The sequence below is a fragment of the Artemia franciscana genome, chromosome 8 (assembly GCF_032884065.1).
Source record: "Artemia franciscana chromosome 8, ASM3288406v1, whole genome shotgun sequence".
Taxonomy (NCBI): domain Eukaryota; kingdom Metazoa; phylum Arthropoda; class Branchiopoda; order Anostraca; family Artemiidae; genus Artemia; species Artemia franciscana.
This window is the reverse complement of record NC_088870.1, coordinates 30,142,133-30,426,808: the sequence shown is the minus strand read 5'-3', so window position 1 is coordinate 30,426,808 and position 284,676 is coordinate 30,142,133. Positions and strand designations below refer to the sequence as shown.

The 284,676-nt window shown below is 34.8% G+C and overlaps 6 protein-coding genes across 11 annotated transcripts in view; 3 read left to right on the top strand and 3 right to left on the bottom strand.

Moving 5' to 3' along the window:
* Positions 1–30,530: 30,530 nt before the first annotated feature.
* Positions 30,531–31,058, bottom strand: LOC136030652 (putative ankyrin repeat protein RF_0381). Its single transcript, XM_065709723.1, has one exon. The coding sequence runs from the start codon at positions 31,056–31,058 to the stop codon at positions 30,531–30,533; it is 528 nt and encodes a 175-aa protein (XP_065565795.1).
* A 35,497-nt stretch (positions 31,059–66,555) lies between these two features.
* LOC136030279 (splicing factor ESS-2 homolog) lies at positions 66,556–111,014 on the bottom strand. Its single transcript, XM_065709143.1, has 8 exons — positions 110,846–111,014; positions 93,617–93,782; positions 89,424–89,629; positions 85,442–85,607; positions 82,750–82,905; positions 80,237–80,384; positions 69,520–69,690; positions 66,556–67,063 (listed from the first exon to the last, which is right to left on the bottom strand). Exons 1-8 carry the CDS (start codon positions 110,972–110,974, stop codon positions 66,790–66,792), a joined length of 1,416 nt encoding a protein of 471 aa, XP_065565215.1. The 5' UTR covers positions 110,975–111,014; the 3' UTR covers positions 66,556–66,789.
* Positions 111,015–116,082: 5,068 nt separating this feature from the next.
* On the top strand, positions 116,083–135,085 carry LOC136030278 (thioredoxin domain-containing protein 9-like). The gene is made up of 3 exons (XM_065709142.1): positions 116,083–116,305; positions 125,889–126,090; positions 132,230–135,085. Exons 1-3 carry the CDS (start codon positions 116,120–116,122, stop codon positions 132,481–132,483), a joined length of 642 nt encoding a protein of 213 aa, XP_065565214.1. The 5' UTR covers positions 116,083–116,119; the 3' UTR covers positions 132,484–135,085.
* Positions 135,086–138,125: 3,040 nt separating this feature from the next.
* Positions 138,126–213,380, top strand: LOC136030277 (signal peptide peptidase-like 3). Of its 4 annotated transcripts, none has more exons than XM_065709139.1 (12): positions 138,147–138,273; positions 142,871–142,968; positions 158,402–158,568; positions 164,855–164,932; positions 177,835–177,908; positions 187,563–187,682; positions 191,559–191,750; positions 193,049–193,200; positions 197,875–198,030; positions 200,132–200,247; positions 208,322–208,466; positions 212,494–212,797. In XM_065709139.1, the coding sequence occupies exons 3-12, from the start codon at positions 158,537–158,539 to the stop codon at positions 212,560–212,562; spliced, it is 1,134 nt and encodes a 377-aa protein (XP_065565211.1). In that variant the 5' UTR covers positions 138,147–138,273; positions 142,871–142,968; positions 158,402–158,536; the 3' UTR covers positions 212,563–212,797. The 4 variants fall into 4 exon arrangements, with proteins under 4 accessions (XP_065565213.1, XP_065565209.1, XP_065565211.1 ...); XM_065709140.1 differs by having other exon boundaries at positions 138,219–138,237; XM_065709141.1 differs by lacking the exon at positions 142,871–142,968 and having other exon boundaries at positions 138,126–138,237; positions 212,494–213,380.
* A 12,523-nt stretch (positions 213,381–225,903) lies between these two features.
* On the bottom strand, positions 225,904–226,407 carry LOC136030651 (uncharacterized). The gene has a single exon (XM_065709722.1). It carries the CDS (start codon positions 226,405–226,407, stop codon positions 225,904–225,906), a length of 504 nt encoding a protein of 167 aa, XP_065565794.1.
* A 22,691-nt stretch (positions 226,408–249,098) lies between these two features.
* Positions 249,099–284,676, top strand: part of LOC136030276 (fatty acid-binding protein-like) — a 47,122-nt gene continuing 11,544 nt past the window's right edge. The window contains exons 1-4 of one of the 3 annotated variants that reach the window (XM_065709134.1): positions 249,099–249,254; positions 252,552–252,721; positions 255,278–255,379; positions 258,657–258,797. In XM_065709134.1, the coding sequence (XP_065565206.1) occupies positions 249,185–249,254; positions 252,552–252,721; positions 255,278–255,379; positions 258,657–258,707 (393 nt within the window). In that variant the 5' untranslated portion in view covers positions 249,099–249,184 and the 3' untranslated portion in view covers positions 258,708–258,797. Of the gene's footprint in view, positions 249,255–252,551; positions 252,722–255,277; positions 255,380–258,656; positions 258,798–270,943; positions 271,099–277,894; positions 278,065–284,676 lie in introns of those variants that run through there. The other 2 variants (XM_065709136.1, XM_065709135.1) reach the window with 2 other exon arrangements.

Sequence of the window (284,676 nt, the reverse complement as noted above, 5' to 3'; positions counted from 1 at the left end):
GTGTGATGCCACGATAGTTGGAGCAGATTCTTCGACTGCCTTTCCGTTTCCAAAGAAGCAGAATGATGCCCGCTCACCCGTATTTTTGAATCCATTCTGTACGAAATACTATGGAGAACAGTATTTGGAGCCAGAAAAGGGTTGCTGCCCCAACATATTTCAACAGTTCTGCAGGGATACCACAGACTCCTGGGGCTCGGTTGTTTTTCATCCGTTTCAGAGATATCAGGATTTCTGTAGAGGTGAAAGGGTATTGCACACTTTCACACGAGGCCTCAGGGGTGATGGATGCAACTTGAAGATGGTCAGGGTCGGGCTGGCTAACACAGTCCAGGTTTAGAAGTGAAGAGAAGTGATCCCTCCAGGCAGACAGTTGAGCGCTCTCGTCAGTGAGAATATTTCCATCATTAGATGTGATAGGGCCTAGGCAGGATGGCTTTCCATTTGTAAGATCCCAAAGGTGTTTGTATAGAGCGTATGTGTCACCCTTTCTGGTGGTCTTTTTCTCGGTGAACAGCTTTCTGTCTCTGTCGAGCAATTTATTTCTTATGCCGTTTAAATGTCTGTAGGAAACCATTTCCTTCGTTAGGCGTGCTTTGCGACGCTGTTCAATAACATCTAGAGTTTCCTGCGATATCCAGGACTTTTTTCTGGGCTTCAGACGACCGATAGTACTTTCAGCCGGAAGCAATACGACGTCCTTGAATAGTTGCCATACTTCTTCAGATTCTGAAATTTGACCAAGAATGTCTAAACGGTTTGAAATGGAGACAGCATATACCTGTTACGTCTTGGAGTTTGCGAGATTGTTCAGGTCTAATTTGGAGGGGGGATGGTAATCACTTTTCTGGGCTTTCAGGCGTAGTCTAAGGTTAGAGACGACAAATCTGTGGTCGGTATAAAACGACCAACGACCGACAATACAACGCATAAATAATAATTTATTGATCACCCACTTCAAAAACAGAGGTTAAGTGGAGTAAAATACAAAAGAAAAACAGCAAAAGTAATACAAAAGAAACAAATTTAATCACATACAGAAAAAAGACGGATAAGGCGATGAAAACATCCTAGCCTATAAAGCGCTTCAATAGCTAGCTTCGCAGAAAATTTTTCAAAAGCACCAGTAATATCTGTCACACAATACTTTTTAACCAGTTTTGTATTCTTGTAAGAACGAGGTAGATATAAAAGAAATTTACAGTACCGGTAATAATTTATGCGAATACGTTTTAGATCACCAGTCAACAGAAGTGGCCTAATACCAGAACAAAAGAGCACAGAATGATCACAAAAATTTGAGTAAAGCCGAGTTAGCGCTCTTCTTCTATAGAGTCTACGATTTGCTACAATCTTAGAGTAACCGAGCCTAAGCTTATCACTATTATCTTTGACAGCACGAGACCGGAGAGCATTCATAGAATCGCAAACTGTTATACCAAGCCAACGAAACGATTTAACACGAGGAATACTAAAACCATCGCAGTATAGTGATTCTGAACAATTATTACCGTTGAAAACAAGAAACTCGCACTTGTCAATATTTAGGTACAGGCCGACATCACGGAAAGCAGAAGTAACTGACTTCACTGAACGGGCAAGACCAGACTCAGTTTGACTAATCAGAAGAAGGTCATCCGCATAAGCCAGATATGACATATTAGATGGTCCTAGTAGGCACGTAGTCTATATTTTTGATAATACATTTTCAATACAAGCATTAAAAATATACGGCGAAAGAACTCCCCCTTGTCTTACATCGCAACGAACAGGGATATGACCAGAATAAGAATTATCTAATGCCTTAAGGCGAAGGTAAGAATGGGAGTACCAAAAACGAAGCACGTGAATTACCGACGGATTTACTCCTCTCTGGCATAATGCTGTCCATGCTCGAGTATGACAAATACCGTCAAATGCTTTAGACAAGTCTAGGGTTGCGAAATGAAGTACGCGACGAGTGCGATGGGCATCTTTTAATAAAGAAGTCAAAGCACGGTGACCATGCTGACAGCCTAGCTCAGATCTAAAACCAAATTGATTATTATCATTTAGAGCAAGCTTAGTGATATAAGGTAGTAGAAGGTGTTCAAAAAGCTTGCTAAGAGTACAAGCTACCCTTATGGGCCTATAAGAACTGCAAGAAACCGGATCTTTTCCTGTTTTTAGAAGTGACGTAACGCTACCGCATAAGAACGAGTCGGGCACACACGAACTACTCAAACACATTTGAAAAAAACAGTTGGAGATAAGATACCAGTTCAAAAGAATTTGGAACAAGATTCAAAACACTAATCCCATCAATATCCAAAGATTTTGATTTTAAACCCTTAATACCTTTAACAATAGCCCACTTTTCAACTGGAATCACATGTCTCTGACATAAACGTGACGGCAAATTAATTTCAAGCAAACATGAGAAACGCTTATGCACTGCATAATTAACTTTCGAAAATATTTTTGAATAATGTTCGATCCAAGATGGACGAGATATAATATGACTAGAACTTGCATCCGGAAACTTGGCAGAATTTATCACTTTTCGCCGCTCACTATTACTTTTCGGAAAAGTTTCACCGGAGTAACGAACGGAACGAAGATGGCGTTTATATTCGAGTTTCGTCTTTTGTTTTAGATCAAACACAGTGCCCCGAGAAGGTCGACCACAGACAGACCAGATTCTTAACCAGAATTTGGCCTTATTCTTCAATTTTTTCAGCAAAGGATCACACTTCCAAATTGGTTTTTGGGTATTCCGCCTGACACAGATCAGCGGGATGGCCACATCTTCAGCTTGTTTTATACATAAGATAATGTCACGATAATAGCGATTCAAATCAGCACGAGAATTGTCAATAATAGGGTACGCATTTGTGCAAAGAAGATGGAAAGGGACACGTACGGTGGACAGTAGAGCTCCAAGTGTAGCAAGGTAAAGAGGCATGTTCGCACTAGATCAATCACGTTTTTCAAACCACTTATGCGACATTGAGGGTTGGTTCGAGTATATGTCAGAAGTAACCATAATATCAAGATACAGAGGTAAATGGTCATAATCTCATTCATCTTCATCAACATGTACTGCTGAAGTTTGTAATGAATGATGGCAGATACAGTGGTCTAAATTTGAGACAGAACCACTACAGTGGATATGTGTAAAACTGAGGTCTTTCGTTAGGACCTTAAATACTGAGGGTAGACACTGAAAAAGCACTTCCTTTCGTGTCGAGGAAACGGTGATGTCACAGTTTATGTCGCCTATAAGCACCCACTTGCATCCCAGACGCTCAATACCAGATATGAGAGCCTTTAATTTATTGCAGGCATTCGCATAGCTGGAGAAGGAAGAAACAGATCTTCTATCATGGGGCAAATAGGCGTTGATTATGATCACATCTGCAAGCCGGATTGCAAGATAGTGTTCAGAGGATTGGTAGCAGCTAGGAGACAAATAGCTAGGCAGAGATCGCTTAATTATACAGGCAAGACCGCCTGTATAATTATATATGTATATGTATATATTATATGTATATAATATATATGTACTATAATACTATATACATACTATATTATATATGTACTATAATATATGTATATATTATAGTATGTATGAGGAGAGGGGGAGTAGCTGCCCTTGATCAATGTTACTCTTGAAAAGGGCACTACAACTTCTGAATACCAATCCAATGAGCCTACTCAAAGTTTATACGACCACCCCGTCTACAAAAACTTTTTAGATAGATAGATAAGTATATTTTAAAGTCAAATATACGGCCATGAACAAAGTAAATAACATAATGAAAGGCACAAATATATTCCCCCAAGGTATAGCTTAAAACCCATGCCCTGGAGGCTTCGAGGGGGATCATCCTTAAAAACATAATTTTCGGACCTTTCAACAACGCTGAACAAAAGGGCCACCTCAAAATATTTATTTGATTTGTTAGAGGAAATGATGGGTGTGGGGGGGGGCTGGTTGCCCTCCAGTCACTTTTGAACATTGAAAAGGGTAATATCCCTTTAAATTTCTAATCGAATGAGCCCTTTTTGAAGTTTCTGCGACAGTTCCTTCTATACTAAGTCCCCTAGTCAAAAACAAGCCAAAAAAATATATATAAATAAAAACATAAATAATATGTAGTGCCATGACTATATATTACTCAATATCTTTACTTAAGTAGTGCTATTGCGTCGCTTGTGATAACATATAAGGTTTTTATGGAAAGGAAAGTCGTTTGTCCATCAATCTCTATCCGTTTTTGACTGCCCTATTTCAAGTTTTTCAACATTCTCTTTTTCAACATAAAAGTATTTTTTTTCAATATCAAAGTGTGAAAACATCAAAATGAAGTTTTTTCAAAATTAAAGCTTATAAGTCAAACGTCCCCTTAAAATTCCCTGAAAATAGTTTCAAATAGATAAAGGAGCAGTCGCAGTCAAAGTTGCTAGTTATCGCAGATGAAAATTATCAAAGCTGCAATCCCAACCAGTCTTATTTGCAGCCGCGATAGTAACAGCAGTGGTAGTGGCCCGTGAAGTTCCAAGATTCCCTTAGCAGTTCTTGAAATACTACAGGTATGCTTTGGATAGCTTGGATCTAGAAATATTGGAAAACTGTCTTAATCTTAAAAACAAGTAGCTTTTTGTGCACTGAACTAATATTTCGAAAGTGTTTGATAGTATGTTGCATAGCCACAAGTTTTATCGTTGTTGCGTAGAGAAATGAACCCATTTATTAGCCAGTGTTTAACAGGCTGGTATGGTAATAAATTTGTGAGAATTTTTTCGGGAGGGTGACTTATAAACCAAAATTTTCACGTCGTGGAGTAAAACTAGGGCCAGTTTTTAGTTCCGTTATACTTATTGTATACTTAATGGTACATACGCCCATATGCGACTGACAGTATCGACATTATTGCCGTATGTTGATGATATTTTGCTGTTGTCAGGCAATTTAATATCAATTCAAAATACAATTAATATATCAAATTCACATCTACGGTAGATAGGACTAGAGACTGAACCTAATAAAATTTTGTCGCCATTGCTTTAATAAGGCTGAGCTATTTGTTACAAGTGTTTATGTGTTAAGCATTATGAGTGTTTTAGTGTCATGTACTATCGAGCTATTGTAAACTGTTTTTTTTTATAAATTCATGAGTTTTTATGAGTATTATGAGCTATTTATTGTTGTCCTTTTCGTTAGAAGTGTAATTTTATAGTTTTTATTTTTCTCCTGGTTTATTTCCTATACCCCTTTGTGTACATTCGTGTATGTATAGAGAGCACAAATGTTGTTATTATACTTTCTTTGGATTTAGCTCAACATGCCCCTCTATATTTCCCAAAATTTGGCTCAGTAGGACAAATCGCATACTTTAGATTCTTTACCCTGGGAGCAGTTGGGGCATGGCATCCCCAGAGGCATAGCTATAAGACACTGTGATAATTTCTAATAAAATAAACTTTTAAGATATCAATTAATGTTAAGGATAATATTTAGAAGGGCAAGAAGGGGAGAGCCTGCCCTTCATTCCTTTTCAACACCCCTCTCAATATGTCTTTAAAAGTTCACCTCAATAACCTAAGCCGTTCCTTCAATATTGCTGTTGTTCCCTTTTAAAAATTGTCCTACATGCAGTTTGCTTCAGTTTTACTTAACTTCCCTCTGATCATTTTCTAAAGGATTTTACTTTAATATTTTCAGCCTTTTTAGAGGCTCAGGATCAATCATACCTCCTTTTCTTAATAACCAGCTTTGTATATAAGCAATGAGAAACTTAAATATCTTACAACGCTTACCTAAGAGGCTGTGGTGGATAAGTCATCACCGAGGGTATAGTAATTTGACTTTTCGACGATTTTGAAGAAGGTAGCTATTCCAAAATTTTGATCAAATATCTTTGGACGGAAGACAGCTAAAAAGGGAATGGGGGAGGGGCTAGTTGCCCCCGATGATTTTTTACATTCTCTTCAACATGCCCTGACAGTTTAAATGTAGGACCTTCAGCTGTTCCTGTCAAATTGGAGACACCCCTTTTTATAAACAGGGTTCACATGGTATCTTTAGCTTTAGTTTGACATATGTCTTATCATTTTCCAAAGTTCTGCCTAAGCACCCTAAGCCTTTTTGGACACACATCGATTCAAAAAATTCCTTTCCCTAGTGATAAATCTTGCACGTAAAAAAAGACAAATTGCATAATTTACAATACTTGCCCTGCTGGCTGTGGGGGGCGTTGTATTCTTGAAGGCACAGTTACAATACCTTTTGACTGTTTTAAACAAAATCGCTTTTTCAAGTATTTGATGAGCATTGATGGAAGGGAGCATCTAAAATGAGCAAGGGGGGCTGGCTGCCCTCCGATAGCTCTTCAACATCCACTGAAATTTTTAACTTAATACTTTTAGCTGTTCCTTAGATCATTGACGATACGTTATTTTGACAATCAGTACATACATAGTGTGTTTTATTGCGTTTGGCATCCCTCTCTAAATCTGTAGGGGGCTATGTCATCTCCATAAGCATAGTTATTTGAACACTTTTGGAGGGAGAGTTACTAAAAAGGCATGGGAGAGGGCTGGTGGCCTTCTAACCACTTTTGAACATCCCCCTCAGCATGTCCTGGAAGTCCTCAGACATTCTTAAAATATTACAGATCCTCCTTTTTGATAAACTGGACGTAAATTATACCTTTTGATTTTGTATAACATACCCCTTCAACATACTCCAGAGTTCTATCTTAATGCCCTTAACCTTTCTGGGCACACCCAGAATCAAATATTTACCCCTTTTCTAATGACAAATGCACTGGAAAAACATTCGGCAAATGGCTTAATTTACATACCTTGCCCCCGATCTATGGGACTATAGCACCCCTGTAAGTATAACTATGGAAGAAATTATCCCGGGAACTAGTTGGAACAAAATGAATGCTCAAAATTTTTTATCAGTATTGAGCAGAGGGGGCACCTGAAAAGAGCAAGAAGGGAGTGGTTGGTTGCCCTCCAATCTCTCTTTGACCTCTCCTCAACATACTTTGAAAGTTTCTACTTAATACCCTTGGTCGTTCTTTAGATATTAGTGATATTCCCTTTTCACAACTATCAAGCACATAGTGCGTCCTTCTCTATATTTCCTTAAAGTTTCAATTTCTGTTGATACCCTTGTGTCTAACCTGCAAGTGAGCTATGCTAAACTAGCCCAGCTGAAATATTGTAATCGGTAAGTTTTCACGGGGCTACGTAGATCAGTAGCTTTACCGCATGTCCTTTATCTTTCCCCGCTTTGGGGATGGTTCACAAAAACAGAGATATTAGAAGCTAGGTATTTTTTGATACTCATACTGCTTTTAGACATAAATGTATCCCTTTGGAATAAGCATCAGTCGTCTGATCCATGTGAAGTTGTGGCAAAGCAAGAAATTAATGCTAGAAAAGGGTGGCCTTGTGCACTTATTATATGGAGAAGGAGCAAGCTGAAGTCAGAAGGAAAAATTAATAAAGAAAAAATTAAAAAAAAAATATAATATAATAATAAAATATACAAGTAACAACTGCCCCTCCTCTAACTGTCACTCTTAATAGCGAATTAAAGGAACCCTGCCCTGAAAAGAGATTTTCCTGACTAAAGTTACAGAAAAGTTACGTTTGTAAGAGTTTGGACGTTACGAAATTTTTTGGTTTAGTCGCAACCCTGGAGTGCAACGGCGTGGTTTGGCTCAAGTCATCCGACGCTTTCCGTGTTGTATGAACGTATATGGTGATCATGATCTAATCATTGGCGTTGAAGTATTGTTTTTCGTCCCTATTTTTCTCTTTACTCTGCCATGTTTTTGTTTCATTTTTATTTTTCACTTTTTATCCATGTTTTTTGTTTAATTTTCTCCTTTCGGGTGTTCGCTTTTTAAACAAGGACTTTCCAGACAAGCTTTGCTTCGGGTCCGTTTTCCTCCCCCCCCCCCTTCTTCTTAAATGCTATGTATTGTACCAGTCATAATAAATAAGTAAACATAAAAAAATAATATTTAAAAAAAAGGTAATGCGGGAAAATGATCAGTTTGCCACTATTTTTGATTAGAAGAAGAAGAAATAGCAAGGGAAAAGAGCGAGGGAGAAGAAAACCTAGGGAGAAAAATTGGAATCTTGATACTTTTCAAAACCCTCTCGGAAAACAGGAGGCTAGTATTTGTTTGGGTTCAAGTAATAAAATATAAAATATTAATAGACATTGTAAGCCCCCAGCACCGAAATACTTACCTCAAAATTAAATGTTCACCCCTTAATTCATTTTTCAAAAGGAACAATTCAAGGGTAGCAGCTTCCCCCACACTCTAGGATAATCTTATTTTGCGACAAAAAAATCGTCCATGCTGACCAATGTCCATCTGGTGCAGGTAATAATTTCCCGATTCTCTACCTTCAACCGGGAGAGTAATGTGTGGTTGTGGTCAAGTCATCTGACATTTCTTGTGTTTTTCCCCAGACTTCTCAGGTACTCATTTGGAGCTAGGTCGAATCTGGGTGAGCTTACAGAATCACACCTCAGATAATCCTAACTAGATAATCAGCGAAACCAAACCCCCGTCCTTACGGACAGGAGATTTCAAGTCTAAGGGGCAACTACTTGGCTAGTACGGCAACCACGATTTTAGCATAAAGCATCTTGATTCTATTGCGCAATTTATCTAATTTGCATAATCTATTTTAGTTTTTGATAAAAGAAACAACCAAAAACTACTGCTTTGTTACGTTAGGATATTTAGGGTAATTAGTGTAACAACTACCCCCCCTCCAGCACATAAATCAGGCTTGTAAGAGCAACACCAATGCCAATAAATTTGATCAAATAGTTCTTGGTAACAAACTGTAGTAAGGAGTGACCCGGCTCAATAGTAACCGAAACTTTAAAAAAAGGAACTTTGATACCAATAATTCCATCAAAAGAATTACATTTTAATGCTGATTTTACATATACAAGTTTCATCAAGTTTTAGGATCCAGTAGTCCTAGAATGTCGCAAGAGGGCTCATTCTAACGGAAATTAAAAGTTCTAGTGCCCTTTTTAAGTGACAAAAAAATTAGAGGGCTTCTAGGTCCCCTCTCACGCATATTTTTTCCCCACAGAAATTTTTGAATTGAAAAGGGAATAATTGTGGGAAAAGTCAAGTCATGGCCAATTGTAGAAAAAGCCAAGACAGATTGTCCAATTAAATGGGTATCAAATCAAGGTTAATTTTATCCCTTCGATTGCCGCTGTTACTGTCTCCCGCATGTGCTACACCTCTCGTGCATGTCACTAAACAATGCTGAACTAGAGTCAACCTTGTTGGAGGGTCTCCCCGGGGAACACACGCTGGTTGACAGTAGTTTACTTGACCCCAAAGTCACCAAATCAAATTTTGAGATAGCCATTCTCTTCAACTTAGTCGAAAACCTAATAAATTTGTCCTTGGGGACGACTTAATCCCCACAATCCCAGGGGGAGGGGCTGCAATTTACAAACTTTGACCATTGTTTACATATAGTAATGGTTATTATAAAGTGTACAGACGTTTTCAAGGGCAATTTTTCGTGGTGGGGTGGGGGTGGTTCGGGGAGGGAATACGTGGTAGGATCTTTCTATGGAGGAAATTATCATGAGGGAAGAGAATTTCCATGAAGGGGGCGCAGGATTTTCTAACATTACTTAAAAAAACAATGAGAAAATTAATAATTTTCAACCTAAAGCAATGAGCAGCATTATAACTTAAACGACCATAAAATATTACTTAGATAAGGGACTTGGTCTCCTCCACACTACATTGCTCTCTACGCTAAAGTATTTTTTGTAATTTCAACTATTTATTCTGCTTCCTTTGTGCTTCAGGGGGCATTCTTAAAGATTTCGGACAAAATTCAAGCTCTGGTGTATAGAACGAGGTACTGACAAAGGGGCAAACCCCCTCATATACGTAATAAAAATACACAAATATAGAAGTTCATTGCGTAAGTTAATTCGTAATGTATTCGTAAGGCATTTTTAAGTAACTGAAAATTGGAGGGCAACTTAGCCCTCTCCTCCACCCTTTTTTTGTACCTAAATCGTCCAATCAAAACTTTGAGAAAACAGTTTAGCAAAAAAAATATATATATACAAATTTCGTTTTTTATTCATGCGCGGTGAGCCAAAATCAAAACATGCATTAATTCAAAAACGTTCAGAAATTAAATAAAAAAAGTTTTTTTTAACTGCAATTAAGGAGCGACATTAAAACGAATAGAAATTATTCCGTATATGGAAGGGGTTGTCTTCTCCTCAGCGCCTCGCTCTTTACCCTAGCGTTTTTATTCTTTTAAAACGTAGAGTTGTGACAAAGAGTCAAACTTTAGCGTATTTAACGCTAAAGTTTGATTCTTTCTCTCAACTCTTCTTTTTAAAACAGTAAAAAACTTTAGCGTAAAGAGCGGGGCGTTGATGAGGAAGCAGCCCCTTTCGTATACGAAGTAATTTCTGTCCTTTTTAAGTTTTAATGTCACTCCTTACTTTCAGTTAAAAAACTTATTTTTTTTTTTTATTTAATTTCTGAACGTTTTTGAATGTTTTGATTTTGGCTCTCTGCAGAGGAATAATTAAAACAAAATTTGTATATTTTTTTCTTTGGCTAAATGGCTTTCTCATAATTTTGATCAAATGATTTTGAAAAAAAAGAGCGGGGAAGGAAGCCTAGTTGCCCTCAGATTTTTGGCTAATTAAAAAGGCAACTAGAACTTTTAATTTTTTACGAATCTTTTTATTAGTAAAAGATATACGTAACTTATAAATTAGCTTACGTAAAGAACTTTTGTATTCTCATTTTTTTATTACATATATGAGGGGATTCGCCCCCTGGTCAGTACCTCGCTCTTTACACTAAAGCTTAAATTTTATCCCAATTCATTAAGAATGACCCCTGAATCACAAAAGCCGTAGAGTAAATAGTTGAAAATACTAAAAAATACTTTAGCGTAAAGAGCGAGGTATTAGGAGGAGGTGAGCTCCTCATATGGGCAATAATTTCTGTTCGTTTTAAGTTTTAATGCTGCTCCTTACTTAAAGCTGAAAAAACTTTTTCATATTTATTTTTTCATTGTTTTTTTTTAAGTAATGCTAGTAAATCCTGCGCGCCCTTCATGGAAATTTTCTTCACCCATGACAAATTCCTCAATGGAAAGTTTCCCCAGCATATCTCCCTCTTCTCAACCCCTCCCCCAACCAAAAAATCCTCCTGAAAACGCCTGTGCATTTCCCAATAACCATTGCGATATGTAAAAACTGGTCAAAGTTTGTAACTTGTAGCCCCTCCCACGGGGACTGTGGGGAGTAAGTCGTCCTCAAAGACATAGTTATAAGGTTTTTCGACTACATTGAATAAAATGGATATCTCAGAATTTTGATCCGTTGACTTTGGGAAAATAATTAGCGTGGGAGGGGGCCTAGTTGCCTTCCAAGTTTTTTGGTCACTTAAAAAGGGCACTAGTACTTTTCATTTCCGTTAAAATGAGCCCTATCGCAACATTCTAGGACAACTGGGTTGATACGATCACCCCTGGGGAAAAAAAAAATAAATAAACACGCATCCGTGATCTGCCTTCTGGCAAAAAATACAATATTCCACATTTTTGTAGATAGGAGCTTGAAACTACTACAGTAGGGTTTTCTGATACTCTGAATCAGATGGTGTGATTTTCGTTAAGATTCTATGACTTTTAAGGGGTGTTTCCCCCAATTTTCTAAAATAGCGCAAATTTTCTCAGCCTCGTAACTTTTGATGGGTAAGACTAAACTAGATGAAACTTATATATTTAAAATCAGCATTAAAATGTGATTCTTTTGATGTAGCTATTGGTATCAAAATTCCATTTTTTAGAGTTTTGGTTACTATTCAGCCCGGTCGCTCCTCACTACAGTTCGTTACCACGAACTGTTTGAAAGAGTGGGGCGTAGAGGAGGGGAAAAACCCTTACATATATGGAATAATTTGTGTTTGTTTTAAGTTTTAGTGTCGCTCCTTTCTTGCGGTTAAAAAACTTGTCTTTTTTAATTAATATGGACCTAAAACTATCTAATTTGCATCTGAATTCTTTTCTTTTTTCTACTGAATGCTAGTGTTTATTCTCTTTCATCTTTATTTAACACGTATTGTTTGATTTAGTGTATTATTTATGGTGCTTTTAGTGCATTAAGAGTGTGCTGTATGGCCCATAACAAGTAAAGTATATTGACCCGAATAATCTTTTTTCGTTTGAAATAGTGTTTTAGCACTAATAAAATGATTAATGATTGATTGATAAAATTTAATGATTTCGATATCGACATTATGCGGCAATACTGTAAATATATAAAGATAGCCAGCCTATCGTCATGCATGATTGGGTGGTATAGTTTGAGTCAATGATTCTTGTTGAAATGAAGGTGATATTACAGTCCACAGTCTAACGTAATGATGAATCTGGGCATAAGAAATGGTGTATTGGATGTGTTCAGTTTAATTTTATTGATTGAAATTTCCCTAGATGTAAGTTTTTTTGTAAAAATTAGCTTCTTCAAGGACTTTTTTCAATTATTTTTATGAGGATACAAGAAAGGTAGTTTTCAAAATTGTTTTTCAAATTTTGTTCATTCATTTTTATCTAAAATGATAACTAGACTCAGCATCACCTGAAATTTTCATCTGAATACCTTAGCTTTTCTAGGCACCAACGGCCAAGCATGCCTCAACTTCCCAATAACAAATACTGTATGTAAACATGGGCATGATGTATAACTTACGGCCTCTTCCCCAAGGGCTATGAGGGGGGAGTAGTTATCTTCAGAGGTAGTAATATTGTAAATTTCAACTATGCTGAACGAGATGGATGTTGCGGGATTTTTATCAGATATCTTTTAGAGGGGGGAAGCTTTGTGGGAGGGGGACTGGGTATCCTTCAATCACTTTTGACTCTTAAAAGGGATGCTAGAGATTTTAAATTCCAATCGAAAGGACCTCCTTTCAGATTTTCTACAATTTCCTCCTCACGAAGGGCGTTGGTATAAAAAAAAGAAATACTATTGTACCCACTTTGCTATTTGCTAAGGCAACGCTATTTCACTACCAATGATTTTTTTTTTTATTTCGACAAAAATTTAAGTGTCATACAAATTGACATGGCATCGAATAGCATCGTATATCGTACTATGATAAGACACAATATACCTTTATTGTAATGGGAATGAAAACCCGCTAACATCACGGATTGCACAGCTCTGCTCAGCTAAACAAGAGCCTGTCTTCTTAAGAAAGCCTGATTCCACTTCATTCATAACATTTTACATTTTATTGAGCTTGCCATTAGAACTTGTCACAACAGTAAGTAACCAAAATTCCTTAGCATGCACTGTAAAAACAAGAGTTAAGAAATCACATGGCACTTGTGACGAGGTCGGAAGAGCCAAGAGGTCATATGATATGAGCTCTAGCCAAATTCTAAGAAACAATACATGGCTTTAAAAAGAAAATCAGAGGCTTAATGCCGGTTAGAATTTGAAATAAGAGCTCTGAGTCAAAATGTCCTCATAAATATCAAAATTCATTCCCTATCATCCACTCGTAAGTTAAAAATACCTCAATTTAAATTTTTCCTCTCCCTTGAGCACCCCCCCCCAGATGGTCAAATCGGGGGAAAAGACTTTATGAAGTCAATTTGCGCAGCACCCTGACACGCCTACCAATCTTCATCGTCCTAGCACGTCCAGAAGCACCAAACTGGTCAAAGCACTGAACCCCACCTCCTAACTCCCTCAAAGAGAGCGAGTCCAGTCAATCACGTATCTACGACATTTCATTAAGATACGATCTCTCTTTCGTAAGTTAAAAATACTTCATTTTTTTCTAATTCTATAGAAGTAAACCTCCCCCCCCCCAACTCCTCCAAAGAGAGTATATCCGTTCCGATTATGTCAATCCCGTATTTAGGACTTGTGCTAATTTTTCCCACCAAGTTTCATACCGATCCCTCCACTCTAAGCCTTTTCCAAGATTTTAGGTTTCCCCACCTCCCAACTTCCCCTTCACCGGATCCGGTCAGGATTTAAAATGAGAAAATTTCATGGAGCTCATTGCTGTAATAATATTGCAGGACCAAGTCATCTTTATCCGACAAAGCTGCTCACACCCATGCACATTACCCTCTCCCACGAAGTTCCAAGTCACTCTGAATTCGTCTTATGGTCTCCAGTAGCACCAGTTAAAGTAAATATAGGAGGCAAAATATATTTTTCAAAATTTAGAGAGGAAATGGAGGAGGTCCGGCATCTAGGAGGTCACCGGGTTTGAATCCCTCCCCTTAAAATTTTTGTCCGACTGAAGAAAGTAACAAAAATCCAAGTATACAAATTAGTGAGTTTCTTGTAATCCTCCTCGAAAAATTGTACCCCCCCCCCCCCCGAGAAAAACTCTGGATATGGTCTTGAGGGGAGCTTGTGTTGTTTATTTTTTTCTTTCTGTGAAAACGCGAAAAAAGGTATTTTGCAAAATCAAAAGGAGGGGGATCAATTGCAGTATCTATCGTTTTAACTTTGTCAAACGCTTTTGCCTTGTATGCCAACCGGCGTGAGAAAAGTCTAAGTAAAATGTCTACGGTTAAGCTTAATCTACGGTAGAATCTACGGTAAAATCTCTACGGTAGGAAAGCTTAATTGTCTCTGCCGAAAACGAATAAACGATACCGTAAAGTGAATTCCATCGATTGACAGTGAAATTCCTGCTGAGGCATAAATTTGAAAGAAACTCCTCTAGGTGCTTGTCTAAAAACAATAAAACTGTCGTGCGTTTTTACTATTACATCAATCGGGGAAGCTTCTCATTTATTTTAATATTCATTTATTCAGTAATAATAATAATTCAGATAATTTTTAATAAATTTACATTCAAATAATTTAAAAATAATTTGTTTAGTACTTTCTGGAACCTAATTATTTTACGTAAAGTTTAAAAAAAAAACATAGGTTTTAGCTATAAATATATCGAACGTACCTATAGCACTAAATATTACTTTCTGCCATGGTTGTTTGATATCAAACAACCTTTTCTAATAGATAATTCTAAGGACAAGGTGCCCCTGCCCTTCCTATTTGGAAACCAATACCCGAAAGTCCAAATTAGATCGCTTAATCTTGCTTCTTAACGGGTTCACTTGAGGCCTGATATGCCCTTAGAGTAGATGATCTGACGAAAAGAATTTAAAAAACCTGAATAGACAGGAACATAGTTGATAGTGGCACATTGCCATTAGAACAGGAAGAAATCGAGGCATAGGAAATTAGGCTAAGCTTTGACAAAGAGACGCTAAATTTTCTACTCTGAAAATGACCAAGCGACATAACTTGTCTTTGTCTTATTGGTATGTCTGATTGGTATCTAAGGTTGAAAAGAGACACCCTAGCCGAGTGAGTGGTACACTGGACTTGCAATCCTATGCACTCCTTGACGCATGTTCGAGTTCTGGTGTCGCTTGTCTGAAGTCCTGGTTTGGGATTGTGGTCGGTAGTGTTACTCTGAAAGCCCAGTCGCCTGGGTTGTAAAGGCAATGCGTCTTTGAGTCTTGAACCTTAACCTAGTTGGGTCCACCATTCAATAATTACAGTTAAGGTCTCAATTTTAAGGTTACCTTTTTCAGAACATATCTAAAAGAAATAATGTCAGTCTTACTGTTTTACACTTTTACTTACAATATCCACAATTTTAATGGGGGGACAATGAATTTTCATCTTTGATTTGAAACAGAAGTGACCCAAATATGCTTTTACGCGAAGAATCGCGTGACTGAGAAATTTGGCTACATAAGTGGAATTTACTCCTGCCAAAACTTCGCCAAATACTGAAAAAGATGTTGAATGAAACTTCGCTAAATATTTCAATATTGGTGTACGTGAACAGGAAAGGTGTGTATATAGTGCGAACAGATTTGAAATAGAAGCAATCCTAATATTCACCTAAGCGAGAAAGGCTTTTTCGTCAGGCTACTGAAGGTTCAGCTGCCTAAGTTCGATTTGACTTGTAAAAATGATGTATTTCAATGTGAAAGGTGTGAATGTAATATGAACAGACTCATTAAAAAAAAAAATATATATGTGTCTTCGCGGGAGAGGTTTTTCGTCGAGTGACAGGGGAATTCGGCTAACTTGGTAAATTTAATTCCTCTTCAGGAATTTACTACTTGGTTTCTCGTACTCTACCAATCGATACGGCACGTAGGATTGCAGTAAAGTTGTATTTGCATGTGACACGTGGGCTTGTAGTGCGAACAGGTTCAAAACACAAGCAATTCGAAGATTCACCTACGAGAGAGTTTTTTCTTTGGGTGACGGTCAGTTCAGCTACTTAAGGGAAATTAGGTTCTTCTCAGAACTTGATTAATCCACGGAGTACGATGCATTGTAAAACGATGTACCTAAACGTGACATATTTATGCAAAATATTTAGACTTTCTAATAGGGCTTTGTTGGAATAAGGAGATCCTGTTGAAATATTGTGGAATATTTATGTTATTATGTGTTCCTCACAAGAACCATGGCAAAGCCCAGATTTATTATATTGGGGGTTTCTGGGGGGGGGGAATATCCTTTTGCTAATGAGCAAGCACAATGAAGCAAAGTCACGAAATGTACTAAAATTTCATTAGACCGTAACATATGTTGACTCTATTGGTACAACACTGTGTAGAATTTGTAGCAGTAAAACTGTTTCGACAAAGAAAACACGGAATGAATTAACTTGAAATGAAATAAAACAAATTGAAGTCTAAAGTTTATCCTCAAATCTCTAAGAGCCCCTTCATTTTTTTTTAGGTCAAAGTGGCTACTCCGTTTATAAATACGTACCGTATGGCCCAGTTGACTAAGTCTTACCTTATTTGTCAAGACGTGCACAAGAGAACCGTGGCGTCATCACAAAAATAAAAAAAAAAAGAATCTGCTCTTCTCAGAGATTCGAAGACGTGTCAAAAGTGGACAAGTTTTATATGACCCATTGAAAGCTATAAACTAGAACTATTTAGTATTGTAAGGTACGTTCAGGTACAGTGGAAAAACGGTGTTTCAGCATGTAATACTATTTGTTTGCCCTGATTTGAAATGACCTCTTTTTCGATTCATTTAAACTTTTTTTCTTGAATTAAATAAAGAGAAGAAAAATAACTTCAAAAATTCATGAAAAATATGATTATGTTTAACTCAATCTAAGTCCCGTCCGACTTACCATACCCTGTTGCATGGTTTGAAATGAAGGTAATTGAAATGTAAAGGGGTTGAGTTAAATTTAAGTTGAATGGGGGTTGAGTTAAATGAGAACTGTTGTAAACCATTCAGGTTATTACCCCATTCTGTTGCAGGGTTTGAAATAAAGGGTAATTGAGTTGTGAAGGGGTTGAGTTAAATGAGGGTTAAGTTGAATGGGGGTTGAGTTAAATGAGAACTGTTGTAAACCATTCAGGCTATTACCCCATCCTGTTGCAGGGTTTGAAATGAAGGGTAGTTGAATTGTGAAGGGGTTGAGTTAAATGAGGGTCAAGTTGAATGGGCGTTGAGTTAAATGAGGGTTAAGTTGAATGGGGGTTGAATTAAATGAGAACTTGTTGTAAGCCATTCAGGTTATTACCCTATCCTGTTGCAGGGTTCGAAATGAAGGGTAATTGAGTTGTGAAGGGGTTGAGTTAAATGAGGGCTAAGTTGAATGATTGTTGAGTTAAATGAGAAATGTTGTAAACGATTCAGGTTATTACTAATTTCGAAAAAAGATCCACTCGCTATGACATATCTGATTGTTGTTTTAAAATTCAAGCTGTGTTCAAATGTAGATGGCCCTTTTTCTATGCGGTTGTTAGCCGTTTTTCTGTTCCGCGTACACCGAATAAATTTCGAATAAATACTTCACATAAAATCTCAATTAAAAAAGAGCGTATTCTGCTGTGAACCAATCAAAGGTATTAGGACTAATCTTAAAAGTACAAAAAGCACTTTTATGGTTTCGCATCCCTTCAAAGGGTGAAATCCCTTTGTGGTTTCAAATATTCTATTTGCTGTTTACCGTTTTGCACCATCGTTTTTTAAGTGTGTCTGAACTTACCATTAGTTAGTTTATTTATATTTTTCCCGGTCATAACCTGGGATATTTTGTGTAATCTTTTTTTAAGTTAAGGTACTAAGGAGCAACCCTAGTTGAAATTAATTGTCATTGTTCTATGTTTGGCCAATCATGAAAAAGAGTTTATCTGCTTTGTTAATTAACTCTGGGTGGCTACATATTTAGGAATTTGCTTGGTGGGGGAAGTTGGGGTACGGGCAAGTTTCTAAAAATATATATATATATATATATATATATATATATATATATATATATATATATATATATATATATATATATATATATATATATATATATATATATATATATATACATATATATTGGATATTTCATGCAAGAAAAGACAAAAATTATAAGATAAATTGCAAAAATGTTTAGATTTCATTGCGGTGTGGACGGGCCCTAAGTTTCTTCTTACTATTTGCTTATTAGATTCCAAGTATGTTGACTTGGTATGTTGACAAGTATGTTTTTCGTTGTATTGAACTGAAACTTTCAGAATTCGATCAGACGGTAAAAAGGGCATAAATAATGAGAATCACAAGAGTAGATATGACTTTAATTGAAAATAGCAAAACGATTATTCTTGATGCACAATTGTTGACCTACAATTTGTTCGTCAGAATAGACCCTCGATATTACTTGTGGAATCTCAGATTATACTGGGGTTTATTGATTATAAAGATTATACATGAATTTAATTGAAAATAGTAAAACGATGTTCATCTAATTTTGAAAATATTACCCTTCATTTCCATCAACAATAAAAATTTGTGTTCTCACGAAAATTATTCTTGATTCACAATTGTTGACCTAAAATTTGTTCGTCAGAATAGATTCTAGGTATTGCTTGCGGAATCTCAGATTATAACAGGTTTTTTCAAAATTGGGGTGAACCTAAGCAAAATGGAGTGAACCCTCAGCGTTGTTACCCCATAACACGGTTGTATACAAAATTGGTTGCAAGGTTAGTAAAGTTTTTCTGCGAACTAGTATAAAGTATTTAAATTAAGGGTGCTTTAGAAACATTTTGAAAGAATGTAATTTTTTTGATGTATTGTATCGTATTAACGATGCTTCTTGACCAGTAAGGTCCTTTCATCGGCCCTTTTGTGTGTTGCTAAAGCTGGGTTCAAACCCGTATTAACAAGCTGAGATCAAACCAACTGTGCCATCACAGGACAACGTTTTTTTTTATGTTAATAAGTCCTATCCCGATTCAATTTTAATATTACCTTTGTGCAAAACGCGCTTATTATTTTTCATCAAAAGAATACTTCTGTGAAAAGGTTTTCATTAATGGAAATCTTTTTTTGGCATTAATGTCAATTTTTGTGAATGATAATTAGTTATCTCTTATTACCTTCATCCTGAAATGGCTCATAGTTACAAATTTAACCCTTTTTATTTTAATGTTATAGTATATTTAGGTGACAAATTTTTTCAGTAAATGACAAATCAGAATAATTTCACAGATGATATAACCTCAGTTTAAATATTTATAATTGTAATTTCTCAATTTCGGTTTCAGTTTTTAAGGGAGTAGCTTTCAAGACCCCTCCCCAACCCTTTTACCTTTCCATGGGCGGAATTAGAACATTTGTACAAACGTATTTCCTAACTAGATTGTGCTCTGCTTATGAAACCGCCCTTAAACATTTTACAATCAATAAATAAATGGTTTAAAACAAATTTGTCAACTCTCACATAATTTCAGGTTTGCTCCGAATATATTTAGAGCATTTGTTCAAATTTAGAGAAAAATTAAGCTAGCATTTAATTTTCTAGTTTCACTCCACTACACCGCCCTTTTAGCGTCACTACTTGTTGTAATTCAGTCTCAAACCATATTATAGTGCCGAAGTTTTTTATTTTAAACATTTTCCAGTACTCTTGAAATTATTTATTTTTTTATACATAATAAACTGAAAGGCGGCAAAATTATTCACCAAAGACTTAAAAGATATTGTCTAAAAATGCACCTTTTTGTGTTTCAATTCCTCTGCCAAGACAAAGCTTCCCCCCCCCCCTAGCAAGAAAGTATTCTAGCAACCAAGACCCCTCGCCCTCAAGATTCAGGTTTACATACACCCGTGTTGACATTAACGGTTGAATGGTGTAAAACACCACTTTCCTCTGCTGTTTAACTTATTTTTTTATTTGTGAGATATTAATGAACTTAAATGTACATAATAAATCGATAGAAGGTAAAAATTTCCTCTTTTGTCATTTCTATTACTTCACGAAGTATATATATATTGCTGGCTATTTAGTTCTATAGAGTGGTAATGAGAACGACATATGCTAGATGTTATCAATGCAGACCCTGTTCTGGGAATTTAACTTTGGGTGAAAATAGTGTTTCCACTATTCCAAAAGTTTTGGGGTTCTCTCTGAATGAAAATTCGGCTCTCCGAAAATTCCCTAAAAATCAACGTTCGTACTCGTAACGTTCGGTAATTTCATTAACAGTAGTTTCTGGGGATTTTACAGATAACTAAATTTTCTTTTGGGGAAACCTTGGAAGGCTCGTAGGGAAACCTCGGAAACATTAGTTGAAAGGCGACGTAAAAAGGGGGTTGAAAAGTATAAAGGAGGCATCGATCATTTTTAAGGCCATGGGTTAAAGAAAGCCATGGTCGACGTTCTATCAATTACCAGTTTTTATGATATTATACAGACCTTTTTCTGGAAAGTAAGCTGATTAAATTCAATGAGCGGAAAAGCACGCTCAATACAGCTGAAATTCTTGTCTTAGCGGTCACATTTAAAGAGAAACGTATAAACTTCGTGAATAATGTCAGTCGGTTTAATTTCCTAAAAGTAAGCTGAATTAAGCGCATTGAGCTCGGAAGTAGCTCAAAAACTGAAAAATACGCGCGACATAGCTGAGATTTTTGTCTTGGTATAAGATAAATTTTTGTCTTGGTATGAAAATAAATTTTTAGAAAACTTTGGATCACTGTAAGTGCTTTTCTTTCCGTAAAGTAAGCTGAAATAAGCTCATTAAGCTGGAAAGTAAGCACAATAAGCTGAATTTCTCGTCTTAGTGGTTGTATACCTTTGGATATAGACTTTAGGTTAAGGCTAGGTACGTTTTTACGAGTCAGGCAAACATTTTGAGGGGGTTCAAATACTGCTCTGAGCTCGCTTCTTGAACTGAAGACGTCCAAATAGCTAAAAAGAGCGAATCGTATGAATTATTCAACATTTTGAAAAAATCCAGATATTTTGATAACCTTCCTGTGTCGAACGGTTTTATTGTTGTTTTTTATATCAAACAGTTCGTGGTAACGAACTGTAGTAAGGAGCGACCCGGCTAAATAGTAACCAAAACTCTAAAAAATGGAATTTTGATACCAATAGCTACATCAAAAGAATCGCATTTTAATGCTGATTTTAAATATATAAGTTTCATCAAATTTAGTCTTACCCATCAAAAGTTACGAGCCTGAGAAAATTTGCCTTATTTTAGAAAATAGGGGGAAACACCCCCTAAAAGCCATAGAATCTTAACGAAAATCACACCATCAGATTCAGCGTATCAGAGAACCCTATTGTAGAAGTTTCGAGCTCCTATCTACAAAAATGTGGAATTTTGCATTTTTTGCCAGAAGGCAGATCACGGATGCGTGTTTATTTGTTTTTTTGTTTGTTTTTTTTTTTTTCCCAGGGGTGATCGTATCGACCCAGTTGTCCTAGAATGTTGCAAGAGGGCTCATTCTAACGGAAATGAAAAGTTCTAGTGCCCTTTTTAAGTGACCAAAAAAATTGGAGGGCACCTAGGCCCCCTCCCACGCTAATTATTTTCCCAAAGTCAACGGATCAAAATTCTGAGATAGCCATTTTATTCAGCGTAGTCGAAAAACCTTATAACTATGTCTTTGAGGACGACTTACTCCCCCACAGTCCCCGTGGGAGGGGCAACAAGTTACAAACTTTGACCTGTGCTTACATATAGTAATGGTTATTGGGAAGTATACAGGCGTTTTCAGGAGGATTTTTTTGGTTGGGGGGAGGGGTTGAGAAGAGGGGGATATGCTGGGGGAACTTTCCATCGAGAATTTGTCATGGGAAAAGAAAACTTCCATGAAGGGAGAGCAGGATTTACTAGCATTATTTAAAAAAATAAATAAAAAATAAATGTGAAAAAGCTTTTTCAGCTGGAAGTAAGGAACAGCAATAAAACTTAAAACAAACAGAAATTATTACCCATATAAGGGGCTCACCTCCTTATGATACCTAACTCTTTACGCTAAAGTATTTTTAGTAATTTCAACTATTTATTCTACGGCTTTTGTGATTCAGGGGTCATTCTTAATGAATTGGGATAAAATTTAAGCTTTAGTGTAAAGAGCGAGGTACTGACGATGGGGCGAATCCCCTCATATATGTAATAAAAACATGAGAATACAAAAGTTCTTTACGTAAGCTAATTTATAAGCTACGTAAATCTTTTACCAATAAAAAGATTCGTAAAAAATTAAAAGTTCTAGTTGCCTTTTTAATTAACCAAAAAATCGGAGGGCAACTAGGCTTCGCCCCCGCTCTTTTTTTCTCAAAATCATTCGATCAAAATTATGAGAAAGCCATTTAGCCCCCCCCCCAAAAAAAATATTCAAATTTCGTTTTGATTATTCCTCTGCGGAGAGCCAAAATCAAAACATGCATTGATTCAAAAACGTTCAGAAATTAAATACAAAAAAACAAGTTTTTTCAACTGAAAGTAAGGAGTGACATCAAAACTTAAAACGCACAGAAATTACTTCGTATATGAAAGAGGCTGCTTCCTCATCAACGCCCCGCTCTTTACCCCTAAAGTTTGACTCTTTCTCTCAATTCTTCTTTCTAAAACAGTAAAAAACTTTAGCGTAAAGAGCGGGGCGTTGATGAGGAAGCAGCCTCTTTCATATACGAAGTAATTTCTGTGCGTTTTAAGTTTTGATGTCACTCCTTACTTTCAGTTGAAAAAACTTGTTTTTTTGTATTTATTGTCAGTAAAACTCCAACTTTAACCAAAGGATTGTCCATGAAAGTATTTTGACGTAACAAACTTTAAGTTTCAGAATTTTTTTTTTTGTTTTTAAAACAGCCTTTGCAATTCAATTCAATTGACTCGTCTAATTGAAATGAGAATTGAATTTTTAGTTCATATAATTTGAGACTTGCGGAAGAAATTTTCATGCGTATCCATATTTCTTTGGCTGCCTTCTAAGTAGAATATCTTATTATTTTGTTCTGAAAAAAGTCAGCTATATGAGAGCTGGTCTGTGGAGCATGCATTACGTCCTTAAAACATCGGGTGTCTTTATTTTAATTAAATAAAAAAAAAACAAGTTTTTTGAAATGAAAGTAATGAGCGACATCAAAACTTAAAACGAACAGAAATTACTCCGTATATGAAAGGGGCTTTTCCTCCTCGACAATCCGCTCTTTACGCTAAAGTTTTTTATTGTTTTAAAAAGTAGGGTTGCGAGAAAGAATCAAATTTTAGCACAAGGAGCGGGGTGTCGACGAGGAAAAGCCCCTTTCATATACGGAGTAATTTCTGTTCGTTTTAAGTTTTAATGTCGCTCCTTACTTTCATTTCAAAAAACTTGTTTTTTTTATTTAATTTCTGAAAGTTTTTGAATTAATGCATGTCTGATTTTGGCTCTCCGTACATAAATTATTAAAATAAGATTTGCATATTAATTCTTTTTTTGGCTAAATGGCTATCTCTTAGTTTTGATCAGACGATTTTGAGAAATAAGGGTTGGGGAAGGAGGCCTAGTTGATCTCCAATTTTTCGGTTACTTAAAAAGGCAACTAGATCTTTTGATATTTAACGAATGTTTTTATTAGTAAAAAATATACGTAACTTAAGAATTAACTTACGTAACAAACTTTTATATTCTTATATTTTTGATTATATATATGAGGGGGTCGGTCCCCTCGTTAATACCTCGCTCTTCACACTAAATCTTGTTTTATCCCAATTCTTTAAGAATGACCCCTGAATCAGAAAGGCCGTAGAATAAATAGTTGAAATTACTTAAAAATTTTTTAGCATAAAGAGCGAAATATTTATCTCCTCCTAAATACCTCGGTCTTTATGCTAAAGTATTTTTAGAACCCCTTATATGCGTAATAATCTCTGTTCGTTTTAAGTTTTAATGCTTCTCCTTACTTTCAATTGAAAAAACGTTTTCATGTTTATATTTTCATTGTTTTTTTTAATAGTAATGCTAGAAAATGCTGCGCCCTTTTCATTGAATTTCTCTTTCCCCATGAAATATTCCTCCAAGGAAAGATCCTCCCATATAGCCCCCTCCCCTGAAACCCACACCCAGACCAAAAAAAAACCTGATAACGTCGGTACACTTCCCAGCAACCATTACTGTATGTAAACATTGGTCAAAGTTTGAAACTTGCAGCCCCTCCCCCAGGGACTGTGGGGGGTAAGTCATCCCCAAAGACATAGTTATTATAGTTTTCGACTATGCGGAACAAAATGGCTATCTCAAAATTTTGATTCGTTGACTTTGGAAAAAAATGAGCGTGGGAGGGGGCCGAGGTGCCCTCCAATTTTTTTGTTCACTTAAAAAGGGCATTAGAACTTTTCATTTCCGTTAGAATGATCCCTCTTGCAACACTCTAGGACCACTTGGTTGATACGATGACCCCTGGGAAAAAAAAAACCCAAATAAACACGCACCCGTTATTTGTCTTCTGGCAAAAAATACGAAATTCCACATTTTTGAAGATTGGACTTTGAAATTTTTTCTATAGGGTTCTGATACGTTGAACGCAATGGTGTGATTTTCGTTAAGATCCTATGACTTTTAGGGGGTGTTACCCCATAAAATCGAAAATAAGGCAAATTTTCTCAGGCTCGTAACTTTTGATGACAAAGACTAAATTTGATGAAACTTATATATTTAAAATCAGCATAAAAATCCGATTCTTTTGATATATCTTTTAGTATCGAAATTCAGTTTTTTAGAGTTTCGTTTACTATTGAGCCGGGTCGCTCCTTACTACAGTTCGTTACCACGAATTGTTTGATTTACACTCTAACATGTGCTAATATAATGTTCATGTTTGTTAGAACGAGTCTATGAAAACAAACATTTCAAGTTGTAGTAAAATTGAAAGCTTTTTCAATCTTCAATCTAGAATTTTTGTTTTGTTCTAATGGCCTCACTCGTCAAATATGGTTTAATGGGGTATGCTCAGTCATGCTGACTTTGCCGTTTAAAAGACCTAAAAGATCTGAGAATCACCTCAACACCTAGTTGGTGGGGGAGCTTTGTGCCCCCCCAAGCCCCCCCTCTCCACGTGCGTAAGTCGCTACGCACTATATTAGTTACGCGCCAATATTAGACGACTGGGACACCGGGACACAGGGAATGTAAATGACGACCGGGACACTCAAAGAGAAATTATATTAGTTACGGACAATATATACAGATTACTAGCTGTTGGGGTGGCGCTTCGCGCCACCCCAACACCTAGCTGGTGGGGGCACTTTGTGCCCCCCCAAGCCCCCCCCCCACGTGCGTAAGTCGCTACGTGCCATATTAGTTACGCGCCATTGTAGTTGTGCCCCTGTGTCCCACCTGTGAATATAGATAAAAGAGAAAAGATTTCTCTTTTCGTTATAGATATATATATGTTTTTAACTACGTAAAACTTGCGAATATACAACATTCTTCGATGTCCCGTTGTCTGTGCATATTAATAGATTGTCAGGTTTACCGACTCTTGAACATGCAGCATAAAATTGTCCATGGGAAAAACAATCCGTATTCAGATCTATACCTTATTATTCTAATGATTGCCCTTGAGCTTTGTTGATGGTGATTGCTAATCGAACATTCCCTGTGTCCCGGTCGTCCTTTATATTCCCAGTATCCCGGTCGTCATTTGTGTCCCAGTGTCCCAGTCTGTAATTTATCTTTGAGCGTCCCGTTCGTCATTTATATTCCCTGTGTCCCGGTCGTCATTTGTGTCCCGGTCTGTAATTTATCTTTGAGTGTCCCGGTCGTCATTTATATCTCCCGGTTGTTATTTTTGTCCCAGTCTGTAATTTCTCTTTGAGTGTCCCGGTCGTCATTTATATTCCCTGTGTCCCGGCTTTTAATTTTCTTTTTCTCCTTTATTTTTCAGTTTGTTTCCTTTTTTTAGTTTTTTTTCTTTTTCAGTTTTTAGTTTTTTTAGTTTTTTTATTAGTTTTTTTTTCTTTTTAGTTTTTTTTTCTTTTTTAGTTTTTAGTTTTTTACCTTTTTTTTGTTTTTTTTTTAGTTTTTTTAGATTTTTTAGTTTTTTTAGTATTTTCGTTTTAGTTTTTTTTTGTAGTTTTTACTTTTTCCAAATAAAAGTGTGCTAAAAAAAAAAAAAATAAAAAAATCATCCAGTATCGTCCGTAAGAAATTTTCTGGGGGGGATATTCAGCTTAATTTTTTTTTAGAATTTCTTAGATAAGCTTATTTTTTGAAGGACTTCGGTATTATAGAATTCGGACAAAAAACAAAACTTTAGCGAAAGAGGGAGGTTTTTATGAATATGCAGCTCCTTCGTGTACATATAATTTCTGTTTGTTTTAATTTTGATGTTGCTCCTTACTTTCAAACGTAAAAATATGTTTTTTATTTTCTAACAGTTCGTGGTAACGAACTGTGGATTTTCATGCTGATTTTAAATATATAAGTTTCATCAAATTTAGTCTTTGTCATCAAAAGTCGCGTGCCTGAGAAAAGTTGCCTCATTTTGGAAAATAGGAGGAAACACCCCCTAAAAGTCTTAGAATCTTAACGAAAATTACACCATCGGATTCGGCGAATCAGAGAACCCTATAGCGAAAATTTCAAGCTCATATCTACAAAAATTTGAAATTTCGTATTTTTTGCCATAAGACAAATCAAGGGTGCGTGTTTATTTGTTTGTTTTTTTTTCCCAGGGGTCATCGTATCGACCAAGGGGTCCTAGAATGTCGCAAGAGGGCTCATTCTAACGGAAGTGAAAAGTTCTAGTGCCCTTTTTAAGTGACCCAAAAAATTGGCGGGCACCTACAGGAGGCGTGGGTGCCCTCCACGCTCATTTTTTCTACAAAGTCAACGGATCAAAATTTTGAGATAGCCATTTTGTTCCACATAGTCAAAAACCATAATAACCATGTCTTTGGGGATGAATTACTCCACCACAGTCCCTGGGGGAGGGGCTGCAATTTACAAACTTCGACCAGTGTTTACATGTAGGCTAATAATGGTTATTGGGAAGTGTACATACGTTTTCATGGGATTTTTTGTTTGTTATGGGGGTGGGGTTAAGGGGAGGAGGCTATGTGGGAAGATCTTTTCTTGGAGAAATATGTCATGGGGGAAGAGAAATTCAATTAAAAGGGCGCAGGATTTTCTAAAATTACTATAAAAAAAAACAATGAAAAAATAAACAAGGAAAAGTTTTTTCAACTGAAAGTAAGGAGTAGCATTGAAACTTAAAACGAACAGAGATTATTATGCATATGAGGGGTTCAAAAAATAATTTAGTATAAAAAGCAAGGTATTTAGTAGGAGATAAATACCTCGCTTTTTTGCTATAGTATTTTTAGTAATTTCAACTATTTATTCTACGGCCTTTGTGATTCAGGGGTCATTCTTAAAGAATTGGGACAAACTTAGTATAAAGAGCGAGGTATTAAAGAGGGTACAAACCCCCTCATATACATAATAAAAATTTAAGAATATAAAATATGTTACATAATTTGTTGCATGTGGTCAGTATCTTGCTCGTTAACATGAACAGAAGCAGAAGAAGAGATAATACCAGGTGAGCACATAATATGGTCAATATCACTTGTGCTTCCAGAATGATGAACATATGAAAAATTGTGGGATTTGGGCACAACGCGGTATGAAGGAAGACACTCAAAAAGCAGTTCCCTTCTCCCAGAATATCGATTAATATCAGTATTTAGGTCCCCAATTATTATATACTGTAGAGAGTTTAACAGTACCTGATTCACAAGATTCTTAAGCAGACCACACGCCTTTCCGAATTTAGTTAAGGATCTGATTGAGTATCCTTCATATGGGAGATAAGAGTTTATAAATACAATACTGTCGACACGCACAGCCAGAAAAAATTCGTCGGAGTAGAAGAGTAGTGGGGAGGGTTGATGAATGTCCCGTTCAAAGACACAGGCTAGTCCACCGGAAGGGCGACCGCGAGTAGCTTTTGCTGGACTCAGGAACGCAGTATGATGCTGACTTCGACGCAAAAAATTCAAACTTGAAGCAGTGAGAAGATGCTCCTGGAAACATACCAAATCGTAGGAACCGTACAACTCATCAATAACAAAATCCTTATTTTTGGTGCCATTTATATTGAACGAAATAACTGAGATTGATGCACTCATGGTTGAAAGGTGGCTTTGTACTTTATTCGATTCTTAATAACGGGGCAGGAAAAGCTATAGGAAGGGTGTTTTTGGCCGCAATTTTCGCAATTGGGATCAGCAATGCATGGCTCATCTTTTGTTGATATGTGTGGCCCTCCACAACGAGCACATTTCGGAAGAACGCTGGGACAGGAGTACTGTAGATGGTCTAGTGATCGGCATTTAAAACAGCATTTGGGTAGGTCCTTAAACTCGTAAACAGGAAAAATTTCATAGCCCACTCTGAGGCCATGCTTGAAAAACGTAGATTGCGCAAAAGAATCCAAAAACTCGATTTTCACAGACTTAGATAGGCCCAATCTCTTAGCATCTATGATACCGTGTGGCTTCCGAGTATCGCAATGTCTATGTCGGTAGGAATATTACGTGATATACCAAAAAACCATTTGGAAACCACTTTTGTTGTAGTATCGGAGATTATGTTCTGGATTGACGAGCAGAAGTCCTCCGTAGCAGACTTGTCCATATTGATATACCACTTGTCATTGATGGGCTTTTTCATGGGTCATTGATGGGCTTTACGCTACGTACTAATTCATGTCCAGTAATTTGGTCTATAGCAGCTTTTCGCTTAAGAGGGTTCTTAGATAAGGCGTCCGGAATCTTTGAGACGATAACTGTTGCATCCGAATCTAGCACTGAAGCCGGCTTGGGTAATTGGGGGAAGCTCAATTCATAATTGTCAAGTTTTGAAGACATTCCCAAAACAACTTAATGGAGCTCATTAAATTTTGAGAATAAAGAGGTGTAGGCAGTGGCAGGGAGGCAGGGTACTTCCGTAGGACGCTTTATGACGAATGACGGAACATCAGTGTCAGTCTCGTCAAGAGATTTTGACGAGACTATTTGCATTAATGCATTAACCAATGCATTATTTCCCTTCCGAATAGGGTAATCTTCATGACCCGGACAAAGCTGCCACAATAACGTCTTTGCCACCTTGACCGAATTAGTGTCAAAAATTCCACTCCATGCCTTTTAATCACGTCATCCTCTGCGCCAATTAGCAAATTGCTCTGTACAAAATTCAGTACCGGCGAATAAACAAGGAAAGGATTATCGTCACTGGTAACAGGCATCATGCTGGTTCAATTTTTTTCTACAATTCATGCACAAATAGTTCTTTTGATAATCCTCTTATGTAGGTCAAGGTTACACGTCACTTTATCCTTAACCAGTTATTGTGAAACCTTGAATTATAATGAACTAATTCCCATTCGATGAGAGCTTATAGCCGAGTGTTGAAATAGTTCACAATTCTTAACCTAAAAAGGGCTTACTGAATTAATAAGTTCATAAAATATCCAATTTAATTCTGGTGTGTTCACTTTGAACTGTATGGGAAGGACAAACCAAATTAACCATGTTTAGGCAAAGGACAAGGGGACACAAAATTTGTGTATCCAAAATGTTAGTTCTTCCAAAATAGGACGAGTCATTTTTTCCTTTAAAGCTTAAAACGTTTATTTGTAAGAATAATAAAAAAATATGCTCAGGGAAAACTTGAAAATAATTATTTTGTCAAAAAAGGGTCAAGTGTCTTTTTTTATCAGCTAAGATTCATAACACTCGTCTTGGTGCCAAATTTTCTAACGTTCTGTAAAAAAAAAAAAAAAAAAAAAAAAAAAATCTTCCAGAGTCATTAGCGGGTTTAAGAATGATATACCTTTATTAGAAGAGAAAATAATATAAATTAGAAATACCGAAAGCAGATAAAAGCAAATTAAACACCTAAAATATCAAAACTGCAAACAATAATACTAATGAAGAGGCAATCTATTAGCCAAAAGAAGCAAAATTACAAATAGAAAAACATATAAATTTTGAAAAAGACTACCAACAATTTTAAACTAACAGTTAGTTTATAGAAATGGCAAATAATCTTTTCACTTGATGTTTCGCCTACCTTTTAGATTTCACTATTCAACATCTTTTTAAAACTGACTATTTTATCTTTCACCTCTTTTTAAAACTTTACACTTTCTCAACGTTGCATTATCAAGATCCATCTTTTCTTGTAATATTACAGTTTCATGCTCTTCTGCATTTCTCCCTCGTTTTCTACCGCAGTTTGGATTTACTACCGTAGTTTGGATTTTGACCAATAGAAACTTGACTAGTTCCAAATTGTTATTTCTTACAGCAACATGTAAAGGTGTATCCTTGTTTGCATTCCTTGCATCTAGCTTAGCACCAAAACCAATAAGTAACTTACAGATGTCAGCTCTTCCTTCCTTAACAGCATGGTGTAAACACTCCCCGCAGTTTGGATTTGCTCCACGGTTCAAAAGGAATTTGACTAGATCAAGATTACTGGTTTTTATAGCTGTACCTAAAGGTGTTTTACCACATACATTCGTTGCATCTAATTCAGCACCGGATTTGATAAGTAAGTTGCACACATCAGCACTTCCTTTCTTAACAGCAAGGTGTAAACACTCCCCACAGTTGGATTTGCCCCAAAAAACAAAAACCATTTGACTAGATCAAGATTACTGGTTTTTATAGCTGTACCTAGAGGTGTTTCACCACATACATTCGTTGCATCTAATTCGGCACCAAAATCAATAAGTAACTCGCACAAATCAGATCTTCCTTTTTTAACAGCAAGGTGTAAACACTCCCCACAGTTTGGATTTGCCCCACGTTTCAAAAGCAATTTGACTAGATCAAGATTACTGGTGCGTATAGCTGTACCTAAAGGTGTTTCACCATATACATTCGTTGCATCTAATTCGGCACCGGATTTAATAATTAACTTGCACACATCAGCTTTTCCTTCCCAAACAGCATTGTGTAAAGGTGTTTGACCACCGATTCATTTTTTCGGTGATTGTTTCGAAGGCTTGTAGTTTTCAAAAGGTCCATAGAAGCGATAATTAGGGTTTGCACCTTTTCCAAGAAGATATTCAACAAATTCAAATGCAGATTTGTTATACACAGCGTAGATTAAACACGTCATTTCGTTTAACATGACGTCAGTCTTTCTGGTCATGTCAGCTCTAAAAGTAATTTATTTAACCGACTGAAATATAGTTAACTATGACGTCATACTTGGTTTTGGATTATTTATTCACAACATCTATTCAAAACTGTATTGTAGACTACCATTTAAAATTTATTAGATATCTACTGAAAACTGATTTACTTCTGATCGACTTTTTGTACTTATTTTAAAATGTATTATCTTAATACTAAATAAAATTATAACTGGTAAATCACTTTTAATAAAAATTTATGTTTCAGTTTTCCAAGAAAAAAGTTCTTTCTTGATTGTTGCTCGTTTTCCACCTTCAAGCTTAAAAAGTGTAAATTATGCGGGGAAAATGAATACCAATACGTCTGTGTTACCCATCTGTCTTTTTTCGTATGTATTGAATTTTCCTATCGTTCCTGAATTTTTCTATCGAAAATTGTGTATCATAGTTTTTAATTTATTAATTAACTAATGATTCATTAATTATTTTTATGCATTAAAAATGCCCTCTAATTTATTTTAAGAAAAGTAAAATTTCAAAAACAACAAATTGATAACCATTAGATTATTCTTTTTGAAGTTTTATTCGCCCCTAATAATTTCTCCGCCCCAGACAAATTCCCCCTCTACTCCCTCCCCATAAAACTGCCTCTGTTAAGAAATAGAAACAAGTACCTTGAACTAAAGATTAGTTTCAGTAAAGTGCAAATTATGTTCTGGTCTATAGAAGGTATAAGGGAGGTTAGCCGTACTTTTCATTGTGGTTGTTTCTGTTCGTTTCGAGTTTGAATTAATTACTGATTGTAATTCCTTAACAAAATAAGGATAGTGTATCTTTTCTGTTTTGCTTATCTAAAGTTAATATAATTCCTTTACAAAATGTGTGTTTCGAAGATTGATTTAATTAAGTAGTTTAGAATTGTTTAAAGTAGTTTTCAGAATTTTATAGACGCCAACCACTTTTTGACAAAATGAAAACCACGTTTTCATTTTGTTTATTATCCATGCATGGAAGTGAAGTTTCGAACCAACAGGACAAAATGAAACGATTAAAGATCATTTATAATAGTTTTTTTTTCAAATGTATAGACTATTTTTGAAAACAAATTTGTCGGTTACCTAGAGGTAGCAAAGGTTAGTCAAAGCTTAGTCTTTAGTCAATAATACTTATGTATAATCATTAGCAATATCTAATACAATAGACTGAATTAAGGTTAATTAATTAAACCTAATTTAAACTTAAACTTAAAAAATAATAATTAAACTACATAATTTGACAATGTTTCCGATGGCTGCTATTGTTTAAAGTGAATATTTCACTTTGTAAAAAAAATATTTTTACTCTATGATGCTTTTAATTTCATTTTAAGCATAAATTGAAAGCTAGTATTGTCATAAAATTATGAAATGTTATCTCAATCAAACTTACTTGGCGTGGGTTGGGCAAATAAACTCTTAAGGGGAATGTATTTGCAAACCCGAACTGAAATTTGATTTTTGAAAAAAATATTTTCAATTTTTAGATCCTTAGGAAACACCCCGTAAAAGTAATAAAATCTTAATGAAAATCACACCATCAGATTTATCGTATTAGACAACCATATTGTTGAGGTTTCAACCTTCTACCTGCAAAAATGCGGAATTTTGTATTTTTTGCCAGAAGAACGATCACGGATGCGTGTTTTTATTCCCAGGAGTGATCGTATCAACCCGGGTGTCCTATAATATCTCAAGAGGGCTCATTTGAACGGCAATTAAAAGTTCTAGGCCCCTTTTTATGAGACAAACAATGGAGGGCAACTAGGCCCCCTCCCACGCCCTTTTTTCCCGAAGTTACCTGAACAAAATTTTGAGATCTAAGAACTGTGTCTTTGAGATTGACTTAATCATCCACAGCCCCCGGGGGAAGGGCTGCAAGTTATAAACTTATATATAGTATTGGTTATTGGGAAGTATACAGACGTTTTCGGGGGAGAGGATTTTATTGGCAGGGGATTGGGGGAGAAAGTTGCATGGGAGGATCTTTCGATGGAAGAATTTTTCATGGGGGGAGGGAGTTTTCCATGAGGGGGGTGCCGGATTTCCCAGGATTATTCAAAGACGATCAGAAACTAAAATAAAATAAAACAAGTTGTTTAAACTGAAAGTAAGAAGCAACATTAAAACTCAAAACGAACAGAAAGTATTACGTATATGAGGGGGTTTCCCCCCTCTTCAAAACCTCGCTCTTCACTTTAAATTTTTTTAGTACTTTCAAAAGATCTATTTATTCTAATTAAATCCTTTGTGATTCAGGGGTCATTCTTAAAGAATCGAAACAAAATTTGAACTTTAGCGTAAAAAGCGAGGTCTTGACGAGGGGGCAAACTTTCCCATATCTATCTATATATATAAAATAAGTTGTCTGTGTGTCTGTGTGTCCGAGTGACGTCACTGTCCGCATATGACGTCTGAATTATTTCATCACATACCAATTCAAAAACGAATGTATTCCACCCGAAGTAGCTCAGTTATATAACTACCTGTGTTGGCGCAGTGGGTTTGACCTTAGCGTGGTAATACGGGACCCAGAGATCGAACCATGCTGCAGGAATGCACTACAGGGCCGACGCAGGGACCATAGTAGTCAAGAAGCGTCATTAATCCAATACAAATACAGTAGCTCTTATGTTCCAGGTTCTAGGTCCGAGAGGTTCCAGGCTCGAACCTTGGCTTTAGCATTAATACAAAAGAAGAAAACAAACTAAAAAAGATAAAAACTACAAAAAAAAACTAAAAAGAAAATACTAAAAAAACTAAAAAACTAAAAAAACTAAAAAAAGGGTAAAAAATTAAAAACTAAAAAAGTAAAAAAAAACTAAAAAAAACTAAAAAAAAGGTAAAAACTACAAAAAAAAACTAAAAAGAAAAAAAAAACTAAAAACTAATAAAAAAACTAAAAAAACTATAAAATGACAAATAAACGAGAAAAAGAAAACTAAAAAAAAATAAAAATAAAAAAAAAATAAAAAAGGTAAATATATTCAACCCGAAGTAGCTGAGTTGGTAAAGCGTTTTGTTCCAGGTTCTAGCTCCGAGAGGTTCCAGGTTCGAACCTTGTCTTTAGCATTAAATTAAATAAAAAAAACAAGTTTTTTCAACTGAAAGTAAGGAGTGACATCAAAACTTAAAACGCACAGAAATTACTTCGTATATGAAATAGGCTGCTTCCTCATCAACGCCCCGCTCTTTACGCTAAAGTTTGACTCTTTCTCTCAATTCTTCTTTCTAAAACAGTAAAAAACTTTAGCGTAAAGAGCGGGGCGTTTATGAGGAAGCAGCCTCTTTCATATACGAAGTAATTTCTGTGCGTTTTAAGTTTTGATGTCACTCCTTACTTTCAGTTGAAAAAACTTGTTTTTTTTTATTTAATTTCTGAACGTTTTTGAATCAAAGCATGTTTTGATTTTGGCTCTCCGCAGAGGAATAATCAAAACGAAATTTGCATTTTTTTTTTTTTAGCTCAATGGCTTTCCCATAATTTTGATCGAATGATTTTGAGATAAAAAGAGCGGGGGACGAAGCCTAGTTGCCCCCCGATTTTTTGGTTAATTAAAAAGGCAACAAGAACTTTTAATTTTTTACGAATCTTTTTTTTGGTAAAAGATTTACGTAACTTATAAATTAGCTTACGTAAAGAACTTTTGTATTCTCATGTTTTTATTACATATATGAGGGGATTCGCCCCATCGTCAGTACCTCGCTCTTTACACTAAAGCTTAAATTTTATCCCAATTCATAAAGAATGACCCCCTGAATCACAAAAGCCGTAGAATAAGTAGTTGAAATTACCGAAAATACTTTAGCGTAAAGAGTCAGGTATTAGAAGGAGGTGAGCCCCTCATATGGGTAATAATTTCTGTTTGTTTTAAGTTTTATTGCTGTTCCTTACTTCCAGCTGAAAAAGCTTTTTCACTTTTATTTTTTAATTGTTTTTTTTTTTTTTTAATAATGCTAGTAAATCCTGCTCTCCCTTCATGGAAATTTTCTTCTCCCATTACAAATTCTCGAAGGAAAGTTCCCCCAGCATATCCCCCTCTTCTCAACCCCTCCCCCAAACCAAAAAAATCCTCCTGAAAACGCCTGTATACTTCCCAATAACCATTACTATATGTAAGCACAGGTCAAAGTTTGTAACTTGTTGCCCCTCCCACGGGGACTGTGGGGGAGTAAGTCGTCCCCAAAGACATAGTTATAAGGTTTTTCGACTACGCTGAATAAAATGGCTATCTCAGAATTTTGATCCGTTGACTTTGGGAAAATAATTAGCGTGGGAGGGGGCCTAGGTGCCCTCCAATTTTTTTGGTCACTTAAAAAGGGCACTAGAACTTTTCATTTCCGTTAGAATGAGCCCTCTTGCAAAATTCTAGGACAACTGGGTCGATACGATCACCCCTGGGGAAAAAAAACAAAAAAAAAACAAAAAAACAAATAAACACGCATCCGTGATCTGCCTTCTGGCAAAAAATGCAAAATTCCACATTTTTGTAGATAGGAGCTTCTACAGTAGGGTTCTCTGATACGCTGAATCTGATGGTGTGATTTTCGTTAAGATTCTTTGACTTTTAGGGGGCGTTTCCCCCTATTTTCTAAAATAACACAAATTTTCTCAGGCTCGTAACTTTTGATGGGTAAGACTAAACTTGATGAAACTTATATATTTAAAACCAGCATTAAAATGCGATTCTTTTGATGTAGCTATTGGTATCAAAATTCCATTTTTTAGAGTTTTGGTTACTATTAAGCCGGGTCGCTCCTTACTACAGTTCGTTACCACGAACTGTTTGATACAAAAGAAGAAAAAAAACTAAAAAAGAAAAAAAAACTTAAAAAAACTAAAAAACTGGTAAAAACTACTAAAAAAACTAAAAAAGCTAAAAAACTAAAAAAATAGTAGACAGCAAAAAAACTAAAAAGAAAAAAAAACTAAAAACTAATAAGAAAACTAAAAACTGAACAAGAAAAAAAAAACTAAAAAAAGGAAAAAAAACTGAAAAATAAAGGAGAAAAAGAAAACTAAAAAACACTAAAAATAAAAAACTACAAAAGGTAAGAACTACAAAAAAAAACTAAAAAGAAAAAAGAAAAAAAAACTAAAAAACTAAAAAAAGGTAAAAACCAAAAAAAAAAACTAAAAAAAAAGGAAAAAAAACAAAATATTTATTTCATCATATAACAATTCAAAACGAATGTATATACAGACCGGGACACAGGGAATATAAATGACGACCGGGACACTCAAAGAGAAATTACTGACTGGGACACCGGGACACAAATGACGACTGGGACGTGTGTGTCGACTGACGTCATGTTTGTGTGTCGACTGACGTCATGTTTGTCGACTATCAATGACGACTGGGACACAGGGACACAACTACAACGGGGACGCCGGGGGGCACAGGGGGATATATAAATGACGATGGGGACACAGGGAATGTTTGATTAGCAATCACCATCAACAAAGCTCAAGGGCAATCATTAGAATAATGAGGTATAGATCTGAATACGGATTGTTTTTCCCATGGACAATTATATGTTGTATGTTCAAGAGTCGGGAAACCTGACAATCTATTTATATGTACAGACAATGGGACAGCGAAGAATGTTGTATATTCGTAAGTTTTACGTAGTTAGAAACATATATATATATATACTAGCTATTGGGGTGGCGCTTTGCGCCACCCCAACACCTAGTTGGTGGGGTGCTTCGCGCCCCCCCAAAGCCCCCCCGCGAGCGTAAGTCGTTACGCGCCATATTAGTTACGCGCCATTGTAGCTGTGTCCCTGTGTCCCACCTGTGAATAGAGATAAATATAAATATATATTTTTAACTACGTGCATATAAATAGCATTTATATTCCCTGTGTCCCGGTCGTCATTTTTGTCCTGGTGTCCCAGTTTGTAATTTATCTTTGAGTGTCCCGGTCGCCATTTATATTCCCTGTGTCCCAGTGTCTCGGTCGTCATTTGTGTCCCGGTGTCCCGGTCTGTAATTTCTATTCAAACAATCCCTGTCTCTCAGTCGTCAATTATATATCCCGCCTCTGCCCCCGGCGTCCCCGTTGTAGTTGTGTCCCTGTGTCCCGGTCGTCATTTATATTCCCGGTTATATCCACGCCTTCTTTTCTTACTTTCTCTATCAGCAGCAAGTTTTTTGGCATAGACTCTTTGAGCAGCTTCCTCGGCTGTTGCCATTGTAGGTTCTTCAGTCATTTTACAATTAAACATTTTTCCGTGAACGCATGTCTTAAATACCATTAATGACGTCACCGTCATAGCAAAAATGACGACAACTAACTTCATGACGTCAGTCGACACAGAAACATGACGTCACCTGACAGACAGACAGACACACAGACAGACTACTTATTTTTATATATATAGATGTATATGTATATTTATATGTATATGTATATCTATATATATATATATATATATATATATATATATATATATATATATATATATATATATATATATAAATAAGTTGTTTGTGTGTTCTGTCTGTTACACTATGTCTGTTACGCCAGATTATATGACGTCTGAAAAATAAAGAAGAAAAAGAAAACTAACTAAATGTAAAAACTGAGAATTGCATAAATATTTCGAAATATTTTGACAATAGATTAAAGTAATTCGAAAACCTAATATATATATATATATATATATATATATATATATATATATATATATATATATATATATATATATATATATATATATATATATATATATATATATATATATATATATATATATATATATATATATATATATCTATATATATAAAAATAAGTTGTCTGTGTGTGGATCTGTGGATGGATCAGGTGACGTCATGTTTGTTCGCATATGACGTCTGAATTATTTCACACTAATACAAAAGAAGAAAAAAACTAAAAAAGGTAAAAACTACAAAAAAAACTAAAAAGAAAAAAAAACTAAAAAAGCTAAAAAACTAAAAAAAGGTAAAAATCTAATAACTAAAAAAAAACTGAAAAAAATAAAAAAAGGCAAAAACTACAAAAAAAATAAAAACTAATAAAAAAAACTAAAAAAGCTAAAAAACTAAAAAAACTAAAAAACTAAAAAAAGGTAAAAAACTAAAAAAAACTAAAAAAATATGAATAAATATATATAAAAATAAGTTGTTTGTGGGTTATGTCTGTCTGTCTGTCTGTCGAGTGACGTCGTGTTTGTCCGCATATGACGTCTGAATTATTTCACACTAATACAAAAGAAGAAAAAAAACTAAAAAAGGTAAAAACTACAAAAAAAAACTAAAAAGAAAAAAAACTAAAAAAGCTAAATAAATTAAAAAAACTAAAAAAGGTAAAAAACTAAAAACTAAAAAAAACTGAAAAAACTAAAAAAAGGCAAAAACTAAAAAAAAAACTAAAAACTAATAAAAAAACTAAAAAAGCTAAAAAACTAAAAAAACTAAAAAAAGGTAAAAACAAAAAAAAACTAAAAACTAAAAAAGAAAAAACTAAAAAAAAGGAAAAAACTGAAAAATAAGAGAAAAAGAAAACTAAAAAAATATTAATAAATATAAAAAATATAAATATAAATATAATATAAATTAGCAATCAACAAAGCACCGAGACACAAATGACGACCGGGACACAGGGAGTATAAATGACGACCAGGACATAAGTAAAAAAAAAAACTAAAAAAACTAAAAAAATGGTAAAAACTACAAAATAACTAAAAACTAATAAAAAAACTAAAAAATCTAAAAATCTAAATAAACTAAAAAAGAAAAAAAAGAAAAAAGGAAAAAAATAAAGGAGAAAAACAAAACTAAAAAACGAATGTATATACAGACCGGGACACCGGGATACAAATGACGACCGGGACACAGGGAATATAAATGACGACCGGGACACAGGGACACGACTACAATGGGGACGCTGGGGGGCACAGGGGGATATAAATGACGACCGGGACACCGGGACACAAGGAATATAAATGACGCCCGGGACACTCAAAGAGAAATCACAGACTGGAACACCGGGACACAAATGACGACCGGGACACAGGGAATATAAATGACGACCGGGACACAGGGACATAACTACAAAGGGGACGCCGGGGTGCACAGGGGGATATATAAATGACGATGGCGACTCAGGGAATGGTCGATTAGCAATCACCATCAACAAAGCTCAAGGGCAATCATTAGAATCATGAGGTATAGATCTGAATACGGATTGTTTTCCCATGGACCATTATATGTTGCATGTTCAAGAGTCGGTAAACCTGAAAATCTATTTATATGCACAGACAATGGGACAGCAAAGAATGTAGTATATTCGCAAGTTTTACGTAGTTAAAAACATATATATATATATATATATATATATATATATATATATATATATATATATATATATATATATATATATATATATATATATATATATATATATATATATAAATATATATATATATATATATATATATATATATATATATATATATATATATATATATATATATATATATATATATATATATATCTATCTATATTCACAGGTGGGACATAGGGACACAACTAAACCTTATATATATATATATATATATATATATATATATATATATATATATATATATATAAAAACCTATATATATATATAAAACCTATATAAAACCTTATATATATATATATATATATATATATATATATATATATATATATATATATATATATATATATATATAAGGTTTTAACTACGTAAAACTTCCGAATATACAACATTCTTTGCTGTCCCATTGTCTTTGCATATAAATAGATTGTCAGGTTTACCGACTCTTGAACATGCAACATATAATGGTCCATGGGAAAACAATCTGTATTCAGATCTATACCTCATGATTCTAATGATTGCCCTTGAGCTTTGTTGATGGTGATTGCTAATCGACCATTCCCTGTCCCGGTGTCCCCGGTCGTCATTTATATCCCCCCCTGTTTCCCCCGGTGTCCCCGTTGTAGTTGTGTCCCTGTGTCCCGGTCGTCATTTATATTCCCTGTGTCCCGGTCGTCATTTGTATCCCGGTGTCCCGGTCTGTATATACATTCGTTTTTTAGTTTTGTTTTTCTCCTTTATTTTTTTCCTTTTTTTTTTCTTTTTTAGCTTATTTAGATTTTTAGATTTTTTAGTTTTTTTTATTAGTTTTTAGTTTTTTTTTCTTTTTAGTTTTTTTGTCCCGGTCGTCATTTATATCCCCCTGTTTCCCCCGGTGTCCCCGTTGTAGTTGTGTCCCTGTGTCCCGGTCGTCATTTATATTCCCTGTGTCCCGGTCGTCATTTGTATCCCGGTGTCCCGTTCTGTATATACATTCGTTTTTTAGTTTTGTTTTTCTCCTTTATTTTTTTCCTTTTTTTTCTTTTTTAGTTTATTTAGATTTTTAGATTTTTTAGTTTTTTTATTAGTTTTTAGTTTTTTTTTTCTTTTTAGTTTTTTTGTAGTTTTTACCTTCTTTTTAGTTTTGTTAGTTTTTTTTTTTTTACTTATGTCCTGGTCGTCATTTATACTCCCTGTGTCCCGGTGCTTTGTTGATTGCTAATCGAACATTCCTTTTGTCCTGGTCGCTTTCTCTTTGAGTGTCGTCATTTATTTTTTTCTTTTTTAGTTCTTTTAGTTTTTACCTTTTTTAGTTTTTTTTAGTTTTTTAGATGAAAATTTTTTTTTAGTTTTTTCCTTTTTTTCTTTTTAGTTTTTTATTGGTTTTTACCTTTATTTTAGCTTATTTTTCAGTTTTTTCCTTTTTTTTAGTTTTTTTTTATTTTTTATTTTTTTAGTTTTTTACCTTTTTTTAGTTTTTTAGTTTTTTTAGTTTTTTTAGTTTTATAGCTTTTTTACTTTTTTTATTAGTTTTTAGTTTTTTTGTAGTTTTTGCCTTTTTTTAGTTTTTTCAGTTTTTTTTTAGTTTTTTATTGGTTTTTACTTTTATTTTAGCTTATTTTTCAGTTTTTTCCTTTTTTTTAGTTTTTTTTAGTTGTTAGTTTTTTTAGTTTTTTACCTTTTTTTAGTTTTTTTTTAGTTTTTTAGTTTTTTAGCTTTTTTATTTTTTTTATTAGTTTTTAGTTTTTTTGTAGTTTTTGCCTTTTTTTTAGTTTTTTAGCTTTTTTATTAGTTTTTAGTTTTTTTTGTAGTTTTTGCCTTTTTTTAGTTTTTTTAGTTTTTTAGCTTTTTTATTTTTTTTATTAGTTATTAGTTTTTTTTGTAGTTTTTGCCTTTTTTTAGTTTTTTCAGTTTTGACGTCACCTGATCCAGTTTTTTCAGGTGACGTCACCTGATCCACGATCCACAGATCCACAGACAACTTTTTTTTATATATATAGATAGTTTTTTTTTTTTTACTTATGTCCTGGTCGTCATTTATACTCCCTGTGTCCCGGTGCTTTGTTGATTGCTAATCGAACATTCCTTTTGTCCTGGTCGCCTTTCTCTTTGAGTGTCGTCATTTATTTTTTTCTTTTTTAGTTCTTTTAGTTTTTACCTTTTTTAGTTTTTTTTTAGTTTTTTAGATGAAAATTTTTTTTAGTTTTTTCCTTTTTTTCTTTTTAGTTTTTCATTGGTTTTTACCTTTATTTTAGCTTATTTTTCAGTTTTTTTCCTTTTTTTTAGTTTTTTTTTTATTTTTCATTTTTTTTAGTTTTTTACCTTTTTTTAGTTTTTTAAGTTTTTTTAGTTTTTTAGCTTTTTTACTTTTTTTATTAGTTTTTAGTTTTTTTTTTGTAGTTTTTGCCTTTTTTTAGTTTTTTCAGTTTTTTTTTAGTTTTTTATTGGTTTTTACCTTTATTTTAGCTTATTTTTCAGTTTTTTCCTTTTTTTTAGTTTTTTTTAGTTTTTAGTTTTTTTTTAGTTTTTTACCTTTTTTTAGTTTTTTTAGTTTTTTTTAGTTTTTTAGCTTTTTTATTTTTTTTATTAGTTTTTAGTTTTTTTTGTAGTTTTTGCCTTTTTTTAGTTTTTTTAGTTTTTTAGCTTTTTTATTAGTTTTTAGTTTTTTTTGTAGTTTTTGCCTTTTTTTAGTTTTTTTAGTTTTTTAGCTTTTTTATTTTTTTTATTAGTTTTTAGTTTTTTTGTAAGTTTGTAACTTGCAGCCCCTCCCACGGGGACTGCGGGGAGTAAGTCGTCCCTAAAGACATAGTTATTAGGTTTTTCGACTATGGTGAATAAAATGGCTATCTCAAAATTTTGATCCTGTGACTTTGGTGGAAAAAAAAGCATGGGAGGGGGTCTAGGTGCCTTCCAATTTTTTTGGTCACTTAAAAAGGGCACTAGAACATTTAATTTTCGTTAGAATGAGCCCTTTCGTGACATTCTAGGACCACTGAATCAATGATATCACCCCTGGGAAAAAAAAAAAATAAAAAATAAAGACGCATCCGTGATTTGACTTCTGGCCAAAAATGCGAAATTCCACATTTTTGTAGATAGGGTCTTGAAACTTCTGCAACAAGGTTCTCTGAAACGTTGAATCTGATTGTGTGATTTTCGTTAAGATCGTATGACTTTTAGGGTTTATTTCCCCTATTTTCTAAAATGAGGCAAATTTTCTCAGGCTCGTAACTTTTGACGGGTAAGACTAACATTTTTGCGAGTTGGACGAAAATTAAAAAATTTAAATTTTTAATATATTTATGTACCCGACTCCCGAATTATAGCGAAAACCACGTACACTTATGAAAAACAACAATTTATTTTATTCAAATACAAACTTTTTATTCATACAAAAGTAAAACATTACTAGAATCCAGAACAATGTTTGGTCACTATTTGGACATTTGTGGCCTTTCAGATATGGGGAAAGAATAAAAAAGGCCCAGTGGATGATAGCGCGACAGTATGAAAGGAATTCCAGCAAACCCCAAATGATCAAGAAATCCAAGAGTGGCAAGCCCATAAGATTTTGCTCCTAAGCTTTTGTCTTTGAGATTTTACTCCGAAGCTAAATGGTATTGGGTGGAGGAGGTTTATTTTAAATTTGGGTTGAATATAGAGGATTTGAAGAACTTGGTGTTGGTAAATTAAGGACAGTTTAGATTTAGGTGAGAGACGGAAATTTTTTGGAAAGTTTGGGTTGGTGACTGGCCCCTACTTTTGCCCTATGTGTGGATGTGTGAATGAAGATTTATTTCATTTTGCAAGAATAGCTGTGTGAAGAGATGTCTGAGGTGTGGAATGAATTGCCGGGCCCGGCTTTGAAGTTGGGTACATAGCTTGTTTTTTTTCTTAACTGGTATATTAACATTTCTGACCCCCTAAAACGATTTAAGAAGGTCACATTTTTAAAGAAGAATTTGTATTTTTCCCATGGTGTTTATATCGAGCCTATGGTAACACCATGACATCAAGAAGAGGCTCATATTATCTGCAGTTAGAAGACAAGTGACAATGAGAGTTTATACATGGAAGCGTGCCGAGTGCCGGAACCCGACGGCGAAGCCTATTACATGCCGAGTGTCAAGGCCCAGCTTTGAAGTTTCTTTTTTTTCTTTTTCTTAACTGGCACGCTGACAAGTCTGACCCCTAAAACAATCTAAAAAGGTCACAACTTTAAGACATAGTTTGAATTTTTCCCATGGTGGTTGTAACGAACCAATGGTGACACCATGACATCAGTAAGAAGCTCATAATAGGCTCACCATAGGCTCCCAGTGCTATATATATATATATATATATATATATATATATATATATATATATATATATATATATATATATATATCTATATATATATAAATAAGTTGTCTGTCTGTGGATCAGGTGACGTCATGTTTCTGTGTCGGCTGACGTCATGAAATTAGTTGTCGTCATTTTTGCTTTGACAGTGACGTCATTCAAGATATTTAAGACATATGTTCACGTAGAAATCTATTAATGTTTAAGTTTACAATGACTGATGAACTTACCATTGCAAAAGCCGAGGAAGCTGCTCAAAGAGTTTATGCCAAAAAACTTGCTGCTGATAGAGAAAGTAAGAAAAGAAAGTGTTCCAAGGAATCACAAGAACAGCAAGAAAACAGGCTTGCAGCTGATAGAGAAATTAAGAAAAGAAAGCGTGCCGGGGAATCACAAGAACAGCAAGAAAACAGGCTTGCGGCTAAAGAACGCAAAACCGCGCAGTTAGATGAAAATCCACCTGGACAGCGAGAGTCAAAACATATCAAAACTGAAAATGATAGCGATTGGGTTTTGGATTTTGACTTGGATAAGGTCATCAATGCCTACCAGATTTAAGTTAAAAAAACAAAGGTTCGTCATAGTGACGCTGAAAAATAAAGAAGAAAAAGAAAACCGAAAAAAGAACAAAGGTAAAAAACTAAAAAAAAACTAAAAAGAAAAAACACTCAAAGAGAAATTACAGACCGGGACACAAATGACGACCGAGACAGAGGGAATATAAGTGACGACCGGGAACCTCAAAGAGAAATTACAGACTGGGACACCCGGACACAAATCACGACCGGGACACAGGGAATATACGACCGGGACACTCAAAGAGAAATTACAAACTGGGACACCGGGACACAAATGACGACCGGGACACAGGGAATATAAATGACGACCGGGACACAGGGACACATCATTAGAATAATGAGGTATAGATCTGAATACGGATTGTTTTTCCCATGGACAATTATATGTTGCATGTTCAAGAGTCAGTAAACCTGACAATCTATTTATATGCACAGACAATGGGACAGCGAAGAATGTTGTATATTCGCATGTTTTACGTAGTTAAAAACATATATTTATATCTATCTCTATTCACAGGAGGGACACAGGGACACAACTACAATGGCGCGTAACTAATATGGCGCGTAACGACTTACGCGCGCGGGGGGGCTTGGGGGGCGCGAAGCGCCCCACCAATATATACCCCACCACTATATATATATATATATATATATATATATATATATATATATATATATATATATATATATATATACTAGCTGTTGGGGTGGCGCTTCGCGCCACCCCAACACCTAGTTGGTGGGGGTGCTTCGCGCCCCCCCCAAGCCCCCCCGCACGCGTAAGTCGTTACGCGCCATAATAGTTACGCGCCATTGTAGTTGTGTCCCTATGTCCCACCTGTGAATATAGATAGATAGATATATATATATATATATATATATATATATATATATATATATATATATATATATATATATATATATATATATATATATATATATATATATATATATATATATATATATATATATATATATATATATATATATATATATATATATATATATATATATATATATGGTTTTAACTACGTAAAACTTGCGAATATACAACATTCTTTGCTGTCCCATTGTCTTTGCATATAAATAGATTGTCAGGTTTACCGACTCTTGAACATGCAACATATAATGGTCCATGGGAAAACAATCTGTATTCAGATCTATACCTCATGATTCTAATGATTGCCCTTGAGCTTTGTTGATGGTGATTGCTAATCGACCATTCCCTGTCCCGGTGTCCCGGTCGTCATTTACATAACCCTGTTTCCCCCGGTGTCCCCGTTGTAGTTGTGTCCCTGTGTCCCGGTCGTCATTTATATTCCCTGTGTCCCGGTCGTCATTTGTATCCCGGTGTCCCGGTCTGTATATACATTCGTTTTTTAGTTTTGTTTTTCTCCTTTATTTTTTTCCTTTTTTTTTCTTTTTTAGCTTATTTAGATTTTTAGATTTTTTAGTTTTTTTATTAGTTTTTAGTTTTTTTTTCTTTTTAGTTTTTTTGTCCCGGTCGTCATTTATATCCCCCTGTTTCCCCCGGTGTCCCCGTTGTAGTTGTGTCCCTGTGTCCCGGTCGTCATTTATATTCCCTGTGTCCCGGTCGTCATTTGTATCCCGGTGTACCGGTCTGTATATACATTCGTTTTTTAGTTTTGTTTTTCTCCTTTATTTTTTTCCTTTTTTTCTCTTTTTTAGTTTATTTAGATTTTTAGATTTTTTAGTTTTTTTATTAGTTTTTAGTTTTTTTTTTCTTTTTAGTTTTTTTGTAGTTTTTACCTTCTTTTTAGTTTTGTTAATTTTTTTTTTTACTTATGTCCTGGTCGTCATTTATACTCCCTGTGTCCTGGTGCTTTGTTGATTGCTAATCGAACATTCCTTTTGTCCTGGTCGCTTTCTCTTTGAGTGTCGTCATTTATTTTTTTCTTTTTTAGTTCTTTTAGTTTTTACCTTTTTTAGTTTTTTTTAGTTTTTTAGATGAAAATTTTTTTTAGTTTTTTCCCTTTTTTCTTTTTAGTTTTTTATTGGTTTTTACCTTTATGTTAGCTTATTTTTCAGTTTTTTCCTTTTTTTTAGTTTTTTTTTATTTTTTATTTTTTTTAGTTTTTTACCTTTTTTTAGTTTTTTTAGTTTTTTTAGTTTTTTTAGTTTTTTAGCTTTTTTACTTTTTTTTATTAGTTTTTAGTTTTTTTGTAGTTTTTGCCTTTTTTTAGTTTTTTCAGTTTTTTTTTTAGTTTTTTATTGGTTTTTACCTTTATTTTAGCTTATTTTTCAGTTTTTTCCTTTTTTTTAGTTTTTTTTAGTTTTTAGTTTTTTTAGTTTTTTACCTTTTTTTTAGTTTTTTTAGTTTTTTAGCTTTTTTATTTTTTTTATTAGTTTTTAGTTTTTTTTGTAGTTTTTGCCTTTTTTTTTAGTTTTTTTAGTTTTTTAGCTTTTTTATTAGTTTTTAGTTTTTTTTGTAGTTTTTGCCTTTTTTTAGTTTTTTTAGTTTTTTAGCTTTTTTATTTTTTTTTATTAGTTTTTAGTTTTTTTTGTAGTTTTTGCCTTTTTTTAGTTTTTTCAGTTTTGACGTCACCTGATGCAGTTTTTTCAGGTGACGTCACCTGATCCACGATCCACAGATCCACAGACAACTTATTTTTATATATATAGATAGTTTTTTTTTTTTTTTACTTATGTCCTGGTCGTCATTTATACTCCCTGTGTCCCGGTGCTTTGTTGATTGCTAATCGAACATTCCTTTTGTCCTGGTCGCTTTCTCTTTGAGTGTCGTCATTTATTTTTTTCTTTTTTAGTTCTTTTAGTTTTTACCTTTTTTAGTTTTTTTTAGTTTTTTAGATGAAAATTTTTTTTAGTTTTTTCCTTTTTTTCTTTTTAGTTTTTTATTGGTTTTTACCTTTATTTTAGCTTATTTTTCAGTTTTTTCCTTTTTTTTAGTTTTTTTTTATTTTTTATTTTTTTTAGTTTTTTACCTTTTTTTAGTTTTTTTAGTTTTTTTTAGTTTTTTAGCTTTTTTACTTTTTTTATTAGTTTTTAGTTTTTTTTGTAGTTTTTGCCTTTTTTTAGTTTTTTCAGTTTTTTTTTAGTTTTTTATTGGTTTTTACCTTTATTTTAGCTTATTTTTCAGTTTTTTTCCTTTTTTTTAGTTTTTTTTAGTTTTTAGTTTTTTTAGTTTTTTACCTTTTTTAGTTTTTTTAGTTTTTTTAGTTTTTTAGCTTTTTTATTTTTTTTATTAGTTTTTAGTTTTTTTTTGTAGTTTTTGCCTTTTTTTAGTTTTTTTAGTTTTTTAGCTTTTTTATTAGTTTTTAGTTTTTTTGTAGTTTTTGCCTTTTTTTAGTTTTTTTAGTTTTTTAGCTTTTTTATTTTTTTTATTAGTTTTTAGTTTTTTTTGTAGTTTTTGCCTTTTTTTAGTTTTTTCAGTTTTGACGTCACCTGATCCAGTTTTTTCAGGTGACGTCACCTGATCCATCCACAGACAGACAGACAACTTATTTTTATATATATAGAAGATATATATATATATATATATATATATATGTATACATGCCCTCTCACATACTCACCACGCCTTTTCATATATTTCAAGCCATGGGAAAAGAGAGAAAACTTGTTAAAGAAAAAATTGCCTGACTCAAATTTCCTTTCTTTTTACTGGCTTAAAATCTCAAACAAAAGGACAAATAAGGTTGATTTTAACTTCTTATATTTTTTTTATTGGCTTAATTCCACAGAGGAGAAATAATAAAGGTTTTGTTATTTATGCAATTGGCTTACAAAAAAATCCCAATCATGAAATTACACTGCAATTCAACACCGTAATTACAAGAAAGCAAAATCTCCGTCTTCGTGTTCAGTCTCTTTTCTGCTTCTTTTTTGAATCATTAGAAGTGCCTGATTTTGTTTTCTAAACTATATGTTATTCCCTTTTCTGACTTTTAGAATGTTTTAAAAATCCAACTTTTGGCGATGTCGTCTACGGCTAATGTCCGACTAACTTTAGAAACAGCAAGACAATGCGAAATAGATACATAAAGAAAAGAATATTCAAAGAGGAATAAGTGAGAAAGAAACGAGTGGTAGGGAAGAGATGGAATTAGTTTGAAAAGCGAGGAGTACAGATCGGAATAAAGAAAGAAAAATCAAAAAATTCTAAAAGAGAATATAAAAGACATCTAACTAAGATTCAACAAAAAGGGCATCCTACCCGAAGCTTAGGCTTGAAGTGCTAGGCCGGGATGCACAGTTATATAGCTGGCAAGCTACCAATTTTTGGTCAAAGTATTCTCTGATTAATTGCTTCGTATTCGCTTAATTTCCCTGCACGTCCTCCGTTTGAAGTTTAATTTTCATATTTAAATAAAATAATAATGAGGAAGAGCACCAAAACCAGACCCCCGTTTAGGACCAGCAAATCGACACGAAATCCAGCTATTGAGCTGACTGAAATTTCTCCTGTGTTTGTCCCCTCCCCCCCCAATCCTAAAGGACTCTTAGTAGACTCAGTTTTCCACCCAACAATATATCTATGGTCAAGGCAGTGTCCAGTGATTTTATTTGATAGGAGAGTTTATTTTTGTTTAGGGAAAAAATTTAACAAAATGCATCACAAACTTACTTGTATGCATTTTTTTTCTTTTTACAAGTTAAAATAAATTAGGGGGGATAAACCCACGCCCCCCCCCTGGATAAGGCAATATCTCTAGTATCTTTGCGATCGATCACTACAGAAGGGCTAGAAGCTTCTTAGAGTAAAAATTATTGCCACGAGCATAACGATTTAAAGCAGAAGGAAATGCTGAAAGGAAACAAAAAGCGTTCGAGGACTGTGTGGAGAGGGGCTACAAAAAAGGAGGCTAAATAAAAAGCCTTCAAAGCGGGCTTTGTAGAGGCCGCAAAGCCTCTATTGCCGTAAAGCGGATTTTTTGTAAGCGTAAAGTCCCGGTTTTTCTGGTCACAATATAAATAAAACAATTAATTGAAAATTCTCTGCTAACTGTAAAGTATAGAAATGTCTACATAGTCTAGAATTCGACTGGTCTTCCTCGGTACCCTCTTCATCCTTCTCCTCAGTATCTTCAGAGACTTCTTTAACTTCATCTTCATCAAACCTCACGATACATTTCCTTCCTTCAAAATTGATTCTGTCTCTGAATGACAGTAAGTAGCAAAAGAGGTTATAGACAGTAAAAAGAGATACAACCAATGTTTAAACACAATGTTTTAATTACCTGTCTTTTGTCCAATTTTTTATATTTTCAATCCTCACTCTACGCATCTGATACTGTATCATGATTAAAATAAACCATCCCTAACTTTCAAATGAGCGCTGGTAGAAAATTGAGCCAAGAGTATGCTCTACAGGTCTGATCAATCCATAAGCTCTGGGTTTTTTACTTTTTAGTTCTTGTAATTTTTTTTTTCATTTTGATCTCCAGTGTTTTTTTTTTAGACTTAAAGAAAAAACAATGTGACTAATATTGATGAAGAAGATCTAAATATCCATTTTGATGTATCCAGTATTTTTGTTGGCCTTATTAAAACCAATTCTCGATTTTCTTTTCTTTGTGTTTTCTGATGGCAGAATAATGAGGTTTACGAAATTGTCTTTAACTTGCATAAATGTTCGTGCTTTCCTCTTTTAAGAGTTTCAGGTCAGTCTTTTTTTATAGGTAAGAGAAGGACATCAAGTCCTTCTCTTAGATGGTATATAGGCTCTGCAATGGCTATTGAATGTTGGCAAAGGACATTAGGGCTACTTGAGCAGCCTCTTACTTCTTACCTCAGCCTGAAGACTTTACTTTTTTCTCAGGTTATAGTGTCCTAAGGAATTTAGTATAAAAAAATTGGGAACAACTATCTATATTGTATAATAACTACTATTGTTACTAACAAGTCACTGCACCATCAAACCCCCTGAGGCCAACACAGCTAATCACGATCCTCCTCCATTCCAATTGATTTAAATTCTCCCTCTTTCCACCCTTCAAGAATTTTCCTTGTTGCCTTCCTTATGACTTCCACTCCTCTCACCCAATTCACGACAACCTACTTTTTGTTTGGCCCTAGCTGGCACACCGACAAGGACGATCTTTGGCAATATACCATCCGCAGAACGTGTGCTAGCCATCTCAACCTTTCTCTCATATTAGCCCTACAAAGCGGGATGGAATTACATTTTTTGTACATCTTAATGTCTGAAATGCGGTCAGTCAGAAAATTCCTATGAAAAAGATGTAATAAATCTTGCTCCAGATTTCGAAACGTCCACGCTTCAGAACTATACTTGACCCCTGTTATCACTGTACCTTCCAATAATCTAATATTGGTTAGCAGACTTGTCTTCCTATTCTTTCAAACTTTTTTCAACTGAAAAAAAACCTGGGCCTTGGCTATTCTTCCTTCAACATCGTCACTGCATCCACCATCTTTACTATTAATACTACCTAGGTAAGTGAAGCTGTCCACTTGTTCAATCTTTTCCTTTCCCAGCCTCAGCTTTTCACCTTCACTTATTCCTAATCTTAGCGACTTAGCATTCTTAATATTAATTTTCAAACCTATCCTAGCGCCCTGAAATCACAAAAGTCTAAAAGTTCATTCATTTTGCTCACACTTTCATCTAGGATGCTGAAATTATCAGCATAATCTAAGTCCATGATAGTTTTTCTTCTCCAATTGATTCTGGGTTTTGCCATTGCCTTTTCTGTGCTCCTTCAGACAAAGTCCATCAAAAATATCAAAATAAAGCAAGATAGAATACAACCCAGCTTAATCTCTGATTTTACAGCGAAACCAGCTGCTAACTTGAATTCCTACCTTAACCATTAAGGAGCACGGGATTTTATAAACAAGAAAACGAAAATTGGCCTCGGAGTAAAAAGTATAGCAAGCAATGTCAGCCGGAGTCTCCAGTAAAATCAAAAAGTTTATTGTAAAAACTTAAAAGAATATATTCAATTTATTTATTGTTTCTACCATCATCTCTTTTTTCGTGCTTTGCATAAAGCTATCCACTTGATCGATTTTCTCATTACTTAAAATCACCTGTTCATCTTCACTTAATCCCAGGCTAAGCGACTTAGTGTTCTTAAAATTAATTTTCAAACCTATTCTAGCACCTTGAACTCACAAAACCTCTAAAATTTCACTCATTTTGCTAACATTTTCACCCCAGATACTCAGATTATCAGCGCCATCTAACTGCAGGAGGGTTCCCATTTGAATCCATGCTCTCCCATGGTCTTTGTCATTTTCCTCAGGACAAAGCAGTCGAAGCAGTCCTAGAACGCAATCCCGTTTCCCAGTCTTCAGATTAGAAGTCCGACGTGCTATTCATTGGGCTTAGCAAGCTTGTACACAAGTAAAGGATACATAAAGACAAGAAACGCATATGAATGTAACGCCATTCATATGAAAAACATTCTTCCAAAATTTAAGCTCTAAATGAATTTTCCCGAAGTCGGGAATCCAAATCCTTTTTTTTACACTGGAGAATCTCTAATTCCAGTCAGCAGATGATTTATGAGAAATATATTCGGCGGGCTACGAAACTGAAACCGATTTTCCAAAAGCTGCGACATATTTAGATCATTTTTTCATGCCCGAAAATATTTATTGTCGATGCTATAGTTGTCCCTAAAATATTTCGTAAAATTAGTCCAATGTGTGTATTCTCTTGCATAAGAATTCTCTGCATACAAATTTGATTAACCAGGTCAGAACATTTAAGAGTAGTAATTACTGCGTACTAACCTTTCTAAGGCCTGGAACCCACTGTCAACTTTCAGGCTGACAGATGTGTAATTCCAGTCAGAAAAATATATTAAGAGGTGGAAAGCTGGGAGGGGATACGAATTTACCCAGAGTCGTGACCTGTCTAGATAGTTCTTCAGAGCGGGAAGTGCTAGTATGTCAATTTTCAGAAAAAAAAATATGGTACCATTTTCGAGAGAAAAAAAAATATACACTCTTCGTTTAATAAGATATATACTTAAATAAAATTATCCAAAACTGATGAAAAGAAAATTTTATTGAAATACAACATAATATTTCCAAGTGTAATACGAATGTATATAATGGCAACAATTATACTAAAAACTAAAACACTGAGTTCTAATATTCAGGTATCAATAGGCAGCATTCGTATTACACAACTATGTTGTATTACACAAGATGGATAGAAATCTTACAAATTCCAGAACAGTTAACAGAGTTCGATAATATAAATATTACCCAACCATCCCTTTGAAGGGGTTCAAACCGTTATACTCCGATAGACCCTGTGGTACTCCATAAAAAACAAAGCAGATCATTGCCCCCATCTTCATCACCAAGTTGTTAGTAGCAGCAAAAAGATTTGGAGCAGAAAACTCTTTTAAAACAAAACTCCACAATTTACAATACAATCATCTACTTCGTAGTTCTGTGCAAATTTTGCATTATATATCGCCACGTCATATATTATGTACGTCATACATAATATATTTTTGCGGCATTTTAACTAGTGGACTACATTTTTCTATATGCTTCAACTTCTGAATTTCAAAAGAGAACAAAATGAAAAATTCACAAGAGTAATAAGTGCATGTTTTTTTTTTAAGAACCTTGCAGTAATGAAAACGTTTTTTCAAATGAAAGGAAGAAGTAGCATTGAAACTTAAAACGAACAGAGATTATTACGCATATGAGGGGTTCTAAAAATACTTTAGCATAAAGAGCGAGGTATTTAGGAGGAGATAAATACCTTGCTCTTTATGCTAAAGTATTTTTAGTAATTTCAACTATTTATTCTACGGCCTTTCTGATTCAGGGGTCATTCTTAAAGAATTGGGACAAAACTTACGATTTAGTGTAAAGAGCGAGGTATTAACGAGGGTACAAACCCCCTCGTATACATAATAAAAATATAAGGTTATGAAAATTTGTTACGTAAGTTAATTCTTAAGTTACGTATATTTTTACTAATAAAAACGTTCGTTAAAAATTAATAGTTCTAGTTGCCTTTTTAAGTAACCGAAAAATTGGAGGGCAACCAGGCCTCCTTCTCCACCCCTTATTTCTCGAAATCGTCTGATCAAAACTAAGAGAAAGCCATTTAGCCAAAAAAAGAATTAATATACAAATTTTATTTTAATAATTTATGTGCGGAGAGCCAAAACCAAACATGCATTAATTCAAAAACGTTCAGAAATTAAATAAAAAAAACTTATTTTTTTTTGCTGAAAGTAAGGAGCGACATTAAAACTTAAAACGAACAGAAATTACTCCGTATATGAAATGAGTTGTCCCCTCCGCAATCCCTCGCTCTTTACGCTAAAGTTTGACTCTGTGCCACAATTCTACTTTTTAAAACAATTAAAAGCTTTAGCGTAAAGAGCGAGGGATTGCGGAGGGGACAACTCATTTCATATACGGAGTAATTTCTGTTCGTTTTAAGTTTTAATGTCGCTCCTTACTTTCAGCTAAAAGAATCAGTTTTTTTTATTTAATTTCTGTCAGGAACTGAGATCAAAAACATATTACTGCACTAATTTCCTCAACAACACAAATTAAGTTAATTTTTCATATTATTATGAATAAGTTTTTAGACGTGTCCACTCATCAACAATCAAATACATACTGAAATTTTAACAGTATTATAAAGGTTATGAAGATGTGAAATGTATAATTAATTAAAAGTGTTGGGATGAAAAGAACTGCTGATGCCGTGATGCAACTCTTATTTGTTACTTTCTGACTCTTGTCAACTCCTTTGACTTTTTGTTCTTTTCCAGCGATTTTTCTTTTATTGCTCTATCCACTGTTTTTATTGTATTTTATTCTTCCTGAACGTTTTGATAGGTATATATATAAATTGATTTTGTATCTTTGAAGTATTTAAAGATAGATTCCTTAAAATTCATATTTTCGGAAAGTAGTATTTTTTTTTAATCGTCAGAGGCACGCACACACACAAAAAATGCTTTGCTATACATTATATTTGTTTCACATTTGGTTTTTCGTTCTTTCCATGTACTATTTTTCTTTTATTTTTAATGTCCTTTCTTTCTTGTTATATTTTTCATTTATTAAGCTGTTTTAATTTTTTACTCTCTATAGAAAATATGATTTAATTTGGTACTAACATAAAGGTTCTTCTCTGTAGAATAAATTTTCAAAACAGAAATTTCCAAAGACAGCATGTTTTAGCTCATAATTAGTAATTCCAAAAGCCACACAATACGGTTTTCACTGCTGAAATATGTGTCACAGGTTTCTATTTTTTGAAACCTAGGAGATTGAAAATATATCATTAAGATTAAAAATTAAATATATTTAATTTTTTAATGGCTACAAAAAACTACTTGAAAAAAATTGACTTTTTTTAAAGATGGCTACAAAAGGATTAAAAGCTCTAACTTTTAAATGTATATGAGAAAGGATAAGCCCCTAGATTCAAGCCTTCTTCTCTCGATCTCTCTCTCGATTAAAAAAAAGAACAGTAAACCATTAGCTCTTACGAAATTCATCCATTGTTATTGGCCATTACGTATAGTTTTTTCTTTCATGTATTTAGTTTTGAAAAGTGACACTAGATGGCAGATAATATTTATTTCTTAGAATTACTATCTTACTATGCTCTACTAATTAACTTACTTATTGCTTATATATAGCTTAGCAGTTTTTGACCAAAAAAAGTTTTCGTGGATACTAAATAGTTACTACCATGGAAGAGGAGTGTTATTTTATTTATATATGTATATATATATATATATATATAGCAGATTTATTTATTACATTTACATGTAATCAATCTTGGGACGAGATACAGCAGCTTTTACTTCAAGGACAATCGGCGGTTCATAGACATGACATCACGGCCCGTGTCTTCCGGCAAAGTTGAAATCACTGATAAACTACATAGTAAAACTTAAAGTGTTTGGGTCAGTGCGATGCTGGATGTACTCAGTGGAATGGCAAAAACGAGGATTGCCACACGCACATATACTAATCTGGCTACATGATAAAATTACTTCTAATGAAATTGACGATGTGATTTCCGCTGAAATACCTGATGAAAATGTCGATAAGGGCTTATATGGTATTGTGGTAAAAAATATGATGCATGGACCTTGCGGTACACTGAATGAAAAATCACCATGCATGGCCAAAGGAAGGTGCACCAAGCAATATCCTCGACTTTTAGTACCCAACCCAATTACTGGCAATGATGGTTACCCACAATATAGAAGAAGATCTACTGAAGATGGTTGTAAGATAGCAATAATAAAGAAGCGTAACGGTACCACCATCGAAGTACGTAACCAGTGGGTTGTTCCATATTCCCCTTTATTATTAAAAACATTTAATGCACACATAAACGTTGAATATTACAACTCCGTAAAGACAATCAAATACATATGTAAATACGTCAACAAAGGCAGTGACATGGCAGTCTTTGGCTTGCACTCCGAAATCAGTGATATCGATGAAATCGTACATTATCAGGCTGGAAGATACATAAGCAGTAATGAGGCTGTTAGGCGAAGCCCTGAATCCACCGGATACAACGTTAACTGCTTTCTTTTCGTTATGCCAAAATGATTCTTTTGCAAAGAAACTGCTGTATACTGAAGTGCTTTCGTATTACACGTGGAATCCTAAAAATAAATCATTTGAACGTCAGAAACAGGGTAAGTCAGTCGACGGCCCACCTACCATCTTCAAAGATACCATGATAGGAAGACTCTACACCATTCACCCCAATCAACATGAATGCTTCTTTCTACGCCCACTTTTGGTGAATGTACCCGGTCCGACGTCCTTTGAGTATTTGAGAAGTGTAAACGGTACTAAACATGACACTTACCGTAGTGCATACCAAGCTCTGAATTTATTGGAGAATGACCAGCACTGGGATAACTGCATCAATGACGCGTGCGAACGTCAACTCCAAGTCAAATTCGTGCATTGTTTGGAATCATTCTAACAACTTGCTCTCCTTCAGCTCCTACAGAGTTATGGGGAAAATATAAATCGAAAATGTCCGAAGATATACTCCATCGAAAACGGTTAGAGACGTCAGATATGACTTTTGATTTTACATCAGAAATTTATAACTATACTTTAGTTATTATTAAGATTTGTGCGTATGTATGGCAAACAAACCTCTTCAGGATTTGGGAATGCCTTCACCTAATCGTACCGCTGCTCTTTTGACATGTGTAGAATTGGATCGTGAGCAAAGTTACAGTACGAGTGATCTATTGTTGTATGTACAAAATAACATTTCCAAGTTAACGTCGGAACAAAAAGACATTTATGATACGATAATGCATTGTGTCGATAACAGCGTTGGAGAAATTTTCTTTTTGGATGCGCCAGGAGGTACTGGTAAAACTTTTGTTTTTCATCAAGTGATCAACTGATTGTTGATGAGTGGACACGTCTAAAAACTTTTTCATAATAATATGAATAATTAACTTAATTTGTGTTGTTGAGGAAATTAGTGCAGTAACATGTTTTTGATCTCAGTTCCTGATAGAAAAACGATTGCACGCCGTAAAGAAATGCCAAGTTTTGCCAAACGCTAGTTGATAGTTTTTTTTGCCGAAACCAGTGCGAGTTTCCACCCTTATAAGTTAACTATACTCTGTTTTGTAAATATTATTGCAAGGTTCTTGAAAAAAAACATGCACTTATTACTCTTGGGAATTTTTAAAGAAAAAACTAAAAAAAAAAAAAAATGAAAAAAGGTAGACAGCTAAAAAGGAAAAAAGATTAAAACTAAAAAAGAAAATAAAAAAACACGGGATTACAAGAATTCAAAAACCTTAAAAAAACCAAAACTTTGAAGCTTAGTAGATATCATTGTTTGAAATTGGACTTGCTTTAATAATCAAATATCTTTGAAAAAACTGCAATAAAACACAAGGGACAGTGAGAATCCATATATAGAAGCCTGTCGCGTGCCGTCCTGGGGCTCGGCACGCTTTCTTTTCTTAATTTCTCTATCAGCAGCAAGCCTGATTTCTTGCTGTTCTTGTGATTCCTCGGCACGCCTTCTTTTTTCACTTTCTCTTTTAGCAGCAAGTCTGCTTTCGCGTTGCTCTGGTAGTTCCTCGGCACGTTTTCTGTTCTTTCTTTCTCTATCAGCCTCAAGCCTGTTTCCTTGCTGTTCTTTTGATTCCTCGGCACGCTTTCTGTTCTTTCTTTCTCTATCAGCCTCAAGCCTGTTTCCTTGCTGTTCTTTTGATTCCTCGGCACGCTTTCTTTTCTGACTTTCTCTATCAGCAGCAAGTTTTTTGGCATAGACTCTTTGAGCATCTTAATCGGCTTTTGCCATTGTAAGTTCATCAGTCATATTAAACTTAAACATTAATAGATTTCTACGTGAACATATATGTCTTAAATATCTTTAATGACGTCACCGTCATAGCAAAAATGACGACAACTAACTTCATGATTAAATATCTTTAATGACGTCACCGTCATAGCAAAAATGACGACAACTAGCTTCATGACGTCAGTCGACACAGAAACATGACGGTCACCTGACAGACAGACACACAGACAGACAACTTATTTATATATATATATACTAGCTGTTGGGGTGGCGCTTCGCGCCACCCCAACACCTAGTTGGTGGGGGCGCTTCGCGCCACCCCCCAAGCCCCCCCGCGCGCGTAAGTCGTTACGCGCCATAATAGTTACGCGCCATTGTAGTTGTGTCCCTATGTCCCACCTGTGAATATAGATAGATATATATATATATATATATATATATATATATATATATATATATATATATATATATATATATATATATATATATATATATATATGTATATATATATATATATATATATATATATATATATATATATATATATATATATATATATATATATATATATATATATATATATATATATATATATATATATATGGTTTTAACTACGTAAAACTTGCGAATATACAACATTCTTTGCTGTCCCATTGTCTTTGCATATAAATAGATTGTCAGGTTTACCGACTCTTGAACATGCAACATATAATGGTCCATGGGAAAACAATCTGTATTCAGATCTATACCTCATGATTCTAATGATTGCCCTTGAGCTTTGTTGATGGTGATTGCTAATCGACCATTCCCTGTCCCGGTCGTCATTTATATCCCCCTGTTTCCCCCGGTGTCCCCGTTGTAGTTGTGTCCCTGTGTCCCGGTCGTCATTTATGTTCCCTGTGTCCCGGTCGTCATTTGTATCCCGGTGTCCCGGTCTGTATATACATTCGTTTTTTAGTTTTGTTTTTCTCCTTTATTTTTTCTTTTTTAGTTTATTTAGATTTTTAGATTTTTTAGTTTTTTTATTAGTTTTTTTTTTCTTTTTAGTTTTTTTGTAGTTTTTACCTTCTTTTTAGTTTTGTTAGTTTTTTTTTTACTTATGTCCTGGTCGTCATTTATACTCCCTGTGTCCCGGTGCTTTGTTGATTGCTAATCGAACATTCCTTTTGTCCTGGTCGCTTTCTCTTTGAGTGTCGTCATTTATTTTTTTCTTTTTTAGTTCTTTTAGTTTTTACCTTTTTTAGTTTTTTTTAGTTTTTTAGATGAAAATTTTTTTTAGTTTTTTCCTTTTTTTCTTTTTAGTTTTTTATTGGTTTTTACCTTTATTTTAGCTTATTTTTCAGTTTTTTCCTTTTTTTTAGTTTTTTTTTATTTTTTATTTTTTTTAGTTTTTTACCTTTTTTTAGTTTTTTTTAGTTTTTTTAGTTTTTTAGCTTTTTTACTTTTTTTATTAGTTTTTAGTTTTTTTTTGTAGTTTTTGCCTTTTTTTAGTTTTTTCAGTTTTTTTTTTTTAGTTTTTTATTGGTTTTTACCTTTATTTTAGCTTATTTTTCAGTTTTTTCCTTTTTTTTAGTTTTTTTTAGTTTTTTACCTTTTTTTAGTTTTTTTAGTTTTTTTAGTTTTTTAGCTTTTTTATTTTTTTTATTAGTTTTTAGTTTTTTTTGTAGTTTTTGCCTTTTTTTTAGTTTTTTAGCTTTTTTATTAGTTTTTAGTTTTTTTTGTAGTTTTTGCCTTTTTTTAGTTTTTTTAGTTTTTTAGCTTTTTTATTTTTTTTATTAGTTTTTAGTTTTTTTTGTAGTTAGTTTTTTTAGTTTTTTACCTTTTTTTAGTTTTTTTAGTTTTTTAGCTTTTTTATTTTTTTTATTAGTTTTCAGTTTTTTTTGTAGTTTTTGCCTTTTTTTAGTTCTTTTAGTTTTTTAGCTTTTTTATTAGTTTTTAGTTTTTTTGTAGTTTTTGCCTTTTTTTAGTTTTTTTTAGTTTTTTAGCTTTTTTATTTTTTTTATCAGTTTTTAGTTTTTTTTGTAGTTTTTGCCTTTTTTTAGTTTTTTCAGTTTTGACGTCACCTGATCCAGTTTTTTCAGGTGACGTCACCTGATCCAAATAGATTGTCAGGTTTACCGACTCTTGAACATGCAACATATAATGGTCCATGGGAAAACAATCTGTATTCAGATCTATACCTCATGATTCTAATGATTGCCCTTGAGCTTTGTTGATGGTGATTGCTAATCGACCATTCCCTGTCCCGGTGTCCCGGTCGTCATTTATATCCCCCTGTTTCCCCCGGTGTCCCCGTTGTAGTTGTGTCCCTGTGTCCCGGTCGTCATTTATATTCCCTGTGTCCCGGTCGTCATTTGTATCCCGGTGTCCCGGTCTGTATATACATTCGTTTTTTAGTTTTGTTTTTCTCCTTTATTTTTTTCCTTTTTTTTTCTTTTTTAGTTTATTTAGATTTTTAGATTTTTTAGTTTTTTTATTAGTTTTTAGTTTTTTTTTCTTTTTAGTTTTTTTGTAGTTTTTACCTTCTTTTTAGTTTTGTTAGTTTTTTTTTTTACTTATGTCCTGGTCGTCATTTATACTCCCTGTGTCCCGGTGCTTTGTTGATTGCTAATCGAACATTCCTTTTGACACTCTTTGAGTGTCGTCATTTATTTTTTTCTTTTTTAGTTCTTTTAGTTTTTACCTTTTTTAGTTTTTTTTAGTTTTTTAGATGATTTTTTAGTTTTTTTAGTTTTTTAGCTTTTTTATTAGTTTTTAGTTTTTTTTTTGTAGTTTTTGCCTTTTTTTAGTTTTTTTAGTTTTTTAGCTTTTTTATTTTTTTTATTAGTTTTTAGTTTTTTTTTGTAGTTAGTTTTTTTAGTTTTTTACCTTTTTTTAGTTTTTTAAGTTTTTTTAGTTTTTTAGCTTTTTTATTTTTTTTATTAGTTTTTAGTTTTTTTGTAGTTTTTGCCTTGTTTTTAGTTTTTTTTTAGTTTTTTAGCTTTTTTATTAGTTTTTAGTTTTTTTTGTAGTTTTTGCCTTTTTTTAGTTTTTTTAGTTTTTTAGCTTTTTTATTTTTTTTATTAGTTTTTAGTTTTTTTGTAGTTTTTGCCTTTTTTTAGTTTTTTCAGTTTTGACGTCACCTGATCCAGTTTTTTCAGGTGACGTCACCTGATCCATCCACAGACAGACAGACAACTTATTTTTATATATATAGATATATATATATATATATATATATATATATATATATATATATATATATATATATATATATATATATATATATATATATATATATATATATATATATATATATATGTGACCCCTCACAAAATGTGAACCCTCAAGTCTTCCAGCCTTAATAAAGAGTTATTATTGCTCGTAGTAGATATATACATAGTTGATATTTTCCCAGTGTTGTTACACAATCTTTGTTCGCTGACTTCAATATAATGTTTTAGGAGCTTAAATGTAGCAATAAACTGCCAACATTTATGGATTATTATTTAATAATGATTGTGATAATGTAATTTTCCCTGTTTATCAATCTTCATTTTTCTTTATGTCGCGTTTATCCTCAAGTTCAACAGAGCTTACGTAATTGATTGTGGTTAATTGCAAGCCCAAAGAACTTCGGAAAATAACTAAAAGTTCTGTTAGCTTATACTAATAGGTAAGAATTCTAAGAATTTTTTTCTTGTTAAAGGACAAATATATGCTTATTGAGCTCTGAAGAACATTAAGCAAATAATTCTGTTCAATGGGTCTAGGCTAGTAATTTTGAACGCAATTCAATACTTGCAATTGGCTATTAAACGCCAAAAATTAAAGTGTTTTGAACACAGGGCATATTTCGTATGCTAAAAATTTTTTTGCTTGCATAAGCTTAGCATAATTTATTTGTTTACAATTAGTAGTTTGCAGAAGATTTTTTTTTTTACTCGGTTTCTCATCTTCTTTTAAATATTGTTTGGGTTAGAAGTCCCAAGAAACGTTTGCGAGTATATCTCCGTTGCAAAAACTTGTATTTTCTGTCCCAAATACGCTGAAAGAGGGAAATGGGCGATAATTAATAATGGAGTAGGCAACATCTAGAAAATGGAGTTTGTGATTATCTTCTAGTTCTAAAGTGAACTGAAGGATAGTGTCTGAAGTGTAAACACTTTGGAGTAAAAGTGTTTACACTTTGGACTCTACTTTAGAACTAGAAGATAACCATAAACTTCCTTTTCCAGATGTATTAATTTTCAATAAGTCTCCTGGCCTTGAATCTTCTATTTATAGGAAGTCTAAGCATAATGATAGGTATTTTCCTCCAACCACTTTTTTCCTCCAATCACTCTCCCTGCATAAAAAGAGGAGTAGTTATTTCTTTGGTTGACCGAGTTATAAGAATATGTTCGGAGCCTCACATAGTCTCCAAATTGAACTATATTAAGGATATTTTATTTTGCAATGGATACCCATAAAATTACTTGAAACCATTATAGATTAGACAAAAAAGGGCAGAAGAGAAGTCATCAACTCCACAAATCCTAGCAGATCTCATAATGGATGAGAAGAAACTTAATAGCTGATCAAAATATAGTTTTAAAGGTTGGCTACACCTGACCGGGAAAGATCCCCCTTCTTGCCCCAGTAAGAGTTTCCACTGAAAAATATAGAAGAACGTTCATCCCTCACATAGTTGAAATCAACTCAACTTCTATCTTGTAGTTTTATTGTTTATTTTGCAATTACGAACTTTGTAATTCTTGCTAGCTAGACTTTTGTTTGAACTTGTTTTCCGTGTTTTAACTTTACGAGTTTTTATCGTTTGACTTTTTATTGATTGCAATTTTAAGATTTTGTACTGACAATAAAGTGCAAGTTTGGCCCTTTTGGGCTTGTGATAGCCGCTTTGTTGAAATAAGTCTTATCTTATCCGTAGTAGTGCTCTACGTAATTGAATCAGTTCAGAGTTTTACCATAATGTTGTATTTTTCGTAGATTCACTGGAGACCGATTACTTTTTCTCTAAACACTGTAACTGAACCTTAACTCGTTTCAGCTTTGACGACCGAGTTTGGTTGACCGAGTTATAAGAATATGTTCGGAGCCTCACATTTTCTCCAAATTGAACTATATTAAGGATATTTTATTTTGCAATGGATACCCATAAAATTACTTGAAACCACTATAGATAAGACAAAAAAAAGGGCGGAAAAGAAGTCATCAACTCCACAAATCCTGGCAGATCTCATCCCATTGATGGATGAGAAGAAACTTTTCACTGTTCTACCCAACATTCCCAAACTGAGTGACAAACTGAAAAAAAAAAATCCTTAAAAAAATATAAACTTAATGTCACCTTTAAACATTCAAATAAAATACAGGGCTTTTTCAACAGTGGCAAAGATAAAACCAGCCCTATTCTGGGTAGTGGTGTTTATAGAATTCCCTGTTCTTGTGGCCATTTTTATATCGGAAAAACCCAACAGCAAATAGGGGAGAGGTTATTAGAATATAGATATTCAATAGACAAGGCCATGAGGCTACGCCAAAGCCCTGAGATTTTTGATTCCGCCTTGGCTCAACATTTGTACAATAGTCCACACCATTTCATCTTATTTGACAGCACCTCCATTATTGCCCCCGTTAGAGGTCTCATGCAAGTTTTCAGGGAAGGCGTTGAGAAAAAAAAAGCACATACACCAAAAGGTAGCTCCCAGTAGAGACACGAGAGAAACTTCTCTAAGTCCCATTTATGACAAAATTATTAAATTCTGATTGTTTTCACAAAAATCCACAGACTTTTGTCGCACAATTAAATAAAATATATGATAATAACCTACCTGGAAACCGATTAGCCTTTAAGAGTGATGTAAGTAAGATGAAATTGTGAAATGTCATTTAGACTTTTGTTTTTTTATTCAGTTACCCTTTCACCGTTACTGAGAAAGGTTCATCATATTTCAGTTTTATGTTTTGTTTTTAATGTTTTTTTTTACATTTTTATCAGTTTATTCTGCACTGAGGAAGGTCAAGCGGAGCGTCTTGACCGAAATAGTTGCATAATTTTCAATTTTTTCACTGGCTGTTTATTGACCTCGTTCTTCTTTTCTTTGCGATTTTGTGTTTTGTCATGATCAGCCAGTGTGGCCTCAGAAATTATTTATATTTCATTTGCACCAAAATTACCAAAAGAAAACAGCCAAAAACGGATTAATTGTGTTTTTTTAGGAATAATTGTATTAAGTTCGACAATGCTGGGCATAACTTATTCATTTCCTTAACCTCTTCGATCATATGGTTTCGAATTTAAATAGTTAAGATGCCAATTCCCCCTCAGCCTGTCAGCCATGTCAGATGTCAATTAATTATGAGTAATTCAAAAGGAAAGTCGATTGCTAGCTTAGACTTTCACGGAAATATTTCTAAATTTAAATTTACATTAAATGTAAATTACTCATGCATTAAATCTTGAAGAGAAGAGTCGATAAGTATGGAAAACAAACAGTTTGACCAATCTTTTTCCCATGTTTTCCTTTTATTATTCCTAAAAGGGTGGAGTCCATTTGCCTTCGGTATTATGGCAAAATAATTTCCTTCTTCTTTTTTCGACTATTTTGTTTACCTTATTACTTAATTATTACCTTGTATTACCTTGACCCGACAATTTTTGTTTACCTTATTATTACTTTGTATTACCCTTTTATTACATTCAATTTTTGCTTACCTTATTATTACCTTGTATTACCCTTTTATTACGTTCAATTTTTGTTTACCTTATTATTACCTTGTATTACCTTATTATCTTGACCCGAAACTTTTTCTTTACCCTATTACTTTGACCCGACATGCTAGCAAGCTACTGGGCATATGACCAAACAAACCTATAGGGGAAAATATTTGAAAAAAAATGATAAAATCAAATCAGGAAACTCCAAAATGAGACAATTTTTTCTTCCTCCGATCGGCGTGAAATCTCCTCTGTTCTTTTTACCTCTTCATTAAAAAAGGAAAAACAGAAAAAAAAAACTTCACAATATACATTTTCGTCAATTCGTACCCCCTGGAAACTCAAATTATTAACAGGGAATCTACATATACACATGGTAGATGACCTTTAGCGAAGGTCTTATCCTTGTATAATATACTAGACAAATACATTAAGGTGGTTAGTGTTATGTACGAGAATAACACTGGTACGATTAAGGTAAGAAATGAGGTTAGCAGTTGGTTTCGTATTAAATCAGGAATTAAGCAGGATTGTGTTCTATACCCCTTTATGTGTATCACTTTGATGTCCTAAGGAGCACAGGAAAGGCAATGGGAAACCACGGAATCAAATGGGGAGGAAAAATTCTCCTGAATTAAGATTACGCTGATAATTTAAGCATCCTAGATGAACGTGTGACCAAAATGAATAAATTTTTAGAGGTTTTACATTGATAAACACATTGATAGTATTATTAGTAAGGATGGTCGGATCAGTGAAGATGTTAAACGTAGAATAGCCGAGAATCAGTGTGTTTTTTTTTTCACAGCTAAAAAAAAATTTCGAAGAATAGGAGCAAACCAAGATTAGAATATTATAAGCTAGTGACGACCTTGATCAAATATGGCTCTGAAGCATGGGCGCTCCGAAAAGTGGATAAATATTTGCTTGATGTTTTCCAGAAAAATAGCCTACGGATTGTTCTGGGTACCCGGATGACAGACCGTTTTTCGAACAGTGTTCTGTACGAAAAGTGGTTCAATCCACTTTATGGGACTATAATGAGAGAAGGATTGAAATCGATAGGACGCGTTCTGCGGATGAAGGATGACAGATTGCCAAAGATTGTCCTTCTCAGCCAACCTTCTAGGGCTAAACGGAAAGCAGGTCGTCCGCGGCTGGGGTGGGAGGATGTCATAAAAAAAGATTTAAAGGACATAGGTTGGGAAGAGATTGGGATGGAAAAGGAGCGTACGTAGCTGTCCTGGCCTCAGGTGGTTGGGTGCGGCGGTGAGTTGTTAGCAGTTAGTAGTAGTACCTACATAGCTGGACAGTGGATAACCTGTGAATATTTGTTTATTTTTTAGTAACAATTGGTAAGATAGAAACAGTGAAAAACCTCACTTTCTACTTCGACAATAAGCTAAAATTTGATAAGAATGTCACGCTTTTATCAAGAACTGCAAATTTTTGACTCCACATTCTGAAACGTACGGATAATTTAAGAAGATAATACCAAATAATAATTTTTACCCGTATGACATATGGGGATCCTAGGTTTCGTTTTGGAATATAAAGTTTTGATTCTTTTTTTTTATCCCATTAGTTTTTAATTCTGCTAGATACTCCGAGCGCTTTACTTTATATCTGTATTTATACGCAAGAAGCAACAGTTTTCGAAGTCGTGGTAATAATAAATAAATAAATAATTTCATTACATCGGATTTTGTTATATTTATAAAAATTGTATTTACAAATGTATTTTAGACCAAGAGCTGGAAGGTTCAACAATTCCTCGTATATATTGCCAATCATATTGCAATCACAGTCTTCGATGTCTAAAAACATTCCACATAGACAAATATCCTCCATTTTCCTCTAAAAATCATCAAGGACTTGAAACATTAACAATTCCCGTACTATTCGTTTCACAATTTACGCTTTGGGATTTGAAGAAGGTTGTCCGTCAGAGAGCCAGTAGGTGTTTTAACACCACGAGCTGGAGTTTTCACAACTGGTGTTCTAGGAGTTTTCACAACAGGAGTTGCGGGTGTATTCAATCGACGAAGAGGTGATGGAGTATACACTCCAGATAGCCCACCGTCAGTAGGCAGACGAACACCAAGACGAGCTGTTGCAAGACGTCTTGCTGCTGGTGACATTGTCGCTATTCGGTCCATGTTACTTCCTGGTTGAGGCGTCCTAAGAAATAATAGTTATTAAAGTCATATGTACATTTGGTGTTTAAGCAACTAATAGATTAGATTTTCACTGCTTTTAAAACTGGGATGTTGATTCTCGTCCAATATTGATCTTAGATTTGCGTTCTTGAAAAACTGCTCAAAACGCATAAAATACACATCTTTTTCTAATTTAAAATCAAATTTGAAACATCTTCATGGTGTTTTATGCACTGCAACGAAGAAATTAAATTTAATTTAAGGGCTACTTAACTTTTTCGAAGCCTTTTTTTTTAACATGGGGGGAGATATTCACATGTAATGTTGATCTGAAAGACTCCTATTTCTGAAAAATTGGAAAAATGGCTTAATATATACACCTGAGAGCTTCATTTTATTTTTGAGCATTAAATTGCATCGTTTTTTTTCTTTTATGATACTTATTTTTAGAATCCTATGCATCTTTTTTACTGATTTCAAAGCTCAACAGGCTCTAAAATTAAATTTAAGACAATTAAATTAAACTCCAAAATTAAATTTTACATTAAAACTAAAATTTAAGAAAAAAAAACCCATAAATATGGAATACAGTGCTGGTAAGTTCTATATACGTAGCCTCTTCTTTTTGATCACCAAAAAGAAACTTTTAAAGGGGGGAGGGTGGGGGTGACAGTCCAGCCTGGAACTTTGTTTTATCAATGTTTAATGGGACTACTTCATATGTTGAAAATAGGGAGGAAGAGGACTTTACCAGCCTAGCTACCCTTGTCAGCCTCTATGTGATAATCCCTATGAAAAAAAAACTGTTGGAAGAACTCCTACCCAAAACCGCAGAAACAACTCCCTAAAACAACTTTAACACATGAGCCTTTTTATTACACTCATACCGGTTCCATTAAGGAAGACACTGTTGCGAGACGTCTAACGAAAGCCAACACTGCCACTGATCAGTAAAAATTACTTCCTGAATGAGGCATACTAAACATTAATTATTGCTACATCGTAATTTAAATTACTTGCCTAGTAAAAAAAGATTAAATATTAAGGCTAAACAAGCCTCCAAGATTAAGTTCGGATTAAGCAACCCAAACTGAGTGGTGGCACCTCTGAACTAGATACTGAAAACCTGTCCTGCGGAGAATACTATGATAATATTCTGTGTAGAAATTAGACTATTAAATACAGGGTGCATTCCAAAAGTAACGCAATTGTTATTTTTAAATTAATATTGCTGAACAAATTTGCACTCTAAATTCTTTAAAGTAAAGCCCTTGGGCCTCTATATATTTTTTCCACCAACTCTGTCATAAACAGAGAAGCGCCATAGACAGGGGCGGATACAGAGTTAACGTTGGGAGGGAGGTTCCATAAAAATTTGACTCCCGCATCATTTTTTCGCCCTCCGATCCTTAATTACTACTCTTTCCTACCTTCTGGGGGGAGGCACGTGCCCATAAAAGCAGCCCCTGATCTAAACGTCCGATTTTAAGAAAGGGGCTGCTTGCAGGGTTTTCGTCTCGGAAAATTGGATCCTATGAACAAAAAACAGGTTCCTTTCAGGACTACCTTCATAAAAGCCGAAGGAACCGAAAGAAGGGTATGAAAAGTAGCTGCCTTCTTTTTCTTTTTGTTTGGAGACACTTTCACATTACTTCATCACCAGAATCAAATTCTAAGTCATGCAATGTGTTTCTGAAGCTGTGTTCGAGCTCGTCCCGTATTACCAAACTCAGAATAAACCCATTGCAACACTACAGGACACAGTTCCATATTTAACAGCCTTGTATCTGGCTTCCATTTGTTTATTGACGTAGATCCACGGCGGCAGGTGGCATTGTCTGCGACTTCAATTTCTTTATTGTCGAAGATTCACGGTGGCAGATCTTGATATTTTTAGATCTGAGTATCTTTCTATCGGAAGTCTACTAGCTATCTACGAGCTATGACCCATCTAAACGCAGTAGAAAATTAAAGTTCCCAAACAATAATTTATCTCCAAATTAGCTAGATTCAAATCAAAGAATTAGCCGCATTCTTAAACGCTACGCGAACACTCAGAGTTTTCATACCAATTCTTTGAGCACAGACTAATATGAAAAATAAACTAATCTGAACACTAATGTAAAACTCTATCTAGAATGTTGTGCTAGCAAGGTAAAAAAAAAACATAAATAAATTAGTCAAAGATAACTAAAAAGTATTCACTTGTCAAATTTACGAGCTATGACACATCCAAACGCAGAAGAAGAGTAAAGTTCCCAAACAATAATTTATCCCCGAATTAGCCAGATTATAATCTAAGAATTAGCCGCATTCTAAAACGCAACGTGAACACTCAAAGTTTTCATACCAATTCTTTGAGCACAGACGAATATGAAATGTTATGCTAGTAAGCTAAAAAAAACTATACATAAATAAATAAGCCAAAGATAACTAAAAAGTGTCCACTTGGCAAATTTAACAGAAACAAAAACTTACGATGGCAAATATTTTCTGGCAGCTTCTATTGCTTTTCCTTTACGGTCTCTGTATTGCTGACTAACCTTCTCTGCCAATTTATAGCCGATCTGGTCTCTTAAAGGCGTTTCGTGAATAGTGAAAGATGGCCCAGGTGTATGGGGAGGAAGAGGGGTGTCACTTCCATCAAGTCTGAAAGAAGGAAATATTTTCTTCATAAATTAAAGAAAGAGTCAAACAAACACTAAATGAAATTTCACTGCCACTGCTAAAGGGCGTATGTGATATTTGCAGGTAATTGGCAAGAACTTCTAGGCGTGAAGGCAACAGTAAAGCAAGAAGATCGTCCTTTTATAGATATATAGCTATTTTATATTTTTAGTTTTTTGCATTTTTTTTCATATACATTTTTTATATTACATTATATTTACATTTTATAGATATATCTCTTAAAGACCCATGAGCTTTTTTTTCTTCTTTGGATTACACCTTCCGTGGCGCTAAGCCGGTAAAAGCATAAGGCATGGGCACAGGTATAGTTTGGATTTTCAGCACACGGAACAATATCATTTTTTACCAACTCCCCCCCCCCCCCTCCAATCATTATCAACACAATTTATATAAAGGAAATTTATATGGCAGCCGTTACTGCTGCCAAATCATGTGTTATGATTCCTCAGGTCAAATTTCCTCATTAACTAGGTCAAAGACCTAGTTAAAATGGTCAATAACGGAGCAATTCAGAAGCCAAAACAAATAAAATCAACTTTTGACATTTTCTTGTCAAGTTTTAAATTTGGACTCTGAATCTAGAACAATTGAGTGGATCCTGCCTTAATGTAGCTTTAGTCACACTTTTTATAGCATTTATCGGAGCATTACTTATAAAACATTGCTGATAAGAATTATAAGCTATGTCTTTTCAAAAAAAAATGAAATACACAAAAATAAGTATATGAATGAATGAATGCATCTCATGCCCATCAATAAGAAAATAGATGGAGCACAAAAAAAGAATACAATAAGACACTAATTCAAAAACAAAACGAAACAAAACAACCAGCAACAAATACCAAGTACTACTGTAAATCCATGGATGGGACTTGACGGACAAATCAGTCTCAAATTTCCTCATAATTGATAGAGTCAAGTACCCTCAGCTTAACATTTGATAACGCCAAGGCTGAGAATCTATCCTGTCTCATAGATGATGATCAGTAGTTCATGATGAGTTTCAACCTACTAAATGACCTTTTGCAACTTGCAATGGAAGGTGAACAGTAAGTAAGATTTGAAGGCTAACTCTAAGACTTGGGAACACGTCATCTCGCATGACGTCATCGCGTCATGATGTCAACTCGTCATCCCACAATGACATACAGGTGACCCTCAGATGTTGACCAGACCCTTAAAAGCTAGTCTCGAATATTGTTTAACAGTCCATTACTCCATTGAGCAACTCCAAGTCATCCAAATATGTATCATAAAAATTTCCATGTGACCGCAACTGATCTTCAAAATACTCTTATTATGAAACAGTATTATGAAACTATAAGATAGGTTTCTTTTATATTATGAAACTATTTATTAAACTAAGAATAAAGGGGATACAAAATAGTATCTTAATTTTAATTGAAAGGATGAACTTGGCGTGCTGCAACCAATTGAACAATTTTCAATTCTACTTTCGCCAACAGTAATCTTAAATTACCGCAATCGACTATTTGCAATGGGTTTATTTTTTTTGTTAATAAATTGATTACCGTACTTAATCCATGTTCCAGTAAGCATGATGACGGACATAAAATCAACAATTTTTTAATGACAAGCCAAATGAGTAGATAAGCCGTAGGGGTCTCCTTTTGCAGCCAGAACTGTTGGTAGCCACTTTTGAATTTCAATTTCAATTGATCATTTGCAGTTACTTCCGTCAATTCTTCTTGTTACTGTGGAGAATCTTCTATATTTGAACTTAAAAAAGGATACAAAATCCAATTATGTATATTCATTTTTAATGTATCATCAAATCGTTTATTAAAATATGAATGGAATGTATCCAAATTCTCACAATAAGAAAGTATGTCGCCATCTTTTTTTCTGTTCCTGATAAATTTAGAAACTGGCTGAATTCCTCTTGCCCGAAATTTCGCTTGTACGATAAAAAGTTGTGTCATAAATGCACAAAGAGCAGATTTGATTTTTATCAAATTCATCACCTTGAAGTTGAAGATTGCTTTGATTAAATTTTTGAAACAAATCGTTCTAGTAAGCGATGCCACTTTTGGATTGAATTTGTTTGGATTCCAAATCCTCATTTTTATCTTTCGAGAACTCCAGCACCGAGTTAAATAGCTTGTAAAACCTATCTAAACATGCAGCCTACGACAACCATCAGATTTCCGTATGAAGCTGCTAACACGTAAATTCTTCATAGCTTCCTAAAGTTTTTTGGGTTATGAGTTCTTTTAAGTCAAACCGAGAATTTAAATTCGTTCAACTGAATTTTTTTCTTATACTCTGGTGTATAATTTGTCAACCATACTTTTGTCGCTCTCAACATTTCATTTTCTGCTGCGAGTCCTTTCCTGCCGTGAGCCCGTTACAACCTCTTTCTTTTCTTGACGTTTTCTTTTTCTCCTTTATTCCTTCTAATTTTCTTCTTCTCCCGATTCTGACATGTTACAATACTCACAACTCCTTTACTTTGTTCGTTTATGATGTTTCTTCTCTTTAATTTTTCTTTGTTTTTGCTTCAGTCCTTCATCTTTTCTTCCTCTCCCAATTCGGACATCTTACTATGCTCACAACTCCTTTACTTTGTTCGTTTATGCTGTTTCTTCTCTTGAATTTTTCTTTGTTTTTGGTTCAGTTCTTTATCTTTTCTTCCTCTTCCAATTCGGACATCTTACAATGCTCACAACACCTTTACTTTGTTCGTTTATTCTGTTTCTTCTCTTGACGTTTTCTTTTTTCCCTTCCTTCCTTCTTATTTTCTTCTTCTCCCAATTGGGACATCTTACAATCCTCACAACTCCTTTACTTTTTCTTGAGAACTTGTGAAAATTACAACCCCATGTTGCGTAAAAAACTCTTGAAAAGCATGAATATTTTAGTAAGCAGAAAGAAAATTCATTGGCCTTTTCTGGGCCCGAGCAGTTTGATCAAGAACCGAATTTCCAAAAAGGAGAATGGCTACAAACTCAAATTTGAATATTTGATACAAAACCTATATTACATCAGATTTTCTCTCAGAATTTACCTGAATATTAACCTGTTTCAGAATTTAGCTGAATAGAGGATAAGCCTGAATATTTTTTGATGGTACAATAGGTTTTCTATATTATTATGAATAGGCCTAGCAGCTTCAACTCTAGAACTCGATCGATTTTCAGACTGAATTAACAGAAAGTCTAACAGCAGTCTTAAGCCGTCAAAGTTTTGGATGGGAAAAGTATAAATAGATCGGTTGCACTATACTGAAAACGTCTCTCACCAGATACTAACAGCATCAACTCCAACTAGTTTCAGCGTGAGGTTATCACAGTTAAAAAGTGTAGTCTTTGAGTTTAGTTAAAAAAAAAAGGTCGGCATAAAAAATAATGAGGTTCAATATTACTAATAAAAAGAGCTAGACAGTAGCACCAGATTGCAATAAGATGTAACACCAGCCTGAAATAAGGAATCAGCTGCCTTAATTCTTAATTTTTAGTATTTTTGCAAATAGACTATTAGTTGTAAAACATGAACTTAATGTATATTCATTATTTACAAAAAAATTACAGAACTAGCGTAATGTTTTTGATCAACAAAGCCAGAAATCCTTGAATACGCGCTTTTGCTAGAATATTAGTCATTTTTATCTAGTTACTCATTACCTAACAATCGATAAATAATTATTTAATTTCGTTTCTGATCAACAACATCTTTTTACTCAACGGCTTTGAAAATTCTTGAATACCAGCTTCTGTGAAAATCCAACATTAATTCCCAACTAAATCCTATTTTGAGCAGTCTTGCTAGAATATTAGTCATTGTTATCATTTTACTCATTATCTAATCAATTTCTAAGAATATTAGATTGGAATAATTAATTTAATAATTAGGTTATGGTCAATGGCTTCTATACTTATTTTAACAAAACTGCAGAATAATTACAGACCCAAAAAAGTAGAAGACACCAAGCCTATAAGGAAACGAAGACAGACGAGCAAAAGGACAAACTTTTTGGCCACCAAAAATGTGCTCCGTTGGATATCTGTTTCATGTATCTTATGTCTATGACAGAGTTAAAATTATGCAAAAATAAAATTGAAATGAAAATAGTTTCAGAGTTTAGTCATTTTCTTCTCAGGAATGACACGCAACATTTATGAACAGCATCGATTGTATGAGAAAAATAATTTTTAATGTTGCTAAATTTACATTTACTTCAAAAATTATAAAATTGTGAAAAATAAAATTATTGAAAATAAACATATTTGTGCAGAAAAAAAATGGAATGAAAATAGTCTCAGAATTTAGTTATTTTTCTTCTCAGGAATGACACGCAGCATTCATGAACAGCATCGATTTTATAAGAAAAATAATCTTTAATGTTGCTAAATTTACATTTATTTAAAAAATTAACGATGACCGATTACTGAATGTATTTAAAAGCCTTTTAACATTTAAAAGCCTTTCAAAAGTCGATTACCTAAAACATTATATAGCCTTTAAAATGCTGTAGCCAACCAGACTTTTCGTGGAGGGTGATAGTTAGTTAGTGAGATTTGAGGCACTAAATTCATTTCAATGAATTTCTGCTGATGAGAAACCAAACTGGTTTCAAGCAGATTGTGGCCATCAGCTTCTATACTTATATTAAAAAAAAGAAACAACAGAGCAAGCATAAATCCAAAAAGGTAGAAGGCTCAAAGCCCATAAGAAAACGAAGACAGCCAAGCACAAGCACCAAACTTTTTGGTTACCACAAAATTGGCTCAGTTGGATATCTGTTTCATGTATCTTATGTCTGTGATAGACATAAAAATGTGCAGAAACAAAATTGAAAAGAAAATATTTTCAGAGTTTAGTCATTTTCTTCTCAGGAATGACACGCAGCATTCATAAAAAAAATCTTTAATGTTACTAAATTTACATTTAAATCAATTGATCAATTACTGAATATATTTAAAAGTCCATTAATACATTTAAAAGCCCTTTAAAAGCTGATTACTGAATACATTATACAGCCTTTAAAAAGCTGTAGCCAACAGACTTTTCGTGAATGGTGATAATTAGTGAGATTTCAGGCACTAGATTCGTTTCAATGAATTTCTGCTCTTGACACATCAAACTGCTTTCAAGTTTTGTTAAAACAGCTTCTATACTAACATTTTAAAAAACTGCAGGACAATTGCAGAACAACAAGATAGAACTCGAGGTTTAGGGATTTTTGTGTCGTCGTCACTTAGGTCAAGTCTGTTTGAGGTAAGTGATCATCATTTAGCCATTCGAATTGAGAGTTCTGTCTTCATAAATGTTTATTTACCAACAAATTACTACAATGATGAATCTGAGTGTCTATTTGCTCTGTCATGTCAAAAATTAGGACCCTGTTTAAAAAAATAAAGCGTTTAGGGCTTCAATGTGCAATCGTAGGGGATTTTAATTGCCATTTAAGTGAAGTAGGTTCCAAACTTTCTATGAGGACTAGTCTGATTTAAGGCCTTTTTGGTGATTTTTTTTTTTTTGTGCTGTTGATAAAGAATCTGTTTTTACTTATATACACACATTGTCCCATATTTTGAACTGGATCATGTCTCAGCTTCCTCTGATTTTGTTATTGACCAGATGAAAGTCCTGTGCGAATTCAGGCTTTCAGATCATTTTCCAAACAGAGAAGCTGGCCCCTCATCCGTCCATTGTAATATCCGAGTCTCAATTTGTTCACGATTGGTCAAAAATTAATTCGGAATTATTTATACTTTCGTCAAATTTTATAGTGGATAAGATCCGTATTCCCTTCCACCTTTTACATAAATCTCTTCCACTTCCTGATATTGAAATGCAGCCATGTTTGGATGTTAGATCTTTGATGTTTATTAACTTCTCGACGATCTTGAAAAGACATGTAACACTCCACTACATCAGTTCGGGTTCAAACGAAGAACATGATGTGCACATGCACTAACAGTCATGGCAAACGCACTAATTGATGCATAATCTGCGGGGGAATGTCTTGCTCTTGCTAGTCATGACGTCATACGTGCCTTTGACTCGTTAATACAGCCTGCAATGCTTCTAAAAGCTGACAAGCGAGGGCTAGACCCTGCAGTTATCCTCACACTTTGGGACATGTATTCTCGACTGCGTAATCCACTAAAATTACCGCCTGTTAAGAGTATGCCTCCAGTTGCTCGAACATAGCTTATTCCAGTTTTAAAAGGTGCACATCACCTGGTATATTTAATAACTACGTCCTTGATATTAAGGATATATGTCCCTCCTCATTAGTTTTTTCGTCAAGAAATCTGTCACTAATTTGTCATGCTGACGATGTTCTGAATCTTGGTCGCATCCTGCAACGAGTCAGAGATGTTTTTTCTATCCTCCAAGCAGAACACCTTAAGCTTAGCCTACTTTTCAATTCTGCCAAGTCGGAAATAGTCCTTTTTAACTGGAAGAGCGATCTACTAAATTCCGTCAAACTTGGGAATTCTTCGGTTCAACCTGTCGATCACCTCGTGTATCTTGGTCTTCCTATAAGTTCATCTACACGCCACACCCGGTACCTCCTCATTGAACATCTAACCCGCCGCATTTCCGCCTCTTATACCTCAATAATCTCCTGCAAGTTCATATTCAACCGGCATTTGCTACCTAGCCTTTTCAACGCAATAGCTCTCCCTCACATTCTGTATATTTCACCCTTTTAGAAACTGTTAACTACTCTGCCTTCCACCCTGGCAAAGCAACACAAAAATTGTCCGTCAGTTTAAAATTGCTGAGCCGAATATTGCAGTAACCTAAGTAATAATTAAACACAATAAAATTAATATGACTTATCCTTCAGTAGTTTTAAATTTGTTATTAATTCATGGTTTATTTTTATCCGTAAATATCGCTGCTATGACATGAGTTGGTGCAATAATCGGTTTCTTCTTCTTCTTGTGCTTTTCATTTGTTTTTGTTTTTTTGTGTTTTTTCCTCTACTTCGTCTTATCATGTTATGTGAATGATGAGTGTTCAATAAGTAGATAAACAAATCAAATATAGACCTAAAACGTAGAAGACTCAAAGCCCACAAGAAAACGAAGACAGACGAGCACAAACACCAAACTTTTTGGTAACTAAAAATTAGTTCCGTTGGATATCTGTTTCATGTACCTTATGTCTATGATAGACAATGAAATTGAAAGGAACATTTTTTTCTAAATTTTAGTCATTTTCTTTTCAGAAATGACCCGCAGCATTTATGAACAAAAAAAATTATATGTAATTTTGCTAAATTTACATTTATAGAAAAAATTACCGTTGACCGATTACTGTTTAAACTTAAAAGCCTTTTAATACATTTAAAAGCCTTTCAAAAGCCGATCACTGAATACGTTATACAGCCTTTAAAAAGCTGTAGCCAACCAGACTTTTTGTGGATGATGATAGAAAGATTTGAGGCACTAACTTCTTTTTAATGAATTTCTGCTGTTGACTCATCACACTGCTTTCAAGCAGGTTGTGGTCAACGGCTTCTATGCTTACATTTTAAAAAACTGTAAACCAACTATAGACCCAAAGCCCATAAGAAAATAAAGACAGACGAGCAGAAGCAACATACTTTTGGCTCTCAGAAATTGGCTCCGATGGATATCTGTTTCATGTATCTTATGTCTGTGATTGAAATAAAATTGAAAGAAAAATATTTTCAGATTTTAGTCGTTTTCTTCTAAAGAATGACTGCAGCATTTATGAAACAAAAAAAAAACTTTAGTGCTGCTAAATTTACATTAATATAAACAAGAGCTAAGAGCTCATATGGCACTTGTGACGAGGTCGGAAGAGCCAAGAGCTCATATGGTATGAGCTCTAGCAAAATTTTAGGAATCAATAGACTGCTTTAAGAGGAAAATCAGAGGCTTAATGCCGGTCAAGATTTAAGATAAGAGCTCTAAGTCACGAGGTCCTTCTAAATATCAAAATTCATTAAGATCCCGTCACCCGTTCTTAAGTTAAAAATGCCTCAATTTTTCTAACTTTTCCAAATTAACAACCCCCAGCTCCCCCAAAGAGAACGGATCCGTACGAATTGTGTTAATCTCGTATCTATAACTTGTGCTTATTCTTCCCATCACGTTTCGTCCTGATTTCTCCACTTTAAGCGTTTTCCAAGATTTCCGGTTTCCAAGATTTCTGTTTCCCCCCACCAGCCCTCTATGTTCCCGGATCCGCTTAAATTGAAAATGGAGCATCTGAGACATAAGATTATTCTATATATCAAGTTTCATTGAGATCCGATCACCCATTCGTAAGATACCTCAATTTCACGTTTTCCAAGAACTCCAGCTTCCCCCTCCAATTCCCTTCAATGTCACCGGATCTGGTCGGGATTTAAAACGAGAGTTTTAAGCACAAAATCCTTCTAGATATCAAATTTCATTAAGACCTGATCACCCGTTCATAAGTTACAAATACCTCATTTTTTCTAATTTTTCGAATTACTCCCCCCCCCCCCAGTTCCACCAAAGAGAGCGGATCCGGTCCGGTGATGTCAGTCACCTATCTTGGACTTGTGCTTATTCTTTCCACCAAGTTGTCATCCTGATCTCTCCACTTTAAGCGTTTTCTAAGATTTTCAGCCTCCCCCCCCCCCTAACAACACTGAACCCGGTCGGGATAAAATATAAGAATCTAAGTTTCGAGATCCTTCTAAATATGGAATTTCGCAAGTTAAAAATACCTCATTTTTTCTAATTTTTAGAATTAACCTACCCCCCCCCCACTCCCCTAAAGAGAGCAGATCCGTTCCGGTTATGTTAATCCCGTATCTAGGACTTGTGCTTATTTTTACCACCAAGTTTCATCCCAAACCCTCCACTCTAAGCATTTTCCAAGAGTTTAGGTTCCACCCCCCCCCCCCAATATCCCCTTCACCAGATAAGGTCATAATACCTTATTATGTCTATTTTTTTCCGAATTAACCGGCCCCCCCCACTCATGGTCAAATCGGGAAAACGACTAATTCTTATTTAATCTTGTCTGGCCCCTGATACGCCTGCCAATTTTCATCGTCCTAGCTTGCCTGGAAGTGTCTGAAGTAGCAAAACCGGGACAGACAGACAGACAGACAGAAATACCGACATAATTTGTGATCGCTATATGTCACTTGGTTAATACCAAGTGCCATAAAAATTACCGATGACCGATTACTGTTTACACTTAATAGCCTTTTAATACATTTAAAAGCCTTTTAAAAACCGATCACTGAATACATTATACATCCTTTAAAAAGCTGTAACCAACCAGACTTTTCGTTGATGGTGTTAGTGAGATTTGAGGTATTAACTTCTTTTCAATGAATTTCTGCTGTTGAAATACCACACTGCTTTCAAGCAGGTTGTGGTCAACGGCTTTTATGCTTAAATTTTTAAAAACTGAAGAGCAATAATTGACGCGAAACGTCGAAGACAGACGAGCACAAGCACCAAACCTTTCGGCTACCAGAAAATAGCTTAATTGGATATCTGTATCACGTGCCTTTTATCTATGATCACGTGCCTGTGTATCACGTGCCTATGAATAAAATTGTGCAAAAATGAAATAGAGATAAAAATAGTTTTAGTTTTTAGTCGTTTTCTTTTCAGAATGACAAGCAGCATTTCTTAATAGCATCTATTTCTGATCAGCATCGGTAATTTCAAAAATTACCGGCGACTGATTGCCGAATACGATAGTCATATTTTTCGGCAGGTTTTGCTAGTTCTATGTTATTTAGCCACCGTTTACCACACCGATGATCTCTAGATTGGGGCAGTTAGAAATTCAAGACAACACTGTTTACACGGAAGGCAGAATTTTCAAGATCTCCATGGCGTAAACTTCAAAATAGAATATGTTCCGACAAGTCAAACCACCTTTATATATCCCTTCTCTAACCAAGATGTGGTTTTTACCTAAGTTAATTTTTTTTGTTTAATTTTGGTATTTATTACATTTTATCTGTTATTTCCCTTATACCATTTAAACAAATCTAAACCATTGCATTTTCTCTTACGTTCTACACCACAGAGACAAAACAAACGTCAGATCATATACTTTAATTTTCAATGTATCACGCCTAAACTATTCTTCTTATGAGCACTACCCCTTAGGATATATTCATTTCCCTTCAATTCGAGCAAACCTAAAAAGGGAGGGGGATACCAAACCCAACATTTGCGAAAAACTTTGAATTATACAATGGAGAGTAGAATAAAATTAGTCAAAATCATTGATAGAAATTAGCTGAAGTATGCAATGTAGAAACTTTTTTGGTTGAGTCCGGGCGTTCAATAGGCTGGATAATCAGAATGGAGGGAGAGGACAGGCCTTTAAAAAAAAATTAGTTTTGTGTATGAATTATTTAAAGCCTGCCGGCAAAATATTATATGGCTTGGAAACCTATTTTTACATCAACTAATTAAAATACAATAAAAAAAAATACAATTAATCAAAACAATCACAAAAAGGCAATTAATTTTGCTAAAAAAAAAATAGAACATACTTGAATGGTGTGCCTTCAATTTCTCCCCAAGTCATATAGGGAGACTCTCCAACTCCTGGCATTGGCGAAGGAGTTCGAAGTAGTTTAAAACCACCAACCTGAGGGGTTGTTGGAACCTTGATTTCGGATCCATCAACGTCAATGTGACCTACGAAAAAAAATACAGTTATATTACAAACAAGGTTTCAATATTCAACCGGGTTTTTAATTTTAGGGACTACCTAAAAAACTGCAGTAAAACGAATGTTTTGCTGGCAATAGGAATGCAGATGAAAGCCTATAGATAAATAACAGGGGACAAAATAAGATAACAAATAAACCAAACAAAGAAAAAAACAAATAAACAATAAAGGAATAACTAAGAGAATGAAATAATAGATGAACAATGGCCTTAATACTAGGGTTCCTCCCTTCCTCCCCAGACTTAAAACCACCTGGCCAATAAAAATTATAATAAAAGTAAAACTTACAGTTTGAAATAAATAAAAAACTGTAAATTAAATCAATTGTGAACGAGTTCAACTACAAAAAAAAATTTTTTAAATGGCACTTTTAAAAGAGAATATTTTAAATACTATAAAGAAAAAAAAATAAAGGAAGAAAATACTAAGGGTTAGGAGACTTTGAATTTTATGTTAGGGGGAAGGGGACAAAATACCTTTTCTCCAGTACTCACTATGCCTCCAGGTTTGACACCCCTCCAGCCCGTGGGGCAAGAGCTATGAAATATGATAGCTGCATACTGTTAACATGTGTGATTTTTATGGCAGGTGTGGTTGTATAACCTTTGGAGGAGGCTCCTTTGATTGGAAATTGAAGGTTTTAGTTCACTTTTTAAGAGCCAAAAGTGATCGGAGGATAACCTGCCACCCCTTTCCCTCCCGAACCCTTCTTTCCTGAAATGCATCTGGTAAAAATTTTGATATAAATTTTTGTTCAAAATAGCCGAGAAGTCAAAGAACTATAAGTTAGGTGTTAACGAAACCCTAAGAGCCCCCAGGACAAGGGCTATTGCTTAACCAACCAAGTTTTCTATCTTTTTAAAAAGTAGATATGTGACAAAGAGTCAAACTTTAGCGTAAGGAGCGAGGCGTTGAGGAGGGGGACAAACCCTTTCATATACGGAGTAATTTCTGCTCTTTTAAGTTTTAATGTTGCTCCTTACTTGCAGTTAAAAAAAACTTGTTTTTTTATTTAATTTATTAAGAAAAGAGGGCATATTTGATTCTGGATCTCCAAAATTGGAAATCAGAAGTTATAGTGCCCTTTCCTTGAGTAAAGGCAACTAGTCCCCCCCCCCCAGCCCTCTTGCCCAAATACATCCGATTCAAATTTTGAGATATCCATTTTGTTCCTGGACTCTTCTTATTCAAAATATCGATCTATTTATTCCTTTTATTCTCCTCCCCTTGTCAACTAACTGTTTTCTAACTGTTTCTCCTTGTCAACCATCCCGTTTAAAGTTCAGCCCAAGGCCGTCCAAAAATGTAGAATAGCCGAAATAAGACCTTGTCCACATAGATCAGAGACCTTGGTCAGTTACCTTTTAGCGTTCATGCAGAGAGGTTTGTCTTGCCGAGTGAAATATTTGTGTATTAGCCAGACCCCGTGCCAAAGTTAAACAGAGACTCTATACTAAACTAAAACGATTTTTTATATTAAAATTCCACTCTCGGGCTTTTTTATCTTTACTGAAAAGGCAAAGTGGTATTAATTGTAATCGATATGTCACTGACAAAACAACACTTAGACCACCATATGGAAGCGAAAACAGTTCCTGCGTAAATTGTTGGGATAGTGCATTGTCTTTCGGGCAAGGGGATACTAGATTTTTATTTTATTAATTATGTATGATTATTATTACTTATTAAAGCTTTCCTGTCGAGAAAATAATGATTATTAAATATTATTACTATTACCGCCCGAAATTACTTTCTCTGTACGTGCCTGGGGCACGTATAAGGAGCTCACTATTTTAATTAATTTCAAAATATTCTAAATTTACGTTCTTTACCGATCGTCAAACAATTTAAATGAATTAATTAACTTGAATTAAATTAATAAACTAATCTGAAAACTAATTATTTACTTTAATTTAAAATTAAAAATATTAATTAAATATAAAAATGATCAAAAATTCTTTTGTTACACCTCTCTCCCAGAAAAAATTCTTGCACAAGCATGACCTTTTAAACAAGTTAATAATATACTAACTTATTAATTATGCATAATGAGCCCACTAGTTTAAACTAATTTAAAAAGTATTCTAAAATTTAAAGATTTTTAGTCAATTTAATGAATTAATTTGAATTAAGCTAATAAATATTCTAAAAATTAATTATGAAAGTTAAATTAAAACATTAATTAAAAATAACCAATGACTGTTCCCCCCCCCTCCCCTGAAAAAATTTTACTGCGTAAGGCGTCACCCTTCAGACAAGTTAACACTATACTAACTTCTTAATTACTTATAATTAGCTCATTAATTTATGTAGAACAGAAGTTATGCATACCGGCTGTTTGTTTCGCATTACTTTGCGCTGCCATTTTCACCGCTATTTGACTCTGCCTGTCGTCAAATGGAGTAGTAGAAAAACGAGTATTCTCATGAACAATAACCGGCTTTGCAAGACGCTGTTTCAGCATTTCTTCCCCAGTTAGATCAGCACCTATAGTAATCAACTCGATTAAAAACTGAATTTGAACCTAAATCCTGAAATCAACTCGGCGAATAGATTGGGACGGAGGGGGAGCGTTCGTAGCTCTGTTGGCCTCAGGTGGCTAGGTGCTGCAGAAACTTTTATGTAATAGTAGTATGGTTATTCCCACGTTCAATAAACTTATCATAATTAAATTTGTAAGCTTTGGCGTTCAACGGGTAATGACAATTATTAAATAAAGTCCGATAATTGCCTTAATCTTGAAGCCTGAAATAAGCTCAGCGGATAGTTGATTAACGCATAGACCCGGGCCTATGGGTCCACAATGTCGAGGGACGCAAAAAAAGGGGTGAAGGTGAGGTGTGAAGTGGAGACCATGGATAAAATTGCCTAGGATCTGAAAGATGCAGCTAGATGGCATAATAGTAAAATATTGTATTGGTATGTTAATAAATTGAGTTGGAGCAGTCAATCCGGACTTATCCCAGTTAAAGATAGGAATGGGTTCCCAATTAGTGACAAGGGAAGAGTTAAAGAAAGATGAGCGGAACATTTTGAGAATATGCTAAATCGAGATACAGTTGCAGGAAAAGATATAAAGGAAAATGAAAAGGTTTGTGATACCTTAGATATAAAGGAAGATTGTCTTGTGAGGAAGAATTTGTGACAGTACTAAGAGCACTAAAAAATAATAAGGCTCCAGGTGCTGATAGTATGGTAAATGAGCTTCTTAAAAATGGTTGCTCTGAGCTTAGAAATAAGTTACTGAAGATTATGAATATGATTTTTGAAAAATGGGAAATACGTAACCATTTTAGGAAAACCTTAATTAAACCAGAGTATAAGAAAAGTGATAAGAGTGAGTGTCCAGGCATTAGCCTGGTCTCTGTAGTTAGTAAATTGTTTACTAATATGATACTTTTTACTGTGAGAGATGCTGTAGACAAAGTTTTAAGAGAAGAACAGTGTGGTTTTAGAAAAGGTAGAGGAAGTGTCGACCAAATTTTCACTCTTAGATTAATAATTGAGAAGTGCCTTAGTTGTCAAACACCTTTGGTCCTCAGTTTTATAGATTATGAGCAAGCGTTCGATTTAGTTGATAGAAAAGCTTTAGCAAAGCTCTTTTCCTTATATGGTTTACCTGACAAATACATTAAAGATTAGTGCTATGTACGAGAATAATACTACTACGGTTAAGGTAGGAAACGAGGTTAGCCGGGTTATGTTCTATCCCCCTTTGTATGGACCATTTTAATGGACTTTGTCTTAAGGAGCACAGGAAAGGCAATTGGAGATCACGGAATCAAATGGGGAGGAAAAACTATCCTGGACTTAATTTATGCTGATGATTTAAGCATCCTATATGAAATTGTGAGCAAAATGAATGAACTTTTAGAGGTTTTGCGAGTTCAGGGTGCTAGAATAGGTTTGAAAATTAATTTTAGGAAGACAAAGTCACTAGTCACGAGTGACGTTGGGTAATGAAGAGATTGATCAGGTAGGCAACTTCACTTACCTTGGTAGTATTATTAGTAAAGACGGTGAGAGCAGTGAAGATGTTAAAAGTAGAATAACCAAGGCTCAGGGTATTTTTTCACAGTTAAAAAAAAGTTTGAAAGAATAGAAAGATAAGTCTGCAAACCAAAATTAGAATATTGGAAGCTACAGTGATGACAGTGATCAAGTATGGCTCTGAAGCATGGGCACTCCAAAAAGCGGATGAACATTTACTAGATATTTTCCAGAGAAATTGCCTACGGATTGTTCTGGATACCCGGCTGGCTGACCGTTTTTCAAACAGTAGGCTGTACGAAAAGTGTGGTTCAATTCTTTAGGCCTACAGTGAAAGAAAGGTTGAGATGGTTAGGGCACGTTCTGCGGATGAAGGATGACAGATTACCGAAGATTGTCCTCTTCGCCCAACCGTCTAGGGCTAAACAGAAAGCTAGTCGTCCTCGTTTGGGAGGATCTCATTAAGAAAAATCTAAAAGAAACGGGAACTCCCTGGGAGGGTGTAAAGAGGGAGGCTTTGAATAGATTGGGATGGAGGAGGAGCGTGCGTAGCTATATTAATCTCAGGCGGCTTGATGCTGCGGCGAGTTGCTAGTAGTAGCAGTTAGTATACAACTATATTTATACAGAGTTTTTTTGTGGTTCATTGTCAAATAAAAGAATTTTCCCTATTGAGCTGTTATTAAATGCTGAACAGTATTTATAAGAGCTTAAATATAGTCTTTGACAACATAAACATTAGATGTAATTTGATATAAATAAGCATGCCACTTTATTTAAAAATATAATCGAAAATTTTGTGCCGAAGAAGGTCAAAGTTCTTCCTGGTGCTCATTAAAGATCTTTTTGACCTGCTAGTTAGTAAACAGTGCTTTTGTACATTTTACCAGTATATTTTATATTTTGTATATTTTGCACAATTTTACATTACTTGTCAGTAGTGCACTTAACAAATGCAATATGAATCAAATTAAAAATAAATTTTTCATATTTTAAAAAAAGCGATTTTGAAACAGGAAAGGAAAAGACCTACCATTCGGAACAAACATAACTGCATTCTTGTTTGTGTAGGTCCAAGTATCCAACTTTCTCAGGTCATTAGAATTAGTAATTGCCTGCTGCTCAACTGATGGGAGGGCTAATCGGCTTTTCTTTGCTTCATCTTTTTCATACTCTTCTTGCTTGTACAACCACCAATACTGAAAATATTATGCCCGCTATAATATATATTATATATATATATATATATATATATATATATATATATATATATTTTATATTAATGGCCGTATTCAGGGTTTTTGGCCAGGAAGGTAATTTTTATCAGGGATGGTTTTACAAAAAAAAAATTACTAAAGGCATGCAAAATGTGTTTTCCTGCATTTTTCTTACAGTTTTACGAGTCAAAAAACATTCCAGGGGGGGGGGGGGTCAAACCCTTCCTCCATAAGTACGACCTTGATTATATTAGCACAATATATAAAACACAGTATCACTTATATACCCAGTTAAATAGAAATTCTAAAATAGACACATGAGAAATATCTAGAGAGTGGAACTAATAAATAAGAAATTATCCAGCAAGAATATCCCCCCTCCCCTCAGGGTCAAGTCTAAGGATTTTCTGTATAATTTCTGGGATGGAGCATTAACGACCGCTCCACCTCAGCCACAAATTTTTGAAATTGCCCCTTAATGGTTTTATAATTTTGATATATTCTTCAATAAAATATCTTTTTTTGAATTTGTGCTCACCTTTAAATACATTCTTGTTTACGGTATTATGTAAGAGATTTTATTGTTAATCTTAATCAATCAGTTGGTGATGTCTGATAAGCTCCAACATAAATACATGCACAAAGGAAGGAGAGACCTTAGACCCATTTCCCCCCAAATCTCGAGGTTTGTTCGACTTTTATCCATTATTTATATGGTTTTGGTACAATTTGTCAGCGTTCTGTCTTTTTTCAAGTCTGATTTCTCCTCAAAATAGTTTGTGGCCCTAAGATATCTTGTTTTTAAACTTATTCAATCCACCACTTACTCAAACCAAGCCATCCAAATTTTGGAGTTTTCAGACAGAGTAAATGAAGTTCTGGATAGATGATTCTGTGATATTACTCATAGGATGACCTTACTTGCAAATGTCCTGAAAAAAGAAAGTTAGGGATTCCCTCCCCTACACTATTCTGAACCATTCCCAAGGAAACTTATTCTTAATAGCCAGAATACTTGGTTTAGATTTAAAAACCTGTTCTGGTAGATGTCCCTGCACACTACCCTTCTCTAAGCAGAAGTTTGTTCCAAACTTCCTTAAAAAATTCTAAAAATTAATTAATTAATCTCTCTCTCTCTCTCTCTCTCTCTCTCTCTCTCTCTCTCTCTCTCTCTCTCTCTCTCTCTCTCTCTCTCTCTCTCTCTCTCTCTCTCTCTCTCTCCCTCTCTCTCTCTCTCTGTGCTGGGAAAAGTAATGGAGCAAATGATTTACAGCCAACTCTTTTGATTTGCTGATCAGAATAATAGGTTACCTCATACTCAGACTAGCTTCAGGAAACACCACTCCTCAACAGATCTTTATCCCTTGTAAACAATTGCCATAAATCAATCTCTAACAAATAAATATGTCCTAGTTACTGCATTCCTAGATCTTGAAGGGGCATATGGCAATGCAAACCACCAGATTCTTTTAGTCAAACTTACAAATCTTGGGTTACCTCCAAAGCTAGTATCCTTCATAAAATATTTCATTTAAAATCAAAAGTTCATTGCTTGTTTAGGTTCAGCTTCCTCACCCAAACTACAACAACCAAAGGTCTTCCACAGGCTGAACTGCTTCCTCTTCTCCCTATTTCTCTGGGACATGAGCCTCCCACACACCAATTTACAACATGCTGATGATCTAGTATTATGGGCAATAGGCAACACTTTTGAGATTGCACATTCCAAATTCACAAAGTCACTTTTCCTATTTGAAAATTTTTTCTCAAAAATCTGATTTACCCATTGTACCTACTAAGTCAATAATCATCCAATTCCACCATAAGCGAAAAAACATTAATACAAAACTAAAACTAAAAGGCGTAATCATTCTAGAACATAATCAAGCAAATTACCTAGTTCTTATACTTACCCAAAACTTAATTTCCACCTTCATATCACAAATACAATAAAAATCTTATAGAAAAATCAGAATAATAGAAACACTATTATCCCCACTTTTGGGTTGTAATGAGAAAACTTTACATCAATTTTATAAAGCACATGTTAGACTCCATATTGATTGTGGGCTCATTGATTATGGGAATTGCGCTAAAACACAGATGCACAAAATTAAAGATGCACCAAAATGATATAACCCGTCTCACATTTGGTCTTAGGAAACCAACAAGTACCAAGTTTCTGCTTAATGAGAGTGGATTATAAACAATAAATGAGAGACGAAGATTTATTTTAAGAAATAATCCGATAAAAATTGAAGACTATAGCTCACATACCCTGCATAACTGGTTAAGGAATCCATCTATGTATAGAGGCATTGCCAATACCCATAAGAAGCTCCTAGTGCCAGTAGAGTCTATTGGACCTACATTGTCCCCCCTCCCCCCATGGAGTTGGTCAATCGCCAAATTAGACCAAAGAACTTAACTCCATTGCTTTAATCCAGAAAAATTTTGCTGAATTTAATACTGTTACATATAAAAACCATTGCCCATTTTTTTTATGGGTCCAAAATATATTAGAAGGTGGCAAGTGGAGCTTTTCTCCCACCACTTAATATTGGAATGGGTGAGAGACGGTACGATAATGTATCTATAAAGTCTGCAGAGTTAAATGCCATAACTATGGCATTAGAGCACTTTAGGAATAATCAACCTTTGATTCCTAGTTTATAAAATATTCTAGTTTATTCTGACTCTCTGTCAAGCCTAGAGCTGCTCTATTCAGCTTTGCAGTATAAGATGGATATTGACACATTTTATTGTCTTAGTATTATTAACACTCTTGCTTCAAGAGGCATAGGTACATACCTTCAGTATGTTCTTAGCCACTAAGGTATAGCTGGTAATCATCAGGCAAACAAAATTGCAAAACAATGCTCTAAATATTGACCATCCAAGCCCGAGACCAATCCCCATTAGACATTTATCGCTGGATATTACCAGAGGTTATGTTAAATAAGAATAAACCAAATTTGTCTTCCTTCCCCAATAAGCACCTTTCTAAAATTTATCACAGAACTTGGTTAGCCCACAAATGTAAATGTATGGGAACTAACTAAAAAGCTCTATACAAACATTCCTCCAATCACTGTTTAAGTTTCGTTGGGTTATGGCCTATAAGTGGGGATCAGCAGGAATCATGTTGAGAAAAAAATTTATACTTCATAATATGCAGAATAAATGTAGCTATAACATCTTGACTGTAGCTCTACTATACTTTATCCTCCCCTCCCCTTAATGAGGAAATACATAGCCCAAATTGTATATAGCCTATTGACACCGCCATGCGTCTCTCTTGTTTCAACCTATCTCTCTTTTTTACCCGTAAATTGAATTTGGCCCACAAGTGGGCTAAATTCTTAGACGTTTTTTTTTTATTAGTTTTCTAAGTCAAGTAGCTCAATTCCCTCACTCCTCTTTGCATACATTGCAATACAAAAAATGAAACAACTGACCATTGCCTATTGGAATGTAATATGTTGACATCTGCACAGTATACCTTACAATTTAAACTGTTAAAGTGCTCCAAACACCTTAAAAACTCACTATCAGCAAAGAGTCTAGCTGACCGTCTCTGTACACAGAGCATGGAACTCAATGTATGACCTCTGATATTTAAACTCCTAGAATCAAAAGATTTACTGCAAGGTATTTGGGCTGAGTCAAGATGAATAAGGAGCAACCATTGCTGTAGCTCATTTCCACTCACAGAGTGAGTCAAAAGGAGAAGGGCTAAATAATCTCAACTGAAAAACCCACGTTTGCTGAAATAGAAGAATAAGACACTTTTCTTACCCTCTTTTTATGCCTCTCAAAAGCATCATTCATTATTTCCTGAAAACTTTCATTATCTTCTGATGTGTGCGTGGCAACAAATTCATCAAGACTTAGCTTTGGCTCATCCTTGTTCCTTGTTATATCTTTAGACTTTTCATCATCATGTAGGGGAGTCCCCGGTTCTAAATGAGCCACTGGAGTTTCAAAAGTAGCAGGAGTGTCAACTAAAAAATAGAAAGAAAGAAGATAATGATATTGGCAATAACAAGTAGTTTAAAGAACCGTATTTTTTGCTACAGCTTTACATGTTGGCATTCCGAAAAACTTAAAAAAAAACGTCTGATGAAACATGAACATGGCAGCATGCTTACGCGGGAAAAATGAGCATTTAACGCGGGAAAAAACGAGCATTTTGGTGATTATTTGAAACATCATACCTTACACTTTGCTATTATACCTTTGCCAGACGTTTTGGCTATCCACTGTAGGATATCACTTGATTATTTTCTGATAGATATTGACTGGAAATTACCGACATTACCAATTATATAATACTCGTTATGAAACACTGTCTTATGCAATATCTGTTTACATAATACTGGGTGTTACAACTATAAAATAAAATACCCCTTGTGCAATGCTGATTTGAGTAACTGTACTCTTTTTTGGCTCTCTTTGGCGTTTCCCTAAAGTTGACCGAGAAAAAAAGCATCCTCATACTTAAAGCATTTGCTTTTTTTGTGTAACTATTTTTTGGCTAGGAGGAGATAATTACAACACTTTACTTAAATTTTGAGAAACGGAGAAGTCTTAATAATAAAAAGCAAATGATAAATCAATAATAAAGCAAGTCAATTTGTATTTTATAAGCAAATCAAACATATCAATGAAGGATGACACATAGATCCATACCCCACTCCTTCATTACCAAGATAGGCTACTTTCCACAATTTCTCATGTTCTTATTTTTGACCTTTTAAGATGTGTTGCATCAACTAATCCCTGAAAAAAATTCCTGTAAACACAACTGTATAAAAAAAAAATACAAAACCTAATTTCCATTCAGTACTAGCAAAACGGAAGCAAGTCTTAGTATTTATCAAAATTGAGAGGTGATGAGCGCAATAAAGAGGAGAGAGATAGTGAGACTAGATGGAGAAATCTTAAACAAGCTACTGTATAGTAAAGCAGGTATGGTGTGGGGTATGGGGCACAAAAGTAAATATAAGAACCAAGTGGTATAAATGTAACCAATTGATGTAAAGCATTTGTTAATACAAAGCTAAAATATCTGTAAACCACACTGCAAGAATAACAAGTTGAATAAAGCTAAAAAAAATTGGTAAAAATAACAAAACTGTAACAGATAGGCTACTTTTACAGCTTTGGAATTTTAATGGAAGCTAGCTTCTACCTCTCATATACAATACCATATCAAAAAATTATTTCAGAAGGAGGTGACCTACACTAGACCAAAAATGCCTATAAAAAACTATTAAAATGAACCATTATAATACCTCAAATATATAATACACCCTATAGATCATGGCTAATTTACAAGGCTTGGGGGGAGGGGGGTAAAAATAAATACAACAAACGCAATGAGGACTTTCCCTGAAGATAGTGGTTAAAATAAATCCTAGGCAAATATTTTGGCATATGAAGAACAGCTATCTGCAGAAAAGTAGAAAAAAGATCAAGCTCAAGATCATGATCATTTATGTTTATCATGGCAACTACATACTCATGACTAGTTTATGAACATGATAATTCAATAGCAAAAACAAATAAAAGATTAAAATACTTATTTCAATTACAGAGTAATTTACTAGCAATTGCATGGTAACTGCATAAAATAAATAATAAACTGCTTATAATTACATAACAATAGATTAAATTAGTTAAAGTAATGTCTGTAACAAATTAAATAAAAAAAAACAAGTTTTTTCAACTGAAAGTAAGGAGCGACATTAAAACTTAAAACAAACAGAAATTACTTCGTATATGAAAGGGGCTGCTTCCTCATCAACGCCCCGCTCTTTACGCTGCAGTTTGACTCTTTCTCTCAACTCTTCTTTTTAAAACAGTAAAAAACTTTAGCGTAAAGAGCAGGGCGTTGATGAGGAAGCAGCCCCTTTCATATACGAAGTAATTTCTGTTCGTTTTAAGTATTAATATTGCTCCTTACTTTCAGTTGAAAAAACTTGTTTTTTTATTTAATTTCTGAACGTTTTTGAATCAAAATATGTTTTGATTTTGGCTCTCCGCAAAGGAATAATTAAAACGAAATTTGCATATTTATTTTTTTGTTGGCTAAATGGCTTTCTCATAATTTTGATCGAATGATTTTGAGAAAAAAAGAGCGGGGGAGGAAGCCTAGTTGCCCTCCAATTTTTTGGTTAATTAAAAAGGCAACTAGAACTTTTAATTTTTTACGAATCTTTTTATTAGTAAAAGATATACATAACTTATAAATTAGCTTACGTAAAGAATTTTTTATTCTCATGTTTTTATTACACATATGAGAGGGTTCGTCCCCTCGTCAGTACCTCTCTCTTTACACTAAATCTTAAATTTTATCCCAATTCATTAAGAATGACCCCTGAATCACAAAAGCCGTAGAATAAATAGTTGACATTACAAAAATACTTTAGCGTAAAGAGCGAGATAATAGGAGGAGGTGAGCCCCTCATATGGGTAATAATTTCTGTTCGTCTTAAGTTTTAATGCTGCTCCTTACTTCCAGCTGAAAAAAACTTTTCATATTTATTTTTTCATTGTTTTTTTTTAAATAATGCTAGTTAATCCTGTGCTCCCTTCATGGAAATTTTCTTCCCCCATGACAAATTCCTCGATGGAAAGTTCTCCCAGTATATCCCCCTCTTCTCAACCCCTCCCCCCAACCAAAAAATCCTCCTGAAAACGCCTATACACTTCCCAATAACCATTACTATATGTAAGCACTGGTCAAAGTTTGTAACTTGTAGCCCCTCCCACGGGGACTGTGGAGGAGTAAGTCGTCTCCAAATTCATAGTTATAAGGTTTTTCGACTACGCTGAATAAAATGGCTATCTCAGAATTTTGATCCGTTGACTTTGGGAAAATAATTAGCATAGGAGGGGGCCTAGGTGCCCTCCAATTTTTTGGTCAATTAAAAAGGGCACTAGAACTTTTCATTTCCGTTAGAATGAGCCCTCTCGCAACATTCTAGGACAACCGGGTCGATACTATCACCCCTGGAAAAAAAAATAAAAAATAAAAAATAAACACGCATCCATGATCTGCCTTCTTGCAAAAAATACAAAATTCCACATTTTTGTAGATAGGAGCTTGAAACTTCTGCAGCAGGGTTCTCTGATAAGCTGAATCTGATGGTGTAATTTTCGTTAAGATTTTATGACTTTTAGGGGGTTTTTTCCCCCTATTTTCTAAAATAACGCAAATTTTCTCAGGCTCGTAACTTTTGATGCGTAAGACTAAACTTGATGAAACTTATATATTTAAAATCAGCATTAAAATGCGATTCTTTTGATATAGCTATTGGTATCAAAATTCCATTTTTTAGAGTTTTGGTTTCTATTGAGCCGGGTCGCTCCTTACTACAGTTCGTTACCACGAACTGTTTGACAACAACTGTAAGAGGTACACTTTGACCAGCAGTTGATTTCAATTTACCATTTTTTGGAAAAAAAACAAACATACACAAAAATTGCGAATTAAAACAAATGTTCATATGTAAAGAAATTTCCCTGTGACAATGATTGAAGAATGGTAACTATTATTTAGGTTTTATCTTGACAGTAAAATTATTTTGCAAATATGAATATTTAGATTGAACTTAAAAAACCCAAAAGCTTTGGAATTTACATATATGAAAATAAAACTCTATGTAAAAAACTGCATATTGCTAACCCCTTTAAAGATCATGTTTAGTCTCTTGAGGTAAAGCCAGAATTTATCTATAGAAGAAGACATGAGGAGAAAGACAACTTTTCTTGGTTATGAAGAGGCGACAGCAGTAAAACCTACCTGTTGACACTATTTTGGGGATCTCATTTAATTTTGAAAATCTTCTATAGGTGTTTAGGCTTTTAGGGGGACTCACATCTCCCTTGACCAGGAATAAAATTGACTATAAAGAAGCAAGACTGACTAAAATAAATAATATCAAATAGAGTAGAATAAACTTGACTAGAATAAAATAACTTACTCCTTCTCTGTAATTCCACAGGTAATTTCTTTTCCAAGCTATACTTTTCATATATTTGCTTCAACTTAGCAATGTCATTAGATTCTACAGCATCCAAGAACTGAGACTGGACTTTCAACTTTTCCAAATGAGGAAAAAAATCTCTTTCTATTATATCTGATAATTTCTATAAAAAAGAAAGAAGAAAGATTAAAAGCTTGATGTCAAATATATGCTTGACTCTGATGTTTAACAGGCAGTATCCCTATTCTAATTTGTATACATTTCAAGTTTGCACAATTATAAATTTTTTTAGGTACGTTTATACATTCAACTTGTAATTTGGTTTGTATTCATTTAAAGTTTTAATATTATTTCTTATTTTCTAATCAAGAAAGTTTTCATTTTATTAAATCTTTGAATTTTATTTTAATCTTTGAAACCATTGTTTTATTCCAAGGAAAATGGAGTATGTTCAATTTTTCTAAAATAAAACATTAACAAGATTCATAAAAGATTGCTTCAAAAATATTTTTTCAATATCTCTTTTGCTTTTGGTGAAGAGAAAGAAAACAAGTTCCTTCTATAATGAGTGCCCTTTCTAGGAAAATGGCAAGAGACACTGACAGAAAGAGAGGGAAAGAGCAAGGAAAAGAGAAAGGAAGAGAGGAAAAGAGGGAGAGAGCAAGGAAAAGAAAGAGAGCTAAAACAAGAGAATAGGATGAGAGAGAAATTGAAAGTCTAAGAGAGAAACTTTAAAGGTAAACAACCTTACCTCATCATTTAACTTATATTTATTTGTTCAGCTTATATAATTTTATGTTGTCCATTTTCAATTTTATTATCAATTAGATATTCACAAAATAGTCAGGCAAAAACAAAACTGGTTTAGCAGGCGCCTGAACATCATTGCTTATGGCCTACCACTTCAGACAGATGATGCCAAATTCATGCATGCGTTCATGAAAAGTGAATTCAATATAGACGTGGGTGTCAGTTCAAATATTTGGCGCCTGCCAGGAGGGTAAAATCATAGTGGACCTGGACCATCAGCCACCGCGAGGCCTGATCCCGACTTATTCTCCATCAGTTTGGGCAAACAGAGAGCAGAAATCTTGAAAAAGGCACCTTTTACACAGATACCTCTCGAGAAGACCGTCAGAAAAAAATGGTTGAAGAGATCAAAAGAAGAGCCGCTACGAGTAGGCAAAATCTGGGAATAAGAAACACGGTCATTGTGGCAAAAAAGGACCACCCTTGGGACCCCCAGTCCTAAGACAGATGGAGCACAAGATGTTACACTAAGTGATGTAAATAGTGTAAGTAGGGAGCAAGAGGTTATTTGCAGTGAAACGAACTCAAGCTTTGCCAGCACTGAGCCACTGATCTAAATAGACGAAGTTTTCGAAACTGCTTGTTCTGGCTTTGAGAACAAGCACGACAGCACTGGCAGTGATACACAATTCTGATTCTTTTGCTCCAAAACTTATTGAGCCGAGAGCTGTGTGTTTTGATCTTGATTTAGACTTAAATTACGTTCGTGAAATTGCCCTAAAGCCTAAGAGTCAAAATTGGAAGAATCTCATATCCAAATCCCTGGATTCAGTCTGTGTAGCAATTTGGATAACCCTGAGCATTGAAGACAAGCAGCAATATATTGTAGAACTGGACTGAGAGCTGAAACTATGAGTTACTCTTTTATTACTCTTTATGAGTTTTTACGTTACTCTTTTATGAGTTTACTCTTACTTTTTAAAACATCAGTTCAAAAATCATATGTGCTTAAAAAAGAGCAATCTGCTCTTTGTTAAGGACTTGAACCATGTCATGAGACCTGAAAAATGTGATGACCTTAAAGATATTATTGATACACTGGTCTAAGCTTTTCATAGTATCTTGGACAATTAGATTCAAAATTTGAGGGATGTAACCAATGGTTTGATGATGGGGATATTTTTGTTTCAATAACAATGTAGCAAGATTACTTACACTAGGATTATCAAGGCAAATGGCGTCAATCACTATAATTGCATTCTGTCTCCAGTCATAGCAGAGCACCAAAGTTTAGCAACTTGTTCCAGTCCATCAGCTACAAACTGAGCAGTGTGCCGCTTGGGTTAGTCACTAGGGGTGACACCATGATTGGGTGATTTTTGGGGAAACCCTGAAAATTAAGGATAATGGAAGCCCTACAGGAAACATTATAATCTGTTGTCGAATAGGTAATCGTTTGGAAAAACACAGTGTTTTGAGCATTGATAGATTTTTTTCTGGCTCAAATTCATGTGCTGAATTGTGCAATTATCTGAAGCTGCATGGTTTTACCCATCACTAGGACCTTGTGGCTATGATCCACGCTCCCATCCATAGTGAGGACAGAGGAGAGCCCAAGCCTCACTGCAGCGGATTGGTGAAACGTTTTGCTGGTTGCCTAGCCCAACCAGCAGAATGGCTAACACAACGGGTCGCCAGAAGTTTGGCGAGCTGCTGATCAAGAAAATTCGAATGAAACACCAACATATACAGAAGATCAAGGTATAATGATTAGAAATCTCTGGTAGACATTCAAGAACGACCTGGATCCTTAGAGTGGTTTCCACCAACACAGAAGTCATTCATATAAGGACTGGCTGAAGATTGCAGAAGAGGGTGCTGCTGACAGATCGTGTTGGACTACATCAGCCATACCATCATCCATTGGTGCCAAGCAGGATGGATTATTGTCTGGCTCTCACCGAAGGCAAAAAAGTGAAGTAAGTTTACCCATCATGTAATCTTACCTTTAAGAAAAGCTGCAATAATTTTACATTCATAAAATCCTATACACCAAACCTTCCTTTTTGATACGTCAATTGCAAAGTCTTTATAGAAAAAAAAATTATTTAATAAAAACAACAAAAAAGAAAACTTTTCTAGGCTAGCTTGCATCAAGCAGAGTAAAAGCTGGCAACAATAGCAGTTTGACAAATGAAAATCAAATGTGCGTTTTTATTTACCTGATATTTACAAATTCAATAAATCATGAAATGTCCTTGATAGACATATGCAGCGATGGACAGATAGAGAGCATGGAAAGCAATTAAAGACATTGAGGCAGACTTGGCTAAGATCATAAAATAGGATAAAAAGTCAAAACATTGGCAAAAGCCAGCGCATGTATCCAAATGAAAACCAAGATTCCAAAGGAAACATTCAATTTGATTTTGCGGCAACCTCCATATAGCAACACTTCATCCAGAATTAATTAAAAATCTAGTGAAATGATAGAAAAAATTTACGTTTAGGCACTGGTTGCGGCAGTCTTGCCATCACAATGCTAGATTAGAAGAGATTGGATGGGAATATTTTTTATTAATAGGCCTTACTGCCCGTATTATAGCTGGATATATAATTCACTGATTATTTATTCTATAGTTAAATATAGCCAGTTAAAAAATTCAAGTCAAAAGTCAAAGCCTCACCACAGGGTTGCCAAAGGGACACTTTTAGTGCTTTTTGACATTTTTTCACTCTGGGTGACACCGTGCCACTATTGGGTGAAAAAAGGCAACTTTTTGGCATTTTTTCAAAATCAATACCATATGGATTTATTTTCAGTTTTTTTTTTTTTTTAACTGCAACTGCTTTTAATTTGTGCTTTGCACTTTTCAGGGCTCGTTTTCGTCTTAGGGATTTTTTTTTGTCGTATCCGCACTACTTTACTTTTCAAAAGCGCGAAAATTCAAACGTCATGAAGCATGTGACTTGCTTAAGAGAGGTTAGAAAAAAAAAATTGATAAAAAGAACTGAAGCAAGCATATAACTGCTGGTAAGTAAAAGCTTACGGTGTTTTATAACTTGTAGTCTACAGGAGTATGCAAAGGTGCGACCTGGATAGTAGTTAGTAGTAAACTATCTGATCCTGATCTGATTTGCTGCTGCTTAATCATTTTTTGGACGAGGGTGAACTTCAGTTGATTTTCTAGATTAAGACATTAGGATTTTGGTAAATATGCATTTTAGGTTCACATGCATTTGAGAGGGTGGACCCTGTCCCATATGGGTACAGTCTAACCCACTAGAAAATTCTCTGGCAACTGTCAAGATCATGTAATACTGTCATAGACTGAACATCACATCCAGTGTACTAAGTGTTAATTAGCGATATGTGCTTTTTTGCCTAAAGTGATGAAAGGATGCAAGAACGGCAGTGAAAAATGTTTTATTTTACATGCTGTAACCTGGTGGACTGTTTAGAGAAGAAACAGAAGACTATTATTGGAACCAACCAAGCTGGACCTCTGTATAACGCTTCTGAATTGGAATCCGATTCATTCTGTATCTGCTCACTTTTCGTAAGCCTTCATAACATGAAATGCACCGTATGTGAAATCCAGCACAGGCTTTCCCTTGTAAAGGTCTCTTTCTGCCTAGCTTGTCAATTTTTGGAGATTATTAAGGTGGGCGACTCAATTTTGTTTTTTTGGTTTTTGTTTATATTTTTTGTTGTTGGTATTTTTTTCTCCCCTGTTCTTTCCTGGCCATGGAGCCTTATGGGGGTGATTGTCTTGAAGTAATTTTTGTTTATGGATTTTAATGTTAAATAAAGAACTCAGAACTCATGCTTTCTAGGTTTTTCGGTTTGGTCCATCTTGAGCCGCAAGGATGGCAAAGGCCTAGCTCAAAATATTTTGGATTTGCTTAGACATTTGTTATGTACCATTCTGCTTTTGGTGAAAAGTATTGTGATTAAATAAGCCTTTCCATTATCTTTTACAGACGCCTTTGACCTCTTCTCAGAAGAAAGAGAGTAGGCAGAGAGAAACGGTCCTCGAAAACCATAGCTATTCTTGACACCAAAAGGCCTTTTTCTTTGGTTTTCTGTACTTTTTCTTTGGTTTTCTGTGCTTTTTCTTTTTTTTTCAACATTTGATTAAGCACATGTAATATTTGTCTTGTCACTATTTGCAAAGAATTTGACATTTCTTTGTTTTTGAAGAATATATTAGCTTTATACAGAACAAGTGATATTTGTCTTGCCATTATTTCTCTCCTTATCAAGTTTGATCTCTTAGTCAATTGATCTCATGAATACATTAATTATTGGGTGAAATAATAATGTGGTTGTGTATTCTTGCGAGAGCAGCATTATCAAACGCATTGGCGAAAGCCAGTGAAAAGGATGTGTTCCAAGCCAAGCGCGTTTCACACACTTTTTGATATCAGTCTGCGGGAAATGGTCGACAAAAATTTTACAGAAGATATGATATGCTACTGAAGGAAAAGAGGGAGCGAGGGCAATTAAGCCGTGTCGGCAGCGACAGACATCGTATCTGTGGTGTGTTGGCGCAAATCTTTTAAGCCCTGTCTTCATTATGGCGTTTTACGGGCGAGGCGGTTGAGGAGGCTCATAGTGAAGACAGGTTTTCTCGCTGTACAGAGTAGACATTTTGCCTGAAAACGTAAAAACTAAACAACGCATTTTTCCATTTATCTTAGTTGTACTACTCCAACTTTTGTTTACGTTCCTGTAACACCGCAAACGCAGCACAAATGATTCAGAGTTCCTGAAATAAGACTGCACTTTCGAATTTTTTGTCAAAAACGACGAAAATGAAAACGGTCGTCCAAAAAGCGGCAACTAGTACAACCGAAGGTGCGAGAGAACCCGAGAAATTGTACTGAATTCTTTTCCTTTTTCGCGTATTAGGCGATTTGAGGTTTTCCATGGGATTTTACTTATTTGAAGAGCCGCTTTGCTTTTAATTGAAAAAGAAGAACGTAAATCTGGCCCTGGAGTAGTGACGAGAAAGCCATTTAAAGCCTTTTTTGTCAACTTTTAAAGTATATTGGCTAATTGTCTAGGAGGCCACTAAAAGTGTCCCTTTTTTGTTGAATTTGACACTTTAGTCCCAATAAGTTTTGGCAACCCTGCCTCACCAAATTAAATTGGCTTCTGCTATGAACGTCTTAGGCTTTTTATTCAGACTGACTTTCTCATCGTGAATCCCCTTTTTTTTCTTTTTTTTTACTCATGCAGGATATGACAAAGAGGTAGTCTGACAAAGCAATATCAGCATAAGCTCAAAGAGGTATGACTCATGCATTAAATCTGATCATTGAAAAAAAATTTACAACAGATTTTAGTGAAGTGTCAGCTCTCTTAGCTTATTTGTTTCAATTGAGAACATTTTTGTTCATTGAAATTTAAACCTACCATTACCAGGTGAGTTCCCCAGTGGTAACTTACCGTGTGGTAACTTACATCTTGCACACTAGCAAACACTAATCAATTATTAGGAAGAAAAGTCATGTCATCCTGAAAAATAGCATGACTATATATAATTATACATATGCATGTATTTATACATTAATATATATATATATATATATATATATATATATATATATATATATATATATATATATATATATATATATATATATATATATATATATGCATATTGTATATAATATATTACTTGAATATCAGTAACTATCAGTTAAAACGCTGCAACAGACAGACAGTCTGTGATATCCTGCACAATAGTCAACCAGTTGCTGATCCTGAGCTGAAAGTTGAAATTTTCAACCAGCAATTTGCATCTATTTTTTCCTCCAATTCCAGTATTGTTTTTCCCCGCCTCCTATACATGATGCATCAAATAATATGGAACCTATTCTGATTAATAAAAATAGTTCTAACGGAGCTCATGTCTCTCAAAATGAATAAATCTGCTGGTCCAGACTGTATTAATTCTTTTATCCTCCATGAATATTGAACAGTCTTGTGTCAACCTTTTTCCTTACTGTTCAAGTTATCATTAAATCTTTCCAGGCTACCACTAGATCAGAAAACAGCAAATGTCATTCCAATATTTAAGAAAGGCAGAAAGGACCTTGCAGAAAATTACAGACCTATTAGCATGACCTCGGCAGTTGTTAAGGTTCTTGAAAGAATAATCAATTGTGCTGTAATTAGACATCTTGGAGCAAGAAATCTCTTGCATAGCTCACAGCATGGCTTTTGGTCTGAAAAATCTGTTGATACCAAACTCCTTGAACCATATCACTAAGTAACTTGATATAGGAGTGCCTACTGACATGATTCTGCTTGACTTTTCTAAAGCTTTGACAAAGTTTGTCACATCAACTTGCAATCAAATTACATGTTGTCACATGTGTATGGATAACATGTCTGGTATCCATAGTCTTTCTTCATTAGGCATGTTTTGGGTGGAGTTCCTCCACTCAAAACATAGCATGTTTGAGCAGTAGTGTTTTGGGTAATATAATCACTTTCTAATATCTTGATCAATCATGCCTTCTACTATCAGCAGTAAACTAACACTATGCTGACGACCTCATTGGACCAGCCTTGGCATGTGAAGAGCATGCCCTTCAAGAAAACAATCTTGAACTGTTTGATCAATAGGCTGAGGTTTGGCTTCTTAAATTTAATATTGTCAAGTGCCATGTCATTCACTTTGGCAAAATGAACACTTGCCACTCTCATTTCCTATCAGGTCGCCCACTTTCCTCTGTAAATACTGAGCAAGATCTTGGAATCACTATTGATAATTAATTAAAACTCAGCGCTCATGCTAATAAGTCAGCTGATGGTGCTAATTTAATGATGGGGTTGATTAAGCATACTCTTTCTAGTTGTTCCCCTAAAGTCATCAGTCTTCTGTATAAGGGACTTGTGCATCCAAAGCTTGAAGTTGGAATGTCTCTAGCCACCCCTTATTTTAAAAAAGCCATAAAAGTGTTGTAAGGTGTGCAAAAACGTACCATAAAAGTGATATCTGGCATGAGGTAACTTTCCTACCCTGCTAGCAAAGCGGAAACTCCCTATTCTTGTATACATGAGAAATAGAGATGATGCCATTTTAACCAATAAGTTAATGAGGGCTAATACACTCCCAGAAATATTTCCCACTGTTGGTCCTAACTCAAGAACTAGACATCCTGAGCTGAAATTTGTTAAGCAGCCTACCCTATCTAGACTCATTGTTCCACTCTTTTCCTCAAGAATTGTCAACAGTTAGAATAAACTCTCAGATGAAACTGTTACTGCTGAATCTGTGGACATCTTCAAATGAACACTCGATGTTGAGTGGTCCTCTGGAGAGTGTAAACTCAACTGGGAAGCTATGGATAAGCACAGTGTACTTGGTCATTAAACAATACTGAATACAACTCAAATAGTCAACTCCTGAGCTCTACAAGGATAAATCCTTAGATTGCTCCAAGCTTCAATGTGTGCAACATACACTGAGATGGTATGGCAACCTTTTCTGGATGTGTCAAGAAACCCCTTGCTGAATCATCTATGATTTTAACCCTGTGATTGCTGGATCGAAAAAAAACCATATGGTTTCCCAAGAGCAATATGGTCTGGCAGTCTAAATCATTTTCAAAGTAAGGCAAGAATAAGACCTGAAGATGCACCCATGGCAGCTTAAGACAGGGTTTACTGGAGAAAGATAGTGTCGGCTCCCTCAATGCTGGCACCAAATCAACAGGAGAAATGAAGTCAAAGTAGGTCAAAAATAACACAAATATAATATATATATATATATATATATCTATAAATTCTCATACAAAATTAATATGAATTCTATAAATATATTTGTAGTGGCCTATGTATTTATCCATCAGGGGATAAGGATTAAGTGACACTATGCATCTTATTCTTGACAATAATCAGCCTTGTATTTATGATTATCAAGCGATTTTCAGAGTCTAATAGCATTCCCTGTACTTATATGTAATAAAAACCACACTTTGTTCTTGATCTGGAATGAAACTGGTTTTCTGTGTCCATTTGGAGATAATCAGCTTAGCCTAAGCAAATAAAATACTAATTAGTTATATTCTAATTTAATACTTAATGTACAGACATGGTTATGTTACATGTTTAATATAATATGTTCTGGGTGACCTGTTTTGCATAATTCTCTGTTGTAGTTTCTATGATTTTGTTACTGAAGTGTTATATTTTCATCATATTTTGCTATATTTCATTAGGATTAACCTAACATCACTTCTTTGGTGTGGTCACTATCATAGGCAGTGCAGTAGTACTGCATAAGTAAAGAGCAAACTGGGCACAATGTATTTTTTTTAGACCACTGCACTTTGTATCAAAGGAGTTAGGCCCCTCCTCATCATAGAAACAGCCCTCACATGCTAACCATTTCCCCAAGCACATTCAATTGAAATTTTGAGATAGCGACAATGTTCAACATAGTTCAAAGGTCCAGAATTAAGCCTTTTAGGATGACACCCCCCCAAAGCCCTCAGGGCAAGGGTTAAGTTATGCCCTACGGGTATATAAGATTTATATAGAAAGATTGTACAAACTACAGAGGGGGTTCATTGGATTGCTAATAGGAAGTTTAAGCGCCCTATTTAAGATTCAGAATGATGGTGGGGTGGATATCCCCCCCTAGCCTCTCACATTTTCCCAAGATGTATCTGATAGAAACTTTGAGATGGCTATTTGATGTCCTAAAAACTTCTAAAAAGGCTCATTCAATTAGAAATTCAAAGGCCTAGTGCCCTTTTCAATAATCAAAACTAATTAGAAGCAAATAAACCTCCTCTCATGTCCACCATTTCTCCAAACACATCCAATCAAAATTTTGAGATAGCCATTTTATTTGATATAATTGAAAGCTCAAAAAATAATGTCTTTGAGGATAACAAGCCCCAAAGTCCTCAGGGCAAGGGTTGTAAGTTATGCCCTGGAATATATAATGTATATACAGAAAGGGTGGCTATATAAACATCAGAGAGGGCTCATGGGATTGGTAATCAGAAGCTCTAGTGCCCTTTTTGAGATTCAAAGCAATTGGAGGGTGGATACCCCTCCCCCTAACCTAATATTTTTCTTAAATACATCTGATAGAAATTTCGAAATGACCATTTGTTGTTGTAGATACTTCTAAAAAGGCTCATTCAATTGGAAATAAAATAGGACTAGTGCCATTTTTAATAGTCAAAAGTGATTGGAGGACAGCTTCCATGCCCACCATTTCCCCAAACACATCCAATTAAAATTTTGAGATAGCCATTATGTTCAACGTCGTTGAAAGGTCTGGAGATTATGTGTTTCACAATGACAACACTAATACAGCCCTCAGGGCAAGGGTTGCAAGTTATGCCCTGGGGGCATATAAGGTTTAGATAGAAAGAGTTTTATAGAAAGGGTTTATATGGAAAAGAATTGTACAAACTTCAGAGGGTGCTCATTGGGTTACTAATAAGAAATTTTAGTGTCCTTTTTGAGATTCAGAGTGATAGAAGGGTGAATACACCCCCTGCACCTTAAACTTTCCAACAAAGCATCTGACAGAAATTTTGATATGGCCATTTGTTGTCATTGAAACTTCAAAAAAGGCTCATTTGATTGGGAATGGAAAAGGCTAGTGTCCTCTTTAATAGTTGAAAGTGATTAGAGGACAACTTACCCCTCTCCCATGCCAACTGTTTCCCCAAACACATCCAATGAAAATTTCAAGATAGCAATTTTGTTAAAAATAATTAAAAGGTCAGGAAATTATGTCTCTGAGGATGACAACCTCCCTGACCCCTCATGGCAAGGGTTATAAATTATACCCTGGGGCATACAAGGTATATTTTAGAAAGGGTGATCATATAAATTTCAGAGGGGGCTCATTGGATTGGTAATCCCATGGTCTAGAGCTCTTTTTAAAATTCAGTGATTGAAGGGTGAGTACCCCCCCCCCACACCTTGTATTTTCCTGAAATGTTTCTAATAAAAATTTTGAGATTGCCATTTGTTGTTGTAGAAACTTCAAAAAGAGCTTATTCGATTGGAAATTGAAAAGGGCTAATGCCCCTCCCATGCCTACCATTTCTTCAAACATATCCAATCAAAATTTTGAGATAGCCATGTTGTTCAACATGAAAGTTCAAGAAATTATGTCTTTGAGAATGATAACCCCCCATGGCCTTCAGGGCAAGGGTTGTACATTATGTCTTGGGGGCACAAAAGGTATATATAGAAAGGGTGGTTGCATAAACTTTGCAAGGGACTCATTGGATTGGTAATTGGGAGTCCTACAGCCCTTTTTAAGATTCAGAGCAATTGGAGGGTGGATACCCTTCCCCCTGTATTTTTCTGAAAGGCATCTGCTAAAAAATTTGAAATGGCCGTTTGCTGTCATAGAAACTTCTAAAAAGGCTCATTCAAATGAAAATTGAAAAAGCTAGTGCCCCTTTAAATAGTCAAAAGTGATTGGAGGGCAAACATTTCCCTAAGTACCCCCAATCAAAATTTTCAGATAGTCAATTTTGTTCAACATAGTTGAAAGGTCTGGAAGTTATGTATTTAAGGATGACAACCCCCCCCACAACCCTCAGGGCAATGGTTGTAAGTTATGTCCTGGGGGCATATAAGATATATATAGAAATAATGATTGTATAAAATTCAGAAGGAGCTTATTGGATTGGTAATCAAACATTCTAGTACCATTTTTGAGATTCACAGTGATTGGAAGGTGGACACCCCCCCCCCTATATCTTGTATTTTCCAAAATGCTTCTGATAGAAATGTTGATATTGCCATTTGTTGTTGTAGAAACTTCAAAAAGAACTCATTTGATTGGAAATTGAAAGGGCTAATGCCTTTTCAATAGTCAAAAGTGATTGGAAGGCATTTGAAATGCATAGTTCTAGTTCCCTTTTAAGAGTCAAGCATGATGGAGAGCAACTACCCCCCCCCTGACATCCTCTTCTCTCAAAAAAACATTCAAAGGGTGACCCAAAAAGATCCGTAACCATATTATATTCAATAAAAAAATCCATTTTTTAACAAATATCCTTTCTTTTGCAGGACATGAAAGGTGAACCTTAGGATGATTGTTTGCAGGTATAGTTACCCCAAAAATGTCTTGGACAAATCAGCAGAAGATATTCTTCCTGCAGACCTATTTTGCAACAGAATCATACCAGAGTGTACAAATTCAGTTTTGAAAACTTTTCCATTGCCCCAACTTTCCACCAAAATCACAATTGTTAGTTGGGTTATGAAGTTCAGTGAGAATGGGACTGTAGTGGACTTATTTTTAAAGCCACAGGGGAAACTTATTCAGGCAGGAAAGAGAGTACAAGGAAATAAGAAAACATTGCTGTAATGGGGGAATAAACTGTTCAATTAAACATGAGGACATGCTATAGTGACTCCCTTGTCATTCCAAGTTCTTGGCTGTGTCTACGCACTGATTTTCTAGTGCTGTGTCCTACTGAGTCCCTTACTGTGGCAATTTTTTCTTCTGTCCTTGCATTCCTGCACTCCCTTGTCATTCCAAGTTCTTGGCTGTGTCTATGCACTGATTTCCTAGGGTTGCATCCTACTGAGTCCCTCACTGCAGCAATATTTTCCTCTTTTTCCAGCCTGAATAAGTTCCTCCCATGGCTTTAGAACATAAGTCCACAACTATCTTGGAGACATTCATCCAAAATATGTCGCAAAATAAGTTGCAACAATGAAAAGTTTTCAAAACTGAATTTGTACACTCTGGTATGATTTTGTCACAAAATAGGTCTCCAGGGAGAATACCTTCTGCTAATTGGTCCAAGACATTTTTGGGGCAACTATAGGTGCAAACAATCATCCAAAGGTTCACCTTTTATGTCCTGCAACAGAAAGGATATTTTTTTTCAAAAATGGATTTTTTATCAAATAAAATAAGGGTACAGATCTTTTTGGGTCACCCTGCAATTGAAATTGTGAGACAGTCATTTTGTTACTTTAGGGTGGACACAATCCCCCAGAGCCCACAGGCAAAAGTTGTAAGTTATGCCCTGGGGCATATAAGGTTTTTTGGGAACAAGTGGTTGTAGAAGCTTTGGATTGGATGGAGCTCATTTGATTGGAAGTCTGACGTTCTAGTGCCCTTCTTCTTAAGAGCAAAAAATGAATGAAGGCCAATCATTCCCACCCAAGCCTATCATTCCCTAAAATACATCTAGTCAAAATTTTAATAGATCTATTTTATTTAGCCTTTTTGAAAGGTTTAGTAATTATGTCTTTGGGGATCTCAACCCGCCCAAAGTCACCAGGGCAAGGGCTGTAACTTAGGTAATTTGTTCATTGTTTATTCAAAGTATATATTATTGAGAAAAGTATTTGTGTTTGAACTTTACTTTCCAAGAAGACAAAGGGCATTCAGGTGAGCCTTCCGGGGAATGTTTTTAACTAAATCACAATGCATTTTGTGTATAAGGATTGTTGAAAGGATATAACACTGGAATAAATGAGTTTATTAATTTGGAAAATTTAGGAAATGATAAGAGAGATGATAAAAAAGGCAATATTTTCATGCTACAAATACTACTACAGCTACCACCACTACTGCTACCAGATCAATCTGGTTACAGCAATGGAGTAAAAGTCAAGCTAAATCCAAAGACACTATTTGCACGCAAACTGTCAAAACAGCATATCTCAAGAATTGATTTTGGTATTTAGTTGGAACTTTTAGAGAATGCCTAAAGGACAATATCATCTCCCAAAAAGACAATATGTGCATACTACTGCTAATACTACTGTTACTGCTGCATTTACTACTATTACTACTTCTATTGATACTACTTGTAAGGCTAAGACTAATGAGAGGAAAATTTGATAGCATACAGGTTATCAAAAGGATATATCAGCAATGTCATAGCAATGGCTAACTTTATTAAGTTGAAACCTCTAGGATTTGATGAGGAGAATGTTCTACTGACCATAAGGCAATATATTAATACTATTACTAGTAATATCAATACTGCTACTGACAAACTATTAAAACTATGCCTAGGGGTATGAAGGTAAAATTTTCAGTGAATTATGAGGGGGGAAGGTGAAATGAACCACAACATACTGTATGCATGAAGGTTGTCAAATGGATGGAACAGCAATATGATAGGAAGAGTTTGGTATGTGAAGTTAAAACTAACAGGGCTTCTTGTGAGGGATGTTGAACTAACTAAAAGAAAATATTTTCAACCTAAAACTACTACTTCTACTTCTAATACTATTATTATTACTACTTCTATTATTAGTACTGCCACTAAAGTTTAGGCTACTACAATCAATTCTACTGCTATATTACTTCTGCTGCTGCTAAAGCTAAGGATATTAAGGTGAAAGTTTTGGAATGCATACTAACTAAATGGAACTAAATTGAAACATACTATGACCCACAGGTTGCCAAGTAGATGCATCAGAAATGCTTTAAGAACAGTTGATGGTATTAAGCTGAGACTTCTAGAGTGTGTTGAAGGAGATGTTGCAGAAACCAAAGATGTTATGCATCTATTTCCACTAATACTGCCACAAAAATTGCTACTGCGCAAACTAAAGGTAAAAGGTGAAGCTTTTAAGGAGAATTTACATGGATGTTGAAATAAATCAAACAAACTATGATCATGTGTGCCTTCAAAAAGTTGACAGAGCAATATCTGAAGAAAAAATTATATTATTAAATTAGACCTTTAAGTGTAAGTTTTGGGGGATTTTGAACTAGCCAGAAGGTACTATGTGTATACTGTTAATACTACCACTACTGTCACTTTAACTAATGATGCTAAGGGTATTAAGGTGAAACTTTCAGGGAAAGTTTAGGAGGAGTTTCAATTAGACAAAAAAAATTGTACACATGCAGGTTTTCAAAAGGTCATATAAGCAATATTATAGGATACACTACTCTATAATAGCTAGAAATATTATTGAAAATTTTAGAGGAGCTGATTCAATTCAAAATTAAAAGTCCTGGTGATCATTTTAAGAGTAAAAAGAGATGGGATGGCAACCAACACTTCTCTCAAGCCTATTCATTTCCTAAACACATCCAGTCAAAATTTTGAGCCGTTTAGTTCAGCAAAGTAGAACAGTCTAGCAACTATTTATTTAGGGATATTAGGTATGCCAACCCCCCACAATTGTGCAATTGGCCCCTTATGCTTTAAAGCTAAATGTTGCTTTAAACTAAATCAAAAGGCATTTTTCTTATGGTTGTCAAGAAGAAACCTCAGTAATACATCAAGAATGACTGGGAGTATGAAGTTAAAACTTATGAGGCTAATACTATTACTACTTCTACTCTTATAATTTAAGTAAACAAAAAGAGTGTAAGTCTATCCAAGTTGTCAAAGAACATAGATAGAATCTTTTGGGAATAGTACTAAGTTTTATTTTTCAGGAGTTATAAAGTTAAATTAAAAGATACTGTTTGTGTCAGGATTGAAAATTGTTAAAAAAAAAGTTTCTCCAATGTACAAATAGCAACCCAAACTATGGATTCTTATAAGAAAAAACTAAAAAGATATAAAATATTATTTTTTGCCATGAAAAACACTAGGTCAATAAAAAACAAACAAAATTTAATTTAAAAAAAAATTCCACAAAACAAGATTTTGAAAGAAAAGTAAAGAGCTCTATTAAGCAAAATGGGCAGAAATAAAGTCAAATAATATCCTAGTCATTGGTTTCCTTTTCTTTGACTTTAGTTCTGAAAATACAATTTCTGATATTTTGAGTAAAATTTTAATCCATTTCAACTGATTTTTTATTCTAAATTTAGGAAATGTATTTGCAGATTATTGAAACCTAAAAAATTAGGATTGAAAGTTGTGAAGCTGAAAACAGTTTTGCTGTAGCCTACTTTGTTTAAGCATAAGATCAATTTTACAAGGTTGTACTTTCATAAAACCAAAAAATTAAAGGTCATCTAAAGTCACTGCCCTCTAAAAAGAGAATGAGTAGAGGTGGGTACTTCAAATTACCTTCCCAGGACATACTTTAGTCTGTAAAACTGTCCCTGAAAGTTTCATTTTCCTAATATAAACCTTTTATAAGTTAGCAAAAGTATCTGAACTATAATTTTAGGTAAATATTTTGCTGTTCATATTACTGACTTACAAATAAAGTGAGCATACCATGTGATGCATTTTTTTATGCTAAATGCAATAATCACTTTTGCCACAAATTAATTTTACCCACCCCTTTATACCAATTCAGGGTATACATTTGAACATTAAGGGTGGGGGAGCTGGGGGTAAAGTTTTAACTCACCTCTAATTTGCATCAGAAATAAAATTTACCAATTTAGGCAGCTGGTGTTCCTCTGAGGAGCCTTAGTGAGAGGTAATCACTTGGAAATATTCTGTTAGATTTAAGGTGTTTAGCATGTAAATTTACAAGAGTTTATAGTTATTAATGACAACTTTTTAGGCATTTGAATATCATGATTTGGTTGAAATTTTTGTTATACTGTTTAGTGAAAGGTAATTGGATAGATAGCCTAAGAAAGGTCAAGACCTTGTTCAAGTGCTCATTTATCTCAATTGCTGGATTATGAAGACAGTTTTTGGTAAAATTCTAGTTAATTGACTTCTTGCTATCTCAGAAAGGGTTTAGGTTAGGGAAATGAAACTTTCAGGGATGGGTCTACAGGCTAAAGTATGTCCCGGGAAGGTATTTTAAAGTACCCACCTCCACTCCTTCTCCCTCTAGAGGGCCTTGAAATTTGCCTACATGACAGGTCTATACCTATTGAAATTTTGACAAAACAACATTTTACTTTAATGTTTAGTTACTAGTTGCTTTTTCTCTGCCTTTAGTTATGAAAATGTAATTCCTGTTATTTGAGTAGAATGTTGAGCCATATCAATGTTTTTTTTCAAAATTTAGGAAATGTATTTGCATATCTTTAAAACCTTATAAAATGGAATTGAGCAAAGTTATGAAGCTGAAAATAATTTTGTTGTACTTTAATTAAGCAGAAGATTTATTTTGCAAGGTTTCACTTTTGTAACCCACATATTTTTAAAGGTCATCAAAGGTCAGGGCCCTCTAGAGGGAGAAGGAGTGGAGGTAGTTGCTTCAAAATACCTTCCTGGGACATACTTTGGTCTATAGATTCATCCCTGAAAGTTTCATTTTCCTAACCTAAACCCTTTCTGAGATAGCAAGAAGTCAATTAACTAGAATTTTACCCAATTTTTTTCTTCTTCATTTCTCACCTTTTTTTTCCTAACCATGTAATAGCCTCTAACATAGCCTATTATATTCTGTGTGAGCCTAGCCCTAGGCTGTTAGGGCTATGAGGTAAAAATTATTTTCTTCATATCTCCTTCTAAATAGCATTAGGTGTCCATTATTGCCATAAAATTCCTCCACAGCTGAGAAAACTAGCCTACATTGAATTTCAGACCTACTATTAGTCCCAGCACAAGTCAGACAACCATTACCTTTACATATTCGTCTTCATCCATGACTTTCCTTGCCTTTTTAATAGGAGGACACATAGGCCTCTTAAATTGGTCAACTTTAAGTACATTACCAGTAATGTCTCTTTGGATCATTTCATTATTGCTCATTGTTGGTGTTCAGTTTAAGCAATTATACGTTTCTTCTTCCAAAAAAAAAGGAACAGTGTTTCCAGATGAAACGATAATCAGACGTCAGCATTCAAACATTCTGTCATAGCTATAAATTCAAAATTTTTCTTTGCTTGCACCAGCTATTCGGTTTTCGATCAACTTCTAGAAGATACTCGTTTTCCTATATTACCAGACCAATATAAAACCAATCTGTGGACCATATAGATGGGATATTCCTCATGTTTTCTCCTTAATTTATATTATTTAACAGAATTGTAGCGTCCCGCCAGAACAACTAAGGGTCTCAATACATAAACAGTCTTCCTTTTCTCCTTCTGTCTCTTTTTTTTTTTTTTTTTTTTTTTTTTTTTTTTTGTGTGTTTGTGTTGTTGCATTGGTGATTTCTCTTTTCATGATATCCTCAGAAGTTTGAATATAGTTACTATTGAATCAACCGTTTTATAAGCAATATTTGCAGTTCTATCAGTGATGAGTTCAAAAAATTGCAAAATTCAGCTCCTATTCAAAATTTGAGCATGATTTTAATTTCCAAAATATTTCTATCCACTAAAATTGAGACAATAATGGCTTAAGCATATTGCCTTCTTATCGAGTTTAGAGCGCAGGAGTTAACTCTGACCAGACATTTAAAGAAAATAAAAAAAGATTTATGGCCACTCTTGAACATTCGAAATAGCCATAAATCAAATGAACATACATATTATACATATTCGCAGTTAAACTCTGTATGCAATAATTCCTGTTCTTCTTTCAATAATGAAAACGAAAATCAAAAAACTTTACAGATAAACCTACACATGAAGCAATTAAAGCTATTCTCTCAAAATGAAGGCTCTGGACCCTTCTGTTTTTTAGTGATCAAATTGGTATCTGTTAAATTATAAAAACCTTTCCTGATTATAAACTCACACAAAGTCCTTATTGGTTATAGTAAAGTGAATCAATTTTTGTTTAGCATTAGTGAAGTAATTGTTTAACTTTTGACTGTGGTGATACAGAGACTTTCTATTATTATATTTTTGAGTCTAAGCTTATCGAAATTGAAAGAACGGAAATTTAATTCAGATTCTACGAATTTTCAAATTCTGGTATTTTTAATGTTAACACTATTCGTTTTTAAAAAAAAAGGCTTGGCATACAGTTTTAGAAGACTTGGTCCACTCAAAGGAAGCAGGCTATTACATATATCTTACATTTTTTTTTTTTAGTAAATCTTGCCTAATATTATTTTGTATTCTTGCTTTGTGCTAGTTGGTATTTTTGTAAGTTTTTAATATTTCTGTGCTCTATTTTGTAGATTATATAGTAATTTCCTCTATTAGAAATTTAATCAAAAATAAAATCATTCATTCATGTAGGTGATTCAAATTATATAGTTTCATTGTAAAAAATATCACACAAAATGCTTTCAAGTTCAAGTTCCTTTTATTATCAATATTCATCCATTTATAAACAAAAATATCCCAAAGAGCTCAATGGCCCGTTATTTGGGAAAAAAACAACAAAACAAAACATAAATAATTATTAAATACATTCACACTTAAAATATATTTAGGGTCTACTCACCAATCCTCACCCGAGTAAAACCGGTCTCCGCACCACCTACTTACAAAAAAAAAATATAAAAAAAATATATTTATATATATATACATCGAGGATCCGACATTCACACCACCCAAATCTAAATAATTTAATTCAATCTAATTAATTAATTAAATAAATTAGATCTTGATAACTAAACAATATAAATAACAGATCAATATTATAATTTAATTTATTTTTTAATTAAAAAATGCTTCAACTGTTTCTTGAAGAAGCCTATGGTACAGGACCGTCGAATCCAAACAGGAATGGAATTCCAGGCACGTCCGACAGCAACTATCAGACCAAAGTCCGAGCGCACTACAAGGGTGGATGGCACTAGCACATCATCCTTGTTTCTAGTTTCACAAGGACTGACATTTCGAACAATTTCAAAAAGCCCAGAAAAACTTGATGGAAGGTCTCCACGGAAATACTGAAATGCAATGAAAGAGAGGTGTAATGTATGAATATCTTTAATCTTCAGAAGTTCAACAGAAATATGGGTGGTAGACTGAAGAACTTTTGCTTCTTTCAGTTGGAGATTATGTAAGGGTGTAAGTACAGATGGAAATGTTGACATCCACACTGACGAGCAGTAGCATAAATAAGGGTAAATAAGAGAGAAGTATAATAGACGAAGGATAGAGAAAGGAAAGACTCGCTTCAGCTTCCGAATAATTCCAAGGCCTCGAGAAACCTTTAATCTCATTGACTCAATATGCCGTTTGAAAGATAGATTTTCATCCAGAAGTTTCCCATGGAATCGAATAAACCGGTCAGCTGGGCGGGATATGGATCCCTTAGATGTTTTAAGCTCTGTCACTGGAGGGCAGCTTTTGCCTATGCGGGAGAATATAAGAAGAAACGATTTTTTTACATTCAAAGCTAACAAATTTGCATCAAACCAACGATATACATTTTCTGTCATCAATTGTAGCTTGAGGATAAGATATGATTCATCAGGTGCTGCAGCCCCCAGGGTGGTGTCGTCGGCAAATGCAAAGAGTTCTTCCTGTTGACCAGGCGTATCCAAGGCTCCAACCACAGCATCTCCTTTCTGGCACAAATGACAACAGAAATCAGATCGTGGGTTGCTAAATAGTCGATAGAGGTCGTTGACATATATGAGGAAAAGGGATGGCCTCAGAACTGTGCCTTGTGGCACTCCATATTCAACTGAAATATGCTCGTCATAAGCTTCAACTGCAATGGATCGGCCAGTTAGGAATGAAGAAAACCAGGACAGAGCTTCTCCGCGAACGCCTTGATGCGACAACTTATCAATAAGTATCTCGTGTGTGAGGCTGTCAAAAGCTTTCTTCACATCAAGGAATATTGCCGCAAGGATAAGGCCGAAGTCTAAAGACTGTCGTACAAAATGAAGAAGCATATTATATACGTGTTCTGTTGAGCACTTCTCCCGAAAACCAAATTGGTGCCGAATGAAAAAAACTTCTTCGCGTCTAGGAAACTCAGCAAACGCTTTAGCATAGCCTTTTCAAATATTTTAGAAAAAACAGACAGAAGAGATATGGGCCTATAATTCCCCGGGTCCTCCCGGTCACCTCTTTTAAATAGTGCTATCACTCGTGCCAACTTGAGACGCTGTGGGAATATTCCGAGCTTGAATGACTGGTTAACCAAGTGGCACAGTGGTGTGATAATTGAGGGAAGAATCTGTTTAATTAATTTTGCAGGAATTTGGTCGAATCCAGATGAAGAATTTTTCAATGACGAAATTATTATTATCAGTTCCTGCTCCGTAACTGACTCAAGAACCATCGACTTTGCACAAGAAGGACCGAGGAACTGTTTCCAAGATTTAGTACTTGAAGAAGGAACCACACCTAACGCCGTTGTTTTCCCTACCTCAGCAAAAAATTTAGTCATCTGATGTCGCACTTGGTCTTCATCCAAGAAAAGCTGATTCTGAACACTAAGTGATTTAGGGAGCTTTCTAGGTCTTGCCGATGGTTGCGTAACTTTCTTAATTACATCCCAAGTTTTCTTAATACTTTTGCCGCAATCCGCAAACCTTTGGGGAAAATATGTAATTTTAGCTTTTTGAATCAGAGTTTTAAGCATCGTTCGATCTTATTATTTGTGTTTTTCGCTCTTGTTTGAAGTTATTGTTGAATTTAGTCTTATTTGTTTTTATAGAATTGGGTCAACAAGCCAAATTTTAGCTTAAAGAGTAAAAAGTCTTGAGGAGGGAAAAACCCCTTTCATATACGTAATAGTTTCTGTTTTGTTTCTATTTTGATGTCGCTCCGTACTTTCAACTTTAACACCTTGTTTTTTATTTAATGCCCGACCGTCTTCAAATAATTCCGGAAAATCCCGGCCCTTCTCCATGGAAAATTTCTCCCCCCACTGGAAATTATTCCATGAAACGTCCTTTCCATTTAAACACAATCCCCCCGCCAGGGAAATCTTCCCAGACTATTCCAATTTTGCTTTGAATTCTACCTGGAAAATTTCATGCAGACCAATTCAACTGAAAAATGTTTTTTAGCACCCTTTTATTTGAAAAAAGATTTTAATTCGTGATTGTCTTTAAGGTTATGCCGGAAATTTCCTACTCTGTGGAAAACTTTTCCTGTAAATAGTCCCCCTACCTTTTAATAGAAAGTCGGTCCCACTGAAAGTTCCCTATAGAAAATTTATCCCGTTGAAAACCCCCTATGGAGAATTTATCCCGTGGAAAACTCTCCCCCCGCTACGGAATGATACTCTAGACAATTTCTATCCCATAAAAGTTTCACCCGGTCGATTCTCCTTAACTTCTTTACATTTAAAATCGAGTCGACAAAGAGAAAGCAAGACAAATAAAAATAATTTCGTAAAAAGAATTCTGGCAAACTTCCCAAGTGTAAAATCTTCCCTAGAAAGTTTACCTGTCAGAAATTTCCCTCCACGAAAAATTTCCCCTTGGAAAATCCCCATAGTATAAAATTCACACTGCCCCTCCTGAAAAATATCTATATACTTCCCAATAACAAATGCTATACATACGCAAGGGAAAACTTCATAACTTACTGACCTTTTCCCAGTGACTGTCAGGGGTCACGTATTCCCTAAAGGCAAAGATAGTGGATTTTTCAACTATTCTGAACAAAATAGGTATTTCGAAGTTTTAAAAATTTGGATCGATTAACTTTAATGAAAAACCGGGAATGGAGGGGGTCTAATACCCCCCCTATTCATTTAGTCATTTGAAAAGGCAAAATAACTTTTAAATTCCGTTCGAATATTTCTTTTCTCGATATTTTAGGACTGTTGGTTCGATGGGATCACCAATGGAAAAAAATAAACAAACCTGTTTTTTTCAAATATCTTAATTTTTTTATTGGTTTTTAGTTCCCAGAACTGAATTAATAGAGAGAGAGAGAAAAAAAGAATAGATTCCGGGATTCTCTCTCGTTTTCGCTATTCGTTCCATTTTTCGCTCATAATATTGAATCTTGATTTAGGATAACACCGATTGAATTTTATGGAATAAATTTAAACTGAAAACACGCTGTGCAAGGTTCGAAAATGGAGGAATTATCGTCTAAGCTTCAGAAGTCTTTAGTAAATACTGCACAAGCTATCGAAGAACAGCTTGATGCAGAGCTAAAGAAACTTGATAAACCAACTGAGGATGACTTAGAAGAGATCAGGAAGAGGAGAATTGAAGCTATGAAGCACAGACAGAAACAATTAATGGAGTGGAGGCAACTGGTAGAAAAACATAATACTTTAGAAACGAATTTGGGCTACTTATTTGCAAGTTAGAGGTGGAGGGGGAGTAAAGTATAGCAGGTGTGCTTGCCTAAGGTGTAAGGTATAAATATTCTGGATATTATGCAGCCTAGTAAAATAGTTTTCTAACTTCACACTGTCCAATTACTCTACCCCATCCTCGAATATGCAAATATATAGCCCAAGTTATATATTTTTCATCTATTCTTTTTTTGTCTTGTCTCATGCTAAGCTGAAAGAAACTAACAGAAAAACATTTCTACAATATGTCAACAATTGAGCAACTTGAGTAGTTGAAGGTATATCATACAAGTACCAAACTTACTTCTAGAATAATAATTTCATTCAGAACCTGAATTGAAAATTTTGTTTCCTTTGCAAATTCAATTTTACCTAAGCTAACCTATATAACCTTTCCCAAATATATAGCCATGTTATCTATTTATTATTGTAAACAACTGGCAAATGAAAGAAAATTCACAACATACTTGTCTGTTAAACATAATACACCAAATAAGTGAAATTAGGTTAATAGCAATAAAATATACCAAAACATGGTTATAACATAATGCTTTAGAAACAAGATTATAGAAACTCTGACAAAGAATTGTGGAAAGTCAGGCCACTCAGAACACATCATATTTAATAACTAACCTAACCTCTTGCCACCTCTATATTTTAAATATTAAAAAAAATATATACATACATTATAGTTTTTTCATGCAAAATAAGCAAATCACAACCATATCAGGAAGTGGAATTGTTTTTTGTCAAATGTTATACAGTGTAATTCTTGAGTACATTCCATTTAGCAGTCATGTAACTTAATTCACTCAAAAAATGAACTAGCCATAAAATAGTTCAGAGAACTATGTTATTTGATTTCTTAGTTTACTGATTGCATTTTTTGCATAAACCCTTTGTGGTCTGAGTGGCTGATGACATGTTTTGTTACATAAAAGTAAATATGAGTTGGGGTTTATTTAATAGAGAACTAAAGTATCAGCTTCTCTAAAAAAAAAAAATCAAAAATAATAATTTATTCTTAAACCACTGGTATCTTTGTTCAGAGCTAGACCTAAATTCTGGTACTTATAATTCTCAAGAGTATTTCTGTTGTGCTGGACAATATCTTTGTCATTTGAAATTAAACTAGCTTAGTTAATTAAAATAGTATTGTCTGGGTGGTCATAAATGTGTTCTGCAAGGGCAGAGTCAAAATTTTCTGTTTTATTCTGCTTTTAAGGTGTTATCAATTAAAGAAGAGTGTTGAGCTTTTCTGTTAGTAAGCAGTTGATTAATCCTTCTGATGTACCAATGACCAGTAGAGCACAGAGTTCTGTAAACACCGTTTTCATCTTTCAGTATATGGTGTCTATCCTGAACAATTTGTGAAGTAATGGTTACCCCCTCTATTTGCATGTTTGCTTATGAAGTGTAGAACTACTCAACTGATACTAGCTCCTTTTCTACTCAACTGATACTAGTTCCTGTTACTGTAATAATAAAAGAAATATAACAACTGATTTCTTATTAAGCACTTTCCAAATATAAAACATATATAGACCTAAGTCCAAGGCTTAGCTACTAAGCTGCAAAATAATGTAATCCTAAGGTTATATTCAATTTCAAATTTTCAGGAATGAATCCAGAGCCTAAAATATACCTTGGGAATGGGTTGTCAAGGTATTATCCCTGTCTTTTCATAATTCATGGGCTTAAAAGATTGAATAGAAGATTTCTCAATACCTTTATAAATTTTGACAGAAAAAGTTCCTTAATTTTGGGGTTTTTAGTTTCTTTCTTTGGCTCTAAGTTTCACAGTTCCTATAATCATAACAGGATTTGAAGCCATATAGAGATTCTTGTTTCTAAATTTAAGAAACTGTTTCACTAATTATTAAAACTTTGTAAATAAGGATTGAGGATATTGTTTCTACTGCAACTTTGGAAAAAAATGGCTGTTAGCAGCCATTGTATTTGAAAAGAATATTGATTTTATACCTGAATAGTGATCCTCAATAATAAGTTTTTTTAACTGAAAGTTAGGAGCAACATGAAGAAAACTTAAAACAAACAAAAATTATTATGTATATGAGGGTGTTCAACCCCTTGTTGATACCTTGCTCTTGATGTTAAGTTTTTTTAGTACTTTCAAAAAAGCTACTGATTCCAATTAAATGGCCTTTGTGATTCAGGGGTCATTCTTTAGGAATTGGAACAAATTTGAACTTTAGTGTAGAGTGAGATGCTGATGAGGGGGGGGGGCTCATATACATAACAATTTCTCTTTTAAGTTTTAATGTTGCTCCGTACTTTCAGTTGAAAAAAAATTGTTTTTTATTCAATTTTTGATAGTTTTTTAAATAATTCCTGGAAAACATGGAAAACTAGAAGTTGTTGTAAAAACTTCAAAAAGGGCTCATTCGATTGGAAGTTGGTGGGGATAGTGCCCTTTTTAATAGTTTACAGTAATTGTAGGTAAACCAACCCCCTCCCAAGCCCATAGTTTCCCCAAACACATTCAGTAAAAATTTTTGGATAGGCATTTTGTTCAGCATTGTTGAAAAGTCTGGAAATTGTGTCTGAAGATGACAACCCCCCACAGCCCTCAGGGCAATGGTTTTAAGTTATGCCCTTGGGCCATATAGGTTTGGGCCAAAAACCATATAAGGTTTTTATATAAAGGGTAGCCATATAGGCTTTAGAGAGGGCTTATTAAATTTCTAATCAGAAGTTTAGTGCCCTTTTTAAGAGTCAAAATGATCAGAGGGCAGCTACTACGCCCCTCCCCAAACAAATACATGTTGTATTTTCCTCAATGTATCTAGTAGAAACTTTGAGATAGCCATTGCATTCAAAATAGTCCAAGAATCATATAACAAGACTTTTGGGTTTGAAACAAACACCAAGAGCTTGGGGACATTAGCTGTGAATTATGCACTAGGGGCACTTAAAGTTTTTATGGAAGGGATAGTTGTATAAACTTTAGAGGGGCTCATTTGCTTGAAAATTGAGAGTCCTAGTTCCTTTTTAAGAGTCAAAAGTGATGGAGGGCAACTAGGGTTGACAGAACCCCAGTGCCCTGAAAATAGGGTTACAAGTCATTATAAGTCAAACAATTAGTTTGTTCAATTCTTAAAAATTCTGAGATAGCCATTCTGATCAGCGTTGTTGAAGGGTCTGGAAATTGTGTCTGATGATGATAACCCCCCCACAGCCCTTAGGGCACAGTTTTCAAGTTATACCCTGGGGGTGTGTAAGGCTTTTATAGAAAGGCTAGCCATATAGGCTTTGGAGGGGGCTTATTGCATCACTGATCAGAATTTCTAGTGCCCTTTTGAAGAGTCAAAATAATAAGAGGGCAGCTACCACAGCCTCCCCCAACACACATGTTGTATTTTCCCAAAATATATCTAGTAGAAACTTTGAGATAGCCATTGTGTTCAAAATAGTCCAAGTATGATATAACAAGGCTTTTGGGTTTGAATCAAACCCCCAGAGCTTGGGGACACTAACTGTAAATCATGCGCTAGGAACATTTAAGGTTTTTATGGAAGGGACAGCTGTATAAACTTTAGAGGAGGCTCATTTAGTTGAAAATTGGGAGTTGTAATTCCCTTTAAAGAGTCAAAAGTTATGGAGGGCATCTTGCCCCCCCCTTGACTACCCCTCTTTTCATTAAACGAATCTGATTGAAATTGTGAGATAGTAATTTTGCTCAAAATAGCCCAAAGTACATATATCAATGCTTCTATGGTTGGAAGAATCCCCAGTGCCCTGAAAATGGGGTTACAAGTCATGCATAGGGGGCATATAAGGTGCCTGTGTAATGGGTGGCCATATAAACTTCAGATGGGGCTCCTTTGATTTGAAATTAGAAGTTATAGTGCTCTTTTTAAGAGTCAAAAGTGATTCAAGAGCAATAAGTCCCCCTGCTCATCATTCCCCCGGTCACCTCCAATCAGGATTTGGAGATAGCAATTTTGTTCCTCTTAGTTGAAAAGAGAACTATGTCTATGAGGAAGACACCCCCCCCCCTCCACCACCACAGCTCTTAGGGCAAGGGTGGTAAGTTATGCCCTGGGGGGCATGTAAGGTTTTTATAGAAAGGGTTGTCGTATATGCTTTAGGGGGGGGGGGCTCATTGGATTGACAATCAGAAGTTCGAGTGCCCTTTTTAAGATTCAAAGTGGTCAGAGCAATGCTGCCCCTTCTCTCCCCCCCTCCCCCACACACACGTCATATTCTCCTAAGATGCATACAGTAGAAATATTGAGACAGTCCTTTTATTCAAAATAGTCCGAAAATCATATAAAAAGGCTTTTGGCGTTGATACAAACCACCAGAGCTTGACGACAAGGACTCTTAAGTTATGCCCCTGGAGCAATTAAGGTTCTTGTAGGAGGGATGGTTGTATAAACTTTTACTGAGGCTCATTTGGTTTAAATTGGGAGCTCTAGTTTCCTTTTAAGAGTCAAAAGTGATGGAGGTCAACTATCCCCCACCCCCAACTACCAGTCTTATCACTAAAAGCATCTGATTGAAATTTGCAAGGGTCATTTTGCTTAAAATAGCCAAGGAACATATAACAATCCCTCCAGGCTTGACACAATCCTCCAGAGCCCAGGGCAAGGGCTTTGGGTTATGCTCTTGGGGCATATAAGGTTTTTATGGAATCAGTGATGGCACAAAATTCAGTTGGGTCGTATTTGACTTGAAACTGGAAGTTAAAGTTCCCTTCTTAAGAGTCAAAGGGATTTGAGATCCCCCCCCCCATGCTTATCATTTCCCAAAACAAACATCCAAACAAAGTTTTGAGATATCAGTTTTTACAGCATTGTTGAAATGTTCAATAATTATGCATTTAGGGATGTCAGTGTTTGGGAATGACGTTGGAACCCTCAGAGAATGCTGAAAAGGGAAGACATGCAATTCACTACTAATACTATTCCCGCTGCTTTTTTACTAATTCTGCTACTGCTATTTAACTACTCCAACTACTACTTCAATTGCAACAACTTGTAAGGCTTAGAGTATTAAGGTGAAAATGGCGTCAAAGAGTGTCAAAAGCACATATCAACAATATTTTTGGAAGGGCTTCCCCTGTCAAGGTGAAACTTCTAGGGAATCATGAAACCAACAGTCAACTGAGTATAAGGCAATATGCAAAAACTACTACAACTATTAATACTGCTGCTACTACTGTTACTACTATTACTACTAATAAAGTACTAGCACTGCAACTACTTCTACTAATACAACACTAACATTGCAACTACTTCTACTACCACCAAAACCACTACAATACTAATATTATTAACGCTAAGTGTATGAAGGTAAAATCTGAGAGAATATTGATGGTGAATTCGAATTAACAAAAGGCACCGTGTGCATTTAGATTGCCAATTTAGCATAACATAAGAATTGATTTGTGTATGAAGGGAAAGATTAATCAACAATAAGGCAATATGTGCACACTACTACTAATGCTACTGCCACTGCAACATATACTAGTTTTACTACTACTATTACTCTTGTTCCAACTACTACTTCTATTGGAACTATGGGTATGGTTCAGAGCTAAGATGAAAATTCCAAGAAGCATATGAGTATACAGGTCATCAAAAGGGTATATCAACAATGTCATAGCAATGGCTAATTGTATTAAGTTGAGTAGTAATACTATTGCTGTGACTACTATTACAACTATACCTAAGGGTACAAAGGTATAATTTTCAGAGAATACTTCAGAAAAATTTTTGTTGCACAAATAAAAAACCTTTCATCCATATAGAGATTGTCAAAAGGGCAAATCAGCAATATCTTAGGATCGTGTGTGAAATTAAAACCTACAAGGCTTGTTGTGGGGGATTTTGAACTAACGAAAAGACAATATTTGCATCATAATATTACTGCTTCTACTCCTACAACTATTATTACTGTTTGGTTCATAGTATTAAGTTAAAAATTTCATCATGTGTTTAAGGGGATGTGGAGAAAAACAAAACAAGACAAAAAGGATCTATGTGGATACTGCTACTAATGCTACTACTGATATTACAAATATTGCTACTACACAAGCTAAGGGTATTAAAGTGAAGCTTTCAAGGACAAACAAACACAAAGTAGAAACAATAGGGAAAATCTTTTCAAGACAGCGGAAATCAATTCGGTGGATATTTCGGCCCTATGTCCAAGGGCCGTCTTCAGCACTACGAGATAGAATTAATATATGTATATATATATATATATATATATATATATATATATATATATATATATATATATATATATATATATATATATATATATATATATATATATATATATATATATATATGAAATTTCTTAAGCCAAACTGGCCAGACATGACAATAAACAACCAAGAGAGATAAAACTCTACAAAAAGAAAACTTCCAACGAGACGACGGCCAGTAGAATTGAAAGACTAAAACAACGCGGATATTTCGCCTGTATCCAAACAAGGCGTCTTCAGCACAAGATAGAAAATTAAAAGAAAACTAAACTAAAAACAAATAAAAACCACCACTAATAATAATAATGTCGCTACTTATCCGCATAGGAAAAAGCAGCTGTTTGAGCTACTTCAATAAGAATCAAAGAGCAACTTAGGAAAAATTATGAAAATTGAAACTTAGTTAATTATTCTGTTGCGAAATAATCCTCTTGTAAGCTAACATTGAAGCAACTCTTTTTGGTCTAGTGGGTAATCTTGTCCCCTGGTGATTGTGTAAAATTTTAATTCCCTTATCGACTATTGGTTCATTTTTCAAAAGAATATCATAAATTGGGTCAATATTTAAATTCCCTGTGTCTCTATTTATTGAAATATTAGCAAATATATGTTTTTTAATTTCTATAGCCTCCCTTGCCCACTGAGAAAAACCTCTATCATTAGAAATTGCTGTAGCCTGATCAAATTGTATAAAATGTTCGGGATAAAAGAATGTATGTTCAGCTAGAGCCGAAACAAAGTTTCGCGAGGCTTTCTTAGTTGTAGGGTTTTTTTATTGGGTTGCAATGCTAAAAAAATATTTTAGTAAATTGTTGGTGAGTTCTACCTATATAAAACTTTCCACAGGAACAAGGACTTTTATACACCCCACTAACTAAATCCCCCCGGGTTAAATCCTTCCCAGAATTAAGAAAACTGCCTAATGGTCTCACTGATTGGAAACAAGTATCAATGCTGTGTTTACGTAAAATTCTTTTAAGCATCTCCCCCAAGTAGGTACATAAGGTAAAGAAATGAAGATTTTCTTTAAATTTAATTCTGTGCACTGTGAAACCCTTGCAACCTATTGTTGTGTTTAATGCGTCTATTTTTTATTATTTCATCAATGAATTTAATCGGGTAACTATTACAAAATAAAACATCCCTCAAATACAACAATTCAGAATCTAAAAACTCCCGGGAACAAATTCTGAAAGTTCTATCCATCAGTGCAATCACAACCCCTCGTTTCACTGAAATAGGGTGGCAAGAGTGAAAGTTCAAATACTTATCACTGTGAGTAGGCTTTCTATAAACTGAAAAAAGTAAATTGAACCCACTTTTAATCAATAAGATGCCTTCAGTAGGCTTTCAATAAGTGATAAACTACCTTTTCTGGATAACAATAAATATATGAAAAACTTCAAAAAACAAATCCTTCAAATTATTCAATGTATTTAGATGCTAATAGTTTATATGGTTTGTAATGTCACAAAATTTACCAGAAAAGACTTTACATTTATTAATATGCCCAACCATTTAAAAGAAAACAACACATAAGACTCTTACCAACAGTTAAGATATTACGTTCAATCTGTTCATATTGCAAAAAGGATGACCCTTAAAACTTCCCAGCAGTCATCAAGAAAGTGACAGGTATGATTAAGGATGAATTATCTGGAATAATGATGTCTGAGTTTGTAGGTTTGAGATCAATCTGTCAATCAATCAATCATTTTATTAATTCTAAAACACTATTACAAACCTCGAAAAAAGCTTTGCTTGTTATGGGCCATACAACACAATAACAAAGCACTAAAAGAACCATAAATAATGCCCTCAATCAAACAGTACATATGAAATGAAGATGTGGAAGAATAAGCACAAGCATACAGTAAAAAAGAAACTGATAGTAATAATAACAATAGAAATAAGTAGAAACCAAGACAGTAGAGAAACAGGAAAGATAAAGTTGACATTAGAAAATCTGAAAAAAAGGGACAAATAAACAAGGACATTAAAAGTTAAGAAGATTCCTGAAAGCGATTTTAAAAAGAATAAGAGAGAGATATATCAGTTAGGAAAGAATTCCAAAAAAGGAGAAATAATAGGAAAAAAGAAAACAGGAAAAATAAAAAACAAAGGAGAAAGAGGGAGAAATTACTCAACTGGAAAGACCCGACAAAAAACTGCCTTTGCAGAAAGAAATAGTGGGACATCCGGAGGGATGGAGTTCCATAATAGAATTGATTGATATAGGGGATACCTCTGGGCTGCTGTAGATGATCGTTTTGGTAAATAAATCTTCGAGAAGAAATGCGTAAAAAAGAAGAACACCTACCGGAGCCTGTCCGTGAAAAATATTGCTGTAGGGGTGGTGGAAGTGTGCATAGAAAAGCAGAATGCGCTAAATAAAGATTATTTTTACCTAGGATAAGATCCAGTGAAGCTATTCCAGTATCATTATAAAGATCAGAGGAATCGTAAAGCCAAGGGAGAAGAAAAGTAGCCTTCGCTGCCCTATTTTGGGCTCTTTGAAGTGAGCAGAGAAGAGATTTATTAGTATTATCCCAGATAGAGCAGCAATAAGAAAGGTAAGGTTAAATAAAAGCAGAATAAAGAGAAACCATAGCATCAGGAGGAAGAAATGAGTTAACCCGGTGCAACATTGAAGACTGGTGGAGGAATAGGGAAGGGGTGTGAGTTATATGCGGTTTAAAAGAAAGAAAACAGTCAAGATACACACCAAGAAATTTCACCATAGCAGTTTGTGATATGATATCATCCCCATAAGTCAGGATGATTGATTCCTGTACATCTCTCATACGGTAAGGGGCACTGAAATTGACAACGTCACTCTTTCGGCTGTTAAGAGCCATACCATTCGACCAATCTCAATTCTTTACTTTATCAAGAAAACCTTGAGCTATGGAAGTGGCGGATGGAAGGCCCACTGCAGCAATGAAAAAGTTACTGTCATCAGCAAAAAGAACAGGGTGAACATGGGGATGAAGACCATCAACAAGACCATTAATGTAAATTAGAAACAAAAGTGGTCCAAGCACAAGGTCTTGTTGACGCCTTTCAATATAGTCAAAATAGAGGAAGAAGTACCATTAACAGAAAGATACTAGGATCTCCCTGACAGATAAGACCTTAACCAATCTTGTGGGACTCCATGCACGCCAAATAAAGAAAGTTTAGACAAAAGAAAAGAGTGGTCAACCATATCAAAGGCCTTTGAAAAGTCAAGAAATAGACCCAAAACATATAAAAAGTATATTTTGTCTTAGTTTTCCTCTTAATTTTACTTTTTTCTTGTAGGGCCATGGAGAGTATGAAGAGTTGAAGGATGAAAAAGAATTTTTTGATGTTTCAAAGAAGTCTCAACTGGTTGTTTGTCATTTTTATAGAGACTCTACTCCCAGATGCCAGATCGTTGATAAGCATTTAAATATGCTGGCAAAAAAGCATTTGGAAACGAAATTTTGCAAGATAAATGCTGAAAAAAGTCCATTCTTAGCTGGTAACTATAGGCTTGATTGGTTTCCTTTTTTGTGTCTGGTTTAAAACGTTACAATATTTTGTTATTAGACTTTATGCTATGAGACTTTGCCCATGTCTTCGAAATTTCAAATTATTCGCATAAAATTAATTTTGCTTCCCGAACGGTGCTTAGTTACAATTCTAAGATCGTTACAATTCTACTTATTCAGTAAGTTTCGTAATTAATTTCAGTAAGCTAAATTGAACATTGTGTATATCTTACTCCACATATGCACCGCATATAGGCTTGTATATCAATACACGAATTAATGAAACATCTACTTATACATAAATCAGTACAGGTGTCTCAATTTGTGCACGACAGCCTTATGTATAGGCTCGTGTATCAACACATGTATCGTTACATTTTTCAATACACGTGTTTTAACCTCGTCCACCATAGGTTCCAAGATAGGCTTTATGTTTTTGTCAAGGTTTCATCGAAAGGCTTGTTGGCTGTTGAGGTTTTTTTCTTTTACAGCATATCAAACAGTTCGTGGTAACGAACTGTAGTAAGGAGCGACCCGGCTCAATTGCAACCGAAACTCTAAAAAATGGGGTTTTGATATCAATAGCATTTTAATGCTGATTGTAAATATATAAGTTTAATCAAGTTTAGTCTTACGCATCAAAAGTTACGAGCCTGAGAAAATTTGTCTTATTTTAAAAATAGGGGGAAACAACCCCTAAAAGTCATAGAATTTTAACGAAAATCACACCATCAGATTCAGCATACCAGAGAACCCTATTGTAGAAGTTTCAAGCTCCTATCTACAAAAATGTAGAATTTCGTATTTTTTGCCAGAAGACAAATCACGGGTGCGTGTTTATTTGTTTGTTTGTTTTTTTTTGTTGTTGTTGTTTTTTTTCCAGGGGTCATCATATCGACCAAGTGGTCCTAGAATGTCGCAAGAGGACTCATTCTGAAGGAAATGAAAAGTTCTAGTGCCCTTTTTAAGTGACCAAAAAAATTGGAGGGCACCTAGGCCCCTTCCCACGCTCATTTTTTCTCCAAAGTCAACGGATCAAAATTTTGAGATAGCCATTTTGTTCCGCATAGTCAAAAACCATAATAACTATGTCTTTGGGAATGACTTACTCCCCTACAGTCCCTAGGGGAGGGGCTGCAAGTTACAAACTTCAGCCAGTGTTTACATATAACAATGGTTATTGGGAAGTGTACAGCGTTTTCATGGGATTTTTTTTTTGGTTTTGGGGCTGGGGTTAAGGGGAGGGAGCTATGTGGGAGGATCTTTCCTTGGGGAAATATGTCATGGGGGAACAGAAATTCAATGAAAATTGCGCAGGATTTTCTAAAATTACTATAAAAAAAAATCAATGAAAAAATAAACATGGAAAAGTTTTTTCAATTGAAAGTAAGGAGTAGCATTGAAACTTGAAACGAACAGAGATTATTACGCATATGAAGGGTTCTAAAAATACTTTAGCATAAAGAGCGAGGCATTTAGGAGGAGATAAATACCTCGCTCTTTATGCTATAGTATTTTTAGTAATTTCAACTATTTATTCTATGGCCATTCGGATTCAGTGGTCATTCTTAGAGAATTGGGACAAAACTTAAGATTTAGTGTAAAGAGCGAAGTATTAACGAGGGGACAAACCCCCTCATATACATAATAAAAATTTAAGAACATAAAAGTTTGTTACGTAAGCTAATTCTTAAGTTACGTATATTTTTTACTAATAAAAACATTCGCTAAAAATTAAAATTCATATTTGCCTTTTTATGTAACCGAAAAATTGCAGGGCAACTAGGCTTTCCCCACCCCTTATTTCTCAAAATCATTTGATCAAAACTAAGAGAAAGCCATTAAGCCAAAAAATTAATTAATATGCAAGTTTCATTTTAATGATTTATGTGTGGAGAGCCAAAATCAAACATGCATTAATTCAAAAATGTTCAGAAATTACATAAAAAAACTAGTTTTTTTAAATGAAAGTAAGGAGTGACATTAAAACTTAAAACGAACAGAAATTACTCCATATATGAAATGGGTTGTCCCCTCCGCAATCCCTCGCTCTTTACGCTAAAGTTTGACTCTTTGCCACAATTCTACTTTTTAAAACAATTAAAAGCTTTAGCGTAAAGAGCGAGAGATTGCGGAGGGGACAACCCATTTTATATACGGAGTGATCTCTGTTCGTTTTAAGTTTAATGTTACTCCTTACTTTCAGTTAAAAAAACTAGTTTTTTTTATGTAGTATAATAAAAAATTAGAACTTATAACAGTACTTCAACGGTTTTATATGGGACAGTAGGAATCAGGAACTGAAAGTACAGTAGGAATATGAATTAGGAATACTGGGACAATAAGGATTAAGGAGCAAAAATTGCTATTTACAGGATTAAGGATTAATCCTGTTACAGGATTAAGGATTAATAAGGATTAAGGAGCAAAAAATGTCATTTCCACCGTGGTGTCTGGGGTTTTCATTTAAATAATAGAAATTTGGATATTTAATGGAATTAATCTATAGTACAATAGGACTACAGTTAAAATCTCTCTGCGAGGGATAATTTATCTACATTTTCCATTTTCAAGCATTAATTTAAGTCAAAATCAAATCCTCACAATCTAGGCCTAAGTTAACGTAGGCAAATCATTGAAGTTTAAATTGATTTGAAACTGGGAGGTATGGTTAAGACAGAATATCATTGCTAATTATATATATATAAATATATGTATATATATATATATATATATATATATATATATATATATATATATATATATATATATATATATATATATATATATATATATATATATATATATATATATATATATATATATATATATAACGGATTGTTCTGGGTACCCGGCTGACTGACCGTATTTCAAACAGTAGGTTGTACGAAAAGTGTGGTTCAATCCCGCTTTCTGGGGCTATAATGAAAGAAAGGTTGAGATGGCTAGGCCACGTTCTACGGATGAAGGATGACAGATTACCGAAGATTGTCCTTTTTGGCCAACCGTCTGGGGCTACACGGAAAGCAGGTCGTCCTTGTCTGGGTTGGGAGGATGTCATAAATAAGGATTTAAAGGAAATGGGAACTTCCTGGGAGGGTGTAAAGAGGGAGGCTTTAAATAGATTAGGTTGGAGGAGGAGCGTGCGTAGCTGTGTTGGCCTCAGGCGGCTTGGTGCTGCAGTGAGTTATTAGTAGTAGTAGTATATATATATATATATATATATATATATATATATATATATATATATATATATATATATTTGTTTTTAGCACTACAGAGGGCTTAAATGAGGTTTTTGGCAATATATTCACTATAATTCTGATATTGACTGGCTAAAAATATCCTTTTTTTCTTTATTACCATACGTAGCAGCACGTTCGCATGCTTTTTGAGGAAGGAGACAGTAAGGGAGAGTAATTCCGTCAGTTTGCCATAAACAGGTGAATCACATGAATGTTTAAAAATAACAAGATTCCAGGGGAAAAAATTAATGCTTTTTTTAAATAATTGTTTTCAATTAAACTAGTAATTGACCATTTGTTCTTTCTTTCTTCTTCTACTTCTTCTTTTTCTTTTTCTTCCATGCAGAATATATTATGCTCCCTTCAACGATTCTCATGACAAATGCATCTCGGTTTATACAGTATGCAACAAAACAAGGAAAAAGAAATAGAAATTGTTGCCGAACCCTTCTGTGTCGTATTTTTGCAAATGAATAAAAATGAAACAAGTAATTGATCAGTTCTATATCTTTTCAATCAGAACCACCTTATGGTCCCTCCTCTGAAGACTCTGATGGCATATGCATCTAGGACTACGTAATATGCAGCACAACAAGGAAGAGAAACATGAATCATTACCTAAATTTTTAAGTGTTGTTTAGAATAATCTTTTTCAATGATTATCAATTGAAAACAAGTAATTGAAAAATTATTCCTCTTCTTCTTCTACTTAAAATCTCTTATGATTCCTTTGAAGACTCTCATGCCATATGTACCTTGGGTTGTATTGTTCGGAATACAACAAAGTAGGGAACCAAAACCCGCTGCCAAACTCTTCTTTATTCTTTTAAATAATCATTTTTCATGAACTTATTTTGTTAATTGTTTTTTCTATACCAGTTGTTCTAAATTTTATTCACGATTTAATTCTAATTGTTGGAAATACCTGTGATTAGGAAGATGAGAGGTTAATTGTTACCATATTAGACCTTAGACCCTTAGTTCCTCTGGAGGTATTGTTGGCGCATCGGGCGTTGATGTAGCCTCTCTACTCGTCCAGAAGCGGTGCTGCAGTTATGACGTCTTGCCCTTCAGGTACTAGGGAATTCTCAGCCCTCCTCAGATCTCGGTAAAAAAAATTCACTGGAAGGTATTTTGGATAACTTTGTCTGGTTTCCAATTGTAGACTGTCTGAAGAACGCGACATTCCTTCATACGGAGTGAATGTCCTAAATATGTTCATCTCTTTTTTTCTTACAAAAAACAGTAATGAGAGGCTGGCCTGTTGCTAAATAGTGTCTAAAAACATATCTGGATTGTTTTTACCAGGCACTAACACATATATTTATGTTTTTAAAGTTTCGGTGAATTGCTTTCTCGAATTCACATACATTATGCTATAAGCACAAGAACATTTAAGGAACATCAGTTTGAAGCTCCTAAATTTTGGGAAAATAATGCTACAAGATTTTTCAAAATAATGGATAAACTGAAAAGGTGTGGTCAAGGGAATTTCTCTGATTTTATCAATCGGTATTTTGAAACCAATCGATAGTTTAAGTGATTTTAGCCAATCGAACCAATCGATAATTAAGGGTGCATGTTACCAAAAGTGTTGAAAACATAGCCTAGAGGATATTTTTTTTTTTGGGGGGGGGGAACGTCCAATAAATGGGCATGTTCTCCTTTCTGCTGTATGTTTCTGTATTGTTCTCTGTTTTCTCTTTTGTGATTCCCCTTGTTTTTTATTTTCCCTTTCTCCTTTCTTGTTTTTTCTTCTTCTTTTTAAACCCTACTCAGTGTATGTAAGATGGTATAGCAGCTGATAAAAGTTCTCCTTTTTTTCTGTTTTTTTTACGTTGTTTGTTGTCTCCTCTTTTATGTTTCTCATTTCTTCTTCTTTTTTTAACCCATTCTGTGTAGGTATGATGATATAGCAACTGATGGAAATTCTCTTTTTGGTATATTTTACTATATCGTTCATTGTTTTCTCTTCTGTGCTTCTCTTTTATTCTTCTTTTTTGTTCATCTCTTTTCCTCTTTCTTCCTCTTCTTTTTTGATCCCACTCAGTATACCTGTGCTGATATAGCAACTAATAAAATTCTACGTTTCTTTCTATATTGTTCAATGTTTCTTCTTTTTTGTTTTTCCTCTCTTCTTTTTTTGTTATATTTAAATTTAAACTTCACAATTAAATTCCGAATTTAGCTGCCTACGAGTGAAGTGGTTTGATTCCACTCAGCATATATAAATATTAGTAGGTTCTGGGGTTGCTTAGGTGTATTTTCTGAATAGACAAAACCATATAGAAGGTAATAATAAAAAAAAAGCTGAATAAAAGTACAGCTAAACGTAAATAAATCTAACGACGGACTGGGCCGCGATGTAAGCCTTTCAGGGCCTAATATATTACATTGAAGGTGTTGATGGCAGTTTGGAGCAATATATAACGAATAGTTTAGCTTGCGAACAATGATTTGAAACTAAACATAAAAGTATTTGAATCCAGTGCTAGTTTAAAAATTGAAGATTAAGTCACCCTTGGGTAAAAGTCACCATTATTGCCAAGGATTCGTGAACACACGTTAAGAACCCTTACATAACCAGGTTATTCTTTTTTAGAAAGAGAAAGGGCTAGATTAACTTTTTCTTGTAAGTGGAGGCCCTGAGATTTAAATTCGAAACCTGTTTAGCACAATTTTCAAACTCTCTGGGTGGGGGTGTCGGGTTTGCCCACAGATATGCTGGAATTCTCGCAACCAAAACTAAGCTAGAATCAGGCTATAAAAAGGGTTTTTATTCTTTGGTTATTTCATATAAGGTCGCCAAGACAGACGGATCCAAAACTTGGGATGGAGGAGGAGTATTTGCTACAAAAGAGTTGTTTATATTATTTTTTTTTAGATCGACTGAGAATAAAAATCATACCAACCATGGCTTTAGTAAAATCATCGAAAATTATTGACTATATTATTGGATTCACGGATTTGGGTGGTATTGATGACTTTTCAACTGAACTGCTGGAATGGCGCTTGGCAAAAGGTCATGTTATAGAATACAGTGGCGACCTTACCCATCCTCCAGAAGTGAAGAAGAAGGTACTGACAAAGAAGTCGATTAGAGACTCGCAGCTTAGTGATGATAGTGATGATGATTAGTTATTTTTACTGATTTATTATTGATAATCAACACTTTTTTTATCCTTTTTCCAAAACTTGGAAATACTTAAAATAGACTAAATTACCAAGTCCAGATATACTAGAAAATTAAAGGAAAATGGTAATCAACAAATATATTACGTAAATAAAAGCTCAACTAGTAATTTTATCCCGACCTGTCAAAACTACATTTAATTTCAAATTGATCTTCGGGATATTTTTGGGGATGAATTTCTAACAACATATCCAACATTTTTTGTTCACAGTCAAAATGTGATTTGTTTCATGGATTGTGCTAATCTTGAACAATTTGGCAAAAGGGGTAACATTTTTTGCTTTTCATTATACAAGGTTATCTACACGTTTTAGAGGAATTTTTAATTAGTAAATTTGACTTGGGTCTTTTTTGTAGCATTTTGTGTTTATTCTATTCTTTGTTTATGACCTTTACCATACTCCCTTTGGTTCCAGTGTTGTAATACTATTTCATATATATTCTGAATGTAGCAGTCTTCAAGGAAACATTTTTAGCAATTTTCATCCAGCTGTTTCAGAAAAAAAATATTTGTTGTCAATGTGGGTTTTAGTTTTGAAAGCCTTACTCAATAGAGAATGAGGTTTTACCGAATAAACCCGCAGTCCCCTGCTAAAAAATTAACACATGAATAAGAATACTTTCTCTAAAAACAGTTTTTCTCATTGTCAGAATCCTAGACACTCCCCTCCCCCCCCCTACACCCTAGATTAAATTTACTTGCTAAGACTGCAAACAAAAGACTAGTATGAAAAATGAATTCAGAAAAAAAATGCCTGATCGATGAGTTCTGACCAAAATCTTTACCCCTCCCCCCTCTTCCGATGAACCTTTTGGGATAGGCCATGGTCAGATTACCTAATTGTTATGAAAACAAACACATACAAAAAAATAATGGGATTTTCAATTAGACCGATTCCAATTCAATTTTGGTGCCTAATTTGTAAAAGTTTTTTTTCTTTTTAAAAATATTAAAGCTAATCAAAAATAGGCAGTTAAAATACTGTAACTAGAAATTTGACATTTAGCAACACTTGACTCTTTTCGACATTTAACTTTTTGTAAGAAGCCATCCTGGCTGAGTGGTTGGGACGCTGGCGTGGGAATTCTGTGTCCAAGGGGCACGTTTTCAATCCCAGTTGTGACCAGTTATTTAGTTTGGGATAGGGTTCAGTGGCGTGACTCTGTAAGCTCAGCCTGAGTCGACCATAAGTATCATGTATGGGGGGATACCCCCCAATGTTTTCAGCCAGTCGGTAAAATAGTTTCTAGAAGCGGCGCTATTTTACTGGCTTTATTTTCTTAGGGAAATGGGCTGATGGAATTATATAAACTAAAATCTACAAAAGGATATCAGTCAATAAAAACGAAAAATTAAGTAATTAAGATAGTAATATCATCCAAGTCTTTCGGTAACAATCACCAGCCAGTCGGTAATATTCATTGCCCCCCCCCCCCGCCCTTCAAACATTTTGGCTAGTGACCCCTCTGCGGTCAGCTTTGATGATTATTTTAAAGCTAAGAGACAAATACAATAAAATACTTTTATCTCATTATGGTTTCTGTTTTACAGAACTTTAGACTTATCCGTGTTAAAAAGCCTTTCTAGGGGAAAATAGTTCTTGCTAATAAAAATATTTTTAGGACTGCCGTGTGTTCATAATGTATCTTGCAATCAAATCGAAATGAATTTATTTTAAAAATCTGTCACAAGTAAAAAAACGTAAAAACAATCAAAGTCTTCAGGGGATGGACAGTGCCTTTAAATCTTGTTGGTAAATTCTAGCTCGTTTGATTCCAATTTATAAGAATTCATCAACAATTTTGTCATTCCTACGCCTAAAAGTCCTATCTGACATTTTCACCATTCTGAGGTAACTGCCATAAGCGTTTTGATAAGCTGTTCTTAAAGGGAGGATCAGCAGGACAATTACTGCGTGGTTGGACATAAATTACCCTACTGATTATCCCTATGAGAATAGCTCAGCAAAGGGTTTTTGTCAATTATCTCAGGAGTATTAAAACATCAGATGCGACCTTTTGGCATTAGAATTACGAAATTTTTTTCCGTTTTTTTTTACCATTTGACCTGACGATTGACTAATAATTGACGGCTGGTTATTTGTTTTAAATGACTAAACTTATTGTAAAAACAGTTAAATTACTTTTTGAGGACATTCCGGAGGCTACCATCAATAACTACTGGGTTTTGATATTCGAGGTATACCGAGTATTCGATGCACTTCATTACCATGTTTGAAAAGTATTGGCTTGGCTAGTAGAAAAAATCGTGTTCAGGCTTAGATTTTGAATGTATAAAATCAAATCGTATAATTTGTCTGTTTACTTTACTATTGTCTTTCTTTAGCTGCTTTTCTAGCATAAATATAAAAAGTTATTTGAGTCTTACAAGTACATTCACTTTTCATATTTTGTTTCCTTGATTCTTTTATACTTTTATGGTTTAAGTCTTTCTTATGTATCTTTTTGTCCTTTGTTGCTTGTGCGGGCATATGCAGCCCATTTTGTTTGTACAAGCTTTACAATGAATAAACAAATTTTGTTGAAGTAGCAGTTTAGTGTTATTTAACTTCATTCATAGATCTGTACCCATAAGCAATTTTTTTCTAGTTTTGCTTGTGCAGAATTGTGTAGACTTTTAGAACTTGTGCAGTGCTACATGGTGCGTTATTTCGGTTAGTTTGCAAGTCAGACCGTAATTTAATCTGAGTATAACTCACTTTTGGATATATAATTTTCACCACGCTTTTTAGTTGCTCATATGTATTTTTTTTTTTTCTACAAGCTGAACAGCTCCATCATAAGTGACGATATGCCACTAGTCTTGGTAATCACCTCATTTTTAGTTTAGAGGTATTTATTATACCTTCTTTTAAATATCTCAAGAGAGCGATTTTCTGGGATTGCCCCTGCTGTGAGGGGATTCCACACGGCGAAGTCTAGTGAGCGAAACTAATTTTCAAGTGTTTCTGGTAGAGTTTGCCCTGAACAATATGGTCCTGACAAGCTGTATTTTGGCGAGTTGGTTGCAAAGGCTTTGCTCCGTCTGGTACGAGTTTTGACAACCCCTTTGACTGAGGCTAATGCATGTTTTTGTACAACACTGATACACACGCCGTGTCGAAGCAACTCTGGATTGGCTTCAGAGGTTTGTCATCAGAGTTGCTTGAAGTTCCGCTAATTGCTTGAGTTTGGACGTGTTGACGAGAATTGCGTGGCTAGTTGGAGCACCAAAAAAGAGATAACTTGCGTTTTCTAAGACTTGCTGATATTCAATGCAAATAGTGTCAAAATGGCCGTGTCAGGGGGGAGGTTTTTGTATCTTAGGATAACCTCTAGCTTCTTAAGGTAGCAGGATCTCACTTTGCATAGAGGGTCTGCCTGCATGAAACCTGACAATAAATGAACTCTAAGAAGGCGTAGTGTATCTACTCTTGTTAATTCCTCTCCTTTAAAGAGGAAAACACTGTGAGCCTTCATATTCCGCGCTATCAAATTTTGACGCATTGAAACTGACGAGCTATGCATCCCCCACCTCTCAATTTCTCTAGGTCAGTTTGAAAATTCTTAAAAGGCTTACTCGGATATTTGCCTTTCTCGATTGAGATCGTTATCGTCCTGTCGTCAGCAAAATGTAATGTTTTTTCATAATACTTGCCCCTAATTCATTTATGAACACTAGGAAAAGAGTTGGTCCAAGAATACTTCCTTGAAGAACTCCTGACAGTACTGGTCATTCTCATGAAATGAAGCCTTAAAAGACAACACGTAATGATGGTTGATGAAAGAAGTCAGCAAGCACCTCAAATAGCTGACGATCGACTCGATAGTCTCCTAGATTGAAAGACCCTACTACGTCATACCTGATCAAAGTTTTTTTTTATATTGAAAGAAAAAAGACAAACATCGTGCCCCTGAAATCAAACTCAATCTTGGTTTTGCGAAATTACACAGTCAAATATAATTCATCCTTTGTCTCTTTTCGCTTGAGAGGATCGATGCAGCCTATATTTGCTTGTGCAGGCTTTAAATTCGATGAATACTAGTGCTTAACGAAGTAGCGGTTTACTATTAATTTTCTTTATTCACAGACTTCTGTTCACAAACATTTTTCTTTATTTTACTTGTGCAGACTTTAAATTGCAGAATAATTTAAATTTTGTACGGTGTTGTAGTCGTGGAATATTCTGATTATATCCACTAATTGTGTCTTTGATATGACCTGAATATACCATACTCTTGGATATGCAATTTTTACTCTCGCTGACTAAACATCCATTTCGACTTGAAAAAAAACGAACAGATATTGAAGATATTGCACAAACTGGAAAAATCATCCAACTTGAGTTGGAAAAACTTATTCTTCAGTTTAGTAACGTAGTTAGGAAACAGATTTCTTAAGTTTCATAAAAATGTGATAGGAAGAGAGGATTCCTCAGTTTAGTAAAAACTTCATTGGAAAAGCTGACTCCCCAGTTGGGTAAAAACATGAAAATATTGTAGGAGCATCTTATTAAAGAATAACCGGCCGGGATTAGATACTGGCTGCACACATTGCTTAAATCGGGTATTAAACTTCAGAACATAGCTGTGGAGGGTAATTTGCGACAGCAGGCAAGTTATGTAGGGAGGATATAGAAACTAGCCTCTAGTCACTAAATTGTTGGTAATGTTTTTTATGGGGGTTGAAGTGGTGTTTGTAGTCTCAGCTTCGACTCAGTTTATTGAGTTTATTACCGGCATAACAGCAATAATAATACTTGACAAAACACGCTTAAGAAAAATTCTTTCAACTTCCTATCCTCTAGCTCTAGGAGGCATCCTAGTAACAATAAATTCTTTAAAAAACTTAAACACTCAATTTCTCTTGAGGTTCAAAACGCCCCAGACGCGTTTTGTGCCACTGTACAATAAATGCCTCTTTTTGCCTGTCAAATTTTTCAAAAGATTTTGATAAAATTTGGCATCCTTCCTATGTTTCTAGCCTGTTTTTGTGGCCTGTTTTCGTTCCAAATACATTACTTTGCAGACCTTTTCTCCTTTCTGAACCAGCTTTACAATGACACCAGTTCAACAGCTGATCACAACATTTTTGATTGCAAAACTTGTTACTCACACAAAACCAGTAGCACTTTTCAATGTTTGGTCAGTTTTGTCACACGGATCCTTCCGTTATTTATAGACCTTGCTAACATTTGAAGAAAAACTGGCATGGGAATAAATTTTGTTGTGACTCGTTGGTCCTAGCCTAAGTGAACTGTGTGCTTCAAGTAGATTGGCCTCCAATCCATCGACATTATAAAATAATAATTAATAAATAGTTTCTCCTGAGTCAGAGTGCATCTGTTATATAAAGGGCATCAAATTATCTTTTGTTGGAATAAATTTAACCGTTGGCCCTATACATAAAAAATATTTTATGACTTAGGAGAAATTATCTATGTATTATTTTTTCTATAGTTTTGATGGAATGAGGACCAGTTTACTTCTTGTATTAAACTCACTTGGGACCAACAACTCGAATTGAAATTGATTTTTGTGCGTCTTATAATATGTACGTCATTATAGGTAGCGTCACTGAATGGAAACAAATCCTTATACAAATCGAAAAAATCAAGCTGAGATGAGAGGCTTCAAATTCTCATAGGCAATTAATGGAATACTAAAGAGATTGTTCAAGCTATGGGTGTATATAAAATGTAAATCCAGATTTCTATACAGTTTGGTCTAGAAAGGTAATTTTTAAGTATTATCTGCATAGACAGATCTCTTAACTTTAGAAAAGGCTAAGCTTGCTTTACTTAGTTTTGTTTTGAATATGCCTTTCTTTGACTCTAGGCTAGGTGTAGACAATACCAAGGTTTTTAAAACATTACAAATCAAGGGTAAAATTCTAGTTAATTGACTTCTTGCTATTTCAGAAAGGGTTTAGGTTAGGAAAATGAAACTTTCAGGGATTAATCTAGCCTATAGACTAAAGTATGTCCCAGGAAGGTATTTTGAAGCAACTACCTCCACTCCTTCTCCCAATAAAATTATATTTAATTGAATTCTTGCTATCTCAGAAAGGGGTTATGTTAGGAAAAAGAAACTTTCAGGGATGGGTCTACAGGCTAAAGTATGTCCTAGGAAGGTATTTTGAAGTACCTACCTCCACTCCTTCTTCTTCTAGAGGGCCCTGACCTTTAAAAATATGTGTCTTATAAAAGTGAAACCTTGTAAAATAGATCTTCTGCTTAATTGAAATGCAACAAAATTGTTTTCAGCTTCACAACTTTGCTCAATCCCATTTTATAAGGTTTTAAAGATATGCAAATATATTTCCCAAATTTTGAAAAAAAAACATTGATATAGCTCTGTATTCTGCTCAAATAACAGGAATTGCATTTTCAGAACTAAAGGCAAAGAAAAAGCAACTTGCAACTGAAAATGAAGGTAAAATGTTGTTTTGTCAAAATTTCAATAGGTATAGACCCATCAGGCAAATTTCAGGACTCTCTAGAGGGAGAAGGAGTGGAGGTAGGACTAGAATTTTACCCAAAATGGAATTGAGCAAAGTTATGAAGCTGAAAACAATTTTGTTGTACTTTAATTAAGCAGAAGATCTATTTTGCAAGTTTTCACTTTTATAATACACATATTTTAAAGGTCATCAAAGGTCAAGGCCCTCTAGAGGGAGAAGGAGTGGAGGTAGTTGCTTCAAAATACCTTCCTGGGACATACTTTAGTCTGTAGATTCATCCCTGAAAGTTACATTTTCCTAACCTAAACCCTTTCTGAGATAGCAAGAAGTCAATTAACTATGATCTTATCAATTTTTTTCCTATAAATAGGCTCAAGAGGAAATATTGACTTTTTGGTAAATCTGGGGTAGTTTGTATTTCTTACAAATAAGTTAAACATGCTGTTCAAATTCATAGTTTTATGGTTTTTCTAAGGCAATGCTGTTTTCTCTTATTTTTGCCTTAAATTATAGCTTGGAGCAGCATAAGGATTTCTCCTTGTGAAGCTCCAGAGTTGATGTTTGAAGTTGGTTTCATTTTTGTTTAGTGACTAGGTGCACTTGGATGATTGGTAGCTCTTATTTCTACAGAAAAGGGTTAAAAAAATGGTTAGAAACTTACTATTTGATTATAATTCTATTTTGCTAAAAACATACAATCCACAGTCATTCATATAACTAAATATATATATATATATATATATATATATATATATATATATATATATATATATATATATATATATATATATATATATATATATATATATATATATATATATATATATATATATATATATATATATAAATTGCACCTAACACATTAGGCATGCAGACCTGCTATACTTTACTCTCCCTCTCCCCCCCCCCCTAATGTGCAAATCTAAAGCCCAAATCTATATTCTTTGGTATATTTCATTAAGATTGAGTGTCAGAGAAATATATTAGACACACATAAGGTAGGGCATATATAGTATCAAGTACTTCCAGTTTTTCTGTCACATTTCTAAATAATTTGCATCTATTCTCCAAGTCTTAGATATTGTTCAAAAGTAAATACCCAAATGCCATTTAACCTAACTTAACCTCATTTATTGCTATTTGTCTATTGATATGTTTTTGTATGAAACAATTAGATGGGACTTATAGAGTATTAGAGTATATATAGAGTATTATAGAGTGCATATAGAGTATTTGAAGACAGAAAAAGGCAGTCAAATCCATGCTTATTTTTCAGAATTTTGTTAAAAAAAAATGCACAACAGCAAAACAAGTGAAGATGAAGGTCATCCCCCTGTAAAATGTGTTAACTAGAATTATTCTGTATATTTTGAAGTAAGAATCAATTTCATCAGATATTTCCTTATATATAGCTTGAATCCTAGGCTTATACCAAGAAATTAAAGATAAAAATACATAGTTTGAAACTATTGAAAAATTCTGGAATACCCACTTCCCTAATAGCACATGGGATTTGATTCTGAGCTAACAGCCCAAATTTTAGGTTAGGGAATAAAGTATTATGCACCAAATTTTGGACAACCAGGGCCTTGAGTCTTGAGCCTTTGCTATTTATAGGATCTATTTAATTTTAGCTTGTATCTATTGACTGACCAGATTGTTTTTGAGTGTAATTGTTGTCTATTGATGATTGATTTATTATTCAACATCTATTGATCAATTGTTTATGTTTTTGCCTATAAACCTGTAGATATCCTCATTTATATTCTAATAGCAATAAATATAATCTAGGGTAATCAACACAATCTAGAGCTAACCTAGCTTTTCCTCTCTCCAGACTCAACAAGATATATCACTTGTTATAACTATCCTAGGTGGCCTTACTAGCTTCCAGGGAGGGGATATCACCAGGAAGCCTGGATGATAGGATTACTCTTAAAAGGTCATGGCACAAAGGGATTATAACAGCTGGTTGTAGCCAAGTTTTATTATATCAACTAATAACCAACAGGGCCACATAATAAAATAAATGTTTAATGAATTGCTGTGTTTACTTAAAGCTGTTAGCATCACTCTTATTTAAACTGGTTTACCCATAAATTGAATTGAGTGTGATGAAATCAAGAACCTATTGGGCTATATATTTGTATATGTAGGGACAGGGTATAAGGTATAGTGGGGCTTCTGTTTTGGGGTAGACAAAGGAACTGTGCAGTTAAATTTTCTGAAGACTTTCATTGCTCTGAAGTAGTCTTTCAGCATAGATAGTTCCACTTTTATTACCTTCTCAATGCATTCACCTTTCTCTGAATTTTTTGTGGTAGTTTCTTCATCACTACTGTTAAAGTATTCATCACAAGAAAATAGCTAGCTTTGTCAGTTCTGTTAACCATGTTAACAGTTTCAGGATCTTCAATCCTCCTTGCTTATTCTTCTTGGAATTCAACTGCTATATCCCTACTTTTGCTAAGAAACCACTAAGTTTAAAATAAGGATGACTTGAAGTGGCAACAACATACTTTTTGGCATGAAATAGTCTTTCATCCAGGATAGTAGGAAATTGTTCCCCCAGGCCCACAAGAAGAGCATATACCAGTGGCTGGTAAAACCTCACTAAATCTTTCAGCTTTTTAAGCTTCTTCTCTAAGTATTGAACCAAAATATACAAAACTAGAACTTTCTTCCCCCCCCCCCAAAGGATATCCAGACCAACTACTAATACCCCATGACTTTCAAGCATTCTTCTAGAAAATCTACATCACAAGAACCAAACCTAGGTTTCTTTAAAGCATCACATATATCATGAAGCTTCTCTTTTTTTTGGCAATCCATCAAATGTTTGACAAAATTATATTTTGAATTTTGTTGAATTATCACAGCCTGATGAGCTGTTTACCTTTTTGACAGCATTTCTGGCTTTTGAACTCTTTTTAACAGTATACCAGTGACCAGAACACTTTTCAACCTTGCATAGTTCTGCCTCTTATATGCAACACCATTCAGTCCTTTAGCAGCATTTGTGGATACAAGTAAATTGGGTGTATGACTGACATGTCTGAAATGAGGAAAAAGTGGGAATTACTCAAACCATTTATGCTTACTCTATTTACTAAGAATGTCTCCAATATTTAAAAAAAAATGAGTCATTTTCACCTACTTCATCTTCATTTTCATTGCCATTCACTTGACTCTCAATGCTGGAGATTGTCAAAATTCTCTAAATCTTTTACTGTGGTCTGAGGCATTGTCACCACATAACTTTCTTTCAACCATAATTTTACATCTTGCACAGACACTATTCAGCTGCTCAGTGATTTTGTCATAACTTTGTGAACTTCAGTGCTTCCACTTTCCCCAAATTTTTGGGGATTTCCCCGAAAATCTAGAAAATCCCCCCCCCCAATGACGTTCCCCAAATCCCTGAAAACTCCCCGAATTTCTTTCTTTTCCCTTGATCTACCCAAAATAGAGTTAGTAGAAGGCTCATTGTTTGTTCCACAATTTTAATACTGTTTTGTACCTTTATACTATGGTATGCTGGCAAATGTATGATATTGAAAACTCGATTTTGCAAACCAAAATGGGAATGAAACAATTGGATGCAGATTCCTCCTCCCTTATTGTGAATACAGAAATGACAAAAATGTTGTCTTATGTTAAGGCTGATGCTTTGATTGTCTCTAGACTTTCAATTTAATAGTAAGCCCATTTTGTCACACTCTTCTAATTTTTCTAGCCATTGATCGTTTTTAAATTGCTCATTCCTATTTTGGTTTCAGAACCCCAAAAAGAAAATACTTTGAAGTGATTTTCATTGCTTTATTCTATGTGATAATAGACCAAATATCTGATGATTTATCTCTATTCAGCATTTAAGGTTCTATGTAAATATGGCAGTCATCTGGTAGTTCATGGTAACAGACTGTAACTAAGGAGCAGCATGGTTCAATAGCAATGGCAGATCCAGGTGAGGGGGAGCAGGGGGCGCGTGCCCCCTGAAGAGGTGGTGGATTTGTGGTTGGGAACGTTTGCTCTGGTTTGGGTTGGGATGAAAGTTATTTTTTTGTAATTAGTTTTTAATTATTAAGACTGTTTCTTTTTGCAAAAAATTTTGAAACAATGCTTTAGTCACTTTGTGTGGTCTTTGTTAGATTTTACTAATACTGCATACTGCCAAAAAGTATTTAATTAAATTGTGGCTTATCAAGGGAATCTGTCCGTATTACCACAAAAGCCAACTGGGAGGCGAAAATCTCCATTTTGTAGTAACAAGGAGGGAAAATTTAAAATACTAACTTCTTTAGGCTGTTGAAATGATATTTCATATTTTGTGCTGTCACAACAGGACTGAAAAGCAAAATATTCACTTCTTTTTATTGTCAAAAATTAGTTTTTGAGTCTTTCTAAGACACTGAGGTGAAGAAATTGATATCATTATTTTTTTTTGGCTGTCTGTTTTGGTATTTCAGATTTTTTCCACAATGATGTTTTTAGGGGATTTGTATAACAGAAAGTAAGTGTATGTGAAGTGCAATAATTTTTAATTTAAGTTTTGGATTACTTCAGAATTTCTCAACTTCTCAATACCAACCAATCACAAAATATAGTTATGTTGTTGTTTAAGTGTTGCATATATTTGTCCATAAAATTGTCTAAACTGCCATATATACCGCTGAGGATTTTTATGCTTACTTTGATACATTCCATCCAATTATATTTCCATGATTAGTTGTTTATTAATAAAAAATTTTACAGGACAATTCTTTTACTTAATGCTAAATCTGAGTCAAATTTCAAATTTTTATATTTCTGCTTAACAGACGTATCAAAATTTAAACGTTTGAATCGAATACATGAAAATCTCAAGATTAAAAAAAAAAAATAGTTAGAAATCTACCACAGCTTGAAACCCTGAGAGTTTAAATCACCTATCTATATTTATCAAATACAAAAAATACTAATGAAGAGCTCTAAACTGATATGACTCTAGATTGACAGGACTAGCCATTACAAACATTCACCTAAATATTGAGGTAGACATTGACCTTGTAATAAATAGATATGGCAGGAGTGGAAATTGAGAAATAGACTTTTTCTTATAAAAGTGAGAATTCTGTAAATTAAGCAAAATATATCGAACTTTAAAACATGGAAAGATATGCTACGTTGTTATGAAAAGTAGAATTTTGACTACTGAATCTTTGCGATTTTGTCAAAGTTGACACTGTTTATTAAAACACTATTTTTAAAAGGGAACAGTGATTAATTAATGCTTTATTGCCTGTACTTAAAACCTTCGTTTTGAATGTTTTCTATTCATTTCTATCTGTTACGTTATAAAAAAAACATTCTGTTTTCTTGTTACGTTCCTAAAAGAACTATTATTTAATGTTTAATATATCTTTTACGACTATACAAGTTGTAGCTTTATCCCCATTTCTTACTCCTTATTATTACCATAGTTACTAAGCAATGCCACATAGTTAGGTGACATGCTAAATGGGTTGACCTGTACAAATTGTCACAAAGAGTGCATGAATCCGAAAGATGGTTCAAGATCATTTTTTTTGACAATAAAACAATTAACTCACTCAGTATAGTTGCCAGAAGTGTAAAGGCACAAAATTATGCAGAAAATATTAAATACCATTTTTTTTATAGATGATGAAGAGCTTTTTTTTTTATGGCGGGATGGTTTTTATAACTTACGATTTTCGTATCAATATTTTATACCATTTCAGTTTCAACAGATTTATTAGAACTTTAACCCTCACCAGGTTTTGGATTAGATTACGACCATTTCCATAACCTACTTACGATGCATAGTTGTCAAGGTTCCCTTTAAATTACAGGCATTTCTTTGTTCTCAAATTTATCTGAGCAACCTATTATGCCCCCCCCCCCAAAGAAAATCCTGGATCCGTCCCTACTCAATAGTAACCGAAACTCTAAAAAACAACAGACATATCAAAAGGATTGGCTAATTATGCTGGTACCAAATATATAAGATACTTCAAGTCCAGTGCTACTCTTCAAAGACTACGAGCCTGACAAAATTTGCTTGATTTTTGAAAAAAGGGGAAAACGCTCCATAAAATCTCAAAGAACCTTAACGAAAATAACACCATCAGATTCAGTGTATCAGAAAACGCAACTATATAGGGTTAAAGCTCTTATCTGCAAAAATGCAGACTTTCCCAGAAGATGTATTTTTCCATGAGGATATTAACTATGCCCCCTTTCGCGCCCTTTCCCCCCAAAATCTTTTGATCAAAGTTTAGAGATACCATAGCCATTTTGTTCAGCATAGTTGAGAGACCCAATAACTTTACCTTTGGAGTTAATTTTACCTCCCACAGCCCCCAGGGAAAGGTCTTGAAAATATATAATTTGTCCATTGTTTATATATAATATCTGCTATTTGGTAGTATGCATTCTTTTTTTCGGGTAAAGGATTGCATTTTCTGCTGGAGGATCTTTCGCAGGGAGAACTTTCCATTGGGAAGCATATTTCCGGGGATAAAATTGTAAGGGGAAATTTTACACTGGGGGGATTAGCCAGAATTCCTAAACAAAATTATTTTTGTTTATTTTATTTTTTCTTTGTAAACCCAATCTTACGAGTGGGGATGTTAAGGGTAATTGTCAGGGATAAATTTTTAACGGTATTGAATTGTCTAGACGATTTTTCTGGGGAGAGGAATAATTTTTCCTCGGAGGTGGAGCTGGATTTCCTGGCATTAAAAAAACTAATTTAAATAAAAAAAAAAAATTCCGTCTGAAAGTACGCCTAAGGAGCAACAATAAAATGAACAAAAAATATTACATATATGAAGGGGATTGCCCCCTCTTTCTTTACGCTTAAGTTTGAATTTAGTGCCGATTCTGTCAGAACGACTCCCGAAAAATAATTGTAGTTTAAATAGAACAATGAGAAGCTTAAGTACTAAAACACTTCAGCGTGAATAGTCGGGTGTTTAGAGGGGAAATCCCCTTATTATGTTATCGTTTTTATTCGTTTTAATTTTTACTGTTGCTCCTTGCTTTCAGGGGATTTTTTTTTATTAAATTCCTGGCGTAAGTTCATGTTTGCTTGCTGAAGAATATTCATTAATTTGGAGAAATCATTGCTCTTGTTATTGGTGTGTATGCGATTATTGCCTTTCTATGCTTTATTTTTGTCGTCTTTCTGAAAATAAATGATATACAAGTCTTGTTTTTGGGCTAAGAGAATAAAGCAGCAAAGATATAATAAAACCTAAAGCAACAAAGTTTCAGAGTGTAATTCAGCCTTTTTTTTAAATTTGAAAACAGTTTTGGGGTTTTGTCTGTAATATCAGCAATAATCGTTTTTAGCTATGGGTTCCAATCCCGTACTCTGGCTCTAAAATCTATTCTGTTAAAAACTTGATTAACTACGCGGATCCAAGCCCTACCTGAGCCTGAAAATAAAGCTATAACCAATTCTTGCCCCCAAATTAAAAAATAAAATTCATTTTGAACGTGCCCCCGAAAATCCCTCGAATCTTGAAGACTTGTCCCCGAATTTTGAGATTCGAGAGTGGAAGCCCTGTTGAACATGCAAGAGCAAATAATTCCCACCTAAGATCTTTGTCAAGGTAATGGGCAGTCATTCCCAAGTAACTTTTGTGGTTAGCAAACCAAATGTCTGAAGTGGAGGACATAGAGTCTGTCAGTTGTAATTCATGAATCTGTAACTTTCAAGCTGATCAAAGACAAAACAAATCTTAAACTCATTTGAGTGTCAGAGATGAAGACATTCAAAATTAAGTTTCACTTGTTTGTCTTTAAATATTATATTTGGTGTCTTTAAATAGAATTTTATCTCATTTATTTACTCTTTGCTTTTTTTTAAGTGTTTAAGACTTTTTTCAGGGTGTCAAGAATAAGTTTAATTTTGAATCAGTAGTAAATTCAAATTAATGCAGCTTGAACTTATGTTATTTTTGCACTGATAAAGTATTTTGTAACTTTCATTGAAGAATGTGATATACTATGTCTGGTGATCAACTGTAGGAGACATGTAGATAAATATACCTGTATTCTGATTTCATAAATCAAAATAACTTTTTTTTCTATATTTTGTTGTTCCATTGAGGTTTTCTTGACCCCTTCCTTGACCAAAAGCTCAAATTCTGTTCTTAATTTTTCTATGGAAGATAGAAAAATTTATGCTTCTTTCCTGAATTTTTCTAAAGCAGAAAAAAAGTTGAAGTTCTGTCCTGAATTTATCCATAGAAGGAAAAAAAAACTAGGTTTCTGTTCTGATTTTCCCCAAAAGAAGAGAAAAAAAAATTCAACTTCTGTTTTGAATTTTTCATAGAAGAGAAGAAAGTTACAATTCATTACTGAATATCCCCAAAGAAACGAAGAAGTTCCACTTCAGTTCTAAATTTCTCCAAAGTAGAGAAAAATGTTACGCTTTTGTCCTGAATTTTCCCAGAGAAGAGAAAGAAGTTACACTTTGTTTTTGATTTTTTTTCCCAAGTAGAGAAAAAAAAAGTTTAACTTCTATTCTGAATTTTTCCAAGGAAGAGAAAAAAAAGGTTCAACTGTTCTCCTGAATGTTCCCAAAGAAGCGATAAATATTACAATACTGTTCTAAATTTTGCCAAAGAAGAGAAAATAAGTGCCACTACTATTCTGAATTTTCCCAAAGAAGAGGAAAAAAAGATTAACTTCAGTTCTGAATTTTCTCAAAGAAGAGAAATAGGCTACACTTTGGTTCTCAATTTCCCCAAAGAAGAGAAAAAATTACACTTCTGTTCTGAATTTTTCCAAAGAAGAGGAAAAGGCTCAACTTCTATTCTGGATTTTTAAAAGAAGAGAAAAATGTTCAACTGGTGTCCTGAATTTTCCCGAAGAAGAGAAAAAAAAAGTTAGTTCACTTATATGATTTTCCAAAGAAGAGAAAAAAAGCTGCACTTCAGCTCTGGATTCCTCCAAAGAAGAGAAAAAAAGTTCCACTGCTGTCCTGAATTTTCCCAAAGAAGTGAAAAAAGTTCCACTTCAGTTCTGAATTCTCTCCAAAGTCTTGGCCCTTTATGTGCGTGCTTCATTTTTATTGTTTAACTCCAAATTAAAAAGTATTCCTGATTAAAATGATTTCCTGATTTTTTTTTCTAAGGATATATTTATGCAAGTTTTCATTTAACAAGTTCAAGCAGTCAGGTTTTGTGTTTGCTGTCCTTGGTACTTTATGAGTTTGCTTTATTTTTAACGCTTAACTCCAAATTAAAAAGGATTCTTCATTTAAATGATTTCCTTTTTTCTATGAATATATAAATGCAAGTTTCCACATAACCAATTAAATCAGCCTGGTTTCATCTCCATTGTCCTCGGTACTTTATGTTCGTGCTTTATTTTGTTGTTTAACTCCAAACTAAAAAGGATTCTTGATTTAAATGCTATGCTGATTTTTTTTCTAAGGATATATTGACGCAAGTTTCCATTTAACCAATTCAAGCAGCCTGGTGTCATGTCCACTGACCCATTGTCCTGGGTACTTTATGTTCATGCTTTATTTTATTGTTTAACTCCAAATTAAAAAGGATTCTTGATTTAAATAATTTCCTTATTTTGTTTTCTAAGGATATATTGATGCAAGTTTCCATGTAACCAATTCAAGCAGTCAGGTTCTGTGTTCACTGTCTTTGGTACTTTATGAACGTGCTTTATTTTTATTGTTTAACTTCAAATTAAAAAGGATTCCTGATTAAATTGTATTCCTGATTTTTCTTTTTTTTTCTTAACAAAAAAAATATCAATATCATTTTTAGAAGCTTAGGTTTCAGTTTCGAGTAATAATGTGTCTTCATGTCTCAAATGCCGTCTTATAATTAAAAATATATCTTAAGTAACTAAGACCAATAATTTAACGACGTTGATGTCCATGTGGCTACTGTTTTGCATGATACAAAAAAAGTATTTGATACATTAAATCATGAAATTCTTCTTGACAAAATGATAAATTCTAGCATAAGAAGGAAAGGATTACAAATCATCAAATCATACCTGTGCGGACGCAAAATCACAGTAGATTTTGGTAGAAAAATGACTGATTTAAAAATTCTTATTGATATTGGTGTCCCCCAGGGCTCAGTATTAGGTCCACTTTTATTTTTGATTTATATTAATGATCTTCCACGAGGTTTGTATGAGAATATTAGCCATGCAATTCTATTTGCAGACTGCACGCCTATTACTTTCCCCGACGTATTGTTTACTTAAATAAGAAAGTTTCTCGCTGAGGAGGGTCAGCCTTTAGTCTGGTTAAATTTTCCACTTTCAGTTTAATCACTTAACCTCGTTGATTATGATCTTTGATGTTATAATTAATCTTAGAGGTCAGTGTGGCTGAGTTCCACATTGGGTTACAGTACATATCCATGCAACACGCGGGTGCTGAAAATGAGTTTTTACTTAAAATATTCGATCGACGGGCTGCCAAAACTCGCATTTTTTCTTACGTGAAAGTTGGGGGGCCAAAATGGAGTTCATGCCCACCCCAAGATTTGGCCCAAATGGCGCCTCTGTTGAAAATGTTTCGGAAACTAAAACATTATTCCTCTTCTTAAATTTGTTAGATTTAAATGATATACAAGTATTAAATACTTCCATATCGCATTTTCAAATCCAACATTCTAAAAATTATTTCTATGACAAATCTCTGTTAATTTTACTTCTTCGTTCGGATTGTCGGATGTCTGGGATGTACCGAATTCTTTTTGTAAGTTCTGAAAGGTCAAAGTTTTCCATTAGGCACCAAATACCTTTCATTGCTAACAATTGTAAGCCGAATGATAAAATTCTGTTTGATCCATCCTAAGAATCTCAGCTAAATTTAAAAAGAAAATATTAAAGATTGTTTTCTAAAACTTTGATTATTCACCATTGATGATGGAAAATTAAATTAAATTATTCAATCTTCTTATTTGTGTGTTTGTTTTTGTGTCCCCGTGTCTGGGATGGCCTCCCACGCCCCTCCTGCCTGATATTTATTTATTTACTTATCCTTGTTGCTTCTCTTTTATGAGTTTTTTCTATTTTGTTTGTCTTTTGCCGTGTTAAATTTTGGAACCGTTATTATGATGAGATGATGATGTTTTTTTCTATGTTTTTGCACTGTCCCAACCTCACGAGCTCTGCTCTCTGCTGGGGCATAATATTGTTTTTGTATTTTTAAGTTGAATAAAGAAAACGTGAAGTTGAGCTTGTATCATCAAACAGTTCGTGGTAACGAACTGTAGTAAGGAGCGACCCGGCTCAATAGTAACCAAAACTCTAAAAAACAGAATTTTGATACCAATAGTTACATCAAAGGAGTCGCATTTTAATGCTGATTTTAAATATATAAGTTGAGTCTTACCCATCAAAAGTTACGAGCCTGAGAAAATCTGCCCTATTTTAGGAAATAGGATGAAACACCCCCTAAAAGTCATAGAATCTTAATGAAAATCACACCATCAGATTCAGCGTATCAGAGAACCCTATTGTACAAGTTCCAAGATCCTATCTACAAAAATGTGGAACTTTGTATTTTTTGCCAGAAGACAAATCACGGATGCGTGTTTATTTGTTTGTTTGTTTTTTTTTCCCAGGGGTGATCGTATCGACCCAGTGGTCCTAGAATTTTGCGAGAGGGCTCATTCGAACGGTAATGAAAAGTTCTAGTACCATTTTTAAGTGACCAAAAAAATCAGAGGGCGCCTAGGCCCCCTCCCACGCTCATTTTTTCCCAAAGTAGTCGGATCAAAATTCTGAGATAGCCATTTTATTCAGCATAGTCGAAAAACCTTATAACTATGTCCTTGGGGACGACTTACTCCCCCACAGTCCCCGTGGGAGGGGCTGCAAGCTGCAAATTTTGACCAGTGTTTGCATATATCAATGGTTATTGGGAAATGTAGAGACGTTTTCAGGGTGATTTTTTGGTTGGGATGGGAGGGGGGGGGGTGAGAAGAGAGGGTTATGTGGGGGAAATTTTCCATGGAGGAATTTGTCACGGGGGAAGAAGATTTCCATAAAGGGGGCGCAGCATTTTCTAGCATTATTTAAAAAAACAATGAGAAAATAAATATGAAAAAGTTTTTTTCAACTGGAAGTATGGAGTAGCATTAAAACTTAAAACGAACAGAAAATATTACGCATATAAGGGGTTCACCTCCTAATACCTCACTCTTTACGCTGAAGAATTTTTAGTAATTTCAACTATTTATTCTATGGCCTTTGTGATTCAGGGGACAAATTTAAGCTTTAATGCAAAGAGTTATTGACGAGTGGGCGAACTTTCTCATATACGTAATAAAAACATACGAACATAGAAGTTTGTTACGTAAGCTAATTCGTAAGTTACGTAAATCTTTTACTAATGAAAACGTTCGTAAAAACTAAAAGTTCTAGTTGCCTTTTTAAGTACCCAAAGAATTGGAGAGTAACTGGACCTCCTTCCCCTCCTTTTTTCGCAAAATCATTCGATCAGAATTATGGGAAAGCCATTTAGACAAATAAATAAATATGCAAATTTCGCTTTAATTATTCATCTGCGGAGAGCCGAAATCAAAACATGGATTAACTAAAAAAACGTTCAGAAATTAAATAAAAAACAAGTTTTTTTAACTGAAAGTAAAGAGCGATATTAAAACTTAAAACGAACAGAAATTACCCCGTATATGAAAGGGGCTGCTCCTTCTTCAACGCCCTGCTCTTTACGCTAAAGTTTTTACTGTTTTAAAAAGTAGAGTTTAGAGAAAGAGTGAAACTTTAGTGCAAAGAGCAAGGCGTTGAAGAGGGAGCAACCCCTTTCATATACGGGGTAATTTCTGTTCGTTTTAAGTTTTAATGTCGCTCCTTACTTTCAGTTAAAAAAAAAACTTTTTTTTTTTAATTTAATTTATCTCACAGAGCTGTCGTATCATCACTTAAACTATATACGACTTCATTAGTTTTGTTAGAACATTTTAAGAAGCTTAGATTTCAATTTTGAGAAAAAATTTACTTTCATGTCTCAAACAGCATTGGGGTAATTATTAGCAGATACTAATTGGATTTTAAAGACGTCCTAGTTATCCTTACATTGCTTAAAATACATTCGACTTTAGTAATTTGGCTAATGTTTTAAAAATTTTAAGTTTCAGTTTTGAGAAAAAACGTACCTTCATGTCTCAAACGGCATCCTATAATAAAAATGTTTTTCAGTGCCTTTTTATACAAAAAATAGACTCAATAAAAAGTCTAATTCAAGTTGTTTGTGTTGAGAACAATCATTAATCCTTAGATGGGACGTTTGATAAACTAGATAACATAAATGACCCCTAAATAAATTCAATTATAGAGCAGCAGATGCATCCGAGGGATTGTTAATTCACATGGCTCCTAATAGAGGGAATAAAATTGTTGAAGTATTGATGCCCTTAGGGGAGAGTGCTGCTTCCGTCCATAATCCCATACTACTGGAGACATTCGGCTCTTTAAAGGCAAATATGCTTAAATGAGCCACTTTTCTCAGAGGTTTGCTATCAAAAAGTTACACTGTAGTTGAAAGAGTGGGGGGTTAAGGGGGGGACATGCCCCTCTCTTATTTAGGATAATCGCGAGTGTGATATTAACTGAGTGCATAAATTTGATTAAAAGATAATTGTTTTCAAGTGAAAGTAAATAGTGACGTTGGAAGGTACAAGCCGCCCCTGAAATAAATTAAATAAAAAAAAACTAGTTTTTTTTTAACTGAAAGTAAGGAGCGACATTAAAACTTAAAACGAACAGAAATTACTCCGTATATGAAATTGGTTGTCCCCACCGCAATCCCTCGCTCTTTACGCTGAAGTTTTTAATTGTTTTAAGAAGTAGAACTGTGGCAAAGAGTCAAGAGAGAGGGATTGCAGAGGTGACAACCAATTTCATATACGGAGTAATTTCTGTTTGTTTTAAGTTTTAATGTCGCTCCTTACTTTCAGTTAAAAAAACTAGTTTTTTTATTTAATTTCTGAACGTTTTTGAATTAATGCATGTTTGATTTTGGCTCTCCGTACATAAATTATTAAAATAAAATTTGCATATTAAAAAGCCAACTAAGTGGCTTTCTCTTAGTTTTGATCAGACGATTTTGAGAAATAAGGGGTGGGGAAGGAGGCCTAGTTGCCCTCCAATTTTTCGGTTGCTTAAAAAGGCAACTAGAACTTTTGATTTTTGACGAATGTTTTTATTAGAAAAAATATACGTAACTTAAGAATTAAGAATTAACTTACGTAACAAACTTTTATATTCTTATATTTTTATTATGTATATGAGGGGGTTTGTCCCCTCGTTGATGCCTCGCTCTTTACTCTAAATCTTAAGTTTTGTCCCAACTCTTTAAGAATGGTCCCTGAATCAGAAAGGCCGTAGAATAAATAGTTGAAATTACTAAAAATACTTTAGCATAAAGAGCGAGGCATTTATCTCCTCCTAAATACCTCGCTCTTCATGCTACAGTATTTTTAGAACCCCTCATATGCGTAATAATGTCTGTTCATTTTAAGTTATAATGCTACTCCTTACTTTCAATTGAAAAAACTTTTTTATGTTTATTTTTTCATTGTTTTTTTTTTCATAGTAATGCTTGAAAATCCCGCGCCCTTTTCATTGAATTTCTCGTCCCCTATCACATATTCCTCCAAGGAAAGATTTTCCCACATATCCCCCTCCCCTCAACCCTACCCCCAAAACCAAAAAAATCCCCCTGAAAACGTCTGTACACTTCCCAATAACCATTATTGTATGTAAACACTGGTCAAAGTTTGTAACTTGCACCCCCTCCCCCAGGGACTGTGGGAGAGTAATTAATCCCCAAAGACATAGTTATTTTGGTTTTCGACTATGCGGAACAAAATGACTATCTCAAAATTTTGATCCGTTGACTTTGGGAAAAAATGAACGGGGGAGGGGGCCTAGGTGCCCCCTCCCACGCTCATTTTTCTGTGGGGGAGTAAATCATCCCCAAAGACATAGTTATTATGGTTTTCGACTATGCGGAACAAAATGGCTATCTCAAAATTTTGATCCGTTGACTTTGGGAAAAATGAGCGTGGGAGGGGGCCTAGGTGCCCTACAATTTTTTTGGTCACTTAAAAAGGGCACTAGAACTTTTCATTTCCGTTAGAATGAGCCCTCTTGCGACATTCTAGGACCACTTGGTCGAAACGATCACCCCTGGAAAAAAAACAAAAACAAATAAACACGTACCCGTGATCTGTCTTCTTGCAAAAAATACGAAATTCCACATTTTTTGAAGACATGAGCTTGAAATTTTTGCTATAGGGTTCTCTGATACGCTGAATGCGATGTTGTGATTTTGTTAAGATTATATGACTTTTAGGGGGTGTTCCCCCTATTTTCCAAAATATGGCAAATTTTATCAGGCTCGTAACTTTTGATGACAAAAACTAAATTTGATGAAACTTGTATATTTAAAATCAGCATGAAAATTTGATTCTTTTGATTGTCTTTTAGCATCAAAATTCCATTTTTTAGAGTTTCGTTTACTATTGAGCTGGGTTGCTCCTTACTACATTTTGTTACCACGAAATGTGTGATTATCGGCGTTACCGCAGGAGTGCCTTCCTCTCTAACACTTCGAGAACATAATACTTTTTTACACAAGAGCAACATACAAAGTTCTTTTTCTTTTTGTAGTGCTTCGAGAATAAGAGGTCATTTATTGGCATTCGCTTTAAATATTCGACTTTCAGTTCGAATGTTTGGGATTCAACTGGTATATTAAAAACTACAGTTGTTAACAGACCATATTTTTTTTTACTCTAAAATCCTCTCAGTTAATTACTAGTGAAGGTGTTAGGGGTGGTAGTTCCTCTCAAACAGGGGATAATTTGTGCGTTTTAACTTTTAATGTTTTTGTTTATTTTTATTATCTTATTTAATCTATTATCTTATTTAATCCTTTATTTTCTGGTTTAACCTGAAGGGAAAGACATCATTGTGATTGCCACAGAGTAAGGCTTTTTCCACTTTGGGTTTTTCAGAGAAAATTTCTTCTGAACGAGGGAAATGGATTTTCTTACTTTTGTGATAGCTAAAAAACCCAAGAAATTGCGCCAATTGAGCCAAAAGAATTCTAGAACTCATACTTATTTTTTGATCTGGCAATGAGCCAAATATGCATTCAGAGCCAATTTGTTTATTCACTCGAAAGGCTTAGGATCTCTCCTTGTATTTTTTGTCTATTTCTCACAAATCTAGACTCTTTATGTACACAAGGCTTTTATTTTCCAAAGAGCTTGTCATTTTGATTTGAATTGATGTTCAGTTTCCGAAAATTAAGTAGAATAGTTGGTGTCTATACACCCTTTAAAACAGTTCTCCTTTGGAGGCCCTCATTCGAACAGAGTTTTGAGGATAACTGTCTCGTATATACTTTACTCGTGATTCCTTTCAGTTGTGTTTATTAATATTGCTGATGCACCATACAGGACACCTGGCTCCTATGCATTTGTTAGAAAGATTCGAAAAACCCTTAGCTGTACATTCTTAATCTAATAAAAAATAGTTTTTTTAAAAATAGAGACCTTTTTTAAAATTCAAAAAGAGCTGATTTATTCTGTGTATGAGAGACACTGCTGCCCCGTTCAATTCCCTGCTCTTTACGTAGAAGTTTAATTAATGCTTAACCAAAAATAGATTAGAGATAAAAAGAAACATTGATGGCTAGAGGTTGCAGTTGTTCCTTTACAGATTACCTTTCAAAACGTTTGGATTGAAAGTTTTAGTGTTTAAAGGAAATATGGATAAACCTCTTTCAAACCTCTACTCTAAAAGTCTTTCAAACCTCTAATCTTAGCATCGCGAAAAACAAAACTCAAACCATTTTTATCAATGCTATTTTAGATCATTTATTTTGAAGTCAATAAAAATTATTTTAGTGAAATTGAAGCAGATGAAAGTTCAACTATAGCGTAAACTGTGGGAGATTAAGGGTGTGGCATTCTCCCGGGTAATTCTTGCTTCTTTTGGGTTTCAAAGTCAAATGTTAATTTCATTTAAAAAGACATTTGTTTTGTTGTTTATTTTTTTAGTTTAATTTTGTTGTCTTAAAATCATGCTAAGGGTATATGAGGGAGTTGGTTGCTGGAAACCTAGTTTTAGTATTTTTTATCTTTCTCATTGGAATAAACATTTACACTTTCAATATCATATCGGTTTTTCGCATGACATCCTCTGCCTCTCTCTCAATTTAAGATTCAAGGTCAAAATCCCCACCCTCCACAATAAAGAAATTCAAAAAAGCTTCAACGTGATCTTTCAAGCCATTCCCGAGATGTTTTCGGTATGCTATTTTTATAAAGTGACAACGCTTAGTGTCTTTTCATTTACCTTGCTATTTAATCATGGATAGATTTCAAGTCCCATTGTGCCTTATAGTGGAAAACATTGACGTTGATCAGAGACAAAACTTATTTAGTCCCCCCTTCTAACACAACATTTGAAGTCCTTCAACAGTTCCCTCTCTCACAATGCCTGGAATTTTCAGCTCCCCCCTCTCTGCCGCTCTCAAGATACGGTAGTTATGCTATGTTAGTAATTTGAATACGCATGGTAGGCTATCCATTGATTTAACTCTGCCTTCTCCCTAAGTCATCATCCAACGTCTGCCTGCCTCCTCGCATTACTCCTTGAAAATTTCAATTTGACCCCCCAAACTTCTCCTGATATACCGCAGATACGCTACTTAGTGATCTATCAACACACAGTTAACTCTGATTTATCCGTCTGTACATTTGTTTCCTTCTAGCAGCATCCATTTTTAAGATATAAATTTTTAGTGAATTATGAAGTTCATTTTCAAATACGCTGTTTTATTTACTATGTAAAAAGAAACAGGAAAATTTATTATAAGTACTCAATGAAAATTATGGAAACTTCTGACCCGTGATATTCTTGAATGTATTTTGTATCTGTCCCGTCTCTATGGCAATAAATTGCCATCGTATGAGTATAGGAATCCCAAAGGAGTTTGTGATGCAAATATGTTTTGGCAGATCCGAGACAGAGATTGTTTATCCCCTTCCCCAGCGCCAAACTTAAAGTTTTCTTGCCCGATCCTGTCCCTACCTTCCTCTAAATATGCCTGAAAGTTTCAACTTTATCCTTGAGACACTCCTGAGATATGGTCGATATTTTATTTGGAGGTCTCCTAGCCAAAGTTTAAGGTCTACTCCACGTCTACTTAATCCTCAGTAACTCCCAAACTATTGCAGATAATTTGAAAGTGAGTGCATGTGCTGTCTCTTGATTTATTTAGGTTTGCTTGTCATTTCCGGAGTATACCCTGGGCATTTGGCCTAGTGAGATCCCTAACATATCAAAACTGATTGGGCAATCAAGAACAAACATGGCTGCCTTTTCTACTAACACCTATCTTTTAACGATGGATAGTTTATCTGATTTTAGGGTCATTGCCCTTGGGATTGCAGGGATTATGTAGAACTCAGAGGCATGCTTATTGGACCCTTTGATACTTCTGAACAAAAATACCGATGTCAAATTTTGGGTAGCTGGGAAGCTGGGTAGTAGAAAGGGGCACGAACGCGAGGGGCTGGTTTCTCTCAAATCATTTTCAGCCCTTATAAGGTACTAGAATTTGCTGCCTCAATCGAATGAGCCCCTTCTCTTCCTGGAGGTTTCTACGCCTACCATTTTCACACAAAGTGGCTAAAAAATTAAAGAAGAAATAGTTTACTGTTTTTTTCTTGTTTATTTCGTAGTTTTAGTCTTTTTGTTTCCATTTAATTTTTGTTATCATATAATATTGCTATTTAGAGAAAAAGGGCATAAAACTTCTGAGGTTTTCCTACCAACCTTACAGGATATCCTGAAAATTTCCAAAATTTCTTTAAAAAGACTCAGATCAGATAACTTGAATTTTGAAGTTAAAAATAGCGACAATACCCTCAAAAGATTTTGTCCAAATGCTATTTATCTAAGATTAGCTTAAGCGTCATCCGAGAAAATATAGGTTTAAACCTACATCTAAAATCAAGTTTTTCAAATTAATTGTAGCAATTAATCGCATTTATTCAACAATTTGCATCAGTAAACACGTAACGAAGCTGTAGCCTTTTTTTGAAGATTTAGCTGTCTTTTGGAATTAATAAATTATTAATGTTTGGGATCTTTGTGGACAAACAGCGTTGTCAAAAATAGATAATTAGTTTTACTTATTTATTTTCACGATTCAACCTGACAACACTGAGCTAGTTGCCAACACTACAAACATTAAAGCCATTGATTTATATTTCTCTTTTTCAAAAAAAAAATCAACAATATAGATTTAAACCTACACCTAAAATCGAGTTTTTCAAATTAATTATCTTTGTTTGTTATAGGCCCTGAAGCGACCCTTTGAGAGTGAATCTGTAGCCAAGTGCAAGATCAAGTGAAAGTGGACAATTCTATCCAAGTATTTGGCTATTCTTTGATGCAGCAGTTGTAGCTGGAAGAAATTGAAAGTGTTCTACAAAATGACAGAGGAAATAAGATCACAATTTGCAATGTAAGTTTTCTTCTTTTCTTCTTCTTTTTGTTCTAAAAAGCGATAGAGAAGCTAAGGGTGGCTTGCGACAATTATTATGGTACTGGTTCAGTACTCCTACTATTCATAATGAAATCCTATATAATTCTAAAAGCTACTTTATCTAAAATACTTACTTATATTATTCCTAAATGCGCTGTGTTTCACTCCCCCCACCCTCTAATAGACAATTATATTGCCCAAATTAATATATATAGCCTACTCACTGTATTTTTCAATGGCCGACTCTTGTTCTCCTGCCGCTTGTTGCCGTTGACGTTACTTGTTTAAATTGATATGAATGAAATAGTCAGCCGTTCTCAAGGGTGGGTCAACTGGTTCACCCCCCACCCGAAATTTTTATCCGACTCTTACAAAGTAGCAAATATACATGCAAACAAATTTATGCACATGTAAGCTTTGATAATCACAATACATTGCAGTCGATGGGCTTATTCCCCCCCCCCGAGCGAAAATCGTAGATATGACCCTGTTCGGTCTATAGAAAATTCATTGAGTATATGTAATTTAGGTTATATACTTGTTCATTAAGAGGGGGGTTGGGAGTTGGGGGTAAGCTGATGACGCATTTGGGAATGATATAAGATAATATTTTAGAATGTTCTAAAGTAATTTCCAGAATTTTATAGTGCCTCTGTATGGAAAGTGGGAGCATTGAAGTGATTCCTTTTCTTGTTTGAAGGATCGCATCTCTTCGTTAGCGGACATTTTTTTTTATCTACCTGGCGTTTAATATAGTTCATTAGAATTGTAATTACTTACTGAGTAAGTGCAATTGCTATGCTATTTTGAACGCTGTTTGGGTAGCAAAATTGATTTTACGCGATTAATTTGAAAATTAGAGGAAACGGTCAAAGTATAACTATCTAACTTTCTCTCTATACGCCTATGTTACGCTATGTTTTTTAGATTTTACCAAAAATTAAATTGTTAGTTTTGAAATTTTAAAATTAATCCAAAATTTTAAGGTTTATCAAAAATTTTAATTGTTAAAAAAATGTTGGTTGAAATAAAAAAGATATCTTGCAGGTTCATGACACGTTTTAAGATGTTAACGGGAAGATTACTATTAGAAATTTTAGTTTCATCTCTTTCTTATTTGTATTTTGTGTATTTATAATATAAGTATAATAAACATATTTATAATAAATAACTTGCTGATGCTGGACACTGTATATGTGTCCGAGATATCCAGTTAAAAATTTTATATTTGTTTCACTGTCAGTTAAAAGGTTTCATCCTTATTTTGAACTGTTGTATTTTCACAATAAATAGCGTATTTATAATGCAATGTTTACTATATAAGTATGTTTATGTATTCATTATATTTATTAGAAATATTTATTTTGATATCTTTATTATTATATTGTATTACAATTTTGTGTAATGTGGAAGTAGCCATAAGTTTATAAAGCTGATATTCGAAGTCGGAATTTGAGTCAACATCTGTTGATAATGTTTATTGAATGTTTACTGAACAGCGACATTTTGCTGAACAGGGACATGTTAGGTCCCTAAGTTTAGCAGCATATTGTTGATTGTAAGTACAATTTTAGTAGTTTTTTTGGATGAAATAAACGTATACCTACCTACCTACCAACATCGCTAATAGAAATTTTATTGATAATTTTCGTTCTTCTTTTTATTATCAGCAGTACTATTATAAAACGGATGATAAAATTGAGAATGGCCCGGAATTATCCCCTAGATGAGGTGGACTAAGGCCCCCTCAACCCTACTCTGTTTGCTAGAGTGACTTTTTGGTAAATGTTAAAGACCATTGGAAATATTATTATTTATGTATAGTTTTAGTAACTGGAGGATTTTGTTGAAATTTGTATACCAACCAACAGAAATTTTTCAAAATTCATATCTGTCGCGGCTGAGTTTTAACCAGGGTTGCCAACTGTCGCACTTTTTTGGTCATTGTCGTACTGTAGTACGTACGTCACCGAAAAACCGCACTTTTCAAAGAAAAGCGAGAAAGTGTCGCACAAAAGTGCTACTGTATCTTTGTCTATTAGAAAATTGACTTCAATATGTGAAAGAAAAAAAAGTTAGCAACTGCGACCTTTCTCTGTTCGTTGTGTGATTAGAATTTTGCGTCAACCTCTAATTTGTTGACGGAATGTCACTTCAAGCAATTTGATAAACTGATAAAGAATAAAGAACCCTCACCGAGAAGAAAAAAAACCCCCGAACGTTTGAAATTGAGATTAATTAGTTCGAATTTGATCCAATTTAACTTTGTGTTAAGTCAAACAAATTAATAATAATAACCAACAAAAAAAAGCAACAAAAAGCAAAACCAACAAATTAATAACCAACAAAAAAGAAACAAAAAGCAAAACCAACAAATTAATAACCAACGAAAAAAGGAACAAAAACGCAAAACCAAGAAATTAATAAACAGCAAAAAAGTCAAAACCAACAAATTAATAACCAACAAAAAGCAAAACCAACAAATTAATAACCAACAAAAAAGAGAAAGAAGAAAGAATAATGAAGTTTTTTTTAGCCTCAACATCAAAATTTTGGTATGTTGTAAGCTAATTGCTAGTGTTACGTGTTAACTATGTTAGCCTTAGTTGTTAGGTGATTGTAAATTTTAAGCATGATAAAACATAAAATCGCGGAGAAAGAAAGAAAACGAGGACAGTAAACAGCCAGTGAAAAAGTTAAATGATTATGCAAATATTTCGGTCAAGACCTTCGCTTGACTGTCTCAGTGCAGAATAAAACTGATAAAAATATAAAAAACCAAACCTTAAAAGAGAACACAAAACTAAAATAGGATGACCCTTTCTTAGTAACGGTGGAAGAGTAACCGAATAAAAACACCAAGTCCAAATGGCATCTAATCTTTTTTAACTTTTTCACTGGTTGTTTATTGTCCTCTTTTTCATCCATTCTTGGCGATTTTATGTTTTATCATGATTAGCCAGTGTGGTCTCAAAAAATTATTTAACCTGAAGCATTGCGCGTTAATCAAGATTGCGGGGAGTGGCGTTCTTTGTAATAGGTTAATATACCAACAAAGGAGAGACACTTTTGGTAAGTATGCAGTTTTCAACATAAATTATAAAACGAATGCAGCACTTAATTATGTTTTTTATGAGCTTTTTCTTCAATAATCGGTTTTCCAGGAAATTGAAGTTTGAGCCCTTAAGGGGACTAAGAGGGCTCAAAATAGCGCATGGTAACCAAAAGTCTAAAAAGCTAATTCTAAAAAAAATTGAGGAAGAAAATATTTCCATTTCGGTAAATTTACAGCTTTCAAGATAATTCAGAAGGGATTAAAATAGATTAAAATGAATACATTACTTGATACCTTTTTTTTACCAAACAGTTCGTGGTAACAAACTGCAAGTAAGGGGCGACACGGCTGATTAGTAGCCGAAATTCTAAAAAACGAAATTTTGATATCAATACCAAAAAATCGGCTTGTTGTATTGATTAATTAAAAAAAAGTTTTATTAACTGCAAGTAAGGAGCGACATTAAAACTTACAACGAACAGAAATTATTCCGTATATGAAAGGGGTTGTCCCCTCCTCAACGCCTATCTCTTTACGCTATTAAATAAAAAAACAAGTTTTTTCACCTGAAAGTAAGGAGTGACATTAAAACTTAAAACGAACAGAAACTACTCCGTATTTGAAAGGGGCTTTTCCTCCTCAACGCCCCGCTCTTTACACTAAAGTTTGACTCTATCTCTTAACTCTACTTTTTAAAACATTAAAAAACTTTAGCGTAAAGAGAGAGGAAAAGGTGCTAAGAGGAGGAAAATCCCCTTTCACATACGGAGTAATTTCTGTTCGTTTTAAGTTTTAATGTCGCTCCTTACTTTTAGGTAAAAAAAACTTGTTTTTTTTATTTAATTTCTGAATGTTTTTTAATTAATGCTTGTTTCGATTTCGGCTCTCCGCACATAAATAATTAAAACGAAATTTGAATATTAATAATTGTTTTTTTTCTAAATGGCTTTCTCATAGTTTTAATCGGAAGATTTTGAGACAAAAGGAGCGGTGGAGGAGGCCTAGTTGCCCTCCAAATTTTTGATTACTTAAAAAGGTAACTAGAACTTTTAATTTTTTATACGAACGTATTCATTAGTAAAAAATATATGTAACTTACGAATTAACTTACGTAACGAACTTCTATATTCGTATGTTTTTATTACGTATATGAGGGGGTTCACCCCCTCGTCAATACCTCGGTCTTTAAACTAAAGCTTAAATTTTGTCCCAATTCCTTAAGAATGACCCCTGAATCACAAAGGCCGTAGAATAAATAGTCAAAATTACTAAAAATAGCGTAAAGAGCGAGGTACTACGAGGAGGTGCCCTTATATGCGAAATAATTTCTGTTCGTTTTGAATTTTATTACTGCTCCTTACTTCAGTTGAAAAAAACTTTTCATGTTTATTTTTTCATTGTTCTTTTTAAATAATGCTAGAAAATCCTACATTTCCTTCATTGAAATTTTCTTCCCCCATAAAAAATTCCTCCATAGAAAAATCCTCCCACTTAACCCCCCTCAATCTCTCCCCCCCAAAAAAAAATACCCCTGAAAATAGCTGTACACTTCCCAATAAATATTGCTGTATGTAAACACTGGTCAAAGTTTGTAACTTGCAGCCCCTCCCACGGGGACTGTAGGGGAGTAAGTCGTCCCCAAAAACATAGTTACTAGGTTTTTCGACTATGGTGAATAAAACGGCTATCTCTAAGTTTGATCTAGTGACTTTGAGGGAAAATGAGCGCGGGAGGGGGCCTTGGTGCCCTCCAATTTTTTGGCCACCTAGCAAAGACACTAGAGCTTTTAATTTCCATTAGAATGAGCCCTTTCGTGACATTCTAGGACCACTGAGTCGATACGATCACCCATGAAAAAAAAATCTAACGAAAGAAATAAACACGCATCCGTGATCTTTCTTCTGGCAAAAATAAGAAATTCCGCATTTTTGTAGATAGGAGCTTGAAACTTCTATAATAGGGTTCTCTGATACGCTGAATCTGATGGTGAGATTTTCGTTAAGATTGTAAGACTTTTAGGGGGTGTTTCCCTCTATTTTCTAAAATAAGGCAAATTTTCTCAGGCTCGTAAATTTTGATGGGTAAGACGAAACTTGATGACACTTATATATTTAAAATCAGCATTAAAACGCAATTCTTTTGATGTAGCTATTGGTATCAAAATTCTATTTTTTAGAGTTTCGGTTACTATTGAGCCGGGTCGCTCCTTACTACAATTCGTTACCACGAACTGTTTGAAAATTTGACTCTTTCTCCCATCTCTACTTTTTAAAACAACAACAAAAAAAACTTTAGCGTAAAGAGCGAGGCGTTGAGGAGGGGACAACTCCTTTCATATACGGAATAATTCCTGTTCGTTGTAAGTTTTAATGTTGCTCCTTACTTGCAGTTTAAAAACGTGTTTTTTTAAATTTAATTTCTGAACGTTTTTTCATTAATGCATGTTTGGATTTTCGGTCATCATACATGAATAATTAAAACTAAATTTGCATATTAATTTTTTTCGGGGTAAATGGTTTTCTTATAGTTTTGAAAGGACGATTTTGATAAAAAAAAGACGTGGGAAAGGAGGTCTAGTTGCACTCCAATTTTTCGTTACTTAAAAAGGCAACTATAACTTTTTATTTTTTTACGGACTTTTTTATTAGTAATAAATATATATAACTTACGTAACGAAATTCTATGTTTTTATATTTTTATTATGTATATGAAGGGTTTCTCCCCCTCGTCAATACCTCCCTCTTTACACTAAAGCTTCAATTTGGTCCCAATTCTTTAAGAATGACCCCTGAATCACAGAGGCCATAGAATAAGTAGTTGAAATTACAAAAAAACTTCAGCGTAAAGAGTGAGGTTTTGTGGAGGAGACGAACCTCCTTATATGCGTAATAATTTCTGTTCGTTTTAGGCTCCATTGCTGCTCCTTACTTCTACCCGGAGAAACTTTTATTTCATTTATTTTCTCATTTTTTTTAAAATAATGCTAGAATGCTTCATGTAATTTTCTTCCCTCATGATGAAATTCCTCTACGGAAAGATCCTCCCAAGTAACTCCGGACACCCCTTTAACGTGAAAAAGTCCCCCTGAAACGTCGGTACACGTCCCAATAACCATTACTATATGTAAACACAGGTCAAAGTTTGAAAATTATTGAGATCCTCCACCGGAACTTTTGTGTCTATATTTAACAATTATTGACCTTTTTTCAGTGCCTCATCACTGATAGATTCTTCAAGAGTTTCGACGTTTCTCATCTCTATTCTGCTCATCGTTTACGGGAGTTTCAGGTAAATGCATAGATTTATTACTTGAATACCATATTATGAAGAGAAAGCATTGCAATTCGTGAGTGGGGTTTAGAGCCACCACAACCAACCGAATCAATCAGTTGAATAATCTAACCCCAATTGTCACAGTCGGTTGCTTCGAACATTTGAACGTTGCTTCGAAAATGACGTAACAATCCTGATGATCGGCGAGTTATTGTGATAGATTTATTACCTGAATAAATACCGGACACAGGCATGTGCCTATGGTGGTTGCCCCAGGTATACCCCTCCCCCTCTCTTTCAAAACCATAGATTTTATTGAATTTCTGGGCATTTCTTATTAAAGCTATAAGTTTTTCTTAAATTTTACATATTTTTTTAGTTCTTGTGTATGTGTCTGGCTAGACACATCTAAAGCATTTTGGTATTGCTATCGATTGTAATATGTGGTATTGAAAGCGAGGAATACCTATAACATTGTGGGATAGTTTTCAAGTCAGTTGGCTATATCTCATTACAACTCGAGCAAGTGTCTGTTGCAACAACTTAAGTAATAACAATTTTCTAACTCATATAGACAAAATGTTATGATTCGTAATGGTAATGTAAAGTGGGTTCAATTCACGATCTTTTTTTTTTTGGCTGCGGGGCCTATTTGTCCCTTGTTTCAATTTTTTTGGGTGAAAATACAAAATAATATTCTAAAATGAATCCCCCCCAAAAGTATTTATCAGAAACTAGCGGAGGGGAGGGGGCACAAAATTAGGGGACAATGATCTCCACGTCAATTGACGCCGCTGGTAAGGTAAAGGAAGATGCTTTTTGTCTTTGCTTTGACAATATAAATACAGAATAGATAACTGATGACAATTTACCTATAAGTGGATGAGTATGATTAAATGATACATTTTCCTTCGTTTATTTTTATAGCCAGGTGTTAGAGAGTATTTTTATTTAAAGTATTAAAAGCTTTTGTGGCGATTGTCTAATTTGCATGATAGCAGATAAACATATGGATCAAAACTAAAGAACTATTACTCAATTAAAAAAAAACTGATTAAAACAAGCTTATAATTGCCAATAAGTTAGCATATATTGGCATTGTACTTATATATTATTATATTTACGTCGTTATTATATTTAAAAAGCTATAAGTCATTAGTGATGAAAATTCCAACGAAGAAGACTTGGCAGAGATATGTCGATGCAAACAATGCGTTTTAAAATATGTATGTTGTGCAGTGAAAAGGGGTGCTCAGGGGGTCCGGGTGCTGCTCATTTAGTCAGTAGCCTCGAGAAGGATCTCATCGAAAGATGCATAGAATATTGTTTAACACAATCTGGAATATAAAATTCACAGTGCTGACGAATTTCAGGGTTTGGTTGGAGTGGGTCAGTTAAAGCAGAGTAATAAAATGTATTGAAGAATTAATTTAGAACTGAAGCTCCATCAAGATTTGAATCTTCATTTCTTAAAAGATATTATTTTTTTTATTTCTAAAGATCGCAGAATCTATACAGCATTGCGTATGACTAGGCTCTGGTGTCAAAGCTGCTATTCATTTTTTGAATTCATTCAAAAAAGAGCCCTTAGAATAATTTTTAAAGAAGTTAAGGTACCATACTCGCTCCTTCTAAAAAAGGCCAAGCTGGAAACTCTTGAGCAGAGGAGAGGGACGTTTCGCGTCTGTTTTGCCAAAAATGCAATAATAAACCTTCGCACGGAAAACATTTTCCCCAAAAGACACTCCCCACCCTGACATCGCCTGCCACGTACTGTTTCTGAACCCGCCCCACGCTATAGTTTTTTAATGTTTTAAAAAGTAGAGTTGAGAGAAAGACTCAAACTTTAGCGTAAAGAGCGGGGTGTTGAGTGTGCCTCAGAGCTCTTATTTCAAATACCTACCAGATCTGGTCACATTGGGGGGGAGTTGGAGGTGGGGAGGACCTAAATCATGGAAAACGCTTAGAGTGGAGGGATCGGGACGAAACTTGGTGGTAAAAATAAGCACAAGTCCTAGATACATGATTGACATAATCGGAACGGATCAGCTCTCTTTAGGGTAGTTTTAATTCTGAAAAATTAGAAAAAATGAGGTATTTTTAACTGACGAATGGGTAATTGGATCTCAATGAAAATTGATATCCAGAAGGATATCGTGTCTCACAGCTCTTATTTTAAATCACGATCGGATCTGCTGACATTTGGGGGAGTTGGAGGGGACCTTAAATCTTGGAAAACGATTAGAGTAGAGGGATCGCGATGAAACTTGGAAAAATATGCAGAAGTCCTATATACGTGATTGACATAATCGGAGCGAATCAGCTCTATTTGGGGGGGGGGGGGTTGGGGGGGAAGTTAATTCTGAAAAATTAGAAAAAATGAAGTATTTTTAACTTACAAAGGAGTGATCGGATCTTAATGAAACTTCACATTTAGAAAGACCTCATAACTCAGATCTCTTATTTTAAATCCCGACCAGATCCAGCGTCATTAGGGCTGGAGGGCAGTTGCGGGGGGACCAGAAATCTCGGAAAATACTTAAAGCGGACAGATCTCATTTCAAATACCGACCAGATCTGTTGACATTGAGGGGAGTTGGAGGGGGAAATCAGAAATCTTGGAAAACGCTTAGAGTGGAGGAATCGGGATGAAACTTGGTGGGTAGAATAAGCAAATGTTGTAGATTCGTCATTGAGATAACCGTACTGGATTCGCTCTCTTCGGGGGAGTAAGGGGGTGGGGTTCAGTGCTTTGGTGAGTTTTTTGCTTCTGGACGTGCTAGGACGATGAAAATTGGTAGACGTGTTAGGGAGCTGCACAAATTGACTTGATAAACTCGTTTTCCCGGATTCGACCATCTGGGGGGCTGAAGGGAGAGGAAAAATAAAAAAAGAGTGAGGTATTTATAACTTATGAGTGGGCGATCGGATCTTAATGAATTTTGATATTTAGAAGGACATCATGACTCAGAGCTCTTATTTTAAATCCCGACCGGCATTAATCCTCTGATTTTCCTTTTAAATCACTATTGATTCTTAGAATTTTGCTAGAGCTCATACCATATGAGGTCTTGGCTCTTGGCTCTTCCGGCCTCGTCACAAGTGCCATATTAGCTCTTACTTCTTGTTTTTATTTAATTTCATATATGACCTGACGTCCAGTCTGGCTGCGGAAGCGAATAGCCAATCCTGTTGTGACCATTGATTTATTACATGAATAGAGATTAGATAATATAAAAAATGGTAGTATACGCGAATAGGTAAGGGGTTACCATCTCACAACAATAATGTAATTAATCAGTTTTGTTAATGAGACGTTAAGAACTGTTTTCGCTTCTGTGGTAACTGCTTCAAAAATATTGTAGGAAGGATTTGCTGCTGGCACGGGAAAAAGCGCCAGGTGCTTGCAAAAACACCGCCCATTTAGTGCTAATTCATTAAAATATTGGAAGGGGAGGGAGTCTATTGTTTTAAAAAAGATACACATAGTTAGATATCAAAATCTAGGTTGGGCGCAATTTTTTTCGATTTTTGTAGGAAAATCATAAAATTTTATTTCCTGAGATATATGTTGTCATTGCCTTCTCCCCTTCCACACCTATCCATTTTGATTTGGTGTACTGATTATCCGTAGTCTATTATAAATTAATATGTTTACAGTCTTAGCGGAATGTAAAAACGGAAATAAAAACGAATTTGAATGATCATTTACTGCAATTCATCTCGGAGTAGAGTAGGGAAATTCTTCCCCGATAAAGTTTTGCTGACGAGGCTCGAACTGGTATCATGTAACCAACTTGATAGTAAAACAGTAAATGAAATTCTGGCCAAAGTCGCAATTTGTAAACACAAAATCTGCTTGAATTGGCCTCGTGCAGCTAAATTATTTTTAAATGCAAAAATGGATGAATTTAGAGATAGGCATTTTTGAAAATTTAAATAGAGAAAACGGTAAAATGGCTTCCCCGAAAATAATTAAGTAGTCTGTTCAAGCAGCTCTTGATTTAGTTTATAAATTCAAGTGAAATTATTGTGCAATAGAGTTCGTAGAAATAAAACGGAAGATAAGTGTTGCATCACAATATATTGAGAAATAATGTGATAATTGCGGATTGATTAATATTGTCGTAGATCAATCGGAAATTGCAAGATAAAATAAGAAATCATATTTCCGACCGGAAGTTCGACTTGAATTGACTATAATTTATTGTACGGTACGGTTCGAAGGGCTATAAACTGAAATTCTTCGGATATTTACTCTTGAAGAATAATTTTTGCGGTTTATTTTTATTGCCAGTCCAAGAACCTGTTTTACGACCTTAGCATATATTCATCTCTGCGGATTCGAGACGAAATAGTTTGCCCTTTCGATTCCCCCCCAAAAATCCTGAAAATGTCAACTGGATCTCCCAGTCATGGACAAAACACGTAATACTTGCCATGCGCACAAATCCATGCGCAGTCATGCGCACAAATTCTTCACATTTCAGTAAAGCATACTGACCATATTGAATTTATCGTTCTAGGTTATCCCCCCCTGGATGATTTCCCCGCAGGTGAAGACCCAGTAAAATTTGTTCTTACATTTAAAATTTAGTAACCAAAGGGAGAGTAAGAGAATGAAGAAGAGAAAGGACTCTGGAATATTTGACTCCTCCTTTATTCTCCTCCTCCTTTATTCTCTCATACAGGTTGAATATGTGTTATAGAATGTCTTACAATATTTTTTTTATGTATTTTTATTTCTTTTTGTTGTTTGGTTTTCGGGGCTTTGGTGGTTGGGAGTTGAATTATCATAGCAGAAAATAATTCGGAAACATAAGGTCGATTGCAACTGTCGAAGGGTTGACTTGTTATGGAAGTGCATAGAGATACAGGTTGGGACTATGAAGTACGGGTAACTACTTCCTGTGGTTTGAAGTTGAATTATCCCAGCAGAAAATAATTCGGAAATATAAGATCGATTGCAACTGTCGAACGGCATGGAAGGCTATGAAGTACGGATAACTACTTTCTGTGGGCTTGGTCTGGCACCACCATCTATAGTAAATGATACCTTTTTACACTTTTGGTTGAGAAAATGTCCACTAGGTGTACATCAGAAGGTTTTCTTGTTAAGGATTTTTTAAAATTTAATCTAATCTAAGTAACATAGACTAAAACTCCAAGTCAGATCCGAATAAATTCAATATGGACAGAATTTCTTATTTCTAATAAGCAAACAAATTATTTTTTTTTATTTCAAAACCAAAAAAAAACGGATTCAAAGAATTAAAAATATGAAAACTAAACTATAGGATGTTTTACACCATATATTCACGCCATCTTCACTCTTTTTTATTTACTAAAGTTTCCGACGGGCTGCCTAATTTTACAGATGGGTGAATTTTTTGTGGGCTAATTGTGTGTAGAGGGAAGGAGGAATTAGGTAGATAGCTTAAATTATATGAGATTTATTCGCTTGCCTTTAAACTTCAGAGATAATATGAAAAAAGAAGGGATTCTCTTTTCTTAGAAATCAAAAATCAACTGACACTAATTGTGAAGTATTCTGATAGAGTTTCACCTGTTTTTATAGCATCTCACGATAGTTTTCAGATTAGCGATTTACTGGGTGTTAAGGACATTTACCACTTATGTAAATTAAGATTTGTGCTCCTACACATCTAATTATATCCAAGTTAAGGGTGATTTATTAAGTACATTTTGAATGTATAATGTTCATAGCTTTTGTTTCCTAATTCCTATCCTCAAATGCAATGGATTCTTTAAAAGTAGGTTTGAGGAATCATGGTTGCAGTGACTGCTGTAACCTAGTAAAAAGGTAAACAACATAGTAAACAAGCAACCTAAAAGTACTAGCTCTAACCTAATATAAACCATAAGGTTGATTTTAAATTAAATATGATTTGGTAAAAGGGTGGAGAGCGAAGTATTAAGGGTGTAATTCAGAATTTATGGCTGATGCGAAGTATTTAGGGTATAACTTGGAATATGGCTCATAAGTAAGTAAGTAAGACGGCACTAGACCCTGAAGATCCAAACCGGCGGTGCGGATCTCCGTTTCATGGCCCTTCAGCCATGAAGTTCAATAGGGGGCTGGGGGCCAACCATCCTGTGCTCTCACACACCCTTCCTGCTTACCTTGCCCAGATTTCTCCAGAATATGGTTCATGCTTTAATTATTATAGAAACGAATCTGGTTACATCTGAAAAGATGCCTAAAAACCCACATGAATCTAACATTAAGGGAATTTCTACCATTAAATTTTTTGCGTTTAGAATGCTTTTAGCGTGTAATCAATGGGTAATTTTATGGATGATTAATAGAAAGATATAAGAAATAAAGTGTTGAATCTTTCGGTTCGGTTCGTTAAAAATTCTCTTATGCGATTTTTCAGCTCCTTGTCCTTTTATCTTGCAAAGATATTGCCCCTCTTTTTCGATTCTGTATGTATCTTTGTGAAATTTATTTTTTTCTATTCATAATTTTGCCTTTGTGGGGAGAGGTAAAAACATGATCCATGCTGCAATAGAGACAAATAGCTCATTGTGCAAATAGCTTATTTCTAACCTGACTTTTCCCACAACTATTCCCTTTTTTCAATTCAAAAATCAACGGAATCGGAATCAAAAATCAACGGAATCAATCGGACCTGATAACCCATTTTTCAAAATTAATTTTATTCTTCAGGATATGTTTCCCCATATGCGCTGAAATAATTTTACCTACATTCCAGGAAATTGCACTGCTTTCCTGCAATACACAGTACACAAGACTGTAAAAATTTACGGTTGGAAAAAATTCTAACAGATATTTATACAATACATAAAAAAAGGTAAAGGTTAGGGTACTAGACCCTTAAGTCCAAACCGGCTGTGATGATCTCCGTTTCAAGATCAGTCAGCCAGGAAGTGCAATTGAGGGCTGGGGGCCAGCCATCCTTTGCTTTCACACAATCGTCTTGTTTACCTTTTCTAGATTACTCCTGGTACCTATTTTGAGCTAAATTGACTCTGGCTTAGCCTACAGATTCACGCCACTGACCCCCGTCCTGAACCAAATAACTGGCCACACTAGGAATCGAACCCCCATCCTTCGGACAAAGGATTCCAAATCCAGCGTTCCAATCTTAATTGACGGGAAGGAGGGTATTACAAATGTTCACCCCTTTTAATTTGATGTATATGTTTTTTGTTTTATATTTTCACGAAAAAGCCCTATGAATTTAGAAAAATGTTTTTTTTTTTCATCTTTATGAAAAATAAGAAAAAACATTCACTCCCGAAACATTTTTGTCTGTCGGCGCCACTGCTTGTGAATGAAATCCGCTGAAAGGCTTCTCGGGGAGGAGAAGAGAGGATGCGATCCACGCAGCAACAGAGATAAGGGCCTTAAATTGTGTGAATACTCCATTTAACTCCATTTCTTAAATCAAGCTTTGCTTTTCTGGATTTGTTTCAATATTTTTGATAAAAAATTTGCTCTAAATTGACTGCATTTCGCAAAATTGCGTTCTTTTTCTGAAATACACCGAATGTGAGATTGTTAAAAATGCCGGTTGGAAAAACATCGTAAAAGGTAGCTGTACCTTGAACAACCCCGTGAACTGTGGGTAAGGGGGGAGGGATTACTCACCTCTTGGATTTTGAAAGATATTAATTTTAAAGTTTTTATTAAAAAAGTCGGAATTTATAAAATAGACTCACGGATTTAGAACTAAACATTTTTTTTGGATCGTTTTTCAAAAAATGAAAAAAATCCTGTCCCATTAAATTTTCGCAATTCTGCGCTACTATTCGTTGTCGAACAATCCCACCAGTAACCAAAAACGTAGCTATTGAGTTAAAATGGTATGAATTTCGGGAATATGGCAAAATGCTGTATTCAACGCTGTATATAATTATTATTATTTTAGACGTCCCGTTGTTCTCAAATGTTTTTGTGGTATTTCGATAATTCAAGGTCTAGGCTACTATGTGTTATTTTAATCTTTTTTTCTTTTCAAATCAACTGTTGTGGTTAGTTCTTAATGGTGCAGAAAAAAAAAACCTATGTCATTTGGAAGGTTTTGCGACCAAAAACAGATCTACTAAATACACTTATTAAGTTTATCGTTTTGGTCCTTTGATCAGAAGGAAAATTTATGCTTTGACAGCAATATGTTTTAATGTCAGACTTTTGTTTACCGAATTGAGCATTAAAAAAATTTCGAAATATATAGTTTCAAATGCTCATTTGAAGCTCAAATTATCCATCATTACTAACTTTCTCTTGACAATTTCAAAATCATTTTTTTTTGTTTTGATTAGCAATGACTGATATACCCACTTGAGTTTTTTTCTTCTGCAAATTTAAGGGAAGATTATAGCTGATAAAAGGCATCAGAATGGCTGAATAAGATCAAAACACAGGTATACAAAAATTGAGTTTGAGTAATTATGATTTCAATCTACTTGAAAATGATTTTTTTTTTTTGGCTGTATTTCTATCAACTCCCTTTTTCTCTATCTGAATTTTTGTTTTCGTCCATTTTCATTATTCTTTTCTATTTTCCCTTTCCTCCTTATTCTTCATTATCTTTATGTACTATGTTATTGATCAACGGGGATATTCAATTTACGTTCAGTGTTGATTTTCTCCCAGACAATAGATCGGCTGGAAAAATGTAAATTTCTCCTTTTTTTCTTTTCTGCTATATCTATCTTTTTAAGTTTTTCCTTCAAGCGCTATTTTCTAATAATCGTTCTAATGCTTCAAAAATGCCCATATCCTCTCTCTAGGTCTGATCTTTATTAATAGTCTCCTAATTCCTCACTGTCATTTTTTGTCCTCTTTTCCATTACATCCCTTATTGGTCTCCTTTTTTCTCAATGTCATCACAAAGTCACTATCATCATTATTGCTCTCCCTTTTTGTCACTTTTATCATTATCATCATAAGTTCATCTCTGTCATCTTCTGACTAGTTTTGATCTTTCTTATTAGTTTCCTTGTTTCTCGCTTTTATCTTTCCTCAATATTGTCACTAATCACACCATTTATGCGATTAATTCATAGGACAAAGGACGCGTAAGCATACAAAACAGAATTAAAAAAAAATTCAGTTTTTTAGTTGGTGTGAAGTGCAATAATTTTATTCTGGAATTGACGATAATGGTGACGAAATGAGGGAGTAATCGAAAATAATCTGCCATTACCACTGATCTGACCTACCTACAGTCAATAATTATTGCTTATAGTGCAGGTGACGGTGAACATTGAAACTAGGCCCAATATAATAAAAATTGTCATCCTTTTGTGAAAAAAAACAAGAGCTAAGAGCTCATATGGCACTTGTGACGAGGCGATAAGAGCTAAGAGCCAAGAGATCATATGGTATGAGCTCCAACAAAATTCTATGAATCAATAGATTGATTTAAAAAGGAAAATAAAAGGCTTAATGCCGGTCAGGATTTAAAATAAGAGCTCTGGGTCACGATGTCCTTCTAAATATCAAAATTCATTAAGATCCGATCACCCACTCGTAAGTTATAAATACCTAATTTTTTCTAATTTTTCCTCTCCCTTTAGCCCCCCAGATGGTCGAATCTGGGAAAACGACTTTATCAAGTCAAATTGTGCAGCTCCCTGACACGCCTATCAATTTTTATCGTCCTAGTACGTCCAGAAGTACCAAACTCGCCAAATCACTGAACCCCTCCCCCAACTCCCCCAAAGAGAGCGAATCCAGTACAATTCTGTCAATCACGTATCAAGGACATTTGTTTATTCTATCCACCAAGCTTCATCCCGATTCCTACACTCCAAGTGTTTTTCCAAGATTTCCCCCTCCAACTCCCCCCTATGTCAAACGATCTGGTCTGGATTTGAAATAAGAGCTCTGAGACATGAATTCTTTCTAAAAATCAAATTTCATTAAGATCCGATCATCTATTCGTAAGATAAAATACCCCAATTTTCACGTTTTTCAAGAATTCCGGTTTCCCCCTCCAACTCCCCCCAACGTCAAAGGATCTGGTCGGAATTTAAGTAAGAAATTTAAACCACAAGATCCTTCTAAATATCAAATTTCATTAAGATCTGGTCACCCTTTCGTAAGTTACAAATACCTCAATTTTCAAAACTACCCCCCTCCAATTCCACCAAAGAGAGCGGATCCGGTCCGGTTATGTCAGTCACGTATCTTAGACAGGTTTTTATTCTCCCCATCCAGTTTCATCCTGATCTCACCGCTTTAAGTATTTTCTAAGATTTCCGGCCCCCCCCCCCAACTGCCCCCCCTCAATTACGCTTGATCCGGTTGAGATTTAAAATAAGAGATCTGAGTTACGAGGTCCTTCTAAATATGAAGTTTCATGAAGATCCGATCACTCCTTCGTAAGTTAAAAATACGTCATTTTTTCTTATTTTTCAGAATTAACCCCCCCCCCCCAATAGATCGGATCCGTTCCAATTATGTAAATCACGTATGTAAGACTTCTGCTTATTTTTACCACCAAGTTTCATCCCGATCCCTCAAATCTAAGCGTTTTCCATGATTTTAGGTTCCCCTACCCCAAACTTCCCCCAACGTCACCAGATCCAGTCAGGATTTAAAATAAGAGCTTTGAGACATGATATCCTTCCAAATATCAAATTTCATTGAGATCCGATAACCCGTTCGTAAGTTAAAAATACCCCATTTTTTCTAATTTTTCAGAAATACCCCCCCCCAACTATCCCAAAGAGAGCGGATCCGTTCCGTTTATGTCAATCATGTATCTAGCACTTGTGTTTACTTTTCCCACCAAGTTTCATCCCGATCCCTCCATTCTAAGTGTTTTCCAAGTTTTAGGTTTCCCCCTCCCAAATCCCCCACAATGTCACCAGATCCGATCGGGATTTAAAATAAGAGCTCTAAGACACGATATCCTTCTAAAAATCAAATTTCATTGAGATCCGATCACCCGTTCGTAAGTTAAAAATACCTCATTTTTTCTAATTTTTCAGAATTACCCCCCCCCTCCAACTACCCCAAAGAGAGCGGATTCGTTCCAATTATGTCAATCATGTATCTGGGACTTGTGCTTATTCTTCCCATCAAGTTTCATCCCGATCCCTCCACTTTAAGTGTTTTCCATGATTTTAGGTTTCCCCCCTCCAACTCCCCCCAATGTCATCAGATCCGGTCGGGATTTAAAATAAGAGCTCTGAGACACAATATCATTCCAAACATCAAATTTTATTAAGAGCCATCTCCCATTCATAAGTTAAAAATACTTCATTTTTTTCTATTTTTTCCGAATTAACCGGCCCCCCACTCCCCCCAGATGGTCAAATCGGGAAAACGACTATTTCTAATTTAAGCTGGTCCCGTTCCTGATACGCCTGCCAAATTTCATCGTCCTAGCTTACCTGGAAGTGCCTAAATTAGCAAAACCGGGACCGACAGACAGACCGACAGAATTGGCGATTGCTATATGTCACTTGGTTAATACCAAGTGCCATAATTAGCCATTGTTTTTCTTAAAGTACGAAGGGCATCTTGATAAAAGTATATTTACCCTCTCAACCAATCTTAGGTTTGTTCATACCTGAAAACCAAGATCTTCGAACATCTTTGCTTTGGTTGCTTCAATTTTATGAAGTTCCTAAGGCTGTACATCACTTTCGTCAGTGTTGCCACGTCGAACCGTGGAAATGAACAAGTAAAAATAATTAGTTAAATTTGACAACTGTTTTCGTCCATAAAATCCAAACATTTAAGATATTTTTCGTCCCGAAGACAAATAAACTTTCAAATGAAAGCTAAAGCTTCTTAAACTGTTTAGTGCTATGCGTTTTAGTTTTTTTTTTTTTTGCTGATTTCGCAGCCTTCTCGTTTCTTCGTTTTTGATTTGGCACCCGCTACTATCAAAATCTGCATAACTGCATATAGAGATCTTTTCAGAGATGGATACAGAATTAATGCTTGGGTGGGACACCAATGAAATCTAGGCTCCCCATAGGTATTTTCATCAACTTTTGATTTTTTTGTTGGGGGGGGGGAAGTGTCCTTAAGTATCCACTGCATCCGCCCATGGGTCTCCATTAAAAGTTGAATTTCCGATTTTTGCTAATTTTTTGAAATATATAAAGTTGTGGAAGTTTCCGCTTAATCTACTCAAGCAATCAGATTTCACGTCGCTGTCATTGGTACTTTGAAGTTTGTAAGGAACACGAATCTTTTACGAATTTAAAATCACAAATTTTATTTGTGATTTTATTTGTGATTTTATTAATCAAATTTAAAATCACAATTTTTGTAACTGGATCGTTTGAACCGATCTCAGAAATGATGTTTCGATAAATTGTTGTATGATATTTAAAGGAGTAAGGGGTGAATAATCAAGGCCATATACGGGGGAGGAGAGGCTACTGAGTTTGGTCTTCCCTCCCAAAATTTTTTGCAACTCGTAGAAAAGTAACAACAATGCATATAAATAACTTTTAATGCTTTTTGTAAAGCGTTTGTTTGTCAGTAACATCCTTTCAAGACTTTCAAGTCCTTGTATGGGGTGTTATCAGTTCAGCTTCGTTTATTCTCAAACATTTATCTCCTAATAATACTAGTAACTCACTCTATCACCAAGCTGTCTTAGGCCAGCACAGCTACGCATGCTCCTCTTCCATTCCAATATATTTAAAGCCTCCCTCTTTACACCCTCCCAAGAAGTTCCCATTTCTTGTCTTTCCTTTCGATATCTTCCCACCCCATCTGGGAACTTTCGGCAATCTATCCTCCTTCATCCTTATATTGTGTCCTAGCCATCTCAACTTTTCATTCTTTATAGCCCTTCTAAGCGAGATCGACCCATATTTGTGATGCAGATTGAAATCTCATTATCTGCTGTTATTTGTGTGTGTCACGAGTTTATATATTTTGATTATTTTAGATCATTGAATTTGGAACAAGAAGCAAAAGAAAAACAAAATCAATCTGGAAAAGATGGAAAACCGGTAGCCGAAAGTGAGTGTTCATTACTTTCTCTTTCTCTGAAAAACTTATGGAATATTGAAACATAAATTAGTTGTTATTGGCAACAGTGAATTATATTTTTGGCACTTTTTATTAGCTACTAAAAGTGTGAGCAAAGACTAAAGCGCAATTGAATTGAACATTCCTTTTACATCAAAAACTTGACCTTAGACCAAAGCGTAGATTCCCAAGGTTCTACTTTCAGTACCAAGGACAGTGAAAATGAAACAAGCTTTTTTGAATTGGTTAAGTGAAAATTTCAACTACCCTACATTTCTTAAAAATGAGGCGATCAGGACTTAGGTTTTCAATGAAATATACCTATATACTCTGGTGTACACAAAGTGGGGTAGCATAGTAGTTATGTTACTTCGCCGTTTTTCAAATCTGTTGGCAGGTTTTGTCTGAAAATACTATTTTTACATTTAAGGATACTTTTTGCTCAAAGAAAAGCTGTAAAAACACAAGTTGTGCAGCTGAAGTATCAGAAAATATATTCTAAGATCACACTGACGTATGAAACCAAGAAAGGAAAGGATATAATAAATGAAAAACACAATCAAATTGGTGAGAAAGCGAAAATTTTGTCAGCCAGTAGCAAAATATGAAAACGAAAAACAAACAAATATATCGAAAAGGACCTCAAGTCAAGGACCTCAGTCTGAAAGTCCTTGTCAAGGCCAAGTCATCCTCAGTGCTAAAAAAAAAAAGAAGAAAAAAAAGGAAAAAGAAGCAAACTCTGACCTTTCGAAGTGAATTGGACAAGAGGAGTAAAGATACTCAAAGTATCTCAAGACACTCCAGTACTTGAGTATCTTGAGATACTTTGAGCATCTTTTCTTCTCTTGTCCAATTCACTTCGAATGTTAGATTTAGCTCATTTTTTTTTAGCACTGAGGACGACTTGGCCGAGGTCCTTGTCGAAATATTTGCTATATATATATATATATATATATATATATATATATATATATATATATATATATATATATATATATATATATATATATATATATATATATATATATATATCATGAAAAGAGAAATCACCAATGCTACAGCACAAACACAAAAAAAAAGAAAAAAAAAAAGAGACAGAAGGAGAAAAGGAAGACTGTTTTCCTAAATTAGTGATTAATATAGACCAGCACTTGAATGAGGCCTTAACCCTACTCATCCATACAATCACATAGGTCAAACAGCATAGCCACACACAATCAACCATAAAGAATAATCCATGGACAGGCAGTCATGTCGTCAATAAGTATAAGTCGTCATTTACCGAACAATAGAAAAAATAATATAGACAAATAATTCAGAGGCAACACCCAACATAAGGGCTCATCAGGAGAATACACTGGCCTATATAGGGTTTCGCCACTCTAAATTCTCTACCCAGCACAGTGTTGTGGCTACCACAGAATATCCATGGCATCCCCGCGTCAGGTATCACCCCCAAAATACATGCCTATGAAAAAAAACCAGCAAATGTAAAACAACCAAGTAAAACCAAAACAAGCTTATCTTGTTAATATATCCCTCCCTTTAGCAACAACAGGTAAACTAAATATTATAAATTTTACCAAATCACAAATATTAACACATTGCAAAAAATCTGAATGAACTAAACAATTATAGAATTCATCTTTACCATGTGGTAATGTATATATATATACATTGTAATGTATATGTATGGTAATGTATATGTATATATATGTATATATATATATATATATATATATATATATATATATATATATATATATATATATATATATATATGTATATATATATATATATATATATATATATATATATATATATATATATATATATATATATATATATATATATATATATATATATATATATATTATATATGAATGTACGTATGTATATATGTATATGTTTATTTCCTGGCATATTGCAAAAAAAAAAATATACAAAACTGACGGAGTAATACGAGAAAGAAAGAAAGAAAGAAAAAACACACTTCTAAAAACGAAATGAAACTCAGCATTTATAACATGAAAAAAACTCGGAAAATACTTGGGAAAGTGCTATTACTGCCCAGGCGTGTTATATAACGCTCATTTCACTTTTCTACTGTACGCACTGGACTATATATATATATATATATATATATATATATATATATATATATATATATATATATATATATATATATATATATATATATATATATATATATATATATATATATATATATATATATATATATATATATATATATATATATATATATATATATATATATATATATATATATATATATATATATATATATATATATATATATATATATATATATATATATATATATATATATATATATATATATATATATATATATATATATATATATATATATATATATATATATATATATATATATATATATATATATATATATATATATATATATATATATATATATATATATATATATATATATATATATATATATATATATATATATATATATATGAATGTACGTATGTATATATGTATATGTTTATTTCCTGGCATATTGCAAAAAAAAAATATACAAAACTGACGGAGTAATACGAGAAAGAAAGAAAGAAAGAAAAAACACACTTCTAAAAATGAAATGAAACTCAGCATTTATAACATGAAAAAAACTCGGAAAATACTTGGGAAAGTGCTATTACTGCCCAGGCGTGTTATATAACGCTCATTTCACTTTTCTACTGTACGCACTGGACTAGCTACTCCGTATTGATCTTGGCAACGGCGACTAAAAACTAGAATCTCACTCTTACTATGATTAAAATTGAAACCAATACGATTATATTCATCTGACAACATACGAAAGTCTTCTTCAATCCCTACTTGTGTTCTACTTACATTCAATACATCATCTGCGTAATTCACTAATGAAACGCCTATTCCTTTAAAAATACATGTCGTGGCGTTTTGCTAGGGCTCGTTTACACTGCTATTGAACAGGGGCGGGGAGGCCAGAGCTCCTTGTCTAATACCTTTTTTATTGGGTATTGCTAGGGTAAGATCTACAACACCAGGTAAAACAGGGACCTTTACTCTAGCATTCAGCTTCCTATACATGTCGCGCATAGCCCTAACTACCGAAGGGTCTGTACCGCGTTTATATGCTATCAGCAGTATCTGTGCATGTATGCCGGAGTCAAACGCTCTCGAAACGTCCAGCCCAGCAAAAACAGTACTTCATCATTTTCAGCGGCATGAAGTAATAAATTTGCACTGAGATGATGAGCATGTTCACAACCTACACCTTTCTTAGAACCAAATTGATTCTCTGGCGGGTACAACAGTCAGCAGGAGGAACAACAGTCAGCTGGCTTTCCTTTTTTCAAAATTTTAAAATTTTTGAAAATTCCTTTTTCCTTTTTGAAATTCTTCTTTTTTCAAATTTTTTTCCTTTTTTTTAAATAGGACTAATTAAACCAGTGCTGAATAAATTGGAGACAATACCAGTAACAATAATCATTTGGTAAAGTAGTGATAAATGTTCAAATAAGACACAAGAACCGAATTCCAAGTGCTTCGCACAAATCGAATCCGCACCACGGAAAATCTTTTTTCGTAGTATCAGGATGCATTTCGTGACCGTTGATGGAGTTACGACGAAACCGAGGTCACTAGCGGACTTGAACAAGAGCCCATCAAGTTCTTTCTCAAACTTACTCTCGAGCAATCGATCGGGACTGGAGAATTTACCTTTAAAGTAGCTGTACCACTGTTCAGTACTGATTTGAACACCACTGCAAGACTTAGACATATCATGCCTTAGAACTTTCCAAATAAAATTGAGATCACTTTTAGCCATATATATATATATATATATATATATATATATATATATATATATATATATATATATATATATATATATATATATATATATGTATATATATATATATATGTATATATATATATATGTAAATATTTCAAAGCTGGTAAAAGGCATATACAAAAATTGATACAATTAACATAATAAATAAGCAGATTCAAATAAAATTTTTTTTTAACCCTTTAACATAGAATTGCCAATTGCCACTATATATCTAGGAAATGTTGATTTAAAGATCCTCAATAATAACTAATCATTCCCACCATCTTCCCTTAGATTTGCCGAATCATTGCATTTAAACAGAAAATTTCCCTATCTATCCCCAAAAATAGAGCCCATCTACCAAGTTTAGCTTAATAGTGCCCAATATATGTGTGCTGGTTCGTCAATGGCGTCACCAGTTAAAGCAGTGGCTATCCTGACAGTTTTCTGTGCCATCAATATGCAAATCAAACAGTTCGTGGTAACGAACTGTAGTAAGGAGCGATCCGGCTCAATAGTAACCAAAACTCTAAAAAATTGAATTTTGATATCAATAGCTACATCAAAAGAATCGCATTTTAATGCTGATTTTAAATATATAAGTTTCATCAAGTTTAGTCTTAGCCATCAAAAGTTACGAGCCTGAGAAAATTTGCTTTATTTAGGAAAATAGGGGGAAACACCCCCTAAAAGTCGTAGGATCTTGACGAAAATGAAACCATCAGATTCAGCGTATCAGAGAACCCTACTGTAGAAGTTTCAAGCTCCTATCTACAAAAATGTGGAATTTTGCATTTTTTGCCCGAAGACAAATCACGGATGCGTGTTTATTTGTTTGTTTTTTTTTTTTTTTTTTTCCCCAGGGGTCATCGTATCGACCAAGTGGTCCTAGAATGTCGCAAGAGGGCTCATTCTAACGGAAATGAAAAGTTCTAGTGCCCTTTTTAAGTGACCAAAAAAATTGGAGGGCATCTAGGCCCCCTCCCACGCTCATTTTTTTCCCAAAGTCAACGGATCAAAATTTTGAGATAGCCATTTTGTTTAGCATAGTCGAAAATCATAATAACTATGTTTTTGGGGATGACTTACTCCCCCACAGTCCCTGGGGGAGGGGTTGCAAGTTACAAACTTCAACCAGTCTTTACATATAATAATGGTTATTGGAAAGTGTACAGACGTTTTCATGGGGATTTTTTTGGTTTTGGGGGTAGGGTTGAGGGAGGGGGCTATGTGGGAGGATCTTTCCTTGGAGAAATATGCCATGGGGGAAAAAAATTCAATGAAAAGGGCGCAGGACGAATCTGGTCACGTTAGAAAAAAACGTCAAATTAAGAGCTTAATATACAATGCTGGGTGTTCGGAGCCTCTCTATTATGGAGTATAATTTGAAAATAACACAACTATACGAGCGATAAAACATATATACCACAACCATAACTACTGCTAAGAGATAACACAACTATAAAGCGAAAACAGGTGAAAACTAACGGGAAAATAAACGAACTAAGAGGTGGAAGGGGCCCAGAGAAAAACTATAATCCTTTTTCAATTTTGAGCCTAACTTCCGCAAAGGAGTAATAATGTCAGAAGCCCTGAAATACCGAATTATTTTCTTTTCAAACAGTTCGTGGTAAGGAACTGTAGTAAGGGGCGACCCGGCTCAATAGTAAACAAAACTCTAAAAAACGGAATTTTGATACTAAAAGATACATCAAAAGATTCGAATTTTTACGCTGATTCTAAATATTAAGTTTCAATTAATTTAGTCTTTGTCATCAAAAGTTACGAGCCTGAGAAAATTTGCCCTATTTTGGAAAAAAGGGGGAAACATCCATTAAAAGTCATAGAATCTTACCGAAAATCACACTATCGCATTCGGTATATCAGAGAACTCTATAGCAAAAATTTCAAGCTCCTATCTAAAAAATGTGGAATTTTGTATTTTTTGCCAGAAGACAAATCACGGGTGCGTGTTTATTTATTTGTTTGTTTTTTTTTGTTTTTTCCCAGGGGTCATCTTATCGACCAAGTGGTCCTAGGATGTCGCGAGAGGGCTCATTCTAACGGAAAGGAAAAGTTCTAGTGCCCTTTTTAAGTGACCGAAAAATTGGAGGGCAAATAGGCCCCCTCCCATGCTCATTTTTTTCCAAAAGTCAACAGATTAAAATTTTAAGATAGCCATTTTGTTCAGCATAGTCGAAGACCATAATAACTATGTCTTTGGGAATGACTTACTCCCCCACAATCCCTGAGGGAGGGGCTGCAAGTTACAAACTTTGACCAGTGTTTACATATAGTAATGGTTATTGGGAAGTGTACAGACGTTTTCATGGGGATTTTTTGGTTTGGGGGGTGGGGTTGATGGGAGAGGGCTTTGTGGGAGGATCTTTCCTTTGAGGAATATGTCACGGGGGAAGAAAAATTCAATGAAAAGGGCGCAGGATTTTCTAGCATTACTATAAAAAAAACAGTGAAAAAATAAACATGAAAACGTTTTTTCAAATGAAAGTAAGGAATAGCATTGAAATTTAAAACGAACAGAGATTATTACGCATATGAGGGGTTCTAAAAATACTTTAGAATAAAGAGCGAGGTATTTAGGAGGAGATAGATACCTCGCTCTTGATGCTAAAATATTTTTAGTGATTTCAACTATTTATTCTACGGCCTTTTTGATTCAGGGGTCATTCTTAAAGAATTGGGACAAAACTTACGATTTAGTGTAAAGAGCGAGGTATTAACGAGGGTACAAACCCCCTCGTACACATAATAAAAATATAAGAATATAAAAGTTTGTTACGTAAGTTAATTCTTAAGTTACGTATATTTTTTACTAATAAAAACGTTCGTTGAATATTAAAAGTTCTAGTAGCCTTTTTAAGAAAAATTGGAGGGCAGCAAGGCCTCCTTCCCCACCCCTTATTTCTCAAAATCGTCTGATCAAAACTAAGAGAAAGCCATTTAGCCAAAAAAAATTGATATACTAATTTCATTTCAATAATTTATGTGCGGAGCGCCAAAATCAAACATGCATTAATTCAAAAACGTTCAGAAATTAAATAAAAAAAACTAGTTTTTTTAACTGAAAGTAAGGAGCGACATTAAAACTTAAAACGAACAGAAATTACTCCGTATATGAAATGGGTTGTCCCCTCCGCAGTCCCACGCTCTTTACGCTAAAGTTTTTCATTGTTTTAAAAAGTAGAATTGTGGCAAAGAGTCAAACTTTAGCGTAAAGAGCGTGGGACTGCGGAGGGGACAACCCATTTCATATACGGAGTAATTTCTGTTCGTTTTAAGTTTTAATGTCGCTCCTTACTTTCAGTTAAAAAAACTAGTTTTTTTTATTTAATTAAGTACAGGAAAGATACTTTATTTGACCTTTCTTCACCCCTGTATAAGCTCGCGCCATCTACTTTTTCGAACTTGGTTACTTTTAATCTTCTGACGAAGCCACCAGGTGCTGCTACCGTCCCTTTTTTAGATGTCAGCACTGTTCACAGTAGCCGCCTCCCATCCTAAGACCTCTTATTTTCAACGCTCGTCGTGGCCTTCCTAACTTCCTCGTTTGCAACACTAGATCGCTGTGCAACAAAACAGAAGATTTTGAAGTTGTTATTCGCCACTGTTATTTTCTTCTTTTTTTTGTGTTAGTTTGTTATTTAGCATAGTGAAGCAACGCAAATTAGCTGTTAGCTACGATGTTGTTTAAATAAACCTATCTTTCTCTCTCTCTCTATTTGGAAAATTAAAATTCCTCCAATTAGCTAGAAGTGGTAGACAATTGGATCGCACTTGATTATAAGTTTGTATATATTTAATTGGTAAATTTAACTTATTCACCAAAACTCTCCTTAACACTTCTATAGAAAAACAAACTAGTCGGAGCACTTGTTCCAGCACCCTAGTCTTGAATATTTTGGTGTCCTATCCTGGTCATTAAATCTCTAGGAAAAACATCATCACTTTCTTCGGGGACTGGGCCATTATTCCATATGTAGGAGGAACCACATTTCATCGATCAGTTTTGAATCCGAAATGGCCATGAAGATTTTATCTCTAGCTTTAGCATTCCTTCATATGCGGCCCTGGCTTGTTCTGGATAACGCAGTAATCTTAGCCAGAATTTTACCATCTATATTAACTTACCTTTTTTCAATGAAAATAATTTTAAATCCCTTTTTACGACGAGATTATTTGATGTTTTCTGCAGTCCATAAGTAAAGAAAGTATGCCGGGACTAGAACCTCAAGGTCCAAGCCGGGGGGGGGGGGTTGATCTCTGTTTTGTTCCCCTCCAGTTTGGAAGTGCAATGGGGGTTGGAATCAGCCATCCTATTTTTTTGCACACCCTTGATGCTTACCTCTCCCAAGTTTTCCCAGGTAAACATTTAAAACTGGTTCGACTTTGACTGAGCTTACAGAGTGACGCCAATGACCCTTGTCCCAAACCAAATTACCGGCCACGCCAGGAATCGAACCCATGCCCCTCGGTCAAAGTCCTTCCCAATCTAGCGCCTCAACTACTTAGCTAGGACGGCTCGATGAATGTATGTCTGCAGTGTATGTATTCATTTGCAATACTGAAGCTGAAACAACTATATTTGTTTTGCTGGTTCTGTCCCTTAAATCTTAGCAGTGTGATGAAGGATTGGCATTGTTTTGGATTTTAGTACCCGTTTAGCGTGTTTAGGCTATTAGCTTTCTTTAAACTATTATTTTTATATAATGTAATTTTTTTTATTCATATATATACATAATTTTATATATTTTAAATTGGCCCTTTGCCTCTGGTAAAACTGGCTTTAGCAGGTTTTTTTCTAGGAGTCATTAGCAGAAAAATGAAAACCCGAACAACCTGCTTCTTTTACTACCCGGATCTCTTTCCTATTAAAATAAAATTTTCGAACCTGTTCATTATTGATCCTTTGTTTACTAAGTAAAATCATAATTTCCATTTTATCTACATTTAATTGCAATTTTTGAGATCCAGGTAATCTGAGACAAGACTTAAAAGTTTCTGCATGTCATCTTAAAATTTTGCAGCCAATGTGATGCCATCTGTAAACAACAGCATTGAAAAGGCCATGCTCCCTAGATTTAATGTTGGGGCCCACCTTCTCTGAAAAAATATACCATATCATTAATAAACAGACAAAATAACTCAGGTAGTAGTGAGCTGCCTTGCCTCAGACCTATGTTAAAATCCTGGAAATACAATTCTCCAAACCCGTTAAAATGTTTTTCCCCGTCAAACATGGATTGCAAAAGCCTTACTATTTTAGTAGGTAATCCTAACTTATCCAAAACGTGGAGCAATAGGGATCTATCAACGCTATCGAACGTTTTGTGCGGATCTAGAAATCCAATATACAACATTAACAACATATAACAACATACAACAACATTTTTTCCCTTACTGTGCTTAATATTTGAACTATTTAAAATAAAATTTGATCTGCTGTCGAATAGCTAAACCGAAAGCTTCCTTGTTCTTCATCCAGTACTCTTTTCTTATCCATTTAATAACTCGATCCGTAATCAATAACCTTTTCAAGTATTTCCTTTTTTATAAAGTGGTAATATTAGAGATTCCTTCTGTGGCTGAGGCAAAACAGTATTAAGCAAGACTGAGTTAGATAACCTCACTATAACTGCGATAAAACTACCCTTCAAAAGTTTATATATTCCTTATGGGTAAGCCATCTGGCCCAGGAGCAGAATATCCAAAAGATATTTATTATAAGGTGTTTGGTTGACGCTAATATTAAAATTTGTTGTGTTTTTCAGATATTCAAACGCTAGATGGTATACAAGCTCTGTGTTTACCATTAGGTGCTTCGATCTCATTACTGGTTATGTTCTTCTTCTTCGATAGTATGCAGCTTTTATTTGCTATATGTACAGCAGGTAATATATTCAATTTCTAATCATTCCCAGTTTGGATAAAAAAAGAAGTTAACTTAATTAGAACAAAGTGTCTAAGCTCACCGTAGCTACGGATGTTCAGGAATCAATTCTTCATTTAAGTGACATTTCTGCCAGTACTTTGCCTTTATATCTTCAATTTTATCTTTATTTTTGATTTATGTTTTCATGTATTTTATATTTTTTTATTCTAATATGTTATATTATTTCATATATTTATATATGTATATATAATTTTTGTGTATTTTCTACATTTATAAGACAAATTCAAGATAAGTTATTAATTTTAAAAATCACTATCACCAGCCCCAAAGGGCCGAATTAATATATCTTTTATATATTAATATATATTTACATTTTGAGTACTTTATATTCATTTTTAGTTATTACATATTTAATTCTTTATACTTTCTACTATGTTTGAATTTTATATTTTTTATATTTACATTTTGTTTTGTAATCCGCATGAAGCCTGTCAAAAACCCTGGTGATGACATGGAAAAGAATGGGTTGGAATATTGCCTAATTGAAGAATTGACGCCTGATTATCAACAGCTGTAAATGAGCTAAAACTAGCAATAGCTATCCTTTTGGTTTCCTTCATCCTGAGGAAGTCAATCTTTAAATTCTGGATCGGGTAGCCAAGCATTGCTAAGACTTTGGTTACACCAACCACTGTTTTTCTTCGATAATGTTTCTGTTTTAAATAAAGGGTGTCAACCGACAGTGTCAGGCGGGGGGGGGGCTATACCCTTCTAGATAGTCTTGCCCTACCCCCTTTTTTTTTAATTCTGGGATATATCTGGCATTTTTTATTGAAAAACGCCTTTTTTGTATTTTCATTGGAAAATTGAAAGTCACTGTTTGCCTCCCTAGGTATTGAAAAATACATTCACTCCTTCTTTGAATTTTCTTGAATTGACGCTACCAGTTCTAACTTTATTATGCATAATGAAATCAGTTCATAATGCAGCGAGGTCATGCTTTCTGAAACTGATATTGTATTCTATCGTAAACCATCACAAAGGAAGATTATTTTAAATTTAAGACTATTTAAGTTTAATTGATTATTTAAGATTATTTTAAAACCAAAAAGGGTGACAAATTAAGACCCGACAAATTCAGTCGTGAGTCTGACATGAAATGAACCTATCAAACAGTAAGTAAGGAGCAAAAACCGTTTTTTTTTCATTAGTTTCTTTCAGCTTAGCGTGAGGCAATACAAAGAGAAGTGACAGAATATATGGAAAATATGTAATTTGGGCTATATATTTGCACATTAGGGGTGGGGGGGCATGTGGGTAAAGTATTTGGGCAGTGTGAAGTTAGAAAACAATTCTTACTACACAATATGTAGTATAACCGTACCTAACACTTTAGGTGTGTATTCCCACTATCGCTGATGTGAAATGAACTTGTACGTTTAAAAGAGAACTGGTTTCATGTAAGTTATGCCAGGGTACTTTTGATGTTGCAAGTAACTAGCTTACCCATCGTGCATTGCTGCGGTTCAAAAGAAATAAATTTACCCCCCCCCCCAGAAAATGTCTCATGAAAAATTGCCTCTTCCAAAAAATTCTTCTAGGAAGATTCTCTCCTGCTGAAAATTTTCTGTGGTGTATTAACAACGATCGTATTTCTAAACACAAAAGGATTTGAAAACTTCCCCCAACGGGAAACTGTCCCCAGAAAATCTCCCTCCCCCGCTGGAAAAATCCCCCATGCGCATTAATAACGATTGTAAGTAAGTAATCGGATTTATAACGCTTAATGGGATTAACACCGCGCCGGCCATGTAGTGTGTTGTTATAACAAGGTTCGATCTTTGAGTCCCATATCATCAAGCTAAGGTCAAACCCATTGCGCAACTACAGGATCGAATTGTATTTTTATATTTAAAAGCATTCGGAAAACTAAGGTAGGATTATTAACTTCCGGTTTACCTCATCAATGCCATCTATTCCAAAAATTTGTGTCCGCAGGCTTTAATTTCAGTCACAAAGACATTAATTCGGTTTACTTATTTACACAATTCATTCTGTAGAATTCAATTTCTGACGGTTATTCGTGGAACTTATGGCAATATTTGAAACTTTATGTATATAATGGATAACGAACAAAATCCCAAATGATTCTTTTTGCTATGACAGAATTGTTTTGGCTTTGACAGAATGTATTTCTCATTAAACTGACCCTTTTTTTGCAGTTTGAAGAATTAGATGCTTTCTCTAACCATAAAGGTCTTAGGGAAGGCATAGAAATAAAAAAACTACATTTTTTCTGCGTATTTGTCAATTAACAGGGATACAAATCCAGTCTTTCGAATAAAAGTCAGAAACCATACTGGAATATATATTATATTAGAAGAAAGAAATGAAAACAACACACCAATGGCAACTAGGGAGGAAGGAAAAAGGAAAAATCACGCGAATATTTCGCTCGTGTCAAACGCTTTATTGAGCACTGCAATTTCATTTAACAGTTTTTTAATTAACAATTAATAATTTTTTAACAATTAACAATTTTTTTAATTAATTACATTGAGAAATTCTTCTGAAGTTACTGTTTTGACGGAACATATTGCTCATCATCCTGGCCCTTTTCCCAGTTTAGGGAACCATTGGGGGCCATTGGAAGATCCTGGGCTAGCTGCTACTTTCATATTATTGTTGTGTTATTGTATCTTTGCCGTCATTTTTATTTTTGAATCGTAGTGTAATTTGTTATTGTATCTTTGTCTAGGCCTAGTTTTTCGAGTTTGTCTCTCCATGGGCATATGTCATACATATACATGTATGTGTGATTAATAAATAAATGAACTTGAACTCTAATGAGAAAGTGGGCTATATATACAGTATATATTTGCTATATATATGCCTGAAAATGCCTGTTGTTTATTTATACAGATAGGATTATATACGTTTTACAATCTTATACAATCCTAGTAGCCAACTAATAAGAAAGTGGGCTATCTATACAGCATATATATACTATATATATGCCTGAAAAATGCCTACTGTTTATTTATACAGATAGGATTATATACGTTTTACAATCTTATACAATCCTAGTAGCCAACTCTAATAAGAAAGTGGGCTATATATACAGCATATATATACTATATGTATGCCTGAAAAATGCCTACTGTCTATACATACAGATAGGATTATATACGTTTTACAATCTTATACAATCCTAGTAGCCAACTCTAATGAGAAAGTGGGCTATATATACAGCATATATATACTATGTATATGCCTGAAAAATGCCTGCTGTCTATAGATACAGGTAGGATTATATACGTTTTACAATCTGATATTGTAATACACAGTGGGCTAGTGAAGCTATAGAAAAAATAAAAACAACAAAAAAAATATACATCTTGGAATATATGTCGATTCGAAGTAATACAGAAAATTTAAACACTGATTCAGTTTATAATTTTATTTCAAATAATGAACCTATAGTGAAAAACGTAAGACAGTCTTGCAAAATCTCATCTCAAAATCTCAATATTTGAGCCATCCAAGATCACTTATTCTACAAGTACGATTACTTATCCTTAACTGTATCTCTTTGAAAACAAACCCTCAGTACGTAACATACAGATGTGCTATACCATTAGAGATGCACTATAGTATTGCATAAGACCCAGGTGTGCATAGTAACGTTTTGAGGGGCTCTAATAGTATACCCCTTGCGAGGCTTCCAGAATCCAAAGGGTGGTCACTACTCCTATTTAGCCTAAAAAGCTGTAAAATAGCTGTGATGTAAAACAGTTAAACTTTGAGATACATTCTCAGGTTTGGTTCGATATTATAAATATTTAGTGATTTTTGTCTCTTGTTGTTTTTATAGTAATCGCGAGTGTGGCATTAGCATTTCTACTTCTACCCATGTGTCAGTATCTATGTCGACCTTGTTTTGGAACAGGAAAAATATCGTTTGGCTTCTGTGGACGATTTACCTCAGCTGAACTACTGGCGTTTGCGCTATCGGTGTCAATCGTTTGTGTTTGGACGTTAACAGGTCATTGGCTCCTTATGGACGGTGAGTTGAAATATTGACTTATTGGAGGAGGAGTTACAGAATTGAATTAAATACTGAGTGATTAAAAATTATTGAATAAATTAGATTATTAGTTAATCGTTGAGTATTAAATTAAGAATCAATGAATGATTTGTGTTAAAGGAATGAAGAGGATTTACGCAAACTAATCCGTGCTAAAGATCTTCTCTTGGGTCAGTAAAGATTTAGGACCGTCTAGGGAATGTCTTTCATCTGATTCCTGCATTATCTGTTATCTGTCTTTCTAGGAAACCTCCACAGTGGTATATTTATCGCTAAGATAAATACCACGGCTCATAACCATATGGGCAGACCTAATAAAAGAGGTTAAAATAAATTTAAATTTCTTTTAGTCATTTTAGATTGTAAAAAATAATTCAAAATTATGGGCGTCCTGTGTAGCAACTGATGGTTGTAGCAGCTAATATTGATTAATTTTTTGTTAGTAGATATGAAATAAGATTGGGTGTGGAACATTGAAATATTAAAAAACAGTTTCATTTGTTTGAGCCTTAAGTTTTCTTCTCTAATTGTCTTCATTTTTAGGCACAATTCCGTTGCAAAAAGGATAACTGGGAGCTGCGCCATGTATTTTTGAATTATATTTGGTCTGAGTTTTTAGGGAATGTGGAAGCCTTATTTCTCCTAAATTTCCCCTAACTCACTCTTTTTCCTCCTAACCCCCATTGCAACTTCTATTTGTGGACAATTCTCTATGTTTGCCATGTACACATGTACTCCGTAGGTGGAACAATTTATAAGACAATAAAATATTTTGGAACCACATCTACCGTTATTTACTAGGTTAATTAAATTTAAAGCAAAGTTGTTTACATTACATGCTGAATATTGTCTTGGATTGTTCATGGGGACTGGACCTGCCACCAGATCGTTGCTTGTGGGGCTGAGTCTCTCAGGAAAACTTGAAACGGCTATACATTAAACAGAAGTACTTAATTTTGGTAGGCTTAGATGTATTTATGTTTGAAAGAATATACCTAATTCCTAGGGTTGTATCAAAGAGATTGGGTTTACTGGGTTTTAAACTCATCATCCTCGAAATATTGCTCCGTGAATTAGTATATCTCGGCCAGGACCAGAAGGTTGGGGGAGAAGGTTCAGTCACACTATAAAAATGAACAGTATTCCAAGTGTATTTCCTGAATTGCAAATTAAAAAGGGGTAACCAAACCTTTTCAATAGTTAAGATATTTCAGCAATTAAGACTGCTGTGCGAACAGGAGTGATTTTATGATAATTTTGAAATTGTTTTTTTTTAGCTATGGGCATGGGACTTTGTGTTGCGTTTATCGCATTCGTTAGATTGCCGAGCCTCAAAGTGTCTACTCTGCTCCTTGCTGGTTTGCTGGTCTACGATGTTTTCTGGGTATTCTTTTCAAATTACATATTCAATGCCAATGTAATGGTAAAGGTAAGTTAGCATAAAATTACCTTAAAAAGAACATTTTTCGTCCATCCTCAAAGTGTTTAATTTGCTTCTTGTGTTTCCCTCTTTGCGGTGTCTTCTGTTATTAATTTCTAATTATATGTTCAAAGCCAGTGTAATGATAACGGTCTCATAGTAAATATGAGCCAATAAACATCTCTCTGTGATGTTCCAGTATTCCGCTAGCAGTGGAGGCAAAAAAAGTGAGCCATTAAACAGCTCCCTGTGATGTTCCAGTATTCCGCTAGCAGTGGAGGCAAAAAAGAATAAAATAAAATGGAGCCATTTAATAGCTCCCTGTGATGTTCCAGTATTCCGCTAGCAGTGGAGGCAAAAAAGAATAAAATAAAATGGGGCCATTTAACAGCTCCCTGTGATGTTCCAGTATTCTGCTAGCAGTGGAGGGAAAAAAAGTGAGCCATTAAATAGCTCCCTGCGATGTTCCAGTATTCTGCTAGCAGCGGAGGAAAAAAAATGAGCCATTAAACAGCTCCCTGTGAGGTTCCAGTATTCCGCTACCAGTGGAGGCAAAAAAGAATAAAATAAAATGGAGCCATTTACCAGCTTCCTGTGATGTTCCAGTATTCCGCTACCAGTGGAGGCCAAAAAATGAAAAAAGATGCTTTTGATGCAGAATATTATGGTTGCAGCCGTTTCACTTGTTTTCAAGTGAAACGGATTTTTCTTGTTGTTCAAGCCAAGGGACTATAAGTCACCCTTATAGAGGTTTTGGTCAAAGCGATTCTAATAGTATACTTTTTTTTCGATCTGACACCGTTTTCAGGGGGCTTTGGGCTGTTTTTTTGTTACTATGGGACGTGTTCGTCTCTTACTAGATTGCAGCTACTGCTACAACCACGATAAGTTTATATTTTTGTCCAGCCTTAGAGAGTCTAACCGGCTTCTCACGGGTTTTCTTGTTTGCGGTGTATTCTTGATATTCTTTTCAAATTTTGTATCAGCGCTATCATAATGGTAAAAGTACATATTATATAATATTTCTTGTTGGAATTCCTACATTGTCAAACAGTTCGTGGTAACGAACGTGGAATTCACCCCCCTAAAAGTCACAGAATCTCAACGAAAGTCACACCATCGCATTCGGCGTATCAGAGAACCGTTTAGCAAAATTTTCAAGCTCCTATCTACAAAAATGTGGAATTTCGTATCTTTGCCAGAAGACAAATCACGGGTGCGTGTTTATTTGTTTGTTTTGTTTTTTTTTTCCCAGGGGTCATTTTATCGACCAAGTGGTCCTAGAATGTCGCAAGAGGGCTCATTCTAACGGAAATGAAAAGTTCTAGTGCCCTTTTTAAGTGACCGAAAAAATTAGAGGGCACCTAGGCCCCCTCCCACGCTCATTTTTTCTCCAAAGGCAACAGATCAAAATTTTGAGATAGCCATTTTGTTCCGCATAGTCAAAAACCATAATAACTATGTCTTTGGGAATGACTTACCCCCCCCCCCCACAGTCCCTAGGGGAGGGGCTGCAAGTTACAAACTTCGACCAGTGTTTATATATAATAATGGTTATTAGGAAGTGTACAGTCGTTTTCAGGGGATTTTTTTTTGGTTTTGGGGGTGGGGTTGAGGGGAGGGGGCTATGTGGGAGGATCTTTCCTTGGAGAAATATGTCATGGGGGAACAGAAATTCAATGAAAAGGGCGCAGGATTTTCTTAAATTACTATAAAAAAAAACAATGAAAAAATAAACATGGAAAAGTTTTTTCAATTGAAAGTAAAGAGTAGCATTGAAACTTAAAACGAACTGAGATTATTACGCATATGAGGGGTTCTAAAAATACTTTAGCATAAAGAGCGAGGTATTTAGGAGGAGATAAATACCTCGCTCTTTATGCTATAGTATTTTTAATAATTAGAACTATTTATTCTACGGCCTTTCTGATTAAGGGGTCATTCTTGAAGAATTGGGACAAAACTTACGATTTAGTGTAAAGAACGAGATATTAACGAGGGTACAAACCCTGTCATATACATAATAAAATTTAAAGAATATAAAAGTTTGTTACGTAAGTTAATTCTTAAGTTACGTATATTTTTTACTAATAAAAAAATTCGTTAAAAATTAAAATTTATAGTTGCCTTTTTATGTAACCGAAAAATTGCATGGCAACTAGGCCTCCTTCCCCATCCCTTATTTCTCAAAATCGTCTGATCAAAACTAAGAGAATGCCATTTAGCCCAAAAAGGAATTAATATGCAAATTTCATTTTAATAATTTATGTGTGGAGAGCCAAAATCAAACATGCATTAATTCAAAAACGTTCAGAAATTACATAAAAAAACTAGTTTTTTTAACTGAAAGTAAGGAGCGACATTAAAACTTAAAACGAACTGAAATTACTTCGTATATGAAATGGGTTGTCCCCTCCGCAATCCCTCGCTCTTTACGCTAAAGTTTGACTCTTTGCCACGATTCTGCTTTTTAAACAATTAAAAGCTTTAGCGTAAAGAGCGAGGTATTGCTGAGGGGACAACCCATTTCATATACGGAGTAATTTCAGTTCGTTTTAAGTTTTAATGTTGCTCCTTACTTTCAGTTAAAAAAACTAGTTTTTTTATGTAATTTCAAGACAAAATGAAAAAAAACAAAAAACGAAAAAACAATGAAAAATGAGAATGAAAAAAAAAATGTAAGGGCGACTATCTTGCTAAGTGCTATCAAATAAAATTTTGTATATTGCTAATCTCCACTACTACTACTAACAGTTCACCACAGCAACAAGCCGCCTGAGGCCAACACAACTACGTACGCTCCTCCATCCCAATCTATTCAAAGTCTCCCTCTTTCAACCCTTCCAAGAAGTTCCCATTTCGCTTAAATTTTACTTTATGACATCCCCCACCTCAACCGTGGACGACCTGCTTTCTGTTTAGTCCTAGACGGTTGACCGCAAAGGACAATCTTTAGCGATCCGTAATCCTTCATCCGCAGAACGTGCCCTAGCCATCTCAACCTTTCTCTCATTATACCCTAAAAATGGGGGTGGTTTCACCCCGCGTTTTTCCGAAGATCAGGTTTTTCACCTTCCCACGAAAGATTGGTCTCTCAGTGACACTCTCAGGAATCATACTCTGCACAATGGGCAGAGCATTTTCGCATTGGAAGAGACCTTCCCTGCTTGAGCGTTCGCTGACCAATCAACGAGTATGCACCTTTATTAACGGTTGTAGCTCTACTTGGGTGATTTTTTTTACGTTTATTTACGTAAACTTAGCCACTCAATTGTGCTTACCAGTCATAGCAAAGAGCTTAATTGATCATTTTTAGCCAATAGTTTCTATTTTTGATATCCCACGACCACATAAGTTTTTGTGGCAAAAATTTGTCGACAGAAAAATCTGCAACATTTGTTACTTATGATGTTCTATAAAGACTTTACTCTTGTTGTTACCATGTTTGGGTGTTTTGAGTTAATGGGTAAGAGTACCTTTATTTCTAAAAGTAGACATGTACTAGACAAAAAAAAAAAAAAAAAAAAAAAAAAAAAAAAATACCAATAAGCCCAATTCTTGCGCTTATATAAGAATATAAAATTATTCAAAACATAAGACATCATAACGATGTTCACCGATGTAGGGCAGGTTTAGAAAACTATACTAACCCTTCCCCTAAACTGTTATAGATATAACAATAGTAACTTATGACGTGGGCTAATAAAGGGCATCATAAGTTTGAGTATCCCATGTTTTTTTTTGTTTTTTCTTAATAACGTTTCATGTTTCTTTAAAATGTTTCATATTTACACCAGTTAATTTTCAATTTTTATCTACGATGGTTGGCACGAAGAAAATCTCATGGAGTAAGGTTTTGTGGAGGGGGGGGGGACAAAATCCAGGATTTTCGCTTTGGAGGGGGAATACAGAAAAATATCTTCCCGTGGACATGTTTTACATAAATATTAAGGGTATTACTTGTATTTTTTCTACCTTTGTGCGAGCCGACAAAGTTTCAAGGTGTCTGCGTTCATTTCCCTCCTCCCCTCCGAGGATACACCCATGTCTTGGAGATCGCCCAAACCCATGTCAGTTGTCTATTATTAATTTGATGTTTATCTGGTAGCCCCCTCCCAACGTAATGAAACAAGGGGACTGACCAGTTTATATCTAAGCCACGTCATAGTAAAAAAGCCATAGTCAAAAATAGTCAAAAAGACGTTATGTCGGTAAAAAAGCCATAAATTATGGAGACTTGCGTTTTTCCATAATACGAGCATTAATACTTGAATCACAGTGGCAGAAAGTTTAAAGGCAAGAGGTGGTTTTGAAAAGTCTATATAAAAGCGGATGTGAACTATTCGCCTACTAATACAATATATTTGTAGGTTATGTCATATTCATTCAAACATTCAGTATTGTTTGCTATCGTTTGTTAACAATGTATGAATGAATATATCTTTGCGTCGTTGTCCTCAGATTCTTTTCATTTCTTTTTTTCTCTCTCCTGTTCTTTCTCTTTCTCTCCCTGTCTCTCTTTCTGTGTGTCTTTCTGCCTGTCTCTCCCTTTTTCACACTCCCTTTTTATTGCACTAAAAACGTGAAAGCTCAGTGAAATGGTGCTTCTTCTGAGGCTAGTTTGTGGTGGTTTGATTGAGACAGGTCTGAACTTTGTTCTATTTTTCATGTTTTTTGTTTCAGGTTGCTACGAGATCGGCAGACAATCCAGTTAAATTCTTAGCCCAGAGATTAAGATTATCTAACGCAAATCATGAAAAGTTGTCGCTACCAGGTAAACTTGTATTCCCGTCATCATCTCAAAGAGGCAATTTCTCGATGCTTGGATTGGGAGATATTGTAAGTCTATGCCTGCTTTTTGTTTCTATTACATACCTGTTCTTTTAGGGGGATGAAGGCTTTAATTTTGCTATTGGTATTTTCTAAGTGATGACATGGATTGACATCCGTTAGTTGGAATGACCTAGAATCTTTTCTTTGTCTTTAAGAATAGTGATATAGGTGATCCTTAAGATCAGCCCCAGAGGCATATATAAGAATGTTGATAAGGAGTAAATTAAGATATAGAAAACACACAAACAAAAATACAATTCTATAATTAACAGAAAATGGGTGAATTCTCTTTAAGTTATGAAATTCACTTAAATGACATGAAAATGGCGACCCCTCTGAACGAATTCATTACTATTTAAGAGGAGAATCTCAATAAAGGTTCTAAATCCACATAATAAAAAAATATTTGCTGCGTAACCACATTGATATAATCTTCTTAGACTATAAAGGTCATAGAGGGAGAAAGGTGGGCCAAATTTTTTCATTAAATTCTCTGCTGTGTAAAATAACGCTAACCTTTCTCTTTTGACCCTGACCTCGAAAATTTGGTATCTCCGAAAAGGTCAATCTAGAATTTCCAAATTCAAAATTCTTTGTTTCATGAAATTCTTGATTTTTTAAAATTTTCTTCATCAGGCAGAATTGAACCTGCAAAACTGAGTAAACAGTAGCTGCCCTTTTGATTCCGGGCTCATTGTCAGTCTACTGGCTCAGTTTCTGGGCTTAATTAGCCCACTGGAGATCAGTTTGATAGTGTAGAAATCAACAGAAAAAGCATGTTGCCCCTTCAGAGGGTTCAATCTCAGTCCCATAAAGAGGGTCACTTGGCTAGCTGTGCAAGTGTCTCAAAGTTGCTGCAACACTTCATGGAGCGTTGGTACCGCAGGTCTAGTATTCACTCCCGAAGGAATACAAAAGGGTATTTATTAGCAATCCATGTTTTTGGTGTGTATTTCCAATTTGGCAAAATATCAAAAAAGACGCCCCCCCCCAAAAAAAAAACATTGGACGTGAAATTGAACGGATGTGAATTGACTGTTTAATTTAACGTTTTGAAAATAAGTTTTTGTTCTTGGTGTATCCACGAAGACAATTCTTATCATAAATGTTTGTAAAAAATAGTCTGGCTGCGCCATCTGGTGCAGTTTGGAGTAAACAATGCTTTGCATGTTTTGGGACTTTGCGTTTGGGCCCTTCATGCACATATACGTTTTTATGTATTGGAAGTGTGCTACTGTGGCAAAAAAAAAAAAATCATCGAATCAACTGCAATGTATGAAGGTATCGTTGCTTCACAATCCTATGCATACAGGGTGTGCTTACAAGATGTGTATACAAGGTGTGGTTATTAAGTGTCGTGATTATGCTACTGTGCATAATCACAATACTCAGTAATCACAAAAAAAACTTATAACAAAAAAATACAATATATATTAAAAAACTTGCAAGATGTGTATCCAAGGTGTGATTATTAAGTATTGTGATTATGCTACTGTGGCTAGAAAATATGTCACTACAGTTGAGATACAATTATGTGTGAACCGTATTTCAGACGTGGAACAAGTGTGAACGGCTGTTGTCTCATATCTGTATCTAGTTTAGTTAGTCGCATGGAGAAGAAGAAAAATATTTTTAAAATAAAGATTCTCAAGACAGTAGATAAAACTAAAACAATGCCGAGTCTAAAACTCAATATTTTGGCCATGTTACCAACGGCCTTTGTAAAAGTGCACTAAAAAAAGAAAAAGAGTAAAAAACAATATAAAAGAAAAAATAATATGGATATAAAGATATATAATATAGATGTAAATATGTTATAGAATATTATCTAAAGAATAAAATAAAAAGAATATAATATAAAAGCCAGATTTGGAAGACCCTGGCACCTCATTTAAGCGAGGTCAGATACACTCCCTCTCTCTCTTTCTCTTTCTTCCTTTCTTTATCTTTTTTTTTTTTCTCTCTCCCTTTTTCTCTTTCTCTCTTTCTTTTTCCCTTTCTCTTTCTTTGTAATTCGACCTCTTTTATATATATATATATTTTTTAAAATTGAATGTTTTATTCTGTTATCAGTGTTCTGAAGACTTGAATCAAAGATTTTTTCTAGGTGATGCCTGGTTTGCTACTGTGTTTCGTTTTACGGTATGATGCCTTCAAAAAAGCAAATTTAATTCAAGCATCAGCAGGTGTTCCTCCTCCATTAACTCACTTAAGTAAAATAACGTGAGTAAAAATCTATTTCTGAATTATTTTCACAAAATTGATAAACGAAATCTATTGTAATCAAAAGAATAAAAAAAAAGCAAACAACCGAATGAATGAATGAACAATTTATAATCCGACCTAAAAAAACAACAACGAAAAAGCTTATAAAAACAACACACAAATACAGACGGAGTGCAGCACATGGAAATATACAAAAATAAACAAAAGAAAAATTTTTTTGTCACAGACATTCCCACTGAATGTCTGTGACATGTCCCTGAATGTTTGTCCCACACGTAAAAACGTAGCAAAAATAAATATAAACAAATTTTTGATACCTTTTTCAATGTCTTTTGTTGTAAAAAAACACTAAAAAAAAATCTTATTGTAAACTCCTCCCCCCCCCCCCCGGAAAAATTCTGGCTTTTTCATACCCTGCATGGTATGAAAAGGTTAAGATAAGTAGTCACGTCCTATGGATAAAATGATGAGTTCTTCAGTCTTTCGTTGGGTGCTTAACGACAAGAAGTTCATCTCCTAATGCTGTGGGGTATGGTCTTAAAGAAAGAATTTCAGGGAAGTTGAAACTTTATGGGAGAGGGTATACAAATTTTTTTTATTGATTGGGGCGCAGGAGTAGCATATGCAGCTTTGTTGGTCCGAGGTCGCTTTGTCTTGCGCTTAGTTGTTATTTGGGTTAGTAGTGTATCATAGACCATACTAAATATTTTCTTGGTAAATGAACACTATCCATTCTTTTGATGTTAACAGCTATAGGCAAACTATTGAAATTATTTTTCAGTTCCCAAGTAAGTTTTCAGCAGCTACTACGAAGCATCGAAGTTGCTAAACCTACATTCTGTTTTCCAGTAAATTTCTAGTCTTAGAAGAGGTAATCTTATGCTTAAACCAAATTACTTAAAACATTTTCAGATTCTTGTTAAATTTCTAGTTTTCTGATTTTCAGCAGTGCTACAGCCAAATTACTAAAATTATTTTTCAATCTTTAAGCAAGTTTTCAGCAGCTGCTACAACAGTTGAAATTATTTAGGCTCCTAACTAATTTCATTAGTTAGCTAATATTAAATATTTAGTTTCCAGCAGAAATTAGTTAGTCTCCTAACTAATTTCATTAGTTAGCTAATGTTAAATATTTAGTTTCCAGCAGAAGCCGTGCTACAGCCAAATTACAGAATTTAGTTTGATTTGTCAATTAAATTTCCAGTTCTCGGATTTTCAGCAAGACTAAGCCAAATTGCTGATTTTTTTCAGTTTTTAAACAAGTTTTTAGTTGTCAGCTGTTTTAAGGATAATGCGAAATTATTATAGCTTGGTCTTAGTTTTCTAGTCTATTCATTAAAAAAATAAATAGTAAAAGAAGTTTTCTGAAGAAAAGTAAAGGCCATATTAAACTTAAAATCAAATGATATAGAAACCTACAATAACTCAAACTCAACACAACCAGAAATTACTATGAAAGAATAAATGAAACCAAAAACGAACAGAAATTAAATAAACAATCATAGCCAAAAAACATACAACAGATACTAATATAGATGAATAAATAAATCTCAAAGCGATTAAAGCTTAAGTTGAATATGGAAATCAAGCTTAAAATGAACAAAAATATTTTGCTATTGAGGCATAAATGAATCCCAAAACGAACAGAAATTAAATAAGCAATCATAGCAAACAAACAAACAATAATTGACTAATATAAATGAGTAAGTAAATCTTAAAAAGAGTGAAACTTAAATCAAATATGCAATGCCAGCTTGAAAGGAACAAAAATCTCTACAAACAAGAGTTTGGATTTTGCTTCCTTCTTTCACTGTAAATGTCTAAAACCTACTGCGTCACTGGTGCTTTATTGAAGACTATATGTGTCTTGAATAGTCTTGAAAAGTAAGAATAAAATAAAACTAAATGTTTGATATACAATGCTATTCCATCAGTTGAAGATTTTATTTCACTGCAGTTCTATTTCCATTTTCAGTGTTGCAATAGCTGGAAAAAAAAAATTGTAATATAATTCATTTCAGTGAAGTACCAATTACGTTATAGGCTTTATGCTTTTACAGTTAGGGAAGGGGCCTCCTTCTTTCACTGTAAAAGTCTAAAACCTACTGCATCCTTGGCGCTTTACTGAAAACTTTATGTGTCTTGAACAGTACAAATAAAATCAAACTGAATGTTTGATATATAATGCTATTAATTGTTGAAGGATCATTAGATCAAGATTTTAGTTCACTGTAATTTTATTTTTATTTTCAATGCTCCAATAACTGGAAAAGATAATATTTGTAATATAATTCGTTTTCAGTGAAGCACCAATGACATACTTGGCTTTAGGCTTTTACAGTTAGGGAAGGGGCCACTATCTAAACTCTTCTTTGTAGTTGAGCTATATTTATCTTGAATAGGCATGGAAAGAACTGATAAAATTAAGCTAAATATTTGATACATAATGATATTAATTGCTGAAAGCTCATCAGTCCAAAATTTTATTTTACTATAATTTCTATGTTTATTTTCAATATTGTAATAAGTAAAAAAATTATTTGTAATATAATTCGTTTTCAGTGAAGCACCAATGACATAGTAGGCTTTAGACTTTTATAGTGAAAGAAGGAGGCCCCTTCCCTAACTGTAAAAGTCCAAAGCATATAACGTAATTAGTACTTCACTGAAACGAATTATATTACAATTTTTTTTTTCCAGTTATTGCAGCATTGAAAATGGAAATAGAATGGCAGTGAAATAAAATCTTGAACTGATGGAATAGTATTGTATATCAAACATTTAGTTTTATTTTATTCTTACTTTTCAAGACTAATCAAGACACATATAGTCTTCAATAAAGCACCAATGACGCAGTATGTTTTAGACATTCACAGTGAAAGAAGGAAGCAAAATCCAAACTCTTGTTTGTAGAGATTTTTGTTCCTTTCAAGCTGGCATTGGATTTAATTTAAGTTTCACTCATTTTAAGATTTACTTACTCATTTATATTAGTCAATTATTGTTTGTTTGTTTGCTATGATTGCTTATTTAATTTCTGTTCGTTTTGGGATTCATTTATGCCTCAATGGCAAAATATTTTTGTTCATTTTAAGCTTGATTTGCATATTCAACTTAAGCTTTAATCGCTTTGTGATTTATTTATTCATCTATATTAGTATCTGTTGTATGTTTTTGGCTATGATTGTTTATTTAATTTTTATTCATTTTGGGTTTCATTTATTCTTTAATATTAATTTCTGGCTGTTTTGAGTTTGACTTGTTGTAGGTTTGTATTTCTTCTGATCTTTAGTTTAATATGGCCTTTACTTTTCTTTAGAAAACTTCTTTTTCAGATAGTTTTTTAAAATTAATTTCAGTTCGTTTTTGATTGCCAAAGTTTCAAGTTTTTCGAAATTCCCCATTTTAATTTTTGTTATTCTAAAATAACAAAATTTAGTTTGAATTCCAACATTCAGTTTGATTTATTAGTTCATACCAAAACAATTAGTTAATTGTTTTGGTAAGAACTAATAAATCAAACTGAATGTTGGGCATATAATGATATTAATTGCTGAATGCTCACCAGCTCAAGATTTGGTTTCGCCCAGGCCGGTTTAAAAGCTTTGACGCCTCTAGGCCTTAGCGTTCTTGCCGCTTCCTTTATGTGAGACTTTCACTTCGGGAATAGTGAAAGTCGCAGAGCCTAGTGAGCCTATTGGTAAATCCTGGTCAGGTCTTTCTGCAATTTTCATTTTATTTATCGTAGTTAGGACTTTATTCATTAGAAGTACATAACCCTACTTCTTGAAAGTTTTTTTTTGGTCTATTCGCTTTTTGATTGCAAAAATTTTCAAGTTTTTAAAAATTTCCTTATTTCAAAATAAGATTTCTTTTTCAACATCAGACTTTCATTTTCAACATCAGACTTTCAACATCAGAAGTTATCACGTAAATCACTAAATACAAGTATCAAAGTAAACAAAACGTCAAAGTAACAATAATTAAGTTCCATAACTCAGGGCCATTTCCCCGGGGCTGGGGGGGGGGTCAACCCTGTAAGCATAGTTATTTGGCCTTTGAACTGTTTTGAACAAAATGGCTATCTCCCAATTTTGACTGGATGCCCTTTGGAAAAGTGCGGCGTGGGATAGGTGGCCATTGATCACTTTTTACTCTTAAAAAAGAGCTAGAAGTTTCAATTTTCGATCGAATGAGACCCTTCCAAAGTTAATACGACCACCCTTTCCACACAACCTTATATTCTAATAATAGGCACCTTACACAAGTTATAATCCTTGCCCCGGGGGCTAGGGAAGATTTCCCAAGTTATAGTAATTTGAATTATTGACTATTTTGAACAAAATGGCAATTTCAAAATTTTGATAAGGTGCATTTAGAGGTAAAAGGCACAAAAAGGGGGGGGGATGGGCTTCCTTCTTTTTGATCACTTTCGATTTTTGAGAACTCTCAACTTACATAAGCTACAATTCTTGTCTGGGTGCTATGGAGGATTCCTCAACCCCTAATTTATAGTGATTTGAATTTTGGACTATTTTAAACAAAAAGGCTATCTCAAATTTTATCGGATGTATTTGGGGAAAAAGGCGTGGGGGGTGTGTGTGTTAAATACTCTCCGATCACTTTTGATGACTCTTAAAAAGGTAATTAGAGCTTTTAATTTCCAATCATACGAACTATTTCTGAAGTTTACACGACCACCCCTTACACAAAACATTATATTCCCTCGGGGCGTAGCTTACAATACTTGCCCCCGGGATTTGACAGGATGTGTCAACCCCCAGAGTTTTTTTATTTGATCTTTGATCTATTTTGAACAAAATAGCTATCTCAGAATTTTGATTGGATGCATTTGGAAAAAAGGGCATTGGGGGAGGGGCCGCTAGTTGCCTTCCTATCGCTTTTGACTCTTGAGAAGGGCACTAGAAATTCTGATTGTCAATCGAGTAAGTCCCCTCCGAAGTTTATGCGACCATCCAATACATAAAAACCTTATATGCCCCTAGTGCACATTTTAAAACACTTACCCCCGGATTTTGGGGGGCTGCTTTATCCCTGGAGTTTTTTTTATATGTTTTCTTTAATCTATTTTTCTAACAAAATGGCTATATAAAAAAATTCGATTAGACGCATTTAGGGAAAAGAAGGTTGAGAGGGAAGGGAGCTATTCACCATCGGATCAATTTTGACTCTTAATAGGTGAATTAGAACTTTTAATTTCTAATCATTGGAGTCCCCTCCAAAGTTCATACAACGACCTCTTCCATTAAAATCTTATATGCCCCTGCGGTATAAGTTAAAACCCTTCCGCTGGCTTTGGCGGGGGAGGGGAGTTATGTTGACAATGAAGCTTTTGTTGTCTCATCTTTGGACTATTTCAAACAAACTGGCTTTCTCAAAATTTTCATTTGATGCATTTGTGGAAAATAGGGTGTCTGTGTCAGGGGGATAGAGGCCCTCCATTAAATTCTGACTCTTGAAAAGGTAACTAGAACTTTCAATTTCCAATCAAATGAGCCACACTCAAAGTTTATACGACCACCCTTTACATTCAAACCTTATACGCCTCCGGGGTATAATTTAAAACACTTGCCCCCAGGCTCTGGGGGGTTGTGTCGACCTTGGGTTTTTTGTTATCTGACGTTTGAACTATTTAAAATAAATGACTGTCTCAAAATCAGTATCGGATGGATTTGGGGAAAGAGGGGGTAGAAGGGGGGGCTAGTTGCCCTAGGATCTCTTTTGACTCTCAAAAATGAACTAGAACTTTCAATTTCCAGTTAAATGAGCCTTCTCCGAAGTTGAGACGAGCATCCCTACCATAAGAACCATATATGTCCCCAGAGCAAAATTTACAACGACTGCCCCGGGCCCTGGGGGGTTGTGTCGACACAACCCGTTGGGGAGTTGAGTTTTTGTTATCTGACTTTTTAACTATTTTTAACAAAATGGCCATCTAAAATTTTTTATCTGACGCATTTGGGGGAAAAGGCGTGGAGGAGGGTGGGGTGGCTAGTTGCCCTTTGATGTCTTTTGACTCTTTAAAAGTGAGCTAGAATTTTACTTTACAAACAAATGAGCCCTCTCTGAAGTTTATATGAGCATCCCTTCCACTAGAACCATATATACCCCTAGGGCGTAACTTACAACGCCTGCCCCCGGGCCTTGGGGGGTTGTATCGTCAATTGAAATTTTGATTATCTGACCTTTGAGCTATTTTTACCAAAATGGCTATCTCAAAATTCTTATCTGATGTATTTGGGGGGAAAAGGGCGTGGGGGGGGGCGGAGGCTAGCTGCCCTTCGATCTCTTTTTACTCTTAAAAACTGAACTAGAACTTTCAATTTCCAATCAAAGGAGCCTTCTCTGAAGTTTATACGAGTATCTCTTCCATAAGAACCATATATGCCCCTAGGGCATAACTTACAACGCCTGCCCCTTGTCCCTGGGGTTTTGTCGACACTGGAGTTTTTGTTATCTGATCTTCAAACTATTTTTTAACAAAATGTCTGTCTCAAAATTTTTATTTGAGGAAAAAACGTATTTGGGGGGGGGAGGGGGCTAGCTTTCCTCCGATCACTTTTTAATCTTAAAAAGTTAACTAGAACTTTCAAATTCAATCAAATGAGCCCTCTCTAATGTATATACGAGCATCCCTTCCATAAGAGCCTCATTTGCCCCCAGGGTATGATTTACAACGCCTATCCCCGGGCGCTGGGGGGTTGTGTCAACGCTTCAGTTTTTTTTTTTTTTTTATCTGACTTTTGAACTATTTTTGACAAAATGACTCTCGGAATTTTTATCTGATGCATTTGGGGAAAAAGGGCATGGAAGGGTGCGGGGGCTAGTTGCCCTCCGATCTTTTGTAACTGAAAAAATGAACTAGAACTTTTAATTTCCAATCAAATGAGCCCTCTCTGAAGTTTATTCGAGCATCCCTTCTATGAGGACCATATATACCCACAGGGGATAATTTACAACGCCTGCCCCCGGGCCCTGGGGGATTGCATGGACCCCAGATTTTTGTTATATGATCTTTGAACTATTTTTAGCAAAATGGCTACCTCCAAATTTTTTATCGGATGTGTTTGAGGAAAAAGAGCGTGGGTTACTAAAACTATTTTTCAATTTTCCTTTAGTTTTTAATTTTCAGCTCCTTCCACGCCTCTCTTAAACTACTAAACTGACTTTTCAAATATTTGTTTATAATTTGTACCGTTTTAAAGAGGTTTCATAAAATATGCTGGCGAAGAGCAATTTTATTCCTTCTGAATCGCCCTTTGAGAACTGCTTGGCAAATGTTTTTGACCATAAAAAAAGAGAATGTGCATGCATAAACATAAACAATATAAATAACATAATTGTGGAAAAAACTAAATCACTTTTATCTAAATAAATACAAACGCAACAGTAAATAAAATAAGAAACAGTAAATAAGAAAAATCAGAAAGACAAAATAATCTCACTTTGTGGAATTGCAAAGTAAATCGGTAATTTCGTTTTTTCTTCTCTCTCTTTTCCATAGCAATCATAGTTCTTCTTCATCTTTTACTACATTTCTCATTTTAGCTTTGACAATGTGCTTGCTATACGATCTCTGTTTTAATCTTCTTGATTATATGCTGCAATATCTCCCCTTTGACTTTTTTTTTTGTCATTTCAAGGGTGCCCCATTTTACTTTTTTAGATACATCCACTGTTCATCAGCTGGGTAATTTTTGTTTTTTTTTACGGAAACAATGTCTTCAGGATTCTTCAAAGCTGCACAGTCTGCTGTATTTAACTATCCTTCATTATTTGCTGCAATATCTCCCTTGTGACTTCTTTTTGTTATTTCTCTTTTTTTCTTTATTTCAAGGGTACCTCTAATTTTCAGATACTTCGATTGTTCATTAATTGGCTATTTTTTTGGTCTACCGCAACGGTGTTTTCAGAACTCCTGAAAGCTGTAAAGACTGTGCTCTATTTAACTGTCCTTCATTTTATGCTGTAATGTCTCCCCGTGTGACTTTTTTTTGTTATTCCTTACTTATTCTTTTTTTATTATTTCAAGGATACCTTTACTTTTTAGATACTTCCATTGTTCATTAATTGGCTATTTTTTGGGTCTGTTGACGGCAACAGTGTCTTCAGAATTCTTTAAAGCTGCACAGCCTGCTCTATTGTACCTTGTACCCTTTACACTTTTGCCTTTGCTTACAATGGCGTACCTCAAGGTAAGGTCCTTTTTACAACTGATTAGATTTAGATTGAAAGAAAGTCTTTTACGAAAAGAACTGAAAAAACTTAAACTTTCAACGATTAGAAATTAATTAATATAAGGTGACAAATTAAAGTGCACTTGAAATTAGATTAAAATGAAAAAACCTAATTATAAATATATGTTAAATAAACAATGAAATAAATGATGGAAAAAGGCGAAATGAATTGATTTCAATTAAAATAAAATAACTTGACATGAAATTAAAATTGTTACATGGTTTGAACCGCAGGCTTAACTCGTTTAGTGATTTTAGAAAATAGCAGAAAGATGCTCTCTTTCATGCTCTCTTTCATTGTCTCTCTTTTGTAGTATTGTTTTATTGCGATACATTGTATTCGCCTTTTTTTCTTACCTGGTGTATTTTCCAACCACAGAGTTACAGTATAGCCAAGGATCCGCTGTTGCGTTTTAGAGTGCGTTTTAGAGTGCATTTTAGAGTGCGTCTCTACTAAGACAAAGAAAGAAAATTGTCGATAAGTAGAAGGAAAAGAAAAGACGACAATCACCATGGATATTTGGCCTGCATAAGATGTCTGCATAAACATCTTTAGAGTTAAAAAGAGCTTGGTGTTTTTGAAAAACAGCAATTTTAAAAACGCGCTAAAAATAGCGTTAAAGACTTCTAAGTTCCCTATGACTTCTAAACTGTTATTTTGAGAATGTGCTAAGATGGAGTTGCAGAAAGAGATATAGAAGAAAACAAAAAGTTTGTGCTATCTTTGATGTGAAGGAAGATTTGTTTTGTGATGGAGAATTAGCGACAGTACTAAAAGGATTAAAAAATAATAAGACTCTGGTGCTGATGGTGTGGTAAATGAGTTTTTTACATATGGGAGGTTAGAAATAAATTACTGAAGATTATGAATATGATTTTTGAAAAAGTACCTAACGATTTTAGGAAAACCTTAATTAAACCACTGTATAAGAAAGGTGATAATAATGAATAGCATTAGGAGCATGCAGTATGTAACGCAGTAGCATTAATAATGAGTAGCAATGAGTAGCGAGGCATTAGTCTGGTCTCTGTAGGTAGCAAATTATTTAATAGTATGATACTTTTTAGACTGAAAGATGCTGTAGACAAAGTTTTAAGAGAAGAACAGTGTGGTTTTAGAAAAGGTAGAGGATATGTCGACCCAATTTTCACTCTTAGGTTAATAATTGAGAAGTGCCTTAATTGAGAGGCCACTGCATAACACAAATTCACATAAATCACTTTACTACTGGTAGGCTGCCTAATACGTTCGTGTATTTGTCTGTTTGTTCTTGTTTCTATTTATTTGGTTCTCTTTTTTGCCCCGTTTCTTGTTTCTTATTCTGTAATTTGTGTCGCAAAAAGTGGTAAGTTGTGGTAAGTATTAGAATTGTGCTTAACATTATTCGGCTGAATGAATAAATAAGTAAAACATTAGTAGCTACAATTGTGTTCCCTGCTATTTTATCAGGCTATGGAGTCTTGCGGGGGATGGTGATTTATTTTGTAATTATTTGTTTTGTAAACCAATAAGACTAATTTCTTTTTTACCAATGGGCTGTATCCAGCCCTTATGTTACCCCTTGGCCGATTTATGCACTTGGCCATATCGTAAAATGCAAAGTGAATATAACAAAAGATGACGGTTTACACGCCGTATTGAGAGTATGGAAGTTCTACTCTTGACTCAAAATTATTTTTTGGGGGGAGTTTTGAGAAAGGAAAACCGATACCTCTACTCTTCTTTTTTCCAATACACCTGGGTTGTATCTAGCCACTGTCTACAGCCATAGTCATTCTAGGCATGGTTTTTTTTACCTTTTTTAAAATCAAATTCACGCAAAGAACTAAATGTATAATGTTGGTGACTTGTAGCTTGGTATTATTGGTACAGATACGCCAACCTCCAACCACTCTGCTTCTATCCTACCCTACCAGCATTTTAGCAGCAAGATAGGTATGCTGCACACTGTTTAAACTGGAACAATCCAAGGATTTTCAGTCTGTCAAGGTGGTATCCAAGGGGGGGGGAGGGGGTTTATCATTTTTTAATGATAACACCAGAATATTTTTCAATTAAAAGCAGGGATGCCAATTCTTTTTCAGGCGAAATTTTTCTTCAAACTTGGACTTTTTTTCCATTTCCCTAAGCATAATATTTATTGAGTTATTGAAAAACCTCTCATATAGTAAGTACTGCATGTAATAGGAAATAGAATAAATAATATAGATTAAAGAAATAACGAAATCAATGGACATGAAGATAAACAATAAGCTGTGCACTCATTCAGTCCTGTTGTAGCACTGTGGGTCGATGCTCTGCTTGGCAGTACGGACCCCCAGGAATAGATTGTCGCCGCAACAAGGTTGGACGACAGGCTTGGTACTTGGGGACTGGACGGCAATGCAACGCCCTATGAGCCAGCAATGACTCTGGGAAATATTTAACTTTACTTTACCTTATGTACACATTTACCTCTACACCTTTGCCCCATTCCCGAAGTTAATTCTTGAGTCTGCTTGACCTCCTAAAACCTCCTTCCAGTTTCAAGTTGATATCCCTAACCGGTATTTAGATATTGCGGATACCTTATTTTGTCAGCCTGGGGACATGTAGAGTTTTTTTATTTACATTGCTATGTTGCCAAAAATAGATTATAGGCCAACAGGGGCTTTAAGTACAAAAATTTTTAGGTAGGCTTGAAACAAAATATGTTAAGACCCTCTCTGTCCCATGTCCAAGTCAAAATTCGAAATCCACATGGTCACCACCTTCAAAGAATAGCTTCCTGAAAGTTCCAAGATATTGCAGGTGCGCTATTTTTAATGCTTGGCAAAACACGATATCATTTAACTTATCTTGTTACTTAAACTAGAGTAGATTCATTCTGCTTGAGGCGAGCAATGCAAAAATAAAAAGTCCCCTGTCCCTCTTTCTTTCTTCACCTCTACCTGAAAGTTCCCGAGATATTACATGTACGATACTTTGATACCCTTGATGCGCATAGCGTGTTTTAATTTGGGTCTGTTATTCTTCCTCAAGTGATAAATCAACGTCAACTTTTCGCTCTCTCTCAGCTTTCCCTGAAAGTTTCAACTTGGCCGTTACCAAGATAGCGCAGATACACAATATTGATAACCTAGCAGTACATATGCATAGTGTCTTTTTTCTGATTTGTTAATCAATGTATGTTTTCTATCTCAAATCAAATTTAAAATATTAATTGACCCCGTCCCCCCATGAGCTCCTGAAAGTATTAACTTGATCCCACGAGCCACAGACCGGGATATTATCTGAAATCATAGTGTCTTTCAATTTACTCAGATGCACTCTGTAAATCTCTTGTAAACTCTGGGAATCGTGGTCTTGTGAACAATCATTAAGACCTCCTAACTGATCGGACAATCAAGACCAAACATGGCCTCCTTTTCTTCTAAAACTTGTGAATAATGAGTGATTTACATGATTTAAGGCCACTGCTACTAGGGCTGTGGGAATGATGTTGACCCTGTGAAAAAAAACTATTAGACCTTTCTACGTTTATGTAGGAAAGAGGAGGTATGGGAGGGCGTTTCCCCACTAATCGCTGTCGATCCTTGATAAGGCATCTGGAATTTATGCATAACCTTGGCGGAAATACTTTTGGATTAAAAAGAATACTGCAAGAAGTAGTGGTATGAATTTACGAAAATTTGGGGATGTGGCAAAATGTATCAATATCTTGGGGGTGTCTTTTTTTTTATTTTTCAATGGAAATATCCCCAGAAAAGCATTTTATTCAAAAAATAAGAGGGGGTCTACAGTAACAGGGGTCATGCACAGTAGATATAGGAGCGAATTGGAAACTGATGCTTTACAGTCATAACTAGAAATGATTGATTTTGAAATCCCGCAGCTTTTTTTTTTTCAATTTTATTTAATCGACTTCTGAAGATGTTCAGTTGTCATAGGTTTGGTACTCAGGGTCGTAAAAGAAGAGGAATAAAGCTCTCCCCCTTCTTTCAGGGTGACTTAAGGCGCATGTGGAGTGAACCATTTGCCAATCAAAAGTTGAGCCGAGACCAGGACGTATAAGAAGTCAAACAATGATTCTGGCAGAAATACTCGCTGATTTATGCATCAGAACGCCAAAACAAGCTGCAATCATTTATATTCAGTTGATTCTCCTCCACGAGTTAGAAGTGTAATTAGGCTATCAATTAGTGATCAATATTTGTAATACGTACTACAGAAGTAACATGTGCAGTCTTTACAGGACAGGGGTAGAGCTCCGGAACCTCTTTCGAAAAGCTCTTCGTGGTGGGTGAGTCTGCTAATGAAAACTTTGAAGATGTTTCACATATTTAAAAATTGCTTATAAATTTAAGATCTAGGTGAGTTCAGTCTGATTAAACCCCTGCACCCCCCTTCTTCTCCCCCATAAATTAGTTGGTGGGGAAGTCAGTGCGATTGTCGCGATAAAGACGCACCAAATTTTACTTAAGGCTGACGAAAATAATTCCAGTACGTCACTTCGAAAAATTAAACTTTTATTTTATTTGTAATGGTACCGAGATTTGACGACTATTATCGCCCCGATCTACCCAACTGACAACTTTTGATTGTGTGATTACACTGACCACGTTACGAGAACGTCACTATTATTCAGTATGTCATTACATTCATTGGACTGTCCATTACGTCGCTATAAAAAGCTTGAAAATTTTCATGTAATGGTAAGAGATATCGTAATATGATTGTATTAATCATTTCAACTGACAATATTTGATCTAATTTTTGGCAAATATCGTTTTGGATAAAATTACTAACGGTATGTCTCTCTTTGCTTCTGAAAGATCAATAAATGCCAAAAAAAAAATTCCAGGAAAGACAATGAATATTCTACCGTATTTAAAAAAAAAATAATGCCTAAACTACTTTTTCATTAATTTCCTTGATATTGTCTTATAAAAGTTATTGACACTGCTGTCGTTTTGAATAAATGATGTTCCCCCTATACTGCTAATATTAAAAAATAAATTATTATATTAAATTATAAAATAATTTATAGTTTAAATTATAAAAAAATAATTTATATTATTTATATAAATTTATAAATAATTTAAAAAAAATAAATTTATAAATAAATTTATAAATAATAAATTATAAATAATTTATATAAATTATATAAAAATAATTTATTATATTAAATTATAAAAAAATAATTAAATTATAAAATAATATTAAAAAATAATATTAAAAATAATTCCTATATTAAAAAATACGTAATAATATCTAAACATTGCTAACTGACTAGATTATAATAAACCACTCCCAGAGATCGAATCATGCTGCAGTAATGCACCACAGGGACCTTAGTAGTCAAGAAGCGTCGTTAATCTGATACAATACAATAAATCACATAATTGTGTTATTTGGTGCATCCTATTATAATACAAAGATAGATCTTATCAAAGATAGATAGATATTAGATAGATCTACATCAAAAGAATCTCATTGATCTTATAACTCACTATCCAATAAAATTCACGAAAGCTGAAATAAGTTTTTGTGCTAAAAAGTGTGCCTAAACTTCACCGTTATTAAGAACCATATCTAGAAGTGTGTATTTGTGTGTATGGAGACCCGTTTTAACCCTCTTTCCTCTTTAAATTTTTGTCGGACACGTAAAAAGGTAACGAAAAGCATATAAACTAATTTTGATGTTTTTTTTACCCTCTCCCCCCTCCAATAAAAATTCCAGATACTGCTTTTTCTAGAACTTTTCTCATTCTATGTGCATTGTTTTATCCTTATATTATGTGCTATTAATAATTAATAATAATTTATTTGTTACCCGCTTGTTTTGACAATTTAAGCGGAGTAAAAACATTAAGGAAAGAAAAACAAAATAACACAAACAATACAATTAATACAGTGTAATCAAAGGGTGGTAAGGGCCCAAATTGTATAGTAGATTGTATAGAGATTATGAGAATTTTATTCTAGTTAAGACTCGCTCTTGTTTATGCATAATCAGAAACAATAGAAACAACACAAAGAGAGAGTAAATTGTACAAATATATTTTTTTTTTTAGTTTTGAACCAACTCCCTTTATAACCAGAGACCAATCATGGTTATAAAATAGACTCCCTTTCAAACAGGAACCAATCATGTTTTGAAAGAGAGAGATTGACTTTCGCTCTTAGTCTACTCTTAAACATTAAAAGTATGATTACTTTACGAAGATTTGTCACAGACGTAAACCAATGAAATTAAAGCACATTTTTTCCTCGAAATTTTGAGAAAGTAATCTTCTTCTTTTTTCCTTAGTGTCAACTTGGTCCTTCCTCAAAATTGCTTGATTAACCCTTCATATACTAAAGAAAACACAGATATCCTCAAAGAATTTACCCTGACTCCCCTTATAAATTCTAGAACAGTACCTGAAAAAAAAACACAAAAATCTTAAAAAAATGTCTTTTTGGATTGAACCCCCTCCATCAATCTGAAAAATTATCTCTTTAGTCTTAATTTTAATAATTTTTCTCATTGACCTCGAGTTTCAGGTTTATGGAGGTTGGACGGGTTGGGAGGCTGGGTGATAATCTTAAATCCTAACAGAACCGCGTGTTTAACTAAATCTTGATTGAAACCAAATGGAGGAAAAATCTCAATAATTCACACTTTTAACAATCCTCAAACCAAAACTCATCTCCCCTAGATTCAATCCTTCCTCCTTTTATAAAAACAAAGACTAAAGGGTGAAAAACAGTTGGTCTAATACTTACTTAGACTTGAGTCCTCCCACGGTAAAAAGTTTTGACCACGTTTCTCAGTCCTAGACTAACGACTAGAGCACTTTCATCAACCATCTTGATTATGTGGCATCCTTCATAAGTGACCCAGAGATATGGCCTCCATCTCTAGTTTCCTGAGGTTTTTTAAGCTACCAACCACTTCTGCGAAGACCAGGTGGTTTCTAGCAACCTCCTTTCTGGAGTTTACCATCCTACATTCTTGTCACATGTCTCTAGTATCTGCAGCTGCTTGAAAAAATTACATCTATGATTCTAATCTATACGTTTGATAGTCTTTCAAACGTACAATTTGTACAATCTTTCAAATCCAATCAGTTTTTTTCTTTCTTTTTTGCCAGTTGTAAGAAACAGACCACCAAATAAATATTTTGCTGAACACAGTAAGGCATCCTCAGTATTCAGGACAGAACGAGAGATAAAAAAAAAACACAAACAAAAAACAAAAAAAAAACACCTTTCTTATTTCATAATATCCAGAAAATTTGTAAAAAATACATTGAGTAATGTATCCTCCTCCACTTAATTTCCAAATATATAGCTCAAATTGTGTTTTTCCGTTTATTGACATATTTCCGAAGCAAAATTCTTGGGAAATATGTAATTTGGGCTATTTGCACATTAGGGAGGAGGGGAGTTAGGGATTAAGTATAGTGGAAGTTCCCTCAAAATTGTTGTTGTGGCTTACACTACTTCTTTTCCAACACTGAGAACGCCATTTTGTATGCAGGGAAAATCTTCATTTTGACTGTTCCTTTCTTTTTACAACAGGGTAGATCGGCTTTAAATCTTTTACCATTTTTCCCATCCTCTTATTATTGAAAGATGCTAGTATAACTCTGTTAAGCAGGTTTATTTGTAAATGTTTTATTTTAATATGCACATTTATAGCTGGTGGAACGAGAAACTAGTGAGTTCTTAGCAGAAGTAATTCATGTTGACAAAATAAAACTCAAATCCAGGAAAAAAAAAGCTTAAAATAAAGTTTGAGCAATACATTGTAAGATCTCAAATTGTAAACCGGTTTTTTTCTTTTATTTATTTTAAATAGTCTTCAAAATAAGCAAGTGTATTGCGATGCAAAAAGATGAAATATAATTTAACGAAAAAAAAAAAAAACGTTTTATCGTGGAAAAGACCCTTGATCTGAGCTTTGAAAGTTTCTGTGACATTGATATTTGTAATTTGTATATTTCTTAGTTGAATTCGTTTTTTAATCTAGTCGTAAATAATTTATTTTTTGGTTGTTCAATAAACTTTTCGATCCATCTCGTATGTTTTCTTCATTTTGTTATCAACGTCATTTTTTTTTCTTTTTTATGCAAATGCAACAGGGCCACAGCTATGACACCGTGATGGTGAGGTAGTGACTTTGAAACAATGTACTTTGCAGAAGGCCACACTTTGTACTTGGCCACAGGTAATTGTCCCTAAAAGCCAAAAAGGGCCTTTTACACAAAAAAGCAGAAACCACATAAACATACATCAGCAACCAGTTTCTTCTGAATTCCCATAACACAGAAAACATATAAATGGTTAACATCAATGGAACACTTCATTTAATCAAGTATTTAGGATTTTCTTTTAATAGTCTCATTTTCTATTTACCTTGCTATTCTACAAATAGATTGTGGAGACGCACTTTTAAGACATCTTGAATTATCGATTAATTTTTTAAAATATACCTTATTTGTCTTAGACGCTAGTACCGGCTAAAGCAATTCACCAAATCATCATTCTCATCTTCGCAAAGCGGGAAGCTGACTTTGAAGCCATGTACTTTGCAGAAGTGGATCTTTTAAGGTAATTGAGCTGGTCACAGGGAATTGTCCCTACAAATATATTGGATGGAGGATCCTTTAATCTTTTCTGATTTTCCGATATTTCGAATCTTCTGTTTCAACATTTTGTGGAGACGCACTTTTGTATTAATCTTATTCATACTTATTCATATACTTTTGTTATGTGGCAAACTTATTCATATACAGAATAGCTTCTGTTCGTTTTATGGTTTTATTCTACTCCGTACTTGTGGAGACGCACTTTTAAGACATCTTGAATTATCGATTAATTTTTTAAAATATACCTTATTTGTCTTAGACGCTAGTACCGGCTAAAGCAATTCACCAAATCATCATTCTCATCTTCGCAAAGCGGGAAGCTGACTTTGAAGCCATGTACTTTGCAGAAGTGGATCTTTTAAGGTAATTGAGCTGGTCACAGGGAATTGTCCCTACAAATATATTGGATGGAGAATCCTTTAATCTTTTCTGATTTTCGATATTTCGAATCTTCTGTTTCAACATTTTAAGCAACCGAAATCTATCGAAAGCGATAACTATTACCAAAAACAGAATTCAATACAAGAATAATTTGTGGTTAGGGAGGAAAAAAAATTACAGCACATCCACCCCCATAATTCAGTTGGCGACATGCATTAAAGTCACTTCATAGTTTATTTTATCATCTTCTGTCAGTTGCACACAGCTAGGAAATGGAACTTGTCTTATTTATTGTTTTAAATAGTCGTTATTGTTTTAAATATTCAGTACATGACGACTTATATTTACTTACGACACGACTGCCAATCCATGGACTATTCTTCGCGGTTGATTGTGTGTGGCTATGCTGTTTGACCTATATACTTGGATGGATGAGTAGGGTTAAGGCCTCGTTCAAGTACTTATCATTATTAATTACTTAAGTAGGAAAATAGTCTTCTTTTTTCCTTCTGTCTTTTTTTATATGTATATTATTTATTATTCATTATATTTTATTTAATTTTTTTATAGTTTATATATTTTTTATGTTTGGTTTAAGTGCGTGCGTTTGTTTCTGTGTTTGTGCTGTTGTACTGGTGATTTCTTTTTTCACTATAAAAATAACTTCCCGCATTTTGGTTATTTTAAACAAACTTGACAGAATATGGTTAGTCATGTAATGGTTATGAGTTTCGATTACGTGACAGCCAGCATTTTAAAGCTAAATTCACAATTTCATTTCTTTTTTTCTGCGGAAAAACCGAAGGTGAACCAACCAATTAACGTCAAAAGAATTTGTATATAAATATTTTTTACATAACTTATGGAAACAGAGCAACCACCTGGCTGCTCATATCTGGCTGTACTACTCTGTCTACAGCCATATCTAGCTATGCGACCTGGCTGTACACTCCTCCTTAATCTTTCAAACAACTTTTGAGGGGCATTTTCACTAAAAATACTCTTTCTGTCATATTCACTGAAAAAAAGAAATTTGAAACTGTATTCGGAAAATACATGGTCTCCTTATAAAATTTTATTAATCTACGGCACTATAAAAAAATTATACTCAATTTTGACGTATTTTGCACCCATTTCTAAGCCAGGAAATTATTTCTAGGATAATGCTGGTTTTGAGCTTTTTAAGGGGAATTATTCAAGTGTTTCAAGTTTGACTCGGTCCAATACTTTTAAAACACTGCAAGAGATTCGTACGAGGTTGACTCTTCAAATTCGGTTTTTTATGTGTTTCTCAGTTTTTGCAATTTCTTTATATTTTCAACTTTCATCTTTCATTAAAATTGACTTAATAGTTGAAAATGAAGATGTGTGCGGTTTTCAGAATCTTTTTTTATAGTATTATGTTTAGTAGCCGAAAAAATAGCCCCTGAAAGCTCAATCTACAAAAATCCACAAAAGTAAACATAGGGCCAAGTTCTGACAGAAGAAGGTGAATACCCCTTCCCCTCCTCTTAGGTGGCACATTATCCAACGAAATAATAGGTATATTGTTACACATATATCTACTTATTGTTCAGTGCCACATTTCTAAAGTCACAATTTGTTGACATATCTCTGCGAAAAAAAAGTGCATTGATCTTATTACATTAAAATGAAAAAGCAAAACGACAATCAACGCAAGCGTTTTGACATAAAATCATCGAGGTAAATAAATTGTAAAGGCTCGGACAATGTCAATGCTACTTACCCTTCACGGGAAAACCTAGAAATTAAAGTGGCAAACTCCATAATTATTCACTAGGATCTTATAAAGCTCAAGATAACTCATAAGATTGAGCCTTTTTGTCCAGATAGAGTTAAATTCTGTCTCTTGGAAAGGTCTATGTTTAGCCGAAACCTTACCCAAACAATGAAATTAAACTAATATTACAAACAATGGTCACACCCCCTCTCCCGTTCGTACATCACAACCGAGTTTTTAAGGTACAAGCAGAAAATAGACCAAAAACGATAGGCTAAATATTTTTGAGTATTCGTCATCCCATTCTAAAAAGAAATTAAATAATAAAAAAAACAAGTTTTTTTTTACTGCAAGTAACGAGCGACATTAAAACCTAATACAGACAGAAATCAGTGCGTATATGAAAAGGGTTGTCCCCTCCTCAACGCTTCGCTTTTTACGCTAAAGTTTGACTCTTTGTCACAACTCTGTTTTTTAAAACAATAAAAAAGCTTTAGCGTAAAGAGTGAGGCGTTGAGGAGGGGACAACTCCTTTCATATGCGGAATAATTTCTGTTCGTTTTTAGTTTCAACGTCGCTTCTTACTTGCAGTCAAAAAAACTTTTTTTTATAATTAATTTCTGAACGTTTTTCAATTAATGCATGTTTTTATTTTGACTCACCGCACAAGAATAATTAAAACGAAATTTGCATATTAGTTTTTCTTTTGCTAATTGACTTTCTCGTAGTTTTGATCGGACGATTTTGATAAAAAAGGGGTGTGGGAGGAGGCCTATTTGCCCTCCAATTTTTGGTTGCTTAAAAATGCAACTAGATTTTCTTTTTTACGAACGTTTTTGTTAGTAATAAACATACATACCTTACGAATTAACTTACGTAACGAACATCTATATTTGTGTATTTTTATTACGTATATGAGGGGGTTTGCCCCCTTGCCAATACCTTGCTCTTTACACTAAAGCTTGAATTTTGTCCCGAATCTTTGAGAATGACCCCTGAATCACAAAAGCCGTAGAATAAATAGTTGAAATTACTAAAAATACTTTAGCGTAAAGAGCAAGGTATTGTGGAGGAGACATCCCCTTATATACGTAATATTTCATGTTCGTTTTAAGTTTTAATGCTGCTCATTACTTCCAGTTGAAAACATTTTTTCATTTATTTTCTCATTTTTTTTGTTAATAATACTAGAAAATCCTGGGCCCCTTCAGGGAAATTATAAATTAATCGATGGAAATTTCCTCCTACGTAACCCCCTCCCCCCAACCCACCACCACCCCAACGTGAAAAAGTCCCCCTGAAAACGTCTGTACACTTCGTAATAACCATTACTTTATGAAAACAGTGATCAAATTTTGTAACTTGCAGCCCCTCCCCCTGGGACTTTGGGGAATTAAGTCGTCCCTAAAGACATAGTTACTTGGTTTTCGACTAAGCTGAACATAATGGCTATCTCAAAATTTTAATCCGGTGAATGTGGGGAACAATGTGCATGGGAGGGGGCCTAGGTGCCCTCCATTTTTCGGGACACTTTTAAACGGCACTAGGATTTTTAATTTCTGTTAGAATGAGCCCTCTCACGACATTCTAGGACCAATGGGTCGATACGATCACCCCTGGAAAAAAAAACAACAAAAAACAAACAAATAAACACGCATCCGTGATCTGTCTTCTGGCAACAAAATACAAAATTCCACATTTTTGTAGATAAGAGCTTGAAACTTCGACAATAGGGTTCTATGATACGCTGAATCTAATGGTATGATTTTCGTTTAGATTCTATGACTTTTAGGGGGTGTTTCTCCCTATTTCTAGAAAAAGGCAAATTTTCTCAGGCTAATAACTTTTGATGGATGAGGCTGAACCTGATGAAACTCATATATTTAAAATCAACACTAAAATGCAATCCTTTTGATGTAGCTATTGGTATCAAAACTCCGTTCTTTAGATTTTCGGCTACTATTGAGCCGGTCGCTTTTTACTACAGTTGGTTACCACGAACTGTTTGAATATGCAATCCTCTTGCGTTCATCAGTCTCACAGTCTTAGAAATATTCAGCTTAATCTCAGCCTGTTGATTAAATAAAAAAAAACAAGTTTTTTTAATTGAAAGTAAGGAGCGACATTACAATTTAAAAAGAACAGAAATTACTTCGTATATGGGTGGGGGGTTTTCCTCCTCAACGCCCCGCTTTTTGCGCTGAAGCTTGACTCTTTCTCTTAATTCTACTTTTTAAAACAGTAAAAAAAAAACTTTCGCGTTAAAAGTGAGGCGTTTGAGGAGGAAAAGCCCCTTTCATATACAAAGTAATTTCTGTTCGTTTTAAGCTTTAATGCAGCTCCTTACTTTCAGTAAAAAAAACTTGTTTTTTTATTTAATTTCTGGACGGTTTTGAATTAATGTATGTTTTGATCTTGGCTCTCCGCACATAAATAATTAAAACGAAATTTGCATATTAATTTTTATATACTAAATGGCTTTTTTATAGTTTTAATTAGAAGATTTTGAGAAAAAAAAAGAGCGAGGGAGGAGGCCTAGTTGCCTTCCAATTTTTTGATTACTTAAAAAGGCAAATAAAACTTTTAATTTTTTACAAACGTTTCCATTAGTAAAAAATATACATAACTGACGAATTAACTTACGTAGCGAACTTCTATATTCGTATGTTTTTATTGCGTATATGAGGGGGCTCACCCCCTCGTCAATACCTTGCTCTTTACACTAAAGCTTAAATTTTGTCCCAATTCCATAAGAATGACCCCTGAATCACAAAGGCCGATATTACGAGGAGGTAAACTCCTCATATGCGTAATAAGTTCTGTTCGTTTTAAGTTTTAATGCTGCTCCTTACTTCCAGTTGAAAAAAACTTTTCATATTTTTTTTTTTTTTTTTAATAATGCTAGAAAATCCTGCCCCGCTTCATTGAAATTCTCTTGCCCCAGGACATACTCCTCCATGGAAAGATCCTCCCGCGTCCCCCCCGTCAAATTCTCCCCCCCCCCCAAATCAAAAAAATCTCCCTGCAAACATCTGTGCACTTCCCAATAACCATTACTATATGTAAACACAGGTCAAAGTTTGTAACTTGCAGCCCCTCCCATGGGGACTGTTGGGGAGTAAGTTGTCCCCAAAGACATAGTTATTAGGTTTTTCGACTATGATGAATAAAATGGCTATCTCAGAATTTTGATCCGGTGACTTTTGGGAAACAGTGAGTGTGGGAGGGGGCCTAGGTGCTCTCCAATTTTATTGGTCACTTAGAAAGGGCACTAGAACTTTTAATTTCCGTTAGAATGAGCCCTCTTGCGGCATTCTAAGATCGCTGAGTCGATACGATCACCCCTGGGGGAAAAAACAACAAAAAAACAAATAAACACGCATCCGTGATCTGTCTTCTGGCAAAAAATGCAAAATTCCACATTTTTGTAGATAGGAGCTTGAATAGGGTTCTACAACAGGGTTCTTTCATACGCTGAATCTGATGGTGTGATTTTTGTTAAGATTGCAATTTTCTAAAATGAGGCAAATTTTCTCAGGCCCGTAACTTTTGATGGGTAAGACTAATCTTGATGAAACTTACATATTTAAAATCAGCATTAAAACGCGATTCTTTTGATGAAGCTATTGGTATGAAAATTCCATTGTTTGGAGTTTCGGTTACTATTGAGCCGGGTCGCTCCTTACCACAGTTCGTTACCACGAACTGTTTGATCCCAATATATTGCTGGGCATGGATCAAAATCTGTTGGGAACCTCTACTCTAAGGTGAGGTCTGTTAAGGACTTGAGTTGGTCAAGTACGATTTTTGTAAGCATCCTTGCTGGTCGACTTATCAGGCTAATTGGTCTGTATCACTAACTGTCCAATTGGTAATGATCGTCTTTTCCACAATTTTTGTTAGAGGAAGAATCATGGCTTTCACACAGGATTTGGGGAAGTGCAACATAAGTAGTTCTGATTTGATACCATCTGAGCTGGGGGCTTTGTCTTCAGTTATTATTTATAACCCACTAATAAACACAAAAAAGCATAGTACCAAGAAAGCGAAAGAAACTGAAGCCGTTCCCACTATTGATGGTTAAATCATCTTTTACCTAAAAAAAAAAAAAAATTACAAGAGAAGTTTTTTAAAAACAAAGTAAAGAGCTCAGCTCCATTAAACCGAGAATGAGCAAAATTAACTCAAATAATCTTCTAAGTGTAAAACTACCACAAATCACTATCAATAAATAAATGAAACTCAAAATGAATGGAAATAACAATAAATAGTTTAGTCAAACTCAAAACGAGCAAAAATTAACATCAGTAGGGCTGTTAATCCTCATGCTTTCTCAAGACCGGAACACAATTTGTGCCAAAAAAAAAAACAGAAAAAAAAACAAATGACCGTGCATTGTCAGTTTAATTGACATATACCGAAATTTCTTTCGTAAGGTTTCGATATTTTTTTTTTTTTTATTGAAGTAAGAAAGGTGAAAACATTTCGAATGTATTTGGTTTTTAGTAAAGTGCAAATTGTGTTCTGGTCATGAGAAGGCATGGGGGTTATCAGCCCTTCTCGTGTTAAATTTTTGCTCGTTTTGAATTTACTCGGGTATTTATCGTAATTTCTGTTTGTTTTGAGTTTCTGTTCGATTTTATTGATAGTGATTTGTGGTAGTTTTGCGTTTGGAAGATTATTTGACTTTATTCTTGCTCAATCTTGGCTAAATGGAGCTCTTTACTTTTCTTTGAAAAACTTGTCTTGTGGAAAAAGCTCTTTAAATTAATCTCTGTTCGGTTTTATTGACATAGTCTTTTTCATGGAAAAAACAATGTTATATATCTTTTGAGTTTTTCCTATATGAATCCATAGTATGTGTTGTTCCTTGTATGTTGCAGAAACTTTTTCAACAATTTTTAATCCTGACACAAACAGTGTTTTTTAATTTAATTCTATAGTTTTGACATTGACCTCAAAAATTAAATTAAATATAATTCCCAAGGATTCTATGCTCTTTGACAGTCTTGACACACTTGCACTCTTTTTGTTTATTTAAATTGTAAGTGCCAAAGTAGTAATAGTGGTATCCCCGAAAGTTAAAGCTTAATACCCCCCAGTCGTTCTCGATGTATTGCTGAGACGTCTTATTGACAACCATTAACAAAATGCCTTTTACTAAAATGGCATTTAGTTTTAAGGCATAATGGTCCAATCTCGCAATTGTAGGGGGTTGACATGCCTAATATCCCTAAAGGCATAGTTTGCTGGACCGTTCTACTATACTGAACAAAAAGTCTGTCTCAAAATTTTGACTGGATGCGTTTGGAAAATAAATGGGCTTTAGAGAAGAGTTGCTTGTCCTCCAATCTCTTGTTAATCTTTAAAAGGGCAAGAGACGCTAGCACTGTAATTGGAGTTCAAGGGGAAGGATTTCCCCCTTCATACATCTAGTAAAAACAATTAAAACAAGTAAAAACAAAATGAAAACATTTCAAATATATTTTTTTCAGTAAAGTGCAAATTATATTCTGGTCTTGAGAAGGCATTGGGATAGTAAGCCCAACTCATTTTAATTTACTCTCATTTTGAGTTTAAGTCGGTTATAAATTGTATGTAGTAGTAGTAGTAGTAGTAGTAGACAGGTTTAATAGCAAAAACTTGACAGCTATCGCTGATTTGTGTTTCTTTACAACATATACAAAATCAAACTACACTTGTAAATATAAATTAAACTATAAATATTAACTCTTAATATACATTTTGACGAAAACCGGGACGAAGGAATTACCATATCGGTTTGTTCTTGCTTTAACGGGAACTAACTTATCTTGCTTTCTGGTTCTTGATGGTAGAGGTTGATCCGGTAGAATGTCACGGTGCTGAGGTTTAGAAAGCAAGTACTTTCCGAAACTCATTATCAGAGTTTCGTACCGGTTTTGGAGTGATGGCAGTCCTAGCACTTCCAGAGCCTTTTCGGAGGGGATGTCACAGCGGCCCGAGATGATCGATACCGCTCGCTTCTGAACCGATTCAAGCTCCTGACAAAGATACACTGTTCTAAGTGCTGAGGGCACCCAAACAGGGTACGCATATTCCAGAATGGGGCGGACATACGCTATGTATGCATACTTAATACTCTCTGTGTTTGCACTGAACCTACGCAAACCGTTTAAAGTCTGTAGACTAGCGTTTGCACTTTTAACCACGTTTTCAATATGTGCGGCAAAGCTGAAGTCATTGGAGAAAGTAACTCCAAGGATCTTGATACTGTTTGTTAGAAGGAATGGAACATTTGGCTCCATAACATCACTTTTTAGCGGGTTAAAGCACACTATCCTCGACTTGTTCACATTAATCTCAAGATTTAGCTCTGCGCACTCTTTTGTGAAAACATTGAAAAAATTTGAACTGAATTGTGGCGTCACAACTCCGTTTTGTACTGAATATTTTAGGATAAATGTCAGGTCATCCACGAACTTGTAGCGGTCGTCAAAGTCAGCTATGAGGAAGTTAATTACAGACAAGAATACAATAGCTGCAAGTTTAGGGCCTTGAGGGGCTCCACAGGTGGATGAGGACCATTCGGAATTGCTATCACCTTCGTAGAGAGCAAACACACGATGCATCCTCTGACTGAGAAAGTCCAACACGAGCGCAAGAGTCTTTTTCTTAGCCCCCTCCCATTAGCTTGAGATTAAGGACAGCTACAATGTGATTGATTAAATCAAATGCCTTTCGGAAATTTACGGCACCAAGGTCTACGAAACTGTGACCTTTTTCGACCCACTTGAGGAGACTATCGTACATCCGCACTAGGTACACTGAGGTATTACAGTCTTTCAGTCCGCCGTATTGCCTCTGGTCAATAGATTCCTTGATTTGATCAAGTTTGACCCTAATGATAAAGGTCTCGGTCACTTTTGCGAGGCATGGGGTTTGCGAAATTGGTCTAAGTTCGTCACAGCTCTTAGGGTTGGTAACCTTCGGAATTATTCTAACGTAAGCTTTCTTCCAAACAGCTGGAAAGATCTCTATACGAAAGCAAAGGTTTATCAGCACTGAGAGTGGTTTCGCAATGAAAGGGGCGTATTCTCGAATCAGTTTGGGTGGAAGTTCGTCTGGATAAGCTGAACAGTTTACTTTCAACTTCATCAGGGACTTATAGGTTGTCATCTCATCGAAAACAACTTCACCTTCATCTGCGCAGGAGTCAAGTATTTCAGACTTCTGGGCTTGTGTGGGAGAAGGAAATGAGGTTCAGATGCGGGTGAAATATTGATTAACCTCGTCAGCAGTTGTGTAAGTTCCTTCAGGGTGGCTTATTTTTATGCTGTTATGAATGGACTTTCCAGTGATTTGCTTAACCGCTCTGTGCCATTTCCTGGGATTAGTGTGCCTAAAACTGTCCGAAAATTTCTCACGCCCGTAATCTTTCTTCGCACTTCTCGTGAGAGAGGTAATGTGATTTCGCAATTTTTTCGCATTTTGCAAATCTCCTTCTTGGAAAAGCTTGCACTTTTTTCGGATTAGTTTCTTGATTTGGGGGGTTATCCAATTTGGGGGGTTAACAGGGTTGTATGATTTCAGTAAACAAAATACATTTAAAATAGTATAATTTTTTTAAAGTTTAATCAATAAAAAGAATCCCTAAAACTTTATGGAATATATACTAATATATCTATACTAATCCGACAATCCACATCTATTTTTTTAGTGAAGTGTCAATTATATTTTAGTCTTGAAAAAGTATGTGGGTTGTCAAAGACATAATTTCGAAACCTTTCAACTACGCTGAACAAAATGGTTATCTCAAAATTTTGATTAGATGAAATTTACAAATTGATGGGCGTGGGGCGCTTGCTGTCCTCCAATCACTTTTGACTAATAAAAAGGGCACTATCCCTTTCAATTGTCAATCAAACGAGTCTTTGTTGGTTTTTAAGACAACAAAAGGCCATTTCAAAATTTTATCACATACATTTCGAGAAAACACGAGGTATGGGGGGAGTCCAACCACTCTGCATCTTAAAAAGGACACTAGAGCTTCTGATTACCAATCTAATAAGCCCCCTATTAAGTTCAATTTATAGATCCAACGCTTACGACTGAAATATTCAGATTTTTGTAAATTCTCAATGAGTCGCAGTCCTGGCATAAACTAAGCAATAGCTGAAAGGAATATCAAACTCCAAAATTACAATATGCCTTCAGAAATAATGAGTCTTATCCTAGATTTTAAGCTTTTTGAGATACTAACTACAATATATTATAAGTAGAGCAAGATAAAACTAATGGACTTGCGTAAGATAGATTTCATTAAGCTAATATTTAGTTAGAAGTTATCAACTGATACTAGGTATTGGTTTTTGGAGCAAGGTACACAGAGACGCTATTTCTCAGACTGGATGCAGGCATGTCTAGGTCTTTTTTAATACATATATATATATATATATATATATATATATATATATATATATATATATACTAGCTGTTGGGGTGGCGCTTCGCGCCACCCCAACACCTAGTTGGTGGGGGCGCTTCGCGCCCCCCCCAAGCCCCCCCGCGCGCGTAAGTCGTTACGCGCCATATTAGTTACGCGCCATTGTAGTTGTGTCCCTATGTCCCACCTGTGAATATAGATATATATATATATATATATATATATATATATATATATATATATATATATATATATATATATATATATATATATATATATATACTACTACTACTACTACTAATAACTCACTGCAGCACCAAGCCGCCTGAGGCCAACACAGCTACGCACGCTCCTCCTCCAACCTAATCTATTTAAAGCCTCCCTCTTTACACCCTCCCAGGAAGTTCCCATTTCCTTTAAATCCTTATTTATGACATCCTCCCAACCCAGACAAGGACGACCTGCTTTCCGTGTAGCCCCAGACGGTTGGCCAAAAAGGACAATCTTCGGTAATCTGTCATCCTTCATCCATATATATATATATATATATATATATATATATATATATATATATATATATATATATATATATATATATATATATATATATATATATATATATATATATATATATATATATACATATATATATATATATATATATATATATATATATATATATATATATATATATATATATATATATGTTTTTAACTACGTAAAACTTGCGAATATACAACATTCTTTGCTGTCCCATCGTCTGTGCATATAAATAGATTGTCAGGTTTACCGACTCTTGAACATGCAACGCATAATGGTCCATGGGAAAACAATCCGTATTCAGATCTATACCTCATGATTCTATTGATTGCCCTTGAGCTTTGTTGATGGTGATTGCTAATCGACCATTTCCTTTGTTGCCGTCGTCATTTATATATCCCCCTGTGCCCCCCGGCGTCCCCGTTGTAGTTGTGTCCCTGTGTCCGGGTCGTCATTTATATTCCCTGTGTCCCCGTCGTCATTTGTGTCCCGGTGTCCCAGTCTGTGATTTCTATTTGAGTGTCCCGGGCGTCATTTATATTCGTCAGGATATTGTAGGGCATCGTAGCATCGATGAGTTTAAGCAATTCTTGTCAACTGATTGTTTCGTCTATAAAGAATATTATCTCGAGGTAAGAACTGATCACCGACCACAACGATTGCCACTTTGTTGATAGTTGCGTATCAGGAGGCATCAATTCGATTGCTGTTTTTAAGCAGAAGCACTAAATTATTATTTTTGTGAAAAAGATGATATATATAAATATATATATATATTTTCTTTTTAGTTTTTTTGTAGTTTTTACCTTTTTTAGTTTTTTTCTTCTTTTGTATTAATGCTAAAGCCAAGGTTCAAACCTGGAGCCTCTCGGACCTAGAACCTGAAACATAACGCTTTACCAACTCAGCTACTTCGGCGTGAATACATTCGTTTTGAGCAGCTTCCTCGGGTGTTGCCATTGTAGGTTCTTCAGTCATTTTACAATTAGAAATTTCTCTTTCAACGGTCTTCTTACAATTAAAAATTTGTCTTTGAACGATATTCTTAAATACCTGTGTCCTGGTCGTCATTTATATTGCCTGTGTCCCGGTCGTCATTTGTGTCCCGGTATCCCAGTCTGTAATTTCTCCTTGAGTGTCCCGGTCGTTATTTATATTCCCTCTGTCCCGGTCGTCATTTGTGTCCCGGTCTGTAATTTCTCTTTGAGTGTTTTTTCTTTTTAGTATTTTTTAGTTTTTTACATTTTTTCTTATTTCAGTTTTCTTTTTCTTCTTTATTTTTCAGCTTCACTATGAAATACATATCGCCGAACCTTTGTTTTTTTAACTAAAATCTGGTAGGCATTGATGACCTTATCCAAGTCAAGATCCCAAACCCAAACATCATCGCTATCATTTTCAGTTTTGATATGTTTTGACTCTCGCTGTCCAGGTGGATCTTCATCTAACTGCGCGGTTTTGCGTTCTTTAGCCTCAAGCCTGTTTCCTTGCTGTTCTTTTGATTCCTCGGCACGCTTTCTTTTCTGACTTTCTCTATCAGCAGCAAGTTTTTTGGCATAGACTCTTTGAGCATCTTCATCGGCTTTTGCCATTGTAAGTTCATCAGTCATTTTAAACTTAAACATTAATAGATTTCTACGTGAACATATATGTCTTAAATATCTTTAATGACGTCACCGTCATAGCAAAAATGACGACAACTAACTTCATGACGCCAGTCGACACAGAAACATGACGTCACCTGATCCACAGACAGACAACTTATTTTTATATATATAGATAGATATAATTCTAAAATTGTCAGGTAATTTTCTATTTTGAAATAAAAACTAAAAATTATTGCTCAGACAACATAAATATTTTTGATATTTACATAATAGCTTTAGTGGTTCTGGACTGAAAACTAAATATGCTAATCAAATTGGGAATTGCAATCTTTTAGGTTGAAAAGGCAGATCCATTGGAATCATGAGAATGCGTGGAATAAGAAAATCCTCACCCTCAAAAGGCCCTGTCAAGATTGTTGCCTCTATTACGTTATAACAGACATAACACGTCATTTGTGTCCCGGTGTCCCGGTCTGTAGTTTCGTTAGTCGACAAACATGACGTCAGACGACAAACAACTTCATGACGACATACAGCTCAATCCTTATAATGACGTCAGTCGACAAACATGACGTCAGTCGACACACAAACATGACGTCAGTCGACAGACAGACAAACAACTTATTTTTATATATATAGAAGATATATAAATAAGCTGTTTGTCTGTCTGTCGACTGACGTCACTGTCCGCATATGACGTCTGAATCATTTCATCATATACCAATTCAAAAACGAATGTATTCAAGCCGAAGTAGCTGAGTTGGTAAAGCGTTATGTTCCAGGTTCTAGGTCCGAGAGGTTCCAGGTTCGAACCTTGGCTTTAGCATTAATACAAAAGAAGAAAAAAAACTAAAAAAGTAAAAAATACATAAAAAACAAAAAAAAACTAAAAAAAAGGTAAAAAACTAAAAACTAAAAAAGAAAAAAACAAAAAAAAGGTAAAAACTACAAAAAAAACTAAAAAGAAAAAAACTAATAAAAAAACTAAAAAAAAACTAAAAACTGAAAAAGTAAAAAATCTAAAAAAAGGAAAAAACTGAAAAATAAAGGAGAAAAATAAAACTAAAAATAAAACTAGGCTTTCTAAATGGTTAAATAATATCATACATGAAAAACAAGGAGGTTCTAAGAAAGGTTATGAGACGGTAGATACAGTATTTACTTCAAAGGCGTTAATTGATAAGTACGGAAAGGGAAAAACTGATCTTAACATGGGATTTCTGGACCTCAATAAGGCTGTTCGACAGTGTCGATAGAGCTACTGATGGATGCCCTTTTTAAAATTCCCCCCCCTCATTTGCTTGTGAGGTTGATAGTGAGTATGTAAATTTGTGTAAGTGGAGTCGTGTAAGTTGGTAACATGTTTTCTAGGCTTTTTAACATTAAGCTGGGAGTAAAACAGGGCAGCACTCTATCTCCTAAATTATTGAATATTTTTATAAATGATGTTGTAATTTTCCAGAGAATAGATGGGCTCCCGAAGTTAGGCTAGGGACCCATAAATTATCGCTTTAATTGTTTGCAGATGACATTGCTTTGGTGGCTAGTACACCGCAAGATCTACAGACCCTTTTGGGTCTCATAGAAGAATTTTTGCAGAGGAAAAAATTAAGGCTGAATGTTGAAGAGAGTGAAGTTGCTATTTCAAAAAAAGAAAAGTAAGTGATGAAGATAATTATAGATTAAAATTCAATAATAAGGAACCGGAACTGGATTAAAAAATGGAATTTTAAAGTCCTGTTGATGAAATAATTAATAGAGGCGAAAAGCCCATGTCTGCAGATTTTAGAGACCCGACGATAGTGGGAATTAAAAACTTAAAAATGCATATAAGAATATTTAATGCAAAAGTTTTACCAGTTATAGAATATGGAGCAGGAATTTGGGGTGGAGAAGCGACACAGCAGTTGGAGTCCCTCCAGCTCCACTATTATAAAAGTCTTTGGATTACATCAGACAACTCATTCACAGATTCTAAGAGGTGATATGGGCCTGTTTTCGTTAAAACTATGTAGGCCTATTTTAATTCTTAGATTCCGGTTGAAGCTCATTAGGTGTAATGAAGATAGACTAGTAAAAATAGCTTATTGACAGTTTGAATCTGAAAGCATTCAAAGTAGTTTCAGCGTATCCATGTCTTCTTTACCTTGTCTTCTCTACCTCGTTAACCTGTCACTTGAAGTCGAATCAATTTCCTGACGCACTTAAACAAGCGAAGGTCCTACCAATGTTCAAATCAGGCAATAAGCTTGTTACCACTATTCTCGAAGGTATACGAAACAATAGTACATCGACGGCTGTATGAATATTTAGACAAGCTCGGAATATTAAGTGAGTCACAGTTCGGTTTCAGAACTAAACATTCGACTGTTCATCCGGCATACCTTCTAATGGAGTGCGTTGAAAGTGCCCTAGAAAGGAGTTTTATGCCTCTTACTGTGTTCATAGATTTTAGAAAAGCATTTGATATCGTTGTTTTTAATCTTTTATTAAGTAGATTAACTTGTTTACGAGTCCGCGAAAAGAATTTGGAATGGTGAAACAATAGGGAATTTATATAAGGAATCTTTATCATAAAGATTTTATGATGATTTATTTATTTATTTTTATTATTAGTTTTATAAATTTCAGTAGTTTACTACATTTTTGATTAAATAATTTTTTTAACGTTTATAAACTGTTATGATATTTAAATAACTTAAAAGTTAAAATAAATTTAATTTTTTATTTATTTAGAAAAATTCATTGTTTTAGAAAAGTTATCTTTTCTTTCACCTGTTGTTATACTTATTATGGAAAGGCGGTATGGCCCTCGTCGTTATTTAAATTTATTTCACTTCAAAAACTTCAGAAATAATTGTTCATGCATAATTTATTCCAAATCTAATTTCAATCAAATAAGCTTATGGTTCTTTCCGTCTGGCCTTTATCTATGTCTGACAGATAACACCTCCATGTATCTTATTTCGAAAGACAAAAACTTAAAATTGATTACTAACTTCTATGTCAATATTAGCCTTACAAAGTCTATTTTATGCAATCCTATTAGTTTTATCTACTATTCACAATGACAAGTTGTAGTTAGCGTCTAAAAAACTCAGAGGGTAAGATAAGAGTTTTAATTTATTAAGGCACTTTGCAATCTCGAGTTTTGGTTCCTTTTCCTTGTTTGCTTCGTTCACACTGCCTGCGAATTTTTGCTCTGTTTACCAATTAAATAAAGAAAAACAGGTTTTTTAACTGAAAATAAAGAGTAATATTAAAACTTAAAAAGAACAGAAATTATTCCGTATATGAAAGGGGATGTCCCCTCCTCAACACCTCGCTCTTTACGCTAAATTTTTTGTTACTTTAGAAAGTAGAGTTGTGGCCGAGAGTAAAACTTTAGCGTAAATAGTGAGGTGTTGAGAAGGGGACAGCCCTTTCATATACGGAATAATTTTTGTCTGTTTTAATTTTTAATGTCACTCTTTGCTTTAAGTTAAAAAAACTCCTTTTTTATGTAATTTCTGAATGTTTTCCAACTAAGGCAGGTTTGAATTTAGCTCACCGTAAATGGAAAAATAAATAGAGTTTTCCTATTAATTTTGGCTAAGTTTTCTCCCGTGTAAAATTTCTCTGAAAAGTTCATCTCCAGAAACTATCCTCCCAATGTAATAAGCTCCCCGTATAAAATAACAACTCTCACACTATCTCAAATAGAATCGGCAAATAGAAAGTAAGACGAATGAAGAGAATTTTGTAGAGAAATTTTGGCAAATTCACCCAGTGCAAAATTTCCCTTGGAAGGTTCACCCCCCCCCCGGAACTTCCATTACCATGGAAAATTATCCCGTATAAAATCCCGCCAGTAGAAAATTATCCACTTTTGCTGAAAAATGTCTGTATACTTTCCAACTTGAAATACCATACATAAACGACGGGTAAATTTACTTACTTAAGAACCTTTCCTCAGGGACTGTGGGGGTTCATGTTATCTTCAAAGACTTAGTTACCGGGCTTTTCAACTATGCTGAGCAAATAGCTACCTCAGAATTTTTGAAAAAAGTTCGGTGGGAGGGGGGCCTGTTGTCCTCCAATCTTTTCGGCCACTTAAAAAGGGCACTAGGCATTTAATTTCTGTTCAAAAGAGCCCTTTGTTGATAGTCTAGGACTCTTGTTTCGATGCGATCATCCCTGGGGAAAACAAACAAACAAATAAATAAACACGCATCCGTGATTTTTCTTCTGGCAAAAATAAAAAATTTCACATTTTTGCAGAAAGAAGCTTGAAACTTCTACACCAGGGTTCTCGGATACGCTGAATCTCATGGTGTGATTTTCATTATTCTTTGACTTTTAGGGACTTTTCTCTCATTTTTCGAGCATCAGGCAAATTTTGTTAACCTCCTAGCTTTTAATACGTAACACTAAACTTGACAAATCTTACACAATTATAAGTAACATAATAAGCTTATATATATATATATATATATATATATATATATATATATATATATATATATATATATATATATATATATATATACATATACATATACATATATATATATATATATATATATATATATATATATATATATATATATATATATATATATATATATATATATATATTTATATACATCTATATATATATAAAAATAAGTTGTCTGTGTGTGTGTGGGTCTGTCTACTGACGTCATGTTTGTGTATCAACTGACGTCATGTTTGTCAACTGACGAAATTACAGACCGGGGCATCGGGACACAAATGACGACCGGGACACCGGGACATCTTCTATCTTCTATATATATAAAAATAAGTTGTCTGTGTGTGTGTGTGTGTGTATCTGTCGAGTGACGTCATGTTTGTGTGTCGACTGACGTCATGTTTTCGGCTGACGAAATTACAGACCGGGACATCGGGACACAAATGACGACCGAGACACCGGCACATAGGGAATATAAATGACGACCGGGACACTCAAAGAGAAAGCGACCGGGACACAAGGAATGTTCGATTAGCAATCACCATCAACAAAGCACCGGGACACAAATGAAGACCGGGACACAGGGAGTATAAATGATGACCAGGATATAACTAAAAAAAACTAAAAAAACTAAAAAAAGGTAAAAACTACAAAAAAAACTAAAAAGAAAAAAACTAAAAACTAATAAAAAACCAAAAAAGCTAAAAAACTTAAAAAAGAAAAAAAATAAAAAAAGGAAAAAAAATTAAAAATAAAGGAGAAAAACAAAACTAAAAAAATAAAAATAAAAAAAAACTAAAAAGAAAAAAAGGGGAAAAATTACAAAAATTTATTTCATCATATACCATTTCAAAAACGAATGTATATACAGACCGGGACACCGGGATACAAATGACGACCGGGACACAGGGAATATAAATGACGACCGGGACACAGGGACACAACTACAACGGGGACGCCGGGGGGCACAGGGGGATATATAAATGACGACGGGGACACAGGGAATGTTCGATTAGCAATCACCATCAAAAAAGCTCAAGGGCAATCATTAGAATCATGAGGTATAACTAAAAAAAACTAAAAAAAGGTAAAAAACTAAAAACTAAAAAAAAAGACCAATTCTAAAACGAATGTATATACAGACCGGGACACCGGGACACAAATGACGACCGGGACACCGGGACACAAGGAATATAAATGACGCCCGGGACACTCAAAGAGAAATCACAGACCGGGACACAAATGACGACCGGGACACAGGGAATATAAATGACGACCGGGACACAGGGACACAACTACAACGGGGACGCCGGGGGGCACAGGGGGATATATAAATGACGACGGCGACACAGGGAATGGTCGATTAGCAATCACCATCAACAAAGCTCAAGGGCAATCATTAGAATAATGAGGTATAGATCTGAATACTGATTAATTTTCCCATGGACAATTATATGTTGCATGTTCAAGAGTCGGTAAACCTGACAATCTATTTATATGCACAGACAATGGGACAGCCAAGAATGTTGTATATTCACAAGTTTTACGTAGTTATATATATATATATATATATATATATATATATATATATATATATATATATATATATATATATATATATACATATATATATATATATATATATATATATATATATATATATATATATATATATATATATATATATATATATATATATATATATATATATATATATATCACAGGTGGGACACAGGGACACAACTACAATGGGCGCGAAGCACCCCCACCAACTAGGTGTTGGGGTGGCGCAAAGCGCCACCCCAACAGCTAGTATATATGTATATATATATATATATATGGATTGATATTGAAATTCCGTTTTTTAGAGTTTACTTTTGAGCCACATCACTCCTTACTTACAGTTCCTTACCACGAACTGTTTAATGGATATAAAGCAATGTATAAAAGCTCAAGCTAGCGCTCTTGTCAAAAATAAATCTCTAACGCCAGCTTTTTGTCGGTATTAGCGCCAGTTTCAACAATTTTAAGAAACTCACACTCTTTAGTGTTCATTGACTGTGTGTGTTAAAATGATAAAAGGAGAGTTCGGCCTGAAGAAGTTTTTTGCAGCCGATTACAAGCAATCTTAAGGACCCGACACAAGTAGCGTCTTTCGGGTATCGAAATCAGCAGCACAGTGGGCATACAATAGCGGTACGAAGATTTTCAAAACTAAACGTCATGGACACTAAAAGTCCAATGAAGGTTTTCAGTAGTTGAATGATCTCTGTGCCTATGTGTCCGAGAGGGTGTTTGCTCGTGTCTATGTCTATCTTTGTGTATTTGCGTGTGTCTGTTTCTGCCTATCTAGTCACCTTTGTGTTTGACCGTCTGTTTGCGTTTCCTTGTGGACTTTGGAAAAAAAAATACAGATCATCTCTGTCAGACCTTGGTAAAAGCCCTATTAACCCATATCAGATTCTAATATACTCCCTATCAGCCCGCCGGTACCACCTATATCTCTGAAAATCCCTTTTCATACATCTATAACTTTTTAATAAACATTCTAATCGTTCGGCTTGTTAGCATATCCTAAAAGCAATGGAAAAATAACAAAGTAATGCATAAAATGTTTATTGAAATAATTGTATGTAGAATATCGTCATTGAAAAATATTGCTCTAAATCCGTTCCATAAAATACTTCCTTTTATTTTCTTTTGATATGGCACTTATTCTATTACGGAGTCATACATGAGTTATAACATGGATTCAACGACAACCTTATCACTCACTATGTCATTGGTATTAATGGGTTCATTGACTGTATCTAATGGTAAACTGTCGATGATTTTAGTTACGTATGCAGATACTTTGTTTCCCATCAATACATATTTATATTCCTTTCTTATATTGTCTACCATTGCCCTTTTTATTTTACTTATTAACTCACTGTCTATTAACATATTATTTTTAGATGTATTGCAGCTTCTGCAAACAGACAAGATATGGCTTATGATATTGGTGCAGCCTTTCTTTTCCCTTTGCTTTCATTTGAATACTAATACCAGAAAGATTGGGATAGGATTTATCAATGGGTAACGTGTCACCACCAGTAGTAACAAGAATTTTTTGGTACTCCAAAGGATCTTAATCTCTCACGGTCATGACAACACATTCACACACATCTCCAACAATGTTACCGCTAGCAGTTATCTCACAGTTCAAATATTTGTCTTTGTCAGCATTCCACGCAATGATGATTTTACCATTTGCGCAAACTTTCTTCAAATATGTCATCTTCAATTTTTTTATATATGATATAAGCGTTTATCCTTCCAGTGCACAATTAATATTATTCAAAACATATAAAAAAAACAATTTACTGTCAATTACCAACCACAGAGTAGCACGGGGACGGCAACATAAAATATTGGAAAAATAATACAGTAATTCAATGAAATATTCTCATTGAAATAATTGCACGTACAATATTACATATTTTCATAAAAATTCATATGGCGCAATGTAGTAGTCAACAAGTTTGCATCATACTCAAATATTTTATAATTCACATTCTGGCTATAACAGTCAATTTTTCTCTGTTCCAGAATCAAAACAAAAGTGTAAATTCAAAAATAGATGATTTTTCAAGCCAGTAGCAAAAAGAATTCACTTGTGATATTTTGAAAAACAAAATGAAAATATTATTCATATGTTACTCATTATTTTTGTTTTAGAAAAACAACATTTGTAATCACATTCTTTTGGACTATTTTTTTAATCAATGCTATTAAAATTATATTTTCGTTGCCTTTTAATATAATACAATGAACATCCCGCTTTATATTCACTTAGTGCAGAAAACTTTTGATAATATAAACCTGTTTCATTCAACCCAGATAAAAAATATATTCAAAGAATTATAATGTGAATACAGAACATTTAGTACATAAATTACAGTATAGGCTTGCTGAAAAGTTAGGTTTAAATTTATGATATTTTCAAATATACCTGTTTCATTGTATCAACCCAGATACAAATTTATTCATGGAATTGTCTTGGGATTACTGCATGTTAAGTATGTATCGTCTGTAATATGTAATTGAGGTTTAAGGTATATGCAATTGAGGTGTACCGTCTATAGTATAGGCAATCTCTGGAGCCTCAGGTGTAAGATCTGGACCCATCTACCAACCACTACTAATATTAGATTCTCTTGTCTTAAAATTTCAAACGTGGAATGAATATACCCTCTAAATCTTTAAATAGGAAAGAAATGAAATCATTGAAAAATAAGAAAGTAGATATAAGGTGAATATAATTTCTTGATTTAAAAAACATCAATGAAAAAGAAGAAGACATAGTGCTTTTTATAATGGTATTCGAAATGCTGCTAGACATGTTAAATCGGTTGTAATTTGGTCATGGAATTTGGTCATGGAGGGGGATCTCCTCCAGGAATCATTTGATTGTTTCAGTTTTTATTTCCAGTGAAAATTATTTAGTTTCCATTTAATTGAATTAAATATTTAGTTTCCATTTAATTGAAACTCCAATGCTCTTATTTGTAATTGAAACGCCTGATGAGCACCGACTCCTATTCTTTCCGTTTTAGATTAACATGCTAATCCACAAATGTAATACTATGCTGACTTCTTGCTATTTTCGCTTTTCTAAATATTTCCTTTAACAAGCTCCAAAAAAGAATTGACATAAATGTGCTAAGAATTAGGACTGAAATTAGTCGCATTTGACAGAACGCCAGCACTCCGAATGTGAAATATATCTCTGCATCAGCAGGCTGTACGAAATATCTGCTGAGAATAGAATAAAGCGAATTAAAAATAAATTGTATATTTTTATCTCAAGTCGGAATTTTTTTGTGCACGTATAAGCAGCACCAATCCCAGTCTCTTTTTCTATTGTTATCAGTTTTTTCATGCAGCACTAGGAGACCAAGTCTTGCTTGCGAAAGGAATTATAGACACAGAAACGATATTCAGGTTTTTGAAGCAAAGATACGAAGGGGAAGGTAGTTTTCAAAATCTAGGAGTAAATTTTCCCTAGAAAATGGCATCCCTGGCAATTTTTAATTAATTTAAGATTTCTGCGCAATATAGTGCCAAGCATTGTTCAGAATTTTTCTTATATTCTTTGTCAAACAGTGCCCAATGGAGACGTTAATAATTTTAATTTTTAGCTTTTTTGAATAATTTTAAATGTCATTATATGGAAGACTTTGATTTATCATGTATTTTGCCTATGATTGTTGTTTCGGCTTTATGTGGTCTGCTGATGTCAATGCTGTTTATTAACGGTAATTGACGAACCCAAAAACAAATCAATTTAATAAAAAACACATAATAATATTTCAATAAATCACGTATATTAAAAGTTTGGTACAAAAAATTAAATCTTACGGAGTCGAAATTCATTCAAAATTACGGGCATATGAATAGCGTGATATCCGGGACTATTAGATTAGATCTTGGTTCAGTTATGGGATTGAGCATCCTGTACTGGGCTTGGGGGTCGGGGGAAGTGGAGGGAGAAGGGGGTTATCTACTGCAGCATTAGTGGTGAGTCTGGCTGAAAGAAGTTGAGTGAATACGACATTTACCTTTGCCCACCCGAAAACTTGTTTACGCTATACTATTGTTGTCTGCAGCAGCCCACTTTAGTAAAGTTTTGCATAATTTTCTTTAGCATAATTTTGCTGCAGCTGACAATCAAACAGTTCGTGGTAACGAACTGTAGTAAGGAGCGACCCGGCTCAATAGTAACCAAAACTCTAAAAAATGGAATTTTGATATTAATAGCTACATCAAAAGAATTGCATTTTAATGCTGATTTTAAATATATAAGTTTAATCAAGTTTAGTCTTACCCATCAAAAGTTACGAGCCTGAGAAAATTTTCCTTATTTAAGAAAATAGGGGTAACACCCCCTAAAAGTCGTAGGATCTTAACGAAAATGACACCATCAGATTCAACGTATCAGAGAACCCTACTGTAGAAGTTTCAAGCTCCTATCTACAAAAATGTGGAATTTTGTATTTTTTGCCAGAAGACAAATCACGGGTGCGTGTTTATTTATTTTTTTTTTCTTTTTCCCAGGGGACATCGTATAGACCAAGTGGTCCTAGAATGTCGCAAGAGGGCTCATTCTAACGGAAATGAAAAGTTCTAGTGCCCTTTTTTAAGCTACCAAAAATATTGGAGGGCATCTAGGCCTCCTCCCACGCTCATTTTTTCCCAAAGTCAACGGATCAAAATTTTGAGATAGCCATTTTGTTCAGCATAGTTGAAAACCATAATAACTATGTCTTTGGGGTTGAATTACTCCCCCACAATCCCTGGCGGAGGGGCTGCAAGTTACAAACTTCGACCAGTGTTTACATATAGTAATGGTTACTGGGAAGTGTACGGACGTTTTCAGGGGGATTTTATTTTGTTTGGGGGTGGGGCTGAGGAGAGGGGGCTATGTTGGAGGATCTTTCCTTGGAGGAATCTGTCAGGGGGGAAGAAAAATTCAACGAAAAGGGCGCAGGATTTTCTAGCATTACTATAAGAAAACAATGAAAAATAAACATGAAAACTTTTTTTCAAATGAAAGGAAGGAGTAGCATTGAAACTTAAAACGAACAGAGATTATTACGCATATGAGGGGTTCTAATAATACTTTAGCATAAAGAGCGAGGTATTTAGGAGGAGATAAATACCTCGCTCTTTATGATAAAGTATTTTTAGTAATTTCAACTATTTATTCTACAGCCTTTCTGATTCAGGGGTCATTCTTAAAGAATTGGGACAAAACTTAAGATTCTGTGAAAAGAGTGAGGTATTAACGAGGGTACAAACCCCCTCGTATACATAATAAAAATAAAAGGCTATGAAAGTTTGTTACGTAAGTTAATTCTTAAGTTACGTATATTTTTTACTAATAAAAACGTTCGTTAAAAATTAAAAGTTCTAGTTGCCTTTTTAAGTAACCGAAAAATTGGAGTGCAACTAGGCCTCCTTCTCCACCCCTTATTTCTCAAAATCGTCTGATCAAAACTAAGAGGAAAGCCATTTAGCCAAAAAAGAATTAATACACAAATTTCATTTTAATAATTTATGTGCGGAGAGCCAAAACCAAACATGCATTAATTCAAAAACGTTCAGAAATTAAATAAAAAAACCTATTTTTATTAGCTGAAAGTAAGGAGCGACATTAAAACTTAAAACGAACAGAAATTACTCCGTATATGAAATGGGTTGTCCCCTCCGCAATCCCTCGCTCTTTACGCTAAAGTTTGACTCTTTGCCACAATTCTACTTTTTAAAACAATTAAAAGCTTTAGCGTAAAGAGCGAGAGATTGCGGAGGGGACAACCCATTTCATATACGGAGTAATTTCTGTTCGTTTTAAGTTTTAATGTCGCTCCTTACTTTCAGCTAAAAAAAATAGCTTTTTTTAATTTAATTTTTCTAGTAAAAGGCCAAGTACCAGTACATACATTTATGACTCTTTAATGTGTGCTTATTGTTTATAATGTATTTAGTAATATTTTTAAATTCACCAAGTAGCGTATTTGTTAAATAGTTACTTTTTGCCGCTATTGTTTGAATAGCATCTACTACAATAGTACCCCCTCTTGCCCCCTCAATAAAAGCGCTGTAGCTACGCCCCTGGACAGCACAATAGCACTACCTACGTGAAGAAGGATATGGGTACAATGTTTTATTATTACTATTAATTTGTTTTTAGTCCAGTGTACTTCGTGTAGAAGGAGTTGTCGTAGAAACTTCTAAAGCGGCTCGTTTGATTGAAAATTAGGAAGTACTAGTGCCCTTTTTCATAGTCGAAAGTGATTGGAGGGCAACTACGTCCCCCCACGCTAATCTTTTCCCCAAATATATTCAACTACAAGTTTGAGATAGCCATATTGTCCAGAATAGAAGAATGGTCCAGTAATTATGTCTTTGAAAAAGACACCCCCCCTTCACAGACCTCTGGGCGACGGTTGTAAGTAATACCCTGGGGGAATATAGGTTTTTATGGAAGGGATGGTCGTACAAACTTTAGAGGAGGCTCATTTAATTGTAAATTGAAAGTTCTAGTTTTCTTTTAGAAGTCAAATGTGACAGGGGGTAACAGACCCCCTGACATCCTCTTTTCCCCAAACGTATCTTATCAAAATTGTGCGGTATCTATTTTGTTAAAACTAGTCCAAACAACACATGGCCAAGCCTTCAAGGTTGACACAACCCACCAAGTCCCTGGGGCAATGGGTTGTAAGTTAGGGCCTTGGGGGATATTTGACTTTCACGGAATGGGTGGTCGTATAAACTTTGGAGAGGGCTCATTTGATTGAAGATTGGAAGTTATAGTGCTCTGTTTAGAAGTCAAAAGTAAATTGAGGGCAACCATCCCTCCACGACCGTTATTTTCCATAAGGAACATCCAATCAACATTTTGAGACATCTATTTTCTTCGCCATTGTTGAGAGGACCAGTAATTATGACTTTGAGGACGTTAATCCCGTCTCAACCCCCAGGGCAAGGGCTGTAAGTTAGGCAATTCGCTCTCTGTTTATATATAGTATATCTTATTCAGAAAGGTATGCATGTTTGACCCTTACTTTCTAAAAAGACAAAGGGCATTCAGGTGAGTCTTTCAGAGAAGGTTGAAAGGAGTGTTGAGCTAAATTAAAACATGTTATGCGTATACGGGTTGTCTCAAGGGTTCTCAGGAATAACTGAGTATATTAATTTGGAACTTTCGGGAAATAAAAAGGAAGATGATCAATTGACCAAGAAGATAATATTTGCACGCTACTACTACTATTAGTACCACACCTACTACTGCTACCACTGCCTCTACTACAACCAGAGAACCACTTTTGAAATACTGAGAGAAATTTAAACTAAATCAAAAAACACTATGTGCATTAAAGGACGTATCTCAAGAATGGATTTGAACATTAAGTTGGAACTTTCAGACAATGCTTAAAGGGGAAGATCAATATACCAAAAGGCAATATGTACATGCTACTGCTAATACTACTACTGCTGCTACTTCAACTACTATCTCTATTGCGTCTACTAACTTGTAAGGAATTAAGATGAAGATATAACGGCCAATTGTATTAAGTTGAAACTTCCAACACTTGATGAGAAATGGCCGAAAGCAATACATTAATGTTACTGCTGCTACTTTTGCTATTGCTATTACTATTAATACATTAATACTATTGATGCTACCACTAGAGTTACTCGAACTACTGACGCTAAGGGTATTAAGCAATCAAACAGCTCCTGTTTCAAACCAAACAAATCCGTAAGCTCAATTGTAACAAAATTGTAAACAAATGTAAATCGGCTCAATTGTAAACAAACTCTAAAAAACGGAATGTTGATGACCATAGATACATAAAACGGAATTGGATTTTTTATGGTGGTTCCGGATATACAAGATACATTAAGTTTAATTTTGTCCAGTAAAAGCTGCGAAACTGAGAAGCATAATAAGAAAACGCCTTCAAAAAGTGCAGCTATGTCAATGAAAAGCACACTATCAAATTCAACGTATCACAGTACCCTATTGCAGAGGTTTCAAGATCCTATCAATGAAAATGTGGAATTTTCTTGTTTTTAGGCCGGAAGAAAGCTCACAGATGTGTGTTTATTTTTATGGCACTTGGTATTAACCAAGTGACATATAGCGATCGTAAATTCTGTCGGTCTGTCGGTCCCGGTTTTGCTACTTTAGGCACTTCCAGGTAAGCTAGGACAATCGAATATGGCAGGCATATCAGGGACCGGACCAGATTAAGTTAGAAAAAGACTATCGGGGGGGAGTGGGGGGCCGGTTAATTCGGAAAAAATAAAGTATTTTTAACTTACGAACGGGTGATGGGATCTTAATGAGATTTGATGTTTGGAAGGATATCGTGTTTCAGAGCTCTTATTTTAAATCCCGACCAGATCTGGTGACACTGGGGGAGCTGGGGGGACCTAAAATCTTGGAAAACGCTTAGAGTGGAGGGATCGGGATGAAACTTGTTGGAAAAATAAGCAAAAGTCCTAGATACGTGATTGATATAACAGGAACGGATCTGCTCTGTTTGGGGGAGTTGAGAGGGGAGGGCTAATTCTGGAAAACTAGAAGAAATGAGGTATTTTTAACTTACGAAGGAGTGATAGGATCTTAACAAAATTTCATATTTAGAAGGACCTCGTACTTCAGAACTCCTACTTTAAATCCCGACCGGATCCAGAGTCATTAAGGGGGGGTGTTGGGGGGACCGGAAATCTTGGAAAACACTTAAAGCGGAAGGATGAGGATGAAACTTGATGGGAAAAATAAAAACAAGTCCAAGATACTTGACTGACATAACCGGAACGGGTCCGCTCTGGGTCCGGTGACATATGGGGGAGTTGGGGGGGGAGCCTAAAATCTTGGAAAACGCTTAGAGTTGAGGGATCGGGATGAAACTTGGCGGGAAAATAAGCAGAAGTCCTAGATACTTGATTGACATAACCGGAACGGATCTGCTCTAATTGGGGGAATTGGGGGGAGGGTTAATTCTGAAAAATTAGAAAAAATGAGGTACTTTTAATTTACGAAGGTGTGATCATACCTTGATGAAATTTCATATTTAGAAGGACCTCGTAACACAGATGTCTCATTTCAAATCCCGACCCATCTTTATTGAGGGGGGGCGGAAATCTTGGAAAACACTTAAGCGGAGAGATTAGGATGAAACTTGGTGGGAAGAACAAAAAGATGTTCAAGATATGTGACTGACATAACCAGACTGGTTATCCGCTCCCTTTGGTGGAGTTGGGGGGAGGAGTAATTCGGAAAAATTAGAAAAAATGAGGTATTTGTAACTTACGAACGGGAGATCAGATCTTAATGAAATTTGATATTTAGAAGGATCTTGTGCCTTAGAGCTCTTATTTTAAATCTCGAACAGATCCGGTGACATTGGGGGGAGTTGGAGGGGGAAACTGGAATTCTCGGATAACGTGAAGATTGAGGTATCTTCATCTTACGAATGGGTAATCGGTTCTTAATGAAACTATAGAAGGATCTTATGTCTCAGATGCTCCATTTTTAATTCGAATCGGATCCGGGGACATAAGGGGTTGGAGTGGGGAAACATAAATTTTGGAAAACGCTTATAGTGGAGAGATCGGGATGAAACTTGACGGGAAGAGTAAGCACAAGTTATAGATACGTGACTGACATAATTGGAACGGATTTGTTCATATTGGAGGAGTTTGGTGGTGTTGATGGTGTTGAATTTTTAACTTAAGAACGGGTGACCGGATCTTAATGAAATTTGATATTCAGAAGGAACTCAAGTCTCAGAGCTCTTATTTAAAATCCTGACCAGATCTGTTGACATTGGGGGAGTTGGAGAGGGAAACCGGAAATCTTGGAAAACGCTTAGAGTCGAGAAATCGGGATGAAACATGGTGGGTAGAATAAGCAAATGTCGTAGATACGTGATTGTCGTAACCGTACTGGATCCACTTTCTTCGGGGATTTAGGGAGTGGGTTTCAGTGCTTTGGCGAGTTTGGTGCTTCTGGACGTGCTAGGACGATGAAAATTGGTAGGGGTGGCCGGGAGCTGCACAAATTGAAATGATAAAGTCGTTTTCCCCGATTAGACAATCCGGGGAGCTGACGGGAGTGGAAAAATTAGAAAAAATGAGGCATTTATAATTTAAAGTTGGTGATCGGATCTTAATGAATTTGGATATTTAGAAGGACCTCGTGACTCAGAGCTCTTCTTTTAAATACCGATATTAAGACCGGTCTTTTAAGACCGGCATTAAACCTCCGATTTCCCTTTTAAATCAATCTATTGATTCTTAGACTTTTGCTAGAGCTCATGCCATATGATCTGTTGGCTCTTGGCTCGTCCGAGCTCGTCACAAGTGCCATATGAGCTCTTAGCTCTTGTTTTTTTAAGGGATGATAGTGTTCATCCAATGATTTTAGAAGATCGGGAATTTGAGGGGGACTGTCTCTTCTTCAATCCTCACTTTTTATGCTAAAATGTGACATTTTGTTAATTCTTTTTTTAAGAAAGACTAATCAAAGACAAGAGCCATTGAATTTGGTTGAAAGGTATTTTTAAGGAACTTTAGGACCTTAATGTGAAAGAGTGAGGGTTGAGGAAGGGGCAGGCCCTCTTATTTTCAGAAAAATTTCTGTCTGTTTTAAATTTTAATTCTGTTTCTTACCTTCAGTTTGGATTCTTTTTAAAACTTAATTTCAAAACCAAAGACGACCAGAATTAAAGTTGCATACTAATTCCAGCTTGGTTCTCATTGAAATTACAATAAATGAATAAATAATACCTAAAGCGAAGAGAAATAAAAACGAGTAATCAAGCTAAAATATCAAAGTATTTTCTCGTTTACGACATTAATCAATGAAAAATTACGGTGAGTCATTCTTATATTATTATTTATATTATAGAGTACACACAAACACACACACACACACATATATATATATATATATATATATATATATATATATATATATATATATATATATATATATATATATATATATATATATATAGATTGTATCATTATATTTTAAACAGTCAGTCAACTTTTATTAGCTATCTCGGGTAATCCTGGTTATTATGGTGATTTTATTCCGTTTATTGTTGCTGTTGTTGATGTCTTGACAAATATGAATAACACTCTTCAAAATACATGTTATTTTAAAGGAAATTGAAATGACAGTGTATTTGTGCATACTATCTTCATTGCCTACGGATTGTTCTGGGTACCCAGGTGACTGACCGTTTTTCAAACAGTAGGTTGTACGAAAAATGTGGTTCAACCCCGCTTCCATTATAGGGCAATAATGAAAGAAAGGTTGAGATGGCTAGACCACGTTCTGCGGATGAAGTATGACAGATTGCCGAAAATTGTCCTTTTTGGCCAACCGTCTGGGGCTAAACGGAAAACAGGTCGTCCCCGTCTGGGATAGGACGATGTCATAAATAAAGATTTAAAGGAAATGGGAACTTCCTGGGAGGGCGTAAAGAGTGAGACCTTGAATATATTGGGTTAGAGGAGGAGCGTGCATAGCTGTGTTGGCCTCAGGCGGCTTAGCGCTGCGGTGATATATATATATATATATGTTGGGTGTTGCCTCTGAATTATTTGTCTATATTATTTTTTCTATTGTTCGGTAAATGACGACTTATACTTATTGACGACATGACTGCCTGTCCATGGATTATTCTTTATGGTTGATTGTGTGTGGCTATACTGTTTGACCTATGTGATTGTATGGATGAGTAGGGTTAAGGCCTCATTCAAGTGCTGGTCTATATTAATCACTAATTTAGGAAAACAGTCTTCCTTTTCTTCTTCTGTCTCTTTTTTTTTTTTTTTTTTTTTGTTTGTGCTGTAGCATTGGTGATTTCTCTTTTCATGATATATATATATATATATATATATATATATATATATATATATATATATATATATATATATATATATATATATATATATTCATATATATACATATATAGTGTACAGGGAGCAGGGCGGCTACGCCGCTGGGCCTCGGCACTCAGCACGCGGCAGGCTTCTATATACGGATTCTCTTTGTCGCTTATTTTCTAACGCAAACGTAAGCCTCTTCTTGAAGTCATGACTTCACCACAGGTTCGTTACAACCATCCTGGAAAAAATACGAATTCTTCCTTCAAGTCCTAATCTATTTAGATCGTCTTTGTAGCCAGTCACATCGTTTCAATTAGATCGTATCTAGATCGTTTTGTGGGTAGTGTTTTCACTGTCGTTTTTTCCATGCCTTTTTCTTTAGCGGTCGCAAGTCTCATTTTCACGAGTTTTCTGATCACATTTATCAGTGCTTCATTTTCAACAATCAACCGCCTGAACATTTTAAATAACCTTTTAGGATTCAAATGTGTCAAATTTGTCAAAGTGACAAAATAGAAGACAAATCTTGGTTATTACGGTGATTTTTTCCCTTTTTATTATTAATGTTGCTGATGTCTTGACAAATATTAACCCCACTCTGTAAAATACATGTTGTAAGAATTCAAACGACAATGTATATACATATACATACTTGTTTATGTACTGGTGCTTAATTATCTAGGCATTTTTCCTTGCCCTATTTTTTTCTCTGTAATGCTTAGTGAGCCTGGTCTCAAAAATTACTTTGTATGCATATAAATGTGTAGATAATGTGCATTTACTAATTACTTTCGTAGTTTTGAATAGCGATAGTTAGTCCAACTCCTTCCTCAAATCTGTTATCGAGACCAAAATAAAAGCTGACTTGAGCACCTGCTCAAGTCAGCAGTGACTGCTCGTGAGCCCCTGCAACGGGGAAGGGATGATTTGAAAGACACTCCCCGAAGGTTAGCAGTTTGCAAAAATATTGCGACTGGGAATATATTGCTCAAATTCCTTGGGGTATAATTTTGTTGTTATTTGATTTTTTCAATTTAAATGCCCCTATTTTTAAATTTTTAGTCGGAGAAAGAGGAAGGGCATGTTTTTTTCAAATACAACATGACTAAATTAGCATAAGATATATGCCGTCTTTTTTTTAACTTTCCAATTTAGATTAAGCAATCCTAAACATATAAAGCAGACATAAAAAACTGCAAAAAGCTTTTTTGCAGACGATTTTTATCTGTAAACATTGGACATTACTCGTTAAAAAAAATGTCAAGTAATATTTGCACATTATCTATATTTAATGTGGCTCCTTTGAATTTTGCCCCATAGAAAAAAAATAACAGATAAAGGATTTGATATATAATGGCCTGACAGAACCATTCAAATTATTCAATCTGTCAAACGTGTTTTGGATTCATCACTTCTTTTTTACATAATCTCAAAATGGCTAACTGGTCTGGAAAATACAAACACATCAAGAGTGAAAATCTTGATGATTACATGAAAGAAATTGGTAAGTTGTTTTTACTTCGTTAAGAGATATGTCATAGAATGCACAGGCTTAGGCCTTGCAGAACACGGAATTAACGGAATTCTGAGTCCAGTTATAAAAAAAACACATTTTTAAAACTAGAAATAAACATTGATGGGCTCCAAATCAAGTCTCTTTTTCTCAGATGTAGGTCTTCTTATTGAGACCTCTCACCTCTAACATGAGGTGACAATTAAGTTGCTAAATATGCGGCTTCTTTACTTTTTCTCTTGCTGTTACTTTTTCTCATCTTGGGCTTTCGTTACTCAAAGTAAAGATTTAAAATACTAAATAGTTCAGTAGCTCAAATTTCAAATTCGCTTACTCATTATCTTGCGGATGAAGGATGACAGATTTCCTAAAATTGTTCTTTTTGGCCAACCGTCTAGGGTTGCATGGAAAGCAGGCTGTCTGTTGTTAGCGTGGGAGGAAGTCATAAAGAAAGATTTAAAGGAAATGAGAACTTCCTTGGAGGATGTAAAGAGGGAGGCTTTTTTAGATTGGGATGGAGGAAGAGTGTGCGTGGCTGTGCTGGCCTCAGGCGGCTTGGTGCTGTGGTGAGTTGTTGGTAATAGTAGTAGTAATAGCAGATACTCATTTAGATTAAACTACTTGTGCTAAAAAAAAAATATATATATATGTTCCTCGTGCACAGTAGCCCTAGTCTATACTAGCCTATGGGGCAATACAACATTGGTCGTAGATAAGCAGCTTTCTAATATCTGCTTTTGGAGAACCTCTATTCAATCAGATCTTATACCCAATAAATATCCAAATATAATTTACAGAACACAACAATTTTCTCGTGTTAGTCCAATTCACAAGTATACTTGGCTGTACATTAACATCTATGCACAATTATAGGTCCATAACCTACCAATTATTGCTTGCCTCCTCTCTCACAAGCAGCCGTGATTTATCCAAAGCAATGATGACTAGAAATAGAAAACTAGATATGAAAACCTGTGAGCATGGCTTTAAAAACTTCAGTCAAATTTCTATGCACGATATAGCTAATGGTTATCTATTACCATTAGAATTAATCTACATTTTACTCAAGTTCAGTTTCTTAAGGGACCAAGGCCTTTCAAGCTTAGTTATCATAGTAGATTATTTGTACTAAGAAACGAATTTATCAAAATCCCTTGCTAAATATGAGACTTATTTCTAAAAACCAAGAGATAAAAATTTAGTAATAAATATTAATATTATAAAATTTTATTTAACACAGATTCTATTTTATTATTATGGTAAAAATCAATTTTATATTTTGACCGTTAAATACAGCATCGTTGACACTATCTCTCTATAACAGCATTTTATGTGCGAGTAACATATGCATCTATAGGTTTGTAGCCAAACAATCGCGAACGAGGCCATATCCCGTCATAACCAGTCTGGTCTTCCCGTCTAAAAACCCAACAAGAGATACATGCACTAAATAAATATTTGAGAATCAACTGAATGATCGACATCGACAAATGCAATTTTCCACATTGATTATTTTGATCATAGCCGGAGAACGGAAAAGCAAATTTTTCGTTCTAAGGGAACATCAAACCAAGTCTTCGTCAATCGCTAGGTTTAACCCCTATCTGAACTCAGGTTTGTCTCATCAGATTCAGTATATTGGTTTACTGGTAAAGATTGTCTGTAATTGGTTTACTGGTAATTGGTTTACAGGTAAAGAGTGTCGTGACCCAAAAACTTTTCTTCCTTTTTGATGGCTTAATGTTTCTCACAGCGGATATAATTGGGTTTTAAAAAGGCAAGAGCTATTTGTCTCCCAAGAAAATATATTTTCTTATCAATCTAGATTCGTCGATCAGCATTAGTTAACCTGGTTTAAAAAGAGAAAGGGCTAGTTTTCAAACAGTTCGTGGTAACGAACTGTAAGCAAGGAGCGACCCGGATCAATAGTAACCGACGCTCTAAAAAACGGAATTTTAATACCAATAGATACATCAAAAGAATTTGATTCTTAAGCTGATTTTAAATATATAAGTTTCATTAAGTTTAATCCTTCCATCAAAAGTGCATATGAGAAAATTTGCCTTATTTTCAAAAAAAGAGGGAAAATCCCCCGAAAAGCCCCCTAAATGTCATAGAATCTTAATAAAAATCACACCATCAGATTCACCGTATCAGAGAATCCTATTGTAGAGATTTCAAGCTCCTATCTGCAAAAATGTGAAATTTTATATTTTTTGCCAGAAGAGGGGTCACGGGTGCGTGTTTATTTGTTTTTTTTTTGTCTTTAGTTTTTTCACAAGGGGCTATCGTTTCGGCCAAGTGGTACTAGAATTTTGCGAGAGGGCTAATTCAAACGGATATTAAAAGTTATAGTGCCCTTTTTAAGTGACCAGAAAATTTGAGGGCACCTAGCCCCATCCCATGGTCATTTTTCCCTAAAATCACCGGATCAAAATTTTGAGTTAGCCATTTTGTTTAACGTAGTCGAAAAATCTAATAACTATTTCTTTAAAGACGACTTAATCCCCAACAGTCCCTGGGGGAAGGGCTGAAAGTTATAAACTTTGCCAATTACTTACATATAACATTGGCTATTGGGAAAATCACAGACGTTTTCAAGGGGATTTATTCTGGGGGGTCTAAGGAGGGGGTTACGTGGGAATATCTTTCCATGGATGAATTTTTCTGGGGAAAGAGAATCTCCATGAAGCTGGATTTCTTAGCATTATTTAAAAACAATCAGAAATTAAATTAAAGAAACAAGTTTTTCAAAATCCTCTTCTGATTCCCCAAAAACTATTTCAGGGGCCAAACTTGCCAATAGGACTCCTATCTGAACCTAAGTTTATCCTAATTTTGTATTGGTTGTACTAATCGTAAGCTTCCATAAAGCTGCATATTAATTTGTCTGAAGATGGATTACAAAAATAAACTTCAAACAAATACATAAAACATTTGTTTATATACATTTTTACTACGTTTTTACGATTCGGACAAAAATTTCGGGGGGAAGGGTTCAAACCCCTACTCCCCTGGATACGGCCTTGTTGATATAAGTTCACAGGACCCCGCTGGCATTTGTTTCAATTCACGGCGGTCTTTACCGAAATATCTGCTTTATCTTTAACGCAAAGTTTGATTGGTATAAATAGAATTCGACCCGTATCTGATCCTGGGTTCGTTCTGATTTTTGTATTGGTTTACTCACGGTAAGCTCTTCTAAAGCTGCATATCCATATATAATATATAAATCTCTGAAGATGGATGCAACAAAAGAAATTATAATTTTTCTTTCTAATATTTTAGGTGTTGATATCGCCACTCGCACCGCCGCTAAGGCTTGGTCTCCAGACGTTGAGTACAAAGTTGAAGGCGATACCTATCACATCATCACGTCTGGCTTGAAATCACATCATGCATCATTCAAACTTGGTGTTGAACAAGAAGAAAAAGCTATGGATGGAAGAGCTGTAAAGGTAAGTCGCTCACTTAATTAATTAACTAATTAATTATAATACTAATTACTTAACAATACTAATTAATATTACTAATTAATAACAAGTAATACCACAAATAATTAGTTATCCTTTAACTAATTAACAAATTAACTGCACTTTAATTAACAATAATTAACACACGATTGGTTCAACCCGATGTTTTCCATTATAGCCAATATATCAATACTTCTTGAATACAAAAGCATCACCAGAGAGAGGTTTTGGGAATGATATAGAAAGAAGAAGAAAAAAAAAAAAATGCATTACCATACTCAACCAGAATTCTGGGATTTCGTGTCTAGATAATAAGAGCAAAAACACCAAAAATAAGATAAACAAACACAGCATTACCAGAAAAAAAAACTAGGAATAATAAGCAAGAAGTATGGTAAGGTATATACACAGATTAACTTTCTTAGGGGGGGGGAGAGGTATATAGGAAAAAACATTGATAATTTAAGAACAAAGTGCCCAGAAATTCAGAAAAAACTAGGATTTAGGAGGAAGCTGGGGCCTTGATGCTCTCCTTTATACATGCTGGTCCTAAGCTATAGACACCTCATTATATTTCCAGTTATTTTTATGAATAAGAAATTGGTGCAATACTGGTGCCTTTTTCATGGCATCAAAATGCAAGTGACATCAATGGCAACGGTGCAACTAACACCAGTACCATTTATTTCGATATACCCTCTAGCTCGGCAAGTTTCTTAAGCTACTGGCAACGTATTAAATCAACCTATTGTGGTCTAAGAGAACTGATCTCCGTATGGTACCTTAGTTTCCCTTACTTGATAATAAATATTGTTTACGGGACTTTTTTTGGCCATATATGAAAAGACAATATAAAGAAAATCTATCAAATCACCAAGGACATTAAAATAAAAATAATCTTTGCCGGATTGTATTATCTATTCTTACCTGAATTCCAAACTTTTCCTAGTTTTTCCTTTGTTTGTTTCAAAACTATGATGTTTTTGTGGCAACATCCAAGCCAGGCAATATAACTGCTGTAGATTTTTTCCTTCTGTATCAGCTGCGCTAAACTTGTCGCACTAAAGTACAGTCGTGACAAGTCTGTACTCGCTACATTGTATTGCTATGTTTATTCCCTGGTTATGTCCCGCGCGTTGTATATTTCACTTCTTTAGAATTCGCAGTCTAAAACCGATCATTTGAAGGTTCGTTTGGGATTTTGTTGCTATTTGAAGTTTTTAGCAAATATCCCGCTGTTATACGAAAACAGTTTTGTTTTGCAAAAATATTCTGTCCCAACCCATTGCATGTCATAATTTTTGTAGAGCACTGTGTGTTAAAGATGAATATCAGTCGCATATTTCATTTTCAGCTATTTGACATATTATTTACAACTGTTCCTTGTCAACTCTTTTGGTGGTTTAGACGTGGATTTTTTCTTTGGGTGTTTCATTTCGTTTCTTTTCCTTTTCCTTAATGCATTTCCTTTTTTGAATGTTTTGTAGATAGGCAAAAATGAATTTATTTTATCTTGGGATTGCCTGGTGTATCCCTATAGTAGCTTTCCTCACAACATTCTCCTAAAATTGATGAGTAAAATTCATTCTCACAGCCAAGAGAAAAGAGAGCAAAGACATTTTGATTTAGGAACAGGGAGTTTATTTGCAAAAAGCATCGTGACTCAAAACTTTTGTTCCTTTTACTGGTTTCATATTTCTCACAGGAGATCCCATCTGGTTTTAAAATACAGGAGCTATTTGTTTCCCACTTGTCAGTCTAGATTCGTCGCCCAGCATTAGTTAACCCGGATTAAAAAGAGAAAGGGCTAGTATAGTTTTTTCTCTGGAAAAAAAATATAATTCGCTTGCGGAAATACCTCACAAAAATAAACCAATGGAATTCAAATAAAGTTTCTTCCGTGATGATAGATAGATAGATAGATAGATAGATTTATTCACACGAAAAGCCCAATTGGGCCATGGTGACATACACAAAACAAGTGAAAAAAATACAGCAACAAACATAGACTGAAAAGACATTAAACTAATTATTTAAGAAAACATCACGATACCTCAATCCTACCCGGACGAACTTTCCAATATATTTATAGTTAAGTAACACCTACTTCTCAAAATTTCCGAAATCCAATCTCTCTCCTCAACCTCCTTACCAAATATTTCCAAGCGCAAATCCCTCAGCTCCCTATAATCTCCTAAAAAATGTTGCAAAGACTCATCCATCTCTCCACACATAGGGCAACTGTAAGGACCATCCCTCAATCTATTTCACCCTAAATATTTCCTACGTTCTTCAAGAGGCATAAAATTTCCACTTACAAACATTACCCATTTCAAATCATCCGGAGCCCGTCCCATATTTAGATAAATTTCTTTGCCCCAGTTCTCGGGGCGAATCTCTTCGCCCCAGATGTATATCACCAAAATCTCTTTTTTACCCTTTGATAATAAGACAATATAAAGTTTTCCAGATAACAAATGAATACTGTAGTACCAGTTTCGATTTACTCACTTTTTTGATTATATAGTGATTTCTTTTCAGAGCACTTACACTCTTGACGGAAACACTCTTACACAAATTGAAAAGGACGGCAAAGGTGAATCCAAAATTGTACGTGTCTTCAACGGAGATGACCTCACGGTGGTAAGTGCTTGAGAAACTCCCTTTAATATTAAAATATCTAAGAAAAGCAGAGAATCCTGGGGTTTCAAAATCCCCTGAAATTTAGAAAACTATCCATTTATATGTTTTTACTCAGCTTAATTTTTTAGCAGGTCTTAATCCTCCACTCCTGCATTTTAGGCACCCCATATTGAGGCCATGGAAATTAAAAATGCAACTAATATTACTTTATGGAAGCATGTAAATATTATTACTATATGAGTAATATTACTCATATATCTATATATATAAAAATAAGCTGTCTGTCTGTGTGTCTGTCTGTCAGGTGACGTCATGTTTCTGTGTCGACTGACGTCATGAAGTTAGTTGTCGTCATTTTTGCTATGACGGTGACGTCATTAACGGTATTTAAGACATTTGTTCACGGAAAAATGTTTAATTGTAAATAACTGAAGAACCTACAATGGCAACAGCCGAGGAAGCTGCTCAAAGAGTTTATGCCAAAAAACTTGCTGCTGATAGAGAAAGTAAGAAAAGAAAGCGTTCCGAGGAATCACAAGAACAGCAAGAAAACAGGCTTGCAGCTGATAGACAAACTAAGAAAAGAAAGCGTGCCGGGGAATCACAAGAACAGCAAGAAAACAGGCTTGCGGCTAAAGAACGCAAAACCGCGCAGTTAGATGAAAATCCACCTGGACAGCGAGAGTCAAAACATATCAAAACTGAAAATGATAGCGATGATGATTGGGTTTGGGATTTTGACTTGGATAAGGTCATCAATGCCTACCAGATTTAAAAAAACAAAGGTTCGTCTATCAGAAGTTAAAAAAACAAAGGTTCGTCGATATGTACTTCATAGTGACGCTGAAAAATAAAGAAGAAAAAGAAAACTGAAAAAAGGTAAAAAACTAAAAAAAAAACTAAAAAGAAAAAACACTCAAAGAGAAATTACAGACCGGGACACAAATGACGACCGAGACAGAGGGAATATAAGTGACGACCGGGAACCTCAAAGAGAAATTACAGACTGGGACACCCGGACACAAATCACGACCGGGACACAGGGAATATAAATGACGACCGGGACACAGGGACACATCATTAGAATAATGAGGTATAGATCTGAATAGGGATTGTTTTTCCCATGGACAATTATATGTTGCATGTTCAAGAGTCAGTAAACCTGACAATCTATTTATATGCACAGACAATGGGACAGCGAAGAATGTTGTATATTCGCATGTTTTACGTAGTTAAAAACATATATTTATATCTATCTCTATTCACAGGTGGGACACAGGGACACAACTACAATGGCGCGTAACTAATATGGCGCGTAACGACTTACGCGCGCGGGGGGGCTTGGGGGGGTGCGAAGCGCCCCACCAACTTGTGTGTTGGGGTGGCGCGAAGCGCCACCCCAACAGCTAGTTACTCATATATTACTCATAATATTACTCATATATATAGTAATAATATTACTAATATAGTAATACTATTACCATATTACTATATGAATATTATTAGTTGCCTAGTAACTAGAAAATGCTAATGTCAGTGATGGATTCCGAAGAAGTTCTTATGAGCTTGTTTGATTATTGGTGAAGTTTGACCCAATCATAAGCGAGCATATCACGAACATTCAATCTAAAAAAAACATACATTTTGTGAAGGCTTTTAAATTCATTCATCAGCTTATTAATAATGTACTCTGCAGGATTTGAAGGATGGGAAAGACTTCACCATAATGCTTCACCTGCGTAAAAAAAATTATGCAGGATTTGGATGGAATAAAATTGTTCATTATAATTCTTCCCCTTTATGGCAAGCAAATATGAAGGACTTGAAGGAGGCAGACTGCTTCACCATAATTTTTATCTTGTATAGTAAAAATCATGAAGGATTTAAAGGATGTGAAGCGCTTCATCATGATGTTTCACCCGTATGATAAAAAAAAGTTGACCAGGATTCGAAGGATGCGAATTGCTTCATCATAATGTGAAACATGTATTATAAACAATTATGCTGGACACAGGACCGTGAAGTATCAGTGTCACATTCCGTCTGCACAGAATTTCACCTGCACAATAAAAAATATGCTGGATTCGAAGAATGCGAATTACTTCATCATAACGCGGCACATATATTATAAACAATTATACTGGACACAGGACCGTAGTGCATCAATGTCCCATTACACGTGCACAGAATTTCACCTGCACAATAAAAAATATGCTGGATTCGAAGGATGCAAATTACTTCATCATAATGCGGCACATGTGCCATAAACAATTATACAGGACACAGAACCGTAATGCATTAATGTCATATTGCGACTGCACAATATTTCACCTGCACAATAAAAAGTTATGCTGGATTTGAAGGATGTGAAATGGTTCACCATAGTTTTTGACAGCACTCCTGATGTGTCCTAAAAGTATCAAACTAGTTTGGTTTCACCTTATATGAAGATTGATAAGGCCAAGATTGACGTCTTTCAACCATATCTATACGCCAACCATAGGTGTGAATCAGACACATAGACAGGAATTTGTTTCAAGGAAGGGGTGGGGGGTTATCTTTGAAGCAGACCCAAATATAACAGAAAGGACAATAAGAAAGAGGTAATCTATATTATTAATTTTAGAAATGGTTTAAAATCAATAAATATAGGATCTGCATGAGTTTACAAATCAACAGAGTTAGGATAAAAAATTTAGAATTTAATCCTGCGTAAAACTTTTTATAGAATTAAAGGTATGCCTCAGATGACAGGGTATGATTAATTTCATTGGTTTTTCTCAATTGTCTGAACAAACCCCTTGAAGCAAGCTTTTTAGTAACCTTTGCACCAAAAAGGAAGGAGATTATATGCAAGTCCTTATGCTAATTTAATGTAAATGTGCCAATCGAGGGTGCCACCAGGAAGGGGCCATAGAACGATACCCCAACCCTTTAAGAAAATAAGATATTTAAAAATGTATTCAAAGGAAGCAAAAAATACTTTCATATGCAACAAAACTCCTACTAATACCCGCCCCCTCCTATTGATTTTTTGGTGGTGCTCTTGATGCCAACAGCCATAATCTTCCCTCTCAATTATATTCCCTATAAATCGCGGCTAAACCTCTTAACTTTGTCGTTTGGTTTATTTAGTGCTTTTAAAACATTTGTATTTTCCTCTTTAACCTTTACATTTTTATTCTCTGAGCACAATAGTTGCTCTGAATGTAGTCATTTCTACTTGAAAACATCTTTTCTTTTTCTTTTTTCAGACCATCACTTTTTCTTTTTTCAGACAATCACTCGTGGCAACCTCGTTGCAACTCGTCAGTACAAGAAGGCATAAAGTTGAACTTTTTGTTTTTCTAAACTAATTAATGAGTTCTGTGAACTTTTTCTTTTTGGGCATGAATAAACTTTATTTCTAAAAGTAAAATTTGACTCTTATCTGGAGATTAGGCTTTGAAGTCAAGCTGATTGGTTACTTAGATTAGACCTAGGAGTAGTGAAGTCAACTGTACAAAATTTAGGGAGGTTGGGGGAGGGGAGGCAAATGCGCTATTTAATATACAGGTGGAGGGGTAAATTTATTGTTTTTTGTTGTTGTTTTTTCAGTGGAAATACCAGAAAAGGCCTTTTTCAACAAAAATTCCCTGAACAGCCATTTTGAAATAAACAAGGACGAGGGGCAAAAAATTTAGGATTACACCGTCCTCATACCAATCCTACCAATTGACACCAATGTTCTAGAGTGTAGATATTCTTTGGAATATGGGGGACAATTAAGGCTAGGGCCTTCGATTAATCGCTTTAATATCATTTCATCTAAACAGGAATATATTTACTTATTATTTAAAGGTCAAACAGACCAACATGCGTTTTTAAATAAATAAGGGTGAAAGGGAGGGCAAAATCTACGGTAGAACAGTCCCCCTACCCGTTCCTCTATTGACACCACTACCCAGGAGTTTATGATGAGTCAATTCCTTTGGAGTATGGGGACAATTAAGAGTAGGGACTTGAATTAATTATTATAATATAATTTCATCCTAACAGAGATTTATTCACAAAAAAATTTAAAGCTGCTTGAATGAGATTTAATATTGACAATGCAACACAATCTGAAACAACTCTGTCTGACAACTAAACAACTGAACAACCTGACAATCCTCTTAAAAGAAGAAAAAAGGTGCTGAAAATTAAACCTAAAATCATTTAATACTGACACAGGGAAAAATCATAAGTGGAGTCAAATCCTAACTCTACAACAAAAAAATCAAATAGAGATCGTGGATATTAGCTGGAGGGCGAGGGTGGTTAGTAGCCTCTAGAAGACTTAAACTTCCTCTCCCAACAAAACCATTAAAAGGTTTTCCTTCATTGGGAATAATGACAGTAAATCCCCTTCCACCACTGCTGGTCATCTGCCCTGGGCTCTTTTGGGAAAAATCCCTAGCTATACCTATAGTCCCTAGTTTTTGAACATTTGGAAAAAAAAATTTTGAACAGCAATTTCGGTGTGATTTTAATAGAACAATGGTGATTTCCGTGTATTTTCGCTGTTTCATAAAACATGACATGATTACCAAAGGCAGCACAATAGTAGTGCCTAGGTAAAGAGCACAGTGGGCACAATGTATTATTTATTTCTTTGTTTTTCTGACCAAGGCATTTCGCATAGAAGGATTTGTTGTCAAACTTCAAAAGATCTTATTTGATTAGAAATTGAAAGTTCCAATAACCTTTTCAAGAGTCAAAAGTGAATGAAGGGCAACCAGTCCCCTCCCCCTAAACCATCATCTCCCAAAACAGGTTTAATCGAAATTTTGAGGGTGCCATTTTGTTCAGCATAGTACAAAAGTCCAGTATCTATCTCTTTGGCAATATCTGCCACCCACAGCCCTCGTGGCAAGAGCCCATGATACATAGCTCCATAACTTTATATATAGTAAAAGTTGCATTTTCCCATTGTATACATAAAGTGTTCGCTATTGAGGCATGTGGGCATGTCTTACCTTTAATCATAGGCAGCAAAATAGCACTTCGAAAGGAGCTCATTCGATCACCTAACTCTAGTAAAGAGCGAAGAGGGCAAAATTCAAAATCATTGTTATTGTTATTATTTTTTTAGCAAGGCACTTGGTAAAAAAGCATAGTAGGGACTGTCGTAAAAACTTTGGAAGTAGCTCATTCGGTTGGAAAATTAAAGTTCTAATGCCATTTTTGAGAGTCAAAAGTGAATTTAGTTGGAATGAGCTTATTCGGTTGGAAAATTAAAGTTCTAGTGTCATTTTTGAGAGTCAAAAGTGATTTTAGGACAACCTTGCCCTCCCCATCCCTATAATTTGCCCAGAAAAATCTAATCAAAATTTTGGAAATTTCCAACATAGTTGGAAAGTCCAGCAATTATATCTTTGGGCATGTTAAGCCCTCAAGAGCCCTCAGGGCAAGGGTTATAAGTTATGGTAGTTGCTAATTTTTTACATACAAGGCTTTTATGGAAAAGGTAGTCGTATAAACTTAGGAGGAGGATCATTCGACTGGAAATCGGTATTTCTAGTACCCTTTTTCAGAGTCAAAGGGGATCAGGAAGCAACTACCTTAAAGTCCAATTTTTCCCGAATACGTGACTACCCCTCCCCTTTTCTCCAAATAAATCTGATCAAATTTTTGAGATAGACATGTAGTTCAAAATAGCCTAAAATTATATGAGAATGCCTCCAAGGTTGACAAAACACCTCAGAGGCTTCAAGCAAGGGGTTGTCAGACATGTTCCATGGGCACAGAAGGTTTTTATGGAATAGGTAGTGGAATAAACTTCGCAGGGAGCTCATTTGATTCGAAATTAGATGTTCTAGAGTACTTTTTAAGAGCCAAAAGTGATCGGAGTACAACTAGCACCAAAACCCCCTACGCCCTCTTTTTCCAAATGCATCTGATCAAAATTTTGAGATAGCGATTTTGTTCAAGATAGTCCAAAAGTCGAATAATTATGCTTCCTCGTCTGAAAAAAAAACCACAGGCCCCAGAGCAAGAGATTTAAGTTATATAAGTTGCCCATTATTAAGAGATAAAGTTTTATTGAAGGGTGGCTGTATCAACTTTGGAGGAGGCTCATTCAATTTAAAATCAAAAGTACTTGTTACTTTTTAAAAATAAAAAGTAACAAGTACTACAGGGGCAACCAGCCCCCTTTGCCCTTTTCTCCCAAATGTTTCCAATCAATATTTTAAGATAATTCTCATCTTCAAAATACTCCAAAGGTCAAATAATAATGGTTCCGGGTTTGATAGTTCGCTCCACCCCTCGGACCAACGGTATAAGCTGATTGCTAACATATAAGGTTTTTACGGAACGGATGGTCATGTGAACATTGGAGGGGGCTCGTTCGAATAAAAATATAAAGTTCTATTATCCTTTTTAAGAGTTGAAAGTGATCGGAGGGTAACCAGCCCTGCACCCATAACGGTATTTCTCCGAATGCAGCTGATCAAAATATTGAGATAGCCATTTTGTTCATGGAGGCCGAAAGTCAAATAACTATGACCCAGGGGTTGTCAAATCCTCTCAATCCCTGGATCAAGGGCTGCAACTTATGCAAGTTGCCTCTTTTTAACTTATTGGAGGGTTTTTTCAGAGGGACTGGTCACACAAACTTATTTCATGGGCAATTGGAAGTTCTAGCTCCTTTTCCAGTATCCTTTTTAAGAGTCAAAAGCGACTGGAGGATAACCACCCACCTCTCAAGCCAATCAGTTCACCAAACCCATCCAATCAAAATTTTGAGATACTTATTTTTTCAGCATAGTTTAAAAGTCTTGTAACTGTGTCTTTTGGGCTATCCACCCCCACATGCTTCGGGGAAAGGGCTGTAAGCTACGCAATTTGCCCGTTTCTCATATATAATGTTTTATTGAGAAAACTCTACATTGAGGAAAGCCCTGTTTCTGTTTTGTGTTTTTGTTCTGTTTTCAAAGTACCTGTTTCTGTCCTGTTCATACAAAAGACAGAAAGAGAATAGAAACAGATGACCTGGTTTTTTTGCCTATTCTATTCTGTTTCAGTTTTATAATGTCTGTATTGTCCTGTTTCTGAATTTTTACACCGGTTTTTCTTCTGTTCCTGATTTTACTACTTAAAAGAGATATTTGATAATTACAGACTTACAAGATAGTGTTTTAAATTATAATTTGAGAATGTAAAGAAGCGTGGCTACGCCTTTGTATTATAAAGAGGCGGGATTTTTTTTTCTTTCATTATCAATTTGTATAATCAAGGTATTGCAAATTTATAAGAATCCCGAGCTAGGGGAGTCCATTATTCTTAAATTTACACATTTGAAAATGAGGCATATCCAGAGTTTCTGAAGGCTCCTCCTTTGGGAATAGAACACAAAAACAGGCCCATTCGTACTCTTAGAACAGAAGTTTGAGCTGTTAACAAGAAAGGATCTAGAGCAAAATCTTTAAGGGGGGTCAATGTGAAAAAGGTGCCAAAAATTGACCAAATTGACAAATTTATTCTAAAAAAGAGTGAATAAAGAAAAAAAACAGGAAAGAGCACTAGAAAAAATCTTGGGTAGCCGGGGTCCCCCCAGATCCCTGGATCCACTGGTGACTGTTAACAACATCAAACTCACATATCAATCTAAATATTTAACGTTTATTAGTCTTAGTGATACCAATAAAGGGCAACAATCCTGAGGAAGTTTGCCTGATTTTTGAAAAACGAGGGAACAACCCCCAAAAGGACATAGAATCTTAATCAAAATCACATCATCGGATTTAACGTATTAGAGAACCCTACTCTTGAGATTTCAAGCTTCTATCTGCATAAACGAGGAACTATGCATTTTTTGTCAGACGAAGGCTCCCTGATGCGTTTGTATTTATTTTTTATTCTTGTTATTATTTTTTTTCCAAGGTTTGATCATTTCGTGCCAATGGTCGAACCAATGAAACACCTGAAGAGGACTCATCTGACAGAAGAATTAATTGATCTTGTGTCAAAAAAGATTGGAGTTGCCGAACAGATTGGAGGGTAACTAGCCTCCCCATTCCTATATTCCCTCAAAATCGCTATAAAATTTGGCGTTGGCTTACGAATAGTATTTTATTTTGAAGTGTAAAGATGTAATGGGGAAAATTTTCCATGTGGCGGGAAATTTTCAGGGATGAACCTTCTTTGAGAAAATTTACACGGGGGAATTTGACAGATTTCTTCTTCAAAATTCTTTCAATTGTCTTACTTTCTCTTTTCCTACTCAATTTTGTATGTAAAGGTGTTCTGGGAGAATTGCCCAGGGGGAATCTTCAGCGAGCTTTGATTTCCATGATATAATTTCCATGGAAAAGGGATTTTTTCATACTGAATCTCCAGCAGAAAATTTTGCAGGTGGGTGGGGGGATTTCAGCAAGCATGGGATTGTCCGATAGTAGTTTTAGGGGACAGAGTGTATTTTATGCAGGAGGAACTTTCCACGGAAGAGTTTCCCGTCAAAAGAGGGACTTTTTTTAAGGAGGATGAGCCAGATTTACCTGCATTATTTGAAACACAATCAGAAATTGAATTAAAAAAAATAGCTGAAAATAATAAGCTACATTAAAACTTATAACGATTTAAACTTATATGATATTAATTATATCATATAATATCTTACTTGATATTAAACTTATAACGCATTTTGTGCCGCAGAGCGACCAACATTTTCGAAATAAATTATTAAAAAGTACATGTGTCCTTATATTTACATTCCTTTGAAAACCTGAGAAGCGAATATATAAATAATGAACTATGCAGCATAACGCCTAACCTACTTGGGAATGAGGAATTTGAGAAGCTTCATTTTACTAATTAAATAAACTAATTAACAGTTTTTAATTTTTTTAAAAAGTAGAATTGTGGCAAAGAGTCAAACTTTAGCGTAAAGAGCGAGGGATTGCGGAGGGGACAACCCATTTCATATACGGAGTATTTCTGTTCGTTTTAAGTTTTAATATCCTTCCTTACTTTCAGTTTAAAAAACTAGTTTTTTTATTTAATTTCTGAACGTTTTTGAATTAATACATTTTTGATTTTGGCTAAATCTTAAGTTTTGTCCCATTTTTTTAAGAATGACCCCTGAATCAGAAAGGCAGTAGAATAAATAGTTGAAATTACTAAAAATACTTTAGCATAAAGAGCAAGGTATTTATCTCCTCCTAAATACCTCGCTCTTTATGCTAAAGTATTTTTAGAGCCCTCTATATGCGTAATAATCTCTGTTCGTTTTAAGTTTTAATGCTACTCCTTACTTTCAGTTGAAAAAAACTTTTTCGTGTTTATTTTTTCATTTTTTTTATAGTAATGCTAGAAAATCCCGCACCCTTTTCATTGAATTTCTCTTCCCCCATGACATATTCCTCCAAGAGAAGATACTCCCACATAGCCCCCTCCCCTCAACTCCAACCCAAACCAAAAAAAATCCCCCTGAAAACGTCTGTACACTTCCCAATAACCATTACTGTATATAAACACTGGTCAAAGTTTGTAACTTGCAATCCCTCCCCCAGGGACTATGGGGGAGTGAGTCATTCCAAAGACATAGTTAATATGGTTTTCGACTATGTGGAACGAAATGGCTATCTCAAAATTTGGATTCGTTGACTTCGGGAAAAAAATGAGCATGGGAGGGGGCTTATGTGCCCTCCAATTTTTTCGGTCACTTAAAAAGGGCAATAGAACTTTTCATTTCCGTTAGAATGAGCCCTCTTGCGAGATTCTAGGACCACTTGGTCGATACGATGACCCCTGGGAAAAAAACAACAACAAATAAACACGCACCCGTGATCTGTCTTCTGGCAAAAAATACGAAATTCCACATTATTTTAGGGTTCTCTGATACGCTGAATGCGATGGTGTAATTTTTGTTAAGATTCTTTGACTTTTAGGGTGTGTTTCCCCCTATTTTCCAAAATAAGGCAAATTTTCTCAGGCTCGTAACTTTTGATGACAAAGATTAAATTTGATGGAACTTATATATTTAGAATCAACACGAAAATTCCATTCTTTTGATGTATCTTTTAGCATCAAAATTCCGTTTTTTAGAGTTTCGTTTACTATTGAGCCGGGTCGCTCCTTACTACAGTTCCTTACCACGAACTGTTTGATATGCCAAATAAATGAGCTAAATCAAGAAATGAGTTAAGTAGAATGAATCAATGGATGCCTAGAACAGCATTTTCTGACAGAAAGTGCCGTCAACATATGTGAACTACTCTCAAACAATTCAATTTTCCTTTGATTTGTCATTAAAATATATTTGCCAGGAAATAATTAATATTAAAAGGATATTTTAAGCCATGAAGCAACAAAAAAAATTAATTTGAATTGGCAGTAAGAAGTGTTTTTTTTTTCCTGCGCGTTTTTCTAATTCCCCACTTTTGTATAAAAGGGCTTCGAAGAATCAGGATGGGGCAAAGCATAGACTGAAGGAAAGGGAGAATGCCCCCTCTCAAAACAACTATGGGCTCTACTTGATTTTGAAGTGTCAGCATACATTAATGACGATAATTATTTATTACTGAAATGTCTCTGATAACTAGCGTGCATGTCAGGGAAGTTCAAGGAAAGACTATATAAACCTAATAGGGCATTTTTGGAAAAGGAACAGGAAAATGGAAGAAAACAACCGTTAAGGAAAAAAGGGTGGCCATATTTTGTACACAGGAAGTTTTCGCCTTTTTTTTTATATATAAAAACTGCAATACCAAAATTGTACCATAGCACTGCGGTTTTTCAAAAGTGTTTCTTTAAGAGAACCTGGCAAGCAGCAGTCCTCACAAGAAGTCAATGAGAGACAAAAAAATAACATTTTCAGATTGGAGACCGACTTATTCTCTGGACTCCAAAAGATTCTAGAACTGCCCTATATTGCTCTAATTCATATTAGCGTACCTACGACCAGTGTTTCGAGTGAACTGGAAATTTTGATTGCCGATTATTTCATGCATAAGCCCCTGCGAACAGGTATCATATGCCAACAAAGATAGCGCTACTGTGGACAGGTTATCCGCCATGGCGGAAGATAGAATCCCCAGAACGGTATTCGAGTGGCAACCGGAGGGAACCCAAAGAAGAGAAAAGCCAAAAAATACACTTCGTCTTAAATTCAAGCGGGACCTGAAGTTTACCAATTCGACAGTTAAATTCAAAGGGGAAGACGTCTTGGCAGCAGCATATATGGAGGATGATTAGTGGCTCTTTCTGGATATCCTGGGTGCCTCTAGTGGCACAGGAGGCACTAAGGTCTAAGATAAGGTAAAGAGTGAAGATATGTAATGTAATATGTAATTTAATTGATGTGTAATAATCGAAATGAAGATATGTAATGAGTGTAGGTAAAGAGTGAAGAGAAAAAAAATACCAGAAGTTATTATGAGCGATGAACTAAAATTAAAAAAATATATATTAGACTTAATAAAAGCAAATGACACAAATAAAAAACTTAATATGTACCAAAAATAAATTGATGTTCAACTCAACCCCGAAACGAACAGAACTTACCAGAAATATGAAATGGGATGATGTCTCTCTTGAAATCAAATTGTAGTTTAAAAAACAGACATCAAAAGATATATATTAAAGTTAAAAAAAAGAAGTTAGACTTAATAAAAAACGAAACCAAAAATAAATCAAGGAATAAATGACAAAGGAAATCTTGAGGAGGCTGTCAGCCAAATTTATACATCTAATAATATAGAATGGCAATTCTAGTGTGATTCTGCTTCTGACAAGGTTCAACGTGACTGCTTCTCTGCAAAAATCCAGATGTAGTTGAGTTAAAAAAATTAACAACTTAATAAAAAACGAAAACAATAACTAACTTATAATATACCAAAAATAAAACTGACGTTCGACTTAAACTCAAAACGAACATAAGTCACTGCATATGTGATCTGGGAAGTCGTCCTCGTGATTTTGAGGTGGAATCAAAATAAAAACCGATCTTTAGTCCTTCAAAATGGATGCAATGTGACTTAGATCGGGTAAAGTTTGGCAACAACTGTAGTTTATTATTCACAGTCGTAAAGCAACACCTATGACCATGTCTCACGGAGAAAAGTTGTCTGTTTCATGAAAATCTATTAGTTACTTGCCTTTAAAATGTAGGAGATAGACTTACCTTGGCCACGTCCTTCGTATGCCAGAGGATTGACACCGCTGCATATTTTATCAGTGGTGCCCCCAAGGGAGGCACAAAAGACGTCATCCAAGACACACCCCGCAATGGCTGTGTGAACAGGATCTTAGTAGAGGGGAGATATCTCTTCCACCTCAGCGGGACGACGCTAAAGGTATAGTTCTGCTTCGTGCTGTCTGGCAGTGTTTCGTAAATATCCTATACGTCATTCCTGGCTTTGAATAATCTAAGGTAAGCGACGTCTCGTCAGTTACAACACTGCAATCGCTAAAAATATTTGATAGGCAACTCTTACGTTTGCACGTTTGCGAAAACCCTTTCATCTCCGTATTACGCTATTAATTCAAACTTATCTACAGATTTTTTTTAAAGGAAATACGTTGCTATTGAATTATTTTCTTCATCTCTTAGATGTTTTGGGACAACTGAAAATGATTTAAACCATAGCAATATTTTATTTTTATTACTGCTCACTTTTAGTATCGAAGAATGGAGATGAAGACACAAAAAAAATGAAAATGTTAAAATTAATGTGTGCATACTTACTGCCAATTGGTCCCCATACTTTATGAAAAAAATGAACTTCAAAAATTAAAAAATAGCCGTTAGATTATTTATTTGAAATTTTGCGTTCTTATTTTTTGTGACCGGGGCAAGTGGCCCCTCTGTGCCCATTAAAACCCAGCACTGCTTCCAAGGGGCTAGTATAGTAAGAAATTGAAGGTCTATTGCGCTCTTTAAAAGTTAAAAAACACTAGAGGGTAACGTTCCCCCCTCTCTTAACCTTGTCTTATGCCCATTGACCCCCTGTTCCCTTTAAAGGCATACCAAAAGCAAGATACCTCAAGCTGTTGCTAGCTTCAAGATGAGCGCAAACGCTACGTGTGATGAAGTCCTGGAAATTACCCTTATTTGAACTTTTTTTTTATATACTCTTTTTAGTTTAAAAGAAATTTATGTTATTATTATCTGAATTAAAAGTTACCAATTTGATACTGTGCAGTACTTTTTATATACATTCTGTGGAAATCTGGTGTAAAATATCTTTTTACTACTAGAGAGAAAAATAGGGAAAAATTAACAAAAAGACTTAACACAAGGAATCTATGGAAAGTCGATCGGAAAATAGGAAGAATCAAAACTGAGAAGTGGAAGCACTGGGCTAAGGGTATTAGGCTGAAGCTTTTAGATAATCTTATGGGAGATTTTTAGCCAAATCAAAAGAGGCAATGGGCATTCAAGATGTCAAAAGGGCTCATTCTTAATATTTCGGCTACGGGCATTAAGTTGAAAGTGTTAGGGAATTTTGATGAGGACATTCAACTAAACCCAAAGACATTATGCCCGACCTGGATGCCATATGATCAATCTGCAGTGGCTAAAGGCATTAATTTTAAATTTTCAAGGAGTGTAGAGCTGATATTAAACTAAATCAAAAGACTCTATGTATGCGTCCAGGTTGTCATGATTACACGTCTGCAATATCTTAGGAACGACTAAGAACATTAAGTTAAGACTTTCGCAGAATGTCGAGTGGTATGTTGAGGAAACATATTAGACAGTACATGCATTTAAAGTGTCAAAAGGGCATGTCTGCAATATGTCAGGATCAGCTAAAGGTATTAAGTTGATACTTTCGGTGAGCGTTGCAGGGGTGTCGAGTTAAATCCAAAGATACTATGTAGACCCTAAATTCAATAACCTAAATTAAAAGTCAGTTAACAAAATTTTAATTTATATATTAATTAATTTAAGATTAGTTTAAGAAATTAGTTATTATAGTTAATGTTTAATTATGTTATTATTTAACAAATTAATTACATATATAATTAGATAGGCAAAACCAGCAAAATTTAGGTTCAACCAAAAAGAACCAAAAAATCTTCAGGAATTTTGGTATTCAGGTATGAAAAAAACTAACGAGCATTAAACATTCAGTTTTTGATGTCCTAGGTACTTTAAAGATATTTATAAACAGGGATTTAGATTTCTTATTTCGATTGTCAGGAAAATCAGTAAAGTAATGCGGAAGAAATTGTCAAATATTTATATATACGGGCAATATTGAGATCATTACAAAAAAATAGAGAACAAACCTCTGATTATATATTTTTAAGACACTATATTTCTGAAGTTTGTGTAGTTTTGAGTGCGTATGAGTTTTTGAGTAAAATTTCCGTTGAAATTTTTCCTGGAAATCCAAACCCCGCGGAAAATTTCTCCTGGTCAATTCCCCCTGAACATCTTCACATGCAAAATTGAGTTGACAAAGCGAAAGTTAGAAGAATAAAAAGAATTTCATATAGGAATTCTTTCAACGCCCTCCATAGTGTTAAACTTCCTGAAAATTTTACCCCCAGAAATTTTCATTCCCACGACAAATTATACCATGAAAACTCACCCCAAGCAAAAATTCCCCCCCCCCCCTCAAAAATGTATGATGTTCACTTTTCAATTACAAATACTATCCACCAACAATGAGACAAATTTTGTAACTTACTGCACTATACCCGCGTCTTATACAGGGGCGTGTTACCCCTAGATACATAGTTTTCGGATCTTTCAATTATACTAGACAAAATACCCGGTATCTCTAAAATTTTAACAGATGAATTTAGGGAAAAGGGGCGTGGGAGGGGGCTAGTTGGCCCTTAAATTAATACTAGTCCAACAGGGCAATATAACTTAATTTTTGCTTGAACACACTATCTCCCGATCTCTTAGGGCCATTAGTTTGATACAATCACCCCTGTCAAAAAAAGTAGATAAACACGGATCCGAAATCTTTCTTCCGACAAAAACATTAAATTTCATATTTTTGTTTATAGAAGCTTGAAACTTTTACAGTTGGGTTCTCTAATCTCTGAATCTGATGCTGTAATTTTCATTAAGACTCCTTGACTTTTAAAGGATGTTATCCCCTCCTTTTGAAAATCAATTAAATTTTCTCAGGATCATAGTATTTGATGGAGAATACTATAATTGACGAATCTATGTATTTGGAATGAACATAATAAGCCAATTCTTTTTATATATCTATTAATATCAAAATTCTGTCTTCTAGACTTTCGCTTACTATTGAGCCGAGTCACCTCTTGCTTACAGTTCATTACCACGAACAGTTTGAAACTATTAAATAGGAAATGTAAGTACAATCAAAGAGTATTCAAATTAGAGTTTTTCGTAAGTTATCCCCATACAGCACAGATCCTTAATTCTGAAATATCATCAAAAATATAACGCCAACCGAATTTCCCAACAAGGTGGCCAATTTTTTTTGGTGCTTAGGTTATCTGTTGGACTTTGGCATAAAAAAAATATTGGACAATATTTGCACATCATCTATATTTAGAACTTCTTGGATTTTGTCCGATGAAAAACAGTAAGAGATAGATAAAGTCTTTAATATATAACTAGGTTTTAAAAGGGATTCAGTCCATTCAACATATTTCCTTGGATTAGAAACCTCTTCCACGGACTTCCAAAATGGTTAACTGGAGCGGAAAATACAAGCATGTCAAGACAGAAGGCATGGATGATTATATGAAAGAACTAGGTAGGTAAAGTCTTTTAGCCTCTCAAGGTCTATATTTTGGCAGTCCCTTGGTAAAGAATAATGAACCCCTCGCGCATCACTTTTCTATTTTTCTGCTGCCAATTCACAAAAAAGGTTGGTCGTAAAAGCGGGCTCATCCAAACTGATAAAGCAAAAATATTTTCCCCCTTCTTTAGTCTTGTATAATATTTGCTCCATTTACCACCAAGGATACCCAATTCAATATTTGAGTTTGCATAGGGGTGGGAGGGTATATATACATAAATAGACGTAGGTACAACGTAAGCTGAGGAAACTCGTCCAACGGTGAGGATGGATATAAAGTCTTTTGGGACCGTTCCCAACCGAGGAATACACTAGAATTTCCCTTATCTTCTGTTTCGGCTATATAACCGTTATTATTCTTATATATCTGTTGGCAGTAAACCACTGCAATATGTGTTGTGTCCGATCCAAGTGGGATCAATTTCACCAAAGGACAGAAATGAGGTCTCTTATTCAGTCATTTGTGTTTCCGAGACAATCCTAACTTTGTTGTCATTCACAGTGAGGTTAGGATTCCTGGCTAAACTTTGAGAAGGCTGAATAAAAAAAATTAAAGAAGGTCTGCCTTTGGTTAGGATGGAGTTGCTATTGGTAAAATATATAACACAGCAGAGATTAAAATATTTGAACACTTGAAAGAGTGCTAAGAATTTGTGAAGAGAAAATTATTAAAGTCGAGGAGTATTATCCAAGCTGACGTTGATGTCAATCATAGTCAATGCCAGAAAAGCCTTATGGCTAATGTTACTCTACAAGATCAAAGTCTTGATTATTATCTTTACCAGATTATTGAATTCAACACTTATGTCGTATCCCATGGATCATACCAGTTTGAATTTTTCCTGATTGACATTTAGGATTCCTTTTATGTTCAGAACTGTTCTTTTGCAAGCGGTCATTTGGCGGTTGCAGCTCGAGGAAATCTTAAAATACTTCTAGTACCAAGCTAAAGTGAAAAATAAGGTTGTATCACCTCGTATACAAGGATGGATTGCAAAACTGCTTATCGACCAAGCCAAGACGTAAGTATACAAAGCAAGACCCAAGTAAAGCAGCGCCACTCTATGAAAAGGCAATCATAAAGGATATTGAATATTTTGTCCCATCAAAAACAATACTAGTCTCTTCTTGAGGAAGACTGTGGTTCAATACTGGTAGTAGAGAGACAACATGATGTTAGAAAAACACGGCTCAAAAGAAAAGGAGTTCAGACGAGGATTAGGATGCTTTCATTAGATGTCAGAACAAGTGTTTAAAAATCACGCGCCAAGCTAGGGCTGATTACAAGTTCAAGTTTGAAATAAAAATTAAAAGTACTCATAGAAATTGGGGGTAGGGGCTTGTCGAAGAAGCTCTGCCACCATCTAAGCCTTGTGCATTTCCATCGCTTCATTTCAAAGGGGCGATGCTGCATTCTGGCCGCGAAAAAGCGAATACTCTTTCAAAAGTTTCGTAAAGGGTTCTCAGCTTGATGACCCCCGAGTCTTCCCTGCCCTTTTCCACCACGAGTAAAGTAACTAGTGTAGATATATTGTTCTCAAAGAGACGTATCTCTGGATGGATTCTATACGACTTATACTTAACGGTGATAAATCTTACGTTTTAATTTTTACTGGATCGGAAGTGTCCATCCGGAGATATGTGGTATTGAAACATACAGAGGTTTTGAACAGTTGCCAAGAAAGGCGTTTTGCGAAATACCTGGGAGTCCAATTTGATGAGAATTTGTCATTCCTGCATCACGTTCAAGCAGTAGAGCTGAATATATCCCAGCATCTTGGAATAATAAAGAAACTAAGTGAAAAAGCAGGGTATTTCTGTGCAACCGATTTTGCGGCGTGAATAACAAATTTCTCTGAACATTTTGGTGCCAAAAGATTTATGTTGCTGCAAATACTCCTTAAAATACAGCACACATTAAGATTCTAATTTTTCATCCCTCTTTTACCTCTTTTAGGGTGGAAATAGGGTACTAAGGGATGAAATTATTTAGTTGTGATATCATTCTCGATCTCCTCAGGCCATAAATGATAAGAAACTGACTTTCAGTTCAAAATATGCTAAGAAAAGAAACAAACTTATAGCAGAAATTCAAATTTGCAATCCCCCCCCCCTTATCCCTTTTTATTGAAATTTCTGCTGAAATTTTGCTGAAAAAAGGGGTGTTTCTGTGCAGCCGATTTTGCAGCGTGAATAAAAAAATTTCTGAACATTTTGGTGCCAAAATTATTTCTGTTGCTCAAATGCGGGGTCAAAGTCGTATTTTTACTGGAGCTTTTTAATTCTGTTCTTTATGGCTTTTATTTAATAATTGAAGTTCTTATTCAGTTCTGATATCATTCTCGATCTCCTCAGGCCATAAATGATAAGAAACAGACTTTCAGTTCAAAATATGCTAAGAAAAGAAACAAACTTATAGCAGAAATTCAAATTTGCAATCCCCCCCCCCTTATCCCTTTTTTATTGAAATTTCTGCTGAAATTTTGCTGAAAAAAGGGGTGTTTCTGTGCAGCCGATTTTGCAGCGTGAATAAAAAAATTCTCTGAACGTTTTGGTGCCAAAATTATTTATGTTGCTCAAATGCGGGGTCAAAATCGTATTTTTACTGGAATTTTTTAATTCGGTTCTTTATGGCTTTTATTTGATAATTGAAGAAAAAACAAGCTTTATTAACTGAAAATAAGGAGCTGCATAAACAATTAAAATGAACCAAAATATTACGCACATAAGGGGGTTGCCCCCTCCCAATCTCTCGCTCTACGCTAAAGATTTTAGAATTTTTGAAAAAGTGTATTAGTTTAATTAAACGACCCTTGTGTTTCAAGAGTCAGTCTCAAAGAATTGAGACAAAAAGTTGTTTCAGGTGCGTAATAAAATCTGTTCGTTTTAAGTTTTGATGTTGCTTCTTACTCAAAGGATTGAGACAAAAAACTGTTTCACATACGTAAAAATTTCTGTTCGATTTAAGTTTTTATGTTGCTCCATACCTTCAGTTGAAAAATGTTTTTTTTTTGGTCGTTTTTAAATAATGCCGGGAAATCTGGCTTTCCTTCCATGAAAAATTCCTTCCCCAAACCAGAAAACCCTCCACGTAAACTTTTTTTCACATAAGATACCCCCCTACCTAAAACTTCCCTCGGGTAATTCCATTCTAGCTGAAAATTCCCCTTGGGGAAAGCAGCAAGTAGGCAATGGGCAAATTTTATGACTTACAGACCTTTGCTCAGAGGTTTGTGGAGATCAGGTTATCCCCTGGATTTTTTAATTATGCTGAACGAGATAGCTACTTCAAAATTTCGACTGGGCCACTTTTAGGAAAAAATAGTAGTGGATAGGGGGATAGATGCCCTCCAGTCTTTTTGGCTGAGTGAAAAGGGCACTAGACTGTTTAATTCCTCTTTGAATGAGCCCTTTTTCGACGTTCTATGACTATTTGTTCGATGCAATCACCACTGAAAAAAAAAAAAAAAATAAATAAATACTTATCCGTGATCTTTCTTCTGGAGTCTTATTCGTGTTTAAAGAAAGGATATTTATTAGATAATTTGGGTTTTAATACGTGAATTTTGCAAACTTTAATAAGTTTGCAAAATGAATGAATTTTCGAAGTTTTGAGAGTTAAGAAATCAAGGATAATTTTGAAAAATATCAAACATTTCGCAGCAAAGAACTATAAATAAGGAGCGATCCGGCTGAACAGTAACGAAAACTCTAGAAAGCAGAGTTTTAATATCAATATATATATATATATATATATATATATATATATATATATATATATATATATATATATATATATATATATATATATATATATACATATATATATATTCAAAATAATCAAATTTTTATGCTGATTTTAAATATAAGTTGCAGATAAATTTCATTACTTTAATCTTACTCATCAAAGGTTACGAGCCTGAGAAAATTTGCTTGGTTTTCGAAAAAAAGGGAAAAAACCCGTTACAATCATAGAATTTTACTAAAAAAAAAACTCACAATCAGATACAGCGTACCAGAGAACCCTACCTTAGATTTTAATCTCATATCTACAAAAATGTGGAACTTGGTATTTTTGTCAGGAAAAAGATCACGGATGCGTGTTTTTTTGTTTGTTTTTTTTTCCCCAGGGGTGATTGTATCGAGCCAGTGGGAATAAAATTGGCATAGGGCTCGTTTTAACAAAAAAGTTTTAGTGCCCTTTATAAGTGATCAAAAACTGGAGCGCAGTTAGGCCCCCTCCCATCCCACTTTTTTCCCAAAATTGTCTGATCAAAATGTTGAGATAGCTATTTTGTTCAACATAGGGAAAGGCCCAATAGCTATGTCTTTGGAGAAAAATTGACCCATCACAGCCCCTTGGGAAGGGTCTTTCAGTTACAAAATTTGGAAACGGTTTACAAATAGTATTTATTAGGAAGTATGCAGACATTTCTAGGGTGGGGAGGGAAGAATGAATTTTCACGAATTTTCACGCAATTTCACGAATTTTTCACAGGGACAATTTTCCATTGAGAGAGAAGTTTCCAGGGGATGGACTTTTCAGAGGATATTTTATACTGGGGGAATTTGCCAGAATTCCTATACGAAAATTTCTTTATATTTCTTGCTTTCTCTTTACCGACTGAATTTTACGCGTGGAGATGTTGAGGGTAATTATCCGGGGTAAATCTTCCCCAGATTGAATTTTACAACGGATATTTGCTTGGGGAGCAAATTTATCGGTGAAGATGAAGCCAGATAAGTTGAAGACGGTGAAGATGGTCATTATTTTAAAAAGATGGGAAATTAAATAAAAAACTGGTTATTCCAACTGAAAGTAAGGATCAACATTAAAGCTTAAAACGAACCGATATTATAACGTATATGAGGGGGTTACCCCCTCCTGAACCCCTAGCTCCTTACACGAAAATTTTTTTAAAAAGTTTTTTTATTATAATTAAACAACAAACGTGTTTCAGAAGTCGTTCTCAAAGACATGAGACAAAAAGTTGAAATTTAGCGTAAAAAGCGAGGTATTGAGGAGGGGGAGACCCTCCTCACATACGTTGCTATCTCCTCAACACGTCGCTCTTTACGCTAAAGTATAATTCTTGTCCCAATTCTTTAACAAACGACTCATGAAACGCAAGGATTGTTTAATTAAAATTATAAGTAACTTTTTTAATGTACCGAAAAACTTTTGAGTGAAGAGGACATGTTAACGAGGGGGCAGTCTCTCAGATGCGTAACAATTTCTGTTCTTTTTAAAATTTAATGTTGCTCCTTACTTTCAGTTGAAAAAACTGTTTCTTATTTAATTAGTGTTAAAAAGACGAGGTAGATTGGACTAAGAATAAATAAGGGCAGAGATGCGATGAAGGGCTTGCTGTGGTAAAGGTAGGAAATTAGGTTAGTAGCTGGTTTCGAATTAAAGTGGGAGTTAACCAAGGTTGAGCTCTATTCCTATATATATATATATATATATATATATATATATATATATATATATATATATATATATATAGATTATTTCAGAGCAAAGACAATGGGAGACGACACTTTCAAGTGGGAAAGTAAAAGATTTATGAAACTTAGATGAAAATATTAACAAAATAAATAAATTTTTAGAGGTTTTGCAAGTTAAAGTTGCAATAATAGATTCAAAATTTAATGTTAAGAAGATTAAATCGTTAAGGATAGGATTGAGTGGCGCTGAAGAGGTGATATTTGATGGCAAGAAAATTGATCAAGTGGATATTTTCACTTAACTAGGTAAATTATTGCTAAAGAAGTTGGATGCAGCGAAATTATAAAAAGTAGAATAGCCATGGCGCAGTTGAAACAAGCTTGGAAGAATAGAAAAACATACCTGTGAACTAAGATTAGGATATTGAAAGGCTCAGCCTTGCCTATGGTCAAGTATAGCAGAAACAAGTTTGAAAATATTTGTACTTCGAAAGCCTTAGGCAAATCAAAAGAAACTTCGACTTGCCGAATGTTTTAAAGAGCAATTGTCTGAGGATAACTCGAGGTACTCGATTGACTGACTGTGTATCAAACACTAAGCTGCCGAAAGAGACAATAAGAAAGTATTTAAAGGAAGTTGAAACTTCATAGAATGGTTGCAAAAAGTGCAGCTCAAATTAAATTGGGGTGAAAGACTAGCCTGTGCAGCTATCAATGGCTAAAATGTTGGCCTCAGGTGGCTTATTACTCCAGTGAGCTCTTAGTAGCAGCAGTAGCGGTAGCCCTACTCTCAACAACAACAAAATTTCCAAGTCGACGAACGGTGTACTTTGCGCATGTACCGATCGATTACGCATCCACCCTTCACGTTTACGCATCCACCCATTGGTTACGCATCCACCCATCGCGTTACGCATCCACCTTTCGGGTGGAAATGCAATACGTGGTTGGGGGCAAATTATCCGACTGTAAATTAGGGTAACTTTTATAAAGTCAGGTAGTTTAGGGTTAAGGAAATTAAGTAAAAAATAAATAATATTATAAGCAGCATACGAAAGTGTGTCAAGATTAAAGCCAGCTAAAATGACACCCTTTGCCATGGAACAATAGGAAAGTAACACTTCGTTTCCTTTTCGAACCAAAGTGACGTGTAAATTAAGTTACGATATATTTAGACAAATTGCCCCAAAAAGTAAATCAAAACTTGCAGTGGGGCTTCTGTTGGAGGGGCAGCAGACCCACTTTGTGCCTTTATTTATATAATTAAGAGAACTGGCATGATTCCAACTATTAAATATTTTAGGAGTTGATTTTGCCACTCGTACCGCCGCCAAGGCTTGGTCTCCAGACGTTGAGTACAAAGTTGAAGGCGACACTTACCATATCATCACTTCTGGCTTGAAATCCCATCATGCCTCATTCAAACTTGGCGTTGAACAAGAAGAAAAGTCCATTGATGGAAGAACTGTAAAGGTAAATCCATAGATGTATCTTACCTCATGTAATTGGGAAATATACGTAACTCATAGCCAATGATTAATCTGAAAAAAAAAAAAAAACAGTGACGTAATACAACCCCTACCTGAACACCTTATCGATGTTGTCTTGTCGTTGTGAAACAAAATAAATGACAAACGTGTTTGTCTACCGGCGAGAAAAAAATACTAGATAATGGTGATTTGTTGCTTAATTTAGTGATTTTATTCAATAATCTAGTGATTTATGAGCTGATTTAGCGATTTTTTGGTTTAAGCAACTTAAAAAATCACTAAAAATAGTGATAAATCACTAGGAGTGGCAGCCCTGATAACATATTTCCTCTTTCAGATAATTTATTTGGAATCGAAGTCAAAAATACAGATTTAAAGATTCATCAAATCTGTGATAAATCACTGACTAAAAGAAAAGTTCAGAACGATTGTTGAGATTATGACCTTTAGTTATGTTTAAAAAATCTAATCACTTTACAAGTTCAGTAGGAAGTGCGCGTGGAGTCATCGTATTCTCAGCGAGATGGCTTCAAAAATGGATAAAATTCCAAAAAAAAAATTTATATCAAAAATAGATTTCCAAAAAAGGTTTTCACTAAGAAAGAGCCGAAAACTTTTTCCTAAATAGTTTATATATTCAATTTTTGTTTGGTGAGATGAGCTGCTTGTCTTCTTCGTCCTTTTTAAGTACTATCTAAATATTAGAACTATTCACCTTATGGCCACAGAGTGGTTGAAGCCAAGTCAGGGAATAACAGGTACAGAAGTTCAACGAGAAAGTGCATTTTTAAAAGAGCGTTGTTAGCCTAATTTTTGCCAAAATATCCAAAATATATCTTCAAAGCTAAAATTAAAAATACAACAGAAACAAAATCAAAACCATATTCATTCTTTTCATGTTTTTGCTTATATGTAATTTTTTGTTAGGATTCGGGCATATGAACTGAGCACGTATCCAAAGCCCCTCAGCCCGATATGTCAACATATGCATCTAATGTAAGCAAAAACGTTTAACTATGAATAAAGGAGCAAAAGGTGGAACACATAAATCTTGTTATTTTGGACCAGTACGCATGCCCACTGTCAATGCGCATTCTCATGAGTGGCAGTTTTTAAAAACAGGACCCAAAATACCAAATCTTAAACAGAAGGATCATGAAATTCTGATTTATTTTGTAAATAAACATTCTTGTTTTTCACTTCTAACACTTCATAGTTTTTAATAACGGACAGGATCCAAAACGAATGAAAACGTGGCTTTTCACAGAAATACTAAATTTGGTTATAGGTTTAGCTATTTGAGTCTTCTGATGCTTTCAATAAGCAGGCATAGGCACAAGTTAGGTAAATAGACATAGATTTTGTTTTGACTATCCTCTTCAAGTTCTTTATAATATTTTATTTAATTAATATTGTTTAATTTATTACTAAATCATATTATTTTCCAATAGTGCACAAGTTTCAGATAGAATGAAACAAGGCTTTTCAGAGACGAACTATCTCCAACTATAAGTTTAGCCATTTGTGCCTTATTAAGCTCTGAATGAGCAGGTCATGCACATGAAAGCAGAAGATGGGACGTATAGAGGAGATGGCTTCATGGAATAGGCTAAATTGCTCCAGATATGTTATTTATAACTAAAAAGATAAGTTCATTCAAAATATTCGCAGCTAATATGGTAATTATATTAATCAAAATATTCGCAGCTTATATATTCGTATATGGCAATTCCTTACGTGTGTTGCGAGAGCAACACTTTGGTTTTGTCGTGTTTTTATTTTTATTTTTTTGTTCCTAGCACCCCGATTTCAGCTTATTCCTAAAAAGAAGTAAGGGTCTAACCTCTGCAGTTTTTACGGGAAGTGTGGATCTTAGGCCGAATTGATGAATATGACTTTGTATTTTGGAAAGCTTCGTAGAACTCTTGCCTGGGGCCGAAAAGGATGGTTTTTGGTCAGTAGTAAGGTAAAAACTGAAACCAAAAATAGGCCGCTACCAATTCTGAGACATATAGGGGAGTTTTAAGTAAAAGTCAGCTGTTAGCTCATAATCATCTTCGGTAATGAGGGATAAGTAGAAGTTCTTTCTCCTTATGCAACCAGAATAAAATAGAAAAAAGGAAGAAAAGTACCATATGATTCCGCATTTAATGTTCTTTTAAATATAGATACCAAAGCCATTGTAATTGAACTTTAGTAAAACAGTTCACAATAGGGATGATACCTTTTTATTGACAGTGAATAGATATAAAATTATTTAACTGGATATTTCGAACACATATACAGTGTTCATCATCAGCAGAGTTTTACTGCTGATGATGAACATTGTATATGTGTTCGAAATATCCAGTTAAATAATTTTATATCTATTCACTGTCAATAAAAAGGTATCATCCCTATTTTGAACTGTTTTACTTTCGTCATGGAAAGGCAGTGTGGTCTTCGAAGTTATCTAAATTGAACTTTAGCATTGAAAGCTGTTCTCAGAGGGGCTACTCAGCTACTCAGGGTGCCACAACTGGGGGTGTCAAGGCTGGAGGATTTCTAATTTTAATGAGACTGCAATTAATTTTTCCTCAGACACCACCAACCATAGGAACAGTCTGCTAGTACCCTCTGGTGGTTTCAGAAATAACTTTATGGTACATAAAATGCTTGCTGATTTCGTTATTTTTGGTTTTCAAATTTTCTGTATTGCGAAATTTGAATCAACCGTTTATGAGAGGAAAGAGAAAAAAACTAGATCTACGTTGCATGGGCAACGTGAGGTGTTGCGGCACGCTTTTTTCGGCTTCGCCAAAGAAAGTGTTGCGTGAGCAACACTTTAGTTTTGTTTCCTCGCTTTGATTAAACGCTAAGTTGTTAATCTGTAAGGATCTTAAAATAAATACTATGTACACCAACTCGCAAAAGTTGCAGACCCCTCAATGCCACTAGTAAAAGTCGCAAACCCCTCATCACTGAAGATGATTTAGCGTAACAGCCAATTATTACTTACAAGTCCCCTACATATATTACACCTGGAACTAAATTGGTCTTACTATCAAATACATAGGAAACAAATAATAGGTACACCAACTAGTAAAAGTTGCGAACCTCGAATTGCCGAAGATGATTATGACCTAGCAGACGACTGTTGCTTAAAACTCCCGTATATGTCTGATAATTGGCATCGGCCTATTTTTGGTTTCAGTGTGTACCTTACTACTGAAGTTCAACCCCTTTAAACTTTCAAACCGGTATATCTCATGAAGAAATCTTTCTACTAAAAATGGATAGCATACACTTTAATCAGCTCTTCAAAAGCTATCGACTGCCGTCAAATAAAAAATCTATCTGTCATAGTTCAAAAGTTGACTTTTTGCCGTAGGCTAAGTTTCTAACGTCATCACTTACAAAGGAGCAGAGGATAAACTCTAATTTCTTTAGCAATAAGAGAACTCTTAAAATTTAAGAGGCACATCTGACACCATTTCTCTACCGCAATCCCAAGTGTGAACAAGAGCTAAGAGCTTTATATGGCACTAGTGACGAGGCAAGAAGGGCTAAGAGGCAAGAGCTCATATGGTATGAGCTCTAACAAAATTCTAAGAATCAATAGATAGATTTAAAAGGAAAATCAGAGGCTTAATGTCGGTCAGGATTTAAAATAAGAGCTCTGAGTCACGATGTCCTTCTAAATATCAAAATTCATTAAGATCCGATCACCCACTCGTAAGTTATAAATACCTAATTTTTTCTAATTTTTCCTCTCCCTTTAGCCCCCCAGATGGTCGAATCTGGGAAAACGACTTTATCAAGTCAATTTGTGCAGCTCCTTGACACGCCTACCAATTTTCATCGTCCTAGCACGTCCGGAAGCGCCAAACTCGCCAAATCACTGAACCCCTCCCCCCAACTCCCCCAAAGAGAGTGAATCCAGTACGGTTACGTCAATCACGTATCAAGGATATTTGCCTATTCTAATCACCAAGCTTCATCTTGATTCCTCCACTCCAAGTGTTTTCCAAGATTTCCCCCTCCAACTCCCCCCAATGTCAAAAGATCTGGTCGGAATTTGAAATAAGAGCTCTGAGACATGAATTCCTTCTAAATATAAAATTTCATTAAGATCCGATCACCTATTCGTAAGATAAAAATAACCCAATTTTCACGTTTTCCAAGAATTCCGGTTTCCCCCTCCAACTCCCCCCAATGTTACAGGATCTGGTCGGAATTTAAAATTTGAGCTTTAAAGCACAAGATTCTCCTAATAACAAATTTCATTAAGATCTGGTCACCCTTTCGTAAGTTACAAATACCTCATTTTTCCAAATTACCCCCCCCCAACTCCACCAAAGAGAGCAGATCCGGTCCGGTTATGTCAGTCACGTATCTTAGACAGGTTTTTATTCTTCCCAGCCAGTTTCATCCTGATCTCTCCGCTTTAAGTATCTTATAAGATTTCCAGTCCCCCCCAACTGCCCGCCCCCAATGACGCTGGATCCGGTTGAGATTTAAAATAAGAGATCTGAGCTACGAGGTCCTTCTAAATATGAAGTTTCATGAAGATCCAATCACTCCTTCATAAGTTAAAAATAAGTCATTTTTTCTAATTTTTCAGAATTAACCTCCCTCCCCCAATAGATCGGATCCGCTCCAATTATGTGAATCACGTATCTAAGACTTCTGCTTATTTTTCCCACCAAGTTTCATCCCGATCCCTCCAGTCTAAGTGTTTTCCATGATTTTAGGTTCCCCCCCAAACTCCCCCAATGTCACCAGATCCGGTCGGGATTTAAAAATAGTTCTTTGAGACACGATATCCTTCTAACTATCAAATTTCATTGAGATCCGATCACCCGTTCGTGAGTTGAAAATACCTCATTTTTTCTAATTTTTCAGAATTAACCCCCCCCCCCCCAACTACCCCAAAGAGAGCGGATCCGTTCAGGTTATGTCAATCATGTATTTAGGATTTGTGCTTATTTTTCCCACCAAGTTTCATCCCGATCCCTCCACTCTAAGTGTTTTCCAAGATTTTAGGTTTCCCCCTCCCAACCCCCCCCCCCCCAATGTCACCAGCTCCGGTCGGGTTTTAAAATAAGAGATCTTAGTTACGAGGTCCTTCTAAATATGAAGTTTCATGAAGATCCGATAACTCCTTCGTAAATTAAAAATACGTAATTTTTTCTAATTTTTTTAGAATTACCCCCCCCCTCCAATAGAGCGGATCCGTTCCAATTATGTAAATCACGTATCTAAGACTTATGCTTATTTTTCCCACGAAGTTTCATCCCTATCCCTCCAATCTAAGCGTTTTCCCTGATTTTAGGTTCCTCACAAACTACCCCCAATGTCAACAGATTCGGTCGGGATTTAAAATAAGAGCTTTGAGACACGATATCCTTCTAAATATCAAATTTCATTGAGATCCGATCACCCATTCGTAAGTTAAAAATACCTCAATTTTTTAATTTTTCAGAATTACCCCCCCCCCTCCCAACTACCCAAAAGAGAGCGGATTCGTTCAGGTTATGTCAATCATGTATCTAGGTGTTGTGTTTATTTTTCCCACCAAGTTTCATCCCAATCCCTCCACTCTAAGTGTTTTCCAAGATTTTAGGTTTCCCCCTCCCACCCCTCCCCCCAGTGTCACCAGATCCGGTCGGGATTTAAAATAACAGCTCTGAGACACGATATCCTTCCAAACATCAAATTTCATTAAGATCTGATCAGCCTTTCGTAAGTTAAAAATACTTCATTTTTTCTATTTTTACGAATTAACGGGCCCCCCCTCCCCCCGGATGATCAAATCAGGAAAAAGACTATTTCTAATTTAGACTGGCCCGGTCTTTGATACCACTGCCAAATTTCATCGTCCCAGCTTACCTGGAAGTGCCTAAAGTAGCAAAACCGGGACCGACAGACCGACCGACAGAATTTGCGATTGCTATATGTCACTTGGTTAATACCAAGTGCCATAAAAATCGAATGATAAACTCGGCTGAAATCACGAACACAAATGGGTGGAAACAACAGATTTTCGGCCCCAGGCAAGAGTTCTACGAAGCTTTCCAAAATGCAAAGCCATATACATCAATCCGGCCTAAGGTCTACACTTTCCATAAAAACCGCAGAGGTTAGACCCTTACCACTTTCAAGGAATAACCTGAGATCGGGGTGCTGGGAAAAAAACACGACAAAACCAAAGTGTTGCTCTCGCAACACAATAAGATAATAAATTAAACAAGATAATAAAAGTAAACAACAACATTAAAAGTTAAAACGCACAAGTTATCCGCTGTTTGATAGGAACTATCACCCCCACACCTCCACTAATAATTAACTGAGAGCATTTTAGAGTACAAAAAAGGGTCTGTTAACAACTGTAGTGTTTACATATTTATATATGATATATATATATATATATATATATATATATATATATATATATATATATATATATATATATATATATATATATATATATATATATATATATATATATATATATATATATTTATATATATATATATATATATATATATATACATATATATATATATATATATATATATTATATATATATATATATATATATATATGTATATAT

Bases quoted from the DNA above. Each gene is read 5' to 3' on its own strand.
- LOC136030652 (XM_065709723.1), bottom strand. From the start codon at position 31,058: ATGGTTTTTGTTTTTTGGGGCAAATCCAACTGTGGGGAGTGTTTACAC.
- LOC136030279 (XM_065709143.1), bottom strand. From the start codon at position 110,974: ATGAGCAATAATGAAATGATCCAAAGAGACATTACTGGTAATGTACTT. The intron at 93,783-110,845 runs GTAATGGTTGTC...TCTTTTTTATAG, and splicing joins ATGAAGACGAATATGTAAAG to AAATTATCAGATATAATAGA. The intron at 85,608-89,423 runs GTAAGAAAAGTG...TAATATTTTCAG, and splicing joins TTGAGAGGCATAAAAAGAGG to TATTGGTGGTTGTACAAGCA.
- LOC136030278 (XM_065709142.1), top strand. From the start codon at position 116,120: ATGGAGGAATTATCGTCTAAGCTTCAGAAGTCTTTAGTAAATACTGCA. The intron at 116,306-125,888 runs GTAGAAAAACAT...TTTTTCTTGTAG, and splicing joins TAATGGAGTGGAGGCAACTG to GGCCATGGAGAGTATGAAGA. The intron at 126,091-132,229 runs GTAACTATAGGC...ATTTTTTTTTAG, and splicing joins AAAAAGTCCATTCTTAGCTG to ATCGACTGAGAATAAAAATC.
- LOC136030277 (XM_065709141.1), top strand. From the start codon at position 158,537: ATGACAGAGGAAATAAGATCACAATTTGCAAT. The intron at 177,909-187,562 runs GTGAGTGTTCAT...TGTGTTTTTCAG, and splicing joins TGGAAAACCGGTAGCCGAAA to ATATTCAAACGCTAGATGGT. The intron at 200,248-208,321 runs GTGAGTAAAAAT...TTTACTTTTTAG, and splicing joins ACTCACTTAAGTAAAATAAC to ATACTTCCATTGTTCATTAA.
- LOC136030651 (XM_065709722.1), bottom strand. From the start codon at position 226,407: ATGACAACCTATAAGTCCCTGATGAAGTTGAAAGTAAACTGTTCAGCT.